The sequence below is a fragment of the Plodia interpunctella genome, chromosome 10 (genome assembly GCF_027563975.2).
Source record: "Plodia interpunctella isolate USDA-ARS_2022_Savannah chromosome 10, ilPloInte3.2, whole genome shotgun sequence".
In the NCBI taxonomy this organism is placed as follows: domain Eukaryota; kingdom Metazoa; phylum Arthropoda; class Insecta; order Lepidoptera; family Pyralidae; genus Plodia; species Plodia interpunctella.
This window is the reverse complement of record NC_071303.1, coordinates 4134339-4422696: the sequence shown is the minus strand read 5'-3', so window position 1 is coordinate 4422696 and position 288358 is coordinate 4134339. Positions and strand designations below refer to the sequence as shown.

Below are 288358 nucleotides of genomic sequence, written 5' to 3'. Positions count from 1 at the left end.
ACAAGTGGACGATAGAAAAACACAAAAAACAAATCGTGAATTGAACACATTCAATCTCAAACTAAAAAAGATAATGTTCTGTAGTGTCAAACAAAATATTTTAGTAGAAGACATAACACAATCCTGTAAGAAAAATAATGCCACTACTATTAATATATATTTAGTAATCCGAAGATCAAAAATTATGTTAAATAGAGTTGATAAAGGTTAACCTTCCAAAAAGTAATTTTCATACACCGGTAAGTTTAGAAATTCATAAACATTGACTGCACATTAAAGCAATCACAAAAGCTTGCGTCAACGATATCTAATAAACACAATTTTGGGTCACAGTGGAACAATTGCTATTACTTTGTCAGTCCAGTTTTCACATTTGTGACGGTAGCATTGTAATACGATTTAATATTGGTGTTGTGATTGTGACGTACTCGGACGTGGCCACGCAGGGCCTGGTGGACCAACGAATCACAAAAAATGTATCTCATTTAGTTTCACTAGCAGCTACGAATCGTGATAGGTAATTTCATAGTGCGTTTTGACACGCTTAACCAGCTCTTTGCCCTTTCCACTTTCATTGTTTTTTGTCGTTTAAATACCCCGTTTGGGTCTTCTGCGATTTTATAGTACTTAACTATTAAATTCCGTTCGTTGCCCGCTAACTTTTTTATAATTTTATCTATTTTTATTACGTTCTGCATTTGGAGCGAATGATTCGCTAAAATATCAATGGATTTTTACTGATACGCCAGTATCTATATATATTTTAGTATCTAATTTATTATATATTTAACCAAACACGTTTTCTATAAAACTTATATTCAACACCACACCTATTTACAATTTTGAGATGTTAATTAGATGTTGATGTAATAAAAATATTATTAACGGCGCGTCTCACTGGTTTAGCTATGATTTGGCAGATGTTACATTGAATAATCACGGCATTATGGAATATAGCAATTAGTTCCAAATGCGGTAAACTGTAGACACATGTGACATTATCCACTATGTTGTCATATTGTTGAGTGAATATGAACCCACAGAATTTGGGGAATTTGTTATAATCCGCTGCATTGCTTTTGTGATGCATTGTTGTTGCGAATGGGGTTGCTGTAATCTCGAGGGTGCCATAGACAATATAACTTTTGGTGAATATAATAATTTGGCAAATTTCTAAAAGCGTTGATTGATTGATTCTCATTAAGGCATCGGGAATTTCGATCGATTTGGAACGTGTTTGGAATCGCGCACACATCAATGTGGCCATTAAAATTTGCTGCATAAATTAAGGCGCGCCCATATAGCACAGATGGGAGCGCTTCGGGCGTCAAGCATTACCCGAAAGGCCGGCGTACAAGTGTTTTATCCATTTCTGACACTTTCATGTATAAATTCATTGAACTCACCTTTTAAGATCCGTATTCAACGAGGAATATTAAAGCATGAATTATCTTATTTAATCCTATAGCTTTTTGTATTTTCTAGTTTGATTTTCTCGCTCCAAATTGATGATGACTCGTTCGATACTAATATTTAAAAAAGGTATAAGGTATTAGTATCGGTTGTGGTCCGCGTAAAACTCTGATTGAGCAAGCCATGGGAATCTCGTCGGTCTTTCCGTCGACGAACCGGTGCGCGTTATTAATAATCCGCATTCAAGAGGCGCACGAGCGAAGCAGCGGGCGACGCGACGGTCGACATTCCTCCTCATTGTGCCGGCCGCTCCGCCCGCGACAGTTTTGTCTATTCACACCGATAAATCACCGAAGCAGCTTCAATACAAGCATTATTTACTTCTAACGACGATCTTGACGCGCCACATCGATTAATTAGTACAACACTAGAGATAAGATACAGGGAAAGCGATCGCTTTCAATTTCCTCTTGAGGGGCACTCGGCGTAAAGTGCGCGTTAAGTGCGGACAATCGGAGATAAAACGTGCGAGACGGGGCTCCCTTAATCCGGTGATCGAAGATTGCGAGAAAACGTTTTGTCGTGGGGTGGTTCGCCTGAGTCGGCATTGTCTGCTCTAATTCGAATGCCCACACACGGCACTGTGACGTGGGCGACTGGCCGATGCGTGCTTCCCTAATTAAACCTATGAGATGCTAATGGGAGCCATTCATCGCGAGGTCAAATCGCTTCTATCGGTCCAATGACACTCGTTTTATTACAGTCGCGCATGGGCCTCTCATTAACTTGATTAGATATGATCTACATCTAATGAAGTTGCATTAAAGAAGCGAATACTTATCGCCTCTTCATTGAATTAGGGATGCGTCGCCACACGCGAAGTAAACAGACCAGACGCAATGTCGTAGTGCTGATATACATGAGCGTTTAAATTGATTGTAATGTGGACGAGTTCTGAACAACTGTGATTTGAGCCGGGGACATCTCCTGGCTTTCATTAAACGTTACATGGTCATTCCTCTCTGACCTCGCAATGAAATCGTCTGCGACTGAGTCAAGTTCCCTAGGTTGTTTTCAAAATATTATAAAGGTATTAGCGAGAAGCGCCCGCGGCGGAGTACTATCTATGGCATCGGCTTGGTTTAATGCGCTTATTAAATTATGTCGATGGCAAAAAGCGAGTCCAGTCGTTCGTGTAGCTTTAGGGAGTAATTAGCGGAATGAGCTTTATCGCAGGATCTAATCACGGCTGTAATTACTGGGTGAGGTTAGTTAGGCCGGTCTGCACATGTGCCCTTCTTGCCGCCGATTCTTCGCCGACATCGATATACTTACTCCGTATTACGACGATTCAAATCGTTCTATACTAACGGCCGGATTGATTACTCATTTACATACTTTAATCAGATATTTAACAATGTCTGTGTTCGAAGCTTAAGTATTGAATAAAAGCAAATCGATAACAACACATATGCTAATCATAATGTAGGACATGTCCATGTAACTGTCACAATAGTATATAAACAGTACATGGCTATTGTAAGCAAACTATTGTTAGATGAATAGTAATTGGATTTGGGGTCATTATTGATTAGCGAACAAAAATCCCAAGCATACAGAGCATGCGCGATGAGCCAAGCCTGCATACATATGTGATGCCCGACTTTGCATATCAATACCTATTTTAATATCGACATGCATCATTTCATTTAATTGCGTTTCCTGAACCATCTCCGGTGAATTTCGTCTGTCTAAATACTACAAATTGTTAAATATCGTGTGCTGTATATCAATTAATGTACCAAGATAATTAAAGTTAAACTATTTATTCAATTAAAATTTTGCCTAAGTGGTTGTTTTGCCTTTTTCGTGTCGTCGGCTTATGTACACAGTATTGCCTAAAAAGGTATATCATTAGTTTTTCTGCCTATCATGCCAAGCCTTCTGTACAGATTTGTAGATTCTAGTCAGTAACACGTCATAATAAACTCATGATCTTGATATGACGACTTAATCCCAGCAATTTCAATTCGTCTGACCCAAAATCCTCGTCCACAGCGTATAATTAATTGCCATCAGAAAACGCCCAGAAAGGATGTAAGTAAGTATTTAATGGTAACTGGGTCGGAATCTGTGGACACTTATGGAATTAAACATATTAGGAATCAGAGCTGACATCTCCATACAGCATCAACTCTTAACCTTATCTAAGATGTAATTGGTCATAAATTTTAAATTGATTTAATATACGAATATTTTGTTTTCCAATTAAAGAAAATAATATCAGATCATTCGAGTACCCTAAACAAATGTATTTACCACCAACTGGCACAGGAATCTGTTCAAAAGTGTTAAATCGGTTAATATAATGATGATGGATGCTATCCCGAGCCCGCAGCGGGGGTGTTTACCCCACTATACAAATAAAATATTTTTATTATTAACCATATTCGCCTTCCCTTTCACACCTACGTAGATGACCAATCAAGCTGTTGCATTCACACAATTTAATCGAAATCATATTTCTGTTTTGTCATTATGGTGTCGCGTTAAGAGAGTTCCTCTCTTTTGTTCAGGATTTCGATTCGGCGGTTTCTTGTTTCCAATGCAGCTTTCATCTTTTTTTGAGCACAGCGACACAGAAATACGATACAAGGTGTTTTAATTTTATTGATATAACGCTTCACCTGTATGTGCGCCTTTTACTTCAAATAACTGTACTTGTGTTTCAATTCAACGTATGTTTGTTTAAAATCTGATATCGTGGCACCGCCATCTGTCGGCTAGTAGCTGAGTCGGGCTGTATTTTTTGTTAAAATTGCTTCCTATGAATGAACTCGAGCTTGATATAAAAAGTTGCAACCGTGTTAAAATCGGAAGATATTGTTTAAAACTAAGACAGACGCATATGAGTTCCTTTCATCATCACAGTTACCTGTGGGGGCTCACAAAAAACACGGCAGGTAGCCCATTTGTTTGTTATTAATTCTCGCTTCGATCTTTTTTTGCCGTCGACCACTTTAATTCTGTGAGAATATTAATTATAATTATAAACGGGGTTCGTCGCGTTAGTGGGACCTTAAGTTTGGTTCCTAAATTTAAATCTGCTCGTATATCATGCGACAGCGTCGTTTTTATCTCGATTCTGGTGTTTTTTATTATTTATTGTTTTCTCTCATTGTGTTTGCGACGGGATTATGAATTAATGTTTCCTTCTGCTTTAAAAGTAAACCAGTGGGTTTCTTGGAATTTTATGCTTTGTAATTGGGTTTGGTTTTATATTAAGTAAATTTATAAATTATTTGTATTTTTTACCTTTTAATTATTATGAACCACCTTATTACGACTCACATATCTATGGTTAAAATAAAGGTGGTTATCTCAAAACAATCACTTTTATATGTACGAATCTTGTCTGTTAGTTTTTGCCTTCATATGTACCGTTGCGTTAGCCCGTACACTATGTCACAAAATACGTAAGAATACCGAATAAAAACTAAAAAATATATTTTTTTAATGAGATACTGTAAACATTTCGTACCGTAATCTACCAACTTACAGGTCAGATACTTTAATTTATTGTCTTTAAAGACATCTGATGATAAACTACTGCTTGTACCTATATCAATTAACTAGTGAGAGAATTTTTTGAAATGCATGTTTTTTTTTTATCATAAAATGGTGCTTTTGTATTTGTCCTATTGTTTGCTGCAAGTATTACAAAGAACATTTTTATTCCGCGCTCGTTTGAATGCAGGGTTACGGTTCGTGCGCAACGGTGTAGACGCGACGCGTAGCAAATTATCGGAAGACGCCCGCGCACGCTTTCTGCACATACTAAAAATCATACTTAGCGACTGTCTATGTAACCCTATACAGCATTTTTTTACAATATTACAAACCAACGTTGACTGTAGGCATTTAATATATGCCATTAAATATCCGCTTTCAGACAATTAAATTATATGTTCTTTTTTTGCATGAGCTTCAATTTGCTTTACAATGCACCATGTCATTTTCAAATACCTAGGACTTCCTAATGTAATATTCTTTGGAAACAAATTTGCATGCGTGTTCATGTTCACGATTATACATATTTCAGTAAAAGAGTATTAAGAATATCCGTTCTTAGATTTTTCTCGTCCGTCGGTAACGCTTTCACTACCAAACTGCTGGGCCGATTTTTATGATATGAATGGCCGAAATGAATATAACATTGAACATTGCTATATTCCCTTTATTGTTAGTTGTTGCTTGAAGCTCTGCCAGTAGCCCATGTTGAATCTCGGGTCATTAATTATATTCATTTCGGCCATTCATATCATAAATCCTGGTTATTTGAAAGTACAGCAGTCCTTTCAAATATCTAGGGCATGTTATGATTTTCCCATTTAAAACATGCTGGCATCGATAGCACCCACATACATTTTTACAACTACACTTGTCTTACTTTTATTACTATTTAAAAATATTTTTTTCGCAACAAATTACCTTGACTTGCTTCCCTTTAAAAAATCTATTAAAATTTTGCCGTAGTCTCTAGATCGTGACAAATCGAAATTGAAATCATCATCCTTGACTTATACTCTATTTTAAACAATGTCGTTTTAATAACGCATTTGTCTATGAAAGCCTGTGACCACAATATTGGCTTGTAGTTCAAATTAATAGTCATGGTGCGGTGTGCATTATAGTAAATATTTTGTAATTTACTATCAAGACGCTTAATAGTAACATTTTGCATATTATTTCCACATCTGATTGGAACAGAACTTGAAGTTTTTAACAAAGCAATGTTTTTGTTGCAATAAAATTTTCAAGTCTAATACCTAGGACTGAGTATATCGTATGTTGTATTTGAGCCCTACTATTTAGATATGTAGGAAAACTATTGTGTAGTATATTTAGGGGTTAGTTTTAGCTCGTCTAGTCTAATACATCACGATTCAGACATTAACCAATCGCCTCGGTTAACTATAGGAAGGCTATTGTGACGATAATTTATTTTCTTCAGTTCGTGGGAATATGGCAATTACCGCCATTGAGATACAGAATCCAATCTTACAGTAAGGACGATGCAGAATAGATACTTTGAACGATGTAGTATTTTCATTGGTATAACAAAATGTCATAGATTTCTAATGAAATATTATTATGTCTAACAAACATTAAAACTTTTGCAATCTTTATGTTTTTTATGATTAATACATTATTATATAATTAATTTCTTTCGGCGTTTCCCCTCAGTCATGGTTGTTACGAAATGTGCTTATTTTAAACTTTGACAGTGGTAACCTAACTTCTGATTTTGATACGTATTGTTGTTAAACTTTTTATTATATTTCTAAAATGGACAATGTCAAAGAAATGCTCGGAGTTGAAGCACATATCGCACGTGTTAATGTGAAAGTGGTATCACATCTGTGCACACATTATTTTGTGATCGAATTTAGTACCCTTTGTCAGGGAAATAATTGAATCGCTGGCTGAGGTAGGTAATTAAATTGCGATTGAACAGCGATAGACGTTTGATGAAGTTTTATCTAATTTTAATTGATTTTCTCTTTAACTGCTAATAACAGTTTTCTCAGTGCATTTTTATTAAATACAAAATTATTCGTATGTATATTTTCATTTACTACAAGTACAAAAGTAGTGACATGCCTGACAACATAAATTAGAACCATTTATAAACCGCTTAACTTGACGTATCTCACAACTCTCGGTTGGTATGGATACCATACAAACTCGTAGTAAATAAATAAAAATGTCGGAACACACGATACTTCTCAAATTGAATATTAGATTGAAATTACGCGCTCGGGCGCTCGCTCCTCGGCTTTTGTTACTCAGAATGATACATAAGGCGCGCGCGCATACAAACAGCAATAAGAATTTTAAATTAGCATTCTTTTTGTGTTCACCACCCCACGCTACCCGCACCCCGTCTTAATAATATGGAGAAATTGAGTTGTTATACACCCTTTTCGGAGGAGGCGCGGGTGCAACGGCACACCTCGAGGAGAAGCCTTTTTGTAATTGAATTTAGATATTCTCCCGGATATAGGGGAGGCTGGGCCCCGCTAGTTCTGCGAATGGGATACATGTAAATGTGGCGATATGAAATTCTCAAGTCGACGCCACTCCGTAGTATGTTATTATTGCTAACGTTATTTCATTCACATTTCCTTTATCGTCTGCCACCAATAACGCGTTTCTGTAATGCGAATTTTCTATTTCTAATTGCAACTTGAGAGTACTTATATAATTATCGTTTATTTAGAATTAGATCAAAATGATGCTCAATGGGAGCATCATTTTGATCTTAGCTCTCTTAGCTTGTTTTGTCATAACACAATCTATGTAAAAGCTGGCTTTGTTGTGTTATACAGAAAGTAATGTGTTTGGTAAATGTACGAAACTTCTATTCAAATACTACCAAAAATGTTCTATTAATTTGATGAACCTTCCGAGAAGCAACGAAGTAACTTTACTGGTATGTAATTACAGAAGGCTATTAACATCGTCCGTGTACAAACATGGCCGTTGATTGTAGGTTTCGTTTTAATTGCGCACACGCATCCCGATGGCGAGTTAGACCTCTCACACTGATTTGAGCCTGCATCGTGAAAATCGTGAGACCATTAATTACTTATTGATTTTTTCAACGATAACTACGAACCGACCTGTACCGAAGGGCTACTCATTACCAGTGATTAATTTTGAAACCGACATTCCATCAAGCCATCGACTGTCACACATTCTCAGCTATCCCACAAAGTTAAGAAATGAAAATTTAACTCTATTGTCAACTGCAAATTAACTAACAACTTACAATGTGGCGGGCGGTGAGGCTAAATAATTATCCATTCAAATTCTGTCAACGATTTCGGCCGAGTTCCCACAATTGAGACTCACCCCATTCCCATCCTAAAATGACATTAAATAATAGTTAAGTAAGCTAATTTTACAGTCGCCAGTGAAGATAAAGTGACCCCCTCTCTCAGGTAGAATCCATTAAGGTGTGGACACATTATATGACACGGTTGAAACTTTGTCTCAATGTAAGCGTAATTATTCCCACATTACGATTTGTCGACAATAATTATCGGAATGTCGATTGCAAACAAATAGATGGTCACAGTGCGGTATTATAGTTTGTGGCTAGATTTATTCAAGAAGATAATGAAACTGTTTATGGAATGGTCTGATGATAAATACCAAAAACAATATATATATATATATATATATATATTGATTAAGTTTTTAGCTTAGTGACTTTTGTATCTAATATATATTTTTTTAAACCAGCCAGTATTAAAAACAACAATCATTGGAATTAACATTAATGATAATGACACATTGGACTCTGTCGGCGTCACGCTCATCCCAGAGAAATAAAATTAAAACTAATTCGGGGTCTTTCAAATTATAGACGAATGTATGGATGGAGCGGCGCGGTCGGCGTATGTCGCGCGGCGCGGCGCCAGCGCAGCCAAAACCGCACGTCATTGTTTTTTATACTTGGGTCCGAGGCATCGAGATCCTATCCGACCTCGGGCACTAATTAATTATTTCACATGTATCGATCATTAATTAAAGACGAGCGACCGATCGCATCCAGCCGTTACCTTCTTAATGACTCCCAGCAATTTGTCGATCGTAATTATCCGACGAATCACTTCGAAAAAACGAATAATAATTTCAAAACTTTAACACGATCGAAGCATTATCCCATGTAGGCATTAATAGCAGAAAGCATCGAGATCGAATCAATCTTAATCTTGTACAGAAACGTAATCCAGATTTATTTATGACGGAGAGCGCGTGTGCTATTATGCTCGTCTGCGGCAATTTGCCTCGGAAATTGTCTTAATCGGCCGCTCAAGGGACTATTTATGTATAATTATTTCCAAATTCGAACTCAGCGTTTGATGCCTTTCCGCTCTCTTTGAGTTGTTCGACAAAAAAGTCATCTGTTGCAACAATTAAGCGAGGAAAAAATAGAAATAAGTATCGAAGGGTCCGCAATAATTACAGGCGCAAATTGACGGTTCCTAAGCACAGTCGGACGAATGGCGCCTGCTAGGGTACCTGCAGTCTTCACGCGATGCTTGTCCTCTAAGCTTCCTTTAGCTCACGAACATCCAGATTTTTAGAAACAATTTAGATACCTGTTTGATTGGCTCATTTGATCTAGAAAGAGACGTATAGAAAATTTGCAAATTTTTGATACTGGCGAAGCCATTAAAAGCTAAAATACGAATTTTAATAAGTATACGATCTGAGTTATGACAAAAACTTTATTGCTACACACTGTATCCTTAGAGCGAGTTACACCATCAAATTTGACGTATACGACGACAAAATTGCGTACTTTGCGTTTTCTGCGCACGTTAAAATTAACGTCAAAGTTTACGGTGCAAACTACCCTAAATGTATATTTTGTTAATAAATTCAATTTCTTTCTAATTTCATCACTTATACTTCTATTATTTACATCTAAAACCGTCCTAAATTTAAGAATTTTCGGTTCATTGTGCAATTTTAGGATAATTAAAGTGCCAAATTAGTGGCGAGCTGAATTGGCAGAAGTTAATCACACGTGGTTCCTATTACAAGTCTCGAATACTTTGTAATTACAAACATACAAGCTGTTTACGAATTTGCACTGTCACTTACAGTTAGAAATTGGAGAGTTTTAATTATAGCTTTCACTACAAATTTACGTCTCTTACGTCGCATACAGTAATAAGACAGGCACCATCATTAATTACTTTTCGTTTGACAATAATATATTTTCACTGTGCGTCTTTCATGTCAAAGAGAAGTAGAATTACTTTATGATAACATTTCTAAAAACGATTAGGATCCAAGATCCTTTACAGTTGTAAGTACAGAAAATTGTATTAAAACTAATTTATTAATTGTAAATATTGAGGGAATGTTCGATTTTACGCATAGACCTAATTCTTTTCATTGTGGTTATGAAATTCACCTTGGAGTTTCTTCTTATTTGTTTTAACAAAAAAAGTTTCGGAAATCTAATGAGATTCTGACTCTAAACTCTCCTTTGAAATTCATGTCGAACACAGCCATTACTTCGTCGGCACATCAACCAGCGCATTTGTTGCAAAAAGAGCCATTCCCATCGACTGGGTTCAGAACTATTACCATTAATGAAGGTTTAAAGTTAAACCCTAACGGTGGACATTGTCAGACGCGATCCTTACCATGTAGTAGCTGAGGCCCTCCATCTTTCCCACGTCTAACGAGACTACCTCCATTACGTACAACGTTTTACATACATTCCCTCCACTTATTATCAATGTATTAAGTAAATCGTTCTCTCAGACTTCGCTCAATTTTATTTCCATTAATCGTTTGCCGACATTTTCGGTACGGTGCCTGACAACGTCGGCTTAATACCTTATTTATTGTAATTCCTCGCGCCGACTTAGTAGATGTTGTTTAATACGCTTTTACGATGGTTTTCGTGAAGAAAGCAGTCTGGGGTAATTATTTAGCAGTGTTCTGCGGTTTCGTGGGACGAGCGGCCGCCGAGCTAATGAGGGCCCCGTAATAACCGGCGATTATTAATATGGACGTAGTTCACCGCGGCTCTCGTTATAGTACATCGCAGTGTCTTCAGGATTCAATGTTTGCTTTACATTGTATATTTGACACCACTAGATATGTTTTTTTTATCATTAATCTCCCAATTTCCCTTGGTTACAACAATACATATGTTTTAGTTGTGGTAAGGAAAACGGTTTGATTTTGTATCAAGCAATAAATTTTACTAAGTATTTAAGATTTAATGAAGCTACGGTCACTAGTTGTCCACTAAGCAAATGTCACAGTCTCTAAGAACCACATTAAATTCTAATACGAAAGTGATTTGTGACTCACGATTTTCCATTTCTCTTACAGTAATGAGACTACTGATTCAATATTCAACGTGTCTAATTAGAAGATTAATATTTTTTATGTAAACACTGCTATAACATTCTTAATTTCACTTCCATTGAATTTCCCTTACTTGAGTATCATCTTTAAAATTATTATTGATTAGCTTTCTCTTTAAATAAACAAGTTGGATTAATCCATGATCATGCAGATTACTGTTCGTAAATTGGACATTGACAAAAGCAACATTCATTCGTTCCTATCGACCTATCAATAACATTGTGGGAGCCTCATTAATGAATTGAAAAGCGCGCATCTTCATTATGACGAACTTGATAACTATTGTAGGAGAGTAATACTGATGCGGGTACAGTCAATGTGCGCATGCGCACAATGTTGTTGTGTGCGTGAGCGCAGTGTCCATACGGGCAAATTGCGTCAGTGCACCGCACACACCCGTCATAATTTCCGCCGTAGTTTTCTCACGCTCACACACTCATGTGTACGTGTAATTTGCACTCGACTACGTATTATGTTTATTTGTGTGCGAGTTTATCGGAAATTAGTTCTGCAGCGGGAATCGGGCTATTGGTGGAAATTGACAACGCCACTGATTGAAACGATGGGAATCTGAGCACGTGTGCCCACATTAAACATTCACTCCATTGAATGCCACTTAGAGCCACTTGCAAAATACAAATTATAGTCGCATTGCTTTGGCCTTTTGATTATGAATTTGTTATTTCCATGATACACTTTCGCGTAAGTGGGTGTTTCCTGTCGCTATTACTTCCATAGTTAAAGCGACACCTAGCATTTTAGTACTGAACAGAGACCATTTAATTCAATCGTGCAGTTGCACCATATTTTTTCAATTTAATACTGACTGTATCTAATCATTACAAATATCTTATTAGAATTACGTATTCGTCCATTGTTTTTCGTTATCCGTATAACATTATAAATCTTGCATTATTGCATGCCCCAGTAATCTTTTCAAAACATAGTTATATTTCGTAATTTATTGTTCTAATTTAATTGAATTGAACCATATACTTTTAGATTTTAATTTAAAGCACTCAAATCGTGGAGGATTATAACAGTTCTAAAGCAAACCTTTCTAATTCGAATTTGAATAGCCAATCTAAATAAATATGAATCCAAAACGCAGCCCAATTAGATATACACCTACAGGTAAAATATATAGGCAAATTATAGCATTACGGGGCATTCACCTCCCAGGATAATTACAAGCTCTTTGCATAATTTCCATCTACATTAGCACAGCGAAATGATCTACAGATTGCCACGACGTTCGAGAACCACAATAATTATGGCCAAGTAATTATTACTCTTTTTTACTTTGTCACCTGATAATTCATCGTAATTGTGCTATGCGTTTATGTCTGTGTATACTCTTTCAAGTAATGTATGCAGAATCAGTATTCAATTTTTACCAAACATGGGTGTATATTTATATAGCCACGTGTATTTTTATTATATTATACTGACAAAAAACTAAAATAATGTTTCAAAGTAATCCATATCTGTATGCAGTTTCTTTATTCCTGTCTAGACAATTGTCAATTTGCATTTAAAATGTATAAGCTATAAGTGTGAATACATTTCAATATCTCTGAAAGCATTTAGGGTTTTAAATAAATCCACTACATACAAATATAGTGCTTCTGAGAATACATAAAAATGTAATGTTTGAATGGTTTCATTTCATAGCTAATTTATTAACGGACGACTAGATAACTTGGAACAAGAAATTTCATTCAGAATGCGTATACGAATTCGTCCCGTCAAATATTGACTTTATTGATAATTTATCAATAATAATTTCAAGGGCCCAGCGACCGTTAAATGTGTAAACAGTATAGGTGCGGTCGTCCATATAAATTACAGCCAAGGCCTCGTGAAGTATACCTATCTAATTTAAATTCAAAGTTTATCATTATTGTTCACATCCTGCTTTAAGCAAAATTTAGTGTTAATTTCATGTACATATTATCGCGTCCGGATTGTTCATTAGTCAATGTGATGTGATTAATGTATTGCGCAAACTTACATTACTCAATTTAATTCATTTGAATGACTTAATTATTATCTTATAAGGAAAATTAAGAACGATAAATAGAATATGATTTAATATAAAGGTGATGCATTGTCTCACCTCGATGCAGGAATGATAAGTCAAATGATTCGTTCATAGATTTGACAGTGTTTGTTAAATGTTTCACTGCTGTTAGTTAAATACAATTTGCATAATACAATGAACACCACTGTGACATTTTAGCTTATTCTGTGACCCCTTGAGAAAGTGTAATAGTATGAATAGGTATATTTCACTTTTTCTAGATGTGATCTATATTTATTATTATTGATATATCTAGATGATTTGATCATTTGAGTAATCATCTATCATGTGACAGGCATCAACTATTATCTTTTGCTGTCAACTAAGTAAATATATTATTGTAGCCTTCGTTACACATTTGTGAAAAACATATCTCTGATATAAGCCAGATAACGGAGATGACGGCTTAATCTTGCCTTTTTAACGAATTTTCATTTTGGATTACCTGTTTACTTATCATGTCGGTATATTATATCACCGTCTAGTTGCCGTCGACTTATGTCTTTAGTCATAAGGTTTAAAATAGAAAGCAAATTTGCTTCCCATGAGTAAAATCGTATTTTGTTAAGTTCCAAGTATGTTGGTTTCTTAATTGTAAATATGTCAGTATTGACAACGTTGACAGCTGTCACTCGGATAAATGATCGCAGTTGTTTGCGCAAATAGCTGCTAGATAAGCAATGATTATCGTGTATTTTAATTTGAGACGGGATTGTACTATACCCACTTAGATTACGGGATTTCACTGTGGGAATCATCTTATCAAGTGTTACTTTATTAAGAAGAGCTCTACAAATACTGGGAACATATTTTGATTATAATTTTTTACTACACTGACGTCCGATGATCTTATAATTTTTAATTCTGTTATGTTTAATTTAAGCTTAATCAAACTAACTGTACTAAATCGACTGAATGATTCAAAATTTACAGAGACGATAGGTATAACAAATAAATAAGAGAAAACAAAACAAGCGATAAAGCTAAATGATTGACCCACCCATTTCCGGTGTAACTGCTCGATACAAATCTATTGAATGGTCACCTTTGGCCAACTGGGCGAATCTGGTCCGTGAGAAACAACCTCAGCACTGTGCTTACTCTTCGGAACGGCATGTTGGCAAAGTAAAACATGTGTCATTGATGTCCTTATTTCGTTCTCATTAATACAAACACGACATAATATTTGTATTTGTATGTTTTTATTAGAGTAACCTTAGATTGTCTGATATGAATATTCCGAGTTCCAATAACGATAACAAATTTATGGTCTTAAATTGTGGGCCAATTTTGCTAAGTAAGATTTTTATATTGTTGCAGGAGAGCATGTGATGCCGGCCTTTGACGCCCGGCGCCATGCCCACGCCGCTGCAGCCCGGCGGCCCCGCTAGCGGCCCGCCTCCGGAGCGCAAGCGGCGCCGCAAGCGCGACGATCCGCAGAGTTCAGCCGCTCTCGAGCCTGACGACGACGACGGCGACATGAGTCCAGAAGAGGAGCCGCGCAACGTACCCGCGGCACCTGCGGCTCCTACGCCCGCGCCATCCTCCGCTCCCGCTCCTACTTCGCCTCCTGCTGCTCCCGATGCTGTAGATCTCACCTCGCGACGAGATTCACCACCGCTCTCTTCAGATGTCGAGCGCTTTGATGGCAAAATCGTCTACAATCCTGATGGATCCGCCTACATCATTGAAGACCCAGAACTTTCAGAAGGCGAGACCAGCATACCTGACCTACCCAAAATAGAGCCCGGGTGCATTGTCGACAGCCGCGATAGCAATGTGGTCGAGAAGCAACTCGAGTTCCCCCAAATAGCGAGTGCATTCTATGTCTCGAGGAATCCTTCATTATATGGTGCACTGTATGGAAGACTGGCAGCAGAAAGAGCACGGGCGAGGCCTGATGCACCTGTGATGCATAGTTATCGAGTGTTTAGTTTTCGTGGAGGTAAAGATGCTCCCAGGCCGCTATCTCCAACTGCTGAGTGTCCAGTCAGCGTGCCAGTCAAACCTATCCTTATGTGTTTTATATGTAAATTGAGTTTTGGTTATGCTAAATCTTTTGTGGCTCATGCACAGTCGGACCATAGTTTATCATTACTTGACTCAGAGAGAGACGCCTTATCGAGAGAAAATGCTTCTGCTATAATTCAATGTGTTGGAAAAGATAAAGAACCACTAGTCTCATTCTTAGAACCAGTTGGTGCTGCTGCACCGCCTCGTGTATCTGCTTCTGGAAGCCCTGCAAATATGTCAGAATTGTCAAGTCCATCCATAGACAAACGACCCGATATGATGACTCCCGATAGAGACAATGATTCAATGTTACCAAATGGTACTTGTGATGACAGAAGGCCGAGCCCAAACACGTGGAGACCGCCAAGATCACTAGCTGAATCGATGGTTCCACAACATTCCTTGATCTCTGTGGCTCATCCTCATACAATAAATGCATCAGTTCAACAACGCGTTAGTCCAAATTCTTCCCCGCCGTTCCAAGCTACGCCACCTGCATTCCTTTCAGGCACAACGATTGGAGTGTGTCCTGATCATCTTGGGGGACGGCCATCTGGTGCTGATTGTCCAAAATGTGAACTTATTCTAAATTCAGGAAGATTAGGTGGCCCATTAGCCGGTATGCATAGTAGGAATTCTTGTAAAACTTTGAAATGTCCAAAGTGCAACTGGCACTACAAATACCAAGAAACGTTAGAAATACATATGAAGGAAAAACATCCAGAGGCTGAGACAAGTTGCATTTATTGTATAGCTGGCCAACCTCACCCACGGCTAGCGCGCGGTGAAACTTATACCTGCGGATACAAGCCATACCGTTGTGAAGTGTGCAATTACTCAACGACGACGAAAGGTAACTTAAGTATACACATGCAATCTGATAAGCATTTAAACAATATGCAGGAATTGCAAAATGGTGGCAATCCAGGCGAAAGCAGTCTACCTCCTGCTCCTCAACATACGCCTCCAGGAGTGCATAAACCACCATTACCGCATCATTCACCATTAGGACAGAAACCAAAACCAACATTTCGATGTGACGTTTGCAATTATGAAACAAATGTGGCTCGCAACCTAAGAATACACATGACATCAGAGAAGCACACGCATAATATGCTTGTATTGCAACAAAACGTAAAACATATGCAAACGCTATCTGCATTACACCACAGACAACAGAGCCAGCAACAACTTGAGAGTTTATTGCATTTTCATAGTCCTGATGCTCCTCCACCCAATCCTGAAGCAGCATTAGCTGATATGGCATACAATCAAGCACTGATGATTCAGCTTATGACAGGGGGCCCAGGACCTTCTCCGCCAGAATTAGGTGCCCATCTAGATGTTGGCCTAAACCCAGAGGCAATGGAACCACCGCCCGAACCTGCAGATCCTGAACCAGAGAGAACCTTCCACTGTTGCATTTGCAATTGTTTCTCGACGGACTCCTTAGAAGCGCTTGGCCATCATTTAGCGCAAGACCGAACCAAGATAAGAGAACAGGAGATCTTAGCGTTAGTAGCTGGTCATTACGTTTGCAAACTTTGCACATACAAGACAAATTTGAAAGCAAACTTCCAATTACACTGCAAGACTGACAAGCATTTACAAAGGTTACAGCATGTAAACCATGTGAAAGAAGGAGGCCCAAGGAATGAGTGGAAATTGAAATTTTGTGGTGGTGTTGGTACTGGTGGTGCCGGCGTCGGTGGTGTCCAAGTGAGATGTTGTGCGTGTGATTATTATACCAACTCAGCACACAAGCTGCAATTACACGCAGCCGGAGCAAGGCACGAAGCTGCAGCTCTTCTGTTAAGACATCTTCGTGAATGTGCTTCGCGAATTCCTCGTGAACGTCCAAGAGTCTACCGTTGTGCTCTTTGTGGATTCGGTGCTCCACATCGACTACCACTTCTGCAACATGTCCGTTCTGTCAAACATCTACAGATGGAACAAATACATCAACTACAGCGGCGTTCAGAAGGCAAAGATCCAACACCTGATGTCGCAGAGTTATTCCAGGTCATACCTCAACCATCCGAACTTCCAAGTCCGTTCGAGCAACAAGACACTGGTAAGTTATCTAACATATATTTCAAAGAACAATCGAACCTCCCTGAAACAGAAGCAACCCAAAATTACACTTTTTACACTTTTAGATGTTTGTCTTTTCATGTTCGCTAGAGTGGTAATAAGGAAATTGCTTATTTGTTAGGTAATATTTCACCAACCGTGACTGCTCTATTGTCATTATAAACCAACTTCCGCGAAACGTTGTCTGCGTAACTCTCAACTAATTACAATTAACGCCTTACAAAACAAATAAATATAAAAAGTCCTATGAACAGAACAACTGAAAGCAACCAAATAAAGAAGTACTGTTGCGCTTGCGCACATACTCGTGCTCAATTTTATAGTCTTACCGGTACCTCTAACTAGATGTCGCTCTCTACTTTTTGCAGGCACCCATATTGGTTTTAGAGAAATATAATATTATTTATTACTTTTGTGCTAAAAACATTTCATAACATTTTATTCAATAAAGCGTAAAAATCCCATTAAAATTAATTCAAGCAAAACCATTACCGTGGTTCGTATCGATAAAGTAATACAGAATCGACTTATGAATGTGATTTCGAAACGTCACTATCGGTTTCCAATTTAAAGCGATTCGTTCCTTAATCAATTTTATTCTGTGTTTTTTACAAACTGAACTTCTTTCTGTGGATCGTGATAACTAATAATGTGCTTTGTATTAATTTACTTAAATACTTTGAATGTGTACGTATACTCTTAGTACTTAGACTTATTGTATTTTCCATATTTGCCATCGAAGGCTTAATTATCGCCTGCCTCGTGACCGTCACTTCGAGTACAATCTAAGAAGCAGTCTCCATTTTGAGCGATGAGCATTTAGCGAAGAATTCGTAATCACAATAATGAGATAATTACACATGGACAAAATTTAATTTAAAGCGCGCAACATTAGAACAGGTTTCTTTAATAACGTACGCCTTACACGGTGTCGCCACAGTCGGATGCCGTCATTGGTTGGAAGCGACTCCGCCCCGCGAGCGAGGGAGACGGAAAGAAGATTTGAATTGAGAACGCGAATTTTCCATAAGTACCGCACGCGGGACAATGACTCGCATTACGTATGTGGCCGTCGCGCATTAAGGATGATTGCCCCCTTGTGATGAGGCTGCTACATCATCGCACAATGTCGCGCGGCCGCATCTTCGTCGCATGTTTATGGCCACGGTGAAATACGATAAACTCGAGAGAGAAATGTGGAGGCGAAAGAAATCCGGCTTATACAATTCTTCACCTCATGTTTATGCTTATTACTTATTTTCACCTTACTTACTGGCCAGGTTCTTAAACGATCGATTTTGATGCTTTATTATAAGGCTCATTTTAAAACGGTATCTTAAAACTAACACCGTTTTACGGATCAAAATTTATGCATTTTTGAAATGCCTCATTGTTTTGTAATAAATAATTTATTCGTTGCATTTTACCTTAGCATCAATTAAAATATCAACTAGTATGAAACCGGTTTAGCATTCTTATAAGTAGCAGCAAGCAAGATCATTAATTACATCAGGTACCTATTTATTACCAAATCTTTGATTAAACAAAGCTATCCCTTCAAGTCTCGTTTTTTTAAAATGAATCATATAATCTCAGTTATATTATATGTCGTTTACAAAGTGTTTAATCGTAAAACGTATCCGTACCATAAATGAAATCTCAATTAAGTAAGTAAGCCTGATATCCTTCAAAAGTCAGATAAGTAAATAAAATTAAAATTGTAATATGCAACATGTTAAATATCTGAAGTTGCGACCGGGACCGAGTCTCGAATATAGTAAAATATTCAGGCCCATTGTATCCCTGACGCCACATTGTAAAAATACTGACCTAAATCTCGCGAAACAAAACTCACTGCACAATACCTACTTTACGACGTTATAACGATGTGGTGTTTCCTCAGAAAAGATCCTTTGTCCATTGACAATAAGCGTCAGAGATCGTATTTGTGCAGAGGTCCCTTTACCTGGCCTTTGTTCTATGGTCCTACCAGACGCTCGGACGACGAGTCTCCATAAATAATTACATTTACTGGTCAGTCTGGAATTAGGGTCAGTTGCGCTATGATTATTATTATTATCAGGATTTATTTATCCCCCTCCCCTTCATTAGAAGTAACCGTTGTAACTGTTAAAACTATAGAACGGGTTACAAACAGGGGCAACTGGTTTCAAGTCTGCTGGACTGTGAGATAATTTCGTGTTTTAATTAATTGAAAAATTAAAGTCCCCTAGAGTTTTTGCAAGTTTTTTGTTATTTTATTGTGTTCTATTGTCATTTATTTCTGCCACGGCAGATGTAATGAATATATGAATAAATAAATTATTCTTGGTTTATTTCAAATATTGTCCGTATTACATATAGTTTGTCGATAATAATCTAAATGCTTGAAATCAAAAAGTGCTATAATCATGTTATTGTATAAGAAAACTCTTCTTTTGATATAAATTCTGAAATAAACGTACTTAGCCGGATGGCCAGCCGTTCTAATAATATAATTGCAGCGTTACATTAACCAATCTGCTCCCCACATCGGTTTCTTTCACCTTCCTTATTTGAGCGTAAACAATAAGGGCCAGCTTCTTTCACACGCTGCCGTGGACTTATCCCTGGTCAAATAATAATTACAGTCTCACATATCTTCCATACAACTGTCCCGCTCGCACCTAAAGCCACATACGTCAACTCTCCCGAATGCATTTGATCTGATGCGAAACGAAATATTCGAAACCTTTTGTAATAATGAACAATGATTGTTTGCTCGTCCTGTATCTCCTTTGTGTGCAAAATTACAATATACTTGTTACGTTAGCATTAATACTTTTATGTATGTGTGCGTACGGGATGGATAGAGCCGATACCTTTGTCTTGCCGGGACGTCGCAAACAAAACGAGACCTACTAATATAAAAGCGAAGAATTTTATTTTTAACTTCAATTCAGAAAAGTAACAAACGCTCACACCGAACAATAGAGAGCTTCATTTATAGAAATAATCTTTTTTGTAGATAAGTCTCACGTGGACGTAAGTAAAATTACGGCGTAGATTTGTATACATTCATTCCTACTTTTGATCTCGCAGAGGGAGGTTCGTATATGATTTTAAGCATTTATTTCAAGTGTCGTACTCGTAATGTAGTGTAGGATTAACATTGATTTTGTTTTGTTAACAGATACCAAGGAACCTATTGATCAGAAACCAGAACTCACTCAAGAGCAAAAAATGTTGAGGTTTTTGGAACAACATCAGCAACAACACCAGCAACCACAGCAACAACAATCTCAACAGCAAAATCAACAGTCATCGGGTGATAGAGAAGATGAAAGAGAAACGCCTGGGCCTCATGCATGTCCTTACTGCAATTTTAGTTGTGGTTCTGAGGCTCGCTTACATACTCATGTCACTACCATACATGGCGATACAGCAAGACATTTTATCTGCCCGCTATGTCAAGATGCATTTAAGGAACGTCCGGCCCTTGAAAGACATGTGATGCAAATTCATTCAGTCAACTCTGAAGGCTTGCAACGGCTACTGTTACTTGTCGATCAAAGTCACTGGCTAAACGGTGGAACTCAACAACGAGATGAATCAACAAGACAAGGGGATGAAGACCGGGAGATATCCTCGCCTCGCTCAGAAGGCAGTGCGGATGGTGAGATGGAACGATGCTCAACATGCAATCGCACATTCCGCAATGTCGACGAACTTTGTCAACATCAAAATGAATCCGGTCATCTTGAATTGAAACAAACACCCCAAGGCCCTGGATACGTGTGTTGGAAAAAGGGATGCAATCGCTATTTTGATGCAGCACACGCTTTACAAAATCATTTCAGAGAAGCACACGCTCGAAACTCGATTGCAAACATGTCTGTTTCGGAAAAACACGTATATAAATACAGATGTAATCAGTGCAGTTTGGCATTCAAAACAATAGAAAAATTGCAACTCCATTCGCAATATCATGTAATAAGAGACGCCACGAAATGTGTTTTATGTGGGCGAAGCTTTAGGTCAGTATTGGCTCTGCAAAAACACGTCGAAACATCGCATTCGGAACTCTCAGAGGAAGAGTTAGCTGCTTTCAAACGCAGCCTTGCATCGAATCCGTTACTTCAGGCAAATCAAGGAACCGCACTGGACGCCGTTACGGCTGAACTGTTTCGGAAAGAAGCTCTTAGAACACCTGATGATGAACTAGCAGATCTGGAAGACAGAGACTCGAGTGCAACTGTCGCGGATGAATCTGGGCATAATGATGCTGAAAATTCGGATGATTCTATAGTCTACAAAGATCAACAATTTTTAGAAGACTATTTGAACTCCCAGGCTATGGCTGAAGACTCCTATAACGATCCGAATAGGAAATACAAATGTCATAGATGCAAAGTAGCTTTCACACGACAATCTTATTTGACGGCACATAATAAAACACTACTACACAGGAAAGGCGAGAAACTAACATACCCTATGGAAAAGTATCTTGACCCTAATAGGCCATTCAAATGCGACGTATGCAAAGAGTCATTCACTCAAAAGAACATCTTACTGGTTCATTACAACAGTGTGAGTCATTTGCACAAATTGAAACGCGCCATGCAAGAACAACAAAATAATAACAACCCTCCCGTTTCGCCCGGAGCGGGTTCCGCGCCCTCTAATTTGACTCTCACACCTAAGAGCACATCAAGTGAGGAGGATGATCGTAAACGCTATAAATGCAACATTTGCAAGGTGGCGTACACGCAAGGCAGCACGCTTGACATTCACATGCGGTCAGTATTACATCAAACGAGGGCCGGTAAGTTACAGGAGCTAGCCGCGGCCGGACACGTGGATTTGACACGGCCTTTAGTAGAGCAACCAGATAGGAACGACCCTGCCAAAATTTTACAAGACGTTTTGTCGCCGAAAAATACATCCCCTTCGTCTACGAGCAGTGGGGGTCCGCGATCGTCACCCCCCGCGCGTCCAGGTAGCCCTCGGTCCCCGCGCTCAGGTAGCGCCACTTGCGAACGTTGTCACGCGTCATTCCCGACCGGGGAGCTACTCGACGCACACCGTGCGACCTCATGTCCGTTTGGCGATGCGCGGGCGCACTCGCCGCTAGGTGACGCAGAAGCAGCTGCTATTGACGAGATGGTTGCCAAAGGCAACCCGCCTAAGAGAAACTCACAAATGTATAAACAATTACTTGAAACCTTTGGCTTCGATCTTGTCATGCAATATAATGAAAATCAACGTCGGAAACTACAAGAAGAACGGGAAATGGCGCGGGCGCCGAGTCCTCCGCCACCGCCGCCGGAGGAAAAGCCACCGGATGGTGAAATAAAGTCAACGTGTCAACATTGCAACAAGGAGTTTTCAAGTGTTTTTGTGCTAAAGACTCATTGTGAAGAAGTGCATAAAGATAAAGTTCCATTGGAGTTTTTGGAGCAGTTTGCCGAACAGTTCAAATCGGAGTACGAAAGAAAGTCTGGAGCGCCTAACTCGCCTCGTGCCGCGTCTCCCGCACCGCAAGGCGATCGGTCGCCGTCGCCGCGTGGTGACAGTGCTGGAAATTTCAATGAGAATGGGAATGCCCAGGGTGAAGCGCAAGCTGGTGCTTTATTGGCTGCGCAAGTGCAGGAGATGCAGGCAGCGCTAAACATGCTGCAACTTCAACAGCAATTGGGTCAATTGCACCCAATGGTGGCGCAGATGCTGTCGCTAGGCCTGCCCTTGGGCCTGAACGTGGGCGCGCTGGCAGCGATGAACCTCCAGCCGCCACTGGTACCGCTCATGCTGCCACCGCCGCCGTTCGACGCAATGCCCTTCGCCCACGACGCGCAAATGAAACAGCAACAACTTTTGCAGCAACAACAGCAGGTTAGAGTCTAGTTTTTGTTTTTAATTAATCTTAAATTCCGTAGTAACATAAAACAAGGTTCCAAAACTAATTTTTATGAAAAAGTATATACAATTTCTCATAACTTTTGCTGAGATAAATATGACTTATATGACCGTACAAACTATAATCACTTCATATTAGTATAGGATTTGAATGCCCGTATATTTAACGACAGCCAATAATAAAAATATAGGTCTAAATTGATTATATAAAATCCTAAAATATTAAAAATAAATAATAAACAACATTTATTTGTTTCTAACTACTTATACACGTGTGTACATATTTATTTTTTTTAGACAAGCTAATTGTAATACGAATTACGGCAAATAATAATATACAAAACTTCATTGAAATATTAATTTAGACAGTCATACTTTGCTTAACATGCTTAACTCGTATTTACTTAACAAACATGATCGTTTGATATTATTTCCGTCACTCAGTAAAGTCAATCGTTAGTTCGAACGATATCTAAGTATTGTAAGATAAGCGCGACGGTTTAAACGTAGCTATCTGTTTGCACAAAGCAACAGAGGGTCTATTGTTACACCTCTAGGGTTGAAGTATTATTAACAAAGTCGGTTATTATTCCGACTTACCTGCTGATACCGCCTTTCGAACGAATACGGGTAATTGGGCTTTTAACCATTTCGAGCTGTTCATTGTACGTGTCTTGAATTTCTAATCTGTATTATCAATTATCGCCGAGGTGAAAATTCATAGAGTTCTGTTTTGTTTGCAGGCAAATGCTGCCGCTGGACAAAAACGTGCTCGCACTCGTATCACTGATGAACAACTTAAGATACTGCGAGCTCACTTTGATATTAACAACTCACCTAGTGATGAAGCCATCGCTAAAATGGCCAAGCAGTCTGGCCTAGCCACAAAGGTAATCAAACATTGGTTCCGAAACACTTTATTCAAGGAACGACAGCGTAATAAGGACTCCCCTTATAACTTCAACAATCCTCCCTCTACGACGCTCAATCTTGAAGAATATGAGAAAACAGGTGAAGCCAAAGTAACACCTCTAGATTCCTCTGCGAGCTCTGATGAAGGAAAGCCACCACCAGAGAAGAAGGCAAAGACTGAAGATATTTCTCACTTAAATCCTAACAATCACCAGGATGTAAAAACGGAACCGAGTGATGAACCGACCATGGAGGAAAAGTACAACTCTTATGATGATAGACACCAAGAAGATAAAAGTTTCATATTCCCACAGGCACCCTCACAAAGCCCTGCCCCACTTTCAAATTCTGAACATCCACAGAATATGTCAAGACCACAAACTCCAACGCATTTGTCGTTGAATTCCTTAATACAATCTCAATTAGATTCCATTCCGGCTACAAGTATACCGCAGCCGCCGCATCCATCGATGCTGCCTCCAAAGCTAAATCCGAATTTCACGTCCCCAAACTCCGCGCCCCCGAACGTCCTACCTTTGACCCCAAATCGCAGCCTCAGTCCTGGCAGAGGACCGGCCGATTTCGGACTTTCCGGGGGCAACTCGAACGGATCCAACAGCTCGGGGTCTTCTGGCAAACGCGCCAACAGAACTAGGTTCACTGACTATCAAATCAAAGTCCTTCAAGAATTTTTTGAGAACAACGCCTACCCTAAAGATGATGATCTTGAATACCTTTCAAAGCTATTAGGACTCAGCCCAAGAGTGATAGTTGTTTGGTTTCAAAATGCTAGACAGAAAGCAAGGAAAGTATACGAAAACCAACCAGCCGCTGAGCCACCGGCAGGTGCTACGGATGATGCCAATAGATTTCAGCGTACTCCGGGCTTAAACTATCAATGTAAGAAGTGCCAACTAGTATTCCAGCGATATTACGAATTGATCAGGCATCAGAAAACGCATTGTTTCAAAGAAGAAGATGCAAAACGCTCTGCTCAGGCGCAAGCGGCTGCTGCCCAAGTAGCTGCGACATTGAGTAGTGAAGACTCAAACTCAAGCACTGTAGAACATCACACACCTCATGTGCCAGTTTCCCCTGCGCCACCGCGCACTCCCACTCCAGCTGCACCTAACTATCCAGTGTCTCCTGCGCCCACAACACCTCATACCCCAGTTACACCCCTATCGCATCAACCACGAGAAGAAAAAGATGGAAATTTTCAATGTGATAAATGCAACCTAGTCTTCCCACGATTTGATTTATGGCGAGAGCATCAATTGGTTCACATAATGAACCCAAACTTATTTCCCACATATCCCCCAGATTCTCCCTTTGGGATCTTACAACAACATGCTCAGCTACAACAATTAAATGCTACGTTGGGAAACGATGAAGCGCGACACCCTTTAGTCGCAGCTTTAAATCAACAGGTTGCTAAAAGAAAATTCGATGAATTTGAAGAAGTTGATACTGGAGAGCAGCCAAAAGATAAGCGATTACGAACAACTATTTTACCCGAACAATTGGACTACCTTTACCAGAAGTACCAAATTGAATCAAATCCTTCCCGAAAAATGCTTGAAAATATTGCCCGAGAGGTCGGACTAAAAAAGCGAGTGGTACAAGTATGGTTTCAAAATACACGAGCACGCGAGAGAAAAGGTCAATTTCGGGCACATGCACAAGTTATTAACAAAAGATGTCCATTTTGCCCTGCTTTGTTCAAAGTAAAAAGTGCATTAGAAAGTCATTTAAGTACAAAACATGCAGACCAGTGTGCACGGGGAGAAATCAATGTTGATGCGTTACCAGATGAAGAATTGAGTACAGAATCGACTCCCAGTTTTGGTTCTCAACAAAGTGACAGGCAGCAAAATTTTTCCCAAGCGGGGGCGCCCATGTTGCCCCCTATCTTTCCGCCGTTTCACTCAGACATGGAGAAATTTATCAAACAGTACAGTGAAGAATCTATGAAAAGATATGTGAGTGAATTACAAGCTCACGCCGCCGCCCAACAGAACGGTGGCAATAATGAGTCTAATGAAACGCCGCGACATGGGAAATCTGAAATACCTTTAGATCTTAGCAAGCCAGTCGACTTATCAAGACCGGGATCGGATGCTGATGAGCGTTCAGATACAGCATCAGAGACAATGGAGTTTTACGAAGAGGACGAGCCCACATCACCATTACCGGGCCAACAAGCGACACCCCGGCCTCCGGGCAAACGATTTCGCACTCAGATGTCCTCCTTGCAAGTGAAAATAATGAAATCTTTGTTCGGCGACTACAAAACGCCGACGATGGCTGAGTGCGAAGCGCTCGGTCGCGAAATCGGCCTTCCGAAACGCGTTGTGCAAGTGTGGTTCCAAAACGCACGTGCCAAAGAGAAAAAGGCGCGCCTCGCAGCAGGACTCCCGGAGGTGTCAGATGCGCCGCCACCTGAAGAGTGTCGTGTTTGTGACTTTAAATATAGCCACAAGTATTCAGTGCAAGACCACGTGTTTACTCGCGGTCACATAGCTGCGGTTCGCGCGCGGCTCGAGAGTGGTGCAATAGCCGGCGCGACTGACGACAACACGCTTGCGCTGATGCAGATGGCGGCACGCCTGGATTCCGGGCTCGGCGGAGAACTCCACAACGCGTTTCTGCGACCGCAGCTCGCCGGCAACGGTGAGTGCACAACTTGACCGCGGTCCACGTCGCCTGCCGCTCCCCAGCGGTGCGCGACTCCGGACCCATTTGTGTAGAACCTCGCAGCGGCGAGCTTCGCTCGATCAACTTCTTTGTTTATAGCGAACAATCATGGGACACTCACGATGCGAGCGAAGCTCATTTTGTGCCGTGACGGTCGTTGCTATATTTTTTCCTACTAGTGAGTCTTTTTGTACATAAATGTTAGGTGTAACTTGATATAATTTTATTCTGTCGCTGAGTAGTGTTGGTATTCGAAACGTTTTGCTCCAAATCTCCGATAAACATTACCATTGACGATTTGTTTAGTGTATCTAATGAATAATAATGTCATCCGATAAATATGCGTCAAGTCGGGTGGACCGATGCGAAAGCTAATAGCGGCACGTACACGGCCAATTCAATCTCAGAAATTATTTCGTAATTCAAATAATTACTAAGTACCTACTAGCTTGAAGCGTGGCAGCCTGACCGAAACAGTAAAAAACATTTCCCAATCTACAAGTAATATTACGACTTTGAAATTAGTGTGAAATAGGTTATTTTTTAACGGGTGTTGATTTCGTGATGGAGTATCTGTTAGTGCTGGGTCGTGGTCGCGCGATGGGTGGCTGGTGTGAGATGGAGTTGGGTCGCGTGGAGTTGTCATCGCACCACGAGAGGCGGGCCGGCCGCGGCGGTGGGCGTCCGCTCCACGCCGTCAAACTATTCAAATGCAAACGAAACACAACAATGGTAGGAGTTAGGACGCGTGAAGGACGTCGTATATCTAATGGGACCGATCTGGCGCACATGCATTTCGCTCCACATGAATAATCAATTATTTAAATGACGCCAATCAGAAGACTTTCTCGGAAATTATGCATCAATGTCTATTGTCTCCGTTATTTCGGTCGTTGATTTATCCGCCGTCGAAAACCAACACTGCGTAGTGATGTCGACTAGTAATCTGTTGCATAATATTATTCTTCCTAGTTGTTCATATTTAAAACTCCTATTAGGTATAGTGACATGTCGATTGTTGTAGGATTGTAATGAAAACCAAATTATATATTTTAGAGAATTTAAAACGTTAGTTATTATTTTGTAAAGTCATAGCGAAGCCTGAAGTCTATTAAACTATTTAAATAAGGTGCCTTGTAGGATCCGAGTGCTTTGTAAATTATTATCTCTTGAGCTCCACTGTAAATAGTTAAAGTGTACAAGTATACTACTAGATTTAATGATAGCGCGCTGTAAAATGTCTACGACCACTGTTCGTCTATGTATTGCGAAAGTATATCTATTAGATATAAATATATTGTTTGTTTCGTAGAGGCATCTTAAGAACTTGTGATATAACTGTATATTTAATTATTTAGTACTCCACTGACTGTCATAACGACAGTGGGCCGGTGTATAAAAATACATACAGACATAACATTAGAAGTTTGTCGCACTTTACATAATAATGAGGTTGTGTGGGGTCCCGTCGGTTGCAGTTTTTGCTATTCTCCAGTTGCATTTACATAAGAGTGGCCCTCGATTGGGGAGTTAGGCGATATGCAAATATTTTCTTCAAATTTGAATGTTTTGGCATAGAGGTTCGCTCGTGCGCTCGTATGCCGCGCCGCTCGCTGCGCACGCGCCGGGGCGCACTATTCATGCCATTGTCATACCCACATTTTTACCTAAGTCTAGCTCCTTGATACGTCTCTATTGATCTTTCAGATGCAAATATTACGACTTACCGCCGCAATGTAATGCAGCGGAAACATTTAAACGATCCATATACTTAACAGTATTTAAATTTAGAGCATGCCGATTTGCATATCGCTTTTATGTTATTTTTGTTTTGTTATGTTTGTATTTATTTTTGTACTTTGGTATTTTATTTACTTTTTGTTTTATTGTAGATATGTATTTACGAATACGTCAAGAGTATTGACATTTACTGATATTGAATTTGCCTCCAATACGACTTCCAATAATTTTATTTTTATTTGTATAATTTAATTTTAAAGTAATAATGTGCGATCTGCATTTACTGTTTGTTATTCAAACGACGTTACTCTAGTTGTTTGAAGCGAGCCCAGTGCCAGCCAGTGAAAGAATTTGGTGTTTCCGAGACACTCTCGGTGAACGATTGAATGTCTTGTAAACTGAATAGTATTATTATAATTATTATCTACAGTTATTTTATTTGCAGAATTCGTTGAAATAAATGCAATATTTATATTATTGAGTTATGTTTTTTCTTTTGTTTCCTTAGTTCCTTTATCCTTTTGTTTCTTTTATTTTATTATTTCAAGGCGATTGTGAAATGCAAGATGTAGATAAGGAAGGAAAAATGCGCTCTGGGCCAAGTCCCCTGCTAAGTCTAGAACAATTAACAAATTACTTAAGGGCAGGTGAACATTGTTGATAGTTAGAATTGTAAGACCAAGGTTTTTACAATGGCGTTGTAAAATTAGTCATACCTGTTTGAACCTAAAACAAAAAGGTCTTTTTTGGCTTATTCGAGATAAGTTCGAAACAAAATATTTTACTTGAAACAAATACGTCGTGGGAGGTTCCTATTTTTTATAAAACCTTTTGTCATTTTGGAAAAGTTAACAGATTGCTAGTCTGTAGCTTGTTTATTTGCTTGCGTTTTTTTATTAAAAAAAATGATCGTGATGGCATGGACGCTGCGATGTTATCTATTTTATTTGTAGTTAAATATTTTTGATATATATAGCATTTCTTGGATCAAAATCGCCATTTAACTTTCAATTATTTATTTTATTATACATAAGATTATGGTATATATACAACGAAAACACATAAATTAGTCTACAGTTGTTCCAGTAACATTGAAACCAAAAATCTAAATGCAACATTAAACTTTAATCCTCGGCATAAACTAGAAGAACTCAAAAATATTATTAACTTCCAGGATATTTTAAGTAGTTAGAGAGTACATAGGTAGGTCTTAATACTTAATTAAGTTGAAACTGGCATATAAGCATGATTTTGTCAATCGAAACAATCTGTATCACCGAATACACAAAAATAAGTGCGAGTTGCTCCAGTCAACTTTAACTTGCGCAGAAAAATGCAAAGTAAAATACGGTGATGCGCAGCTTTAAGTACAGGTTAAAGTTGACTGTTGCAAGTCAACTAGAAACTAAAAGTCAAAACATGTAATGTCTAATCTTAATATTGTTCATTTGAATCTGAAATAAATTTTATTGCCGGATTTAGATGGACTTGAAGGAATTGCTGGTTATTAGATTGATTATTGATAATAAATTTTTCATCAAAATTTACTAAGAAACTTCTAGCACAGTCACATGTGTATGTAATTAAATGATATGTTTCAATCCATCCAGAACAAATAGGCAATAATACAATGTAGTCATTGAAACTCTTAATTCGTGAGATAAATGGGGTAAAATTCACAAACTTCCAAATGCATGTGAGTAATGTAAACGATATCACATTTATTCCCCGATTCACTGACAATACTTTCCAGCCGCCCACTCGATACTCGAACGAGGGTATTTAACAAAAAAATATTAAATTACGATCGAACAAAGAACTAAAGACTACCAAAAAATCCACCGTTACAGAACCAACTAATTATTTCATTGTAAAACACAATAAATGGGACGTGCTCAGTAGAAAACAAGCCGTTTTGTTCAATAACAAAGGAGTTTTTGCTGGAATCAAAGATATCATGTCAGAAAGTAGGTAGATCGATGAAAAGGTGGATTACCCGATCAAAATCCTTATTTTTCATACAACTAAAATATGCAAGAACTATATAGAGACACAGACTTTATTTATTCAAAGACAATTCAATTGTCTTGAATATATTTAGAAAATTATATTACAATTGCTGAATAAGCTGATAACAACAATGATGGCAAAAATTAACTGTGCTGTTACAAATAATAGAATAAATAAACAATAACAGAATAGTGCTAACTGAATTCAAGAAAAAAAATTAAGATCTACGTCATCACAATCCTAATCTTAAAAAATACGTACCTATTTGTAGGCAGATTACATTTTAGACTCTTCTTACGAATCCGAAGGACATTTGAGCTTAAAATCGTTACAATGCCTGTCATTACGCAAATTATTCCCGTTAAAACGCTTGACAGCGGTTTATACACGGCGCGCGTTGTACGAATCTTACCCATAGAAGACGGGTAGGTAATGTAATGTAGACAAAAACGTTATACAAAATTCAAATCATCTGTAGTTACATTGTGTATTGGCGGAACGCAGCAGAGAAAGAGAGAAACAGCAGTCTATGTAAAATATATAAAAATCAAGAGTAAACTTTACGATATTCTTAGAAATCTCTTCATAGTCTTATTCCTCATGGCTGAGACACACAACAACTTTCTTGGCAATATCAATGGAGTGGTTTGCCGTTGGAGTATTGCCGTATTTTAGCCATATATATCCAATAGACATGCGTGATTGAGTAATAAAATCTTCACACACTCGCTGACTCACATTCAACTTTCGCATTTATAATATTAGAAGGATCTTCACTATCACTACTATTAAATTACTAACAATTTCGCGTCCCGCTGTCTATCTGTCCCAATGCATGCTTAGATCTTTAAAACTACTCAATACATTTTGATGCGGGGTTTTTTAATAGATTGTTAGATTTTGGTTTTATCAGAGCGAAGCCGAAACGGGCCGCTGGTTGATTATAAAAACGTATCACAGGCATATTATTGAGTTGACGCATCCAATTTAAAAATGAAATTTAAGAATTAACTATTACTGTACTTACAAATAATTCAAGAACCTTACGAAGGTTTTAGATTTACAATGATACGCCTTGTGATTTTTTACGCTCAAATGATAGTCTTATTATTTCGACAAAGGCTTACAAGTACTTGAGTAGGTACCATTTATTATCATAAAGAATAAATTTAAAATATTTTAATAAATGTCAATCGTGTTAAAAGCAAATAGGTACGTAAATTTAAAAGGTCACATTGTTGAATTATAAGCAGATATTTGAAAATCTGAGGGAAAAAATTGAGGACGTCCTTTAACACGTCTTTTCCTAAGTTGGGTTAAGCATTACAAATTAATTTCACGCTCGTATGCTTCCCGCAAGTAAATAAAAAATTCTATAGAATCTGGTTAGTTTTCAGTTGTAACCTTGTTATTATATAAAATTACGTGATAACGGAAACAAGAGAAAAGCTTTATTGCCAAGCTGATTTTACTGCGTTAAATTCTTTTAGGTTTTACATTGAGTAAATAGTAGATACCCAGTAAACATTATTATATTTAAAATGCGAAAGTGTACGTTTATGAAGATGTAATATCTACTGAACGTGGCATATGATTCTGGCACCTAACTACCTAACTTTAGAACTATAAACTTAACTTCTCAATGCTAGTTCGCTTTTATCAGAAATTTCCAAGAAACAAGTAGGTACCATCTCATCATGTCCTTGACTACATTATCACTAAGTGACTAATTATATTATTTTATCGAAAATTACAGCATTTTCTTCGCTCTCGAATTCTACTCCCCAAGAATTTAAGGACAAAACCTCAATGACCCGATGACAGAAAATCATCTATTATTGAAACATGACTGAAGTCACAAGTGTTGATTTTTTAATGCGGTGATTGAACTTCTAATTGGCAGTGGACTTGGCATCGGTCATGACTCAAACTGTCACGGTGCCCATAATAAGCCAGTTTTGATTACAATATCATCTTATCAAAATAGAGACACACAGAATGAAATTTTACTGAAAATTCAAAAATGGCGTTAAAGACTCATGCATTTAACTAGTGTTTTTACATATCGTTTTATAATAAAACTGTAAAGTTTTAGAATCTAGTCAGATTAAACTAAACCCTTCATATAAGATGAAGAAGATGATATATATTGATTTGACAGCATCAGCATTTAGCTCGGCAAGTCTATTTCCAAGGTGGCAGTAATTGTAATTGCGCGCTGCGGTAGTCAACTGCTCACGACTCAGTGTGCTTTATTATCTGTTTGTCTATCCGCTAACCGAATGAAATCTTATAAATTACCATATTTTCAGTAAAATTGACACTTCTCCATTATCTACCGGTCGGGCACCGCAAGTCAACGCCCTCTAACCATCCGGATCTAATTACGTAGTGTCATTAACATCAAGAGACGGCACGTCCGTCTAGGAAATGGAATCGAATCATTAGTAGTTTGATTACAAAAAAGGCTTAATAGAAATATAATAACGCTGGTTGGAGAAGAAATTGTAAAAAGATTGTAGAGCGTTCCGATAATAATTGGCGGTTACTGGTCGATACGGTTTGGAGCGGGTAATGGGTTGCGCCCTGACCGACGTGACTCGCTGCGCTTGCGCATCGTCCCTCCTATCACAATTTAGCAGCATTTGCAGATCGATCTAAGATGTGCACGATTATGTAAAAGTATATCACTTCACTTATTTTCAACTTATTGAGATTTTTCGCCTGTTGACTGAATCTTTTTGTATATATTAATAGACAATATAGGTCAATATATAATTCCATTATAGCTAGTATATCGAACATAAAAAATCATAAAGGTGATCTTGAAGGCACGACTAGTTGAAACACATGTATGTTTTTAATTGAACGTAATAAGCCGTTGTAAAATATAAGTAGAACGAATGTGTATTATTCTCAAGAATTTAACATAAAAAATTGATTGATAGTGTTGCGTGTAGGTACGAGATGGTTGAAATACGATTCCACTGATGTCAGTGGACAGTGACGTCTATTCCATAGGTAAATATAAGTGCGTTCAATAAAAAATGGAACTTTTATTTCTTTCGTTAAAGACTTTGTTTATACGGATGATTATTTAAATTTAACAATATCTGTAGGGCTTGAACTTAATTGCGATTGCGTTACGATAACAGTTAATGCTAAGTAGGTTATATTTGTTTAGTGATGGGATTTCCCACATTGACGTGTGGCTATATAAATAAGATTCAACATGATGTAGGCGTACTTATGGCAGATAGATACCTCCCATTGTTTGACAAATTCAATTAGATAAGCCGTGGCCAATCGAAGTGACAGCTATCGGAACATGTGGGGTCATGGACCTATAAATATCTGGTATGTGGTTTATTTTGTAAGTGCATTTGGCGTGAGTTCTCTCTTGCACGTGGAAGTTTTATAGCATAAAGTGTCCTGTGAACAGGGAAATTCAACACAGATTAACTTTAATGCGACAATGATTTTACGATTTTGATCTGCCTTTTCGTGTCCTTTTACTTAAAGTTGTCTCTCCCCTCTCACTCTCGCATGAAAACGTAGTACGCCATGTTGTCTAAACGTCGGTGGCACGCAGGTTAAAGTCAACATCAATGTGACTGGTGCAACTCACACCCTAATTAGTATAGGCGCACCAAAACCTGAAACCTCTCATCGGTACAATCGTGATTATTATTTTAATTCGCTCTCTAACAAAGAGAAACCATTGTGGGATTAGCGACGATTATCCCCGCTTCGTGACACTGCGCAGGTTTACAGTACTAGGGAGATAACCAACTATGTATACCAAGATAAAGTATTCGTTTGTAGATTGCCAGTTAGCCACCAATGATATTAGTTTAAATACAACTTTTTAAATTGGTCTTAAATTTGTAGTATAATTTAGAACTTATTAAATGTTAAATATTTTGTGGGGATAGATAATTATAACCCAAATAATTACCTACTTAGTATTTTTAGGAGTAAATTGCCGATCATCCGATCAACTTTAACGTTGACTTCAACCTGCGCGCCGCTGAAATTTAGACTTAGTACTTAGTACTTTTAGTTTTTCATCGCAGGTTAAATTTAACGTCAAAGTTGACTGGTTAAACTCACTCTTAACAAATTGTTCACGACGTTTAAAATCTACTTAAATGAAATTAAGAAAATTAAAATTTCCAATCTTTAATTATAGTTCCCCTATTTGTTGTAACTAGTCACACACAATCGAATCAGTTAGAAAATATAAATAAATGAGCAGTCGATGCTTCGAAAAGATTCCATTGAACTAGTCTGAAGATTGCATCGAAAGTAAAGGATAGTGAAACAATAGGAGTAACTTAAACAAGAGCAGAATGGAACCCAACGAATCAAGAATGTTGTTTTAAAATTGTATTATGTTCACACATTTTTTATTAGTGCAAAAGTCTTTTTACGATCCTCAATACGAACTCATTCATAATGATAGTTGTATTAAAATAATGCAATAATATAAAAGTTATTATTTCGCTACTGAAACTCTAAGTTCAGTTGCCAGATCCTCATACCAAATCCAACCATTCCTTCCTTAAAAAGTTATTGTAAAAATTTCATTTACAGATTTTCGACGTATTTTATGAAACTTTCATGCTGTTTTGTCACCTTGATATGTCGAGAAATTGATAGAATTCCCACAGATATGTATCACGTCTAAATGATTTCAAATAATATTCCGATCCCACTTCACACCACCCTGATAAAGGAACGTACAAATTTAAACTCCCGTATAAGTGGACCTTGCGTAGTCACGTTTTGAATTTAAACCATTAGATATCGACACGTTTTTATGTAAAATGGATTACTTAAAATTTTCCGCTCTTTAGAAAGTCAACTTAATATATAGGCTATGAATAAGTTTACGTCAATATCGTCAGAGATTTCCGTGCAGTAAACCGTTGAGGAGTTCCCTCGTCGGGAGCCAATCCTGGATGCATCATTTTTCTTCATTTCAGAGAATAATATTATCTAAGGAGATTTTGGAAAAATTCATAATCTCGAATTATTGAGCAATATTACGCGAAATATATATTTGGGAAATCCTTCGAACTGATTTTTTTACTACAAGCTCCGGTTTTTGACCACGGTTCCGAATACACCTGCACGAAACATTCAGGAAAACAAACGATACAATAACAATCATAAAGTTATCCACTGTGAATAAAGAAAATAACAAGAATAGAAATGTAACATAAAAATAAAGAAAATGGACACGTAACATTACTCTTAAAGCGGACGGTCATACATACATCTCACAGTCAAATCTTAAGGTAATTTGTGACGATTTTGTCGCTCATTTAATATGCAAGGAATATAAAGTGTAGAATGAATCGATTACTCGTATAAATGGTAGCAGCTGCAAATAAGCCATCTGAATATCAAAGTGCTACATGAGTCCAGTATTCCCGCTCTATATTCATTATTATATATGAAATATGGAGGGCTACTGTGTCTACGATTGCTTTATATGTACGTAACTTTGCGTTTTCTATAAAATTACCATGATCAAGTGTAGGTATTGTTTACACAAATCTATCTTTAGAATGATCTATTCAATTTGGAAGGAACATGGTAAAATGAGCCGGGAATGATTTATACTGGATAAAAAAATGTGCACAGCCTTATAATAGTGAAACTGCACCATTGGCTAATTATGGAAATTTTCGTTACGATAAAGCGTCATTATGAGGAAATACTAATATTTATTAATAGTCAATAGTTAGTAGCTAAAAGCGACATAAAATGTAAAAATAAATGAATAAATTCATCAGTTTCAAATTTAATTACAAACTCATTAAAAATTAATTAATTAATTGATGTCTCATCGATTTTCGGTAAATCATTCGTTTCAAAAATCGCTAAAAATCAAGCAATTTTTACCATTGAATGCAAAAGTGGAAGAGGTCTAACATCCTCGATCGTACTCATGTCACGTTGGAACGAACCGTTTTACAACCATTTATTCGGAATAATACAATAATTCTATGTTTACATACTCCACGACACGTTCTAGCTACATTCATATTGGGAGCATAAAACCAAATGGACTTTGCATTTGCAACTTCTATTTCGTTCGTAAGCTCTTTATAGCTGACCACCGAGGTCTATATCAACTGAAACTATCACAGCGTAAATATACTTTAAGTTTTATCAATTTCACCTCTTGATTTGGTTTGGGTACACGAATACTTATTTATATCTGAAAATAAATATACGTGCTTAAATTTTACGCATATAAATTTCATTGATTAGTACAAATCTTACAATAACCTCTATTTATTACTTATTTAGGATACAAATTATGACGTTTAACACTGAATGTCCGATAAAGCTCGGTAGCTGCTCTCTGAGTGGGAATCTGTGTTATCTGTTTGGGGAGCTAAAATGCCGCCGAAGAAAACTGAATTATTTATTTTATACCTACGCTGAATCACGTGATGGAGTCGTGTGGAAACAACGCATCTATAACCATATTTATGAGCTAAGCTACACAGTTTGAAGTGGAATATCTAATACTTACTTCAATTTTCTTTTTTGATGTTGTAACGTCTCTTTCTCAAGCTTGAGCATTCCCGGTTGCTTCATTAGCTGTCAAATGTCGCAGCCCAGGGTCTGCTATACTATATTATTTGCATATAAAAAACTGTCATAATACCTAACTGTCTCTAACACAAATTGAAAGGGTAAAAAAAATAAAAATGTTTGAGTAAATGTAGAAATTTGCATTTGATTGTTGCAAGTATGTATTTAAAAGATCTAAAATAAATAATCGAACAATAAACGAACTGAATTATATCCACTACTAAACAGCAGCATTTTATCGCCATTCGCTCCCACTAGGAAGGGGCCCGCATATCCTACATCCTAATTGAGCCGATTGCGGGTGCTAAATAGTGTCGATTGGACCGGGATGGATCAGATTTAACCGATAATGCAATAAGGAAGTCCATGTCTACTGTCTTAGCGGATGTGTTCATTGAACTATTTCTATTGATCTCAAGATTGGAGTGACAAGATGAAACGTTGAAATATACATTTTTTCATATATTGATTATAATTGTTTACCAACATTTAACTTCTTTACTTTAAGTGAAAATACCTAGGTAATTTAAATGAAACATTTAATTTATATGTTTATATTATCTAATACGTTTACCAACTTTTAAACTAAATACGATTTTGACACGGATCCGCGCTATCTTTATTTTGTGATTGACTAGAAATTGACACTTGAATTTGAATAGATCTAATTACGTAAAGTGCTCCTTATGTGGATGTTTGCTTATTACCACTTCAAAGCCCACGTCTTTACTGAAAACAGTCTAATTTATATCCATTACCATATTAGGTTAGCGATTATTAACAAACCAGGGTTACTACTCTGATAGTTTGCCAATTTTCTCTTTGCCTACATTCTCGCGTTGCCATAATTTTCAGCTGGTCCATCATTACAGCTGGGGACGCCCTTAAACCCAAAATGTACGTAAAAAAAAATGTTAAAATTTTGAAGATACAACTATGACGACGACCAGCCACCTGCCTGATGTCAACCCTCTTCAGAAATGCTGGTATTTCTTAATATTGCTCTTAATCGTCTCCATGGGTAATGGCGGAGCTATGTCTCGCCAGTTGACAGTTCTCAATTCCTTTCCAGTGTCCCTTCTAATCATCATAGAATTCTGTTCACATATAATCATTTATCACTTTGGTGATTCTTAGTCATTCATACCGCAGTTTATCACTAGTTTTAACTCTATTCCTTTTTTCCATTACATTTCAAATCTTCCACTCTTTCTTGCTATAATCGTCCTCTTCATTTTGCTTTTCTTCTTCCCTTCTCCTTTTCGGCTTACTTCCCGATTTTTTTGTAATTGGTATTTTCCGATTTTTCCTCGCTTAATTCATTCCTAATCATATCAATACTGATCACTCCACAGATTCATTGAACAACCTCATCTTGTATCCATATCATAATTTAATATAACATAATAAATGTATATCAATGTGTCAATCTGTTCAACTTATTCGTCACTTTCAGTACCATAACTGAGTCAAAATCTCCCATTACAAAAAGCATATTGGCGACGCAATACAGAATGTAAGGGCTCTTCATACAATATGCTGGCCTCATTATGAGGGCCCTTTGTCCTTAAAACCAGTTCTTTTATTTATGCCTTTTATTTAGCAAAGCAGTACTTACAATAAGTGTATCAAATCAAAATGCCCCCTGGACACTTCTTTATGAAGTCACCCCAACATGGCGTCTTAACTTTATTTCTATTTAATTAAACTGGATTGTCTTTTATTAATGGTTAGTGAATATTCTCAAGTGTCCTTTTATATTTAGTAATAATCGTAATGTAGCAACCATGAGAAAATATGACGAAGTAGAAACAAGATTGAATATAATTATTTTTATTGTTAACGACATTGTATTCAATATCTCATTAACAAAAATCAATGAACTCTGTAAAATAGTCGCTAGTCTTCCTGTAAATTTTCATATCTTACTACAGGTAATACAAAAATTAATATCTTTTGGCAGATGCAGAAATCTGTTTTATCTATGTTGCAATAAATCCCTATCTCCTATCGTTTCAGACAGCCATATCATATCTGTTTTTCAATAAATATGATACATCATTAATAATTGTTGAACCTATTTGCTGGAGAAGTGGAGACATACGAAAAAGCCTTATATAATTCGTGCTCGTAAATATAGACAAGAAATACTTTATGAAACTTTATCGCCTTCTCTATTCACCACTCTCATTGTAAATATAATATTTATTTCTATCGATGTATTTGTAATACACGTACGTTTTCTGTAATAGTACGTTAAGTTTAGTTCAATAAATAAATTGTAAACTGTTTTCCAAATTAGCCCTTCTAAATGTATGTTGACCAATATGACGTCACTGATACAGCATTATGTGCAGGCTAAAAACTAGCAACCCTAAAGACTAGAGAGCCGACAGCAAAAGGTGCTTGCACACAGCTAATTATCCGAGTGTTCTCGACTCACGACCGACTGTGAGTTATGGATGCTGCGATACTGCTTCCCAACGGCCCTCCTTACCCACTAGTGATTACAGCAGTTAGAAATTACCTACTGTCGACTACACATCTACCTATCCAAATTCATAGCAAATCAGACAAAGCGGGTAACTAGATATGCGGTTAACGGTATTTTTTTTTCAATATAGGCAGTTGATTACTTTCTTTGATTTTTTCGTGTTATTCGTAATTTCATTAGTCATTTTAAAATTTTATGCCTATGTCTAAATATCAATAAAGATATTATTTCACATTAGACACAACAAGCTAAAACTGAGAAGATTTCATCCTTATTTTATTAAATCGCGAAGAGTGATTGATACAAGTTTCAAGCTAAAAAAAATAAAATGTAAACACAAGTTTATGCCGATTACATGACAACGACAGCCGTCGAAGCATCTCATTACACGGTGTTGCCAGCTAACCGTTCTTGACAACGTTTAATTGCCAACTTATTACAGCAATTACACGCATCCATGCATCCAGGCCACCGCAAGATTTCACTTCTGACCCAACGTAGAAATTTAATTGTAAAATTAACTCTTTTGTTTCGCGACCTCGTCGTATCACCTATAAATGCGATTTTTTGCATAATTAATACAAACTTTATCGCCACGTTCGCAGTGTTACTCAAAATGAAAACCTTGAAAAGAAAAAAAATAACAATGGTAGCGAATTTGTCATTACCGTCGAACGTGACTGAAACCCAAACAGAACGCCACGCATATCTCGTTTATTTTACTTTATTTTAATATCACCCTGATTTTTTACTCTTTTCCATCAATCTCGCCTTTTAGGGACCCTTTTTGTCTGACAACGTGACTTATTTTTCTATAGTAAACAAATAATGATTGACATTTTATAGGTTATCGCGTCGGATCAATACAAGTACGTGGTTTAGATTTCAGGTGCTACATTCTGCTGGTATTTTATGAATTTGACTTGATTTTTAATTGACAACTGAAAATATACCTACTATTATTTTTCACAAGGTTACTTGCTTAGGTTTGTAATCCTGAACAACTTAAACATTAAATTATTATCGATACATTGAAATACCTACATGTTCAATTTTCATACACATTGTGGGTTCATACCCACAATAAACACACTGAAAAGAACTATTTAATAATATTGATCATAAAATGTTTTGTCAACATCTTTCAAAATATTATCTATCTCTAACATTATAAATGCGTCGCAAAGTATCGGAGCTGACGAAAGTTTCATACGCACGTGTAACCCTTAATAGGAAAAGTTTTCGTATTTTGAGTATAATTGAATTCTTTCCTCAACCAATTATTTTGATGGAATCTTTTGATTACTTAACGTGGTTACAAAGCCTTTACGTATATACTTCTACACTACTTAATTACATTTTAGTTTTGGTTTGTCTTCATAGTTTACTTTTTATAACAATTTATTCTTACATGATGCTCTGGGAGTGAACTTAACAAAAACAGAATGCGCCAGTTGCCTTTTGCGCATATTGTAAAAGCCAATCAAGAGCTATATACTATACATTGATAGTTGTACTTTTTTGTTGACTTATCCTAGTCGTAAGCACTGATAATATAATATGTACTTCCAGCATCACGAGCGATAGGTTTAAAATTAAATAAATGTTTCTCATTAAATGGATTGCATATCATTATATATTTATTGTTCTTTTTGTTTCATGTACACTCAACCATGAAATCTTACAATAGTATAAGTACGTACATAGCCTTTTTATTATCGTAATTATTTCCTATCGTGCGTTTGTGTTACTCTTTTAGCATTCTTAAATACTTTATTTTATAAGATTCATATTCAAAAAGGTGCTAATTTGGAATATTTAGAGGTTTATTAATAGGATTAACACGTTCATCAAACGCTGATATTCGAGAGACATATGCATCCTTTTAACAGTATTCTGTGGCCATTAAAATGTTTTAAGTCGAAATTGAAGTTATATGCAGAATAACTAAATAGAGTCTGACTATATTGTAGTGCACCTGTTTAGCCGTCTTCTGAGAATTGCTGACAATTTTTAATTCACATGCTAAGGGCATGTTTACACGATGCATACATGTATTTCTTTTCTATTTCTATTTTCCTCCCTGTCTAATATTTTTCATTCTCTCTCTCTTTTTTTATTCTTTCTTATTACATTTCTACTTTATTTATTTATCTATACCCTTTGTCCATGTATCTACATTGTTAGGTTTTACATTTCAAACTTGTCCTATTTCTTTATAATCATTAATTTTCTGGTATTAGATACTTCCATACTTTTTTGCTTCCAAAATTAGCCTCTTCATATGAATTCCTCGTCTTTTTATACAATTACATTATAACTTGACTGCGCAGCTTAAGTCTACCATATCTTGTATCAAATATTTTTTCTTTACGTCTGAGTAATTAGTTTCTAACATAGTTTAGCAACAAACGACCTAAGTATGAAGCTTCGAAGAATCTACTAAGTTCGCGTTTTCAACATGGAGAGTGTGTAGCAAACCTAAACACAACTCGGATCGCAACTTTGATGTCATTTAGCGAAAACAATGGAAAGACACCAGCGCAAGTCGCATGTTAATACTTATATTTTATTTAAATCAACTTATTGTTATTATAAACGCATCGTTCTCAACTGCTGTTAAAATTTATAATGCTATTTTTACGCTTAAATGACTCATGTGGGATATTTGAATGGGTTCTTTACACCACACTTGGTCATAACTATCGTTGATTTTATGTCTAATGTATTTGCGAACACCCTTAGTTTCAAATTGTACATTAATGATCGAGTGGAATTAAGTTTATTTGTTATTTACTTTGGATCAATTGCCAAGTTGGAACCGTAAATACTTTTTTCTAAAAAATATTCAATGGCGATAGCCATTGTGAGTTAAGTAGCAATAGCTATTTTGTGTGTCTCCTGTTGAGCATTCAATTTTCTTTTATGTAATTTTCTTTCATTCTTAGCCAGAAGCTTGGAAACTTGACCATTTATTTGTCGGAGTCCTAAATCAAATCCTGATTTATATGTACTGACGTAATAGCTGGCTGATACCATTAGCGAAATTAACTAAATCATATTTAAAAAAATTATCTGGCACGTTTTTCATATTAGTAGGTATTTTCTTTAATGAACCATATTTTAAGCCCTAACAGATATTTTGCCCTAGGACTCTAGTGAGCACACTTTAAGAACCGCTGCCATAGGTTATACAATAGAAATGGCATGATAATGACGTCCTAACGGCCTAGAAAGAAATCTGCATTATCTGAGGTCAGTTCTTGCGATGTGATTTACCTGTCCACGGTTGTTAAGGCTGCCGTTATAAAGACCAACCTTTAGATACGCGAATGTATGTTGACTACTGTTATATCCTTAGATTGTAATACACTGGCGACATTTGTACTAACTAGATTACCTATTGGTAATATGTAATCATTACTAAACCTATATTTATTTGAAGCATGGCTCGTTAACGATAGATAGAAAGCTCTTTCTGGTAATTGCTGAGTTATGGTTATAATGAGGAATGAAAGTCATATTATACTTACAATACTTTCTTGGCAACTGTTAATAAAGGGTATTCTGAACACCAGACCTAGGCGTAAGATCCAACAATGTCAGGTCAGTTGTCAATGAAGGTGTATTAAGACAGTCGTCTTTAGAAATTTGGGAACTTTCTGTTAAGCCCAGAAAACCCTCTTTGTCATTAAAAAGACACAACTGTCCAATAGTACAATAGGTAAATACCAACATTTGACATTGTCTCAATTTTAACATACCAAATGATGAAACTGCAGTGCAGATTTTTTAAAGAGGTTTTCCTAGTCGAGATATTTTCATATTGTCAACCTATCGCTTTGTTGAATCGAACTGGACTTACTTTCTAGAACTGAAAAGTAATTTTCAGAGTTTTTTCGCTATATTTCAGTAGTAAAATTGGTAAATAAATAAATAAAATAAACAAAAAGATAGATAATATAAGCCTTAATAAGCGTCGTACAGCGAACCAACGTATGCAACCCGCCTTACACCGATTTGCATCGGCGTGCCTTATGAGCTTTCCTGGCACTTTTCGCTATCATAAAGTGATCAAATAAGTTATCAAACACAGCCATAAATCAGCTGACTTTCCCCGAGTCGTTAGGATTCTCCACGGAGCCTCGCGCAACGCATTCTGTCATCTTGCCAGGTTTTTGCGGCTATGCTAATACCTGATGATGAGGTGCCTCACCCGGTAGTCAATCACTTGAGGTCATTCGAGGTTACTGGATAAAGATTGCGGAGGTTCGAGTGGATAAGACACCTGGAATCGAATGGTCTCAATATCGGCATTCTACTCGTGTCCCGTTAGTTTGTATATCAATAATAGGACTCATGTATATAATATTTTCTGTAATGATGAAGAAATCTGTAACGAATACTACTGTACTGCCGCTAAATGGCGATTATAGTAAATCATCATCAAGCGTTTAAGAACATTGTACTCGTCCATATATTTTTCTTTTATCTATGTTCTCGTCGGTGGAGCTGTCTCCGTTTGCATATATCCTCTGTCATCGATTTACCTCTCTATATGACATAACGCCTGCCTTCTCCTTCAACTGGTCCTTGAATGACCTACGTTGCTTTACTTTCTCTCTCCGAGCTTGGACTTGTCCTTCAAGCATTATAGTAAATCAAGTCAAAATAAAATCTAATATCAGTAACGTCACATAGCTCAAGTTTTCTTGAAAATCTCAAATATACATTTATCTAGAAGTGATATGAAAAATGTTCATGCGCAAGCCCACAATTTATTTATTGAAAAACAAGAGTTTTTATTGTCTTTGTTTATTTATGATGGTAGAGTATGATACTATCGCTATATTTGCCAACTCGTTCTATAAACGTTGTCGTCAATTCAGCAACAATCATTAATATACGCATTCGGTCACTCATAAAAATATAATTTCATGGCTTGCAGATATAGTATGTACAAAATTACCTTTATTATAAGAAAATCAGCAAAACAAAGTCATAATCAACACATAATAACGATATGTAAACATAATTAAAATATTTTTAAAGCCCTCGCTTATCCTTAATAGTTAGTAGGTAATGAAAAGTATCTCGTTATAGGAATTGTAAAAAAAAAGTGTGCATAAAGTGAGATCATTGGTATGCCAGTTACGGAGAGGCGAACAAAAGACATTATAACATCCTGTTGGCCTGGGACTTATTAATACCCTAATGACAAAAATTTATGACTCCTTAAAAACGACGTGCTGCAAATATTAAGGTTTTTACGTGAATACATGTAGGTATGGTATCGGTGCGAGAGATAATGACGTGACATTTTTATGTCGATCGTATGGCTGTTGATCTTTACGTTTATTGATTAGATTGCGTGCATAATGTAATGTCTGCGTAGGGATTTTTGGTTCCAATATTTTTTTAAGTACTGCTATAAAATCATTAAAACTATTGATATTTTAGAGGCCTTAGGTTTAAACGTTTGAATTGGGACCATAGATCGATACGAGATTTTTTGGCTTTGGTCCTCTAAAAGGTTTATAAATATATTATTATACATGTGTAGTGTAATTATATTATAACCTGATTTTTGAAATTTTGATAACGATGTTTTTTTTTATAAATGCGCAATGTGAACACGTCACTATAACTCCATTCAAGAATTCGAAGTTGTGCCCAACTCTTTTGGCAAACGATTTACCTATATAATATTTTTATACACATTTTTAAGTGCCAACGTGTGTGAGCTGTCGTTATCATAACTATATCGAAGTGAAAAAAAAACGATGTCAATTGTTTTTTCCATTTGTGGTTATTTCTGCTTACAACTGATTTCATCAACTTTGTATGCAAAGTTTGTGTATAACGACTAATTTGACATGAATTCAAATTTTTCAGTATGTTTTTTAGGTAAAATAAGTATCTATATACACTCTTAATACTAATTATTATTATCTTCGCTTTAGTGATTTATGCCGCAGATTACTATAATAGTTATGTCTTAAATAAGAAGAGTTTGATCATCATCTTCCTTCTAGAAGCTATTTGTTATTACTAAAGGTTTGTAGGTAATTATTATATTATACCCATTTGTGAGACAATTAAACTACAAGACATGATAAATAAGAAGTTTAACATTTGGTAAACTTGTAAGAAGTTTACCTAATGGTAAACTTCTTATGAGTGGGTAGCACCAGTCAACTTTGACGTTAACTTTAACCTGTGCGCCATCGTTTAGATAAAATGACGTATCCACTTTCCGTTTTTCTACTCAGGTTAAAGCTATCGTCAAAGTTATTGTCAAAAGAATTTTATTTCCTATCATATATCAAAGGTATAAAGGGCTAAATATTTAAATCAGTTTTATACGTAACTGTACATATTTTAATGATTTTATTTTTCAATTTTCAGGTAAGTTAATTATTAAATCCATAGTAATATTATAAAGAGAAAATATTTGTATTTTTGTTTGTAATGTATAAACTCAAAAACTCTTAGACAGATTTTGATGACATTTGGCACTGAGATAAACGAAACCTTCCTTCTTCGTTTATTCGAGTTATTATATTATCCGAGCGAAGCCGGGGCGGGCCACTAGTTTATAGATATGTTTATAAAAAATAATATAACATCATTATGCCCTCAGCTCATTCATCTCAGAGAAATGACAATAAAACTTAATTAGCATTTATTTAGTATTTTTTTACTTAGTGTATAATAAATATGAATGGATAGGCCCACCATCACTATTGACCACCAACGTTTCTCTTAGGCACAGCTTGGCCAGCTATTCAGTCTTCAATATACTCCTTTTAACTCACATGGGATTATCTCGACAATCCACAAATCTGCATTTAAAGCGAGACTACAAACTATAGAACAGCGAAGGCACAGAAACTACGCTTCAAACGATATGCTCTAGAAACAAAGTTTAAAAAATAATTCCATACTAAAAGTTAATATAATCAGTGATTTCTCTTTGTCACCTGAAGAAATGTATTTCAATATGTGTTCACTGTGTTGAATTGTGTAACAGCAGTGTGCATCCTGCCAAAGTCTTTAGCGGACCCTGGGCTATGACGCTCAATGGCTGAGGAAACAACCGGGAAAATGCTCTGATGAGAGAGAGTGCATCCAGCCAAATAAGTAATCAAAACGGATATTAATAAGTATTAATAAGATGATGATAATTACGATGTCAAATATGATTCAATAAAATCTTGTGTAAATATTTTGTCTCGAAATTTAAAAAAATCGCCCGAAAATGTATTTGGCTTGTTCCTTACGCGACTTGCTTAACGTGTTGATAAAGTAAGTTACACTTCTGTATTTTCCATTTATGATGCATTCAAAGCCGTCAGATTTTTATGCAAATAGCGTATGTATACAGATGGAATGTCCATCACTCGCTCAGTATGGTCTGTTTTCGCCTAATTTGAATGCCTAATATACGTCTTATTTGTACTTTGTACGCTGTGAAATACATAATAATATGTAAAATTTGCCGTGAATAGCCTTGGAATGGAATATTTGATTTTTTTTACAAATAAATTGCCTATTGTGTAGTCAAGTATACATTTTTCTTTTGTGTATTGAACTGTTATTGTTCCTAATTCAGTTAGTATCTCACTTTGAAAGTACTATTTTTGACCCATCCCGTTATATATTTCTGGATTGGTCCTAGCTGTCTCAAACTAACCATAAACGATCCTATGGATCGTTTTCATATCAGCTATAGCTTTCTATAGCCTTTATATATTTTATTTTTGCCACGATTCATAATATAATACTTTTATTATATTATGAATCGTGGCAAGAATAAAGTCATTTTATATTGAAAGTTTATGAAAGAGTCTGTTTTACAACAAGTATAGATCCTCCAGGAAGATATTTTCAAAGCTGATATTCTTTATATCACTAACACACGACTGAAAATTGAAGCCGCCGTTACCCAAGGACTGTTGTATGTATAATCAACGCTTTTCTCGCGTATTTATTGATTCTCCCCCCTCTCCCCACCCTCCTGGAAGCTGGCCTGGTAGCTGCCTCCTACAGCGCATTCATAATCGTATCGACACGCTACACACATACTGAACGAAATCAAACCCAACGTAAACTAAATAAAGTTTAATTTCGTCTGTCAGTGTACAGAATCAGAATCGTGCGTTACCATAACATCCAAGAGACATTAAGCGTCATATAAATTACATTAACATATAAATAAAGTATTTTCGTAGCGCCCCGGCCGAGGACGCCCGTCGTACGGGTTAACCGCGACATTTTTGTTCTCCTTTTTAGATAAATCCTCTTTCTTAACGACCATAAGCAAACACACGCTATCCCTATACATTTATTGCCCGTTCGAACTCATAAATAATTCCGATGGTAACACAAAATTAATTTCGTTATGAAAAGACGTAAACATATCGGGATAAAATATTTCTTCGGGGTTGTTGTATTAATATGTATATCGCGCAAACATTAATTCGGTTATAGGTACTTTTGTATTACCATATCTTACTTTTGGTAGAAAAATGCAGATTTTATTTTTACTAAAAATACTTAATCAGTATTAATGTTTATCTTGAAACAATTTGAATCATTTACTTAATATTTTTTAACACAAACTTATCAAGACACAGTAACTATGACATCTTTGTCAATTTGTCACACAGAGCCTAAGAGTCGCGAAATTCGGCCACGATTAGATAGATTTATTGATGGTTCATTGATGTCATTTAAATTCTGAAATAGTGACAAGTTTCTAGCCCAAGGGCATAGGCCCTGACTCCTGATCATGGATTGACTTTTACAATCTGCACGATAGAAGCAGATACATTCTATGTACAATCTGCTTCTCTCTTGAGAAGCTCTTAGAACTTTTTTTTTTACACTATTTCAGAATCTAAATAAGATAGACCTTATTTTACTTATATCGGTCGCTCCAGAACAGCATGGAACTATGAAGAAAGTCACCAAGCTCAAGAAATCGTAAACCGGGATAGATCGAACGTTTCCGGGATAAATGGGACACACGGAGATACGACCGACACAGATAAAGGGGAGGCTTGTAAGGGTAATTATTTCAGACTGGGAAACCTCGAACGTTGTCCTTCAGTAAACACCAATGTCTTTTCTTATCTCGAACGACCTTCTTCGTTGTTTTCACAATCAATTGACAGTTATCTTTGTATTTGACTTAAAGGCAGTTAGTGTTTGTATACTTTTTATCATTACATATCTTCATCTCGTTTTATTCAGTCAACATTTGTGGTTGGTTGGGCTAAAATCTATACTTTTTATTTTTGGATGCAATTTATGGACTTGCTATCGCTGTTTGGTCTAATGGTCCACAATTAGTAATATTGTGTTAAAAAAAAATTAAATAAATTTATTATTATTTTAATTGTATGTATTTTAGTGTTGTATTAACAACACTAATTCATCCATAGTTTAATCAAATAATTCCGACATAATAATTCATACCTCTCTATTACTAACAAAATTTCAGATTGAAAATACATCAACATATATGTTCTACATAATTCTAAGAAACCGCTCAATCACAGAGATCAGCTTCAACTCTATAAGCAATATTGGAAGGTGCTCTAAATGAAATTGAAAATAAACAAGAATATTGTTTCTTCACCTTAAAACGATATCGCTATCAAATAAATGCAGCCACCTATTGCTTACTGAATGCCGCCAAAAATAATATTGCCTCCCGAAATCAAATTGACAATTCAACTATGACACGTGTACACCCCCTCACCTTCACCGAATATATTCCCACAGGTATGACGTTCAATCATTGAGTTTTTCATTTTCCTCGCGAGCATTTCTATGGTATACCTATATGGGTATTAGGAGAGGCAAATTTTGCGTCGTGAATACTAAGATGAGAAGAAAAATTACAGTAGATACGTATCTTGTTGGATTGGGATTGGTTTCGGGCATCAGAGTGGGTAGCAAGACAAATGTCAAAGGTCCCCTCGCTTGGCAAATTGTGACGCAGTTGTTTTGCGAATTCACGCTTTTGCTTGATCGCGAAATAGTAATTACCTAGTTACTTGTTTGCATATTTATATATGTATAATCTTGACCTTCTCCTTCGGAAGGCACGTTAAACTGTTGGTCTCGGTTGTATTTGCATTCGTGAAAACCAACTAATCCGCATGAGCTCTGGTGGGTATCCTCATCTAGTCATAAGGAAGGCCAGTGGCCCAACAGAAGGGACGTTTAAAGGACATGATGATGACGCATTTTTGGTTTTTGACGGACATTATTAATTTTGTTCAAGGTGATATCATTTGTTTAATTTTCCATTGCATCTTTGCTAGAGTACTTAGGCATTTTAATGCGAATTTTATAAATAATATTAGATGTAGATTTACTTACAAGGTTTATTACATTATACTTTTGTTATTGACTTTTATTATTGTTTCGTATTGATTGTAGGAATTAACACATATTGATGATCAAGCTATCGTCCAAACGGAAAATACTTTAAAATTACGCTCTTATCTAAAATAGTTTACAGTTTCATTCATAATCCATACATTTTCATACAAACACAATTCTAGATATTTCTGTGAAACACAATTCCATATATCTGATTCCACGTCCTCGGACAAAATTCAACAAGGAACCCTTCTTTATAGGTCGTCATTACATCAAGATGAAGTATAGACGAAAAAATTGCCTAGCCGAAGAACAAATCAAAAATATATGCACCCTTCCTCCCTACGTGACAAGAGTTTCAAGACACAATTTACATGAGCACACGTCGCATGCCACGATTTTTTATTTAAATCGGCCTATTTAGATATGCCACAACATTTTTCTATTCGTCTACGACAAAATATATAATGTAACTTTAAATTTTTCGCACTGAATCAAGAATATCCTACTATGTGTGTATGTTTGTTACTCTTTCATGCAAAATCTATTGGACGGATTATTATGAAATTTAGTACATAAGTAGAGTAAAACTTGGAATAACTCATAGGGTATTTTTTAATTTCGGAAATTACCACGGGAGCGAAGCCTCGGGGCGCAGCTAGTCCTTACATATAAGTACAATAATTAAGATGGCTCGGTTTGTGTTATTTTCGGTCATATCCTACAGCATAGCAAAGTCATTGTAAATTCAGCTATATCACCATTCCAAAAAGTTTCATACAGGGCTTACTTAACATTCGACTAACTATGCTAATGTTTATAATAACGTACTGTACGCTCTAATTCTTGTTGAAATTATGTATGTAACACCACATCGACCTTATTTTCAAATCCATCTCATTCTGTAACTACATTTCTCAATTTGCCCACATGTCGTATGTGTATGTACGGGAGCCCACACTAATGCCTCCCCACCTCCCCCCTTGGGGAGACACACGCCCCCCTTATTTCGTTCATAAAGCCTCCTTATCTGCGATTTCGAGCCCATTTCATTTGAATGTTCGCCGGTTACCTTAGTTTTTTACCCTTCAAGGTTATCTTGAGACACATTATTCTTGTTCCTGACAAATCTGATCATAATAAATGGAAATCGAAGCGAAAATACGAATTGCAACATTGATAAACATCAAAACGACCATACGGGCATTTCATACATTGTACATTGACGTGAGTATATAACCAAATCATAAGACATAATATATATTTTTAAATATGATTTCAAAAACGTTTAATTAACTAACTAAAATAACATTTTGTCTTAACTCCACTAATTTCACGTAACTAAGCCACATATCCTTTCCCTTTCAGTATATATTTCCTAATTAAACGCACATACATCCCAAGGCAGGGCGGTTCATAGCTTCCCGCCCGCCCTAATGAAGCGCAAGGCGTCGATGAGCTGTTGTTCCTGTAATTAAACGCTATCACGCATGCGCCGGCCACGCCCACCCGCGCAGCCTCCGCGCCACCCCCCAAACCTTAATTACTGCCAAGACATTACCCTTAATGCCCTTATGTAAGACCTCAAGGGCGGGCGGGATTGAAGAATTTAGATATTGACCATTCGATTATTTTTGCTGACAAATGTAGGATCATATGTATTATGTAAAGAAAAATGCTATATTCATTTATTTTACGTAATCATCCTTTTCTTATATATAATTTCATTACATTTCTCTCCTTATACATTTATTCCTACAAAACTCCCTCTCGCACAAAAGGCACTCTTTCTTTACCTACTGAAATAACGAAACATAAGTAATATATATTTTATTTACATTATTAAGTGACTGACTCACTCAACGGACAACGGAATTTATGAATGTAATGAAGTAATCTGTGAGACGGATGATTCATTTGTATCTAACCTTTTAAAATTCGAATAGTTTCGAAAGAGAATTATTCCAATTTCAAATTTATACACAAACACGGCATATGTCCCCAAATATTTGAAATTCGAATAATTTCCTTTCATTGGAAATTCGTGCGAGGACAAAAATTCCTAGTGTTAGTTACATACAGCCAGTATATATGTAGGTGTGAGTGAAATGCGCTCATTTGTTACGGGGGCGCTACAAATTCGGTGCACGTTCGCTTCTTTCTCATTTTTCACTACATTGGTTTTACGTGTGAATTATTGTTGTGCTCGCTTCCTATGTACTGTTTGCTAAAATGTTCCACTGAAATTAATGTTTTGTGTTCTCTCCAGTGCGGGGTATCTTTGTTGGTTTCTCGAATGTACACTTCATATTTTTACTTTGTTGAGAAAAATATTTTACTTACGTGTTCATAGTTTGTAGATTTTGGAAATCGAAGACACGACTTTTGTATCATTGAAAATATACTTACATCATATAAATATCTATAAAAATCTTGAGTCTTAAGAAAACCTCAAACCGTTCTTAAAATGCAAGTAATTTCAAGGTCCACCACAGTCTATTGTAATGCGATAGTGGTGCAACTCATTCCGAATGCACATGGAATGTTCCAACAAAGTTTGTCTGCTAATATTACGGCCGGAGTTCGAATCCCGCGGGCGTCGAATTAAAACTTCTGGACCGTTCTGCGCTTTGTTGAAAAATCATATGAGTTTGTATGTTCCGTGATGTCATTGTAATATATACGTAGGTACGTATTTTTTGTGAAAGTGTGATTGTTTGTTTGTCGTTCACGTCAAACAGAACTTTGTATTGAGGCGATATTTGGTGTGAAGATAGTTGGAAACCTGTGACATAGGGCACTTTATGCCGTGAAAGGATCCGCGGGCAACAGCTACTTACGTCATAAAAGGCATTGTTAGTTATCTTTACGTTCAGTTCTCAACGAATATGTAAAAATACCCCGTACAAACAAAACCAAATCTGACCCTACTTATTATTCAAGATATTATGTACATATAAATATATTAACACGCTCATACAATTTACTGTACACATCGTTTACAATTTATAAAGAGCAAAACGCCCCAAACTCAATCCAAATTTCATTTTACGCCTCGCGTACGGGCATAACAAAATAGCGCACCGACCTTCCACAGCGTCCGCTGTCAAATTTTAATTTCTCGTTCAAATATTTACCGAAGGAAAAAGGATTCCCAGAGGGCCTTGCTCTAATAAGTTTTCCATAAGAGAGCGGGGGGGTGAGGCTAGAGGGGCCGAGGGAGGAGGGGGCCGAGGCTCTTATTGTGTTTGCTGAAGCCGGCGCATCCTGGCGCATATCTAACAAGATGGATATGTGCTCACCCAACCCCTTTCGGACCGCCCCCTATGTAGAAAATAGTGCACTGAAATTGCATTTTCGAATACTAATTCCGTATGTGCTAACCGTTTCATTCCGAGTTCTATTGCGGTACAGTAAGGCTTTGAATCTTTTGGATATTTACAATTGGTTCCTTCAGTTTATCTATTAAGCTGACTGTTTTTGGATGAGTGTGCTTAGAATACATATATATAAGTCGCAATTGTCAATCTTAATATTCACCAATATTCACCCGCATTTGATATTTCCTACTGACTGCGAATTTATACGTTTTTGTGCTTATTATTAAAGCTTTGTCCATTTCACCAATTGTAGCCTGGTTCGTAGGTATTGTCAATATCAATTTACAGATCTTTGTATCACTAATTGTCCCTCAATTAGTGATACAAAAATCTGTTACAATATTAAAATGTTTATTATCATTACTTTTAGTTACAAAAGTCTCTACTACAATATTTCCAGAATAACTCCATAAATAAAATTTATTAGGAATAATTCTACCTTAATTTTTCTAGAACATCGTCATCGAAAATTCAAAGTAAACGTACTGATACGTTCCAATCTCGCCCAACTAGCCTCCGGGGAGCAATCCCCTTCTCACCGAAACTGAACGAACCTTAGATCGTAAGCCTTTCGACATAATACCAGCCTAAATAGTATGCATCTAGTTTACGTATTTTGGCACAACTTGTGTGCTATTTTGGTATTCTACTCCCGTGGATTCGGAATTGAAATTCAATCGTTATGATCGTTTATGGAATTTCAATAATAATTTGTGTAGAGAATATTGTGCTTTAAAGTTCAGATTTTAGCCTTATTACAACATTTCCATACTTTGACATCTTCTTCCGCCTTCTTCCGCCATTTTTTCCTTGGGGTCTTGGGGTTAGCATCTTTAGAGAAATCGCTACTGAATTGTTATAATGTTGGATGTTTGTCCTTTTCTTGTCGCTAATATTTTGATGTAATCGAAATTAAAAAGCGACATTACCTTCAACATAAACTTTGAATATGAAGAGTGTACGATTTTTTGGAAATGTAAAGCATTATTTCTGTCAAATATAAATATATACTGAGAAGTTACACTAGAAAGGTAAGACAAAAGGAACACTCGATTCGGTATTAAATCGAGTGAATCGAGTCGCATACTCGCATCCCCTCACGTGCTGGCCGTTGTCACCACCAAATCTGTCCGCGTGCTTTTTCCCGCGATTATTCCTGGCTTTAATGTTTTTATTTAACGCCACCGAGTATTGAGCGGTGTCCAGCTTTCGTCAGCCTCTAAATTTATTGCGAGGCAAAGCGTTCGCGGCGCGTGTTTTTGACGCGGTAAAAACAAGGTTCAAGAACGTTGATTTATATATTTACCTACTTGCTGGATAAATATATTGTCCAAAAATCAAGTTAAAAAATCGCTAATCATCTCTCTTTTGCTTGTCATCTCAGAATGAACAGAATTATATCTCGTCTAAAACCACAAAATTTATTTAGAGTGCATTTTGATCTATTACCCAATATATTAGGAAATCTGAGATGTAAAATAGTTTCATCGCTTTTCCATCGACCAATAGTGGTAGTTTTGTCACATCGTATTAATAAAATTTCATAACTTTTCACATTCACTTTTGAAATTGTAATGCGGCTGTAGGAGAATATTTTGAAAGGATAAAATCTATCCAGCGATATATTTAGAGGTCAGTGTCCCAGCAAGCCTGGGCGCGTCAACCTGGTTTTTGCTTGCGAGACACTTTAATTGTTGCAGTAGGGGTTAAGTCCGGTGAGAACCATCCGACGCTTTTTCAGCGGATTTCTACAATGGTTGGTTAATTGTATCATTTTTAAAGAATTCAATTATTGCACACTCTGTAAACTTACTTATATTATATTATTATCACACACATACAAAGACTTCGTTTTTTCATTACCACCTCTTAACACATAGTCGGCTTGCGGTTGGAAGAAGTAATTCGATCGATTAAGTTTTTAAGCGTTCCAATTTAGATTTGAAACATCGCCTTAATAAAATATTTTTAAATTGCAATATATTGTTCTGCTTTATACAGTTATAAATATTTTTATACTTTGAGTGCAGAGTGATTAATGTCCTTTAAAATAAATATCACCGTCGTATTTCAGACATAGTAGGTATGTTTGGTTATAAAGACGAAAGTTTATTTATTTACAAAAATATGAGTTTACATTATGGATTATAGTAATATTTTGTCTATAGAAAATTACACATTATGAATCCACCAACAATGATTCCTAAAAAAAATATTTTAAATTACTAAAACTACTACGAATACTTTCATATTCATCACAGTCACTTTTGAAAATGAGAAAAATAAATACGGAAAATTGTATTTCGTTTGTCCCGCCATCATAAAGTGTGTGGAAGGCGACATGTCCTGAAAATTATCCCTGTACGCCTCTCGGCACATACATTTTTAACGTGTCCACCCCAAGAGGGTGAGCAGGGGGAAAATTACAAAAGAAAACAGCCTTAATTTCCAATGTCATCTCCGTTCCGCCTAATCCTCTTATCGCTTTTTATTTTGGCCTTTGAATTTTCATTTATTTTTGTTTGTTTAAGGAAAAGCGTTCTGAATTATGTTCAGTTTTATTGATTTACGATTATGCGTGTTTTATATACAATATAACTTTGTTACCGAGCTTAATTCACTGTTGATACTATTTTTGTTAAGTCAATATGATTTTGAGAGTTTCCGTGATATAGAAATATATTACGTTCTTATGAACTAGGTATTTACTTAATACATTTTATTTGGTTTTCAACAAAAATATTTTACTAGTTTTTTTTGTCATATTACGGACTTGTTCATCGTCGTCACCAAGTTGCAAATTTATATCTTTCGGTCACCAGTTCGGTCACACAAATTGTGTACAGTCAGCTACAAAAAGATCAAAGTCATGTAGTCTTATAAATATTACAGGTATGTAACATACATACCTCATATAGCTTATATTTACTGCTATATGCTTACGTATGAATTAATATATCATTGATTGGAGACAGAAATAGAAATTTAAATTTTGTAGTTGCTGTTACGAGGGATCGTGTGAAGTGCCGAAAAAGCCTTCTCAAAAAAACATAAGTATACCAAATAGACACTCACTAATAAGCATAACCTATCAAGAAATTCCTTCACAGTGTAACACAAATAGTAAACTGATACTTACACGCATCCAGTCTTTTTCTGCTTATTGTATGTGGACCAGACAATAGTACGTCAAAGCTGGATGTCGCATTAATCAGTGGTAGTCCTACCATAATTCAATCAGAGCAAGCATCGACCAACATGTAGTCGTGTGGAATGACCAATGTGATAGATGTAAATTGGTGGCTGAGCTTGGATGTGGTAGTTAGCTTATTAAGTTCCTGTAATTGGTACGCGTCTGTGTCTGTGTATTCATGAATTCTAATTCTATTCATGAATTTCTGAATTGTCATTTGATAGCAATATTAATCAGCCGATCCCTGATATACAGGATTCGATCAAGATCAATGGACAGTGGCAAGAAATATTGGAATTGTATAAAATTTGAGTTATATTTCGAATGTTAGTGACATTTATTCATGTATGAATAAAACATTATTTTATCATTCAAATAATTTTCACCTATAGTTTACGGTGGAACAAAGAAACTCACAGAAATAGCTGTAAAAATGTTCCGTATGCTTTTTTAAAACTCATTTGTAAAAACTACCGCATCGTAAATTCGCAATCTTCGTGCACCAGCAGCCCAGCGTCTTTCATATTTTACATAGAATGCGGCGTACTGTCGAAGCGATCGGCCGCTCAGTCTCAATCACTCAGCTCAGATTGAGCATCGAGCATTGAGCATTTGCAAATTAAAGAAGCCCAGATTATATCGCAGGATTTCGACGTCCACGACCCAACCAGTGAATAATAGACGCCGTTCGAAAGAGATATTTGTCTATTTGTGAATAGCTCGCCTTATGTTATTGAATTCAATTACGATTACATATGAAGAGGTCGTAAAACTCCAGGTCACTGCTATAAAATGGTTGCGAGGACCTTAGGAATATACTTCGATTAATAAACAATAACCTTTAAGTTCGTGGTAGATTGGATTAAGCAAACGTACATATTTATTTTACAGCTATTTACAGAAATTGAATTACAAAAATGATAATTACATTTAAAGTTATTAAACCTACAAGAAATTGTTTTACTTTAAAAATGTCATGTGCAGTCAACAGCACAGCAAGTTACCCTGCACGAACCTCTATGGCGCGGTAATAGCGGCGAGATTGCAACGAATTCGGGTAGATTGATATGCTGTTGACTGTATTTGTTTGCTTTGGGGTAATAAATTAATCGATTTAATTTTAATTTAAATAAAAACTTTGTTTAACAATCATGTTGTCCCATGTGTGTTCGTGACGGTACATCATAAACTATCTGAAAGGGTTGTACAAAAAATGTAAATTTGTAATTTATTACGTTAGCCCGTTTCCAAGAACATTAGACGCCATTAATTGGACTAAACCAATAAAGACGACATCTAGAGACACGTGTAGAGCTTTTAGAAAAATATAGATATATTTTTCGTTTTCCTTGTGTAACCAAAGTAGAGACAAATAAATGACTTTACATTTAAATGTTCTGAAATATTATGTACTTAAGATTTCGTAGAATTTCGTACAGTGAGCTATTACTTAATTTAAAAGTGTTTATGACATAAAAATTGAAACCAAACCGTAAAATTAAGTAAAGGCCAAGACCAAGACCAAGTCTCCTAAAATTATGCAGATTCCTCAAACGAAATTAATTTTGGTAAACATCTGTAAACTGAAGAAGTTCAGAATATATAAAAAAAATATTTAATATAATACATTTAAATACACACTAAATACAAACATGGATATTATAATATATGCATCAGTACGTATTTATTTCTTGCTTCTGGAAGCGAATGGAATGGACCAAAAGGGATAAAAACACCGCGTATTTTGAATATTTCTCCGGACTCTTTAATTGTTGTTTTTGTTCGTCCCCAGTTTTTTGTGATTGATTCGACTTGCAGTTGTCATTGTATTCGGTTCGATCACGTTTTTTTGTCCGTCCGTTTGTTTGTGTGTTTTGTGGAACAGGCTCCGGGCCGCCAATCAGCCTGATGAAATTCAGATGAGATACTTCTGTGTTTTTTAATAACCTTGAATTTTTTTTTCTTCGATGAGTATATTCACTTTCAAACTCTGCTGTTACTTTCAGTTGGTTTGAGTATTCTGAAATTCTAATTTACTTAAGCCTTTATTATAATGAATATTAATTTATTCTTTGTAAATAAATAAATATTGACCCATCCCACTAGTTCTAATAATAAAAAATTGTTGTCTTTACATCATTCATATTATGAATGTGAAAATGTATACGCGAGTACCTATGTTTTTTACAAAATCACGCAGACGCTACTGAATTGATTTTGATAAAATTTGGTACATGAGTATTATTTGAATGTCTTCGCTCGGGTAAAACCCTAATAAATTACACAGCTAAACCTTGAATCACTCTATCTATAAAAAAACACAAAGTGTGTTTTAAACATCTAAGCATACATAGGGACAGACAGACAATCGGAATCGACGTTGTTTTTATACAATATATATAATGATGCCTAACTTAGTAAATAAATAGGGTACATTTTACACCGAAATTTTTAATTAAAGATTTTTTATAATAGTGAAGTTACGGTTAATATAGAAAGATTCCGGAAAAAATCCGCAATATCGCAAATGACTTTAATCGCTGATCGGGAATCGAACTTAGAACTTACCTAGTCATCGAACTTCTATTTATCATCGACTGCACCCCATACATTAACATGTGAGCTATTCATAATGTTTCATTAAGTGTTAATGCGTTTGTGATAGCCGATCAAAGGAATATCGCCTTTATCTATCGTAATGTATTTTAATAAAATTCTCGATATAATAAGACTGTTGTGTTCAGCTGATTCATTTCGTTTTTTACGGCTAAAAGCTTGGATTTGTTATTCATATGAATCAATATCAACCACGGATGAGTATGGAAATGTTGCATTTCATTACGACTGCTGCGCAATTTTATTACCGAGATGACTGCCAAAATATGTCATCGATACAAAACGCATTGCGAATGATGGTCTCAATTATATATTTTAGGTATAACTGCAATTTCATTATATAAATAATACTTATGATTTTCTTCTTCTTACAGTAGTATTCCTCATGACTGTGGTTCTTGGTCAGTGGAATGATACACATGCCACTCTTATGGCACTATTAAATGGAGTGGTTTGCCATTGCCTTCTCCATTTCACACACTAGGTACCTAATAAATTATCAACCAGTGTGCAGGTTCTCTCATGATGTTTCACCGAAAGCAAGCGGTGGTCTATGAAATCTGCTAAACATGGGTACAAATCCCGGTGACACCAGTAGGATTCGAACTCGGGACCTTTCGATCACAGGCAGACGGTTTTAACCACTGGACCACTACCATTTCAATAGTTATGATATAATTATTATTCTTTTTATCTCACTTAGAAAGCGCTGAATTTGGATTAAATTATACTTAAATTTCGAGTTCTTTTAATACACTATTTTCCTATCCCTCTTTTTATATAGGCATTAACTCATTTCAAAATTTTTTTAGTCCACCAATCAGGGACAATCTGGTATGTCATTACGTGTTTGGATATCATAACCCATTGCATTAGTATTGCAAGTGTATTTCCCAAGAATGTATTACAGAAGATCTGGCCCAATTTGGACGAGCAATCGAAGCGGCCCGTCTGAACAAAACATAAAGCGGTTTACGACCACCCTTGATTTATTCCTCATTCATAATTTGATGTTTTGGAACATCAGACGATTTAATAACGCAGATAGAGATCGCTCACCGATGTAAAACTGCCCATCTTGTGTAACAATCGTAAAATACACATTAAGACGCATTAACGTTTAGATCCCGGCTCAAGTCTTTACCCCCTTAATCTACAGTTATTTTAAAACGCAAAGAGATTCGGAAGTTTATTGGCCGACGTCATAACCGTTTTTATTGCCATAAATCGTTATTACGCTAATTTTATTTTATTACATCAACTTTATGGCTGTTCCTTAGCCAGAATACATCTTGAGTGAATTCGTGTCTGTTTTCGCTGTCTCTAATAACATAAAATAGTTCGATGTTTACTTGGTGTTTTGAGGGTACTCGGATGTCAACGCTCTTTTTGTAAACGTTCCGGTGAAAGCACAGTAGTCAAGTGTGAGTGACATTTCGACAAACAAAAAAACGTGCTAGGCGCCGGGCGACAACCGTCAACAATGTTGTTGCTTACTACACCAGGTAAACACTTAATTAACATCATAAAGTACCAAGACACCGCAATCTTCCAACACTTATCAAACGTCCATAATAATTTGAGACGCGTTGTTACAGCGAGGTGCAAAAGTGGCTGACCTGACATCACGCCTGTGACCCGCGATATTCGTCGGCCCTTTCACTCATCGCATACCGTCTCTCTCTCCCATCACGCCCCCACTTTCCTAATCGTCTCCTTTAAGTCACATGTTTTCGTCGTGTCAGTAAATTAATGAACTTTAGAACGCGGTGTTAAATTCTAGTTTGGTTTGTTGGTTGTAGTTGGTCCATCAGCGTCATCCATTGTTATGTCGTCTTCTTTAGCTTTATAAACAATCTCTTTTATTTTCACCTAAGAGTTGAATCGGTCGGAATGCCTGTCTCTATTCTTATCGGGTGGTCGTCTGTGAGGTAACGAGAGTACAAAGGTTGTTGTGAGGTGCCACGTCGTGTCAGCGCGGCGCAGGCGCACTCCAGCTGACACGATTGTGCCTTTTTATCTTATGCTTATCGGTATTTCGATGATACAGTTAGATTGCATGAGACCGTGTAAATTAAGATTTAGTTTCATGAATTGATAGTACAGTGAACGTTAGCTAACAATGGATCAGTTTGACTCGATAAAATATTGTAGAACGTATTATAAATTCCATTTTCTTACTGATTATCATTAATGCATAAAACTTCTTAAAGGAATACAAAGAGGATGTAAAAAAGTTTATATTTATGGTCCAGTCAAATGGAGCAAAAAATGTAATAAGAATTCAACAAGAGAAAATGCTGATAATTAAATAAATAATAAAAATACTGAAAAGTACTGATAAACTTTTGAATAATGTTTTTCTTATTAACACGTCAGTAAACCTGAACATTATAAATTCACAGCACATTTATTTCTTATATACCAGGTGTGTGTCATTTGTTATTCAGAATACCAGTTCCACATCATAAAAGTGCGCAATTTGTCAGAAGGGCAGTTTTTGCTGCACCGTGTTAATTGTCTCACTGTTTTCTTAGCCCGTTGATAGGCCCGTGGAATGCGGGCATAATTTGTAATGAGCAACATCGTGAGTATCGCTCTACGCTCGGATTTGTTAGCAAAGACATGTAACGTCACTAGACTAGCTAACGAGATGGCATAGCTGAAGTAAAATCATCGAGTATTTACTCAAAAAATTGAGTTTAACATTTAATCATCATTAAATTATTATTGCAATAATAATGGTTTCTATCAGTAATTCCCAATGCCAAATGAAATTTGTAAATTTTGATGTTATTTAATGTGATGTCAGAAACGACGAACGATTTAGCTTTACCTAAAAAAATCTGCACGCATTTTATTATACTTACTACCAGCTTTTGCTCGCGACTTCATATAGGCACTTAAAAATTTGGTTTAGGTACCCATTGAAAAATCAGGAAACAGAGTGGATTGCCTGAAATTTTAAATGGTAAAAAAGATTTTTTACGTTACTCGCTTTCTCTCCTCATTGAATTTGCATACGAAGTTTCAACTTTCTAACCCAAGTTTATCTATTTAGGCTGTACATTGTCTGTCAGTCAGCTACGCAATATTTTTTGAATACCAACGTATCCAATAATTAGTCAATACTAATTATACCTATTATGATTTTAGCGCCTCTAGAAACTGCTCCCTTGGATCCAGGACCGGCTGTCCAGTACTACGTCATATAGGTCAATGCTTGTTAATAAGTTCTCGTTACGTTCCCAAGCCCTTTCTCATTGTGTGGAATCGGTGTGATTTAACGTTTCGTAGCTACTATGTTGATGGATTCGCGTGTAAGTGGTCGTTACTCGAGCGGTCATTCCAAAAGTTGACTACAAGTAGATTCTGACCCGTTATTAGTAATGTGAGAAGTTTTTTCTCTCGGCTTTATTTTTTTTTTTGGTTATGAAGAATATATATGATGTCTTCATCATATATATTCTTATATAACAATAATAAGATAGATTTCTCATGTAACCAATGATTTGTATAATCGAGTACAATTTGATATCTTGTTTTATCACAATTATTTGGTGTCATTTCAATCATTTGGTGGTGTGAGTACGTCGTTCTTTATTGATATTTCTATAATTTGTCCTCAGATGTTGTTGCTCAGATGTTGAATGTATTCCTAATGTTCAACAAACAAATACACAACAAGAAAACGAAAAATAGTAAAAGGGAATAATATAAATAATAATAATAAATGTCCTCGAATTTTGAATTATATTTTCTCATAATTAAGTAGATATTTTGAATTAATATGATGTGTGTGTTATCCGGGTAAGTAACATTTTATAAGATATTTTCATCTTAGAAAGAAAAACCAAGGATAGCTCCACAAAAACTTATGCCAAGTGATCTATTTTTCAATCACGCAACTCCTTAACTCCTTAAGCGGGGTAACAAGCATTTTATTTCCATTCAAGTATCGTTGCTCTAGAAATAATTGAGTAGAGGCAAAAATTAAGTGCAATTAGATGAGGCCACGGTACAAAATATTGATTATACAGACGTGCCCTTTATTCAGTGACATACTTATATAAATATTTTTTTATATGAGACGTTGCTCGATTTGCAATACCTGTAGAAGGTAACTAAGTTATATAAGTCTGGTGACTTGCATGGTTGCAATAAAACTACTGTATACTTAGTTTATTTGCCAACTAATAGTAAAGCAAATAAATTAAGTTTACAATGTTCTAATTGATCTTGCATATGTCTCTAGAATTCCTGAATTTTATCTCCTATTGAATAAAACAATCGTAAAGGAATATGCAAATGCATGATGTTTAAGGCTGGTGACCAACTGCATAATTGATAGGCTATCTACGTAAACGCATAGTCCACATATGCAATTCCAAACAATAAACGTATTCGCATAAGCACTCACTATTTAGACTTTTAGGCTAGTCCCATGTGAATTTTTAAAATATATTTTATTGATATTTCAAATAGACACTCCATTATTGTTTTTAAACAAAAAGTTAGAACGATACAAAACAAAAAAAATTGAGAAACTGAACTGCTTCTTATTTTTGTTTCCAAAATAACCTCAAATGTTACACAATACATTCGTGATTATTACAGCCTACATTCTCTGTTTACGTATTTATTTATTTTCCGTATTCTCTTTACTTTGCAACGCGTGCAGGCATGTTAGGAAAAAGCGGGGAATGCGCGGGATGCCGCTACGTGGCGAGCGGAATGCCGAGGTCGCTTCATTCGCTCCTCAACGGTTTTTACCACCGTCCTTCAATCCGGGAGGATTAACCGTAACTTTGTTTGCATAATCTGAGGTAAACCTTCGTCCAAAAGTCGTCGTACTCTCGTCTATTTCAGCCGTCAAACAGTAATGCTTGCTGTGTTCTGGTGTGAAGAAGCAGACGCAGAGTAACTAGGCCACAAAGTATGCAACCCGTGTGACATCTGGTGTTGCAAGCGTTGATATGCTCTGATGACCACTTACCATCAATCAGGTGGGCCACATGCCTGTTTGCCTACTTGGATGTATAAAAAAAACATATACACACAACATTTTGTATCAGAAATTCGAACCCAAGAAAGTAGAATGTATGTCTACAGTAAATATAGGTAGAGTTTCCTATAATATATTTGTTTATTATTTTGACTAATAAAACCTTTCTTTTTCAGGTAAGTTGAAATCACCTCATGAATCTGCGCTACAACATTTAGTAAGTTCTTATATCTTGCATCTATAGAGGTATTTCATAACTAACTATAAATACTCACAAAAAAAATCCGGGTTCCTTCATTATAGTACAAAATTCTCAGTTAATTATTTTTTCAGTTTACAAAAGTCAAGCCATAAAAATTTATTAGCTGTTTGATCTAAACCAATCCGCTTTAACATCGTTGTTGCTAACCGCGCCGTGCGTCCGCGCAATATAGTCTGAGAGCTGACGATCTTTTTACAGTCGTCATTTTGTAAGCCGCAACATTACGCGGACCCAATCAATGCGCATATTAGGTGCCGAAGATCTCAAGCATTGTTCTGCGCTTGAGTGAGTTAGTGCCATTATTTAAATGTTCCAGGTACGCATGTAAGATACTACAAGGCTACAACCACACTGACTATTGGATTGATGACCGTTAAAAGTTTATATTAAAGTCCTGTTACAACTTAATTCATAATAAGTTATCCTTATATTTTGTATTACTTAAAATGATAAATAAATTCTAGTAAATAAATAAAAAATATATATAATAAATTCTAATAACAAAGATCTAGTAAATAAATAAAAATCACCAATAATTAAAAGTTGTCACAATAATATTATGGCTATATATTTCTTATATTATATTTCGTCACTAAATAAATAAATCTATCTGACATTTATACTCTCATCGAAATCATCACAGCTGTGCTGTGTGACTAGGTTAAGGGTTAAATTAATAGCTACAAACTGTTAATTAATAGCTATAAGCTGTTAATTACATAAAATGAAAAGATTTCAATGTTACAATGTTTCAATGTTACAAGCACACCAATCGACTGCTGTCTCAACCAATTACAATTGAAGGTATGCAGAAGGTTATTGCATGCATATAACTTTGATACAATTGTAGAACATACAACCTTTTTGATACACACCTACAATATTTTATACCTATTTAAATAAATCTACTATTTTATTCCATAATCTTCCTGAAAAACCATTAAGCATTTGTATACATAATAATAAAAAAGGCTAATACATTAAAGGCAATATTGCCTTAAAATATCGTACCAAAATGGAGATACACTCGAGTGGAGAATTGTCATTATTTCGGAATATAATATCGAAGTCGAGCGTCAGACGTTGAAAAACCACACACGACTTTTACGGCATCGGAGATGGTTTATGGGGCTGTCAGTCAGATCGGTCGATTAACATTCGAAAACACAATTAGTTGATGCATTTACCACTATGTTGTGGTCGATTGTGCCCTGAAAGCTGCTGTTGTGAACGAATTTAGGTTTTAGGATTCTTATCACTACATAGCAAGTCGCTCTCCACGTAAGTTTGTTTCTAAGCTTTCTTCTTTTAAACCACGCGTAGGACTTTGATGCAGTATTCACTGCTATTTAGACAACTAATTCCTAAAGGTAGACCAAGACCAACATAGACCAAGTGCGAACCGGGCCGGCTAGTAATTTATAATATCATTTAACTATTTCATTCTGCGATTTTACCTATGTTTTATAACTAGTAGCTATTTATTTTCGTACTGATTTTTTATTCTATTTATTATATCGTACTTATTTATTTAAAGCTTATATGATTTATATATATTGAGATTCTTAATTTTTTTGATCAAGCTGTTATTTAAGTTTCAAGATTAACATTTAATAAAGCAACAACCATTTTCATTTTAAATAATAATTATTGCACATTTTACTGCATTGCATGTTTTATAAATCAGATTATTTATTAGCAATATAACGCATACGCGATCAATTAAACGCGAAATCCGAACAATAGTCGGAGAGCTCACATAAAGCCTTACGACAATAAAATATTAATAGAAATGCACGTGCGTTCATTGTCAATAAATTACCCAAGTGACATAGCAGTAAAAAAGTATATTTCTTATGAGTGAATGGGAGGTTGAGGATCGTCGGATGTGAGGTAGCCAATAAAAGTGGCTCGTAAAGTCGGACGCAGACTGCGTGGCGGGAGACGCGCCGCGCCGCAAGACTAAAATAATGTGACGCCATCTTGAATTTGCATTCACGTGTGTGCAACTTTATGTAATTACAGATGCATTCTTGATTTAGAAAATGCATACACGATTTTGTTCTATAGTTATTAGTCGCCTATTATTTTTGCTAATACAATTAAAAAACGATTTAGTAAAATAATTTAATAATATTTACGTAAAAATTTTATTACAACTCGATAAGTAAAATAACATAACTATGAAATTATTCAAAATTAACACTCCTCTATTAGCTATTAATATATTTATTATAATTTTTATTGTTTCTAAATATATATCTGAGAAACAATACCGCCTGATATGGATTTCTCGAAACATGGAAATATGCGATTATCATAGAGACCTTGACGTATTAAAATCGAGTCGAGACCAAAGTCGCTAAGTGTATCATAATGTAACCCACGAGGAATAATAAAGAGGTAATGCGGTAAAAAAATGGTCTTAATTTAAATATGAATGTGCAATTTTATGATAAAATTGGTAGAATGTTTACATAATACAAGGTGACTGCATTTATAAGTCTGTAAACAAAATTACAATTAAGAAGCTGTTAAATAAATTACTGCAAGACTCGACTATGAAAGTTTTTATGGTGGTGATATTCTTAAGTAAATCAACAATACGAAAATCATCTAAAAGAAATTGCTTGAAATAATTCGGGATAAAACAATGTCGTTGCAACAAGGAATAAATCTAATAAATATGTATAACAATTTGCTTTAAGTTTTCTAATAATTCGCGCATACATAAATGCAAGTGTTCCATCCAGCGATAGTATAGTATAGTGGTGGGAATAGTATCTGTACGTACGTACAGATACTATTATATGTGGTAGTACAACCTTAGGATCAATTTAATACTTGAAAATAGCTTGTGGGGCTATTTTCTTTAAACTTTGAGCAATGACGATACAGATTAAAGGTTCATTATCCCCAGCCCGCTCCCGCCAATCCGCCGGAACTTGGAAATCTCTCGAAGCCGTAAGATACGGCAACCGCCCAGGGCGCTGCTTATAAAGGGGCGCCTAAGGTTTGTGAATGAAAAATGAAGTGTTGCGAACCATCTTTGTGGTATTTAAATGCTACACACACTAGATGTTCCCACATCACTATGTATCGCCGTCGAGGAATCATAGACTGAATACAAAAAAGCGCGCAGGCTTAACTGACGACCGCGTTAGTTAGAGTTGATAAACCTTTTTAGGTTGCAGAAGGCCAGTCTAGAATCACAGATAAGGGGCGTCATAGAAATTTTGCCCGTGGCATTTTTATTGCCAATCGACGCTTAGTCATAGCCTTAACGCGGCTCAAATTCGAATCGGAAAACACTGGAAGAGCATTTGTAATTCATTTTGACTCCGCCGAATCATTTGAAAATACTAGAAGCGTTAGTAAGTCATGCGACGACATGAAAATTGTATGAGACAGAAAAATTCTGGTGTTTTTTATGAATGTGTTGTGCATTGTGATTTGTTAATAATAAATAATATCTACGGCAGTCTATGTAGTGACATCACTAACATTATTCGTGTGTATAGGAATGCCACATTCACAACATACATCGTATAATTTGTAATATTAGTTTGACATAAATTGCTTGGTCTGTGTCCGATGCCACTATCGACAAACAATTTCCCGAAATTGCGACATGCATTCCTGGTTTTGTAATAAAAAGCTCACGTAGAAACTACGCAATGAACATTCAATCGCGGTAGCTGTCTGAGTTCGCTGATAGTGTAAAGCGAGCACGACATTACCTTCTTACGAGTCTGTACTACGGCCAAAGGTCAGGGGACTTAAATTAAATTAGATTGTATAAATAATTTAGGAACACGACAGTGGATGGACGGCTTGACGCATCATCTTTGGAGATACGATCGCTGACCCGCGGGACCTCTCCTTCTAATCTCACGACTAATCGATACCAGTCTTGTTTCGTTCCGACAAAAAACATGTAACGCTTTTAATTAGATTATATTGATTTATTGTCTTTAAAGCAAACGGACGATAGACTGAAATCATTAACGTCTACCTATTTACAGAGTAGAAATATTTTAGCCAATAAATTAGATTTAAGTAATTTCCATGAAAATGATAACTGAACATAAATAAAGGAAGAAGATGCAAAATACTATGTTGAGACATTTTTACATATTGCATAAATATTTTTTTCCCGTTATTTCTCATCCCGTGATGAGCTATATCAAATTTCAAAAGCTAATACCAATCCATCTAAATTAGTACACCTTTGTAATTTCAAACATAAACTGTTAATTCCTATTACTTAGCAATAGAGTCTAAAATGTGTGTAATTGTTAGCTTTGTCGGGTTTTTGCAAAAACCAATAGATTAGAGCCGGGTTGCCTCACAATAATTAACAATTCTTCGTTAAACAAGCCGGAACGGACGCTTTGTGTGTGCCGACAAAGGCAAAATGCATGCGTATGCAACATTGCATTCCGTTGGCAACTCCGCGAATTGCAACAGGCCTGAGGAGTTTAATTAGTCACGTTGGTAAACGGCTGAATGCATAATTAAAGCTGAGACTATGAAAATAACCTAACAATCTCATGTATGTTGAACCTATCATAATAATGAGCCTTTCAAAATAATTACTATTTTTTTTAACCTCAGCCGAAATTAGGCACATCAGCACGTTAGTTCGTGGAAGTATACTTTCCTAAGAAACCTAATACAAAATCCGAAATAACAACATATAATTTGTCAAGTGTATATTAAGTGTATGGTATTTTTCAAAATTTTCGTTTGAAAGTGAATTGTCAGAGTCATTTTGAGCAGTTATTAGATCTAAACACTATCGCCGAAAATTTGTTAAACAGTGGCGAATTCGAGGTGCAATAGTAGTCATTCCTGGCGCTCTTACAAAGCTCACATACAAAACATGTGATGTACTTTTGCAATGATTCGCGTCCGCCTCCGTCTTTCTTGTTTGATAAAAAACATACGTATATTTATTTATCTTGTTTGATAACCTTTTCAATAAAAAAATTTAACACAACTTTAATAACAGTAAAATATACATGTTTCGTATTTTTTAACTTAACTCGGGTTAATCATTTTTGATTTGTGTATTTTCCGATGATCCAATGTTTTCCTATGAGTAAACAATTTTTTTTATCGGTTAATATCATTTTACCATATATTTTCACTTTCATGAAAACTGCATGAACGCACGGTCAAGACAAATAAGTTACATTAGAAACGAAATATTTAAGAGAACTTCTTTTAAATATAAATTAGCGTCTCCCGAGATTAAATCACTGAGCTATGGCAAAAATGCGTAGCTTGAATAAACACTCATCAAGATTTCAAAGAATCAAATATCTACCGAAAGGAAAAAAAACCGAACCACCCAGCTTTTATTGACAAAATTCTCATGTATTTGACGAAACAATAAGACACGTCCGTCGAACCCCGATCGTGATCCATAAAGCGCGAACTTAGCTAATGAAAAGAAAAAAAATATAAGTACATTCATACAAATGTTAATATCCCAGCCAAATGTAAAACAACTCCAATATCATCTTTATTTCAAGTGTGATAAAGCTTAGGTGCTGTTACAGATGTGTAAATAAAGATTTGTTTTTATATCTACCTGCGCGCGCTTCGTAGCTTATTGTTGGTCTAGGTGAGCAGCGCAGCCGGCGGTGGACGTAGGGTTGCCAATCCTTAATTGCGAACTGTCATCGCTATTCAAATTCAGGGCTGACATAAAAATATTTTCAAATAATTAATAGTTTTATTTTAATGTCTACAGAAACTAAATTTTCCTTACTTTACCTATGTATTCGCTAATATTACTTTTTTTAAATGTTTCTATAGTGGTTACTCTTAAATTATTTTTTACTTAATTTTTCGCATTTAAAGCTAAAATTGCACCTGTTGCACAAATGAAGGAGTTGCTGTTTCTTAGGTATGTTTCATGATTTTTCCTATGTAATGAAAATAAACACATACTTACCTACTAACATTTGTAAGATAAGTGTGTAATTTTGAAATAAATTTACTATAGCTGCTTGTATTATTTTTTTCTAATTTGCCATAGAAAAACACGAAGGGCACCCCTAAATTTAGTTCATACACCTTTTAACAAAAGATCTAATAATTATTATTTTTCATCTGCTACGTTTTTGTCACAGTTATCAATCAACGCAAGGGCCGGTGTTGCGTCTCTTTCTGTCTAATGTTTTACATTATGCGTTTGTCCCTTTCATTTACCATCCGATGTAATTATGTGAACACCTGGGCGCAAAGAATGTCGCACAAAGAGACGAGTAATGACGCCCAAATCTTAGATCGGGAATATTCTGTTACCCAGAAAGCCTTGGTTCATTAATTATGAAACACAATATTCTTTTCATTTTTCTTAAAATTATGTTCGAACACTGTCATATTATTTGATAAATCACCGTTTACTCTCTTGCGCCTTCTGTTTAAAGTAAAAAAAAAGACACGCGTGTTTTCTAAAATGTGATCGGCTTATCGCTTTTCTAAGAATTTTTATTAGTATTCAATGTTTACGAGTAATCACTTGGGACTAAAAGGTGATAATGTTTAACTTTCTTGAAAAAGAAAAATATATAGTTCGAGTGGATACACGTAATCCAATTTGGCTCTGTAGACAGTTAATATAATATTTAGTAACGAGGCTGTTTTTTAAATACCTATATAATTACCTATATTCGGGGATTCAAAAATCTATCCTATGTAACGTTTCCTTATATATCTAAAATGTAAACAAATACACTGCTTGAAAACACGCATGTTTAAACGGCTTAAAAATTCTTACAGCAGATGTTAAGGCGAAGTTGCAAGTTTAATGAAGAAATATAGCTTCAACTGATAAGCGGAGCGATAGCCGTCCCGCCCCGGCTTGCCCCGGTATTAATTATAAGTATTTATAAGTCGAAGTATCCCGCCCTAGTCTGCGCTAACTACTTCATTATCTGATGGTCCCGAACAATACTTTCGCAAGCATAAATTATGGCATGCTATTTATTCTGTTGCATAGTTGTACAGATTATACTTAATAAGCACGCTTTGCCTAAAGCGCTTTTGGTTATTTTGTTTTCTAGTTCATTAAAATGTAGCTCTTAAACATAGTATACAACTTAGTTTATACAGGAAATAGTACGATACGTTAAAATTATGTATTTTACTACAATGTATCGAAAAACTATAATTTATGATATGCATAATATAGATAATAAAGCTACACGTGGAAGAAGCCAAAACCATATTTTTTAGATTTTTTTTGTCTGTCTGTATGTTAGTTCATGCACCACGCAAATGGTCTAACTTAAAATCTGGTTTATATTTCATCGTGATACGTTGCTTAGAACCTGAGATATTAACAATAATAATTTATGAGCGGACGAACGAGATAAACGCGGGTGAAGCCGAGGAAAAAGCTAGTTATTGATATTGAAAGTATTTACTACTTAGATATATACAACATCTTATCAAGGTGTTAACTAAATTACAGGAATACAAGACTAATCTCCTATTTTATCTTTCTGGTCAAGACGATGAAAAACCGCAAAAAATCATTGACAAACATCGCATTAGATAACGCGCATCCTCAAACTCATCTTCACGCATTCCTTTTTGCAAAATTGTGACGTGTGACCTTCTAATAAAGTAGTTTTTCACCCGGCAGTCCATTGATGAAATTTCGGCGTATTAAATTGAAACTATATCGGCGGTCAGCAAATCCTATGTGTTTATTTAGGGCGCGCCCACCCTAAAATATTTATTTTATCTCGGTTTGCCGAAGTCAATAGTTTGTTTCCATTTTACCCAGTGGAGATAGGATCGATCTGGTATAATTTATGTAGTTATTGGCTTGGTGTTTGCTTCGAAGATATGTAAAACAAACATCTTCTTAGCTCACTATCTTGATCAAATATGTTCGCGGAATCATCGTGGCCAGTACGAGGTGTCCCATCCTGTTTACTTTGTCTTACTGGCTAACTATTAGAGATATTGTTCCTTGAAAATATTGTTTGACTTTCATCTGGTTAGGTTATAATTGATACGATATACAGCACGAGGCATTTCGATAACAAATTTCAAAACTGCATAGTCCAAGGATCATATGTAACTCAATTTAAAAAAAAATGGCGCTTTACCCAAATAGCCTGTCAACCGTCGCTGTAAGGATGCCGTGCGAATTAGAGTTAAAGGCATAAAAGCGTACCCTGGGCAAACGCTTGACGAAATCAAGCCAGCACTTCTTGGCTTTGCCCTTTCTGCCAGAACCGGCCGCCTGTCTGAAGTCAACCCTCAGCGGGAATGCTATCGTTGTCTATCAGCTATCTAGGTTATGTGCTAGGCGCCTCGTACGTCATCCTCAAGAGGATACGGAGCGGTGCTATTCTGGGGCGGAATCACACGCCACCATTTGATCTGGAAAGGAACAAACAAAAATAAAAAGAACGGAAAGGACAATTTAGAAAATGAGGAATTAGGGTAGTCCATTCTAGTAAATGTCTCTCTCTCTGAAACATTTTCGCCTCTCTAACGATTTGCCTAAACGAATTAATTTTTCTCGTGCCATTAGGATTATCACTACTGACAATGCAGACTTTGTTAATACTCCTTTGGTTCTACGTTTAGCGACAAAATAACTGTCTATGATTCGCGGAACAACGCCAGAAAGTAAGTTTTCATTTAAAAGAATCAGCGTTGAACTTTAAATCTTATATCAATAAGGTAGATTTTGATTGAATTTCTGAAGTTTTAGAAGCAAATGAAATGTTGTCATTTTTGTAAATAGAAATTGCTACCTGAACACGTATGCATTGTCTTCAAACAATTGTGGTTCGAATCTCGAATCTCAAGGGACCTAATCCCATAACAAATGCTTTTTATTTTAAATCCATGACGTAAGACAAAGGACATTTCTTTGTCTTAGGATTTGTTCAATATTTTTTTGTTGAGTTGGTAAACAAAAGTACAGTAAATTTTAGGACATTACCTGAAGAATTCTAAGAGGTTTATGGCGCTCATAAATCTCTAGATGAAGTTAGAATGATCTACAAGTGCTACAATATAACTATCGTATTTGGCACGAGATCAAACTTTGACCTCTTTGTTCTTTAAAACACTATCAACAAAAACTATCTGGACGTTGCATTACCTACCATGTTATATAAATAACATGATAATACAAGTGTGTCACTCTATCAAACCTCTCAAAATATTCATATCTAATCAAATTGAGTTACACACATGTATATACATACATGTATCTCCAAGAATATATCAGTAAACAAGCGGCTTTAATACAAAAGCATCATTAATATTTCCATAAAATATAAAGGTTGTTGCATAAAAATGTAGTAACTGACGACAAATTTCCGATCGATTTTTTACTAGCAACATCAAAATTGAGTACTTACAGACACAATATGCCAGTACCTAATTTATCCAACTCATCAAGTGGTTTTTTTTTCGGGTTCAAATTCGCACTCCGCTACACTCGCGCGCAGCTGTCGATCTTAACAAATGACTACCACTGATAACCCCCTATTCAGCGACTTGTTTTTCTAGTGCTAATGTTTTGTGTCTTTGTCACACTTAAATGTTTGCTCTACCGAGAATCGATTTGATGTAATATTCATTCGAAATAATATTAGCAGTTGTAGATGTATAATAAAATAAAAACGTTTTGAAAAATTAAAATTAAGATTCTCCCACATATGAGCGTTTTCTTTTCTGGTTATTTTCTCAGCCGTTAAGCGACGGAGCCAAGGAACTGCTTTTCTAGACAATTGTTAACCCTCATAGGATAGCTAATAATTGTCTGAATTGGAGGATTCCTTGAGTTTAGCTTATTTATATACAGTTTGCTTCCTAAATTTAACTCGGAAATTAATTTGGCCCATAGGTTTTTTCAACGAAAATCGTAACAGACTTAAATAACTTACTGAATTCTAGTTGTTTACTCGCTTGTTTCTTATATCACAACCTCAGGTGGTCACAGTATTCAGAATAACAAACATTAAGCTACTGAACTTTCTTTTAACTTAACACAAACATCAATGGAAACTATTGTTGTTACGGGTTACGGAGAAAACAGAAATCGTTGTTCAAGATATTTTAGTTACTTGATATACTAATAATAGCTAAATAAACCAAAACGCCCTACTTGAAAAATGAAATGCCATATCACTGTCCGTCTGTCCTGTTACAAATAATTAATGGAGGAAACTTTCTCAATACCTAATATTTTTTTAAGCAAAAAATTGGTATCGTCCATTGATACAATCCATTGTCAGGAGCCACCCCACGCCTCACCTGTAGTGAATGGCCGAAGGTACAATGAAAAATGTAATTTTTTTCTCTATGCCCCTTTTGTCGGTGGCAACACTATATTTCACGTGGAACAATTATCATTGTCTTTGGCACCTCGGAACACTGTGGTTGCTTATAGTTCACAGATTCCTTTGTATTTGCAAGATTTTTATGGGTGCCGCCTTTGTTTCTTTGGAGAGGTTCATTGTTTAGATCCTCGCGGGACATTGTCGAAGATTTATTCTGTTCGTGTTTTAAATCTCCCTCTACAAAGGTAGAAATGTTTACGTTTTGCTTGCATGATTTGCAGAATCCAGTCATATGTTTAATAAAACTCTTCAAAGCTAAGGGTCAGCCATATTGTTCTATTGAACAAGTAACTTTTTGGGTTACACTCGCACAGTTACAGGTTTCACACGCATTTACGTAAGCATGATGGGTTTAATTGCAGTGTCATAAATTATTATTATCACAAACACAATGCAATAGAATATAATTATAATAAATCGTTCCTGAAGTAAAATGTCGTGATTATAGATTCATTCAAAGTTGTAAGGTCAAATAAATGTTTTTTATAACATTTATTTTGAATTCAAGTAAAAAAAACATCAAAAAATATTATCATTACTTTTTTCTGACATAAAACAGTTTCGAATTTGTCCGAGCTATAAAATATATATGGGCATGAAAATGAAGGAACATTAACTCAATAGATTTATTTCAATTATTGGAAACGTTAAAAATATATTAGCAAGAGGAAGTCAGGATTTCGAAGCGATTTAATTTAAGCTACAATTTACGATAGCAATAAATAACCCTGTCGTATCGACGCTGGTCCATTGTCGCCATTTTTTAAAACCATTAAAAATCCTATCAATGATTCCCATTACAATGACAAAAATCGGTTGCAACCAATACCCTCTGATAATATCGTCATCTCTTTTTTACACACGAGAAAAGTAAATTAAAATCTGAAACAGACGTCACACGCACGCTGCCTGAAATTAAAACGCGTTACAAATTTCTATAAATAAGCAAATAAATTGCTACCCGATCAATGTGTATTGTTAGAGTTAATGTTGATTTATATGAATATTCATGTTATTTAATTTCATATGTGGTGTTGAATTTTTATTGAAATGCTGGTTAATATATTGATTTAATATTATTTAATAGATCAACGTTAACGGATGCGTGCGTTGGTGATGCACCCAACATAAACGAGATATGCAAACTTGAAATTTCAAACAGGTATTGTTGATAATTTAGTAGTTCTCGAGATAAATAAGAATTTAAAAATTGAATATGTTACATATTATAGTATTAACATTGTTAATAGATCATAGAATATCAAATAATTCACACGAACGTGGCGGAGTAAAATTTAATCATTATATTTACAATCACAACAAACATGTTTATAAAGAATTCTAATTAGGTAGCTGTTACATTTGTACTAATTAGATAAATTCTTATGAGAATCTGATACTGAACAACACCAAAAGGGATAACGCATAGTGTAATCATACACCATTGTCAGAGTTTGAAAATAATGCAAAATTATCGATGCATTGAGAAATTAACAACTCATTAATAAGTTGGTGATGAAATAAATTAAAAGGAATCGATTACCAAAATCTGCAGACGGATGCTCCCTGCAGTGCCATGTCTAGGAGCGATTCATCGTCAAACAAACAAGCTTTTTAAATGCTACCTAACTTGTCTTTTTTATATCGCTATTTGAATATTTCCACCGTTCCGGCGGGTTCGTGCCACGACACGGCCCCGGCTCACGTCACGTGAAAGATATTTATAAAAGAAAAGCAGTGTATCGCCGATATAGCGTTATTTCCAATTTAATGATTGCTAATACCGAATCGAAGACGTCTGCACGTGAGGCCGACGTTGTGCCGCTTTGCCGAATTATGTCGTGTTGTGCATGACAGCGGTTAAATTATTATTGCACAGTAGCGCCACCTACTTCTTTTTGTCAAGTGTGTTATTTGTAACGATGGTGTCAGATTTCATTCAAGGCGCTTAGAAGCATCTGACTTGACTTTTGCTACTACCTATCGCCACTTAGATGCTCCTAGGTACTGCTAGAGAGATTTTTTATTTTGAGTTCAGAGCGTTGACTTGTAAACCAACTTACTACTGCATAACTTTTTAGATTATTAAGCAGAAATATTTTTTAAATCGGTTATTGTTTTAAGTTCTTGACTCAAGTAAAATCTTGTATATTTAACCAAATCTAACATAATAAACAAATATATATTACGTATCTCTATCGGTCCGCTTGGCTTCAGTAAAACCATAATAAAAAAGTAGCTTATGTTACTCTTGAAAGTTTCGTCTATCTCTGTGCAGAATTCTATCAAAAACGGCCCGAGTAGTTATTGAGTTTATTTATTTAAATAAAAAACAAAAATATAAATATCAAATTATTAAAGATAAGTATAAAGAACAGAAAACTAATCTAACATTTCTTCTAATAAGTAAAAAATCCCCACGAAAATCTTAAAAAACTTAAACAAAACCATGAATCAGCGTTATCGTGCAAATTTAGCATGATATAGCCAATGCAAACATTTAAAAAAGGAACAATAAAACACCCCTTACCCATAAACAAGCAGCTACTGAAATGTTTCACCACAAACTCTAAATAAAGCCGTATCGCTCACCATAAACACAGCTAGAAAAAATCGCGAAAAAACTTCATCAACAGAAGTGACGACGAAAAAAAGTCCCCGCAATCACATGCAAATGTCGCCGCGCGACTGCGCTCATTACGCGTCTATAAAACCATAACAACAGTAATTACGAGCACAATTAAAAAAAAACTTCGTCAGCACTAACAGTCAGCAAGTGTGACGAAAACCGCTTACTGGGAGCACCCACATAGTTTGTTTTTATACGTTGAAAAAACTCAAAAACGGGGTCGCCACCGTCTTATGCAAAAAAGTCCTTATATATTCACCCCTCGCGAATTCTACGCTAATGAATGCTCCTCGCTTTTTTTTTCGGCACTCGACTCAGTTGTTTTGACGGATCGCAATCTAGCCACTAATTGCTTTTTCCTTCTCCGGGTGCGCGTTTTACCTCGCTAAAATTACGTTTTATTAATTGAATAATATTAATGATACTTCCTCCCGGCAATCAATCTTTAATGACGTTTTTATTCGTTGCCGGAGTGACGCCACTCTCACTTCCATCGAGAAGTTGTTTTTTTAGCTGCGATCGATGTTAATTACGTGTCTAATGGCTCCCGTGATACACTTCCATTAATAATAATGTCCGACGACAACATCCCGCTCTCCCAAGATTTAATAACTACTCGTATGAGATTAATAGTGCATCTGCGGCCGCGTTATTATAAAAATATAAGCCTGTGTGCAACCGTCGCTACGCATTTCTATCATAGACTATCTCAACTGGCACCGAATATATAGAGGATAAACTATGCATTTTTATATCGTTAAGTGTATGCAGCAACATATCTCCCCCACCTGAATAATTTAAAATCTGAATAGCTAGTAATCATAAAAGCGGACAACCGAAGCAAAATATCTCATTAAAATGCGTTACTTCATCTAAGCGAAATTAATACTAAAATTCGCGACAGCTGCTCCTCGCAATCCGAGCGCGAAATGTCAAAAAGTTTGTCTATGGCAGCTAAACAAATCTCGTTTCCGAACGCATAAAATGCTGCTTATTGTTCTCTGCCTATATTATAACTGCTTTTTATTTAGCCATTTTATTTTATTATGATAACGATTTTTTTCGCAATGATTCCGAGCTTTGGTATAATTTCTTTTGTTCCGCACGCTGATATTGTTTCCTTTTTGTATTGTTTTTTTTATTGTAGTGTCGCGGTGTTGCCTGTTGTTCTGGTGATTTATTCCCCGCGCGGTAAAACAACACCCGTGCGAGTTACGATTAGCCGGGTAACGTAATATCTAATTACTATGTGCGGGCACGTACGGACATAACTCGCTTGCTTCCTCCACCCGATGTGGTTTATGGAATTGGATCCTCATATTTCGGCAGTCTCTCGGTGCTCATAGTTTTTGTCCGTGTCTTAGTAGGCATATTTTCCCCGCGTAATCTGATATCTTTACTGCGTCCCAAGTAGCACTTTGCTCCCGAAGTATTGCCAATTTTTAAGTGCGCCGTCCTCCACAAACAGACCTGTGGGTGACTATTTTTTCCCCCTCGAGACGGGAGCTAATGTTAGTAATTCCAAATTCAATCATCTCAAACAAAGGCTTTCTCTCGCGTAGCTAAATGGCGTTTTTTAATCGGATATTATAATTAATGTTCCTTTTGTCGCGTGCTGACGTGCCCTCGCGCGAACAATGGGATTTCTAATAGAAAGAGATATAAATATTTTTTCTTCGAATCCAGAGGCTACCTGATGATAAAACACAGGCGACAGTCGCTGTCCGGACCGAATTAAATTAAAGTTCTTTGTTTGTTTTCAATGTACTTTGACACTAGGATTAAAGGATCTGCATTCATAATACTCGTAATGAGAATAAAATATGAGGTCTATAATAAAATTCAACTTGCCCTTCTTATTACGCCAAAGACCTTAGAAGGTTGCGTTTTGAGTTAGCCCCGATTATGACTATTGTAGTTAATTTCTCCATTCAGTGAGTGTAATCGTCTCTTATTTACATTTCATGTACACGCAAGCTGACATCTGTGATTGCTACTAAACGCGCATAAGTAAGTACGAAAATATTGACCTAAGTGGGATCAAAATTGATTTTGACTAGTGAAATGATCGTGATAGATAGAAAACTAGAACAAAATCTCTCTCGTGACCCTTTGAAGTCTCATTTAATCGAACATCCTTGCAAAATTCAAATTGACGTACATTTTTTATGAATCGAGCGGGCTTTACCCTCTGGCCTCACGAACCCTTCTTCAACGCATACATAAAAAACGCTAATAGTTAAAATGTGTAATACGCGCGTGTACTAGGCATTTTTTTACTTGTGGGTATAAGGAGCGAGCAATAAAAAAGTGCATTATATCACGGTGCCCTCCCTTCATTATGTGACGGAAGGGTCATACGAATGTGTGCGCTAACACCGACACGGATCTAGGCATGTGTGCGTCGGTCACACATTTTAACAATGTTGCTAAAACGACATGCGGTTTTTATAGTTTTCTCGACAGAGAAAGTAATAATCACTGAAAATGACATATTACTGGAGGCAAGTGTTTGTGATTTGCGATATACGCTCGATGCAAGCAATTTTTTATTAATTGTGATTGTTTTCCTATTTTTTATTTTAGGTAAGCTTAAAGACACGTTGGGTTTAATAACATTGGAATACGTACATTCAATACACATGTTTTTATATTTTTAAAAATAATTTATGTTTTCTTTCATTTTGAATTTGTTGATAAGTATCAAAGAGAAAAGATGTTAAATTGTAAAATTTTGTAGGAAGAAATTAGTAACAATTCAAATGTTTGCTAAAAATATTTACGAATGTAAACATTATGAAAGGACTTCCTGTAGTCTTATGATTATTTAGTCTTTTACAGCTTCGGGAGGCTACAACTCAATGGTATTATATTTTATTAAAAAAGGTAATATTCGCTACCGACTGTTGTTTTACCCAGGCTCCCATCGATACTTCACCCCAGCGTATCAAATCCATCCAAAATTAACAAGAGTGCAGTCAAGTAATGCATACCGTGACCTCTGTGTATGTGTGAGTGACATGTCAAACTCAGCTTGCTATTGGCGGAAATATTTACACCAATTTGCACTCACGCAATCATACCGATACAAGACTTGTATTCAAAATTCAAATTCTTTTGTTTTTTTTTTTATGGGTTTTAGGCCATAGAGCATCAAAAACCAAAATCCGCTTTTATGTTTTTCCCTCTCCACTTAGCACGTACGTATTCTTGACGACATTAAGCCAGAACTTTTAGAAAATTTCAATTCAGTAGCTATTTATCAACGACTGCACGTGGATAACAATGTCAATACTGTTTCTAAAAGAATGCGCCATGAAAAATTCCGCAATAATATTGGACAATTTCAAGGCAATTTTTCCAGTTGCAATTTAATTTAACATCCATATCTCATAAAGGTAAGGTGAACATAAAATGTTTCAAATTCAATAAAGTCCAATCCGAAGGTATAAACAATATAATATTAAAGTGTAGTAAACCAATATACATTAACCGGCCGCGACGTATAGCCATTCCACGCCATAAAAATAATCAAATATATTCGTTCCATCTCATTTGACCGTCTTAAACGATTTCTCTCGTCCGTCCTTTATTACCGAAAACATAACTCCTCATTTTCTTTTTTTTATCCCCTACTTACACCCCGCTTCGGACGGGGCCCGGGGTAACTGCATAGTTTTTATGTGTTTTTACAGATTCTCCCGAAGAAAATACGTTTCGGTTGCTGTAAGCGAATTATATTTTGGACCAATATCGTTACTATTATCATTCTAAATACTTAGAATTACCAAAATGATTATTAATGTACTTATTACAAATAGTTAAACACGATATAGATTCAAAGCCCATTGATTTCTAAAACATTGATTTTCAATTTTATAAATCAAAGGGTTTTAAATAGATTCCTGTGTTTAAATCAAAAACAACATACCTGCATATCTATATATCTCGAAAATACTGAACAAAAAAATCTATGCTTTCTCTTCTATTATCATCATAAGTAAGTACGTTCCGAATACACTTCTACCCTGTATCAAAAAAGGCATTTTCCTCTAGCTATGTGTAACTGACAGGAATACATAATAACACATTGTTTCATTTGCACCCGCACATAAAGTGTTTTATCAGTTGGGAGCCCACATATTGCAGGGGGACGCAATTTTTTCCTCGTATAATGCGTTTAATTTCCTTTTTCCTCTTTATTTATAGTAATCCCTTTATAAGGTGATTACGGGAATGTGTTTTGGGTAGTAGAGAGCGCCGCGTGGGGCCACACATATCTTTTTGAGCTTAGTAAAAACAAACGGTGTTTTCGGCCAGTGTTTCGAAGAATTTGAACGAATTATTTCCTGTTTCTGACTAAATACTTTATATTAGTTACATTACTACCGCTACTTTTGAAAACTTATTTATTCGTTTCAGAGATACGAGATAAAGCGCGTTTTCGCGATTTATTTGACATGTGTCTAATAATAACTATGTGATTATGGCGCAAAAAACAATATCCATGCATGGATTTTTGACCATTTGACAATAGCATTGATGTTATGCTATTCACTTACTATCAGGTGACTCAATTTCATTCATTAAATAAATTCAATAATACATGTAAAATATGTTTTTTCCAACACTAATGAATCAGATTTGTAATAAAATATAATTCACATTTTTTTATCACAAAACGAATGAAATAATTTAAAATGCATTTGCGTAGTTTCAAAAACCGTGCATTTTTAATGTCTATTTTTCAATGGTAACAATGCTGTAATCAATCCAATAAGATTTTTATCTTATTGGATCAACAAAGCTGGTGTTTGTTGGCCAAATGTTTGCAAAACACCGACCCCTGTCCACGCCAGCCTTGACCCAATGTCATCAAGTAGGTATTTGTTGGAGTGTTACTGCGCACTTCGGATCACAGCCACGTGCGTGGATCTGTCATTTGTAATTTAAAATTGTTTTTTTCTCCAAAGCCGATACTTATCTTGGCCGAATAAATATCTCCTACGCTGAGAAATTTAAATTCAGAGCGTAAATTTTAAAAAGCTAATTTAGGTTGCCAATAAGCTCGTCGTTGAAAAAATCATAATAAAACTGTCTGTCTGTCTGTCTATCTGTCTGCCTGTTTCGCTTTTACGGCTAAACCGCTTGAGCGATTTTGATAGAATTTGGTATGTATGTAGTTATCCTCGTTCAAACATAACCTACGTACTTTTCAAAAATCATCCCCCAAATGACTATAATTGGGCGTGAAAGTTTGTCTGAAAATCATGCCTTTCGCAGAAAAAATTCACGCGAACAAAGCCGCGGGTAAGAGCTAGTTAATAATAACAGCAAAATTTTACCCTTGTTCTAATAGTTGACATTATTTTAATTACTCAAAAGAGAAAGAGTAGCAAACTGAAACATAACATTTTAAAATTTATTTTATATGTAGGTACGAGTGTTTTGATAAACGAACGTAATATTTATAACCAAGTTATATTTAGAAAAGACACCAAAACTTAAGATTTTTCCAACTATCTCAAGACTAAGCTAAGATAAAAAGAATATTGAAATCAGCCTTGTTACTACACCCTCCCTTTGCATATAATTGCATCTTTTTGTCTGAAAAATGCGCGCCGCGAGCACTGATTTACGCGTAGGTGCAATAATAATACCATCTCAGAAAAATATTATTCAAACATACAAACTCTCGCTCATCCAAAAATGCACTTTAACACCGCTACATATGATTCCTTTTTCGCCAGCAATGATATAAATGAAGCATATTTACTGAAAACGTTGAATAAAGGAGATTGGGGTAACCACCCTCGCTTTTTTTCGAGGCATCTTTTCCTTAATTTATATAGAAATGTTTGGTCTCATCCGACGCCTTTGAAGTAACGAGCTGCAAGATAAAAGTGAAATTTATTTAAATTCTATTACTACGAGTCATCTAATAAGTGCTTTGACGGAGATTGGGATTCTAATAAGACGTATGTTAGAGAACTTGTCTAAATGAGATTTTAAATCGAATCAGCCCACATATAAAGGGTTTTAATTTTAATATTAAACGTAAATAAATATTTTTTGGCTTGTGGCTTGACTTACTTAAAGACATACTTTATCGAAATTATACTTCATACTATGTTTTTTTTACCTAAATATTTTTAATTGAAAATACTTACATGTCGAATTCAAGACATAAGTTAATAAATATTTCATTATAAAAAAATAGTAACTTGAAATTAAAATTTTCAAATCTATTCTTTATTAGATACCTATTTATGCAGCACAATGGCAGGCACAATAACCTCACTTCATAAGAGCTCTTTCATTCCCATCCTTTTATTGAACCACGACATAAAATTCAAATAATTCTGAGCGTAAAACGCGAAAAGGTAAATATTTACAAAAACTTCACACTTTGACAACGTCCAAATCTTTATTTCGCGGGAATTCGTGCGATGACTTTCTTCAGCGGGGACCGTTATTAAAAATATATCCTCTGTTCCCCTCCGAAAGAAACTTGACTCATAATAAAGGCCGGCATAATTTTTCCTTTTAAAACTTTTTGATTAGATAAAATAATGGGGAGAGGGGGGCCACGTGGGCGAAGGACCCCGCGGCGGCGCCCGATATCGGCTATTCTAATTGTTGTTTTCACTGACGATGTTTACACTGCTTTGTAATTCGGAATTCGTAAAAATCGGATACTTCGTTAGTATTTTAAATATCGAAGGAAAATCTCCCCTAATTACCCGCGTTTGAAGTTTGAAAATCGTAACCCTCCAAATAAGAATCCCTCTTTCTGTATCGATTTAAATCGATTGAAAAAACATCGACAGTGAGTTTGACATGTCGTTGAGGCCACGCTTTGTGCTGTTTGTGCTGTCCGCATCACCTATTGCTATTGATTGATTTTAATTTACTTTGTTTGCGTTTGCACAATATATTTGCAAGTTGACAAATGCTTCGATCTCAGGGCAAACAATCGCCGTTGAATGGGTTGTAGATATATTTAATCAAATTTTGTATTTTTACTTTTGCTTACTTTTTAATGTACTTAAATAGAAATATAAGTCTAAAAAAACTTACTAAGTATTATTTGTATTATTTACTTAATCATCTATATTATACAATAAGTAGTATCTTTGATGAAATTTGTTAATAAATTGTATCCCTAATAAATAATGATTCCTAAATAACCAAGCAGCAAACAAATTAAATCTACCACAATATTGAATGAAAAAAAAAAACAAAACATAGATGACCAGCGAAAAGCATCACGTATATAATATCAAAATGGTAGTTTTTAACAAAAACCCACATATAATGACTCCCTAAACATGAAATGTCGCGGCGTGGATAGAGCTAGGGTTGTCCCCTGCTTTTTTCAATTTAAAATTGCGTCGCACACAGCCGCGTCCGATACCATACAATAGTTTTCAATAAGATTGGTTACACTACACTAAGCAATGCGATCAATCAAAATTGCATCGGTCCTCGCATAGGATCGGCTCGGCACACGTACCCACGAGCGCTTGCCCTTTACATGTTATTATTTCAAATTGTTGCAACAGATACGCTCGTGGCTTCATTGATAGTGTTAAAAATGTCACGTGATATATATATTTTTTGCATTGAATATTTATTCAGAATATTTCATAATGAATGAAATAGATCGGGTTAAATTTTCCGTTTTTCTTTTTCTTTTATCCATTTCATAAGATACGAAGCACTCCTGTTCCTTTACTTATAGTTAATTTTTCCCTTTCTATTAATAACTTTTTATCACTATATGAAACACATTAGGGACTATAAAAAATGGAACATTAGAAAATAAAACTATATACTTGTTGAAAATAATGCTTAATGAGTGCAAAACAATACTTAACACCCTTATGCGAGCCAATCCAAAGAAATTGTCCGTTAGACAATTCCTATAATTGTAGTAAAAAGCCCGGCTCGCACGTTCCGACATCGGAATAAACGGCCCGTGAAATATTCACAAAAAGCTGATAATTATCGCGGACGCACACTCTAGACACGGCACAAGTGTATTACAATCATAAATACTTTGAAAAGTCCCACCTTTTTGACCCTAATATAAAGTTATAATTCCGACAACGTTTCTCATCATCAAAGCCATTGTTTACAGATATCTTAATTTAACATATTTTAAGCCAAAGTGATGAATATTTGAAAAAATAGTATAACATAAGTCCTTCGTGAATCGAAGTACTTTTTATTTAATTTCAATATTCTATATTTTTCCATCATAACCTCAAAAAAATCGTCTACCGTGTGCGTCCTGCGGCCATAGTCCACATTAGTTTTAATGGCGGCACTGTCTTACTGCTAATGACCACTCGACACCTTGCTGACAGGGCTTGTCAACTTATGTCGTCTTTAATCACCCGCAACGGCCCTGTTTACACCTAATGAACCATGCTAAAATGTAATTCCATTTTTAATTTCGTAATTAATCTTCCAAATGCATATTAATGGAAAGAAAACAACTTGACATTTGTAAAATTGTGATTTAAGTTCTATTGCACATTTTGCAGTACATTTCAACTCTATTAAACACAAAGTATTCCATCGGCTAAGTACTCTTTTACACGATTGTCATTATACCTTTTTTATTTAAGTATAACAGTATTAGTCCAAATATGAAATTAACTCTTTTTAAATTCATGAACAAAAATTCGATTTATAATGCGTTTAAACACATTTTTAAATTCAGAATTCCGTATAATAAGGGTTTGTTTTTTATGCCTAGCAGTAAAAATAACAAAAACTCGAATCATTTTTTTTAACATTTAAAAAGTGTAAAAGAAACAGTGGGCTGTGTCCTCATTAATACTAATATAATTGGAAGCCTGTTATTTACCAGTTGAAACAACAAATTAGTGGATTACAAATGCATGGGGAACGCCCTACGCGTGTTTCGGTACATTTCTTCATTTGTCTTTCCGAACACTCGAGTTTTTTATACGGGACGTATTAAGATTACCATAATACGTCCCGAATAAAAATATTTATCTTTTGTATTAATATTATGAACGGTTCCGATATATATTTCCCGGGATGAAACTTTTAGGGTGGGTTGCACCGTTAAATTTGACATTAACTTTAACGTGTGCAGAAAACGCAAAGTACGCCATTTTGTCTAAACGTCTCTGCAACTCACCCTCAGTAGTAATCAAACAATCAAAAGTCATTTTGTGTGTGTGTGTTTTTTTATTGATTGACAATTCGACTTCATAACATCCTGTACACGAAACACTTTTATATCAAACTTTTCCCTTAATTACAGTTTGTAATGCCAACCCTGTAATTCACAAGACATAATAAGTGCTTTTTAAAAAGTCAAATGAAAAAGAGCGGGCCCTGACCTACCGCAAGGTTCCCACGAGTTTTCCATTTAACCCTTCAGTGGCGGGTTTATTAATTGCTCGTCCCTAAGTTCCCTAACGAACTGGCGGTTAACCCTGCAACGCCAACATGCAAATTAACCCTTTCTCTGCCTTCTGTTTGCGCAGTTTACACCGCTTTATTGAATTAAAGCGAAGGGTTGAGGGCTGATACTTTGTTTGTAAGAAGATTCCGAGGCTATCTTAATTAATGACTCAACCCTCAGGCGCTCTGTCATTAGCTGCCGAGGTTTGTTGTTAATTATTATTAAGATATTTAGGGTTAAGGATCAAAGTGTTAATGTGAAGTAATAAATTTTGCTGCTTATTTAAAAGACTGTAGTAATAATACCACGGAAGTTGAAGAACAGAATACTTATCAGTTTATCGTGCACAGTCAATAAGGCGAGATACAAGTATAAAGAGCAATGTGATAATAAACAATCACAATTAAGTTTTTAATAACAAGATACAAGGTTTAAATAACTTTTTAAATGTACTCGCATGTTGTTAAATGTTTCGTTTCCAACAACGACAAACAACATGAAAAATATCAAAATAAAATGGGACACAAGTTTAATGTCTTGAGTTTCATAGTAGAATATTTTACCAATTTGTAAGTCAGATTTCTGAGTCGCTTTGAATTGTAAACTATCGAAATCCGTGTAACAAATGCAAATTTTCTTTCTATTTTAAAAACATTCGAAGGACCCAATAAATAAACATTAACAAGAAATGCTCACAGAATTTATGAAAGATTAAATCAATTCTGTAGTCCGTCCCTGTGATGGGGGCCGGTGAGTCAAAAGGAAGTTTTCCCTGAAAATCTAAACCAAGATTAAAATGATCGTCTACGGTTTAATTGGTTAATCGTCCTTGGGGTGTTAATTGCGCCGAGCCAGCCACTTGCGGCGTCCGGCAAAGTTTCCCGACAACTCCCGAAGTGGGTAATTACAGACAATGTTTAATTACGCTCCGACGACGCTTGGACACGAATTAATTACGCCTAAAACGTTTGCTTTGGTGTTAGGGTCGTGTTGGGGGACGCCCATCCGATTTAAGTTGTTTAAAGCTGGTAATTTGGTTTTAAAATTATGGAAGAATTTTTTTTAGATGATATTTATACAAAACTTTTTTACATTCGTTGCACATGCATTATAGTTTTTTGATCATAACGACTAGTTTAAAATGTTGATATATTAAATAAAAATATTGTTTTCTAAATAATTTCCATTTTTCCCTATCATGAACGTTTTCTGTGTTGCAGCTATATCACTTCTTACGTTTGTCCTTTCTGCCAAATATGGCAAACGGCATAGCCAATGTTTCTTGCGTGATTTGCTAGTTTACCCGTGGCCGTACCATATTACCAACATTGTTATTAGTATGTATTAGTACAATACTCAATTGAGACAGTACCTCCAGAACTAGCACATTATCCCACTATCCGGTCCCGAATCCGGCACATAATTATAATTACGACAGGAGTGAGGAAGAAATCAGTCACGCGATACCGCTTGCCTAACTAGAGGACGAATGGGTCTATTCAGGTCATCTTCCTACATTTAATGGCCAACATTAGTATATGGCCTAAATATTTATTTATTTATCATAATTTTTCACGGGTCATACAGGCTTAACCCTAAGATGAAAATTTTAGGTCGTATACCGACTTGAAGGCTCAATCTGTTACTTTAGAATTTTAACTTTAGGACTTAGGTAGTTAATGTTGACTCTATTACTATCTGTAATAATGGTAATATATAAAACTTATTATGATAAATCTACTTTTCATCAGTTAAAGACAGAAAGACGTAGCAACTTTTGTGGTAAAAGAGCAGGAAAATATTGAGCATTTTTATTTTCTTCATCCATTCTTCATATCGACAGTATAAGGCGAAAATTTTAGGTCACCTACTGACAGAGTTCGGGCAAGTGTTTTCGCAGTACGACGTTATTACAGGTGATCTAAATATTAATTTAGATCACCTGTAATGTTTTTAGATCACCATGGTAATGTTTTATAATAATGGCATCTTATTATCATATTCAATAATAAATATAAGACACACGTAACAGTAGTTGTCCCAGCTAATAAATGTGAAACTGTTTGTTTGCTAACTCTTCACGCTTTATCTATTCAATCAATCTTTATACTTATTTGCCACAAAGTCAAGAGTACGGAGAAGGATATTAGAAGTACCTTCCAGCTCGAGAAAAAGGTATTGTTTCAGTGAGAAATCACGCAGGCCAAGCGGCAAGCTATTTGTTAATAAAACTCGATATGCAATTTACTTTGTGAAATCGAGAAGTAATCATTCTTTAATTCACTTTCAATCAAGCTGCCTACGAGAAAATCGTCGGGAAAACGAGAAAATTAAATTAAAAAAAGATGGCGGCTAACAAGTCTCGATTACAAATTAAACAAGTCGGTGTCAGCGGCCGGCGTGATTTAAGATGAGAGAGAATCTAATTACACCGACACTTTCCGTATCCGCTGTTTAATTGAGAAACTCTTACCCCGCACCCCTCACCCCTACTTGCAGTAGTCCGCTTTCCCCGCTATCTCCGCGGCGTCGATTACATTTTTTTAACATTTTTTAATTTCTTTCGACCTTTTAATTTTCTTCGCGCGCCTTTTCTTTTACGGGCCTTCCTTTCCCTCTCCGCTCGACTCGGTGATATTTCTCACCGCCATTATACGCCCCGTAATGAGATTTTCTTTCATTATGTTTAATCTCCCGATTAATTCAAATGTTAATCTCGCCTTTTCACGTTGTTTTTTTATGGGCGAAATGTTACCGTGCCGAAACGCTGAAGCGGCGGAATCTAGCACGGATTTGGGCACGACATTTAGAAATAATTAACAGACGTGACTTTTGTAGATGGTGGTGTCGGTCGGCGGGGCGTCCGGAGGGAGTCAGTGGCCGATTAGGTCTTCAATAATTTAATTCGTAACAAATTCAAAACGCTGGCCGGCCCCCAGATAGGTGCGTCAGAACGTGTCCGGAACGCCAATGGCGATTCTAGCAGACGGCAAATTGAAAACACCTCCGGCGCGGCTGTAAACACGTCACGTGATTTAGGTTTTAATCAAGTAGGGACGCACCAGCCCGGCGTAATTGTGACAAATCCTCTGTTTGTCCGAAGGAACTTTTAACTCGACGGCAGAACGGGGCCGTAACGGCTCTTCGCACGTGCCGGTCGAGGGAGAAGCTTTTTTGTCGACACATGTGCTCCCTCCCCGCGCTCTGCCTTGATTAATTTTTAATATTTTTTCTTCCAGTTCACGTACGCAATTTTCACTTTCCCGCTTAGATAGCGCAGTTTTGTTCCTTTTCAGTGTAAATGGTGACGTCACGTCTCTAATCTACCGTTCGACGTCTCGTTGCGTAGGCAGGGGTTGCATCATATGGCCGGCTATAAACTTTTTATTCGTCCGTAATGTATGTACTTAGTGCTGAACGTTTATTTCGCCCGCGCTACACCTACATGGCTCATTAACGAATTAGCAAGACTTGCAATTGTCGCACTTAACAGAGGTAATAAACTCGGAGACCATAGAAGCATACAGACAAGGCATTATTTTATTTTGGGAAATCATTGACATTAGGGTTATCAGGAAATTGTTTTGAGCTTGAAAATACAAATTCACTAAAAAACAGGAAACAAAACCGGGGAATAGTAAACTTCTTATTAAATGTAAGGTAAATCCACATAATAAATAGATTATACAACTAACATAATACTTTGAATTTTTCGTTTTTTAATTAGGTATTCTCAGTTTGTTGTTTTATCATGTCGTCATATTTCAATCATCATGAGGAAAATTTTGATCGTGTCTTTGAGAGGTATGTATCTACGAAGACTGCTTCAGTAATCTGTCGCAATTATCGCGTGTCGCATATCCCGATTAGACGCGACGACGACAATTAGGTCGGCGGACATACGCGTTAACTTGCAATGAGGATACGCCTAAACTCACGGCCCAAACCGCGTCTTATTAAAGATCCCCAAGGCTTAATGGAAAAAAACCTCTAACAGAAATGAATGGTCAACGCACACCGCTACTCCCCTATTTATAAATCACATCCGCCACTCTTTGTAAATTCACCTTCGTAACCCTCCCTCCCGAGTTCAAAGAGTGCCGTCCGGGGCAATGTCCAAATTATAAATTCGCATTAGATCGGACGCGCACGGTTCGTTTACCATTTCATTTTGGTTCAATATCGCCACTCTACTTTGTTCCACACACTCCCTTCCGCCCTCGCCCCCCTCCACCTTAAGACGTCGGGAAATATCTGCGTTTTAAGCTATATTTCTTTCATCCCTCATTTTTGCAGTTCGTAGCAATCTGAAATCCAACACGTCCCCCGCAGGGCCCCCACCTTCTCAGGGTGGCAGCCCCCTATTCTTGTACTCGGATAAAAAAAGCGATATCTATTTATAAAATGTATGTACGCATGTGTGGACGCGAGATTAGCGTATGTGTGGGTGTGTGAGCGTGTGTGCGCCGCCCGCTCATTTGCAAACCGTCTCCTGAGATAACGTCCTCCAGTCGGTTATCCCGTTCTTATTGCCTCCTTCTTACTTGATTGCTGTGTGTGTGGAAAAGTTTGGAGCTCTCTTACTGATGGAAATTGATCTTGTCGTGGAAACGAAAAAGTTATAATACGACTTATTCTCCAAGAGCGTCGTTGTTAAAGTCTTCAAATAATCTCAAGGAGCAAAAACAAAGTAACGTGGAGTTGTTTAGGGAACTTTGAATTCAATTTGGTTCCATAACATTGTTTAAAAATTTAAAAGTAATCCCAAGTGAGAGCTTGGCGGGATGGAAACTATTCTAAATAAGTAATCAAGGTGGCGCGGCGTGGTGTAGTGTGGCGTGGCATGCGGCGTGTAGCGGAGCGTCTTCGTGGCCGCACTCACGTATGAACGTAATTATAAAAATTGAAGGAACTCGAGCCCACTCGTCTCCCTCGCTCCCGCGGCGTCGTGCATTTTTTCGTACATATTAAACTCCCTCCCCGCGCCCCTCTGCCTCCTCCCCGCGACTCCTCTTTTTAATCGATTTTCCCGACACAAGGGGTGAGTCCTCTGGGGTGAATGTAATTTTTTATGCGTTTTTTTCCGTCGGAGGAGACCGTCGCCGGAGGTGCCATTACGCCACGGCTTGTTGAGAATATTTTAATTATGAGGCATTAGCGCGTTTTATGATAGCACTCCCGCCAGAATTTATAAACGATCGAGAGCTAAAGTAATTAAATATTTGAATGCGGTGAGATTTCCGCGGGGAGGAGATGGAGGCCGCAGCCGCTCGCTGCTGATGGATCTCAAATTCGATGAAATTATTGGTTAATGGCCGTTAGAATTGCCGCGGGAGTGAAAATGTGTTTTTGCATCTCGTTAGAATTCTTTATGACCTCTTATATCTTAACTGCGATTTTCTTCTGAAATTTTAATCCTGACTGGTAGTCCGGTTCGCTTTTCGTTATTTATAATCTCGCTTGAATTTCCTCAGAAGTATAGATAGGATAGCAAGATACAGACGCCATTCCTATTATGAAGTTGTATCATAATTTATGAACACAATAATGAAACTTCATTCAAAACAAAATCCGCTAAGTGTAGTTTCAAATCTCAAGGTATTCAAACTGAAGAGAATATTAATAATTAATAACGAATCTTAATCAAAATATAATTCAATGGGGAGCTAAGCTTGAAATACACATGATTATACGTCAATATATGCCCATACTATTACTCTTTAGATGATAAAAATAATTTAAAAACCCGCAACTTAGGAGGTGCAAACAAAAGAGCAGAGGTTTCAAAACGGTCAAACATTTACCAAACATTTTAAGAAAACTCTCGATTGAATTCTCTTTCAAATAAAAAAAAATATCAAAATCAGTTCGGTGCAGCGATACGTGCAGCCGTACAATGCCATGGACATACATATAGATAACAGACACGATAAACTTATAATTCTTCTTCTGTGGTCGGGGGTTAAAATCTGAACAAATGAGATGGACACTTGTGACTGTAGCAGGGCCCTCAAAACAATCAGTAGGTTGAGCACGACTCCTGATTGATGATGGCCGCCCCAGGGTGATTACCGTCTTCCGACTGTGACACTTTGTAACAGTAAAAAAATACTTGCACTGAATTGTTAGTTTTGGATCTCTAACTGAAAAAACGTTAAAATTGATGGAGGCCAGCTGAGGTGAATTAGAAAAATTTAATTCTTAGCATTAAATTGCTACCTGATTATAAATGCTCTAAACTAAAACTGCTAGAGTAGACATAATTTATCATACAATTAATTTGGAAGGCACCTACATATATTTAATTCACAGAATTATGGATAAGTTTCCTTTTACGATTTTGCCTCATTTCTGGTCTTGTGTGACTGAGTTCAACCTCAAACTGTTATAAATGTTATCCCTTGGAATCTATTTTTATTATTATTGTTACGTACACATGTAACACTTGGAAGTATGATGTTAGCCGCAGGCTATGTAACCCGGCGTCTTAAGTGGGTGACAAAACGCTGCACGACACGTTTATTTAGGTATTTGTGTGTGTATTACGACGTGGATGCAACATAGGCCACAAGCAAATGCATTGTCACGCGCCGCGCTAGTTGCTGCATTTGTCGCTCAGCTGGAAAGACGTCTGTAACTCGATTACTATGATAAGTACCGACAAAGCGGATTCGCGTACTTTGTTAGCTTGCCGACACCTAGGGTTTCTTAGGGCTACTTACAACGTGTTAGCTCCGATCCTCAGTTATTGTCTATGGTTATTGAAAACAGATCAAAATGCTTTAATTTGTTTATAAATAATATTATCATCAGTCCTTTGTATAAAGTTTTGAACTAAGTCATTGTCATACATTTACAAGCAACGCTCAATGCGTAAGTATTTTCGGTAATCAGTATTTGAAAGTAATCCATACCATTATAAAGAGAAAAGATTTGTATTTTTGTTTGTAATGAATTAACTCAAAAACTACTGGGCCGATATTGATTAAATTTGGCACAGAGTAAGACGAAACCTTCAGATCACTCCTGAAGGTTTCGTCTTGCTACTTTTTAATTCAGTTTTTACCCGAGCGAAGTCGGGGCGGGCTGCTAGTACCTATGCCTGTAACCTAATACCGGTCTTCACATGTTTGTCGTTCACACTCTCCAAACTCAAACAATCAAAAGCACTTCTTAAATCAAATCTACATCCATAAGTTCCCATTTTATATCTTCATAATGAAAATAAGCCAACAAAAGTTGCATCTCATCAAATCTGTGGAGTACTTCCTTAACGAGCGCAGGATCTTAGGTTAGGCTATTTGCTAAACCAGGAGGACAGAAATGAGACGGACATACGTCTGACTGTCGCAACCCTGTCCAATCCCACCCGTCCACTCAGGAGCGGACGTTCGCAGAATACTCGATAATGTACCAGGGAAACAGATTGAAGCGGAGATAGAAATTGTATGGAAATTCTCCTCTTTTGGACGGTACTAGAATTTACAGAATTCTCCATATTAGATAACGTGAACGACTTGATGTCATTATGGCCAACTGGCCAATTAATCTTTAAGAGGCTTAAAAAAAAACAATTTTTTTAAAGTCTCTTAAAGATTAATACTTCTAATTTACAGATTCTTATTAAAGATTTATGTTCTTGTTTTGTAAACAAATAAAATCTCAGTTGTAACATCAAAATGCAATGAATCTGTCATATAAAAACAAACGATTAAATTTATGTTACTGTATCTACGACTAAGCATTATTTAACCCTCTGTCTTCTGCAATTCGCCCCAGGTACCGGGTAAAACTAATAAAAATACTCATAATATAAGATACACTTGAGGTAATGGGGCTGAAACACGCGAGCCCTCGGCCGCGGCGTCAAATCGCCGATCAAACTTTGGGAATGGCCTAATAAACTCATTACTATTGTATCCACCGTTACCTTTGTACGGTCAGCGTATAAAACAAGAATTTAGTTATTTTTACCCAATACTACTAGACTATATTTGTGTGGAATTTGCATGATTGAGCGGTATTGAAATTTTTATAACGATTTCTGCGATAAAAGCATTGATTTCGAAAACATTATTACTATGTAATTAAATAAATAAATATTTCTTCAATGATTTTTTTAAATGCATGTTTTATATAAAATTATCTCGAATAACATAGAAATTCCAATTTTAAGACAAACGATCAACCAACTCAAACAAAACCCACTCAATGAGTAAGCGAAAATATTTTAAGTTCTCTTATAAAATTACTATTGAGAATCTCTAGATGGTTCTACTAATTTCACAAAATTTTCGACACACCCAAATCTTGTTCACCATAAGTGTCAGGAATAAATAAATATCCTAGTTAGTCCAACAGTGGCGTATTAAACACACGCAACCTACTAACGACTTCCCTCTAGACCCACAATGTCTCCTTTGTGAGGTCACATCAGGAATGTCTTACACTCTTAACTATCATCGTAATAATTGTTTAACTCAGCTTGTGTAAGACTGTTATTATTTGCGCGTTATAAAATCCTTGAACCCGTATTGTAAATTTAAATTTAATATTTCTCTCTCAAAATAAAACTCAAAATCAATGATGTATAATTGTATAGATATGAACGATGTGTGGTTGCTATGTAATCTCACATCATTGTTCAATAAATTTAAATTCATCATACACCATGTTTCAATAAATTTAAATTAAAAATTTCATAATTATGCGAAACTATAGTCTCTTATAAATAAAACTTTCAAGATGTTACAATATAGGCTGATATATCCTCAGTTGCTTTCCCAGAGCCTAAATAAGCACCTGAAGAAGGTCAGGCGATGTGATCTAGTTTAATTACCATCGATCAGCGGGGACGGGCGGTATCGCTCCATCGACTCTAACTGGCCTCCGAATAAGGCTGCTTGTAATTGATGCCTCTAATAAACGATGCAAGAGCTACCCTGAATCTAATTGATTGTTTTGTTCGATTTCTGTACTAATTTATATTTTACTTATAATTGCACGTGAATGCATATCATGCGTACATTTTGAAGGCTATATAGTGTACGAGAGAATGCTATGGAATACAATATAATTACAAATAAAATAAAACCATTACTCGCAAGACAGAATAATATAAAAGAGCTACATAATATATTGAAAGTTTCGAGCAAGAACCAAAGAAGGTTTTCTGTTATTTATTCATGAATAACATACATGTATGTACATGAAAATTATATTATAGATTACTTGATATGTATTTCAAATATAATCACTTCCAGTAGACTCGTGTTTCAATTGTAATTAACACTAAAACCTTGAATCTTCACAATGTTTATATTCATATGATTGCATAATATACGTGGATAACGTGATTAACTTCCAAGAAATTCTGCATAATGAACACGATAAATTAGAAAAAGATCCTATGTTGATTATTTGCTCAACGTGCTCGTACTAAATCATGGGAAGAAAATTCAGATCAGTTTGACAGTGACAGACGTTAACACAGATATGCAAAACTAAATCTAGTGTACAACAAACGAAAGAAACTGACCAAGCCATCAATTTTAATTGATTTAAGATGGGCATAAACGTAAAGAAATAAAATAAAGGATTACATTTGCATAACAAATTAGCATTTTCAACAAATAAACATAAAACATGGGATTAGGAGATTTCGGGATAAATAAAGGAGATCAATAAAAAGACGAAAAACTTAAAGCCTTAAACAAAAGTGCGCACAATACGCCCTCTAGTCCAATAATAGCAACCTTAATGAGATGTAAATGAGCGAAGAAATAGCCGACTCCGTCCGCGTTATAATAACGCGTAACGACCTACAAGTCCGGATTAAGAAGCCCTTTGACTTTAACCTGGCCACCGTACGAAGTGGGCAACCCACGCGTGTTGATGCCCCTGAAAAAACACCTGTATCTGAAGCGGAGAGAGTCTAAAATTGAACTTCAAGGTTTTGTGTGTTACGTGCTACATGCAGTCGTGTGCCGTACAATAGTGTGGCTATTTTGAAACTAATTGGCAGAAAGGGTTGCGAATTAACGTCAGGGCCGAGGCGTCGCCGGTCGGCTTTATGCCACTGCAGCCGATAACTTTATGGTTTTCAATTACACATGCATAGATAGCGTGATTAGGCATTTGAAATCTGAATTGGTAATTAATTTTTATCAACAGTTCGTGACAACAGGGGGAAATTTAATGTTCCGGTTTCCGTCCTTTTAGCTGGCTGTCTAAAGTTTTAGATAAAGTCAGTTTCAATTTTATTTTACGCTAAGTGCTTAATAAATATACAAATAGTAAACTCTATTCACTTTAAGAGGTTATAAAATTGTACATACATTTTTTAAAAGTCCTTGGCCAAGATGTATTTAATGCTGTTTTATTTCACAAGTGTAAACATGTGGTTACTAAAGACCATTTCTAGCTCGTCTTGAATAGAAAAGATGATCTAAAACTACTTAACTTAAAATATTCTTACACGGGCGAGTAAGGGTCTTGGCATACCTTACCAGTAGATACCTGAGCATAGATATCGTGCAAAACGTGGCCGCTTTCAATCACAACAATTGGTTTGATTAGAAGGTCGTGTGGCCCATAATGAACCCTGCGCATACGCGTGTCTCCACTAATGATGGTGCATGCCCAAATATGGACGAGAAAGTCTACATTGTAACTTTGGTGTATGTAAATGGTGGCTTATATCACACCGGTGATTGAGACTGATATATTATTACCCTTGACTCGCAAAAGGTGAACATAGTTCAACATTCTTATTCGGTACTCTGTGTCTACGTCCTAAACCGTATTGAGAACGTTAGAGTTTAAGTTTCATATTCCAAGTTTAAGTCTTACATTAAATATATGTAGTTACGACAATGTTACTTACACATAACGAGTAACATAAATCTCTGCATAAAATAAAATGTTCAAGCGTTGACCCTACGTGGACTTTTAACAAAAGTGTTTGCAAATAAACGTAATCTATAATGCCAGCCAACTTCATTATTCTTTCAGTTTTGCTAAGCCCCTGTTTGAAGCGATACGACCACTCTCGATATAGGACCATATCAATGAGTGTACAGAAGTAAACGAAAATTACTACGTTTTCGCTTATTTTGATCTCACCAAAGATAAAATAATATTAACACACATAATAATTCAATATGTAGGCTCTCCACATAAATTCAGGCATAGGATCCAACAACTATAAGGACATTTCAAAAATAACTCTACTTTCTATTGCTAATGCACATTTCGTTGATTTTATTATTGCGGCAAATGCTCTATAAGCTTATATCACTTTGTTCTAAAACTTTTATGTGATTCTCATAATGTCTTCATATTTAAATCATGCACGTTGTATTAAAACTTCTCCCACCTTACAAAGAAGTTTACAACAGTTTCTACAAAGTAATGCCTGAATGTTTAAACTACTCTTGTACGAAACGTTAGTTCTATACCATCAGTGTTTTTGATATAAGCGCAGTCGAGCCGTATGTATTATGCATTCGTGAATATAAGGCGCATAAAGCAGCGTCCGAATCAATTACAGAGGCGGTTGGGTCTCGTTAGAAACGCATCACGCATGTACAATCGCCTGGCTAAGGTAAACACCACTTATCTGGTGCTAAGCTATTGTGGAACAATGGAACACCCAATTTGGGACGCTCGAGATTGACTGAGATTATTCGCTCGTTTTTATCTCTCGGCTGAGGTAATGAGCACGAATGACAGCCCGGTAAATTTGATCTACCTCCTGAACTTAACATGCATATAGTCTGTCCAATAAAATAATTTTATTTGTGTCAGACAACTGAATATTTATCTCATAATCAACTCCGAAAGATATGTTATCTAAACACTTTAAATTTTGTTGAATTTTGAGGCCATTATCAATCAACATCATCAATATTTCAAGAATCAAAAAAATATCTTCAAATCCAATGGAATAAATTTATTGCAAGCTTCGATATCTAAGGAGATAAATGTTAAATTCAATCAGACACACAGACTGTTTCTGTATTCTATTTTAAAAACCCAAGCTTATTTAAATCCAAGGACGAAGTTGAAAAACGTGTCATAACGTCTTTCAAAGGTCGGTTCACGGCCGATCGACCCTCGCCGTAAGTGGATTAACCCCTTTACACCGTTTGGAGTGTCGGACGCGTATACTGCACTTGTTTGCTCACCATGTCTGTGAATTTTTATTTCTAACCCTTATCCATTGTTTTATCAAAATATTGGTGCAAGATGTAGGACTGACTAATTTATGTTACGCGTACTTTTAAATAGTGTTTCGTGAATAGGTGGCTAATTTAAATATCTCTTTTGTTTCAGGTGGAGTACCCAATCCTCTCCAGCCGCAACCACAAGGCCTCATAGTGGAGACTGGCAACGGTGCCAGCGTGCTTCAGCTGCCGGCGACCACGCTGGAACAGATCCGCCACATCGCCGCCGACCCAGGCGCGTCCACCCTGCGTTTGCCGCCGCCGGCCACCGAGCCCCCGCCTGGCTCTCGTGAGCTCGACTTTGACTTATGCTACGTCTGCAAGCACTGTAAAGTGGCATTCCCTGCGCCTGCTCCTTTACAAGCGCACCAGGCCCGGTCGTGCTATGCGGGTAGGGAAGCGGCGCGCGGGGTCATCCGCGTCGTCCAACCCGCGTTGGAGTGCCGCGTGTGTCCCGGCGAGCGGTTCCGTACCGCCTTGGAGTTCCGCCGTCACGCAGACACCGAGGCCCACTTACGGAACGCGGCCCCTCCACCTCCCGCGCCCGCACCACCGGAGCCACTAACGCACGAGATGGAGGACGTGGTGAACCAGATCACGCTGCTGGCAGCGCGCGCTGCGCAGGAGTCCGCCTCACCCAAGGACCCCAACGCCAACTTCTGCGCGCCCGGGCCGCGCTTTCCGCCCCCTGGCGAGATGCCGCTAGCCAGCGCCGGCCACTAATCCTAAACTGACGAAATGTATAGTTACTACTATTAGAGCCCCTCGCTCTCTCCGTTGTCCGACAACGCAGCAGTTCACTATTAGCTCTTAACGCTTCTTTTCGTTGATGAATGTCGTCGCGGAAGCGGCACTTTCCTAGTTATACATTTAAAGCTTGTAGTATGTAAGTGTAGGTTAATTGGGAGCGGACCGTTGTTGTCTCGTTTTTGTAATGTCAGCTCCGCTTAGGCGTCGAGCGTGTTCCTGCCGGGGCTCCCGCGCCGCGCGCCGCACACTGGGAGGCGGCGGCGGCGGGCGTCGGAGCGGCCGCGTCGCACCAGCACTTCATATCATACGTTAGACAGGTTTTATTATATACGTTTATCGTTGCGACAGTCGAACGCGGCCACTCCGGCGCACAAAAATAATTTACCATCAACTCCCAGGAAAGCAAGTTCCTATCTTTATGGCATATAATATTATCGATATTGATAATTACGATTTAATTATTGTTTAAAGCTATGTAATACATACATATAATCGTTCTAATTTTAGGCATAGATACGTTCTCGTAAGAAGTTCCTGATGCATCGTAAATGTATGAAGATATATATAGTGATATACGTATATGATTTTTTTAAACATGAAGCGAAGTTAGGTATGTATGTTAGACAGTAGAGCGGTCGTCTCCTCGCGGGTCCCACCGCTCGCAGCGGCGTGCCATGTCCTACATCAACTCGGGGCGAGCTAACTTGATCAGTTGTCTTTCGACGAAAGCGACGCACGTGACGGCGCCTAACGCCGCTCAGCCTCATGCCTCACGGTACACAAACAGAGTATTACACGGTACACAGAATGCTGCACGGTACACAGAGTACCGCTCGGTACTACCCGCAGAGCCACCCGTGGGCTCGACGACGCCGCGTAGGCTTATTGGTAACAGTTAATTATAATAATTATTATCGTAGCAAACTTTTCCAAAACGAACGAACTCGAAACTCGGGCTGCGCGCCAGCGCTCAGCCTACCTCGCATACAAGTGAGTTTATTTTGGAACTAAGTGTGATTCTTGAATTTTTATTGATATTGTAATGATTATTAGTAGTGGCGTAAGTGAGTCGAAAGGCATGGAGGTACATGCGAGGCGGCGGTGCGTGCGCTCGCGTTTGCCACTTGCATGTATATTCATTACTTTGTCGTGTGCGTGAAGTCCCTTATATTTTCGATGGCACAGATCACGTTATTTAAAACATTTTACATATTTACATTTTATCTAGCGGAGTGTATTACAATATTTTATCTACGAGTGAAACCTACTACAAAATTGAGTTTGATTTTTTTATAAAGTGCAATGTTTTATTCCGCCGGTAGCCGGGGGTATTTGTTATTAGTATATGTGTGTGCAATGAGCCCGCGCGCGACGCCTCTCTCCCGTGCTCTCGGGGGCTCGGCTTGTGTTACATCTAGCTTTTATTGGATATAAGTTTTCAACATTTGATGCATACTTGAGGAATACTTTGAGGAATACTTTACTCAAATGTAGATTGGATGCGATGCCATCACTGGAACTAATACTAGATCGAGATAGAGTCGGTGGTGCGATGTTTCATGAAAAATATGATCGTATGATAGAACTTTGTCATTATTTATTTTTTCTATTACCATCGAAGCTGTATTTTTCACTTGATAAAATTAAAATTTGACAGCCAAATTTATTTACACAGGAGGGAGGCATCGGGCACTGCAATGTTCCTACGCGAAGGCGCGCGTTTTACAACACAATTATTTTGATGTTTACTATGTATGTATCGGTCCGGCCGGTCTGACGGACGGACGTGTTTGCGTTAGTGTAGGTGGACGTGTCGGTAGTGCGATGTTGTGTCCGCGCCCGCAAGGACGCGGATCGAATCATGGTTCCTATGTATATTTCAATATTATCGCATCTAGAGTTTCACTATACTTTCCGAATACAAATTTTAATATTTAAGATTTATTCGGACTAGTCTGTTGTATCTGCTACCAGAGGTGCCGCCACGGGCATGTTGTTTGTTTATTCCTCTAAGCTTTGTTTACTTTTATTATTTGTAAATCCTCGCTGTACTTTAATTTTAATTTTGTTATTCGCTAAAAATTATGTATTCATTAATTTTCTTTGTACCTAGATCTAAGCGTGTTACGAAATATAATTTACAATATAGGTAGCACTCACTATCATAGTTCCTAATAACTGTATTGTAATACTAAAAATTATTTTAAATTTCTTACTAGTGAAATGTACCGGTTCCTACTATTTAAAGCTGTAACAAAATGTTATACGAATTGAGATGATTTGATTGTATCGAATATTATTTTAGCATCTTATTTTATTTACTGTTAAAGGAAATACCGATCGGAAAAAGTGCCCTTCGCGGGCTGTAAAGCGGAAAATCGTACGAGTAACATTTACGAGTGATCGGCGTTTTCTCTGACGATACTACATGTTTCATTGAGCGTCGTAGCAGATTTCGTAGCGTTTAGTTCATGTCGTAGCGGGCACTACGCGGCTGCGCCTACGACCTCCGTAGCCAGCAACAGATTACGAATACATTGTCAAGTGTAAATGGTAAAATAAACTCAAAGTTAGTTTATCAGACACTGGAGTTTCATTTTTCATAGTTATTCATAATTATGAAATATCATTAATTTCTTAATCATTTCCTTACTGGAAATTATTTTAACCTTTTATTTATATAGTGTTACTATTTTGTAGTTATAATTATTGCAATTTCTTTTTTAAATTTGAAAAGCATTAGTTATCTAATTCAATTCAAAGGGATTCGTAGCGCTACTACGATACGATACATATAATATTTTTCAATTGTTTTAGTCAAAGATTTTAATGGATATAATAAGATTACTTATAGTTATTTTTATTTTTGAAATATTCAAAGCTACCTACTACTTTTTTGTTAAAAATTAAATAAATTTAAAGTTTCAGACACTACTATGAATCCCATATTGTTAATAAAACTCAAGATTTACTTTTAATTTTTATGTTATCGAAACAACAAAACATATATTAACTTAATAAGCTGGTAACCAGGAAGCTAAATCCACGTGACAATGCTACAATAGTTTACAATAGTAATTTGGGCCCCGAATGGAACTGGATTGTCAGATTACCCAAGTTCATTCCTAAATAAAATCAATATACCTACGTTCAGTGACATGAAAACACAGACGTGATATAGGAACCTCTATGTAATGTACATATAGGTTTACACTCCGTTTTTTCTTACGAGTCCTAACATGCAAACAATATTCACAGTATTGTTTATTTATTTTTATAAATCAAATATTAGTTTAAACGAATACAGTCTAAAGTATATCGTTTCTTAGCCACGAAAGTGAATTCATAAAAAGTCTATTTTAATTTATATTGCCGTGAAATCATAAAAAGACACGGTATTGTATTGTTTACATAAAAAGACTTGTACGAGAAAACAGACTTTCAACAGAGTTGAAACAGAATGAAAATAGGAGTAAAACTCGGTCAACGCCAGGAGGTACCTACCACAAGAAACAAACACGTATTGGTGAGTTGTGTGATATCTACCAATGTCCCACACACTCAATAAAGAAGTAAGTAAAACTATAAAGGCAAAAATCGTTGTTAGAGTATGCGTATATATATATAAGTACATCCACCGCCAGTCAGGTAACCGATGGTCACCATGGAACTCTATGTGATAGTATAAGAGGCGATTTTGCAATGATTTTGAATAGTTTGACGTGCTGTTAACTAAACATGAAGTAGCTAGCTGAACTAATCAGGGTCCGGGTTCGATTCCCACGAGACGCTGGCCAGCCGTCACGCACCTACCTTGTTGCTACTTGGCTGTATTGAATAGCCTCATAATAGCATTATAATCCGAAAATCTAAACTAATCTCACCCAAAAATATAAGGCAATAGATACACTTGCGCGATGATGATTTTATTTCATTAGTTATTGTTATTTTTATATTTATCGATTTATGCTTTATGGAGTATGTTTTGAAAAAAGTATCTAATTATTTATAAAAAATATTTTTGAGGTTAAGTTATCCAAACAATGTACTAACTAAACACAACTTTAGAAAGTTTTTATGTGGCTACGCACAATTAATTTTATTAGGTATGTATTTATTAATATAGAGGTAAATATGATACGTTCAATGTGTAACTGAACACTCACAGAGTATGGTTTTTACTCAATTATGCAAGGCGGATTATTCTGGACGGATAAAATTTGTTATAACGCTTAAAATGACACTTAGGATAAATTTAGGGCACAGTTAGTATATTATATAATGCACAATAACGTTACATGTCTATGTAACAGCGAACACGCAATTTCACCCTAAACTAAAGTCACCATACGGCAAAACAAATCAAACGGCAAACACTTATTACCGAAATACACAAACGAAGCCATTCGCGTAACATCGAACTTCAAAGCTCCATCTCTAATCAGACCGTATTTGAACAAAAAAATAAAAACCCTTCGATTGGAGAACTGTCACACCGTAGGATGCAAAGGGGATCTCACTAAGTTATTGATTATATCGGAATAAGTCGCGAGGGTACCCACCCGTTCACCCCTCTCCCCGGGAGGTTAAGGATATATCGCCCGCATTATTTTACATATATGAGACATAGTTGCATAGAAGAATTTCGGCAAGAGTTATTACAATGTTGATATTGTTCTAGCGGAATTGAGATAATGCTTCCGGGATACGATATTCATTGTTATTGCTCGAGAGCTGTGGGAAATCAAAAATTATACTTTATTCTTTTATTGTAAGTAGGCAACTTTAATGATATTTGCTGCGTTTCACGGGTATGCTTGATATTTAGTTACGTATACTTTTGTAATGAAAGCAATGCTACTTTCAGATAAAAAAAGATGTACATAAAACCGCCCATATCCGACTAACCGCCCTTTACCCGTCACATTATAAGTACCTCCTTTTATTAATGTAGCACACAAATCAAAATTATCTATATACTATAAATACTCTCTCATTTTCACGTGTTCCTTCGGGGTTGTGACGCAGCGAAGCCTGGGGTCGTATGAAAAAAAGACCTTAATATTGTGAAGATTCGGCACAGTTTAGATGTAAAAAGCCAGTTAATAGAAAATAAATTTAATTTGAATTAGGTTTCCTTTCTTTTAAGTCAGTTCCTTTAAAATATATCTGTGTAGCTCCTATGCTCCCCTATTACTCGTAGATTGTCATGTCGAGACAAAACTTGTAAAAACTAAGCTAAGTTATTGTTACAAGGGCCTTCAACAAACAAGGCTGTCGAATAGCACGCACTGATTTTTTACTTATCCTTTTTCTTGCCTTATTATTAAAATGCTACAATGTGACTTTTATGATATTTGAAGGTATCTACGTGTTGAGTTTAAAACCTCATTGAACCTTAAAGCATACTGAAAAAATAAATATTTAGGCCTGAATAATACCTACGTCACAGATCTTGAGCTAGCCATCAACCTTATTTATTTTATTTTTTCAGTATGCTTTAAGGTTCAATGAGGTTTTAAACTGAACACGTAGATACCTTCAAATATCATAAAAGTCACATTGTAGCATATTAATAACAAGGCAAGTAACTTGTTAATGTAGATAACTACATTATATATCATAAACAAGGTTGATGGCTAGCTCAAGATCTGTGACATAGGTTTTATTCAGGCCTAAATAAATTATTCTAAGGAATATAATATTCTTTTTCATTTTGTTCTGGCCGGGAATAGAATCGATAATGCTAACAATTAGTAAATTGCACTTAATTAAAGCTAATCATAAAATTTTGCATGTTAAAGCTAATCACGAAGCTACATTGTACAGCTAGACTGTACCGTATGCAAAATAACTATCGATTAAAAACCAATGAGTAGATGGAAATGCTCTTGCGGTAAGAGCAAATTAATATGTGAGTTAGCTAAGTCTTACCTATCTCACGTTTTAAAGACCACTATAACAATGCCCGCTCGTATCTAGATATCGAGGGATCTTCGAATTAGTAGAACAAAGCTAACTCAGCAATTTATTAGGGTAAATCGGTTCAGTAGTAAATCGGCCCGATGAGGACATATGAGGGGGCGGGGGAGGGGGAGGCAACCCTTCACGCGTTCGCGGCAAATCCTTAACGCGCGATTTAAAAAAGAAAACTAACTGGCGGGGGACGCCCGGTTCAGATGGAAATTCCGATTGTCCGGGCCGGATCGGCACCGGATCGACGTACGCCGATAACTCCGCTTATAACGATGGGGAGAGAATTTTAATGGTGCCACCATTTTGGCGCAATGCTCAAATTTTACGAGCGTTGAGTCATTATGAGGGAAATTATTGGCGCTCTGATTGCTTTAGCCGTGATAAAAATTCTCAAGTCGGCAATAAGGTGGAACTAATTCCGGGACGGATTGAAATGGCAGCTTCTAATGGGATTGCCTTACGTATCTGTTTCGTAAGATTCTCATTACAGTTTTAATGACGTGCCTTGATTACTAGTAGTAGTAGTAGTTTTAATAAATTATGATTGCTATTTTTTTTTGCAAGGAACTTTTCTTTATAGATGAGTTTATAGTTCTTAAACATCCATAGAACCTCAGCGTCGACGACTAGCGAGAGTTAGTACAAAACTGCAAGTCGGAAGAGGTCATATCAAGTGAGTCGTTCCGCCACAGTATAGTAAGTAAGAGCTTATAACTACTCAAAAATGGATATTTTTGATCCTAGTTGCAATTTGGCTATATACAGTCTAAAGATTTCCATTACCAAAGCTACCGCTGTCTAATTTATCAGCAGAAACATTGTAATGATGATACGTGAAAAGTTAAATACAATAATAACTCTTCCAATATCCACAACACTTACTTGACGTGTACTGTCATTTACCCATTGCCAGTGTAATCTCAGATCAAATAAAATCTGATCAATTCAGATTACAATCATCAAGAAATATGTTATAATAATTTTAAATGATAAAAATTATGTTAAATTAAATGTGTGCCCATCAAAAATTAAAATCCCATGAAACTTATTGCAACACAAAACTAGTGCTACAAAAACGAAAAAAAAAAAAACAAATTTCAAGGTGGCAATACAATATTCACACAATTTGAAAACTTCCATAATTTCATTTCGACGATACAAAGTGTACACTTTATAGTACTTTATACAGCGTAATACAATAAGGCTGCAGCGGCGAAGATATATTACTATTCAAGTTACTTAAAACTCAAAGTCCATCAAAAGTTGGGAACAAAGCTTAAAAGTTAAAAGAAAATATCCAAGTCAGGTAAGGTCGGGCGGATAGACAAAGTTGTGGGTGATTAATGAGTGCTGCTACCGGCTCGAGGATTATAACAGGATCCAGTCTCGTGTTATCAACACTTGAGAGTTTAAAAAAGATGTGACTTTGTAAATACGGTCTTTGTCTTGGATTATGGTGAGCTTATTTTTTTTTTTTACTAAACTTTCCTAATTTGTTTTTTTTTCAAATTAACAAAAAAAATAACCACATTGTAACAAGTAATCATTGAATTGAATATTTCTGTACCAAAAACATGATAGAAACGAGACACAAAGACAACACTCACACTCATATTTTTCCTCATCAAACAACAAGCGCAAAAACTACCCGGCTAAAAATCCAGGGCTGCCACTATACGGCGGTCACTCAGGGCTGTGCATTTGTTCGCACACAAATTGCGCACCCCATGTTTATCTCGCAACCCCGACCCCTAGTCGTATTTATCTTCAACCCCTTCACCAAGACGTTGAATTGACTTTGTAACGTTTGCTCGGAACATGTTCGATGGACAATTTTTGGGTGGCAATAAAAGGAAACAAGAAAACTGGATGAATATTTGACCAAGACGTCTTGATTCAGAAGTAAATCTGGTTTCTTATAACACAATAGCAAGAACACAATATGCCACAATATGTAAAAAGAAATAATGTGCATAAACGTGCATTTAATATGAGTCATACTCAAAATATTTTTCTGCTTCATTCTATTTTGCTGTATATTTTTAAAACTTTGGTTATATTTTTAATTGTAGTCCTTTATCTTTTTTGTCAGACCTAGAAATATCATAGATGTCTCACCAAGTATCCCACAGCTGTCAAAAGGTCACACAGGCTATAAAGAGTGTCAAGAATAGACTAACAGTGTTACACAGCTAACTGCATAATTTAGACAGTCATTGGTGCTGGCGGCGCGAAATACCAAACGTTTGAATTTGCGGACCGTTTACACAACGCTACATCCTAACTAATAAATATAAATGCGAGAATATGTTTGTTTGTTATCTCTTCACGCTCTATCTACTCAACCAATCTTCTTGCATACATGTAGTCTGAAGTATGGAGAAGGAAATAGGATACCTTTCATCCCGGAAAATTAACGCGGGTGAAGCCGCGGGCAAAAGCTAGTCGTTAATAAAAATTACTTAGGATAGGTAACAAAAAATAGATAATCTCTGAAACATTTAAAGAAATATTAACGGGAATAAAATGTGACAAACACGCTAAGTGACAAATTCATTGTCCGCACCTGATAATCAAACTAACTGAATTGGTATTTATATAAAAGATTGTGATAAGTACCTGAACTAAGCAATTCGTGTATTTATTAAGTACACTAGCCTCTCCCCGCTTGAAGTAAGATTTAAGTACAAAAATTTAATAAAATTGAAATTATTACTTTTTATAAATATCACTGTTTAATGTGATGATTGAATTAGATATAATTCAATTAAGTATGTGTAGGTACATAATATGAGTTAAAAAAAGAAATTACCAAACTGGATACTTACGAATTCTACCAATTTATTGAACTGTGTTTCCAAATCGAATCGTGAGTCAGTCGTACCGTGTAAACGCACAATTTTTGGATTTATAGCCATAATTCCGTGTGCAAAAGAAAACGACTAGGTGCTATCGAGGTCCTATTGACACTTTAATGCTTTTGTTTGATTTAGAGGGCTCATTACAGGCTGGGAAGAATGGCGTCGTGCGCTGAGTACTTGTGATAATTCTATTCATTTCTTTATTGTCCGTTTAGCGTGTAATCTAGGGCCTATTGCATGGGATCTTACAGCCTAAAGCTCATAACATAGGAAAGGAGTATAATAAGTATTTATTTGAATTAATATTCCGGAAATTCAAAATTCAAATCTAAAAAAAATCTTCTCCACAATATTATTATGCTAAATTAGACAAATTTATATCAGCATAAGATCCACCAATATGCATTGCGTCGGTGGTTCTGGGGTCATAGGGTCATCATATAGCCCATCTTCTAGGTTTCCCATCCTCTAGGATCAGGGTAGGACCCCAGACCTATCATTGGATAAGATTGGAGACATCGCCGAGATGCCGATACGGCGTACTGTCGGCCGGTAATAACAACAGATTTTACGCTCCGGGACAATGCTATATAAAATTATCTGTTAGATCCAATAATCGCACAGAACAGCCGGGACTTAATGCCGGCCAATCATTAGCTACGAGGGATAACGGACCGTGGACCACAGCGGCCTATTACTCCGGCAGAACAGCGCTTCAGGACGCCCGTAACCAAACATCAATGCGCCTTTAACTTTTACGCACATATGAGACTCCACAAACGCATTCCTTGACGCATCCCCGAGGCGCGAAATTCGGACCGCAGACAAAGAAATGGCTTCATTGTGCCGATGTTTTAAAACCCGTGTAAATTTTATATCGCCTCTCGGAATTCCTCGTTCTCATATAATTGCACATTCGCACGAGGCGATTTCCATGCTCCAATTACAGTTTAATTATTGGCGTCGGGTCCTCGACGATTTCACCAGGAACTTTAAGTGCGCACGCACACATTCGCGTTAATGACTAGTATCGCGGCGCGATTAAGTGCGAGTACTTATAAATACCGGTAATTATTTTATTGGGATCGACTAAAGAGGACGCGAGAGCATGTGGCCGCACTATCATTAACGCGGCGAGCGATCAGTTATGTGCGGCCGGACGGCGGGCCGTGTTGGTTTACGGCTCAACCCCCGAAGGAGATGCATTCCACCATTCCGTCGGCTCACGAACTCACGACTGCACAACAATAATTACCCGTGGGTGTACGCCATTATACTTCGCGAGCGATTATTATCAAGCGCCGTGCTAGAGAACGGTCACCGCTTAGAACGCGATGTAATGGAACAAAATTATCGTAATGTTATAACGAGAGATGCAAAGCAGATTATTCGATAATTATACGTGATAAATCAAAATCTCGCGAGTGCAGATTGTCGTCCCTATCTCTTGTGTAGGTATGGTGCGGCTATCTCTGTCTGGAGCGCCCGCGGCGGCAGCGGTGTCGCGGCGACTGCTCACGCGCATATTGTTCGTTCGCAGCCGCCGGCCATCCATACCTCACCCCAACTCTTACCAGGATGTTGCTAATTTTCTATCATTGCGATCACGTCGAAGTTTATAGACCCTTAGATTTTGAAATTGAGGTGTCAGTAAATCGTATTTATTGCGGCCGCTACGTAATCTTCTAACGATGTAGCAACGTTCGTAAAATCACTAATAACAGCCCGAGGTAAAGCAAATCATTATGATCTTTCACAACGACCACATTGTTCACGTTTGTGTTTAGCGTCCAGGTAGGCTATTACTGACGGCATGACAAATTAAATAAATTACTTAATTGGCTGAAAATGTCTCACGCGAACAAGTTTCCCTGTGGTACAGTCACTAAAGTGTTTATAATTTGTTCACAAAGTCCGTACTACGGATAGATTACTTTCTCGAAATAATAAACGCAAAGGACAAAAGACATAAAAGTTTAGTGTGAAAATTTGACAACCTCTGCGCATCATCATTAACCAGTTACATTTTTACACAAATTAGGTCTTTATTCATCATTTATTTACCACACAGATGTGACTAAAACAGTGTATCATATATGATATAGTCATACATTTTTAGACAAAAATAATTTATTTGCGAAAACATGAGTTTACATTCTTTACAAAAATTCTTATTCCTACATGTTACACATTTTTCATAGTGGTTCCTCGTGGCTGGGCAAAGGTCTCGCCCAATTCTTTCCAAGCCGTTCTATTCGATGCGAAACGCCAAAAAAGTTACATTATTATATCGATAGTACTATTTACATATCAACGTTACATAGTATAAAACTTAAGTCCTCTGCCGTATCTGTCTTGTCTGTTCACGACAAACTCAAAAACTAATGCACGGATTTTTATGCGGTTTTCACCAATAGATTGTACCTATGAGATATTTTGATGGTACCCAGTAGATCTTTTGGTTTTTTTGATGATTTTTGTTTTAGTTGTCACTTCATAAGTTGTACATTTAACTAGTACATAAGATACAAGAAAAATAATCATTAAAATCTGGATTACAAAACATGTAATATATGCAACAATGTAGTGGAACAAATACTAACCTGAACTAGCTATCTAGATAGCTAGTACCCAGGCAGTAGTTTGGTCAATCACAACACATCAGCATGAGATATGGCCGCCTTTGGCCGGGGTGAGCGTGTGCCGTACTCAGCCTGGGGCTCCAACGGTGCTCTTCTCACTGTCGCAGGCGGGTTAACCTGGTGTTCCACTGGGTGAACAACTTGTGATACTTAGGCCCTGTTACATCGCTTTCTAATGAAGTATTTGATTGGTTTCAGACTATAGTTTATATGTAACATATTGCAGAGATAAAGTTAAAAATTGCTTCAGGCAATTACTTCAGGCAGGTTTATCGAGCAGTTAATTTAACTGTCCTTTAACGTCACAGATCCATTTGCGTTTCTGACTTACATTCATAAGATCAAATTTAGATTTTTTATTAGGAACACCATTGTAGTTTTATTTGGTATATAAAGATAATTATATCTACCGAAGCCTGCAGGTACTCTCCGTCATTGCGCTCGTGTAAAAAGGGTTCTTACTTAGATTATCATTAAAATATTGTTTAGTTAAAAATTGTTCTTAGATCACAAATCCGTTGACATTTTTGGAGTCACTTTGTTCTCCTTCAAAAACAAAATACGTCACATACTTAATTTTTAGATTGTTATATTTTTAGTCAAGATCCTTTCCATTAATACTTACTTAGAAATTATTGTATTTTTATGTATTACTCTCTTGTTTTAATTTGTTTGGCAGCTATTATTAATTTTTTTGCTTTGTTACATACATAGATTTAGTTCGGATACATAGCTTTTTTTTTAGCTCTCTAAGTTATATTTGTTTTTATATTCAAACTTGTTGTATACGCATGTGTTGAGTTGTTGCCTAGCTATAATATTTAGTTTAGTATACATTGCATCTTTTTGGAGACAATTTGTTACGTGTATCTTAATAAATAAAATAAAAATAAAATAAATAAAAATACGCTTTTTAGCCTAACGATAAATATAGTTAATGATAAAGAAAGAAAGAAGTCCACAGCCAGTTTCTAATTTTAGTGATTTTGTGATCAAGCTACATTAGAAATGTTCAATATTGTATTTAACTGTTACGTCATAGATTTTAAAAGATAAAAAGAGATTAAGAACAAACACGGTTCAGGCGGGACAATTGTCGTCTGAACGCTGGGCAAACAGATGAAATTGGCCATTTTACTAAAAGCGGGTAAACCTCAATTAGGCGCAATTGTAATAGTGACGCTTAGGAAATAAAGAGATGGAGCAGTGGTCCTCAAAGTACTACCACAATATTATTCTAATTTGTCACAGATTTGGCGAACTGTCAAAATATTTAGCACATTTTACCCAATCAAAAATCACTCTGAAATATATAGAATAATTTATTAGTCTTATCGACTTCCCAAGCACGTAGTTAGAAACTAATTTTGAATATCAATGTTTACTTGCAATGAAATCTGCATATTGCCAGATCGATAACACATTTTAACAACGGCCGGTCACAAAAAATCAATAACCTGCCGCCTGCATGACATCCACTCTATTTGGCAACGCTATTATAGCCTATCTACCAAGGCGATGAGTCCACGGGAGTAAATGGAGAGGTCCTAATCTAAAGCGGAACCATGCACTATCAAATTAAGTTCTTTAATTAAAGGTCGCGACTCATTTTGGATTGGTCGTAAGATGAAGCTCTTTATTTTTAAATTCAGTACTTAAATATAATTTTTAAATGTATATTAGACAGCGTCAAATTCTTTGAGCACCACTGGGCCAGAGCATTAGAGAGAGTTAATCTCGATGACGGAACCCATTCCGGCGGTAATGAGCGACGCGTGAACGCTGCCAACAATTTTCAACCTCCTAAAACTGCCTGCAGGCGTTTTTGGTAAGGATACTGAACCCTGGCGGTAAAGAGACCTTTTTACAGAACGGGTAAGTTGTAATGACGAAGATTAAAGACGTGATTAATAAAGAATTGGAGTAAGCAGGTTAATGAAATTAGTAGCACTCTCTACATTACGATGATGACATCGATGAAGTATGTCACGACGACTATTATAGAAAATTATGTGTAATTGAAAATTGAACAACATTCAGAATACATTACATTATTTCAGATAGGCACAAAGGATTTCATAAAAAAACATATATTTATATTGTCATCACTGCCTGCGTCTATTTTCAATTCTGTGCATCTGTATTTATTTCTGTCAACAAAAAGTAACTCTAAAACGCGAAGAAGAACTGTATACAATGTGACAACTCCTTAACTTCCAGGTAATCCCTAGAAGGGCAATAAAGGGACGGTAATAGTTGGTCTAGGTTAGGAATGATGTAACTGGCCGGCCGCCTGCGGCGTTCACCCCGTCACGTATCAACTTTTTGATATTGCTGATGTTTCAGTCAAGCGCAGCTTCGGTTATGGAGATGGAAATTTAGTGGTTATTGGAGATGCCAGTAAATCTTGGCTTGTTAACATCTAAATATTTAAAATTAGTCAATGTAAAACGTGAGGTCGTATAAATTTTCCCTCTATTTTTTTTTTGGAAAGATTGGCAATCTTCTTGTTAAAATAAAACAACACAACAACTGGAAACATTAGCGGTGGATGTTCTAAACCACAAAAATAAAGAAAAAGCTACAGGCTTATTTTTTATATGAATAAAATAAATACGATATCTAATCTCGTGTGTTTAATATTACATATTACATAAAGGAAACAAAAATGAATATGAAAGGTTTAATATCCCTGAATTTAGAAGATTAGTGCATAGATTGCAGATTTGTAGTAATAAGTTAATTGGTGGTTGGTCGGTGATCGATCTGCTAGCGGGGAGTGCACGGGGCGTGGGGTGCGCAAGCGCAGCGGTAAGCGCCGCGGGCGACGCACTGTCTCACCTGCGAACATCGCAGGGTTGACCCAGCGAAAGAGGACTGACTACTTTTGTTCATTTACGTTTTTTTTTCAACGAGCATAGGTGTTACTACAACTTTTTTTGTGACGGTTTTATTTGTCTTCCGGGCCTATGGGTTTTGTGCCACATTAATAAATATATACGAATGACTCAAACATAATACACCTTCGACTTGTGACTTGAAGCACCACTCTGCATTCGATGGTAATTTAATGGTATAATAATCTGAAATAGGTCTCTTTGATCTCTATCAAAGAGACCGACAAAGAATATAATATCTCTCTAGATAGAGTTTCCACAAAGATTTACTTTAAGTATTAATTAGCTAATTAAATATTAATTAGAGTATTTATTAGTTTGAAATTACATTATCTACATATATATTACTAGCGGCATCCCTCGGTGTTACCCGCTCAATTATTAAGAAATACTTATGTTGTACAAACAAAAATAAAGCTAATCATGAAATTTCAAAAATCATGTCTTTTTCAGCCTCAGGTGAAATAAAGAGTAGGCAATGAAAAGGTCATTAGACCTTTGGAGATACATTATTAGAAAGAAAAATTTTTTGTGTTCGTAGTGACATATTTCATCTGTGGCATGTCTTAGAGCAACCCTGGGAAGAACAACAAAGCAAAAATTTCCAAGATAATGAAGTATAATGCTAAGCGTGATATAAAGTTCATACCAGCCTGCGGCCAGATTAACTTGTTAGTAACCCCTCTCTCCTCCTTGCACCCCCGCCTCGCCCTTTCCTAGCAGAACAATCAATACTTAAAATGCAACAATTTATTAAACTATGACGTTTTTAAGTATTGGCACACTATTGTCAAAGTAAAATGTCTAAAATGCACTAAGTTAAATGATTTTAAAAATCGTTAAAGAGTTCAAGTCGGACCTGCAAATAGGGATTCGGAAAAAACTTAAGTCAGATAATAAATGGCGTGAATGTACTACGCAGTTTGGTTGATTGATTTATAAAATCCTGATATTTTAATAAAAAAATAATAATAAATATTACAAACTGGCAGACCGCCCCGGCTTCGTTCGGGTGTACATAATAAATTAAACACCCAAACCTTCCTCAGTAATCACACTATCTATTGCTGAACACCACATGAAAATCCGTGCAGATATTTTTGAGTTTATCACGAACAGAGGCATCAGAGGATTTTATAAAGATTTACCCGTAATAGTAAAACACAACAGCAACAATAAATAAATACCAAAACGTCACCAACTCTCTGAATAATTAATTGAAGAAAATAGCCAATAAAAATCTTCCACTATGGTAAGATTGAGCGAAACAAAGCAACCCATCATCAGAGGATCAAATTACACAGCTAACTACTTTGGAGTCCCGAGGAATTCATAAATATCTCTTAACGTGTTTAACCCCAAATCACTGTAAATTATTATTGGAAGTTTACATTATTAAAATAATGAAAATGATCGCTGGAGCCGCCATGCGTGCCTGCTTGCGAACATAAAAACCACTTGGGGCGATTAAAAATAAACAATAATTGGGCCGGCCATTCACGCATGTAGCCTCATTAAAACAATTAAATCTTGATTGAACAGAAATTATAGCTGTCGATTCTTAAACATAATGCGATGCCTTCGTCGGAATCTGCTCCGAAAAAAAAGATTAACGTCGATTTTAATAAGAAACAATTATATATGTATGTGTGTCTACGTCCCACGCTCTCAAGTAGTAGTATACGTTAATTTCGACCGGTTATTCGTAATTATCAAAAATTACTCATGGCTTACGTTTTTGGGGATAATTTCGGGTGTTTTTTTCGCCTCCGGTTTGAGTTAGAAGCCTCATGGTTCACAGATCAGAAATACCAACTGTTGAGAGGTATAATTATCAAGTACGTGACGGTAACGACTTGTGGCGTATGGATGCTCTTTGTTCTTCATTTCTCCAATTACATCTAATCATATTCATGTAACAATGTATGTGTGTTCTTATCGTAGAAAAAAATGCCGTTGTAATTAGGTTCACCTAATTACTATATTAATAATACTACTACTAAATAATAATGGCAATTTTTTTAAGGGTCAATAATTTCAAAGTATGCGCAACAAGAAAAATCCATCGAAAATCACCGTCGTTTAGAGAAAATGGACTAAAAAAAACATTTTTTCCCAGGTTAAAGTTAATATAAAAGTTTACTCGAGCAACCCATACACAAGACCCTAAGTATTAATTCAGATTAAGATGCAAAATGCCATAAGATGCAAATGAATAATTTCACTTACAAATACAAAATATGTGAGCATATTTTGTATATTTAGATAGTTTATGCGTTCCGTGCGACGACCAACGACTTTTCTATATTTATAAATAAAACTATATAAAAAATCAGCGATGAAAAAAATAAGAACTATATATTTTTCTTTGTCGTTATTTGAAGAACAGGCGCCCACACCACCCACATCATAAGCATGGTATTCGTTATGTAAATGAGCTCGCTATAATGTTACCTGATTATAATTAATCGGCTACATTGAATCGCCCAAAATTATTGATGAACATCCTCAAATATCTATAACATAGGAAATACAGCCATATTTAATATGATAACGATATGAACTTATTTTTATGTTACTGCTTTCGATAGTCAAATTGAAATTAGTATAATATTTTGGTCAAATCTTTAATTATAGTTTTAGACATTTTATTACCCTAATAAAAGTGTATTGAATAAAATACTCTAAAAAGCAAAAAACACCATTAATCTGTTACAGATAAATTCTCACTTTTGTAGTTACTTAAAAACTTTATTTAAACTATTTGAGAGATAAAAATTGTCAATCCCAAATACGACTTATACAACCCATGCTTGCGTACATAATACATTATATTCAAATTCAATACATTTAAGTATTTAAAACTTATATAATATGACTCGTGTATTTCGCAGCATACACGATTCACATAGACAAGTTTTAAATAAGCGGCAACATTTTAGCAATCTTTCTCAAGTTTTCTGAAAATCTCCGAGAAGTTATCTGAGAGTCGGCTGGCAGCATCATTACGATCTCCATACATATTTACGTCTTATGATATTTTTAATTCAATTTTCCCCGCGAAAGTTCGGAACCTACTCCGTTGAGTGTTGAAAGCTATCCAATTTGCGTAATACTGCCAAAATATCTCATTTCTACGCTCACTGTTATATTTAAACACATTTCGACTCAACTCGAAACTTATGCAAAGTAAATTCTGTCGTAACTATATTACATTAAGGTTGGAAATGACTTGGTGATTCTATAAATTTGGGATGTTCTGGTGTATATTTCAAATGGAGTTTTGGCAATTCCATAATGCGAAAGTGGTCTGTTCAAGCTTTTGACTCTATGAAAAAAATACGAAACTCGGAAAACGATAGAAAAAGAGAACATTTATATTTTTCATAGAGTCGTTATTTATGGTCGGATGAATGTGTAAAAGCGATATTTAGAGCCGTCGGCACTCTGCCGATTAGTACGTAATGGAGGCTTTGCGGGGCTGCCGACCAACCCTTTCAGCTTTGAGCCATCAAAATTATTTTGGAGGTTATGTTGCTCGTTACTGGATAGTTACGGTCCGATAACCGATTTGGGTTTGGTCCGGGTGTATATAGAATTAAGTATTTAGTTGTTTGTATTAAAAATAAAATTTAAATAAAACGTTTTGTTTTTGTGTTTTTTTTTTTGAGGAAACGTAACTAGCCAAGTAACAAACACTTGTTATGGATATACTATATTGTCTTTAAAAATATATTTCAGTTATCCAATAATTTACATCGTTACTATATTGCATCCGCAAAAAGGCTATTTTCACCAATTCAAGGACATTTGTAGGATAACTGAATGCTCAATAGTTTAAATTTAAATATAATAAGTAACTCACTCAGCAATAAAATAAAGAAAAACAATACCACCTGCACGCTCACAACAAAATAAAGACATACAATAAAACATTTCTCTGTAGTCTTAATTTAGTCCGTACAGTTGAACAAAACACCAATGTTCGTTAATTGAATGATACAACAAGGATCCAACTAAATCATTGGGCACTAGTGGTGCCCCCTGGTATTCCCCGCACGCACCTTGCTAATAGACCGATGAAGCGAATGGCCCCTAATAAACTATCCGGGAGCTAACTGAAATTCTATCGTGTGATATCTTAATAATATGATAAAGTTATGTCTCAATCTGAATAGATTGGTTTAAAATCTTTTTTGTTAGAAAAAATCATTGTTTGTTGAGATGTCTGCAGTTGAGACATGAAATAAATATATAGACATAAATCACATAATTTCGAAACTTGTGTTATGGGATAGTAACTCAATGATACATTTTATGACTACAGATAACATGCAAAACACAAGTCAGTTTGAAAAAAAATCATTTTTCATCTTGACCTGACCGCGCGGGGTTCGAATCCGCGTGTAAAATAAACTTCATTTTATTATACTTACTTACCATGTGCAATAACACAACTGTCCCTAAATTGTATAGTGGATTTTCATAGGACAATGTAAAAAAGGTTATTTGTTTCCATATCTTTAAGGAGATATTATTATTACTTAGTAAGCCAAATATGAGTGTTCACAGATACAAAATTTTGCTCGCGCTGGGAAAAATTTTCTTACCCAAGACGGGCGGGCGTAGTGACCACTCTTTCCAAAACGGATATTTTTTAATCTATTTGCAATCTCAGTTACTCACTTATTATAACTCAGTTTATTCTTAAAAATCATTTCTCCTCTATCACAATGAAAGCTAACTCATAGCAATCTTATAGCAATATGTAACCAGTAACTCATTAGCCTCACGTTTTACGTTGGTGGCTGAGGTCACAGATAGTCATCAAAATAGAGAGTAGAGCCGTCGATAAAATAAAAGCCACAAAGACAAAGATAAATATAAATTTATTTGCAAAAAAATACAAAATATGGTTTTGAAAGTATATTTACACTATCCGACAACTTTCACCTGTTATATATCCATAAGAATGCAGAATAAAATGCTATCATCCCACAAAAAAAGTTACATTTTCATTATCGCAATTATAAGCGCAGTATATTATACAATTTGTTAATTGTATAATATACTTTACGTTTGACGTTTTTTCAACATGTTTATAATAAATACTCTTTTAAATACCGTAGTATATATATATATATATATATAAATATATATATATATATATATATATATATATATATACTTCCAAACTACTATTTAACATTTTCGGTTATTTAGGTGATAGGAAACCAAATTCTATTTAACATAAATATCAAATTATCTGTTTAAACCCATTTTTTTAACTGATTTTAACTTATACCCGGTATAAATTCAAAACGGGTGGGTAAATATAGTAATAAATGGGAATTTAACCAAGTCTCATGTTTTTACCGGGTAGATGCCCATCTCTAGTCGGGAGCGATACACCCGTCCCGCACCATTCACATCCACCATTTTCCTAGAGTTGTGCGATCGACTGTGTGGTTAATTACTTACACGTTGTCACTAATATTGGGTTGTAGGTACAACTATACCTTCTGTCTATAAGACATTGTATATCAATGGTCGAAGGCTACTTTACGTGCGGGCGGGCGTAACGCGCCGCGTTAAGTTATTAACGGCTTACTTCATTTATTAACCGACCGTGCCCGGAATACGTAGACCCGCCTTCGCACGTGGTACCCTATTTCTTTAATATAATGTATTTATGGGCTAGGTACGTCTTGTTTCCTTGTGATTAATCTGGGTTGCTGCGAAAATCATGACTTGTACTTTTGGCCATATTAGCCTGAATTGATATTTTTTAGTGTTTCTTTAGTTAAACAAAAAGCCATGTGGCCCACCTGATGGGAAGTCACCGCAGCCTAGTCTGCAACACACGAGGCGTTACCGACTTAATGGCCTGAGTTGTTTTCCACAGATAGCACCCTGTAATTACACTGCCTCTCTCACAAACGCACACACACCGCAACATAACAATGCTGTTTGGTTTGACTGAAATAGGTGAGACTGAAGAATCCATGTAGACAACTTTTTAACCAAATTCTACTTCTGGATTATTCACTAAGAGATATCCGTTTACCATGGAACCATTCATAAAACTTTATAAGCTCAGTCACGTAAATTAGTTCATTATTGTCATTTTTGTAACTAATTAGAAGATGAATAAAGATTTACTACATCGGGTACATATTAAATCTACATTTATAGATAGCGTTAAGAGGGCGCTAGGCGCTTTATTATTATCGTAATTTCAACAAGATTATTATGTAAGTTAACTTAACTGTTCGTGTAACAAGTTTCCCATATAAGTATATACCATGCTGAGGACTTACAACAGACACGGGAATAGTTCTAAGAAACCTTTATGAATAACACATAACTAGCTAAAGAAGATAGGTTAGACAGTAAACATGAATGTGAAATATTTTTAAGAATAATTAATGTTATTTTAAAATTTCACAAATAAAATAATCAAATTGAACAGACTATAGTATATATACTCTGTTAAATTTTATTCTTTTATAAAAAAAGAAGGTCATAAGAACTATCCAGAAACAGTAAATAATAAAAACTACCCTTTCTCCTACAGAAAATACCCTCTAGAACCTGGAGACGCAGCTGGCACATTCTATGACTTCTGAAATATTTTATGTATGTTTTACTAAAAATACTATTATAAGTATTATATATTTCGCTTTTTTGTGAAAGTTACTTGAAATCAGTACAAAACTCTGTTCCTGACTATAAAACTGTATGGGATTTGTCTAACAAACAAAGCACAGCTGAAACTACAGGGCTTGGGAAGCTGAAATTTGGCATGTAGGATTCCCCAAAATTCCCGCCGGAACAATCTGAATTTTTCAAAAGGTAATCCATATTTCCATATCTATACTTCCGTGCTAATATTAGAAAGATATAGATTTGTACTTATTTTTGTTTTCTTGTGTGTAATGTATGTAATGAATAAATTCAAAAACTACTGGACTGATTTTGATGAAATTTGGCACAGAGATAGACGAAACCTTCAGGAGTAAGCTTACCAGTACCTACAGTGGGCTACTTTTTATTATGGTATTATCAGAGCGAAGCCGGGGCGAGTCGCTAATATAAAATAAACAGATATGGAATGTTGGTGGTTGCGGTGACAAAATTCAGGAATGAAACACTCGAAGACGGATCTTATGCATATTCGTTTCCTAAATTTTTACTTCTATTTTAAAGGTGGTTCCTGTTTTGAAGTTTGCATGGAGCGAGATGAAACTATGTTTCAATAAAGTTTTGGTTCATGCACAATTGTTCAGACTCTGAAAGTTCGACGATTCGATAGTTTATAAACATACATACATGTATTGTGTTCAATAACTATTGTTTACTCTGTTTTAAATTTCCGAGGAAAAATATTTGGAAGATGAAACTTCATGGATTGTACTGGAATTTAGGCACAATACGTAACAAATACTTTATATAAATACCTTACTTGAGATGATTTACTTAAGTACTTATAATTGTCATAAAAATAAAATATTTCTGAAGAAAACAAAAAAGATTTAATCGCGACGTATCCCAAAATAAGAGATGATATCCCAATATCAGAGATCTTAGTGTGAAGATTTAAAAAAAATATATATAATGGTAATGGTAATCACAGGTTACGTAGGAAATACGACTGTGAAAAGAAGAGATACCCCATTCACCATACAGTAGACATCATCGCGTGAAATACCAATGTGTCGTGAAATCAGGGAAACAGATGATAAATGAAATGAGGAAGTTATGCCAAAACCACTGTTCAGACCCCTCAAACATCTTTCTTATCCTCTCGTTGCACGTTTTCGGAAGACGGGCATCTTCGCCATATGTCCTGGGTTAATTCCGTCGGCCATGAGCGATGACCCCTTTATTACTTATTAAGGAGCTGCCATCCCCTGTACAGCGTTATTTATGTGGTCTAATAATAATTTGTATTAAATCACGGCCCTTCGCAGGACAAACAGGATTGTCGGCTTTGTTCGCAACGTGCCGTTTTTCCGATGAAATGAGATCTCCAATGTTTATTTGTGGGAAGAAGTTTGATTGTGCTGGTTTGTGAGTGGTAGGATTTATTTGATAACAAAGTTGACTGTTGAATTAAATGATTGTTTGCTTTTATTACTACCGGTTTTAAGTATTGTTATCACTTAAAATTGACTTAGTTACTGATTCTATGTACCTTAATGTTTTCATCATACTTCACCAAAATTGAATATAATTAGAGAAGATAGCCGACATTGTCTAAATATTATATTCAACTAAAACTTATATATATTAGTTACTAGATTAGACTAGCAAATAAATGGATCCTCCAGACATAAAGGCATTGTGAATACAATTCGCTCTCAAACATTTTTTAAGAATTTTATTCCGGCACGGATTATATCTTAAAGCATTGTAAGAATAATTAAAATAAAAAGAGAGCAATAAAAACGGTCGAGTTGGCCTAAAACGGTAAAGTCTGTTCACATGACACAACGAGGTGTAAATCTCATGCCCTTATCTGTTCCTCGCATACATTATGAGTTGAAGATACCCTGGAAAAAAATATAGAGAGCATAGAAAGAGAAGCTGTGAAAAAATTCAAGTTTGTAAGCTACTGAGGAAACACTCAGATGAGAGACAGAGAGAGAAATAAAGATAAAGTTTAAATCTGTACTTCGAATAAACTGACGTTTATTTAATAAGTTGCCAGTTTTTTGTTACATTGGTATGATAATCATGACAATAAACCCTACTATATTTTGTTTAATAAACCCCCCTATGTACCCAAAATGTTGACTTGAATTTATTTTATTTATTTATTATCTTACCAAGAAAACTGTCATTCAAGAAAAGATTACAATTTTAAATAATAATATATACGCATTTGATTTCTCTATATTTTGTGTTTGAAGATACTCGGGGCGACAACATTTGCATTTTAAGCGCCAAGTAGTTATTAGTACGGCTTTAATTATTCGCCAGTCAAGAAATGCCTCGCAATTTGTTTGTGTAATCTAAATGGAGTCAAGATTTGCAATGAGATTTTCAACTTGGACCAAATTGATTCATGAATAATACAATAATGCACCATAAAATATCCGATAGCGATGTCTGTCTTTTTCGTCTTTTGTAAAGAATGCTGGCAGGTTAATTAACTTTCTGTAGTAAGATCAAATATGACCTAACATTACTAAAAGTATATAAAAGTGCTGCAACTATGTAGCATAGTAGAAAAATTTCCACGCCAATCATTTTTCTTCTTTTTCTGCCAACGCAATTTTTATTGTCAACGTTTGAATTTTTATGATGGAAATAAGTATGATCAATAAAAAAAGTACATATTTACATTTCTTTCTAACTTAAAAAATAAATTGAAAATATAGTTTGCAAATAATAAATCATAATCTTGCTTAGCCAAATCCAAACGTTCCTCTTCATTTTCCTATAGGTAAGGGTCAATAGTATTGCAAACCTCGATAATTTACATAAACCGAACCATAGCTACACTATTATTGCAATAGTTCGGTCAACCCAGTTAATGTGAATTAAAAAATGTTTGGCCTTCAGCGTCATTCCACTAAGTTGGAATTTCTCGATTCCAATAAAACCCACTTAATTAATTAAGTGTCAGCGTAGAAAAATAATTCTACCTACAAAAACCACTTTCAATATAATTTTCACACCGTTATTTACAAATCTTAATACCTTCCATGTAAAATAAATGTGGTAGATTAGTCATTGTAATGGTTGCAATAAAAGGATTGCGTACCTCCCATCACTCAGCCGACTTTTCAGCGCCTCGTCGCACACGCGCGTCAATTTTGTTTTTTAATTATGGAACTGCCTAACGAACGCCTCTGTATACATCCTCACCAATATTAAAATCATAAGACTCATTAATGTTACTGGAACTTCAACTTTAAAATCAATCACATAAGGTCAAGATTTTCTTGGACGATATTAAATAAAAGCCTTTTTATGAAAGACGGAGATGGCATCCTGAGCTTTGCAGCCTGTCCACGAACGTTTAACTTTAACTTAAGTAATGAGATATGACTTCAGTTCATTATTATTTTCCTTGTAATTTGTACTGAGGAATAAATAAATGGAATATAAATTTAGTATGAGAGGTTTACAACAAGCATGCGAGTTGGTGGACGTCCCAATCTATGTGACTTCGTTACTCAACTAGGGGCTACTAACGCATAAAACTGTCACTCTATGTGTAAGTTGAGTGTTTCATTTAAGGAGGCCTGTGGGCAAAATTTAATTTTGTTTCAATATTTATGTATGTATGTATTCTACTAATGAATAAACAAGCTGAAATAATAAATACTCCTCCACATATCTGACAGGTGTTATATGTTTATAGCTTAACTAAAGCCTAATTTTTTATGGATCTTCCTCAAAAATTAGTTCAAGTAAATATTACATTGATTTTATGCCAAAAATTTAAACATTAAATTATCGTCATGAAACTATTTCTATATATATTTATTTACCACTTGTTTTACAATGAAAGAAATTAAAAGTCATCAGTCGACTGCGCCAATTTAGATGGCCAATCATTGTCATTACGGAATGGTACGTAAATGAAAACTCGCCTCATCACGTTCCAAATTGAAATCCTTCGTTCCCGCCGCGCTCGCCGCAGATGGACTTTTTCCTTTGTTTTATATTGGCTCGATTATTCGAATTACGGTTAATTCATTTCCAGCCAAATTGATATTATTGTCTACGGGTTTACCATAGACAATCGATGCGGAATGAAAATAATCAAAATTTTATGCATCGATTCGAATTCACATCAGAATATCAGAAACAGATTGGTATATCAGGTAACGAATAAGTAGATTGGTAAATAATTTTCCTCTGCAACCTTATACAAAAAAAATAGACATATGATGAGTTCTTTCTTCTCAGATTTATATTACCTACACTTACCAATAAATTAGTCAATGCTTAGATCGCATATCAAGCACCTAAGTGTAACATCTTAAAAACCCACTGAAACCCCACTGAAAGATTAAGCATTATCTAGTAAAACTCGTTATTTTGTTTCACACGCGTACCAAATTGTGAACGTTATTTTCTACTGCAGTCCAAAAAAGTCTTAGTAGTTAAATTATTTCAGTAGTAACATTATCATATTTATATATATATACATATATATATTTATTTGCAAATGTACAAGTACATTTATAAATCAGATAACGAGTTTAAGTTGCAGCGACTTTGCATTGGAACCTGACTATGCGATGCACCGCTATACGAGTATGAAAATTAGAGTAGGTATTGATATACCTGCCTATGTTGCTGATGCAACACAGGCCTCACGTAAAAACATAAATGTCTTATTGTTGCACCGACCTGCGTCAGGCTGTTTTGTCGCATTTACAGCCCAGCTAGGACGACGGGTAAATTAAAGTTAAGAAACCCGCACATTAACAACAATAAATGCGGTTACACAAGACAACAGATGTCCGAGATATTTTTATTAGAAACGTGATGAATGAACTCTTTTGACTTCAGTGTATGATTGACTACAATATAGTTAACACAGATTTGATGTCGAATGTTTAATAATAATTAGACATTAGTTCAAACTGAAGAACGATTTTCTTTTGAATCATTTGTAGTAACTCAAGTATTTAGAAAAATACTTAGTTATTCCTGTGTCTAACTAAATTCTCTAGAATGACGAAAAATGGCCCATAGAAGATAAAGACGAATATAACTAGAAAGTTGTCGCCGAGAGATGGTGCAAACCGAATGTGTAACAGTGCGCATTTATTGTATGGACTTGGAAGGCATGTTATAGATCATAGATGCTACAGCGCACTGTATGCTACGCAGCTATGCAACCGAAATTCCTTACAGTTAACGCCTTCAACATGAATCGAGAAAATATTTCAGCCATTTGATGCTAAAATCTCGCATTTTATTGAATTAATAAAATATATTATAAATAATATATATTAATGCCAAATTTGGTGCCAGAGTTAATATTTTATATGATGTTACTTCTACGAGCTAACTGTTTTACAGCATTGGTACGTGATCACCACCTTCCGGCCGGTGTGAGAATTATAATTTTTTGATAACTTAATGCTCCATCCGTAACGCTGTAATTGCGAGTTTAGCGGTTAGTATTCCCTCCAAAAGATAATTTCTCGGTTTCTTCCCACCCTTTGTGACGCTAAACCGATTTCCTGCCGAGCTACGTGAAAATTTAAACAGACTTAATCCCCTATCGAGTTTTAATGACATCTTCTCAGAACTCGAAGCCACAAGAAAACAACCAACATGGCCTGCGATGCTTAGCCGCAAATCATAGAAAGATTTGCTGCATTGATAAAAATAAACGATGGCAATATTACGAAATCAATATGAAATTGCATTTCCTAATGTCAATTGTTAGTTACGAAGTGCAATAAAGTTCCAATAATCATGATATGAAATAATTCCTGAGCGATCTCGTGGACGTGTGGCGTCCCTTTCCTTTGTATTGGGAAATGTATTGGCATCTCTGTTTTGGCCGGAGGATCGCACGGGTATGATGAACTCGGTAATGATCCAATCAGAACTGAAGTTTTAGAGTAACTATTGCTTTCTAGAGCTGAAACATAAATAGAGAACTCTACCGTAACAACTATGTATTCCATAGTAAATCGTGCTGTCACTATCATTAGGTACATATAACATGAATAGGTAATGGAATCGAGTATTGTGAAAATTTTTAATTATATAGATCTTATCAACAAATTTTTTTAACATTTTTTTGATAATTTACCTATTGTGTATAATGTATAGCTCTTAATATCAATACACCTTATATATCACAACGCCTTAATATTATCACAACGCCTTTCTTGGTAATATTAAATAAAATATTTTACCATTGCCGTCTTTATTTCATACCCTAATAAGCATAAATCATTAACTGAAGTGAAAACTTTCTCACGAAGCACACATACAATTAGGAAGAAATAGTTGGAATTGGTATCGCACAGAACAACTTGGAAGTAGAGAGTCAAAGTGAAAAATAAGTGTGCGCGCTCTACAACCTCCAGAGAAAGGCATACTGGCTCTAAGTGAAGTGCATCAAGTTCCGACCGCTGTGAGAATGCGGTTGCGGGTGCAAAAACTACGAAAGCGGATTTAAAAATTAAAATAGCCATTTTGTTTTATTTAACACAACGTAGTGTATTATTAGCCCAATAATTTTAATCACATTCGAAATCCATTTCACGCAAAAATGAATGCTTTACATAATAACAATCTCCGAGGAAATAAATAAATAAATTAATATTTTGTTCTTATAATGCAGATTACCTAACTTCTCTATTTTTATTCTTTAACTGGACTGGATAACATATGTTTTTGCCCCCTATTATCCAATTAACTATGATATGAGAAATAGACGAAACAAAATTGGAACTGATAACAAATAAGTACTTTTTTGTCCATTTTGTACTCAAGAAACTCGAAGATACCAGTATTTACAGAACCAGCAATGTGTATCACTTGAATTACCGTATTTACACCGATAATTTTCGAAAGAAACACTTACCTACCCCAAAACATTATTAATAATGAAAAATTTCATGCACGATAATAATTCACACAACAAAATTACAGGAAAACTTGTAATAGTCTCATTTATTGTATGCAATCCACCAATAGGCTCTAAGTGTGCGCTTTAAAGTCATTTTTTGGAATTAAAAAATAAGTAATGGTCTCAAAACACTGGGTGTTACGTTTGGCGATGGCTTGTAATTATTTTAAATGTCCCGCGCAGGCGCAGTGCGCGCGATGTTGTCCGCCGCGGGCTATCCCTTCGTGATCTCCGATCCATATTGAACACACTTAAATGCACTTTGTTTTGCGCAATTAACATTAATTTTTGAACAAATAATTTATCGGGTGCATTATTTATCCGCTCCAAGAATAACTGTGTAACTGTATAAATGTATGTTGTATTTATTACCCACTAGCTGCGCCCCCGGGGCTTCGCTCCCGTAGGAATTTCGGGATAAAAAGTACTCTATGTGTTATTCCTGGTTATTTTCTAATTTTGAATGGGATTATTCACTATTTATTCTATTTTTTCTGATATACGGGTCTCTTTATTTTTGTTGCATAGAATTTATGCCAAGTTTCAAGTAGACCAGTAAAGATTTTCCTTATTTTTCATACAAACTTTATCCCCAGTTCCCAGTTTATACCCCTTTTAGGGTCGAATTTTGAAAATTCCTTTCTTATCTGAGCACTACGTAATAACTTAAAGCTAATGTCTAATTTCGCGTTTATAACTTCTACGGTTTAGGCTGGGTGTTGATTAGTAAAAAACGCTTGTTCTTGTAAATATATAGATATTTTACCAACAGCACTGCCTTTAGCACGAAGAAACGGACCAGTCGTCCGTCAAAAAGTTCGTAGCATTTTCTTTAAAAATATTTTCATAATTTGAGATTTGAATTGATCGATAGTTATGATATATATGAAATTTCATTTTGAAATAAACTTTTTCATTTAAATCTATTTTTCATTCAAATACTAGTACTTATTAGGACTAGTGAGAAAAAAAAAGACCACAAGTTTTTTATATTTTATTATTATAGTTCTACCGTAGAATTATTCAATAGAACTGACAGTGGGAACAACGGTAGGTAGATACTTCTATTATAAGTACTTACTACTGGAAGTATTATATAATCCGTGGTATCACCTTATATTATATAAATAATGTTATAATTATTAAATAAATAATGTACCCATTTCTATGTAAACCAATATGAAGAACCTTTAATTATATCGGCTTTGTTTTGTCACAAAATAGACAGCGAGATAAAATGCCATTAGGTATCTTACTCTAATTTCATTTTTAGGGTTCAGTAGCCAAATGGCAAAAACGGAACCCTTGTAGATTCGTCATGTCTGCCTGTCTGTCTGTCCGTCCGTCCATATGTCACAGCCACTTTTTTCCGAAACTATAAGAAGTATACTGTTGAAACTTGGTAAGTAGATGTATTCTGTGATTACAGAAAGATTTACACAAGAGAACACACCATTAAGATTTTACACAAAAAATAGAAAAAAAAACAATAAATTTTGGTTTTTTCAAACCCATACGTGTGGGGTATCTATGGATAGGTCTTCAAAAATGATATTGAGGTTTTAACTATCATTTTTTTCTAAACTGAATAGTTTATGCGGGAGACACTTCCAAGGTGGTAAAATGTGTCGTCGTCCCCCTGTAACTTCTAAATTAAGAGCATGATAAAACTCAAAAAAATATATGATGTACATTACTAAGTAAACTTCCACCAAAAATTAGTTTGAATGAGATATTATTAATTAATAGTAAGTAATTAGTAATAATAATTAGTAAGTAGTCTTTTTTATATGTTTTAATCGTAAACCGCAACTTACCTTTCAATCAACGCAAATATAAAAATATACAAAAATCGATCAACAAGAATGTTACTTTATGTTACTTGCTGCTACGATACCCTTCATGGTCGAGACCGACTCGCACTAGGCAGTTTTTTTAATCATTAGGTAGACTTATTATGTGATAAACGAATATGCTGATAAAAATAACGACCCGATATCGTTATATCTAGTTATCATAGTTATCATAAAACATTCGTTTATCGCTCACTTCAAGGTATCCAGTCGAAGTAAATTCGCGGCTATTTTTTTACTTATTTCATTCTATTGTGATAAAATATGTCGTTCCAAAAACTGATCATACCACCAGTTACGAAAAACGTGAGTACCTACCTTGGATTTACTTTTTATTTATAAACACATACCTGAAGCCTAATGTTTATATAATAATACCTACTTTTATTAAGAAAGCTAAAATACTGAAAAGTTTCTATAAAAACACAAATTTAGAAATCGCCTACCATCCAACAGACTTAGGCAAGTATAGGTAATATAAATTCCCATCGTCTAAATTACTTATACTATTTTAGTGCTAAAGCAGCGATTTTGACTATAAACATATAAAAGTACCTTTATATGTTTATAATACTATATATGTTTAGGTACTTTTATATGTTATCAGTACCTTAACAAATTCAATATTCGCGCCAAAACATCGATTTAAAAAAAAGTTTGATTTATTTTTAACAGCGACCAAAAAGTATCGGTGGTGGTCAAGCGTAACGGTGACAGTGAACGGTCAGTCACGGCCAAGGCCGAACCGGGAATTATATCTGAAAGCTATCGTTAATACCTTTCACCTAACAAACAGCGAAAAATTACTCATAAAATCTATTAGTGGAGGAAAGACGTGTTTATAAAACATTTCAATTGAAAATAAGTACAAAGTTCCTGTATTAGGTGGAGCATAATTCAAACAGCGAAAACAAAATGTTGAACTCAGTATTAAGAGAGATTGTAGCAAGAGCGTCGGTTGAGGCTAAATGCGAAATGGTAAGTTTTATTTACTTTTATTAAAATAATAACATTTGATAATTCTAATACCTAGTTAATCTACGCGATCTCTGTGTCCAATGGAATTATTGGGTACTCCGTGCGTACTTTCATATAGTACCTAAGTTTTAAAAACAAACAATAAATATCAATTTTAAAAAGATTACATTTTAGTTGAATTAGTGATCAGTTTTCCATGAATATTTATAGAAGTACGACGTCATATATAGGTGCACAAGCGACCACTAACTCCACTTCCGATTCAGTTTTCAATAATTTCTTGCCTCTCTCCTTGCTCTACCTGTCCGATCTTGTCGAAAAACTTTTAACTCTAACAAGTAGTAAAGTTTAATAACTTTGTACATTATGTCTTTACGGTATGCTATTTGTATAAAAATATGAGTTTTAGTAATGTTATGTACAAAATTTGTTATTGAACTTAGAAAAACATTCACGCGTTCTCCGCAAATGCTCTGTTTTGACGCCTAGCGCCCTCTATGGTTAATTTTATCTTTTATCGTGTAAGTTGACTGTGTCTGACTTTGACATTGACATTTAGTAAGAATACAATGTTTTCATTGAGATTTTTACATGATTTTTACAGTTTTGCGCACTATTGTGAGTGATAAAATGATAAGAACAAGTTTAAAATATAACTAATAAACATAAAAGTAGTTTGTCATACGAAGTAACGTGCAAATGTACATAATCTATTTGTAACTAACCCTCAAACATTGGTTACCGCAATGACCAGATTAAAATTATGTTTTTTGTTTTTCCTCTTATATTCTCTTTGTTATTAATTCCATTAAGCCACCCTTATTATATTTGCCAAAACACTGATTTATTATATTCTTACTACACAAAGGGAGGCTATCAAACCTGTGGGTGTGAGGAACACGTAGGAAAGCAGTTAAAAAAAAGAAATCCAGGACTTTCTTCATCAAAGTTGGTTGAAGACATCGAAAAAATGTCATCCAATGGATTCTATAGGCCTAGAAGTGCCTTAGCTCGAGCTTTACAGGAGAAGCAGCGCAATGATAGACATCTACAGGAATTTGACCAGGACGAGGTAAGCTTACCATTTGGTAGACAATTTGACCAGACATATCCTTTTGGAATCATAGCATAGTGCAGGAAATCCTACATTTTTTTTGTAGCTGCTTATCTTCAAAGTCAGGTTCAAAATATCTGAAATCTTTAGTCTTCGCTAACATACTTTGCCTTACATTTTTATCAAAAGCAAGGACATAGTTACATATCTATACATTTAGTCATACTTAACAATTCTAGGAAAACAGCAGTTAAACTGCTGTTTTGCCTGTTACTCTGCAGATTTGATAGTTCTGTTATAATTATATATTTTATCATAAACCTATAATTCATTCATTATTATTTATGTGATGGAAGTAAGAAAGTATAGTGCCACATAAGTAATTAATAAACTAGAACACAATGTGTTAAATGATTACAAAAAATTGTGGAATTGATAATGGAAATCACAATTTTCCCAATACTACTATAAGTAGTTATTATTATTTATTAAACTGTACTCATATTGATATCAAAATGTGTCTGCATAAGCAATTAATAAAAATATATTATCTCATTATTATTTTGCTGTCACTTTTTATTTTTTGTTTGGGTGAGATGAGCATTTCATTAATGTCTCTAAATGTTTAAATTGTACGCTGAAATTAGTTTCATGATAACTTGATTACATTTAATGATTAGGTTACTTAGCTGGTGTACATGGATTAACATGGAAAATTTTTATACTAATATTTTCCAGTTAGTCATCTTAATAACATTAATTATATGGAATTGTGAAACGGAGATTGTTTAAGTATTATTTTTATTATTTCTTGAATTTTACTTTTTTGTTCCTAGACTAGATAATTTTCCATGATAAAAAATATTTGAGGCTGTGGTACTTAATAATATAAAACTGGGAAGACTTTGTATTTAATAAAAATATTTTATAATTTATAAATCCTACTAATATTATAAATGTGAATGTATGAATTTGTGAGGATGTACATGTCTATAAGTATGTTTGTTACTCTTTCATTCAAAATCTACTACTGGAAGGGTTGTTATGAAATATGGTAAGTACACAGGTAGAATATAACCTGAAATGACACATAGGATACTTTTTATCCCGTTACTTCCACAGGAGCGAGGTCCTGGGGCGCAGCTAGTTCTAATTCATTTGTTAAAGAAGAATAAATATTTAATTTCATTTTAACTAAAGTGAGAACTAAACATGTTAACTATGAAATGTCACTTTCAAATAACAAGTAATGAGTGAGATGAGAACACCCATGTTAATTGTTATCAAATATTTATTTACTTATGTAAAAAAATACCAGAAGTAGATGTGCCCCAAAGCTTATGTCTTATTAGAATATCACAATTGAGTTTCAAATTAAACTGAGCTAAAATTTCCGCACTTGACTAATTTTTAGTTACAAAAAATATATCAGGCATGTTTGGTGATTTTTTCATATATAGTGCATAATTATGAGTTATCAAATTTTGCTTTGCTGCTGAGAGCTTTTTAGGATAAAAAGTATATGTTCTGTTCTAGGTCACTTTCTACCCGTGTATCAAGTTTCGTCGATATCCGTCCAGTAAAATTTGAATGATTAACACACATCTAAATCTACACATTTATTATATTAGTATGATTGTAGGGTTGTCTTATGATTTTATTACCAAACCTATAAAATATTTAATACACATTTTTATTGAATTGGGCATTGGAAATGTATTTGTTAGTATTATCTCAGCCAATGTCGTCTTCCTGCTTCCCCTCTTAAATCAAATTCATCTATTATCTGCTAATCCGCGTATACATTCTGAAGATGTCTTATAATCTATAATTTTTCTAATTTCTCGACTTGTATCATATTTCATAATATTACTTAATTGATTTTTTATCCTTTCATGTTAAGCTTTTGATGACTGATGATGTTATCTGAACAATGTTTACAATTTATTATTTTGGGTAAAATAAAAAATACCGCAGTGTGCAATAAAATATAATGCCGGCTGCACACTATCACCGAACTCTGATAGATGCCGCCGCAAATGAATGATTTTGCATAGTTGGTATTTTATTTAACTTTGTTGAACTTTTGTTAACCGCAATTAAGAAACAGCAATGTATGCTGAATCCGCCAAAGTTTGCCGATAGTTTGTAGCCGGCAGAACATATATTTCATGTTGTAAAATATCACCACTGTGATCTTAGCCCTCTCTTACCTGTCACGTATCAAACACAATAGTTTTATTAAATAAGTGCTTGCGAACTCCTCGGAATCAGAGCGTGGCATAACGACCTAACGTTTGTCGGGTGCGTCGTTTGATTGCTAGATCCAATTTTCTCAACCCGGGACAATTCCCTCAATTCTGTATCAGCCACTCGGCCGGGATTTTCATACGTGGCGCACACGCAATCGGGCCTCACGTGTGCCTACTGCCTACGTAACGAGGATATATTTGCGTATGAAGAACACGAAATACCTCTGAATTGTGGAGGGAATAAGACATTCAACCCGCTCCCTCCACCGCCCACCGAACCCCGCGACCCTTTTAACTTTCATCTCTGTCGAGTGCTCGGTCCACATACTTTTGTTCTATTTGATCAATGTTATTAAAATGTCGCGGGCTCGCCGGATTATAAACATCTGACTATCGTATGAGCTCATACCAAATACTCTGAAAGTTTTCGCAGTCCCCGGTTCGCCCCCACCACATTATTGTATCTTAGACACGGTTACGTAATTTTTATTTAATTTAAGACAAAAGAGAAAACCAAACGATTTGTTCGAATGCACATATATCGTCTACGTAATTCAAGTAAATCTTTGAAATACTGATGAATCAACTACTTACTTACGTTAGTAAAAAATATTATCGCGATCGAAGTCTCTGTAATCCTAGAGATAAATATATCATGATTTTTCATTCGATTACAGGTTCACTATTTAAATTGCAAACGCGTCTAATATTACCGGATCAAACTGCTGCCGTAAAATAGACCGTAAGTGCACTCGACCCGTGTTGAGTGACCGACTGCCATACACATAGCATGTGATTGCTGTGCCTACATTACCACTGCACTGATGTTAATCTTGTAGGTGGCATCACCACTACAAATCCAACAACTGTAGTCTATTTTTTATACAGTCAAGGGTTCTCAGGCAGAATTAAGACGTCTGCCTCTGGTCGAAGCCTGAGGCTAAAATCAGCAGTACAGTTTATATGGCTAATTTCTCATGGTGATGAAAACTTACACTCTCTTTGATTATTGTCATTTAGTGTAGAAATAAGAAAGACATTGCCTAAAATCCTCCATTAATAATGACAGGAGAAATATGCTGTTCTCTGTGCATCTCAATCCATATTTCTTTACAAGACTATTTCTGACAAGAGAGACGACTATACCAGTGACAATGTTACCATGTGAGCTATATAACACGCATGCAACCGTCACACGGTCGCGCCACTGCGTAATCACAGCTATCCATTCTGTTAAAACCAGCAGAGGATAAATTAGTTAAGTAGAAGCTTCCGTTAATCGTCCACCGCGCTCGGTGACGGTCGCCCGCTCTAAATGGATTAATTTATACTTATGAACGAGGACGTTTTCGGTGTCACGCGAGGATGGGGTGATTGTTGTGATTGCTTGCGCTTCCTATGAAGGCATCCTTTATTCAATGATCGGCAACTGAACTGGCTCGATCGTAGTTACCATTAAACCTTTACACTTAGTCTGGTGCTGGCACGTCTGATCTGAATTTGGTCGAATATTTAATTGCAGTTTACAATGTAACTTCGCTGATTTTTTTTTCAGTGAAGTAAATGAACAATTATATAATCTAATAAAAAAAATACATATGCTTAAACTATGCACCACATATATAACACCCGCTATGTAGACGTATTTATTTTATCATCTTCATCTAATCACATTATATTAACGGAACTTAGCACAAACATTTTTTATTTAATGTTGCTAACGTTTCAAATACCATTTAGTCGCCATGGTCGCAGCCAGACTGCATGGTCGTTGATAAGTCCCGTTAACATAATATATGAAGTATGTGCTCAAAGCACGAAAGCACCATCTTCATCATCGTTTATATTTTACTGCCGCTGCTTTCTTATCAGACCCAATCCTTTTCTGCCTTTGCTTCCTGTCCATGAGCTTACCATTTCAAAGTCGCAGCTGTAGCATATAATAAGAGACAACAACTCTTATAAAATAAATATGTACTATGTAAGAACGTCATCGATACGCCTTGGACAAGACACCTGAGTGTTGGCGGGCGCATCGCTCACTGCAATCTGTACATTATTTCTCCATTGTTCGCGTAACGAGCCTCCCTCGGCGCACCCCGCCCGCCTCCTATTCCCACACCCTGCCCGAGGCGGTGGGACCTCGCTCGCGCCTTTCTTTTATCATTCCTCTCTTTATTTCCGAATGCAAATAATCCTCCACACGTGTGAGAACCGAAACCATTGTTCTCGCCTCCCACCCCCACCGGGGACCTTGGTGACGCAATCTTTTTCTTCAGCATTTAGGCAAATGTATGTACAGGTACTTAGAGTACGTCATAAGAAAACTCGTTAACGAGATAAGTTGACGTGTTTGAGTACAGATAGTATTTGAAGAATATTTGCGTATATTTTCTCTTGATTATAAAATGCAGTTTCGAAAGGCTGTTCAGCTCAATATTTAAAGCCCTTGTAGGTCAAAGAATCTTTCATTTAAAAATCTACTACATAAAACGCTAAAGAAATTGTAGTTTAATCGTAAAGTTTTACAAACTACACCGTGCGTGACAGACATACTGCTGTAACGGAGGGGCCATAACTAGGCTTACCCCTTGACCAAAACAAAAGCGAAATACATGCCTCTTCATGCCTGCAATAAAATAAGATGTGGTCTATAACCGAGCTACACCGAGTCGACCGAGCGAAGGAATGGTTAGCAACTGTCATGTTGCATTGTTCAGTTTTCTACTGCAAAAAGGAATCAGGCACATCAAACTTTTAAAAAGATTGTGTTACATTTCACATTTAAGTTAATTTGTATCATATTATTTATATTTTACACCAATTATATAATCTTTATCAACCTATAAATCTGTATGAAAAGTTTTGTATTTGTAAACTGTGTCAAGCTTGCGGATTCGAGTCAGTGTAATCCGAAGCGAGGACAACCCTAGTAGCCGCGAGTGGAGGACAAACAGCTCGTTAGACGGCGGCCGGAAGGGTGGAACGGCGCGATTCCCAAGAAAAACGCTAAGTGGGAAATCAATACGTATTAGGCGCGATATCGGACCGGCCGCCCGTCACACCATGATGGATGAACGCGCCCAAACTTTCCGCGCCAACTCTAATAATGACAATATACAAATTGACGTCCGCGGCCGCTTCCGAAAGATAGCGTGTCGCTGTGTCGCCACTCACATTATGTAAACAAATATGGACAAACGATCGCTTTCAATTTTTATATTAGAAATCTCAATTACGGATATGTTTTTTGTGCCTCATCTATCATTTGGCGTCCTGAGAAGGTGGTGCTCTCGGGAGTCAATCGTCGCGTCGAATAATGGCGTCGCCTCCGTGACGTCTCACAAGGAGTGCGATATTGGAGTGGATCGACAGGCGGGAGTCACGGCGCCTCTACATATTGAAAGCTATTTGGAATTTGCAAATAAATACATACATGCACGGGGCTCCTCCGCGCCACCTCGCGCATCCCTGCCGCCTCTAAAATTGAAATCGTATTTGCTGATTCTCAGAGGCTAAGTTTTATTTTACATGGTGAAAGGAGACCAAACCGTTCTCAATATAAGTTTGTTTGATTTTATTCAATACTACAATTGATGGAAAATAAATTAACGTACTTAGCACTGCGGTATTCATAGTTGGGGAAATTGTTCCTAGTTTTTTTACTGTCGAATCAGAAAGATGTTTGTACTTGTTATGGTATGAAGTGCCAGTGGTTCATTAGTACAAACAAATCATGTTGTTGTCATAATTATGAGCATCATTCAAATAGATTTCAACTTGCCAAGGTAAAAGCTATTCGCAGTGTACTCGCTTGGGACCCTCTACTTTAGGATAGAGAAGGAAAAGTTCGTGTGTTGCATGTATTCAAACACGCAAAATATAGACATGCAAGTGACTACCACACAAGAGTACAGCGAGACTATTAAAACTTTGGAAATAAGATCGACCAGATCCGTATCATAAAGAGAACGGCCTGCATTGCCAAAGGCAACTGGCTCTCATTTTAGATAATTTAACCTGCAGTTGGCAAGGAATTTTAATGCGAACTACTTCCGCGTCGTATAGTCTTACATGAGATTAAACTGGGGGTAGTTGGAGCGAGGAGCGTGGGGGGTGTATTTATGTCACCTCGGGGACACGAACGCTCGCCCCTCCCCAATTATACCGCAGTAAAAGTCATAAAAAGACACCCGAAGTTTTTACACGAACCAAGAAGAGGCTCACGCGAAATTAAGAGGGGCGCCGAAATGTGAGATGAGCATGAATTTTTTATAAGCCCAGATGATGGTGCCCCGTTTATGATGTCTTATGCGGGATAATGCTCGCGGTGCACGCGCGCTTTGTTTGTTCAGCTGAATCATTAATGAAGGACTTTATTGCCGCCGCAACATGTCTAATAATTAATTACCAATCCAGGCCACGACACAACTGTGTAATACACTGGTCACGTTCAGCGATACCTGAGAATCATCATGAAATAGTCATGAGAAACGCATGATACAATTCCCTGTGCGTCATCTACTGAAGCAGTGAGAATTCGTGGGCAGAGTGATATTATGGAATGCATAGAATTTATAGTTCGAATGTTGAAATAATCTATGATCATTTAATTTTGCCGTTTTACAAGTTTGTAACATTTAGTTTTGGGTAAATATAGATTATCATTCACTTCAACACAGGAAAACAGAGGAAAAATATGAGTTGTCTTATAGCTGGAAAGGCTGCAAGATTTTACCCCTAAATAAATCCTGAACGGATTCCTCAATGAGAAGAGAATCATAGTCGAAGGGGGAACTCTTGTACTACGATTATCTTCTCTTATTATGACGATCTCATTATTTGCGTACTGTAAACCAGTAAACAAAGCTTGTTTTCAATATCAAGTGCGTCATAAATATTACTTTTATTAAACGCGATTTATGTCCACGAAAGCAGGTCGAAAACGAGCTGCTAGCTGGTCAGCCAGCTCCTCGCTTTATTCACGCTTGTATGAAACAATACGTACTCACGTTTAATTTCTTTTAACAATTGATTCTTTTACGAGTGTGTTTATTGAACTCACTCGAAATATGATAGGGCCATTTGTGAGTTTCGCAGCGCTAAAACGTAAGGTGTTATCGATAAAGTTTCTGTGACGAATTCAGCCACAGACCCGATGTTGAATAGAGATATAAAAACAATATACCGTTAATAAAAAACATACTTTAATCAATTACCTATCTAGAGGATACCAAAACTAAGATAAAACATAAGTTATTAAATTTAAAAAAAAACTGTACGCCTTTATTTTGTCATTCATTATATAGATTGAAACCAGCACCGGTATTCACACGGCAAAAAGCGTATGTCTTCGCTGTTTCCCTTCGTTTTCAATACTTAGCACTTGGCAAAGAAGTAAAGTTTGCATGATCAGCTAAACCAAATTTCAATCAGCGGTGTATTTTTTATATTATGGATATAGAAATGGATGCAGTAAAAATCTAGTGCATCATAATGTGTTCGATGCGCCCGCCGTTTTGCGATAAAGAGCGCCTGAACAGTATACAATGTATAATTCATATGCTGCAAACACTTATTTTAACGCGTTGCGCATATTCTATCTCTCCGATATATCTGTAATACCTAGTTACTTTACGTACATTCGGGTCGATAAAACATTGTAATGAGTTCTCTAGTATAAATGTTGTAGTTTATAATCCAAATACTGTTCGAGTTGTAGTACCGAGAAATACCATATATCTCGTATCTCTAGCAAGAAACGAGAAGAAGAAGACTACATACTACAAGCCTATCAGGAATTTCTTAACTATTAAAACCTTTAAAATCAAATTAAAAGAATACATTTTGAATACTCAAAAGTATTTACGTGCAGCGTTTACAAAAAAACAATATCCCAATTTAATTCCTATTCTTGTATTATATCGCGGACACATAATATTCTTATTGTACGTACCGAATACTATACTATTATATGTAATATTTATATACTTTGTTTAATTATTTATATTTTAATTTTTGTATATTAGATACAGTGGCTTTTTGTCGATCCCCCAAGATTGTGTACCCTAGTCGGGTTGTCTTATATTCTTTGTTTTTAAATAATTTTAATTTTGTAATGGTGTCCTCGGAAGACCAGCGTTGTGGCTCTCACCGCAACATTATGCTGAGAGGAGGCCTTTTTGGTATACACAAATACGCCCAGGTTGTTAATTCATGTATAATAATTTAGATTTCAGTTTGTGATATCAAATAAACAATTTTTATTTCTTTCTTCTTTCTTTCTACGTGAACAAAAGTCATCCATCTATAATTCTGTGAACTCTGAGATCATCTTCGGAATAGAAAATAAATACCGATAATTTATATTTGTATAAAGCGAATTGCGGTTGTCACCTTTCGTGCAGACACGTCGTAAAACGTCAACATAAGAGAGGTAACCTGGCTCGATCACAAGTAGCCGCAGCGTGCGTGCCTAGCCGGCCTCTGCTCCGGACGCAGCTAATATGATTATGACAGCGCTACGTGCCAGCTCCCAGAATCCTCGCACAAATATTCATTAATCTTTCACGGTCCGACGTCCGCTGCGATGGAGATTTAATCAGATTAAGGATCATCTTTTTTGCGGGAAAAGTCATGCCCCTTTGTTGCTAGTCGGCCATCGCTCGCACTTTTGTGCTGAATTTATGACGGCCGATGTTTGCTCTGAATGTAAAATTTTGTTGGGAAATTCACTTTTTTTATAGGCGCGCGGAGTGGCACTTGTGTCGGCGCCGCGGACCGCGCGACCGCCACGCAGTCTGCCGGCCCGAGGCAGAGTCGCCCTGCGCTTTTATGGCCGATATCTATTTTGCTATGTTATGAACTACTTACCTTTTTGAGGATCCCTTGTATAGCTCTGTTGGAACATAAGGTCCTTCGTTAGATCTCTTATTTTTATGTTTGTACAAATACCTACATGTGCATGTAACTAAGTGGGTACACTTAGTGATATGGTATTATGTTTGTACAATTTGTGAATAAAATATCGACAGTTTTCTAAAAAATGTTAACACTTAAATGGGCACGCGGCGAGCAGTCCGTTTGATTCGTAGATAGGGCGCGGAAGGCCGAATAAAAAGTAGAATTAAGCGCGGCGAAACGCGCGTAAAATTATTTTACCATTGTATGCAAATCGATGCCGGCGTGATTATTTTATTTCCTAAGAGGCTTGGAGTATAAATCTCGATTAAAAAATAAACCAGTCGGCAGAACTCTTAACCGATATCTAGATAGGTATAAAAGCACACTACCTACAGCTATTTACGCATTGTTTACAATACACTAATGGGTGATTTCAATAACCTATCCATCCGTTTTCTTGGCAAGAGGAACGTGTGTATTTTTACACGTATGGTATGCAGACATATTGAACATATATTTTAATGATCCATTGTAAAATTGTGTTTAAATTGCAAAGTAAAATTACGAGAAATTTAAATTTAATAGTAAATCTAATAGTACGTAGTTAGCTACTGTGTAAGAAAATGTTTTGATGCTTATAATAAAGTCGGTTTATGACAGAAAATCTAAGTGCGGAGGTGGTGAAAAGTCGTAAACTTAAGAGCTCAGTCAGACGTACAAGAAATGTATGAATGAGTAAATAAATACAACGAAAGTTGACAACAGCGAGCTTCGCGGACGTTTACAGTCGACAAAAAGGTCGTACGTGCTTGCCGAATGTGGAAATAAAATAGCTGCCATTTTTGATGAATTCTGCAGTGACAGCCGCGTGTCAGCTCACTCGACCAGCGATCTTTTGGAGCACATACCCAAATATCCCATTCACCTAAAATGGCTATCCTGTAATATATGCGATATATGTGAATACATATTACATGCCAACCCATATATAAGTTCGTGTACCCATTTAATATTTTTAGTTTCATTAGTCATGTTCAGTTAAAATGTTAGTCTTAAGTTATTAATCACTCTTAATTCAATTTTAAAGATTTCAATGAAGTTTTATGTATTAGGGTTAACACTAAAATAACTAGTTGAAATGTCTTAATGTTAACCCTTAACTGTAAAGTTTAGTAATAACTACATAAATCAGTTACATATCAAATTCTTGGTTAGCTCTTTATTTAAGTTTACTAATTCATTTGACTGATTAAAGCGATTACGTATACATTTTGGCGGACATACTAGAACTGATACAGCGACTATAAGAATATAATTCTTTTGTTTATTCTGTGTCCACCTAAATCGTAACAAAAGCATAAACATACAGATTAAAATAATAATCTGATAAAAAATGTACTATGTTAAAACAATTTCAAAACAGCTGAACGATGCGACCTCATGGGCATCGTAACATTCTTAACACTTTAGCGGGATGAGCGTCGGCCATCTTGGATATAAACGCATAACTCATTTATTAAAAGGAAACGCGTTGCGGGGTCTAATGAAACTTGGCGCAGCAAAAACGCAGCTTTGTCAGGAATGTGTCGCCCGCGCGTTCTGAGACGTGTACAGGCTATAAAAATACCTCGAGAGAGGCCGTAGCCTCCGCGCCCCTCTCCATTTCTTTTTCAATCAATTCAATCAACGCCCGCCGTTCGATTGGCTTTTGACGGCCGAATTTTGAGACATTTCAAACAATGTACTCGTGCTGTGACTGGATAAGGTTTTGGATTTTATTTTGCCATTCAAATCAAATTTGTTGTAAAATATATCTTGTTTTCTCTTGGAACCGTTGGAATATTGACTTAACCACAATCATACTCTTCCATAAGACTTCTTCATCAAAAATTGGCACAATTCTCTAAGCTTAGATCAATGGGAGCAGCAGGTCCTACATTTCCTGATCGATTTCGTCTGCATTTACTATGCGCCACTGTTCGCGGCTAGTCAGTAAATCTCGGAATAAAAAATGACACTTTTCGAATCCATTGACTTTCCTAACGGAAGTGTGAATGCCATCTGCTCTACTTTCTGCGCTTAGTCCTCATTTCATACAAAATGGGTATTTATAAGTTCTAACAAAATAGGGTGTTTTTCACAATTGTGTTCTGATCAAAAACATAACATCGAGATACAAAGAGTTCGCTTGCTATTTTGCCTTTTATTTTTTTCTACTAGTAAAAGTTTCAGTTCAATTTATACCAATCGAATGTTTTGTAATCTAAAACAACATTTACTTGAAAATGTATCAAAACACTTTTTTATTTATATGGAATGGTAATCGAAGACTGCCGCCGGTAACTTTTTGTCGCTGTTAATTTTGGCGGACAATGGGTGCATTCGGGGCCCGCGTCCGAACAATCGCCGTGGCGTGAGCTCGCTTAATTGCTCCACCGAATAATTTCGATTCCACCGACTGCATAAAGCCGGTATCCACCACAACATCACGACTGAATACGGACTTCACCGAGCAAGCCATTTATTGGAATCATTATTCGATTGATTCGATTGTGCTGTCCATCGCTATTGTTGTAACCTTGTCACTTATTGTAGAAACATTTGAATTATGAGAAAGTTGCGTCTCTATAAGCTCTACACTTTCCACATTAAACGGAAGCCGTTGGCAGATTGTTCTATCAAGATTACATAACACGAATATAATAACTAGTGTGTTATTAATAACCACATGTTGAACAAGGTAGTCCGTCATTAACACCCACTCTAACTTCGAAAGAATCTCGCTCGAGAGCCATCAAGCCACATAATGGTTCAAAATCACGCCTCAATTGAATGAAAGTGGCATCAACTCACGTTTCAACAGATGAACAGAGGTGACCCATAGTTAACCTGAAGTTAATTTACCAGTCCACCTGGGTGGTTCCAGCGACGATACTGTCTCGAGACATAACGGCTGGGTTTACGATCAAATCGCCCCAGTTGGTGCTTAATGTAAAACCAGTTTAAATACACTCGTAAATCTTTCGAACGCGTGCCCACGCTACACATGACGTTTTGTCTCATATACCACAACGTGCATTCTTTTCGACGCATCAGAATTACGCTCCATGTGTGGTTGGAAACCAATTATAAACAATTAACTGTTTTACTGTTTCACATTCCTGAGGTTTCCCTCGAGTCTCATGCTCGAGATTATTCAATCTAGATCAAATGTTACATTGTCAGATCATATTTAAACCTAAATTATTTCCGCAACACTAAACAGTAAAATACTTATTAAACGTAAAATTCATATTAGTGGCTGAATTTGAATATAGTGCTCAATAAAAACGCCTTGGCACCACAATGTAATGTAAAATTTAAATGGTTACTATGCGCATAAAACAATAGATTGAATAACGCTAACGTTAATTTTATTGGCCAACAAACTGCTGGAGTGAAAATGATATTTGATTAAATTTGTAGACGTTGCATTCCCATGGTGCGGCGACGCCGAAATAGCAGTACAAATGAATCTGAATGGCATTATGGCCGGAGATCACGTTGGACCATAAATCCCAACCCCCGATAGAACAATTAAAAGACGAGTTTAAAACAATTACGCAACAGTGGCCTCGGGCGTCTCGTGATGCTCCACACCATAGACTAAACTGAAACAGTGAGGATACGCTTTGGAATGTTAATTATTTTTCGATTCCTACTTATAAAAGAAGCGTCTTTTTCGTAGCGTCTCGAATTTCAAATTTTTATTCAGGTTTCACATTTAGATGTGATTTAATTCATTGTTTTTTAATAATTACCGATGTCATCTTTACAAGTGAACATATTTAAATGTATATAATGTATATTTGTTTACTATAATCTATTTTCTTTTGTTTAATAAATGTATGTCTCTTCTATATATTTCTAAATCTTTGAAGTTTGTTACAGGTATGTAGTCATATATTAAGCTAAAACCTATACATGTTAAATGCATATCTGATAGAATGCTTTATTGTTTAGTAGCTCTGTCGAGTGTTAATCGAAGTCAATTGTTTTACAACAATAACTCATACTGTATGTGTGACTGGGGTTTAATTGAGAATATCTATGCTCTACCCTCGGGCGCTTAGAGTTTCCGTTTTAATATCGTAAATGCTAACCCTGGACTAAAAGGTTTCTCGCACGTTCCTTGTTGTTAATTTTATCTTCTCTGGGAATACTGTTTCGAATTGGTATACTTATGTAAATTTGGCTCGTCTTACTGGTAATAAATAATAAACGCATTCTAACATCATTATTAATGGTAATCATCACTATCAGACTACCATGTTTATCCATAACACCCATTATAGGTAAGACTCCTCACAAAATCAGACAGATTGCCATTTTTAACCAACACTCCATATTTAACTGTGAACACTTTCGTATTTTTATAATACATTGGTATTATAAAAATACGACAAAATTTACAATCATGTCATGACATGTAAAATTATAAGGGACGTGTAGAACTTTAGCGGGCCCGCACAAGGGAGTCTCATTTCTGCAAATACGTCTCGTCCAGCGTCCAGCGGATCTGCATCCCGGCTGATCCCATTTTAATGGAGCCCCGGCAAACAAGCTCGGAGCCGCTTACCGGGAAATCCAGCGGGATCCTGTGCGCCACTTAGCTTGAGCGCACAATGTTTTATACTACAGCTCCCGTAAGCACTTCATACGTTACTTTAGCAGGAGCTAAATCATATTGTTGGAACAGTTATTCTTTTGACAACTTGATTTGTTGACGTAATAATATGATTTCTTGTCGTGTGTTTTGATTTTGTCGTTTGCTGGCTTCTGCTGAACCCAATATTTATTTTTAGATGAAATTATGGGAATTTGTGCTATTTCAGTTATTTCGTAAAGACGTGACTGAATTAAATTAGTAAAAACAATCTGTTACAATCCTTAAGACTTAATCAACCTGACATCTGCTATCTACTTGTGCTACCTATATCAACCACGCGAGCGTAAGCAAGGACCATAAAGCAAGAAAGAGAACCTGTATTTAAATGGCGGCGTACACCATTTATTTCACACATTTAAACGGGAATTAATCTGGCATTGTGCGGGCAAAGCGCGCTCAACGTTAATATTTCGCTTCGTATTGACAATATGCTCACACTAAGAGCTTTGATTCATTAGCTCGAGGCGAACGACCGGCACATAAAGGACCTGCATCCCTGCATTCGTTCCATGGATGCACCTCCGCTGACCTGCGCGCTAACGAGTCAACACAAGATAATGAACGCATTCAAAACGCTATGACTCGCCGAACACGAGACAACGCGCCACACAGAGACAAATCCAACCATTTATTATCATCTCACCCGTAGTGCCTACGGTGCGAAAAACTGTAACCCACATTAGTCTATAAAATAAATAAGATCGACGCGGCCTCAATAGCTCCATTGAATAAATCATTCCCTATTTGTCTTCCTTAACAGGTAGATTTTTAAATGAGCAAATTTTTATTCATGCAAATCTAACTTTACACGGGCAGAAAATGAATCCTAAACATGATTCTCATAAATAATCGAATTGGGTGAGTATAGTCTACGATAGTTGAAAACAACAAGGAAGCTTGCCTTTTTCCGCTGGCTTATGAATTCTAGATTATTATAACGTGACTTGGCCGTTTTACATAATGAAATCAAGGACGTCAAAGACCGATTGTGAGACCGTAGTCGCCCGTTTGGCATACCTAAATAATAAACAATTCGGATCCACTGAGGTGTTATTTTGGGTCACCATTTCACCAAACCGCTTGGAATTACAACATGTTAGTCTTTTTTTCAAGTTAGCATTATTATACTTTGATTGTCGACATTATTATAGTACTTCATCATTTTTCGTTTTAGACTATAGTCTCCTATAACGTTTCAAATTCTGTTCCTCAATTATACAAACTTTTACAATGTCTACTTTACTTTTTACATGAAGCTGCATATTATTTAAATGTATTGTATTACTTGAAATTAAATAAACTAAGTGTCATAATCCGCATCATTATTTATTTTCCTAATTGATTGATTCTACAACGTAAGTATGTAGGCACATATACACATTTTTCATATGTTTTACATCAGCCACAGAACGCATATTATTATCACTTTTCTACCGTTATCGTAATACTGAATAGCACCGTTGATTTCTCGAAAGTACCTACACGGTGACAGCAAAAGCATAAACAATCCTTAAACTTTGGAATATCATCAATGACTTAAGCATACGAAAATTTTCCACTATTTGTATTCCGTCTGGAGAATTCGCCCGAGTCCCGTGCTGAATGCAGGCTATTTTAAATGGAAAGACGGCACATTGCATAATCACCAACGTGATTCGTTATCAGTATTCGGTACTAAATATTTATTTCCCCCCTGCTTTTTACGATACTTTGCGGATGCTCGTAAAAATGTTCTAGACGTGGTCGATTACTTACAATGAGCATTTTCAATTTCTTATTTGTTCAATAGCACAATAGTTAAATATATATAATATTACTATCTACTTGGTGGATCTTTTATTTGTTTAATATCATCAGATAGGTCTTTTTGGTACTTATAAATTGAGACATGTAACAGAAAGAATTGAACAGAAACAAACTTATGATAATAAACAAAAGTAAAAATTAAATGTCAATCACAACGTCATTTCATCAAAACTGTTTTTGTATGTGATCAAAGCACCAATTTGTTTTAAATTCTCTCACGAAGTGTCGCTGATGCGGGGGCGTATCAACCTAAGGGCTTTTATGGCTTAAACTCAGGGCCCCGCGGCTGCAAAGGGTCCCGCAGTCCCCATTAAAAACCATAGTAAAATTTTTTTTTCGAGAAATAATATGTAAATTAAAAAAAAAAAACATAAGTTTGGCAACCCAGGTTGTCGTTCGATCAAGCCTGATCGAACAATTCAACATCTTTGCGCGTCTTGTGGACGAAATAGATAATTCGGTATAGGTATACTTTTTAGCGGGCGTTTGCGTTTATTATGGGGGATTTACCGCAGCTTATCCCGACACAATTTTGTTCTTGTCGTCATATTTGAGATATTTGATTTGAAGAGATTTATTTATTTTATTATTTATTCTTATGCCGTACAGGCGCCTACATCAGTATAAAAAATAATTTCTTGACAAAATTGCAATTAGTAGAATATTTAATAGGCCCCCGAGTAATGTAAGCCCAGGGTCCTAAAAAGTCACAATCCGCCCCTACGCTGATGGATCTCTAATGACGAGGGCGCAGCAGGCTCCAGGTTCGATTCGCCGTGACGATTGTTTCAACTACCGGTTTTAGATAATTATTCGGGATCCTTAGTCTTCGATGAAACTCCCATGGTTGTGTTAGTCAAATAAAACACTATTTTTATTATAAACCGTTGTGTTGTCTTTTTTGTTACAAAACTTTTAGAATGCCTATCCATCAAGGGTTCATTGTTATTTCGTTAAGTCTTCATATTTTCTTAACAAGTACTTGAAGGAAACTTGAATCCAAAACGATCCTAAAGTTTGTAATTGTGATTTCATTCAAACTGCTTAGTTTTGTGAAACCACAATTGCCAAATTACTCTGCTGTTCAGAACTTCTGCTGATAACTTACTGTCGTTAAACGAGACTATAACGACACTTTCAGTATATTAAATTACTCTATACATTTATGAAATGTAAGGAACCCTTTTTTGTGTCATCTCCAAAATATTAATCGCCCGTTGTAGGTACCTGTTTGATTTTAATACAAAGACAGATCGGGCATTAATTAAGGCGAGTTGATGAGTTCGCGTCCGGCCGTCATTACGTACATGCGGAGGCGAGAGGTTTTTTTTTAATTCGTCATTATTCTGTGGCGTAAAGAAATGTTAATTCGAGGCAGCGTGAAATTAACAGCGGCCGCGTTTGCTTTGTAGGGCCGCGCCGGCTTAGCTGACGCTCACACGGATTACTCGCTGGTAACGAAATGTTGCTACTGTGTTGCCAATTCAGCCAGTCAAAAACTAAGAACGTACATTGGCATGTCGTTAAGGTATTAACTTCATGCATTTTTCGTCTACTTAAATCGATCGTATCTTAAGTTAACCGCAACACTTTGATTGTTTCTGAAGACTGCAATAATAACCGAACAACTTGTACAATGGAATTCGAGTTGTCTATGTCGAATGACGTATTCGTTGCTACGCATTAACATGCATATTCTCTTGCTATTTTCATCTTGCTTTTGCAAGCAGTACAAGAAGCTGATAAATTCGATAATCTTCAAGTGGCAACATATATGTTCTTCGTTGCTCTTGCGAGTTGCTCCGTGTAAAACTAAACTTAAACACACAACGGTGACCACTCGGCCCCGCGCTCCTTTCTTACTATACTCTCTTATTTGCACTCGATTACTCTTTTTGTACACATTCATTAACCAAGGATTGTTGAACATCAATTTACAAGTCACAATTGTGATTTAAAATATGAAGTGTGGCTGTTTCTTTCATCGCATCGTACTCAATGTGTTGTTGGCCGTTGAAGCATTACTAAGTTATTTGCGATGTACATATTATATATTCTTTGAACACATTTGCTAGTTCAAAATGATAAATCCACATTATCTTATAAAAGATCCTTGAAAAGCTGTATTTCATCTTTAATTCCTAATCTGTCAAGACGTTGATTATAGAATCTCCTGATTTCTGTAAAAAACATTATAGCATCTTAAAATTAGATATTATTAAAAGCCGACAAAATATCTATTGTCTGTCTCCTTGTTGCAGTGGTATCGCGTGGAAAAGATTCAACTAAGCCCAGAGCTGAAGAAGAAGTTCGTGCAGCTGCATGCTGATGAAGAAACCAAAGAGTTCCTATCGTCGTCCATCGACAAGTCCTCATGGGTGTGGACCCAAATCTGGTACCTGCTAGCAAAGGCTGTACTTAAACACTTCTGGTCCATCACTGATATAAATGGGTAAGTTGTAGTCTAATATTTCTCTTCACAGTCGTATTCCTCATGGCTGAGGGTCGTGGTCATTACATGGAATTAAACACATATAACAACTTTCGTAAAGGAGTGGTTTGCCATTGCCTTCTCCATTTCACACACAAGTTAATATAAGCAACCAGTGTGCAGGTTTCCTCATGATGTTTTCCTTCACCGGAAGCAAGTGGTGGTCGATGAAAACTATCAGAGAGTCAGATTGGTATACAAAATCATGTGGCATGAGTAGGATTCGAACCTTTCGATCCACAGGCGGGCGTCTTAACCATTACACCACCACGGCTTCTAATATTTACTAGACTGTAAAGAAGAAAAAGATTTGTAATTGTTATTATACCCGCTACGCCATTTGTAAATAGAAAAAACTGAAATACAACTGAAAGAAAAATTTCATACAACAACTTTGTATGAAAATTGACACAGTAGAGCTCAACTGCAGTCTTAGTAGACTGTATTTCAATCTTTGTCCGTCGCAGCCTGGACCAGTATATGTTGTCCATGTTATGACACCAATTTCCTTTAGGTGTAAATAACATTATTGTGTTTAACATAAGCAACTTCACGCAGTTCTGATAAGGTTAAGGAAATAACGAAGGTAAGTCAGACATATCAATGTTTCCGTCGTTATTTGTTTCTTTTTTCTATACATCTGCATCTTCTTCCTCTTAGTATTACTTTGTGATGAACTTTAAAGATTCCTTTATATATTACTTTCACGTATCTTAGGAAATTAGGACTTCTGATTTGTTGATATCTGTTCTACTTTTTTCTTCTCTACATATTATTTCAAAAGGCGCACCTCGTTCGCTCCAAACACAACACCCAAACTTTTTAATTTAACAGTAATGAATCATTTCTCTCACAAACGATGAATTGCCGTTTGAATAACGACAATGGAACATTATTAAGTGCGTCCAGATTCGTCCAATTACTCCAATTACAATCTCCCGGTAGCTGTAAGCACACGAGTACGAACGAACGTTACATTATTTCCTCATCCATTGTGTCGTATCTGCACAAATTAACTAATTTGAATCGTTTCGACGTGGATCAATGCTGACGTCTTTTAGTGTCGATAGAATCTAAATTCACAGATTTCACTTCATATTAAGATTCAGATGTCTTGTAACAGATCAACAATTTTTGCAAACGGTTTCAGTTGTTGTTTCTATTATATTACGAACAATTAAATATAAAAAAAAACATGGCTATGGCACTTAACAATAAGCAAAGATTAGTGTGTTAAATTAAACAAACATTAATGACCCGTATAATTTGTTTGACATCAAGCAATAACTCATCATTTATGATGTCGTACCCTCTTAAAAATTTAGCTTGGATGTGATTTATGCACCGATTTTCCCTAAAACTCATATTGTAATAATGAGACATAGAAGAGCATGATGCATTTTAAACATTTCTGAAAAATTAGCCGCAGAATCAATCGACATCAATCAATCGAACAACATAAAAATACATGGTTTCAATCATTAATGACAGAATATTTATTATCAACAGTAAAAACAACATCTAAAAGCTAAACAGGCTACTATAAAAATAATTCAATATATTCTTGTCAATTATCGATTTTCAAAAGTTTTGCGGGATAATAAATTTTGCCTATTTAGATTACGAAACTGGTGGCAGTGGTTTCGTAACATTGATTTCATTAACAATTTCAGTGCATTACTTTCACGACATTGAAACAAGGAATACTTAGGACTTATATGTATATTGATAGTCTAAGGCACAGAAGAAATAAAAAAATCGTTAAAAGTCCAATCGATATCGATAGAACATGGCACATCACTGCCCGCGTCCGGAGCTCTGTGAACGCACTGAAAGCGATCACGGCGGGTGTCTATAGCACTCCACTAATAAATAATTTAAATAAATTGACGGACGAGATTTACTCATTGGCTGTTTCCGTCGCTCAATTACGCTTTATTTATCACTTGCTACCCGTCGACCAAAGACTCCCGCGCCGGTTTCTTCATTTATACTCGTTGGGTGCTCGGTTTTTGTTGCACCGCTTCTTCTTCACCTGCTTTTTCATGAGATTTATGTAACTTAATAGAAGAAAAAATAAGTTGGGCTTATATTATATTTATTAGATAATTATTTCAACATACTAAGTGAAAAGATTGATTAAGGAACGACAGACACATGACAAAATCAATGTTGTTACATATCAATGAAATGAATGAAAACATGTATGCGATTAGGAAATAAAAGAATACGAAAATTTTTCTGCTATTTCTCGAAAGATATATAATGGAAAATTTATAAAATACGTACTTAAATATAAAACGGTTTATAGCAGACACTGATTTGACGCGGTACCGATGGACACCGATACAAAAACAACATATTTAGGTAACTCCCGCACACTTCGGATACCCAAAACTAGTGAGATTTTCCATCGAAAATCAATTTCACCTGTTTTATGTGTATTTATGTATTTTCAATTGGGACAAACTCGAGAGAAAACCAACTAAAAATACAATTGCATATGCACTTTGGCTATTGTCTTCCAATCCTAGGACATGAATGAACTCTTGCCGGTGTCACTATTGACTTTATCCGGTCTAAATACCTAAATGAATACATTTCAAATAAACTTCAATTTAACCGCTTTGATTTGTATTTATGTGCATCCTCCTTACGGATAGTGCTGTTAATTTGTTAGTTCCTGCGTTTGATTGACACGTAATAAATGACAATGTTAGGTGGCAACTGTTTTTGTTATCTAGAATGGTTATTTCTTCTTACTGATTATTTGGGTAAAGTTGATGAAAATGCAGCAAAGAGGTACCAACCAAAAAATAATTATTGATGTATAAAACCATTTCTGAAGCCAAAAACTTCGACCCAATATACACAATAAGTCCACTCAAGAGCTGAATAAATAACTGCTTATTAATAACGTGATAAAAAGCAACGACCGTTATTGGAAACCAATTTGGTAATTTAGACAAACGCACTTCAATCAGCGTCTTGACAGAAAATAATGAGAGTGTAGAAATGGTACCTACTTTTTGATAATACACCTGACTTTGATGAAAATGGCATATAAAAGAATCGGAATGTGTCAAAATCAAAACCCTGACAAAATATTTAAGAAAATATTATCAAACCCTATAATATAGACTGCTTCGTTTCATTGTCGGGTCAAAGTCATAATAATTTCAGTAACAAGAAGTCCAACATCAGTATTGGCTTCCTGTGGAACACTTTTTAGCGTCAACTAGCTATGTTTTAGGTAAATTCAAATGAACGTCTTTCTATAATCTCCTTGTTTTGTGATTTCACAGAGATTCATTGACACGAGACAATAAACTGCCGAAAGCAATTGGTGGCTCTTTCGAATTTCGAATTCGACACAAGCCGATCACATGTCACGGCGTCGTCGCTGATTTTCGATTTACCGTACATTGTCGCTTACAAAAGGACATACGACTTGCATATTATATTACTTACAAAGCGATTGTTTCATACATTTTGGTGCAATTTTTACATATGTGTATTGTCACACATTCCTAACCTTGGGAAAACTTATTCTAGGACTAATGTAGTTAGGTCAATTGCAAAAATGTTTCGAAATTATTTCTATGCTAGAACGCTAATTTACAAAGCAGGCTATTAGGCCATCCAAAATCCCGAAGTTCCTTAGGAAGCGAAACCGCGGAGACCAGGTAGTTATTATTTTTATTCGTTTATATATTATCCCTTGAGGCTTAAGGCGACAAACTATCCATAAGGAAAATACCTTTAAAATGCAAATATATCCATAAAGGCCCCACATCCAACATTAACGCTGTTATTGGAGACTTTAATTACCGTGACCTTCTTAAGACGAGAGTTAATAATGCAAAAATGCCGTATAATTATATTTTGGTCGCCATTAACGTGTGCTTCTTTTTTATTCGCGTTACCTCTCCGATGCTTGTTTTTAATAACTTTAATGAGGTACCTTAAGCAATCTCATAACTTATGTGTTGCAATTTCGTTGTATAATAAAATATTTGTAATTATTTATTTTGAGTAAATTAATGTCATATTATTTTGTATTTTCCAGATAAAGTAATAACTTTATTCTCATTGAGCGGAATTCAACATTTTTATCATCCTAAAGTTATGTCAAAAGTATCAAATGATACAACAAAGCAAATAGCAACAAAAGGTGTACCTATTGTAAAACGTGATAATATAATGGCTCAATAATCTAGTGCAGTACAGTAATAAGGTGTTTACTAGAACAACTAAACGCACAAACCTCAAATGATACAAAGACGGTCCTGCAAACAAGTTGTGGTTTAATTCTCTGGCCGGCTATCATAACATCGTAGTATCACGTAATGCGAATTTATTTATTGTACGCACTAAACGCCGTGTGGTCCTTACTCCTTATAGCGCGGCGGTCGCCACTTTTCAAACGGGCCACTGCGATGGTTCGATAGTGTACCATTAGCGCGAAGAGTCGCGCCGGCATCCAATTGTGCGTTTAGATATCGCATACAAATGTCGATCGACTCGCTCCGCTCTGGACCACAGCGTCCCTCTTCTCCCCCCTCATGTGAATTCAATCCCATTGTTGCCGTTATTATTGCATGTACGTAATCGCTAATTTATGAATCTTACTGGCACACCCGACCCGATCTAATCTGTCTCTAATAAGCTACGTTTAATTTATACGCCTGCAAATGCTAAGCCATTCGCGGGATGGCATACGATTTCACCTAATAAGTATAAATTATCTAGATAAAGTAGAATCGTTTACACTTATGGAGAGACGTATGCGTATGGCACATATGTGCTTAACAACTCCCACAAACCCATATGGGTTTATGGGAGTGCGATATAAAAACAACAAAGATTGACGAATCGATACCAGTCAATTGAGCAATTTTGATATCCAAAACAGTATCGCATGGCGAATGCGATGCGCAGCTGTAATTATTATTTGCAACAAAAAGGCGACAGGATCGTAATAGGGACTGAAAAGACGCGCCGGGCTCGCCGCCGCCGTAAAAAGCGCAAAGAATACACCTCGATATGATCGCACAAAGGCCGCTCCTGAATCCTACCTCAATGCTAATTTCCACTATCGCAGTCGCCCTCATTCATTTTCAATCGAAGCCAGCCTCCACTTATTTCTATTTTTTTTAAATCACATTAAAGAATCGAATATGGTGGACGTTTTTTTGCGCGAGCGGTGCGTGCGACGCGATTTATTTATTTGCGGGCTTTTTTAAAACGACATTCCGGCTCGCTGTATACTTGTGTCTACCCGCAATTGGCATTTCGGACTAAGCGCGAGCTATACAAAGTCGACGGTTTTAACGGTTGTTTTTAACGCTCAAACCATCGCACAAGAAACGAAGGATACAAATAAATTATTAATCGTTTGTCCTGTCTTTTATAAATTAAAATTGGTTCTTTTTTTGGCCGAGCGCGCTTGAGCGGTGTATTTTTTGTGTTTTGTTGTCTGTCCTCGAATTTATTAAAAAGCTTAAGCCAGAGGTGAGCAATTAAATCTGTGACAGAAATTAATACGAGAACAGCCGGGGTGTTCTCGACCGGTCCTCTGGGTATTAATTCACAGCTTGTATGCTTTATTAATCCTCTTATTATAAATAAAGACCTTACTCACCAACCTTCGAGGTAGTGTTCCGTCTTGTGTTGCGGCTAAACGAAATATTGTGTTTTAATTACGATTTATGTTGGGTACAGACATTAAACAAATACTTTCTATGTAATATGAGTAGGCAGATGACAAAATATGTGCCATACTACACTTACATTATGACGTCAGTAAAGGTAAAGTAGAAGGATTGATTTCTTTATTAGGTTAGGTTAGTCCAGTGACTACAATCTCTCAATGTTTTAGTCATCACATATCAGATCCCAGGCAACCGTAAATCAAAGCAAAGGTGTATAAATTATCGCCCTACGTCCGCCGGTCCGGGAAATTCATGAAAATTATCTAATTACGTGTGTGCCGGGAGAAAAATCGCGAGTTACTTACGTAACCGCCTGGAAAATTACTAGCATAAATCAAGCGGCGCGCGGGCTGGGGGACGGCGCCTGATTTTCCATTCGCTATCTTTTACCTTCGCACTTAGAGTAACTATTTTCGTGTGAAGTGGCGTTTGTAACTTGAATACTTTTGTTTTTGTAAGCATATATTTGTCTACTGTGTTCTTAATTACATACTAGCTTCGCCAGTCTTTTCCGGACTTGTCTCCCCACAACATTTTATTAAAATCTAATCTATCTTACATAGATATAATAGCATATAATTTAGTCTTTTAAATTAATTGTAAGAAGAACAAAAACGAAGAGAATACTCCTGCATTATTTTTGGATTGTTAAAAATTACCATCGCAATAAAAGCTGTTTTGGTCACAACTTTTTTAATATATAATTTTCGTGCTGTAGGGACATATAGCTATACTAACTGTATGCCTCCGTATTATTTTGATTTATTTCACCCCGTAATGAAAGCGTACGTCTCGTGTTGACGTACAAGAAATCCGGCTGCGGAATCATTTTAAAAATCACCTCACCTTTCTTCGCTATAGATAAGGTCGTTAACTAAGTAGCTGCATAAATCTCGGGCATCATAAATTCAGTAATAAAGCAGGATGAGCATTACCGCAAATAGGTGTTACCTGTGTGAAAAATAAAACGGCGGACGTTGCGGCCGGTCTCATCATGGACACAAATTAAAATGATTATAGAAGTGCATCCATATCAAGTTTCATAAAACCCAAGATGGGCCAAACCTAAGAAGTGCTTAATCTCCTCATAGATTGGCAATGAAAACTATGCGAAATAAAGAAGTAACAATTTTTTTCAATGAAAAATTTAACAACGAAATTTCATTTGTCTGACCGTATTGAATTTATCAGCTTAAAAAATAAACGTATGAGTTTTCGAGTTTAATTTTACGAATAATCGTCTGCCTATCAACTAGCTTTGAGAATACTGTTTTTGCCTCTGAGCTATCAAGTCATGGCAACATGTAATGTTTCTGTAGTTATCGGCGGTATCGTTAAGCATCTATGCGATGAAATATCTACTCTGTCCTTATTTCACACATCCACTGTGGAGGACACATGATGGGGCGCTCATACATGCTCGTTAACATGGAAAGTGCTACATTCCTCGACACCGCACATTAGGCTGCGGCCACCTGTAATTATTCCTCAGCAATTTGCTGTTAGATTCCCCAATCCCGAGCTGACAACATGTAATACTCACCGCCACTTTAACGACTAAATTTAGCTGTGCTCTCATTTGTTTATTATCATCAGCCATGTTCAACCGACCATGCACAATAGAAGGGAAAATTAACAAAGAATCTAGACTCCATCGTTTTAGGGTAAATCGAAACAGAAAGAATGTTTGCTCTACGATCCACCAACTATGATCAAAAGTGGTTGATCGAAGATTATTTTTTTTCCTTTTCTGAAAAAAATAACCTTTCACTCTAACACTTCATTCGTGTGAATCCAAGGATTTTTTGAAATGAAAACTTCTTTAGCGGCGTTGTGCACTTTTTGTTATGGGTAAAAAATGTCAAACTTAAACTTAAACATGTCAGGACACGTGACTTGATCGAAAATTCGTAAAATGTTAAAAATGCACAACGTAATATTTAAGTTTTTAAGTTTTCTTCTGCCGGCACTCCAGGAAAGCAAAACGTTTTTTTTTCCCTCCCTACTGGTGTGCCATTGATCTTTATATTTGGATAAAAATGACGAATTGGGAACAATTGGGTTTTCATGCAGCGCTGCCCGCAATATTTGACCTCAGGTAATTCAATATCTTTTACAATTGGCCCAACCTTTAGCCGTGAAAGACAGACAGATAGATGGATTTTCATTTCATAATAAGACGATTGTTAATTGTTATAGCTCCTGGACATTCCAATTTCCTAATAAGTTTGGTGGTGACAGGTCGTCTGACGAGCGATGCCTTGCGTAAGCACAATCGTTTTGCGTAATAAAGTGCAAATGACGTACGTATCGGGAACAGGAGCGCTTTAGACAGGCTGAATGTTTAATAAAAGATATATTGTTTTACTTATTATAATCCCAATTGCGAAAGCTCCCATCATTAACTCCCCTCTCTCAAACAATGAAACGGAAAGTACCTAGGTATAACACCTTCAACCTGATAATTTGGCGCTGATGACACTTATATGCTTACTTGAGACGTTTAGTTTACCTATGTATTTAAAGGCTGAATAGGTGAAATATTTATTTATAAATTTAAACATTAAAATCTTTAACAGTTGGCCCCACACTAGGCCACAGCCTGTCCTGTTTAGAAGCATTCTTAAGTACAGGGACATTACATTAAAAATATATACCTACTACATACAAGTAATATGTTATTCACTTATAGATATTATTGTAGCTGTAACGTAAGAGGCGAATGTTATTTATCATAAATCAGGTACTCAATTAACATAATTGTTTGGGAGATATCTATGTATAGTTAGATAAAGACGTATCAAATGCTTGATTGGAATCAATTAAAGAGAAGATCCAGCAAGGCCTTTGCTAGTATAACGTTCAATAAGAACTCGTGTAAACTTTGAATTGCCTTTGAAGAGAGCTGGTTCTTCAAAAGAATCCCCTTTGTGAATGAATTCAATGTGAAGATCTTTTCAATTATGTTACGTCAGCACTTGGATTATACTGGTCTTTACAGTTCCTTGACCTAAAAACTCTATTCATGATCTACCTAATTTGTAAAACACAAAAACAATATTGGGTTCTTCACGTTAATAGCAAGAGTAAATAAAAATTTACTGTAGCTATGAATTTATGTTTCATATGGTAAACTTAGTTAATTGTGAAAATCTACATTGTTTCTATATCGGGCTTATTAATATTTCCTGATATTGTCTATGATCACTCCGGTCCATAGTGATCAGGCCATAAATAACTTAATGTTCAAATAGCTTGAACAATTATTAATTATCGAGCTAAATCTTGTGCCAACTTTACTTAGAATTCATGGTAGATAGTAAATTTCAATATTATTCGCAAATATTCATATGATCGAGATGTCTTTGGAACCTTGTTGAATAGCGTTTCTTTGTGAGAAAAATGTATAATTTTGTTACAAGCTCCCGCGTACCGAATGGATGTCCAGTTGTGTATAGAGAGTGATGTTGCATCCTGCAATGCATATATATAATATTGTAGTTATTTTTATTTTATCGTAGCGGCCATCTTCTGTAGAATAAATATCATTTTCAATTTTTTTAAACGTACCAGTTCAAAATTGATGAATCACAATTTTAGTGTTCCAATTAAACATTTCGATGTCCAACATCAGAGCATCTAGTTAAAAAAAACATGTGGTGCGATTCATTAAAAAATAATTTAAAATAGACGTCCAATATGCTCACAATGCTTCCTGTCAATTAATACCGCGCCCATAAATATAATGAACCAAATCTTATTCGGGAAACCCAGTAAATTAAGGACGGCTCGTATAAAACAGGACCTCTAAGAAAAAGGCAAAAATTCTGAAGGCAGCTCGGACATTTCTTAATTAGCCAGTTTTTATTGGCCGTGCAGCAAATTCGGTTAACTACAACAAAGGATTCCTTCAAATAAGAATAAAACGGTGTTTCGTGACGAATCATGAGGTGTTCCGTCTGGACCCTCGTAACCCTTTTTGTGACCGCGGACTAATCTAGAGATGGCCTCTGGACGTTTTTAATTAAAGATAATGGTACATAGCTACACGTACTGAGTATAACATCGTCCGATAATAAACTATATAGGGTTGTCTATAACTTGAATTAACGGATTTTGAATCAATTTTGATAGGTAGTATAATTGATAAAAATTTGCTTTAAAATAATGGTTGGATGGGATAAATTCCTTCCTAAATGTCTCATGTATTTGAAAGACCAGGCAGGCATAACTAACTCACTCCATGACTCAACTATTAAAGTGCAACCAATATCAACACATTATTACAAAACAGCTGCATTTGCAACATAGGTTCTTTTCAAAAGTTTATATCAAACAACTTAATACTATTGGTAGAGATAAGCTTTATACACATTATCTCCTTACCAGATCTCATAATAATCTCGAACTCCTTTTGGAGCTAACTCAATTTTGTCCCTATATATTTATTTAATTTTTAACAGTCAATTATTTTAAAGCTCAAGAAAGGTGAATCATCAATAGGTCAACCTGGTACATCCGTATCAATTTACTTAAAATATCTCCAAGAAATGCCAAGTTCAGCCCAGCGAGGCAGCCCTGTGAGTGACCAACGTCCATGCTGTAATTAGTAGGAAGCTCATTCGGGCCGTGTGAATAGCGACAACAAAGAGTCGGTAGCCGCGTCCCATATTCAATTAATATTACAATGCTCCAAGGACGGCAGTGAATACTTCAATACTTCGCTCGTCTGATGCGCGCTGTACTGACGCTCGAGGTTCTATGAAGTTATTCTTGATTTATTAGAATGTGGGTTTTTCCAAATATACATAAGGAGATAGAACACGTACTAGTTGTAGTGCGTGTTACAACTACACACGAATGGACATGGGTTATTATAATCATGTTCTAATTTCATGATAATTTCTATTCAATTGATCTCTGAGTACAGTTTTTTTGTATTTCCATCGCAAATTTTCTTAATGATTGTTTGAGCTCCAAATATCGAATCTTAAATGTAAGTGCATATAAGAAGAAACTCATCTGTATACCAAACAATCGTTCTCCGTTCATTCGAACAAGAAATACCAGCAGCGACCTCTTATTCTCGTTCATTGCCCAAAAAAAGTTACATTAAGAGCGTCTTTAATAGTCGCCTTGATTACCATCTATGTTGAGTGGTGGACGATTACTTCGGCATCGGCTCTTGATGCGAGAGAAATAAAATACACGCGCACGCGTCGCCACCAGGTTACGCTGTCGTTAAGAAATTACCGCGCATCCAAGCCGCCGATTTTATCGAGGGAATTTAATGTCGACACTCGACTTTGCCCTTCCCTATCAATTTCAATACTTATAAAATCGCTATAGATGTATAAAGATTACGTGAAAAAACAAGTACCAAAATAGATTTATCGACTATTATATTTAGATCCAATAAAGTGTAACGGCGTAATTTTATGCAACGTCGCACACACGCCATTTGTTCGTACGGGTCATTAGAGCTGCGTCCGAGTTGGTATGAAAGCTGCGTGTGTTTCAAGTTATCCATTAATTCTGTGTCAAAACAATTTCTCCTATTTGGTTTATGAAGAGTTGGGCGCGGAGGCTGTGGCGGGCGGCGCGGGCGCAGCACGGTAGTAACGAGTGTATAATTATTATGGAGCGGCGCCGGTAGCCGAAAGGCCGACTCATCGTAATTTGATGGCGTCGGCCGGCCCGCCCCGCCGTGCCACAAAAAACTAATTAACAGAGATGGACCGCTGGCTGCGGCCTCTAAAGCCAGCGTCTTACTATGTTGCGATTGCTAGCAACAAGGAAAAATTACGTCGAAACTTTTATACTTATCTTATCACTGTTGATTCCACGACCCACAAGACGAATTCCCATTTCGAAAAACGCGTTGATGTCTTTCCTGAATAAACTACAACGATCAAAAATTACAATTAAATCTTGATGACATCTAAAACAAAACTGATATTCACTATATTTGAATTTCTCATTTTTGTTAACCTCAGATGAAAATTATTATATTTATATTTCAACCGGTAAACAGCAGTGCTTGCATCGTTGTGTACGATTTGATGGGTTCGACAGGACAGGCGGTGTAAAGACAGAGTACTGTAGCAAAATACCCGAAGCAGCCAAAAAAGTGGCAACGCGCATGTGACACGTCAAGTATTCGGCATTAATAGGCTGCGGTGACCACTTCCCTTGCGTGCATTCCTATTTGATTACTGGTAGTAATGATCATAATTATTGAAGACTGTATATTCTCCAAATAGATTACAAATTCCTATATACGCTTTTTAAGTAACGTGGCTGACTGTGGTTTTGAATCTTACAGAATTACAAAGGAGAGCGTTATCTAAATGGCACGTCACTGACACTTTGCCGACATTAATTTATGACCTGAAAATATCCTAAGTTCCTGCACTAAATTCACCTAAGGACAGATATTTCCGTAAGACAGAGATTTATTTTTATTACGAATCGTTTCCATTGTATAATTGGCAAATTTACTAAATTATTTGATCTGTTTTACTGAATCATGCTTCGTTATTTGGTACGTTCTGAATGTTGATCGGTACAAACTAAGAAATGAATTCATTATGATAGATAGATATGCATTTATTTTTGCCACAATCACACGCATGCACAGTATAAAAAAGAACAGGTATCAAAAAAGATACCAGTTCTTTTTTTATGGCATATAGGCATATTCATAGGCATTACCAAATTTCTGATTCTTCTATCTAGATGTCTTTGGAGTTTTATAAATGATAAATGGAGTAATTACCACAGAGTTTTATAAATGATAAACTTATATGTAATATTTGAACGTTAATATTTTAAAAAATATATTTGATATTCATATGCATTCATTCTAAACAGATATTCATTACTTAAACGCTGCCTTTTCGGTCCTCAAAGATGTAAACATAACATCATCCATATAAACACGTGTAGGACGGGCGACGACTGGCCGTAACCGGTGATAGATTGTCGCCATGATGGATCGGCTGCGGGCTCCACCGCAAACACCACACTCTACCTACATGTTATTGCTGCTACACCCAGGGAGCTTACTGCCTCAAGAAATGTCCTAGAGGTACTACTGCATACAAGTGACAACGCAATATGAGCACAGTATCCATGAGGTTTTACGTAAACTGGAAAGATCTAAAATGGCAATTGATGATTTTAGCGAAATCATCTTTTGTTTACTTGACAGTAACTCTTGATATTGTAAACTTCCCTCAGCGGCTTTCCCCAATAATTCCGACCTTCAAGAAAAGGTCTTGTCGCTTCCTCAAAAAGTCAGCAACGCATCGGTGACATATATCGGTTTGTTTGTGTCCATGGGCTGTTTACTTACCTATGTATATCCCGTCGATCGCGAAGAATCGTGGCACAATAGATTAACAATTGTTTGACCGACGCATTTGCACCGGTTCATAAGGTAGACGACATCATTATGCTATAAATATATGCAAAAAAATAACAAGCAAAACCTATCCTCGAGTTTTAGGTCTTCTAGAAACATATTATTCACATAATAATAGCTTTGATAAAACTACATCTAAATCCTACTTTCAATTGTTTCAACAAAATTAAAATATCAATGCCCGATCTTATTTAGCCATTCATCATCCTGCCCTTTTGCACAAAGGTTAGCCCAATGTCGAACTTCAGAGAGTCGTGAACGGCGAATGACCCGTGAAGAATTGTTTTTCGGTGGTGAGCACACGGCTGCGGCTCGGGTTCCGATAACCGGCCACGACGCCTCAACAAGCCGGAGTTAATCCTTTAATATGTAGTTATTTAAATGACGCAACCGCAAGTCTCATACACACGAGAGAAAACGCTATTGTTTACCACAGTTTTATTGCAACCAACTCGGCATTGCGCGCCCGTCAGTGGATATGAAAAGTCGGTGGTCGGACAAACAAATTACTAGAATTGAACGCACGCGTTATATTGGTTACTTGCTATTTATCGATGAAAGCAACAGAAGTGGAAGCCTTTTTGTTCCGTGCTCAACCATCCATTGGAATCTATCAATTAGTTTGATTAGCTAAAATAACGTTGTCTTAAATCACCGGCGCCGAAATCGGACGCTTCATTAACGCAGGAATACAGCGAGACCCAAAGAAATGTCACGTCGAAATCGCTTTCCGAGAAGCGTAGCGCTACCGGAGCCGAAAGGGAATTAATAAATACAAAAGGGTTATAAAAACTGTGACAGAATTAAGAGCGGGCGCGTTAAAAATGGCGGTACGCGCGCGACTGCGACGCGAACAAGTGAAACATAATGCGCGAAACAAAGCAGCCGGAGCGAATGCCTTAAATCATTTTTAATTATGTTATGGCGCGCGTTGCCCGGGTCGGGTTACAGAGGCTGCTGGCGGCATCATACCGTGCCATGGTGCACAGGCGCACTAATCACGCCACGGTGCGCAAGCGACCGCATGTCGCATGGACTGAAGTCACATCCGCTTTGCTCGCTGGAATATGCCCTCTTCTAGTTTATGCACTCAACTGTGATGCAACCTAAGCAACTTATCTAAAATAAGTTCATAATTAAATAACAAAATCCTTATATTCAAAAATCCTTCGGATTCCTTCTCCTTACTTCGGAATCAAAAAATATATTTATATAAACAAATCTTTCGGATCTGCAGGTAATTTGTTTTATTGAGGGCTATGGAGGATCAACATTATACAAAATATAATAATTGAGAGTTTAATACCTATTGCCGTACCCATTTATCTCTTAAAACGCAGCTGAAAAGAAATAATGAAAGAAATAAACGTAATTTAGTAGATAGTTTATTGTTGTCTTGTTCTAATTTTACGATAGATTGGTTGCGTTAAATTTAGGTTTTGATACAATATACCTTTATTTATAAATAAAGGTGTATTGTATTATAAATACAACACTTATTTAAATTTACAGTTAAGAAGTGGCATCGTCCAATAATCCGTGCGCGTGCGTCAAACAAACATCAGCAATGTCGTGCACGAGCGCAATGTCGCCACAAACGCGCCAGTGTCAAGAACCCGTGAAGATTACTAAATGTACTGTACCAGCACTGCCCTACGGAGAAGCTATGTCGGTATCAGGTCAACATTGAAGAATCACAACCATTATCTAACGATATAAACGAAATAGGAAACCAGACCAAGAACACTAGACCGGTAAAAACTTAGCACGAAAGAATAACGAACCCAATTGCTAATCAAATCTAAAATTAAATCTCATCGCAAGAATGTACATAAATACCTAATGAAAAGGAAATACAAATTAAATACGTAATTATTTTTTGCTACCGAGACGATGATAGATTTGATTAATGATGCAACACATTTGCAATTATTTGATCTAATTAAGCGGAAATCTCACATCTTTGCAAGCTAACATTACAAATTGGTAACCGCAAATTTGTACAATATAAACCTGTAGTATTCATTTATTATAGTCCTGAGCTAACGTACCTACAGTGAAGGTAGACAAATGAGAAATAGTTCCGACTGGCGCTGCAGAACTGGACTCATTCTCTGGGGCAAATCGTGAACAAACTTAACAAGACAAACTATTTCATAAAGTAAATTGGATAGACGGAGTCGAAACAATAGGTTAAATAAAATTTGATAAAGTTGGCTCTGTAAATTGCTACAGCAAAAGCGTCTCGTTATGGTTAATGATATTGAAATTCTTAGCTCAGATTTGAATATGTCGAACATTGAAAAGGAGATCGATCGTTCCTGATGAGAGTATATCAGTTACGGTTTTGCCGGTATGGTAAATGTGCGTCAAGCCAAAAGCCAGCAACGTGAACGATGTTGGTGACTGATAGAATGCACATGTCGATCAGAAGCCGCGCGAGCTGTTCATCGCTGCACAAATTTGCCACATGGAACCGACACCGAGTCTTCAGCCCTCAAGCGGAATGCATGACCGATCGCCGCGCAAGAAACAGCGTTCTTCTCGCGTTGAATGAAGCGATTAGCGCTGAATGGTCCCCGGCACGCGGAACCAAACGGACGGCACGACGATAACGACCACGCCGCGTATTGTCTCAGCCTGCTTGCTTGACCCGTGCCCCACGTAAAAACTTCTAAAACCCCAAAAAACTGACGAAAATGAACCAAAAAACAACTACTCCGTTTTTAATTGGATAAAAAATGTTGACGTTCAACTTTTTCCCCTTTTGTTAGATCGAACCTTTTTAACTCCAATGAAGATGCTTTCCGTAACGACGTTGTGCAAGTACTTTCGATTTGTTTGTAAATTCAATTCATGAAAGTATTCTGATTTCCTATTAGATCCACGTGTAAAATGCTACATAAGGAAGTGTACAATGCTAAATCGTTAGCGAAACATCTCTGAAAGTTTAATACTATTACCGTGGCTCGAAATCGTGACGATGCATATCGAATTAATCGCTCTTTGTATCTTCAGTTTTTGTACAGCTTTAGAAATAGTATTGATTCTAAGTTACTCTTGTTTTAATCTTGTATTTCAGTTTTATTTGATAGACGTTCGACTATCTCTTAATATTTATTTACTATTTAATAGAATCTATATGGAAGTAAAAATAACAACACTGACGACCTACTTCGCCGGTCTTATTTCCGGTGGAACGTGACGAACGTGGACACATTACGTTGTCGACGTTGACAAAATAATGATTTAAGTATATATTTTAAACTATAATTACGTCGCATTATTTATAATTAAATTTCGATGACGAAACTCGTCCATGCATCTCTGCATCATTGATTACTGCAAACAAATCATTCGCATTCATTCGGAAACTCTAAAAAAACGTAAAAGAAACAACATACTAAATACTGGCTATTACAATCTTTTCTTAAACCATCCATATCGTCACATTATTTCCTCTGCATTTGAAAATCGAATCTCGTTGGAAAATCAGCTCGTTTAGGATAAATCCTTCGGTAACAAGGCGTTTGTTAGAGCTTTGGTGCGGCGACGGCGGCGAGCGCTAATTTAACCCTGCGCGCGCGGCCGCATCTCATTTACCCTATTAAGGCGAAGTCGCGCAGCTGGCCGCGTCACTCAACGTCACTCGCCTAGCGGACGCATAAACACCTCTCTAACTATTACTGCCCACCAACTAAAGGTTATCTACGACTTTCTTTAGGTCGTAAGCTTCATCTCATCGCATTCTATTAATTTAGATTCAATTGCTTCGTAAAGCAATGTTGCGCTATTTCGTAAAAAATCAAAAGTCGACTCTAACTGATACAATATGACCACATGAGCCTATTATGTCTGCACTGTTACATCTTTGTCACAAGTGTCATAAACGATGAAAGGTTTATCAGAATATTACAAATGATCGCCATGTAATAGCAAGCTGAGATCGTTAATTTGAAATTCTGAATTTGAAAACCGTCTAATGGTGTTATTCAAATTGGGAATAGAGCAAGTGGAAGGATAAATCCGGGCTGCCGTGTGCTGGAGCCGGTGCCAGTGCCGGTGCCAGTGCCGGTGCCGGAGCCGGCCGAGCGCCGTAATGAGCTAATTCGGCATGCACAGCCCAAGACTGCCACTACAAAATACTGAGATTACAGATTTCTTACTTCGTCTGTTTTCTGGTTTATTCCTCAGTGATAAAGCGTCGGAAACCAGGACCATTTTCCTACATTTCCTTCCCATTTTACTTAATTCCTGATTCCGTATTTTAATTTTAATTTCAGTATATGATTCCTTTATTATTTAGATAAAGGATTTTTTTTACACTTTAAATTAAATATAATTTATTTAATTTATAACATTTTTTTTTCATTTCTATAAAATTTCTCCTCATCCTTATTGTCAGTGTCTCATGGAATAAATAAGGGTAAACATCAATATTACATATATTGATATACAACAAATGTATATTTCGTTAGTAAACATTCGCTTCAGAAATTTTAGTATTTTAATGTGTTTTCCCGGGCTGAATTCTGTAAAGTTTTTACTCTATACCCGGGACGCATACCTCCCGTAATGCAGCAATGCGGGAAATGCACGAGAAATTTTATTCTAATGGACGTTTTAACTATTCATGCAGATGTGCATGAAAATTTGAATTCTTCTCATGTCGTGTGCTCGTGTCCTCCGCTAAGTAATTGTTTGTACTTACCAAGCTTTAAATTCTTTGAAATATTGATCTTGTGGTCGGAATTTCATTCTGAATTGCTATTATATAACGAAAGCAAATTCTCGATAGGTAGTTACAGTAATTAAGTCTGGTAATGTGAAAATAAAAGACAATGCCTATTGTTCTATGTAAACGAGGAACGGACCAATCGGCGAGCGATCCCAAGCGAGAGTAATTAAAAATTCAAATTAGGAAGCGCCCCCTCGCGACGTCGTTGGTGATTACACAAGCGTTAATTAGTGCGGGCCAATTAAAACGGAGGGCGACAGAGCGGCACGGAGGCTAGCCAATGGGGAGGCGGCGCTGAAGCGAGGCGTGGTAATTAAGCGAAAGGGTTGATTTTCCGGGCGTTCTCGGGGCGGTTAATCAACGCCACTCCCTGCTAGCCCTTGTTTCAGACTCGACTGGGCATTGCTCGTTGCTGACGTGACTCGACATTATCTACTCGTCGATCGAATGCAATGATGAAATAAATGAACTTGTTTAATTAGCTTACATATCTTAATCTATTAGTGGAATATACTTAGTCTAATATCTCATACCTTGTGGAATATTGCTTGGTGGCGCCACAAGAAAAGAAAAAACACACAATTCCACAGACAGAATGTATTTACTTTGTAGGCAACAACTGTGACATATTCGAAATTTATATATGTACTACGGTGAAAACCTGCACACTGGTTGATTCTTATTAACTTGTGTGTGAAATGGAGAAGCCAATGGTAAACCACTCCATTAATAATGCCAAGAAAGTTGTTGTGTGTTTCATTATAAACCACGACCCTCAGCCATGAAGAATACGGTGAAAACCAAACGATGGCGATATTAGAAATTCAAGCGCATCGCGCGCTTGAATTTCTAATATCGCCATCTATGATTTGGACGAAGAATTACAACAAAATATACAAAATATTTTTACAAAATAACAATAAAGATTTTCAACATACCTACTGCTGTTAATGGTCAAAGGATGCCGTTATACATAAATTTTTGTAGATATGATAATTGAAATCATCAATTGATTTATTAATAAAATTAGCCCTGCTGTCTAGAAAAAATTGGCAAGGTTAAGAAAATTTATAAAAGACAAATTGTAGTAAACACTGATTTCTGTAACATTTTTTTTTCTTTCTCAAAGAACTTCCTGTCACCTTTCATTCATTTTCCAAACTTCCTATGTTAACGTTTGTAGTTTTGTAGCGTAAAACATGAAACGCAAATCGCAAACAATTTCGCCTGATTGCCGGCACTCTCCCTCAAAAGTCGAGGCGATGAAACTACTTTCCCCGTGAGCGGAGTAAATGAAGACGTACTTAGGTAACACCCCTTCAAAGAAACAATAACCCGGGTTTATTTACATGCAGCTATTCATCGGGACGTAAAACAGATGTAGGTGGAAGAAATTGAGTTTATGCGCACCGCTACGCCGCGCAACGTTGCCCTCTTGAGAAAAACTTCCACGAATTTTCGGTAAATTTTTCGGAAGTATTTTTTCCGATGAAAATGTGTAGATTTGCTCGCGCTTTTTATTGAGAAGAAGAATAGAATACAAATTAAACATTTTCATAAGAGTTGCCTATCGTAGATTTTTGTCTTTTGTGCGTACTAATGACTCTAATTGTGCTACATACTACATATAAAAGTCAGTTTCCTTTTCCAAATATTTTCTCTTCCCTCTATCCTATATCATTCGTAACCATATTCACTTACTTCTATAACAAACTATACTTTTTACATAAGAGGAAAAATGTTACCTAACGAGCGTTTTGTAATCAGTTTAGATATGCCTTCTATTTACATTTTAATTAAAATGCGATTCTTTACACCTACACAGAAAAAAATGAAAATATTTATTTTCAAACAAAAATCGCGAGTTTTCACTTCACATGGCAACCCCGTTATCTCCCCGAAACGCGCAACTATTTGCCTAAACGCGGTGTTTTATCCTTCATCCCGTGTGTTCCAGCCGATATATTACTTTTTCAACGACGTAATGACCTACCAACTGTTTTTATTCCACTTTTATTACTTCACAAGTTCAGTAAGGACGAAATGAAATGAGATTTACTGATTTTCAAATTTGCAAGTCTTACGGAAAATTGCAGTTTACATTAGGTTTTTTTATAGAAAGGGATGGGTTAATTTATCATTATTAACTGACACAATTCTGCTTTATATATTACTTTTCGTAAGATTTAACCACTCCAAGAGAATTTAGTCATTTTGTAGACTTTGGCTATTAATTTTGTTACGTTACTAATCTGATGGACTTTTTTATTTTAAGGAAAATAAACGGAAGTATAAAATATGAAACAATATCAAGCCAACATTAATCCACAGAGCTTCAGCGCAGTTATTAACAAACCCGATGAAGTATAAATGATCCGCGTAGCCATTCCTGAAGGAGAGTTATTCCGCCTCCCCCACCCGTCACGGCCAGAAGAAAAATGCTAACACGCCCCCGCGAAAACTATTAGTTATTTTGGCACCCCCTCGCTTCGATTATGGACCGCTGCTGATTCTAAACGCTTTCCGCGGCTCGCTTCGCGGATGTGACCCAGTTATGTTTTATTTTTAGGGTTCCGCAGCCGAATGGCTGAATATGGAGCCTTCATAGATTCTTTTATATGTCACAGAAAGTGAAAATCTAAAAATAAATATATGATGTCATTCTCAATAAACTTAAAAAAAATTGCTTGAATGTGCTGTCATTGTCATATAAACAAAAATTATGACAATCAGAGTAACTTTTTGCAGACGAAAGATGATTTTCTACCCTCACCTCAGTATATAACAATAGATCGGCGATAATTTATGCTTTCTACTGCGGTCCCTAAAACGACTCCGACTCACACTTGGCCACTTAATTTAGTTTGATACAATTCGAGATTACATTTGTTGTTGACTTTATTCTCTACACTATGGAATGCTACAACAGTTGCGCTATGTTAACTTGCAGTGTTACACGTCAAGTTTACTTCTATCATTTTTATTGTGATGATTTTTGTGTGTTTCATTTTAAAAGCGTTTGTCCATGTCGACCTTATTATGGGAATTAAAAATAAGAACTGTTGTAGAGGCTTACCTCTCTAAGAACAAAAACGGATTATTTAGACTGCCTTAGTTCAACACTAAATTTTCATCTAAATTTTCATCAAAGATCGTTTCACAATAACACTGTGGCCCCTCGCGGAGTCAACAAAACAAACCAAAATTGCAGACGCGCTGATGAAATTCAAAACGAGATAAAGTATATAGCCCATAAAAGTTTCATTGCTATTAACTTATTTATGAAGTCGGCTACATATTTAAATATGTAACATTTTTATGTCGTACAAGTTGGAGAAGTATATGTAAGTACTTACTTACAGAGCTATTTATCGCGTAGCTTCTCTGAACTTTAACCTGGTTCGATTATGGTTATGTCTATAACGCATATTTTTGTTATTTGTTACTTGATACGTGGGATATAGAGTTTGAAAGTATACTGTGAATATTAATACTCCAGATTGAGATTTCGGACATTTATGCCAAATTTCATCGAAATCCCTCTAATAGTTTTTTTGTGCAAGCGTAAGAACATCCATCAAATATTCTCCCATATTTTCACCTTTACAATATTAATAGTTAAATTTATATACTAATGGCACTTTTTATAAATCATCGCCACGTAATATTTTTCAAAGTGCGTTGAACAATAAAGATTTTCTACAACAATTTGAGAGTGAAATATAGTTTATAGAAACATGCATTCTCTACACATGTTTCAGCCCCTGCAGTTTCTTCTGCCTCTGTAAACTTTGCTTCAAAGCGGTCAAGCAATTGTCCTGCATACGAGTGTACATACCTGAGGCGAACACTGCAATATTTTATCGCTACGGATTTTATTCAAAAGTTAAAATTTTGTCCCGTGCTAGTGTGTTCTATAATATTTATCTTTAGCATTCTGTTGATACTCCGACTTAAATCATTAATTTCCACAGAATTTTGGATAATTCTTTAGATTGCCTTGGCGTCACTTACGCAAAATGTAACTGAAAATAATCTGTGTTGTTCACTTTAGAAATATGTAGGTGGATGTTTATAGTCGTACTCCACAATATAGCAGGCAAACAAACCCAGAATGACAGATGCCTGGTCATCTGTCATAGCCACTTCCGACACGAGACTCCCTTTTTAATCGACCCTCCAGAGCCACCTCGTCGTGACGTCATTGCCTCATGAAGCTACTGTCATGAAAATAGAGTATCCGATATTGATAAAGTAATGCCGTAACGTATTGACGATGATGGTTTAGAATCGAACCAATGCTGATATGGTCTGAATTTGCAATGGGTAGATGACAATTTTTTATTTTGATAACTATTCGAAGGACTTAGACTTAGAAATTATATTGGATTTAGAAATTATATTATTAGAAACACCAGTGAAAAAATACTTTCAATGAAAAAAGAAATAAAAACACATTTTGGACTCGTCCAAAAGCTTCATACTAAATGATACTCTAATGTGACGTCACGATAGAGTGATCTTAGCGAAAAATGCTATGTTTGTTCGACATAGCTACCTTAAATATAGTGTTTATGGTGATGACTTCTTAATAAAAGTTGTTTCAAAATTTTAGATTTCTACGATGGTTAATTTTTATAATTTTATTATTTTTATAAATGGACTTTCCAAACCAACTTTAAATCTTCATATAATGACCAGCAGCATTGTTACAGTCTGGTTTGAAGTAAATAAAACTACGTTCACATTTTAAAACCCTGGGTAAAAAATTAAGATTGTTGTGACAACGAATGTGGTAATGTTCTTTAGAGGTTTCCCCAGTGTATGTATTATTGTGATAGTGCTCCGACTCGCTTTAGATAACGCGCACATAACGCGGCGTTACATAACTAGCACAAAAGGCTGACACTAGCACACACTAGCAAACTTAGTTTGCACATACGTAGACAAAGCACACATGCACGTGAGGTCATCTCCCCTCATTAGGTGGTTAGTTTTCCGGGCGTGTCCGCAGACTCCGGGGGGTGTAGCGGGGGGGTGAGCGGAGGGGGTCAGACGGGAAGTTACTTAATTAATCCGACCGCGTTCGCCATTGGCCGGGAAAGCGCCGTCTCATCGCCCACGCGTTAATTGGGCGGGCGGAAAAGACAGGCGCTAATGAAACTCTGTTCTCTTAGGTAATGTAAGGGTGCTGATGTAGATTGGGATTGGGATGTAGGTACCTAAAAGTGGATTGATAGTCTCTGTATAGCAATACATAGTTTATTCATTTTCACGAGCGGAAATAATGGAATCATTTATATCAAGATCGTACTTTTATCTATCTATTTCAGATTCAGATGAATACCCAACCCTAAATAACCCATTTGAAGATCATAGATTTTCTCAAAATGAAATATTTGAACGAGACCTTTTGGTGGGGTGGCAGGAAAATCTCATTATAAACGTACTTGACATTATTTGGAACCGGAAGATAGTTTTGCTCGTAATATAGGACGTGGTGTCATAACGTGATTTGCCGCACCTACCCCTAGGCGGCTATATGACAAACGAATGAAATTACAGTATCAACATTTGCTTTTAAAAGGGGGAAAATGGAAAAAATATATATGGACCTCGTAGAGCGTTAATAAATATTGTAGTAGGGAAGAAGTTGGCTGGAAACTAATATTGCTCTCGTCGCGTCAAGTGAACGTATAAAGCTCAGATTTAGCGTGAGCCGAGCGGGGGTTGAACAGGCGCGAAACGCCCAGGTAAAGTACCTACTTACACCTCGATATACGAGCAAACGTAAATTATAATATTGTGTGTGTCGGCGCTAACCCTCTCGCGCTCACGTCGCGGGCGGGCGTGTGTGCGCGCCCACTGAAAGAAAAGCAATTTCCTCCGGGCGCGGCGGACGAGGGGACGGGGCCGCGGGGAGCGGGGCCCTGAGGTCTCGCGCGAATATAATTTTGTTCATTTTTTTCATTCGGCCGAGTTAATTCGGCTTCGCGGCGGAGTCGGCTATTGATTAGGGCGCGTCTTACGTTTTAATTTGTTTGCGCGCGCAGCCGATGCACCCATCGAGATGAGCTCCCTGCCTCCCGCCAACCCTGCCCTCGGCTCTAATGAAGCCTCCGCTAACTACGCGCAAGTAATCATGGGCCTTTTCGCAATCACGCTCAAAAGTAAAATGTTTGCCTTCGCCTAACTAGCTAGCGCCGACCAACAAGGTCTCTTCACTCCCATAAAAAGAAAGGCTCTTGACAACGTTCTCATTATTTTACGGAAGATATTCAGTAGTCTTTTGAAAATTTATTTTTACGTCGTTAGCAGGATTATAGCCTGTAGATAGTTACTTGTAGAACATTTATTTAGAATTCAGAATTAGTGTAATCATTTTCTCTTTAATCATCTTTCATCAATCAGCTTTCTAACATAATACGCTGTTAGCGTACCTGTACTATGATAATACACCTGTTATCTGTGTTTATAGAAAGTTGTCAGTAAATCTGAGAAATGTCCGGAAATCTCACAATCACAAAAAATGCACTCAATGTTGCTGCTGTAAAGTTTTTTGTAAATAATTTCTATCAATCACCGTGACAATGTCAAGTGGTTTTATATTTCTTTTACTAATACATGCTAATGTTCCATTTCTTAATCATCTTGCGTCAGTACAATTAATAATCCCTGAAAATTACATACTTAATCTTTATCTAAGTACTTATGACTTGTATATAAATCGCGCCATTACATAGCAAACATCGCTTTCCTCCCTCATTCAAATACATAGTTATATACCCAAAGGGGGGGAATGAATTGTAATATCTCGCTCAGATTTCAAGCGACGTCGTAATTAACGGTGCACCGTCCGAGACGGGGGTGCGCGACGCCATTGGTCATCTCCGTCGCCCCCCACCCCCGGCCTCCACCCCTCGCACCCCTGCCTCCCAACTGGAGAAACAACGCCGCCTGCATGTGACACATTAGTAAATGAGACGACATTCGTTACGACCTGGACCGGCCAGGAGTTTCATAAGCAAACCTAAGAGCTCGATGCGAGCTGCACTGGACATCGTGTTAGTGTGATGTTAGATATCCTGATGTAAACTTTTTTAAAGGCCTTTCCTGACCGTTTTCCACAAATAAGAAATAAGTTTGTGGTATCAAATATGCTGAGAGTTGAAAGTTGATTTGCTGTCTACATCCAAACGATAATTCAAGTCGTAAGATACCATAAACTAAAAGAATATAGGATAGGCAAATAAATGACACTACTTTTAAAACTCTGGAAATTAACATGGATAAATATGACTGTTTCTCCGAATAAAATGTTATAGCGCGATATGAGAAATTGATTGGAAGGCAGTGCAAATGTTTTGGTTAAACTCATTCAATAAATCTGAGTGCTGCCGCCTCCGCTCGGCCATTAAACCTCTCGATAGTGGATGCTCTTCAGTGCTCACTTTGTTTTATTACTTTCATTTTATTGTTTTAATTTGTGTGCGGGTGCGCTATTTGCGTGTGCGCAGTTTGTCGCGCGCCCCGCCCACAGAGAGGCGGCCAATGGCGCGCCACCCGCTAACGAACTCGCGTCCGCGCGGCGTGCGCGCGTTCCACCGGCCGATGCGCGCCTGCGCCCGCGCACGCCACCGCTGCGACTCCGCGACAATGTTCATTGTTTCAAACGCGCCTCATTTTGTTTTAGTTCCGTCCGAGTCGGCTGCGGCGCGCGCCTCCCACCTCGCGATAATTTCAATGTCGCTGCGTATATTCTGATATTGACTGAGAATCCACTCGAAGCGAATTTTATCGTCGGAGGCGCGTTTCGTCAGAGCTACTCAATAAGCAATAAACCATTCGCCTGCGAGAAGTTATTTTAAACTCTGACTGGAACTCGAATTGAGCCCACGCCTTTACACCTTTTAAAGGTTATTGTGTTTCCAAAACGCTAAACATAACCGTCAGCAGTTTATAGACTTCACTTACTTACTCATATACCTACTAAATACTCGAATCTCTACTACTGGTTATGTATGTACCTAGATGGCTGCTGTTTGTGTTGATTTATACAAAATAACAATTAATACATTAAATTTAAATGAACCAATTAAGTACTTTCTGGCGGGAAAAGGAAGCTTTCAACTCTCCAGCAGGGAATCATGTATTGTGAATACAACAATATTTTAAAATGGCACATTTCACAATTTGGCTTTGAAATGAAATGCCTAAGCCAACCGAGCTTAAAAGCTTGAAAAATACATTCTACCTAGTAGTTTTATCGACAGCTTTGCATCTCGCGAGTTCATAAATATCTGACAGTATGCACGCTTTAGAGCTAGACTAAGCAAAGCTTCCAAACAGCCTGTATAATTGATTGCTGCGTTTGTTATTCAAATGTTTTCTTTTTCTTCGCGAGCGAGGCCGGAGCGAGCGCGGCGTGATCGAATAATATTAAAGGGGAAACTAAGCAATTGATAGTAAAAATGGGCGGTGAAATAGAAAAATATCGTCGGACGTATTCGTGGCCTGGTAAAATATTCAATCGGGGCAATTCGGGTCCGCGTATAAATTCAGTCCCGCCATTATTTGTAGCGTCCCCGCGACCGAAAATCGGTACGTACACTGATAGTCGTCATTTTTCTTGTAGGTATCGTTAATATTTTACGGGTGCGTGTCAACGGTTTATGGGCTCACTCTTAACACTAAAACGTTTTAGCCGTGCTCTCATTGTTTATACATTTTACTATGATCGTTTTTTATAGTTTATGGTCGCCGAGTGCTCGGGGTTACTTATGACACGCGCGTAGTCGTGACGTTCGATTATACGCCATTCACGAATATTTTATTACGGACTATGTATGTGTCGTCACCGGGATCCAAGCCGAATTATGTCAGGTGCTGATGCTCCTATGATCCACTAATAAAAATTTCAGCCCATCACGTTCTCCTCCATACCGCGTTAAATCTATTTTTATGTTGTAACTCCATTCCATTGGCACTTGAAAACCTAAGATAGATTTATATGTCAACAGAATCTGAACTGAATAAAAAAAACCTAACAATCACATAACTTGCATTAGTTACAATTAAATTCCAATATATGGTAGACAAAGGCTGAACCTTTTCGTATCCAAGTGTAATTATCCAGCGGAGTTTGCGAGCTTCGAGAAAGAATTGCTCGCCTCGTGGGGGTGTTGGGGGGGGCGGCGAGGAGCCGTGGAGGGGGAGGTAGGCTCACATGGGACGCGCTCTAATGAGGTGCCTGAAAGCGACAATGTCTTTGAGCAAAGCAAATGTGTAGGTATCTACATATGGGGAGGCGCTTCCTACAGCCACCGAGCGTTTGTGTAATACCTAGTGCCTTGTTTATTTTCGTAAATAAATAGGGACCTTTCCTTTTGTTTAACTGTTTTGGTTAGGTACGTCTTCTTTTTTTAGTATTACTTAGTTGAATTCCCAAACTGCTCTAACGATAAAGCGATAATATTTTATGCATACTTGGCAGATATGTAAATAAAGAAAGCGTTATTCGTTATTGATACTACAGTTTTTATGATTTTTTTTCTTTCTGGACTTTCCAAAATGTTGATCATCATGGTTTATAGAAATTAGATCACTTCCTTTCTTTTCAAATATTTTTAGTTTCTCCAGATTTATATACCTAGTGCTCGTTACCGCACGCTCTAGAACGATCCTTTCTTACTGCATTCAATGTCAAGTTCAACATTGGTAACAGAAATTGCTAGTGTTACTCATTGACATACTATATGTTGATCGAAATTGTTACTTATTACTATTTCATATATTGTGTCTTTCGATTCCTATAATATAAACAGTGTAAGTGCTATATTTAGGATATTATTATAGATCAAGAACCTAACTTCAGCTTTTAAAGAAATTAATTGGTTCTGGGTTATGAAAACAAACATCATTATGAGGGAGAGCAATGATCATAGTAGATGGGGAGGCACGGCGCGCCGGACCGGTGGCCGGCGGGCGGAGGGTCGCGCGCCTTCCGGTCCGCAGCCGGTTTTAATTTCCCGCGCGAGGCGGCGGCGCGTTAAGTTTAAACGGCCGGAGATGAGCCGCACACGTACTAATATCATGCACGGCCCGGGCCGTCGCCATAGCGACGCACTCAAATGACGTGTGTGCCGCGAGAGTGTGAGGCCGGGGGTAATATGATTTGAGCGGCGGGCCGGCGGGCGCGACACCCCCGCCTCGCCCGCTTGTTTGCTCTCCGATGCAATCGCGATACGAGCATACCCCCCGCGCGCCGCGCGACCCGCGCCTCTGTCCGGCGACACATCTCTCACCTCCGTCGATAACCGCATCGGATTCCTTGTTGCAAGCCACCGCATTCTATTGAAATAGATACGAGCCCGCCTATCCACCTACAGCTCTCGATTTACACGTCACCCCTTGCCGTACAATTTCTAAGTCGCGCGACCGAGCGTATCCTCCGTCCTCCCATATAGAATCCTTTACATTTGCGCTATGTAACCTGAAACGCACATGCCACAAAGAAATTCAAAATTGCGAAAAAACTACCATATTTTTTGAAAATAATATTCGTTTTATGTTTCTTACAAGACAAAAGAACGCGAATAACTTGAATTGTCCTCTTAACTGAATGTGAGACGCTCAGTTGTGATTCATAAATAAACTTCCGTTCAGTTGGAAAATTCAAATGACAGTACCACCTGACAAGTTTTCTGCTTCTCATGCCTGTGAGCTGACATCTGTTAGGAGGATAAATTGAAAATACCTTCATTCTAACGATCCTGAGATCATCATCTCGTTCGTCTGAGAAAATCTCAACAATATGTACTCTGACAGCTTTCTGCAATGAACTGTCAGTTTGTAAACAATATGCATTAAAAATACAATTTAAAGTAATGGCCCAAAATGCATCTTTTACAATCGACAACCTTACAAAATCTGCAAAAGGCATTCAAACGGTTTTTGAGCTGTCGTAATAAAGGAAAGAATCGTTCACAATGCCAGTTTAAACTGGTTATGTTGATAATAAATCCATCATGTTCGTCGGGCAACAGAGTAAACATCGTCATATTCCCGTTTTTTGCGGGGTGAGTGAATCGCGTTCCCGTCGCTACTCGGAATGCGGCGGAATTCCAAGAGCGGGCATGAGTCGCGGCGAGGAGTAGAGAGCGGTGACAATTACGCGGTGGCGAGCTCATTAGCGGCGCTCGCCGCGCTTCATGTATCATGTATCGCGCGTCTCCGCCACACCCGCTCACAATAAAGCAATCAATCCGCGCCGCGCCGCAAACGAGCTGCGACACCACCGCCACCACCGATATCCCCGGCTGATAATGACACTCCCGTGACAATTATTGCCTGAGACTGAGACATTTTGGTATAACTTATAGATACACTGTTCCCGCGACCAAACTGAACTCGAACTCGTGCCTATAAGGCTATCCTAATAGGGCATTGTAGCAGAGTCGTTTGCGCTGCGGTAATTGCGGCGCGGACGCCGGAGGCTGCGGATAATGCAACACGTGATATATGGTACTACGGCTAATAACAGAGCAGGCTCTTGCGACGATTATCCCTTTACTCGGCGAAGACGAATTTGTATCGATCGCAACGTCGCTGGGTCAGCTAATGAGAGCGGGATTCGCTAGTGATTATCCACTTTCGCCGCTGGCCCGGGGCTCGATGAAGACGTCGCTCGCGGTCTTCCCGCGCACACAATTTGCCGCTACCCGTCCTGCCATTGCCAGTGCTTTGTGTTTTATCTACCATAATTGTGGCCCGCTCGGTGCGAACCACCTCCAACGACCACCACACAGCCAACGGTAGTGGATAATTTTTGCTCTAGCTTACAAAATCGTTCGGAGAAAGTTTACTAAATTAGAACCCCGAGCGAACTTTGTTATTTCGACAATTAACTAAGATTAGAAAATTAATGGGTATGTTGAGCTAGACTGTAACTCAGTGCAAGCGCACTTAACGACGGTGAAATAATCACACCCCGGTCGTTTATACGAACACTCTGTAATTTTCTTATAATAATATAAAAAATGCGTCATACTCGTGCATGTGGCTTTCTATGGATTGAACAGGTATTTGTAGATTACATTAAAATTACATTACATTAAAATGGAACCTTCATTAAATTCATCCATCCACCATTAAGCAACTTTTTGAAGTAATTCAAAAAGTTGTCTCCCAATATACAGATTACCTATATATATATTAATGTTTTTTTTTGGTAACCCAACGAATAGCTATATCTTTTCCCTTTATACTACTACGTACTTTCTTACATACATTTCATAGATATAACGGGACTGATACGGACCTTTATAAAAAGTGTAGGTAGTATGATTATTGAGAAACTGTCCTTCACCACAACAGCACATCGCAAATACTCCAATCTGGTTGCGACCACGGCGACAGCAAAGTCTTTGAAACGCCATCTAAATACAAAAGGTACATGATAAAAAAAGTTCCGTTAATTCTTTCAAAACTTGAAAGTCGAAAAAATACTGTCCTTCTTACATATTGATTATTACATATTACTTACAAAGACTGAATTTATTATTCCAGATGGCTGGGTCGCGGCTCAATGTTCGTGCTGTCGCAGGCGCAGGCGCGGCTGATGCTGCAGGCCGCCAGGAGGTCAGGCAGCGGCTCTTTGGCCGTCGTCGATGTCGGCGCGGGTGACGGCGAAGTCAGCCGGAGATTCGCGAACCTCTACTCGGAGAAATATGCCACTGAAATATCCGCGAGTATGAGGAAAGCGCTGGCCAGTAAGGGTTATACGTAAGTATTGTATGATTCCTCTTGAACACAGCTCTTGAACTAAATTTCTAAAATGACGTAGTAAGACGCTCATTTGAATTTATCTAAACTACCTAAATACCAATTAGATTAGAAAAGAATACTTGTATGATATTAATTAACTAATAATAAGGCACTGCGGCGAACAACTATTCTACTATATTCTGCAGTGCTTTTATTGCTATTTCTTGTTATTGTATCATAATGTTGAGGAAACTATAATTATGAACGGTGACAAAATGACAATGCTACTCCGCCGTCGCCGCCATGAGTTTTGTAATAAACTAGCGCCTCGTCCCTGCTTCGCTCGGGTAAAAACATCTGGGGGCATAATATACGCCTAACGCTTCGTAAAGAATCCGACTATCTATTGGTAAAAATCCGTGTAGTAGTTTTCGAGTTTACCGCAAACAGACAGACAGACGCAACAGAGGACTGTTTTATAAAATGTGGGGATTAATAAGAAACTAAAAAATCTGAACCAGACTGCTCGATACCGACGACTGGTGGCAAACGCAGCAATTTGACTGCGTGTGCATGCTGAACCTTCTAGACCGCTGCAGCAAGCCCAAGACTATGCTGAACCAAGCGCGGAAAGCGCTTGCGCCGGGCGGAGTGCTGCTCTTAGCTCTGGTGCTCCCGTATAAGCCCTACGTTGAAGGTAATAAGGTCTAATTCCCTTGATATTTGCAGCAAGTCAAGAACTATGCAGAACCGAACGCGGAAAATGTTTGAACTTATGGTCGCTGTTAGCTCTACACAATACTGTAGTGTAGTATAAGTGTGTTTCGTAAGCTGAACTTCAATAAAAACTAGTCTGCTGGATCCTGGCAAGGTCGCCATGAGGAGAGCAGACGTGGTAATTAAACAAGCGTTGAAAGTAGACTGTTTTTTATTGAAGTTCAGCTTACGAAACACATACACTTACACTACACACTACAATTCTAATAAAAATGTATTCTTCTCGAGTGGGATTATCAGAATATAAATAAGCAATAATTCCAAAATTTTCACCGAATCTCATATCGAATTTCATTAAAATCCGTCCAGTAAAAATCATGGGTTCACTGCGTCCCAAGTCGAATATTCACAAGAAACCAAAGCGATATACGAAGTTTCACCCATCGTCTTAAACTTTAACAAGTGACTCATTGATGGAGATGATTATGTCCGTGTAAACGACTTCCTTATTTATATTTTCAGTGACAGCAGACCACAAACCAGAAGAGCGGCTGCCCATCCAGGGCGCCAGTTTTGAAGAACAACTCAGCTCATTTGTTTCCTTCATGGACGAGTCAGGCTTCGCCCTTTCCTCGTGGTCGCGCGCGCCGTATCTATGTGAGGGAGACTTCGCGCAGGCCTACTACTGGCTCGACGACTCCGTCTACGTTTTCACGCCAAAAGATGGCGCCACGTGAGATGTCACTTGTCAAGTTCTGACGTTTCGAGTTTCAGCCAATTAAAATATATAAATACGTGTCTTTGATTGTCCGAGCTCTGAAATCGTAAAATATAAGGATTTAAAGTATGTTACTAGGCAAAAACTGATATGTACCGAGGTGAATCCAAAATTTCAGCATTTTCCTTAATACGCAAATAAGTCAAAGTAGAACTATTTATTTGGAAGCTGGACTTTTACGGGCATTTTTCTCAAAGCTATATACTAGCTATGGCCCAAATCATAATAGATATATTTGCCTAAGAGCGAAAGTTGTTCAGTTTTGGGCTTAGAGACAAACTTTAATTGTTGATGCACGGTTCGGTCAATTAAAGAAAGGGTCTGGCATTTATATCATTCCTGCAAGTAAATTCTCACTCTCGTAAAATACTACTATTTAATTAAACGCACAACACATGTGAGAGCAACAACAGTCTGTCCCTTTCTTCAAAGTTATACCGTTGATCAAGTTAAATGTTAAGCAAGCATGACCTCACTTAATTGGATTAAGATATGATTCACTAAAATAGTGTTTAGTGAGGCGTACCTACATCAACGACGTTACCGTACAACGATATTCAATCTGGTATTTTTAGTGACCTGTGAACCTGTTAGCATAATATTTAAAAGCTAATGACCCGACTAATTTAATGATTATTTCTTCTAAAGATCCGTCGAGTATACTCACACTCGAGTATACTTATTTATCTGATACTAGCGGCTCATCCCGGCTTCGCTCGGACGCGCTCGCTATTATAATAATAAATTATCCTAAACCTAACTTAAACCTTCCTCATGTATCACATTATCTATTGGTGAAAACCGCATGAAAACCCGTGCACTAGTATTTGAATTTATCGGGAACAGACAGACGCGGCAAAAGACTTTGTTTTATAGTATGTAAGATAAGAATTAATGTGCACACGACCAAAAACCTAACATGCGCACACACATGAAAATCGTGCCAAAATCAACTCTGAAAGATAGAGTGGGTCGTTAGATTTACATATGTGTGTGAGGAATAACGTGAAGGGGCAGATAGAAAATAGATTATCTTTTTTGAAATATACAATACATAGACCAAGGAAGAGAGTCACGATATATGTTGATATGAAAAAAAATACTCCCAATTATTCCTAAAAAACGTCCAAATATGCGGGTGCAAAAGTTATTAATCTCTCACTCTGATGGGACATATAACTTATACTTAGTTATCGTATATAAATTATTTAATAAGTACTTACTTATGTATGTATGAACCTGGTTGCCAAAATTATATACTCGGAACAAGTGAAAATTTATTTTATTTTACGAAGAGATTCCTTATTTAAAATTATATTATTTATGAGTGAATACGTATAAGAATAAGTTACGAATGTTCTATCTATATTGTACTGTTTGGGCTCTAAATATTACAATTTTTTCTAAGTGTGTAAGTAATATTTCGGTAAGTTATCTAAAAAAAATTAGATAGGTGTGTTTTTAAATTTTAACATTATGGATTTTTGTATTTATATTAATTTCGCGATATTATTTAAATACTAGACAATGAATAGAATGCCAAGATACTCTACTACCTCGTTTAATTTATTTAATAATTTATTTTGTGAAATTGTAAGAATTAGATCAAATTATGAAAAAGATCGATTTGTACTTACATAGATTGGATTGGATTTATTGAAATTTCATAACTACTCGTATGTTCCATGTAATAACAACGGTAGTTGTATTATTGTCAAATATTTTAATTATCTCACTGGCTATCAAACATTTGCTACGTTATTTGGATCAACAAAACAATAGGACGAAATCGTTTTATGTGAAAATTTTGAATGTAGAACGAATTTCGAGTATTTATAATTATAAACGAAAGGAATAGATAAGCGGCATTCAGTATTATGTATAGAATAGTAATATGTGCAAATAATATTCACATCGAAAATATTTTTTGTAATTCTTTTTGAACTTTGTTATATATATATATATATATATATATATATATATATATATATACCTGTACTTATATGCACTGTAAATGAATGTCACAGTTTTCATATTCAGAGTTTTATACCTTTATATCATACTCTTAAAATATGTAATGTTTAGTAATAATGTACTTAAAAATATAAAAAATAGCTAACGAATACATTCTGATTATTTAAACCGTTCAGATGTGACGCCGCACGCTGATTATAAAGTTTTTATTTTTTTTACCTCCGTTGTTATTCGTCTTATCAAATATATTTTAAACTATGTCTAATGATTATGAACCCTACTTCGTAACGCATCGTCCGTTACAGTTTTATTAAATATCAATACCTCTTTACACTTAATGACATTATTTATTTATCCAAATCATTTTAGGTGAGATGATAATATTTAGCAAGTGTTTTATTATAGACATTTTAAATAAGACTGTTTCAAGTGTAAGATGTGTTCAATCCGAAACCATATAATATCTTCATAGATATTATCATCATCATCATCATCAGCAGTTTTGAATGTATGTTCAGCCGATCATCTGTTGAACTCTAGGTTCAAGTATTTCATTGATTTATTTTTGTTTGCATTTTTTGTAAATTGGTATTAAATAAAGAAACTATAAATTGGCTGTAATTTGAGTCATTCAATACAAACACGTACTTGCATCAAAATGAAATAAGTAAATCAAACATCTTATTTAAGTATCCAAAATAATATATTAATGAAAAATGTCATGTGCGCGAGTTGCAGCCGTACCTTACTAAAGGTAAGTTTTTTCAAGCTACTTTCAGCTTCATTGATAAATGCCTACTTTGAAAATCTACTGTCACAGTCGTGTTACGCCAAATTCAGACAGATGACAACGCAAATGCAAGTACATTGCTTAGTTTGTATGAGTGCTTTTATTTACCACAAGGAAAAACCAGCAACGTATGATGCATCTGCCAAAGTTCGGCGAAGTGTTGATTTGTATATGTCGTCATGACAACTGATTAATTGAAACTTATCGTTTCGTACGCTTTTGTTACATTTATATGAGGACAATCCTCATAATTAAAACTTGGCAAACACTACACACAGTACTGAATACAGATTGACAAGAATACAGAATTCCGTAAAGAACGAATAGCGCTGCTGTGGAATAAATTTAACAAGAAAATGTCACGTTAAAATTACTTTTTGTTTCAAATTTTGATCGCCGGGTCAAAATCTAGTATCTTTGTATCTAGGCAAATCAATAAGGCATTTAATGATTAAGCCGATCATTCCACTAATTTTAAAGTTTTATGACATATTTGCAACTATTGCAGGTATTTACATAATTTATCATGTATTTGAATAAATAAAAATATGTTGTATTCTACTAAGTTAATCTGCAATTATGAAAATGTAATAAATGTACTTATAATCTCCGAGTTCGTTGTTATTATTTCATGCCTACAAATACTAATACTGATACGGCTATCACTTTTATTTCTAAATGTATAGTTAATCATATTTATAAGCTAGATAATCATCTATAGAATATTAGCTCCGCCCGACCTCGCGTCATAACTATATGTGTTCCAAATTTCATCAAAATCGTATTTATAATATTTTAAAGTAATAACAACACAAAGTTATACGAGTAAAAAGAATAAAGGAGTACTGATAGAATACTTGTGACTGGAATGAAACACAAAGTAATGAATCAGATTTATTTCTAAGCACTGCTTTTCAATTCGCTAGTAATTCACCACAATACAAGTAAATAATAATTGTATAATTCCGGCAAAGTAACTGGCAAGGCCAAACTAAATTATAATAAGTAAAATAAATATAAATTGACATTAAAGTATACTGCCCATTGGGGTTTTAGAATAAGTGGCAATGAATGAAACAAAATATCACAGGGTCCAAATGTCAAGTCAATCCATAATTTTGAATTGATAATATTTTTTTTTGTTTTGTTACAACAATTACTTATAACGTAGTCTATAAAAATAATAAGGAAAATGTTTCAAACTGTTTCAAATAAGTCTCAATGTCTAATAAAAACGGTCATTAATATAATCCTAATTACAATAAACAGAAAATAATAATAAATAACTAACATGTGTGACACTGAATGGTGAAATCTACCTTTTTAATATAAGTTTTCATTCGAGGCTAGACAGAAACGTAGACTATTGAAACATCAGTATCAAAATCACTGAGATCATTTTAGACGCACGTGCCAAGTAACTCCTTTATTTCCTACACCCTGCACCGAACCTGGTGAAATTATACCCAACGTTGGGTCTATTGTTATGCGCTGCTTCATTTGTTGTATTTGTAATAATTGCTATTTTAATTCAAATATTTTTTAAGATCAGCTAAAAAAATTGCGAACGTGTATTTGCGCCGCAGCAGCTCTAACATCAAAAAGTGCAATATGAAAGAAAAACTATACGTCATAAACTGACTGAGAATCGCCGAAACAAAAGAAAACAATAATATTTTACCAAGGTCCAATACTTATTCCAAATAATAAAAAAGTCATAGCAAAGCCATTTTTGACTAGAAAGCTTAATCTAATACAGATAGTTTTTTAGGTTATAATACTTTACCGAGACATGATGTAACAACTTAACACTAGGTGCATTGTCATTGTTATATTTGATGAAGTGGTAATAGCCTCGTTATAATATTTGGATGTACCGACGACGGAGAGATTATATACTTTTGATTAGATACTTCCCACATACATTTCTTAACTAATACATATAATGTACTAAACATTTCATTAAAAGCTGCTCGATTAGAAAATAGTCTAACACAAAAATATGTATAATATTTTTGGATCTTATAAACAAAAAATATATCTTAAAATAATAGGAAGAGATAAATGCCTACTGAAGGCTATAAAAGTCAATAAGTATATTGAAAACCTGTTCAAAACACTTCTTATATTGAGATTTAAGTGTGTCAATTTGGAATACACAAAACCTTTACAGGCCTTCTGAGCATTTCGAAACTTTACTTCATTAGTTCACAACATTAGTTATGCTCACAACAATCCAACCGATTGACAACTCAACTAAGCATCCTACTACAACCTTGAACGCAATGCGATTATTTATATATTTTTAAAAATCATAATTTAGAATTACACCACTAAGATACAAAACTTTAATTTTAAAGTAGGCTTTGCCTAATATTATTGCACTATCATACTTATGTAGTTTCTTTCACAATAGTGTGATGTTTGGAAGTCAATAGCTACACGTTATATATCGCTCATACTTCAAATGATAATATATTAGTACTGTCGCGTTACATTACGATAAGATATTGGGAAAACATCTTCGGCAATGTGAAACAAAAATGTATTTCTGAGTTTGATACATGAACAAAATAAATAACTTTCATGCTCTATAGTATAATTACGTGTGTGCACAAAGTACTAGAATTACATTTCATAAGTAGGTAATAAAGATTTAAAAATTTATTTGACAGACCAATACTTTGAACACCACACTGTTTCACTGTGTCAATTACGTAAAGATTCAATACCAGTACTTTGAATAAAATCGAATATAGAATGTCTTTAAAGTAGACTAACTTGAATTATTCTTTCAAAACATAAAATGTACAAGAACCCAAGGTTTGTAACACACATTTGCAAGACAATTAGTTTACTTTCATAATATTTTAGCGACACAATTTATTATCATCAGTAGTATTCAGGCTATAGACAATACAATAATGCTCAATACTCCTTCGATCATTCTACTGCACACTGAGATATTAATTTACTATCTTATCTTAATTTCTGCCTCATTTTATACCGATTTTAATGCCTAATTTTTAACATATATGTTGTAATTATAACATAAAATAAAAACAATTCATGCATACGAAACATGTTGAAATATTACACATTCCCAATGCCTTCTCTCAGTGCACAGTTCACATTACAACTTACCGAACCTTACTTAATACACAGGCAGCACTAGCTAATACAATGTGAAAAAATTGCAGTCTTCAATAAGATACTAACTCCCTACTATTCACGAGACAAGACATGGCGATCGAAATATTTTTATTGCGCTGTCTCGATGCTTGCTGTATCAGTGAATACAATTGTAAACAGTAGCGGGGATGGGTATAGTTGAGCGACTGGCACTGGCTCTCACACAGCTTCTATACGTAACACAACAATGCAAGCGCTACTGTTTGGTGGAATAGATGAGTACGAAGTGAGGTGCAGACACGGTCAGATCGCCCAAACTGCTTGTATTAGCAATACAAGCACTTTGGGCGATCTGATCGTGAAACCATCGGAACAATCAATCTCTGTCTTACTCAAATTTAGTGTTCGTAAAATATAGTCTTAAATGATTCAGATCTTCATCGAGTCAGAGATCATTGAGAAGGTACAATCTTATGTAATATATATTTCCATCTTTTCTATTTCAATTTCGGGATTACATTTTTATTGTATTCACTGAAACGCCACACGTAGCCCAATCCTACCAAATAATTTATTTCTATGTTACATTCATGTCAAGACTTCGCTCCTATACCTATTACACCTCTATCACAGTGTAAATAATGCACTTACGACAATAACTGAGATTAAACTTTAATACAACCAAATTGTATGAACTGCAAAATCTTATCAAATACTATTTAAACATATTGAAAGCAAAACAGATCAGCGTATCATACATAAAGACGATTACAATTAGGATAAAAGTAACGCATTAAATGTCAACAAACGAAGTGTAAATCAAAGAAATATTGCAACCCATTTTGTGCTAAATATATAAAAAATACTTAAAGTAACTAAGTATATAATAAGTAATAACTTACAAAATACACTCATACACAATTGTGTGAACATAGTTACACAATATACATTACGTATCCTAAAACAACAAATGTCAAATCCCTTCCAAACGCGGTTTCAATATGTAATACATAAACAAACTAACACCTATAAAAAAAATTAGAACTAAATCCTTCATATTATTTTTAGAATCATTTCCTTCCTAAATTCATAAATAGATAACGAACGCTCAACACCTGTTTTGTCCCTAATATTTGAAAGAGGCTTCTCTTTCAAATATTAGAGCTTGAAAGATGAAATATATTTCATCTAAAATGCATTTTAAGAGAAACTTACTATGTAAGTAAGACGGTTAATAGACAAATCGTAGAGCCAGCTACTAAAAACATAAACACGGATTTAAAAAACGTATGTTTGCCGCGTAGAATGAAATAAAAACAGAAATTTGAAATCATATTCGGAAAGCAGTTATAAATCAGCTTACATAAAATACGGGTTGATATGAAACCGCTCAGTCGCACCAATCAGCGGGCTAGTTGCCGCTCACTATCTTGCGGCTCTCCAGATCATCCATGTTGTTGGAGCTGAAATCAACGAGGCAATTTAAAATTATGTATTTTTCTCTCTCATCTTTGCGTATCGAGGTTTCATTGTGTAAAATAAACATGAAATTTCGGTTGTCAAATATATAAAAATAATGGGAAGTATAATGTGAGTTGAGTGAATGAGGAATTACACGTAGATTCACTGAAGCGGCGTTTTTTTTTTTTTATTCTAGATCAGTGGTTTAAACGTGGTTTACAAATTGTGATGAAACCCCATTAGCCTATATGTAATATATTGAACAAATAGTGTTAAAAATTAGTTTCACAAATGTTGGATAGGGCTAAATGGCCAATGATTTTAAGTAAACTTTTAACGTCAATTTGTGATGCAATTATTTTATATTGAATTAAGTTTGAATGTTGCAATTGTTACCGCAGTTTGTCGTCGTTCTTCCAGGAGGTGACCTGGATGTGCGGCGGCGGCAGGTAGCTCCTCAGCGACTGCACCAGCTGGATCGTGTCCAGAAGAACTGGAAACAAAAAGAATGTAAGGTAAATACACATTTATCTAGAAAGAAAAACAAAGTTATTTGTGAAGCATAGGTAGTAATATAAAGCATAGGAATCACATTTTCTGTTGGTGAAAACCGAACAAAATTCTATCCAGAAGCTTTTCAGTTTATCGAGTCCAAACAGACAGACGCGACAGCGGGATTTCTTTTTATAAACCCGATTTAATTTCTCAAAAACCGGCTGAACCAAATGGAAAGAAGAAGGTGGCCAAGCAATGGGCCACCTGATCGCTCTAAATAAATAAAACAGGAAAGTGTTAAAGTGAAAGATAGCATTATGGTACATATAGGTGTCTCACTCTTCTGCAGCTGCTCGCTCTGCTTGCCGTAGGGCTTGCACATGGCGGGGCGCACGCAGGGCCGCATGCGCTGCAGGTTGCGCGCCAGCTCCGCGAACGCGCGCACCACGCGCTCCTGACCGCCGCCCGCCGCGCCGCTCGCCGCCGCGCCGCCGCCGCCGCCGCCGCTCAGCGACTCCAGGCTCTCCAGGTTCGCTCTATATGTTGTATGTGGGCACAAATGACGTCACAAATAAAAGACTGAATTTTTAATACATAAATTTTATCAATTAAAGTTACAAGTTCGTTTTAACATCCAATTGTAATAACACTAACCTCAAAAAGTCCGTAAGCTTATGCTCATCTGAATAGTGATGTTTGGACTTGGTCTCGAGGTTGGACTGCGAGGAGCTGGAAGACCTCTGGGAGTGGCTGTACTTGTCCAAAGACTGGTGGCTCAGTGACCGGTTCTGATGTAGCAGCATCTGTTGGTGTTGCGAGAGCTTCTCTTGCGCGCGCCGGTCTGATTTGTCTGATGTTAAGCTCGCTATTGTAAGTTTAAGATAAGTATTTAATTTGATAATGAAAATATTAATGTTAAATTTTATGCAGATGTTAGACATTTTTGAAATAAAAAAAAGGAACAAAAAAATTTTCATGAAATTTTGCAAGGAAATAGTTGAAGAATTGAGACAAACAATAGTCGAAGTCAACACAGGATTTTTTTTCTAATTCCATGCATGTTTTCCACAACATTTTTTTTTATTGCATCGGCTTTTTAAAATAGCTACATACTGTTGAAGGTTAATATTGAATTGAATAAATATTTGTCTTGATTATATATACGGCAAAATAAAAAGATTACGTTTTTTACACAACAGTATTTTTTGACAAATGCTGTTATTGTCGCCACAGATCTTGTTGCATTCAATGAGTGAAAAAAAAGTCAGGTCTGTGGAGCACATCCCTCATCGGAAGCTGCACCATCTGGTCATACATTATAAAAATGTATAGTCATGGAAACAGTAACGACGTTTAGTTGGAATTTCAGCTGTAGTAGGTAAAATTTAATATGCAAGGTTTGATTACAGACAGACAGGACAGGTTAAACTAAATAAAAGCTGGTAGAAATAATAAAAAAGTGCGACGTTTACATAGTAACTCACTGAGAGCGGCGAGGTGCGGCAGCTGGTAGTCGGGCGGCAGCGACCCGCGCAGCAGCCGCTCCACCGCGCCGCTCTCCGACAGTCCGCTGCTGGCGGAGTCTGCAACAGGCACACATTCACCTGTGTTGAGTTATTGCTAAAGCTGCTATAGTGAAAATTTTAGGGAAAGAAATATATTGCAAGGGTGTTCAATAAAAAAAAAATATTGAATTTAAAAAAATGCAAACTAAAAATCAACTATATCAAATACTTAGTCACAAAATGTACTCTTCGATTGATATTCAAAACAAAAACCTTATTTACTCATAGTTGAATTGTAAATTGAAATGTAATCAGTTCAAAAATAAAAACGAATGCAAAAAAACACCCATATAGTACTTTTACCTGTGTGAGGTATTATTAAGTTTAAAAAAAAAAGACATATATACCAGGGATATATGTGGGCTGCTGCGACAGATGCTGCTGAATGGTCTTCTGCGTCATTTCCAACTGGTTCTTGTAGTAGCGGCAAGCGGGGTTCGGGCAGTTTTGCACCACCTCCACAATAAACTCCTTCTCCATGCCAAACTGTTCTCTGCCTATGGTGTAGGATTCTACAACCTGGAAAAATGTGAACATTACAAATATATGTATTTGCACATGCATATACTTACAGTAGCAATCAAGGTATTCAGAATAGGAAATTATGTCATTTTACATTGATTTGAAAGTAACAATTTCTTTAAACATTATTCATTATTATAGACTAGGTGGCGCAGTGGTAAAGTGCTTGCCTCTGAACCGATGTCTTGCCTCTAAACCCGGGTTTAATCCCCAGTCGGGTCATGATGGAAAATGATCTTTTTCTGATTGGCCCGGGTCTTACATGTTTATCTATATATATGTATATGTTATAAAATATAGTATTGTTGAGTTAATATCCCATAACACAAGTCTAGTAACTTACTTTGGAGCTAGCTCAATCTGTGTGATTTGTCCTAATATATTTATTTATTATATATTCTGGAAAACATTCTATTATTTCCTCCCACAAACTTTTTATAACATTCAGTATTTATGTTTCAACATCCATACAGGTGGTCGTTTATTATTTCGATTTTCAAAATACTCCTCAGTCTCATCACTCTCATGCCTGTTAACTATATTTTGTGGTGTCGCTCACTGCATAGGGTACCCCTTCCCCCACTTCAACAAAGCCCGCAGACCTAAAGACACCACAGCGATTCTTGGTCTGTGACTTCACGTTGACACTTAATGTAACATGTGACACTTCTTCACTTTTGTTTTACTGCCAATACACAACACTGACAACAGCTACTTAGCCTGTTTTATTTATACACAATTGTTATTTCGAACATAACAATAATAAAAAAAAATATTTGCATTTTAAACACACTTACTGCTCTAACTGTAGCCTCTAGCCCCAGATGCAGTCCATGGGGACCGTTCATGTGTTTCAGCATCACAGCATTGGCAAAGTGCTCATAAGGTAAAATTATCTTGCCATTCTCACGCAAAATTAGTCTGCCCTGTGTGTCCAAACCCACCCTGGATGCCATCATTCTGCAAAGTAAAAAATAACATTGAAACAAAACATTTTCAGATAACAATTACATAGCTTATGGTTTGACATGAACTCTACTCACTGCAAATAGGCTGCACTAGGAAGCATGGAAGACTCTTTCAAATCACTGAAGCACTGGAGAAGCTCTATACTAGGACTCCAGCCCTTGTTCTGTAGATAAAGCTGCAGTAACATGTACAGTTTCTCGGTGACATAGCCCTCGGCTCCGTGAGGAGTCGCCGTACTGGAGCTAGCAGCCGCGCTACTCGAGCCTCCAGTACTCTTTGCTAAAACACTCTTCATTGTCTCCGCCAAATCCATCTTGTAGATGTCCAAATAAGTCCTCTTTTGGGAATCCTACCACAAATAAATAAAAAAGCAATTATATTTATTACATTTCTCAAAGAATAAATAGATCGATAGCGATTGACGACATTCAAAATGTAATTCAACTGTAAATGTAAGCTTACCAGAATGCTTATTATGTTGGACCTATATCAGAAAATATTGTTTCTTTTACTAAATTGTATGTCAGAATCTATCCATCCATCAATTTCCAAGAAATTATTTATTTTCAGACGAAATGGATGCTTATTTCGCATTTGACGTGACGCTTGCTGTCATGGCATGGCAGGCATTGTCTTTTTTTTTTTTGACAGAACAGAAACATGGAAGAAAACATCTAAAACAAAACGTTTTTTGAAAGAAAATACGAAACGTTGATTGCCGGCTCTTTTGAGGCACCAATAATGCTCAATCCCGTCCGTCAGACCTATGCATCTAAACTACTTTGCTACTATGTGACCGTTTTTACGGATACTGGGCTAAACAGCTCTCTCTCTCTCATCTGAGCGTCTTCCCGGTTGTTTCTTCAGCCGATGATCTAAACTATCAGGGCTATTAAACAGCTACCTTTACACCTACCAGGAATTGAACCCGGGCAGGACCTCTAGTGTGATACGGGCAAAGGGCAACGTATGTGTATGGGCACATTACTTAATACTACCAGGGGTCCGATTCTCACGCAATCAAAGTTCACTGATATAAAAAAAAATCACAGATATAAAAACATTAAATTTATGATGATCTTCTATTGCGTGAAAATCGCCCCCCTAGTACTAGTTGCTATACCCCAGCTGGTTGTTGTAGTATTCACAGACATTTATCTAGAAGACGTATTATATTAAGTAATAGTACCTACCTAGTTAACTGCCCGACCGAGGACCGGATCTATCGACTTGATGAATGAATGCGCAATAACCTAAGGCTAAAAAGTTAAAAAAATCGAAAATGTCAATGTCATTCTGACAGAAATGTTGAATCGAATCGCAAGTGTCGAGCGAGCAGAAAACGTGCGCATGCCTTGAAGTTATGAAGCTAAGTTTGTAATTTAGACTCTGAAATAATAGTTGCAAAATTCCGACAAATGGACGAATTAATCGTAGGAACATACGAAGGTTTCCTACTGGGATATTCAGTATACACCGAAAATTCGGTAAGTTCAATCGTTTCTTTTTTATGAATTCAATCAAGAAAACTGTCCTTACATGTTGTTTTTTATTTTAAAATGCAATTCTAGGTGCCTAAATTGAAGCAGTCCTTTGCTACACAATCTCACACAGCATCTGTGCGATGTGTGACCACTGGAGGAAAGTTTTTGGCATCTGGTGGTACTGATGACAAAGTCGTGGTAATAGATCTGAAGTCGCGCAAGGAACACACAGTCTTAATGAACCACGATGGTACTGTCAATACTGCTGCGTTCACACATAGTGGCACTCATCTATTAACCGGTGCTGATGATGGATCCATCATCGTGACTAGAACAGGAAACTGGCAAATTGAGAAAATATGGAAGAAAGCTCATGGAGGTAATTCATGTCATTATTTTGTTCAGTTTTTATATGATTATACAGAAAAAAAACCCTTTTCTCCTTATCTCTTTTAGCCTCATAGCTGAAGGACATGCTAAAATCCTTTTGTGTGATTTTATACTCTTCCTTTTGGAAGTAAATAAAATCACAACATGCTGACTATAAATTTAAAACTGGTTTTAACCTTTCAGTAAAAGTATGTACATATATTATTTATTTGGAGATCCTAAGTTTTCAAATGCTCCAAAAATATAATTTGAATACATAGTTCCCATATTGTGAAAACTGTACCATAGGCAGATTTCTACATTCTTGATTTTTCTCAATTGAATTACTTCAGGACAACCTGTGACTGTAATTGCTGTTCATCCATCAGACAAGCTCGCTCTGAGTATAGGAGGTGACAAGACTTTAAGGACATGGAATTTGATCAAGGGAAGGCCAGCATTCACTATTAATTTATCCAGCAAAGGTATAACAATGCCTACTGAAATCAAATTCTCACCTGGAGGTGACCGGTTTTCTTTAGTTTACCAGCAATGTGTAGATGTGTGGACAATTAGCAAAGCAGGAGTAGAAAAACATATCACCTGCAATTCCAAGCCAACTTCTGTTCAGTGGGTAACTGATGACAAAATGTTTGTTGGACTAGAAAATGGAAACATAATTTTATTGACTGTTTCTGATACCAAAGCCCAAACTTTCCAAGGACACAAACAGAGAGTGAAATGTCTCCATTATGAAAATGAAATGCTATATTCAGCATCTAGTGCAGGAGAACTGAAAATCTGGTCAGATGCTGATGACACCATTACAGAAATATGTTCAAACAATGCTGGCTGTAGGCTTACATGTGTTACACTGAACAGACAAAATCATTTGGTTAAAAAAGAAGAAAAGTCAGATGATGAACCAGACAAAGAAGCAGAAGAAAAAATAGCCAAAAGCAATAGTGAAGATTCAGATGATGAGCCAGCTGAAAAAGTAAAACTGCCACAGAAGAGGCAGCCTGGTGCATTTGTTAAAATAAGCTATGGAAGTGATGAGGAAGACAAGAAGGAAGAAACATCTCCTCCTAAAAAGAAATTCAAAAAAAGAAAACGGAATAAAAAGCTTAAAAACAAGAATAAAATAAATGAATAAAATTATATTTTTTGTTACTTCATCTTTTTTTCACTCCTATGTTAACAAGCCATCATACACCCTATTTGGTACAGGACAATCCAAAAGTCACCAAATTTGGTGCCTTCGACCTTTGGTGGTTCAACTGTGCTAGCCTTTCTAGGAAACTCCTTGTCTCCGCATTTAGGGTGAAGTCCGGCCACGTTCCGGTAAATAAGTTCTTATGATGCGCGTGACTCGGTCAGATTTATGTACTGTGTAACAAGGAGGAAGACTTGATATGTCTTGCTGGAATGTGGTCGATATTCTGCCCTACGCGATAGATTTTTGTCAAGTGCCCGCGTGTAATGGATTTCTGAACATAGTGTTGAGCGGTCCATTATCACAGTTGGTTATATAGTTTATATTAGAGATCCCCCATGAGGATGACATAGTCACACAAAGTGCACTTGAGCCTTGTACCAAAAATCTAGAAAAAAAAATCATACACCCTGGGAGAGCGACAATGTGACTCATCTATTTCTGCTTTCTAGGCCATGTTATTGAAGAATAGGTGAGGACCTGAGGTGACGTTGATAGGCTACCACAGATGGAACATTTATCTCCATCCTAGTTCAACAATGAGATGTGGTGACGCCACACATTCAATCATTTCAAAGACAGTCTCAGTTCTCAGTTAAATCGAAGACGTTTTTCTACAAATGATAATACTCCCACAATACGAAATACTTACTTGTTGTCCGCTCAAAAAGTAGCCTATATCATTCTCTCCTCTCCACGCTTCAAACTACCTCCACACAAGAAATTACATTAATTCCTCTGTTTTGAAGTGAAAGAAGGAACACACTTTCACATTTATAATTTTATAAAGTGAGTGGTTTTTTTGTCCAAATGTTTTATAATGTGGCTTAAAAGCTAAAATTGTTTATATAGGGATTTAATTGTCACTGAAAGGAAAATTTTATATGTATATAGCGATGAGGTATTCGTTTTCAGCTATGAATCATAGAGCAACCTTCAGTAAGAAAACTCGAATCTACACGGCAGATTATATTTTATCAATATCTCACATCATATACAAGATACCACACACAAAATAACAGTAAAAAACAATGTGATGCTTGACTTTGGTTTGTTTATTAAAATATAAATAAAAAATCTTTCTTAAACGCTCACCCAAATACATAAAAATAAGTAAGTTCATAACAAATTAATTTGGTCCCAAAATAAATATAAAATAATTTAAGGAAAATGTAAATTAAACAAAAATCAACAATATTAAATAAAAGTACTGTTCAATTTTGGCAATGGTTAATGGATTCTACTTACATTAAATGTTATTCTTAATCGAAATAAATATTGTAAATGTACAGTGTACACCAGTCATACATTGATTTCGAGCATTTCCCTAGTTCGTCCACTCATTTGAAAATATTTACATGGTACAGGGCAATAAAGAACCAGATATTCCATTCGCATGCACATAAGAAACACAGAATAACACTTAGATAAACCATATTTACGTGTTGCCTAAGGAAAACTACAAAGCATCTCTAAATCATAGAAAACCACACATTGAAACAATCAAGAATCATCAACTTACTGGAATGTATAATATTAAATAGTGCAGATAATGTAGATTGCATTTCATAAGACAACAGCTGCGACAATTACGGGGTAAATACTGTGACGCGGTGAAAGATACGATCTATACTCATACGTGAAATGAGATCACATGCTTTATCAAACTTTAATCGCTATTTTTTAAAGTACTAACTGACTGGCGATGCACAATCGTCCACATATTACACTAAGTACATTTTGTGCATTAAACCTCAAAAATAAATGCCAAAGTAACCAAAATCAATTTACATTGTATCATTATTACCGATCTAAAATAAATTATCGCATTATAATCTTGTCATTTAATACATAGCTGACAATAGTTACATGAAAGTTATATCCTATCTTACCAAGTATACGAAATTTTCTAAGAAAAATGTTAGGTGTTCTCCGACTCCCAAACAGCGTACAATTCATCTTATGACTAGATTGAGCCAGTGTTTTTCCAACAGTCCATCACTTCAAAATAGAACTTGAAGAAAAACTGACACAATTAATACAAAATATAGGAACAATCAAGAAATTACGAATTTTAACGAAATATAAGTTAAGAATACGGAATAAATAGGATTAGAATAGACAGTCTAGATAAATGAGTTCTACTTGACCTGTTCCATATTCACTTAAGTCTAATTTTCGATTAATATTATTCGTTTCTTCGTTCGAAGCAGCACTAATGTCACTATTCTCTAAGCTATAGTCAGATGGCACTATGTACGCTATCGGACACAGCTCACGTCGCCCCACGCCTCCTCAGCGGATCTCAGCATCAGTATTAACTTAGGACGTAACTACATCGCATAATCCGATAAGTATAGAAATTAAGAAAGGGACAGAATCCATGATATCAGTCTTAAGTGTAGTTTCTAATAAAAAAATAACGAGTGTCTTATGCACAAAACAAATAAGAAAATTTTAAAGTAGATGTACAATGTAGTCACAAGCAGGCGTCGATGTTTAAAAAAAAATCAAGAATCGACGTCGTCGCGCCCTAAGAAATCGCTTAGTATGACATGACCCGGACGGATCCACCAACCGTTGGAATTACGATATAATTATATAATTTCACTAGCAAACTAGAATAACTAGAGATTTTTAAAGAAATAAATATCCATAATGGCCGCTCGTTGTTTGAAAGAGGAAATGTTCGCAACTCGCACTTCGGACCCGCTCGTTCGAGGAGTATTACTTCTTCTTGGCTTTTTTCTCAGCTTTTTTGAGTGCTTTGAGGTGTTTCTCGTGCGCGGCGCGGAGCTCCTTGAGACGGCGCTTCATGCGGCGGCGGTCGTCGCCGCCCAGCCCCAGCAGCTTGAGGTCGGCGGAGCTCAGCGCCAGCAACAGCGCGCCGTCCACGCCGCGCGCCGCGAACGCGCCCGCGTGCCGCTCCAGGCCCTCGCCTAGGCTGGATACCCATTGCCACACCTGTCCGACAGTTGACATATTCATTTTAAAAACAATGTAATATTGTGTGGAAATTGACATAAGGAACAATTTTAGAGATGAAAAATATTGACGTGGAAAAATTATAGTTGTATGGATAGATAAAAGTAAAGTAGTCTTACATTAATAACATGGTATAAAGTGAATGAAGATGTTTTCGTACATGAGTAGCACATAAGGTACTTTTTATCCCTAATGCTCATGGGTTTGAAACCCCGGAACGTAATTTTAAAATATGTGTAACTGCTCATTAATAAAGTAAAAATAAATATGATAGTGACCTGCTGCTTAGTCCATTGGTTGACGCGCTGTTCGGGCTGCGGCGAGAGGCTGGCCTCGCTGACGGCGGCCGACAGCGGCTGCCACGGCACCTCGCCGGCGACTACGCAAGCCGGAGCTTTCTTCACTACAACCACATGCCACACTCAACGCCCGTCGCAAGCGAGCGCGCTGTCGCGCTTACAAGCGGTAATAAAACAAAGGAATAGGGCACGATTCGCTTAAGTATCCTCGAAAAATTACGTGACGTATTCGAATAGTTTGACGTGGAGGGAAGACGCTCAAGACGATTCACTTGCTTATTTTAATTATAGATGCGCACATTACGTTGTAAACGACTGCCGATGTAACAATATTTGGTCACTCTCCCACCTTGGGCGAATCGCACACGATGGTATTCGGATAAAGCATGAAGCATATTACAATACAATACTCTTTGTTGCACCAAAGGAAAGTGCAGAAATACATATTAAATTATTCTTTGTATTTAAATATAAGAATTAAAAATACATGTTATATTTCTTACATAAACTTGTAAATTGTTTCATGCTCTGCAACATTTAACTTTCATATAGACAGATAAAAAATGTAGCAAAAATTATTTTTATACATAGGTCGAATAGCCCAGCAATCGTTCCAAGCAAATTGTTTGCTTGCACGATGTCGTTGCAGAAAAGAAATAAGGAAATATGATAATTATGTACCAGATATTCTTTTTTAATAGACATAAAACTAAATATTGAAAACAGCCCGCCACCATTAGCACATAAAGCTCAAAATTAGTATGTTAAACATAAACACATATTAATGATTAGTATGCGCTGATTTGAAATAAATACTTGATCTTGAAATAAATACTTGATCACCAAACTATCAACGACACAGTCTGTATGTACAAACAATAAGGCCGGTCTGAGGTCTCACTCAGGATAATAAAGTAATAAATAATTCAAAATCAACAAAACTATTTTACAAAAGTCTGTAGCTATACCTTCTATAAAAAATACTACCTTTGCGAGAAGTATCATTCTTTCAGTTTACATCCATAATTAAACGGAGAGAGTAAGAAGTATCTGAAGATTATAATCACCTTTAAAATATCTTAAGTTATCCTAGGTACATGCAAAAGTACATGCATAAGTCCATGCAAGGGAGTGTGGGGAGATTTGGATGGTGTACTACAGAGTCTCGCCGGCCTGTTTGTGGGATTGTGAATCTCTTACATAAAGCGTTTTCGAGGTTTGGACAGACGAAGATATGCTGATAGAATCTATTTTACATGTATGCAAGATTATAGTGTAATTATTCCCTAATCGCATTCAGACGTTACATGTCCGCCTATCTTGAATTTATGAAACTACCAAATCAAACTTAAAATCCTATTGATGATTTTTCATCATTTAGAATACTCTTGTTAAGGCCGATTTACAAGCGAGTAAATGCCTATTTTGTTCCCGTTCTGCGGCAAGCCTGGGCTAGCTATTTGCTGGACAGTCAGATTGAGGATCTATCCTCAATCTGCTCATTCTAATGAGCAACGAACATTCGCTCGCTTGCTGTAAATGCACCTTAACGGGTATGATGCATATTATTTATAAGTTGTGGTTTAAAAATCTTAACACTCAATATTCATTAAAAAGCTAAACTTTAAACATGCTTTAAGTCAAAATATGTTACGTCTCGTTACAGATACAAAACATGTTTTAACTCAATAGCCCATCAATTTTTGAACTTTTTATGAACAAGAGGGTTAAGCGCTATTAGCGCTATATGCATATGTTTCGTTGTCCGTGGACCGACCTCTGGCGTTGGCCTCGCTGACGGCCTGGCGGATCTCGTCCACGAGGTCGTTGGTGAGCTGCACGGCGTCGGGCGCCGCCAGCCGCCGCTCGCGCTCCGCCAGCACCAGCTTCAGCTGCTCCGCCAGCGACGCCGGCGGACCTAGCCCACGCCACACCAAACTTACACCAAGAACCCATTGCTCCTAAATCCTCCGTCGTGTCGTTGCCGCTCCGTTGTTTTACATCAAAGACAAAGAAAACTAAAGATGACGTGCTAGCGTACCCAAATGAGAAATAAGATTTGAGAAATATCCTCGTAGTAGTTTACTGGGAGATAATGCTTTTGGAATTAATTTCGTAATTTGTTTATAAGTATAATTTTACACGTAGTTTCCGTAGTCGGAGTGCAGCGCGACGTAGCGACGGAGCAATGGGACCGGGACCTCAGCGGTGCTAACTAAGCGATATTATACGCGCAACATGAGTTTTTATTTTCGACCCGGTTGATTTAAGTAATTTTACAGTTCTTGCATAAACTCTTAATTTTACAGAATTTGCATACTAGAATTGACTTATAAGTTTGGCATTTTCGATCCATTGAAGATAAATTTCTAGGTCACACAGGTATGTGCCTAAAAGCCTAACTTTAAAATGTTTCACTGCTTATATCACCAGTTTATGAGTATAAACGAATTTGCATGAATTCAAGTAGGTACCTATGACATCGCGTCGTAATTACGTACTTATCGCTTAATTAGAACATGCTTTACATAACGCAAGAAAAGTTACTGAAAATCTAAACTTCTGATGATGAGCATATTAACTTATAAAGTAATATCAAAGAGTATTTTACTTTATTTGAATATTTTTTTGTATATAAAGAAAAGGCTTATATATAAATATAAGTGATATAATAGAATTCAGAAGTAGATATTCAGTTCCTCTCATTGTGTGTTAAGGATTTAATTCTTAATGGGTCACTACTCATCTTTCACCGACGTCACATAACTATGAGTGAATCACAAATCACTTGGGGACAAGAATTAATCACAAGGCAATAATGGTTATATCTATCAAGCTATGGTTTATCATTAGTGTGGCGTGTAACTGATGGTGTTTACATGTCGTCAGTTAAGGTCAATGCGACACGAAGCTTACTTTAATATGCAATAAGTGGTGATTGTCAAAGCGGTCGGAGAGGCAGTCCAAATTATTGAAAATTTTGGATATCTCTTATTTAAATTCTATGACATCATCGATCAAGCGTCACAATATACTTTTTATACTTCACGTCATTCAGTTATTAAGACTATACGGTGGTGGATTTCATTGGAAGTATGAAAAACAAACTAAATTTTTTCGCGAAAATAAGTGAAGCACCTATGTTGTATATTATAAATCGATATTCAATTGTTTCGAATTATATTATACATCACTGCATTTCGCGCTTTAGGATTTTAGTGTGCTAAGCCTTGTCGCTTGCCGCGGCTCGTGAATGGGCTACACACGCGCATACTAACGGCGTCAACGCATTGTTATTAATTTATTTATTTAGTTTTTACTAATAAGTTTGTTGGTAGCTCTTTCATCACATTAGACCAGATAAACAATCGACCAGCCTACAGCCTTATTTAGTCCATTGCGGCGTAGTGTACGGGTTGGTATGCTTTGTGGGTAAAGCTAGTGTAGTGTGAGGTTTGCGGACGTGTTATCACAATGCATGGTGTTAATGTCGGCAAGGCAGTTACCTGAGAGCGGGTGGTGTCTGTGGTCGCGGGAGTAGCCGTCGTCGGTGCCGCTGCCGACCGAGCTGCCGCAGCTCTGACGAGTGTCCCGCTGTTAAACCAGTCATAGTTAGAACGAACATGCAGACACTTGAAATTTAATGACAAGAATATATAGAGTTGTGCTCGAATAATATGATCTGTGGAAATGGATGACCGAAAGTTCTAGTAGCATACTTTTATTAATTTCTTTATGATGGTACCAACAAATAATATGATTCGAGTGAGCATATGCTGAAATGTTGTTAGGTATGAGACACAGATACATAATTAGTGGTACAAAGTGCGATTTTAGTCTTCGATTCGTCCGTGTATGCCCATGTATTTATTTTATTTTACCAAAATACATATCATGTATTTTGGTGGACCTAAATCCACAAAATACTAACCAAGAAAACTGCATTTGCCTACAAATAAATGAATATACTCGCAACTGGTTGTTACCAGTTACTTAGTAACGCAATATAAGCCTACTTTTGGTAGTAAATCCATTATACTTCCATTTACTAATATTATTGCAAAAGTCTGTACTGCTGTCTGTCACGCTTTCACGACTAAACCACTGGGCCGATTTGATTAAATTTGTACGTTATATTTAATAACTGCAATAGCTAGTAAATATTTAAGCGACTTACTGTGCTGTGTCCAGTATGGGGCGGCGCACCCGACGTAGACTCGCTAAGTGATTCGTCCGCTGAATCATTGTAGGAATCGTCGAGCCCGTCGTACTGGAAGTCGAACAGGGTTTATTATTAATGTCCATCACTGCATACAAAATATTATAGGGTGGAATGAGATGGCATGTAGACTTTAAAGGTTTATTCAGTGAAACTTGCGAAACAACGATATTATCCTGTCTAAATAAAAACATACAATGACTTTGTGAGTGGTCAGCATAGCCCGTTCTCACTCTTGTCTGTACCCATTTATTGGTTTTACTTGAGGCGAGCATAGGCCGTTCCCTCAAGCTAGGCCACTAGCTACAGTGTAACGGAAGTGAAGTGATCATGCTTGATCTTCTCGCCGGTGTCATGTCGGAGGTTGTATATATGCTTCCAATCGTAAACGCACTGTCTGCGAGGTCTAGGCTTGTTAGCTTCTGTAGTGAGTCGACTGACCGTAGTGCCATCTGTCTGTAGTGTTGTGAATCTTCTACGTGGCTGGTTTAGTCGACATTTTGCGGGCGTTTTCGTGGCGGGCGAGGTCGGTGCGCCACGTGTCCAGCTATATACTGACCGAGCTGGCGTTGCTGAGCGAGTGCGGGGAGTGCGGCGAGGAGTGCGGCGCGTGGTGGCGATGGCGGGCGAGGTCGGTGCGCCACGTGTCCAGCTATATACTGACCGAGCTGGCGTTGCTGAGCGAGTGCGGGGAGTGCGGCGAGGAGTGCGGCGCGTGGTGGCGATGGCGGGCGAGGTCGGTGCGCCACGTGTCCAGCTATATACTGACCGAGCTGGCGTTGCTGAGCGAGTGCGGGGAGTGCGGCGAGGAGTGCGGCGCGTGGTGGCGATGGCGGGCGAGGTCGGTGCGCCACGTGTCCAGCTATATACTGACCGAGCTGGCGTTGCTGAGCGAGTGCGGGGAGTGCGGCGAGGAGTGCGGCGCGTGGTGGCGATGGCGGGCGAGGTCGGTGCGCCACGTGTCCAGCTATATACTGACCGAGCTGGCGTTGCTGAGCGAGTGCGGGGAGTGCGGCGAGGAGTGCGGCGCGTGGTGGCGATGGCGGGCGAGGTCGGTGCGCCACGTGTCCAGCTATATACTGACCGAGCTGGCGTTGCTGAGCGAGTGCGGGGAGTGCGGCGAGGAGTGCGGCGCGTGGTGGCGATGGCGGGCGAGGTCGGTGCGCGCGCGCAGCAGCGACGTGTCCAGCAGCGCGCCGCGCGGCACGGCCGCGTCCAGCTCCCGCGACGCTACGGTCGACACAGACTCGCGCGACGCAGCCAGCGCTTGCTGCTGCTGCTGCTGCTGCTGCTGCGGCTGCGGCTGCGGCTCTGGGATTGATGACGTGCTGCAATCAATATTTATTCTTGTAATAAAAGCAATAAAAATAAACCCGCGTCCTCGTTCATACAAAGCGGCGCGACGCGTATATGTCAAAAGTATGGACTCGCAAAAACGCACTAGGTCTTTGATTGGTTAACCTAAATAAATAAACTTATCATAATACATGATTGCACTTACAGTTTTTCAGAGGGCGCGGTAACTGGCGGCGTAGTAGTAACTTGTGAAGTCACAATAGACGCTGACGTCACAGACGAAGATGTCACAGCGGGCGATGACGTCACTGCCGGCGAGTGATGTGTAGGCGTTGGAACTGCGTACGTCACGTGCACGTTGCTTGCGCTTACTACTGGCTGCTGCTGTCAAAGGAATAATAATCTAAATCGGCTACATTCATCAAAAACAAAAATTTATGGAGCTTGTATGACAGTGATGTGCTTTGACGACACAATTTGGAGTCCTATCCTATCATCTATGGGCCTTGGGCATGTATGCGGAATGTTTTAAAAATATTTATAACTCTAATTGTATGGTCTGTGCTGTATCCCATGTTTGATTTTAAATACAGACCTTATCGTATAGGGGATAAACGCTAATTTACCTTGACAGCATTGACGACAGTGGTAGTCACGTCGGTGTTAGCGTCAGTGGTGGCGGTGACGTCGCCGATGTCGGGCGCCTCTCGACGGCGATCAGATTTATCAACCTTCGCGTATTCGTCCTCCACGGGCGATAAATCTGAGAGATCGCTGTCGGAGCTCCACGGATCTATAAACAAATTATTTTTTTACAAATGGTCTGACGACTAAGGATACGCGAGCTTTGAAAAGAAAAAGTAGGAGCGCGGTCCCAGAGCTCCGACGCTCAATCAAAAGGCTAAGGAAGAAAATCAACTGGGATATTATTCATATAGATAAATTATTTTTTATTTATGTCTCTTCCTACAATTATTATTAAGAAGAAAGTTATATATTTGTTACTTCATTACGTCAAACAACTGGCCCAATCTTCATGGTATTAAGGTACCTCAGATACATACAAAATGAAATGAAAAGAAAATAAGTATATTGGCTGAACACAAACTGCGAAACAATAGGTATGTCGTAGATAAGGAATTCATAAATAATAAATGATCCCTATACATAAATTGATGTCGCAATGGTTGCAATTAGGGTCTTGCTCAGCATTTCTGCTGAGCGCACAGCGCACACAGGGTACTTTTATGCCGAAAGTACGCGTCCCGTAAGTTTTGTTCGAAAAGTCTATTGGTCAATGGTGCTTTATAGATGGCGCTACTGTGCATAAAATTAAAAACGTATATCTTTGAACAAATACAACTTTTGTATGAGGCCAAGGAATGGTGGATACCGTTGATGAGCAGCGGGTCGGGGTCGGGGCGGCGCGGCAGCGGCGGCGTCTCGCGGCGCGCCGACGGCTCGTGCGGCAGCATCACCGGCAGCCCCGCCTTCTTCTGCGTCTCCTGCGACACACACCAACCCGTATTACCTATCTAATATTTATCTGCGGTTCTGGGGTTTGTCGTTGTTTAGGATTCCGTAAGCTAAATGGCAAAAACGGAACCCTTATAGTTTCATCATGTCCGTATTTCACAGTCATTTTATTAGTTTTTTACTACTTAGAACTGACACAGCAACATGTTTGAGGGTCAGCGCTAAAACTCGCTAAAACGCGCTCGGGTACATCAAAAGCACTTATTAGTCGAATCAAAACAAAATAAATTTAAATCAATGATAATTAATTTTAATCCTCATTCATAAAAACCAACATCAGCGTCAATAGAAATCAATAACCAATCTTGTCTTGATGTAAACAACATACCAGCAGCAGCACTTCCAGCCTGGCGACGCGGTCGTGCAAGGCGGACAACGCACTGGCGTATTCCCTGTGAGCGTCTTTGAGAGTAGAACTCCACCACTCCTCCCGCGCCCGCACCAGCGCGCGAGTGCGACGCCACGAACGAAGAGCTCGACGCGCCTGGATTGTAATCGATTATTTTGTGAACTCATCGGCGCCCACCGAATTGATCGAAAGGTCCCAGGTTCGAATCCTGCTCATGCCACATGAGTTGGTATTCCAATCTGACTCATGTATAGTAGTTTTCATATACCACTTGCTTCCAGTGAAGGAAAACATCGTGAGAACACTGGTTGATTATTAACTTGTGTGTGAAATGGAGAAGCCATTAATATTGACAAGAAAGTTGTGTGTGTGTGTTTCATTTCACATTATTTACTGCTACTTATTTCAAACGAAATTTCTTCCAGCAGACCAATGAGAGAATTGAAAAAAGAGGCAGACAAGGGTGTTACAAACGTTTGTTAAGAGAAACATCAATAAAACTCTTTGTTTTTGCTTACCATAACAGTGTAACCTACCTTGTCGTACTTCCGCTGCGCGCGCTGCGCGGTGTGCGCGGCGGCGGTGACCGCTTGCCGCAGCTGGTCGTCGGGCGCGCGCGACGCGCACCACGCGTGCGCACGCGCACTGATCTCCTCCGCGCTGCCGCCGCCGGCCTCCATGCCCACCAGCTAACACAATACATTGCAATTTCATAAAGCATTTTACATTAGTCTAAATCGAAATAGACTAATTAACAATGGCGGCCTTAACGCTAAATCAATTTCTTATAGGCAAGAGCTCCCATAGCGATACATACACCATTGTCAACCGTGTCTACATCACGATGCGTAAAAGGCGTAACGTGTTTCTAACAACATTGACCCACATTATTATCATATCACAAAAACTGTACAAAAAGAACCAACCGCCGATAATGCTTTTTTATGCAAAACTAAAAAAGTCAACAAAAATAAATAATATAAAAATATTTCGCGAAACTTAAAAAACAAGGACAAAATTCTGGTTAATTCTAAATTTTGAGATTACAAATAGAGTTTTCAAGAACGTTGTCCAAATGGACGATCATAATGACCTCGTGCAGCAACGCCCGCAGCTCGTTGATGTCGGGATGCCGCGGCTGCGCGGGCGGCGGCTGCGCGGACTCGTCGTCTGAGGTTTGTTGGCGCCGCGCGCGCGACGCTCTGCAACAGTATTTTTTTAAATGGAATAAATCATCGTTTTTTGCTAAAGAAACAAGTATTTATATACAATCTTTGTGAATATCATTGAGTTTCAATAGGTCTGCATTGAATGCGCGTATTCAGAAAATACGTTAAAAGCAAAATCATTGACAATACGCGCAGACTCACAACTCACAAAAAACTTATTGTAAACTTTTTGTGAGTTGTGTGTTGTGTTGTGTGTTTAATTATTTTAAACAATAACCAAAATTACTCACAAGCGCATATTTCCTTCTTGTTGTGTATGTACTTTTAGCATGTGTATTTTGTACAATAAAAATATTACAAACAAAACAAATAAAAAGGAGTATAAAATTTGTAATTGACTCACCGTTCTTCCCTCTCCTTGTCAGCTATAAGCGACTGTCTGATGAGATGCGCCACTTCGCTGTTCTCAGGGTCCTTCTCCCGGCCGATGAGGAACTTCACGGGCCCCGACGTGTTGCGGAGGACCGACGCCGCGTATGCTTGTGTCACACCCACCTGGAAATTAACACGTTATTTCTATTACATATTTCTATTCCGACGTTGTTACAGGCGAAGCATTTTTTATGGTCTAAACTAGGCAGTAGTTCGTCCACGTAAATGTAATCTTTGTCTAAGCGTAATAATAGCAGTCTATAGCCCAATCACCACCTGATGATTCAACGATGTACTATTAATCTATTTAATTTTAAAGTCTCAAAGTTTCGAGCATCGCGACCCTTTGCATTACCCCGAAATGATCAAGTTTTGTGTTATATATTATTAGCCGTAAGTTTTGTTACCGTACTAAAAAATGAAAATAAATGTATTTCACTTACCAAACTCTTGCCATCCACCTCGATGATCTGGTCATTGACCTGTATCCGGCCGTCGCGCGCGGCCGCACCGCTCTCAGTGATCGTCTTCACGAAGATGCCCAGCTTCTCAAGACCCGCGTCTGCGCCTACGCCCATACCTGATAATATCAATGGATATCATTATTTCAGATGCTATAGAGATTTATAACTGGACAGTTCTACTGGAAAATGTTCGAAGGATGCCGAGAATAGGTTTCAGTCAAGTCAGATACTTTTTAATCTTGTCAAAAACAAAAAATATATGGAGATTATATGATATCTTGTGACGTTACAATTTTTAAGTCAAAATGTATTCCTAATAGACTTTGATTAGAACAAATAGTAAAACGCGTAATTTATAAAACTGATGAATTAAAGTGACATTTAATTATATTTGTATTGCATGAGAATCGTAGTCCAGGCTGGCAAATGTAGTACTGACCAATGATGGAGAGCCCTAGTCCGTCCTGGCCCTTGACGAGGTCGACGGGGAACACGTGCATCTTCTCCACTCTCTTCTCCAGCTCGTACTCGGCGGACGCGGCTACGGGGTCAACGTCCTCATTACGGCGGTCGTACTCGTTGATAGAGTGCGTCGAGAATACGCGCATCGGGCCCGTGCTGAACGAATTCAGTTTAAATATAAATATGGACAAATCACACAAATTTAGTTAAGCCAAATAATTTCGAGACTTGTGTTATGCGGTACTAACTCATTCAATAGCCACTTCATTTTGATCACAGAGAAATAAGAACAAACAAGTTAACAGTTATCTATGTACATACATCGACCGACGATGTCAAAAATTATAACAATTATTTTTTACTCAAACTATTCAATTTAATAGGCCATGTTTCGAAATCAACTATTTTACGGTGCCAACTTACTACTTTATTTTCATAGTTTTGAATGTTATATTATATCAAGAAATTATCAATATTATATGGTATCGGAATATATAAAAATCAATCAAATGAAACAAAATATAGTATAATTGTATACACACCTAAACTTAACTTTAGTGTTTTTCTTAACAAATACTGTAGGGTAATAGTCGTCGTCTTCATCTTCCTCAATCGGTGGTAGACCGGCCATCTGCAAATAAAACACCATTAATTACAATACATAATTTAACGGGAGCAGTGAGAAATATTTGCTAATTACTTTCTAATACGAGGCTATTAGGTAGGTACTGATAATGATGAAAAATCTAAGTGCTGTGTACTCGATTCTTGAATTACAGACTATACTGGTAAAGCTATGTACCCTCTTTCTTTCTCATTTTCACGTTTTCAGATTTCATTCGTGGTTGTGACGCCACGAAGGCCAGAGTCAACGTACAAAAAATACAGTTAAAGATTATGCTGTGACCGGCCGCCTACATGACATCAACTACCCATGGGAATGCTATTATTGCCTATCAGGTACACATGCTCCAATCAGCCAACATCCAGGGAAATATATGGAGTGGTCCTATTCTAGGGCGGATCCACACGACACATAAATATAGTCCTATGTACCTCAGTATAAAAATGTCCGTCTTCGAAGTAATGAATGCCATTTTCCTCTCCGAGCTCCCGGAGCGCGCGGGGCGGGTAGTAGTCGAACACTGTTTCTGATTCGGCACCGGGATCGGGCGCCGGCTGCGGTTCCGGTTCCAGATTCGGCTCCGCCTCGTGCGGCATCCGGCGATCGCCGCCCGCCATACCGTTGTCCGCTTCCAGCGAGACAAATTCGTAGCTTTCATCCACTGACTGCATACTGGAAATCGAATCGTTTGTCAGTTATTTACCAAATTCTTCCAGTTATTTTTACGATAAACATCTGGATCCTGAATTTAGTTAATTTATCTTCAAGAGTGTGGTCATACCTCTCGTACGAGAGTACGGACTGGTAGCTATCGTTGAGCGAGACTCCATTGTCGTGAGGCAGCGCGTGCGGCGACAACATAGCCACGATCTCCTGCGCTTGTTCGTCCGACAGCAGGGCTTCTTGCCTGTACCAACACAACACATACGTAAATACACCTTTATGAGTATTTAACAGAGAAAGATGAGACAATACACCAACGATGAACACCTGCCCCTTATTCATTAAAAAGTTAAATCATATTTTAAGCTAAAGTATGTTTAGTCTCGTTATGTCAATGTCAAAGATTGCGATGCCGGCTATATAATGTCGCCAAACAGTTCGGCAAACTTTAGAGGATTCAACTTCCATTGCTGGTTTTTTATCGCGGTAAATAAAAACTTTCATACAAACTAGGTACGCAATGTTCTTTATTCGCGTCGCGATTTGAGTTTGGCAATAGTGTGTAGTCGGCATAAAGTGAGATAGATTGTAGTAAAATGCATTTTAGCTTAAAGTAAGCTTTAACTATTTTATGAATAAAAGGGTTTATTGTTATTTCATAAAATTAAACATTAATAGCGCTATATGAGGTAATAGAAATAGCATAATAGAATACAGTGTACGTTACAAATGCGGCGAGCTTACCTAAGTTTTTTCTCCAGTATACTGCAAATATGATCAGATCGTCAAGAATGAAGCGTGGTGCGGACAGGCAGCATGCAAATGATAAAAAATCAACATTTAAAAATAATATCAAGCATAACATATCAACATACAGAAGGATAAATTATATCCTAGTAATAAGATAACAATTATTGTGATTTTCTTAGTCATTGTTTCATCACTTACCGAAATCTGTAATGCAACAGATAATATACATTTTGTTGTAATTAATATCTACTGAATAAAAAACACTACCCGAAACGTGTGATTGATATTTATTACATAAGTTGTAAATTGGTTTCAACTATCGGGAACTGATGAAACTACTTTTTAATCTACATGAAGTGATTATATATCATACAGAAGGTGCAATAAATGTTTATTAAGTAACAACAAACAAGAGTGAAACTACAGCATGCGTGTTGATTAATATTTAATCAACAAGTAAAATAAAAGCTTGTAAACAGTACGATCTACACATGTACGCATACTTTTCATACATCAACTGTACTATATCTCTCAAAGCTAGAAAAAGACAATCTCTCAACAAAGTTCTAAGAAGAAATAAAGATAAAACTACAATCATGTACTAGATAACTGTATGAAATATAGTGCTATGAAATATATGTCATTTGTGAAACGTGCAATGTTGCAATTAGACATCTAGGGCGCTTTGTCTTTCACGATCTCTCGCTCTCATTTGACAATTCTGTATTACTCCCTGCGCCCACATGCAGCGGAGCCCGGGATCAGTTTTCCCTACCTTTGACATAATAAGATTCGATAATATGGTAAATATTTAGCTATTGGCCGCAGTTCTTAGCGCCTGTTTTATTTATTACGCCAATTGACGACCTCGGTGGGGAAGTGGTAAAGTGCTTGCCTCTGAACCCGGTTCCGGGTTCGATCCCCGGTCGGGTCATGATGGAAAATGATCTTTTTCTGATTGGCCCAGGTCTTGGATGTTGTTTATATATATATATTATTCATGGACGAAATTTTACTTCATGCTCTAGAGCTTAAAATCTATTTACACCCAATCATGATGGCAAACTCTAAAAGCATGAGAAGTGAAAATTTGTTTTATACGACACTTATAAGTGAAAGTACGTAATTGAAGTCGAACAAAATCGTTTGAAGTAGAAAATAATTGTATGAAAATCCTTTGTTCCTCTTGGGAATTATTTATAAGCCGGTCGAAATAAATGTGAACATCGCTGCATACAAACGTCATTTAGACAGGTCCAAACACAATTCCGTCGTGTTACATCAATATTGACTGCAATAAGTATTCTTTTTTAGAAGTATTTATAAGTGCAGATTGGCAAAAATATTATTCTATTAAAAAAATACGAACTAATGTGAATATTTGATGGATGTTGTTGTAATTATTTATGTATTTTATTCTATTATTTTTATTATCTTCGTAGATAAGTGTCATATAAAGCATTATGTATCACTCGAAAGAAAGTACGATTCACAACTCGTGTGTATGCGACCCTCGACCTCGCAACATACACCCGTTAGAATCTGTAACTTTCATTTTAGTTCTCGATGAACAGTACCACGCCAACCTTACCTGGAGCTAAGCAGTATCTCAGCCTCGTCTGGCGTCATGCTATCGGGCTGCTTGTTGTCGTCGTCGGCCGGTTCGGTCTCCGACACGCTCCATTGGCTGGTGGTAGACTTGTCCAGTACCTCGATGGAGCCTTGGCTAGCCTCACTCACTACTACACCAGAGTCCTATATATAAGTTGTCAGTGCTATTATTTAATTTTTAAATTCAATATTCAGACACAATACTAATAATGTATTAGATACATCGATCTATATACAATTTTTCTATATCTGAGCAGATTTGAATTTGGGACCTCTATGGCCAGAACAGATTGAACGTAAAGGTATACACAGACCTGCTGCAGCACGGAGAGCGTGTCGGGGTCAGAGCGCGCGCGCTCGTGGTCGCGGTGTTCGAGCGTGAGCGCCGGCGGCGAGCGGTAGTCCGCCGGCCGCAGCCGCGCCACCACCTCCGGCGACGGCTCGTTGAAACCCCCTTCATCAGACACGCTCGAAGCCTCCGATCCTGTACGACGAGGCGTCTCCTCTGTCTCGGATGACTTGCGCCCTCCGCCCACTAGTTTGAGAAAACACATGTTTAGGTATATTCAAAACTTATGTAAATTTATATATTACAAGCTGATGTCCGTTCCTATACCTAACCTAACCTATGCTTGACTTCGGATTTATATTAACTATACTTATTCCAAATTTCCTCAAAATCGGCATTGGTTAAGCCGTGAAAGCATGAAAGACAAACTTCCACTTTCATAATATATTCGTATGGATGGGTTAATGTCAGAAGATAAATATATCAGAATGACTAAGTAACACAAAGTACATAATATCAAAAAGACTACGTATCTAGATGGTTATGGATTACAATGAATTAAATAGTAAATGAAGTCATAGTGAAATAGTTCGTTTCAAAGTCTGCCTCTAGATATTTAATTAGCAGCTTATAAATAAGAGTAAATAAGCATCTTCTCTCAAACATAATATGATGTAGGTAAAAATACGAGTATAGTTATCATGAAGCTATACACGATAAAACAGACATTACCAATGCAGGTCGTTGTTCATATTAAGTGGACAGTAGGTCGATTCATCTGTCGCAGATATAGTGAGTTGTTTTATATTATTCAACCATGCATATGTATAAAATTGTGTAAGTAAGCAAAATTATATTTTTTTGTAAAAATCAAACACTGTATTACATTAGACATCGCGTGCGAGTTTTCATGCATAAAAAAACGTCATGGATGTAATTAATTACAAATTCAATGGATAGGAATCTAGTACGATATCATTTTATTTTGAACCCTGACTAATTAGGTCAACGGCGTAAACATGTAACCAGAATACAGCGCTGTAACTAATTAAGTTTAACGTAGAAACGATATAAACAGTAATGAGTTCGGCTATTTTTATGCGGCACACTACGCCAGTGCAGGTGGGGAATACGCAGGTGACTTACAAAATTAAAATTAGTACGTACAAGACTCGCCACGCCGCCGATAACACGGATATTTAAATATTATAATTAATTACCAATCAAATTAACCCTCTTTGAAGTAATCTAAACAAATATTATATTTAGGCCTAATAAGGATATCAAAAGATATAAAAATGCATTCAAATGTCATAATTTGCACCTAAAGCTTACAAACACGTCATTCATGCCATTAATAATAAATATTTTGTCCCCTTCTATTAAGATCATATCATAAAAACGACAGAAATAAAAAGCATCGGAAACACACTACATTCAAGTTAACAACAGAAATGGTTATCAAGCATTCAATATTCATATTCGTGTGTGCAATGCAAAGTATAAATTTGCAAGAAACCGCTACAACGATCACGCGATCCCGAGACAGCGAGAGCGACTCGTCCAATTCACTAATTAACACTCTGTCATGTTGCGACATGTGAAACGATCATATAAGCATTAAGATATTTAGGTCTATCTCTTACAACATCATATCCTTCCTATTTATTAAAAAAGGTAGTGTGTGAGTTTGGATGATTTTTTTATCACGCAAAACGATTGAACGAATCATGGAATGGAACATTTTTAATTATTCCAAAGAGACATTTCAGCAGCATTATTTCAACACAACATCATTATTTTCTGTTGAAGATCGAAGATTACCAGATCGAATAGGTATTCGTTGCAAAGAAAAATTTCACGTCTTAAAAAAAGATTCAATCACACATCTACAACATTCGATAATATGTCTCTTCTAGGTGTGAGAATTATCGAATGGGAAGCCCAGTAATCATTTTCGTGGATGCCTACACGTCAACGTACACCAAAGCCGACCCAAAATAATTGGACAAGGTCAAGACGAAACGAAATATATCATACACTTATATACCTACAATCAATTGTTTCATGCTATGTTGACAATAGGACATGTTTAAGTTAAACTTGAAGATAAATTCTTATTTAGATTAACGCATGAAGTAGAAAACATCAAAATGACTAATTAATGGCAATTTCGACTTAATACGAAGCCAAACCTATAAATTGACAAAACGACCTTCCTAAATAGGTGAGGGCCATTTGGACAAATATCACAAATGTATATCATTTAATGCCCACACGTTATAAGCAAACGTACATAATTTGTGGAAACCTCCAATCATGTAATTAATTATATGCTTGCTATATCAGAAATTTTAGTTGCTTAATTATAACAATAATGTTTTCTTTATGTAGTTATTGGCAAAGCACTGTTTGAGAGCACAGACGTTAAATTACCGATTTATATCAGCCTACTTGTATCCTCACAAGTAAACATCGCAAATTTTAACAACATGAATTTATCGAATAGATAATTATATTGTTATAAAAACAACAATACCGTATAAGAACGATGATCGATTCGGTGATGACAAACCTGAAAATAAACTGCTTGCGAGATTTGTAATTGGGTTAATATCTAGTACACAGGCCATGTGTTAAAAAGGCGTAAAATGCGCTCGAGTCATGCAGCAGTAGACAGTTATGAGGCAGAAGAAGATATCGATAGACACTAACCGAGGCAACACCCGCAGAGGCGCATGTTGGGCGAGCGCATGCGGGGAGAACGCAGCGCGTCGCACTCATCGCCACACCATTGTCGAATGTCTCCGGGCCTCACACCTTGCACACTAATGCGTACGTTAAACTCGTAACGTCGTATTTTGTCTGCTTTCTACAGTCGACGCAGAACGAGGCACAGCACACGGCCCTATTTCTAGATCCGAAGAATGACGGCCAATGGTTGACAAGAGCAGGAATTTATAAAAATACTTATGTTTCGAGCAACAGTTTACTCTATAGGCATCGCTGGACACCGGTGCCGGTAAAGCGTTGTGTAAACAAACATGGCCACAGATACTCGTAACTTGGCAACATTGCGAGACATACGAATTTAACTCTTCAAAATAGCCAAATAAACTAAATCGTAGGCGATCGACGTTCTGGTGCAAACTGAGGAGAGGCGAACGAATAATGGTTTCGCCGGTTTCGAAACACATAAAGTTAACAATGTGTGTGGACTAAATATTTAATAGTCAAGTCAAAGGTTGTACACAAAAAAAAAACAATGAATTCTATCAACTAGGGCCAAATGTCATAGAGCAAAATTAATGAAACTAAAGAAATGAACTTAATTTACTAAAACACAGCTTTTCTTATTGGGAACTCCAACAATCATCACACTCCAAGGAATTTTCTGTCTTTAGCTAGAATACAATGAAATATATTCAAAAGGTTATATTTTGATGTTTTTTGACATACCAAGAAGACTATGAGCACATTAGTCATGCACACTTGTATGGAAATGTAAACATATTCACTGTGGAAACGGCACATAACATAGAGGAATGTCTGAGTGAACAATGGAGCTGTTAAAACGGATGTCCTATTTGACGATGCGAAATATAAAGGAACGATAGCGCGGGAGCGCGCAGGACGACGTCGCTCGGGTTACTGCGTCGCGACGGCGAGGAGGCGGCGCCCGCGCATCTAAATCGGGAGCGACTCGAAACTCTCGCTACGACTCAAATACCTTGACTTCCTCAATATTACATTGAACCCGCCGACTCCGAGACCGCCAAACGAACGTCAATCGACGCCCACTGATTCCAACTCCTTTAAGATAATTTACTTCCCACGAGACTGCTCGGAAATTGAACTCAAAGTTCAACTTGTGGCGAAGAACAATAGAAAAATATGTATAACTAATGAAAATAAATTACATATTACCCTCAGCGCTAGGCCAAACACAATAAATATTTGTGATTAACATTTGACGTTGGCCTACGTGAGATTAGAGATATTAAAATAAGTAAAAGAAACAGCTAAGTAATGGCACATTGCAATTTGCAATTGGTTATTTCAAAAAATAAAACTAATGCTTTTCGCATTTAATCTAACTACCAACCCATATACAAATATTTGTAACTACCAACCCATATACAAATATTCGGTGATAACACCTGAAATATTTTAAGAGCATGCATACAACAAACTGGCCTACTAAGACAGCAGCGCCAGCCAGCCACTCTATCATCAGTAAAGTGTCTTTAGGATTATCTGAAATTAACCTGTTTTTAACTGAATATGATTTTGACATTATGTAATTAGTATGTAAGTAATGTAAGATTTATTAATTTATTTTTCAAGATGTGTGTATTTTTAAATTGTGCAACACAGCCAAAACAGGTTAAAAAAACAAGCTCATAGTATTATTATACTATGAGTTTAAGATAGGTACATAAAAAATACCTGGCGAAGATGATGTGTGATCCGACGGTGGTAGTGAAGAATAGGCTTGATTGTGTACGGGTGATGCCAGCGGAGAAGCAAGAGGCGACCGCGACTCCACGACGTTAGTCTCCACTGCCCCTGCCGGAGACTCGGGCGTTGAAGTCCGTCTCTTGGTTTTCTCCTCCCAATGCTCATCATAATTTACTGTTTCGTAGCCGTCTTCTTCCAAACTCGTAGTATCAGTCTGTGGTTCTATTGGTTTCGATGGAACTTTAACAACATCATAAAGTTCTGTATTTTGAAGATCAGGTGAACCCTGAGTACTGATACTTCTTTTATCGATTTCATCAATAATTCTTGGGGAGGTAGGAGATTTCGGTCGCTTAAAAAGTCTCTCATTGGCTAAATGATCAGGTTCATCGGACGTAAACTTTGACTCATCTTTGGGCAAAGGTGATAGTGACGGTTCGCGAACTGTGTCGACTGAATCGTCTCCCTGGTGAGGTATAATTTGTTGTAAAGGTGACTTTGGTGATCTAGGTGGAGGTGATGGCGGCGACTTTCTAGGTTCAGGATCAAAAGGAGTGGGTGAAGTGCCTGAAGACGCTCGCTTCGAAGTTATTCCTTGATATTGATTTGATATAATAGTTTGCGTATATTCATTTGCGGTTGGGACATCTTCACTTTCGTTTGGTACATCCTCATAATCATTCTGAGGTGATACTGAACACCGGGTTTTTGGTGTTATTCTTTCTACTTTTTCTTCATATTGAGGCTGCGTTTGGGAAGTCGTCGTTACAAAGGAACTTGAACTCTCCCTTCGTACAGCAGGCGAAGGAATCACGGTGGGTGAAACTGAACTTATAGATCTAGAAGAAGGTGAGACTGAAGGTATTGTTTTTACAGGACTAGGAGATTTTTGACCAGTTGTACTTCGATTGACTAAACTAGAAGGAAGAGTAGTAGGACGTTCTATTTGTGAATCACCAGCACCAGGGGACAACGGCGGAGAATATACTCGGGATGTAACCGCATATTTCTCGGTTGCGTCTTGAGATTTTCGATCCTGATAACCACTGGGATATTTAGACTCTACTTTCGACTCTTGTTCCGAACGCGTTGATCGCGTTTTATTAAAATGTGCCGTCCAGTTTCTCTGTTTCTCTATTAACTCTTTGTTAAAGCGCCTGTCTGGCTTTTCAGGTTTGGGCAACACGCTCGGTTTTGCAGGTTTCGGTGGTGGTTGTGAAGCGCCATTAGCGATGCGGTCACCATTGACAGCTGCGGCAGCTAATGGAGTCGGCGTAACGATGCGCCGCGGTGGGCTCACGGAGCCGGCTGAGCTGGACCGAGACCGCGCTGTCGCCGGCGGCGTCACGCCGCGTGTGCCGGCAAAACTGGCCGCCGCTGATGGCGACTTCTCAATCCGGAAACCTCGATTTTCTTCACCAAGTTTCTCAAAAAGAGCTCTGGCATTATGGAACCGCGCCAGGTGGCTCTCAGTTCGCACTACAGTTACATCACTTCCACGCATTTCTTCTTCTTCTCTTGATGGCATTCCTTGGAAAATATTTGCAATTTTTGAAACTTTTGTCCCTGTGTTTCTCTTCTTGCACTCCTCCATACTAGCCGGGTACGCCCGTTTTAATCCAATCTGGAACATGGATATTTCAATGTAAATACATAATCAGTGTCATGTCATGAAGTAGTAAAAACAATTGGGCCGCGTTTGTTCCTACAAGTGATAAACGCGATAAGCCGCGGGAAGTACATACGCGGTAAGAGCGCAGGTGTAGCGCACTCAAGGCGGGCACTGCGCGCGCGGGCGACTCTCGTACCACCGACCCGACTTGATTGTTCTACGCGTAATTTGACTTCAGATAGCGATAGCGGGCTGATAACGAGTAAACCACATTATTCTTATTTGAATGCTCTATATAATATTTCTACAGTATTAAGTAGGACGTGCGTTATGTAGAAGGTATGAGTGAGTAATTATTGCTCACAATGATGATACACTCGAATGTAATTTGTGTTAATTTATTTAAAAAATATATGAAAAATAATTCATAAATATCACATTTGGAAAATATAAATTTGAATTGGCTAATCATATTTATAGATGTGTATAATTCTTAACCTGAAGATAAGATTCTGCCTGATAAAATGATAAACCAATTAAATCATTGATGAACAGTGTTTTAGTTTCGCCATTGTATTCATTCGATCTACTGCACAATTGTTACAATAAAAATGGCAGGGTACATGACAGTGGCATTAGTTTTAAGTTTCCTAGTGAGCTTCGCAGTGTCTGATTGTCCTATAGCTCGAGAATGTGTAACAGACTTAACGCCAGAAGACTGCGAAGCAGATCTTATGACCTATGTCCCGAATTCGGTGGTCGAAGGCTGTTGTCCTGGATGCCAGTTCAACCCAGGTGCGTATTGCTAATAATATATCTTTGTTCTAGAATATTACCCCAAAATCTTTACTGTAAATAATTTCCTTATAAACTAAAGATTTTTTACCTTGTTTCCGTTCCATATTGTTAATAAGGAAATTGAACGTTCTTTGTTATCGATAAAAACGGCTAATTTATGGTATTGCCATTTTAAATTTATTTGAAATAGCTGATGCCCGCGACTTCATTCGCGTGTCCAATCAAATTTTGGTAAGGAGTCAAAATTATTAGAGAAATTTAACTGCAAAGACAAAGCGTAACGATACCTATACAGAAGATGCTCATCAGACTTAATGTTTGTTAATGCGTCATTTCAATATTTCCTATAGTTTAGCTGGACCATTATGACTGTTTTTCAGATGTTCCAGATCTTCGATTTTATACTTCAACAGGAAATGCTCATCAGGCTGAATAACTTTTGTTAAGGCATAATTTCTACATTTCCTATAGTTTAGCTGGACCATCATAGTTCTCCATTAGGTATTCTAGATCTTCGATTTTTATACCTCAACAGAAAATGCTCATCAGGCTGAACAACTTTTGTTAAGGCATCGTTTCTATATTTCCTATAGTTTATCTGGACCATCATGGGTATGCATCAGGTGTTCCAGTTTTCAAAATCATTTATACCCTATATTATGCCCAGGCTTAATAGCTATATAACAAAAAAGTTTCATTCCAATCCGTCCAGTAGTTCCGAAGATTAGCGTGGACTAACAGACAAACAGACATCAGACAAACAAGGTTTTTTTTTCAAATTCTTACTCTGTTACTAAGACTCTATAGCCTAATTTTGTTTTTATGTAAACATATTCAATGTACAGGATTTTTTTTGCTACTGTTTTATTATATGTATTGATTTAAAATAATCTAAGGTAAAATAAAAGCGATAGCTATTCGATTGAGCTACCCAAAAAGCGCCGTAATGACGTTTTGTTGGAAATAGCAACATTTTAGTATTGTCTATGTTTGTCTACGTTTGTATTTGATGATTGTTTCCCGCGTGCTCTCTTTCTCGCTCTCTCTTCCCCTTTTTCTGGACGAATACACGCATTTTCATCACCTCACGACCTTTTATTACATCAGCCCTATTAAATTACAGTTCTAATAATATTTTCATCCATTAACAGTTTTCACTAAAATATGGCGTAGAATAAAAAGATCCTCATCTCAAATCCGAAGTCACCTTCGTGTCTTCAATGTATTATAATCCAATGATGGATTATTAAATAAGTGTAATACAGTTATGTATTACACTTTCGTTCGAGCATATCAATAACTATGACGAAACCGCTTTCACATTTTAAAATGGTACTAAATATCATCCCAATAATTAATGATTTTCGGCGACTGTTGTTTTATTAACTAGAAATGTGGCATGATTACTTATTTTCACGTAAGGTAGTGTACATAAGAAGACAAACAATATTTGAAAGATTGGTTACATAATAAAATGACTCATATGTAAATCAATCTACAATTTTTTAAATATTCTTAACGTCTAATGACACAGAAATAAGAGAAAGTCTTTAACAAGAAATTCGCGAGATATTAATATTTGCAAATTTGGTAGTAAGTTTACAATACATACTATATAATATTATGTTTAAAGGAGTAAACCCCACGCCGCCTACTGAAGGTTGTCAAGCACCAGCAAGCTGTCTGCCGGATGGTCAATATGCCCCAGTACAATGCAAGGGAGACTTGTTCACGGGAAGGTAAAGTATAAACCATGTCCCTTATCGTAAACGAATCTCAGATAGTACGTACATCATCCAGATATTACCATCTGGTTTATCATATCGTCTTATCGTATCGCCATCACCAGTCAAGATCTACCTGCATCACACTAGATAATTATAAGGCGTCACGAATAAGTTTTCTTTCATTAGTTTTCTTCTGAGCTATAACTGTAATGAATCGTGAATGTAGTCAAATTCACTATCATAGTTATAGCACAGAATAAATATCCTTTGCTGTGCCAGCAAATAGATTTTTGTCTTAAATTTCAAGTAAATTCAAAATCCATTACAAAGACAAAATGGCTTTTAGTTGTTGGTTATTTGTTACTAACCAAAATAATGCATGTGCATGTGCCAATAGAAACATTAACCATTTATGTATACGCCACACCTCGTCTATCTTAGGCTTTGTTTTAAGGTCTCGACACAACGCCTGCCTTATCTATCTATTGCAGGCTTTCATATTGCATAACTCTTCCTCAGTGTCCCTGGACCTCTCTTTCACCTTCCCTTCAAAAATAGTTTTAAATAAGGCGTCGTGTCGTATCATTATTTATTCTTATTTCTATTTTTTATTAATCCTACTTATACTACCCAATATTATATTTTCTTAGAATTACACTTTTCAAAATTTAAGTAGGTTCCTATTTATTTATTTACACGTATTTATAACACTTAGTTCACGGACACATGGTCTTTTCTACAGTGCACTTACAACATGTATTTATTCAACGCAGGTGTTTCTGTTCCGATGGAGATGGCAACAGAATATTTGGACAAATGTGGAAAAATGAGGCGCAAGACATGACATGCGGTAAGAATCGGAAGCTATAAATATATCCGTTTATTTCCTTTTTTAAGTCTTGCATTATATTATACATCCAGAATAGTATACTTCTGCAGTGAAATGTAATTACATATATTTGAAAGACGATATTTTAAAAATATAAACAATGTTTAGTTTACGCAACCTGTATTCGGGTGTGAAATAAAGTGATACTAATACCTGAGTCGGCATCATGGATGTGCTTTGTACTTTATGCTGATGCTGATGCCGATGCATTCTGAATGATACTGGATATGTGCTAAACAATTTATCACAAATACTTCATGATCACGTATGGTTTTCTGAACTAAAATTTGTTAAATCTAATTAATATAAATTCTTAAAGACCAACAGTTATATATAGCTACGTTTAAAGATTTAAATATTACGTTAAACATGTGCATAATAAAATAATTTACAAAAAAAAAATGACAATGAAAGAAATCATAGATAACAGAACTTATAATTTGTAAATTAAAAAGTAATTATATGCATAAATTTGTCTTTGAAATTAAAATTGTAATGAATTGTCAGAATCCAATATCTATTACAGAAACTTTTTAGGTTTTAGATAATACAGTATCTATCTCAGGTACAAGGAAAATAGTTTATTGGAAGTATACATATATTTTAGCGTGTAGCCGTAGAAGGGCGGAACTGGAAGCAGCCAGCAACAGGGGTGTGACGCTCCACTGCACCGCGACTGGGGACTACGAGCCGCTGCAGTGTGACAACGGCATGTGCTGGTGCGCGCAGCCCAAGACTGGCCAGCCTACCACTATACCAGTACCCGAGGCTGAGATGACTCACCTACCTTGTTGTATGTTTCTTTCATAGCGGCTATAGACTATTGGCAAACAGTTTGCCAAACAATGGTAGATTCGGCATACATTGCTGGTTTTTCTTTGCGGGAAATAAAAGCTATCGTACACTACGCAATATTCTTTAATTTGCGTCGGCTGTCTGTTTGGCGATAGTATGTAGCCGTCATTACAAGATAACAGCAATATCAAAACAATGGTCACTGTATATCTTTCCAACTTTTCGTGGCAACCGAGCAACTTATTAGATTATTTTTCGATATAATACTTTTAACAAACTTGACATTGAAGCATAATGACATAGACTTTAGTTACTGTGTCTCATTTGTTACATTCGAAAGCGGCTAAACCAATATTGTTGGCATCAATAAATGTTTATTCACGACTTTAATTTACCAAGAAACATAAAAGGAAACAGGATTTACACTATGTAAACTAATCTTATTTCACGTGGAGAACTACCTACCACCAATAGTGTCTTAGAGATTATCAATGGCACCTAGTTCACAAAAAACTGTGCATTTCAAATAACGTTCTTGAAACAAACACAGGTTAACTCATGTCCTATATAAATACTTAGAATAAAAAATTGGTCCACATGTGGTCCATACCATACTTGCCATTATATAAAGCGTTATACTTGTTAAAATAACAAAATGGAACCATTGTGTTTTTTACATTTATACATAGGTACGTGTTGATAAATTGACCTAGTTTCAAGAATCCCACGGGTTCATGTAGCTATTCAAAATATGTAGTTGCATCAGGTACGACCGGCCATTGGGTCGACTATGACGTCATAGGAGAGGGCAGCCACCTCTAGCAAAGGTCATACTCTTCCTTTATCGATCCTTGATTGTTACAGCTTCATATTCGCATGCTTCAGATTTAATGTAAAATGACCCCGACTATAATATGTCAATAAATTGAGTTCGTGTTTACAGATAATCCAGCAGTTCTTGGAGAACAGTACTTAAGGAGATGTGAAAGCATCATCCACGCTTTAGCCACTATTAACAAGGAACAATCTGACCATGGCACCAACTTCCTTGGCCTACCCACTACCTACTGTGACTATGACGGAAGCTACGGTCCTTATCAAATCCAAAATGGAATGTAAGTTTTTCAAAACTACTAAATTATAGTGTCACCTTGGTATTGAAAAGTCAACATGAGAAGAATACAACATCTTGGTCCTGGAGTGTTACGAAATAAAATAATAAATATATTGACAAATCACACAGATTGAGCTAGCCCCAAACTAAGTTCGAGACTTGTGTTTATGGGATACTAACGCAACGATACTATATTTTATATTTTACGATGCTTACTACTTTCATAGTTTATATTATTGGTATTCATCCAATACATTATCTGAATCGCATAGACATCTATTTCATATACTCTAAGGATTTTTTTGTTATTCGCAGTGCCTACTGCACCGGGCGGGACGGTGAAATCCTAGGATCTTGGCAGGCTATGTCGAGTGAGATGTCAGGCATGAGGTGTAGTAAGTATTCACTACAAGTAAATAAAGTCATACCTCTACAACAAAAAACGGCGACATATTTAGATTTATGGTCACCAACTCTCATACGAAAGGAAAAAAGTAAGACCCGATTTTTATTATTAGGTAATTTGCATTTATTTTTTGAGTCAGAACTTCATTAGAAAAAATACGTGTTATGATAAAGTCGGACCCAAATTTAGAATCTGGTTTAATAAATATTATGCTGAACATTGACTCATCTAATTAGTTATTATAATTTTACTGATACAGTGAATACAATGAAATAATAAAATATATTTTCATAACTTACCAAAATTCAAACAAGTTACATACTAATATCTGTTCATAGATATTCTTTTTCTTTGCGTACAAATCTACAAAAGCTATAGTCTACTACTAGACTAGTATCTCATTCTTAGATTAGGATGTGATGTGAATTGATTTTCGTAAAGTTTCAGTTTAATTATTTATTAACATACGGAGTTATGGGGTGGGCAAGAAGCTCAAACCGTTAGTAAGCATTCGCATTGTGTCATGGCAACCGGTTGGCCATGACACTGTTCCCGTTTCGCTGCTCCCACCCATCCCGCGGACTGGTGGAATGCGGAGACAGCAACACTTGACCGTTCGATATAATCGCATTTCATTTTATTATTGCCAACCAATCAAATCTAGCGCCAATTTCTAAAAGGGCAACGTTTCTCTATGACGATACAGTGGAACATGGCAATTGAAAAGATGCAGTGTACTGGACAGTATAATTCAAAACAAAGTTGTATTTTCATTAGCGGAACGAAAGCAAAATAAAACCGCATAATGTACTGCGTACATAATGCGTGAAAATTATGAAAATGTTTGGCATTCAATGTCATGATTCAAGATCAAGGCCATTCTGGCTTCTCGTCGTTGGCTTTATCATTAGCATTAATGTGAACAACTGTACAGCAAATCAATAACTTACGAGTTCTATATCTCCAAGCGACATTGAAAAAATAGAAATATGCGCTTTGGTTTATGAGATTTATGATAAGTGTGATGCGCGGGTGGTTACTAGGTACGTTACCGTTTGTGGAAACGTGGCATGTTTATAAGACTAGACGCAAGGTTCCATTCCTAATTCGCACAGGTTTCATAACAGCTTTAAAAAAACAGTTAAGTATAGAAGTAACGCTAAAGTTAAATACATATGAAAATAGTTTTACTTGCAAATTTTCATAGTAGAATTGAATATTTGAAATGACTGAACCAAACAACTTCATTGTGGCTAAACCTTGAAACGACAACCTCGGTTATTAAGTTACCATTACCAATTGAAATAGGTCACACTCCGTATCTTGCGAGTTTCGCTTGACCATATTTCACTTTTCAGATTGTGCTCGTGATACAGCAGTATATTTCCCGGAGGCTGGGAAGACTTTGACAGAGGTGTGCCAAGCGAACGGCAACTACCAGCCACATCAAAACGTCGGGGATATTTACTATTGCGTGGATGCCGACGGCTATATCACACCAGAAGGGTTCATGAATGAATGGCCAGCAGACAGATGTGCCAGTTACGCTTAATTTTAAAATATATTTTCAAAGTAACATGAATACAAAAATTCGAACATTTCAATCTATGTTTCATGGGGACTTCGGTAATATTAGTAGGGTTTTTATTTCAAGATGCTTTTACTCTTTAAATTGGAAATTGGCGCCGGTTGAATTATGAAAATATGAACTAAATTAGAATCGCAGTATGTACGCACCGGAGCAATCGGTGCTCGTTGGATGTCTGTCGCTCGGCGCGCTTGTCACCCGACGCCGCTGGCGCGCCGAACGCTCTCCGCGCGCGCTCGCCCATCTGGAACAAGCAGATAGGGTTACCACCACAGAGACACTGCACTCCAACCGCATCCCGCTGACCAGTTGTTCCAATAAATATACAAGGTCGCTTTGCTTGCGTATAGTCACAATATTAGGTCTTCTCTTCGTCTTATACGTATTATGTTGACGATGGACGTACACCAATTTATCGATTATAGTAAGTAGGTACTTTCAGATTACACTAAATTATTTATGCCTCCGATGACGATGTAAAATTAAAGTAAAATTGTTCAGTTTTTATGAAATGGTATCCCATTTCATAAAAACTGAACAACAGTATAATTTGTTAGAAATCTTCGCACAATGTGTAATTATAACTTACGTCATAATTTGTGCATTATTATAATTGTAAATGAAAAAATATATAATAGATAATAGATAATACCAGCTGCGCCCCGGGGCTTCGCTCCCGTGGGATTTTCGAGATAAAAAGTACCCTACGTGTTATTCCAGATTATATTATATAGGTTTAGGCATTAGTAGGGTTGGAAAAGCTAGAAAACTGGCGGCAATACCTACATCCCTTTCGTGACGCATTAGATGCACCAACATAAAATAAAGGGAGATAGAATACCGAACCTAATGCGCTCATGGTACTGATACATAATTTATCATTGGCTTTTATGATAATGCTTGCTCTTGACTCAATCTCGATCTTATGAGAATAGTTTGGCTATCGTACTTTCATAATATCTACTAACATCCTAGACGAGACTGACTCTATTGAATAACAGAACTTTCACTTCAACAATAACTACCTATCTTGTAATGTCTGCAAGCAATCATTATTGAAAGCGCAATATTATTTGAATGGCAATTTCTCCTGAATGATGACTAACGATGACGAATGACATATATTTGTAAATTCTGTTTTTGTATGTAGTTTTAGTGTTATCAAGAATAAACAAATAAAAATAAGAAAAGAAGGATATACATATAGGGGAAGGTACCCATTCATCCCGAAAAAAACAAAAGTTCCCTAAATTCACGCGGGCAGTGGCGCTAGTATCCTAATAATTCAAAAGTCTTTCGTCCCGAAAAAATATTCTGTTTCTAGCTAGGTAGTAATAATCAAAGAATATGAAGAAAGACTAATGTAGGTAGTATGTAGGTAGGTATGTATGTAATGTGTACTGAGATCGCGTGGTATCGAGGGGTTGTGTGACGTGTTCAAGTGATGAGGCTACGGATCCCTCAGCCGCCCCTCTATCAACAGCTCTTGACTCCATTTACAATGACTCGCTCGTTAGCAATTTGCACATTGAACAAAACTCTTTGTGTTTGACGCCTTTTTGTTAATCAGATTCGTGATCTTCTGTCCACTACCGTGAAAAATAGAAAACTAATGTATTGTGTTATAGACCTCACAAGTACGAAATGCACCTCACGACATAAGCTTATGATTAAACGTCATAACAAATATATGGGACAAAACCAGTGGAACACTTGAATCCCTGATCGAGACTTGTGTTATGGGTTAGTAAAACGAGTATATCAAATTTTCAATTTGAATATTTATTTTCAAAGATAATTTTCCATCTTGTTCTGACCGGGGATCAAACCAATCGGAAATCAGCATAATGATTTTAAATTAAAGTGCCAGCCAAACAAAAATTTACCAATATTAGAGAGATAAGATATGTTGGCTTTTGGTTCTGGGTTTAAAAAAAATATTGCCCTTGGATTTATTAATAGAAGATAGTCAAAAGACAGAGAGACACAGTCAAGGGCTTTATTTTATATTATGTAAGGATACCATCTTGTGGCTTCACTCTATGTGCCATGTTCATGCCTTAAGCCAAATTAATTCTAATTGGGTGTAACTAACTTATATAGTAAAACATATTTGGATGAGTTCTGATAATAATCTATTTTCATGCACAACTTATTTGTTATATTTTTGTTGTAAGTTTTTAAATAACTTGTAGGGACAATTGTTAAGGTTTATGGTTTAATGTTGATATTTAAAAAAAGTATAGTAATAAAATGAGGTCAGCTAGAGTGGAAGGTATGAAAAAAGAATCTAAAAAAAATAAGGTGGCGGGTAGTATGTTTACAAATATTAAAAGGTACCTGTTCATTTAAAGAACTATTTGCAATCTGTACAGCTACCAACTGTAACATTACTGTGGCTATATTGGTGCATAAGTAACAATTTCAAACAGAAGGAAATTGATGACAAAACAATTTACACATGCCAAAACCCTTCACACACAGCAGACTTCCTCTGCTCTCTATTCTGGATTTGCTGTTGTTGCCTATCAGCTGTCAAGGCTTTTTATTCATTGATTGCCTAGTACAACATGCATACGGGAGGACCTACCTAAAATGGTAGTGATCATTTTAGGACGGAAAACACACGCCACAAATTCTAGACTATAACCACATTAACGCACCGGTGAATGAAATGCGTGTGAAGATTTACATGATATGAAACTCGTACTGACCTTATAATAGCGTCACGTTTTCTCCAGCTTGATGCAATCCGGTTTGCCACATCAATGCCTGTTTGTACCACATAACTGATGTATCACAATATCACTTTGCACTTATATGTCTAATAGTTTTTATTAGTTCACTACACACCCACAAATAGCCTACATAAACAGCAATCAGAAGGTAAAATTAAACGTCAATACCCTAGGACGAAGCATTCAGCCTCCAATAAGTAGACAGAAAACACAAAATGCATATCTTGAAATCCCAAGAAACTATTTATTTGTTTCAACTTATAAATAAGACGTCGTTTATGGGAGACTTCATTCATAAATATCACTTATAATTTTCTTTTGCTCGTAATAATTTATGTGCCGCTAGGTCGCCTTGCTTTGCTCTGCTCTCTCCGTCCCCCACCAATTGACCACCGGCACCGCGGCGCCTGAGAAACGTTCCCCTCGCTGCGCTCCTTCTTTCTCCTTCACTCCTTCAAGTTTTGCCTCTCTCTCCCTTTATTATATTCGCCTCTCGTTTTTGCTTACGTATAATGTTGCCATTGCAAACGCCTTTTTTAATTACCTATCGTTTGGAAATAAATATATATCTGGGTTGTGATTCTGTACGTTGAAATATATAATAAATTCTAGTCAAATAGGACTCCCTATTTGAGGGCATATGACGCAAAGCTCAGCGCAGATGGCGCTACTGATACAACTAAAGTATATTAAGCAAATAAGTCAAATAATTCTTAGATAATAGAAATAATTCACACAAGCATATATTTACTTAACTGTACAGCTGCAAATCATTCTTTACTGTACTAGCAAAGAGTGATTTTATCCATGCAAAATGTGATGGAATGGAATTTCTTATATAGCTGTGGATAGAATAGAACGCATGCACAATGTGCGCATGGATGTACGTGCTTCAACTTCCGGTCTGCAACCATATCTGTGCAGTGTTGCCAGTAGCATACAGTTATTGTTATAAGAATAGAGAGTATTACTGCACATTTATCCCGCTAGAGTACAACACTGTATTGTATGTACACAAAAGCTTTGTCGCGTTTTGTTATGTCGACTAAAACGTTTATTTTGGTGTACTTTATTAATCCTTTCATTATGTAAGCATTCGTTTGTGAAAATATACAACAATGTAGCATGTTCGTGTGCCGAAATATTGGGAAAAATCGTTTTACATAAGATAAAAAAACTTCGAAAACTATGGAATACGCCTCAGGCTGTAAAATTTTCGAGCCAGTAAACGGTCGAAAAGAAGCTCAGAACACTTCACACTAAAAACAATACAACTATTTTAGGTAATGTTCTGCATTATTTGGTCATCTGTGGTCATAAACTGATATAAATTTCATTTTGACTGAAGATCTGTATGAATTCTATTATTATTATGTTCACTTTAATCCTGGTGTGACGGTGAGGAAATAATTTTACTATCTTATAGCACAATGTGAATCCATGATTCTTCGTAAAACGCGGGACTTGATAGAAAAAAAGAACGGTCAAGTGCGGGCATTAGCTCAATGAGTGCGAGTCACAGTTACTTTTTTACTAAAAGTGCGAGTTGAACTCGCGTGAAGAGGTATACTTACGTATAATTTAAAGAATTCTTATAGGTTTTCCTATAAAATGAAAGTTTTGTACTTTTATCAAAATTATAGAGACTCACATGAATTTTGTGTAGGTACCGTATGAGTATACTGCCTTAGAACTTCATTACCTCCGCAAAAAATATTTCGGTGATTTATTGATAGCTGGTATCTTTAAATTTACTGAGCTTGTCTTTTAATTATATCTGCGCCCGGGACTTCGCTACTTCTGTGCTCCCTTGGGAATTTCGGTATAAAAAGCACCCTATGTGTTATCCCAGGTTATATTCTACCTACGTACCAAATTTCATAATAATGGTTTAGTAGATTTTGCGTGAAAGAGTAACAAACATACATACCTACTTACACACATAAGTACATCCTCACAAACTTTCGCATTTATAATATTAGTAATTAGGTAATAGGTATTCAAAAAACTAGCATAGTCCCGCAGAATTGTTTATAATACTAAAATTAAGCCTAAGGTTTGTGCTATATGGTAACGGAACTGCAGAAAATGTTTTGTAAGTGAAAAAGTTGAGGTCATTCCATCTAAAATAATAGTACGTTTTATAAATTTTTTGAGTTGGCAAATTCACTACACCAGGATATTTTTGTAACACTGTCTTTATCTATTTCGGCCCTACAGTTTTATATGGTTACAGCTGGGAAAGGAAGAAAAAGACTGCTCCGGTTTGCGGACTTTTTCTAGGGCGGACCCTACAATAGGACCACTCCATATACTCCCACTGGAGCATATGGAGGAGCCCATGTAAGATGCGACTAAATACCGACACAATCCTTGAATTGATCTATCTGCGTAAAGGGTAATAAAATTACAAAATAGTTGTTGCAAAGTAATTTATGGGGTGTAAAAGTCCATGCACTAAAATGGTTCATAAAATAGACTACGCATGTTACAGTATGTTACAGCACTTATACCGTCTCCTCCATCGCGAAACTTCGGAGTTTGTGCAGTATGCTTTACGAATACGTTTATTGTGGTTCTTGGATTTACCTTTTGCACGCTTTCTAGAACCTTTAGACTGCACTGCGGCGCATTCGCATTCCGTCCCCGAGCGACAAACAGTTTCCATTGCACTGGGACATTTTTGCTTTTTTTTGATGCATTTTTTGTAACATCTGTCGGGTGTTGGACAAGGAGCAGGCCTTGGTCTATGTCTGTGGGCGCTGCATGTCGGTGCCGATACACATGGCTTTAAACCCTTTTCTGAGTAAGTGGCTGAAACATTTAATAATAAGCATTGTACACACTATAAAAATGAATAAAGAACTCGCTGTGTAAAGTGTACCCCTACACTAAATCATCGTGTTCCGTAGTATCCATTTTCTTTACAAAGAATTTTCCAACTTTTTATAGGTACATTCATACCGAAAACGGTATCTAAATACCTAAGTATGTCTGAAAATATCAGGTCTTACTTGCCACGTATAAGTATACATTCGCAGGGTATTTTTTACACTGCACAAATTATATGAGCCAGTGATGTAACCAAGTCGGTATCAAAAGAAACCAATGTCAAAAAATTACAAAATTTTTTTGTTTTGGTCTCCCATACAAACTGGGTGATCAGCTAATTTGCTGTGAAATTAAATTCACTCGGTTTATTTTTGTGGAAGTTGTTGTACCTATTCCATGTACTGAGCATATTCTGAAAATTTCTGCAGTGAATAAAAAATTATATCATTCTAAAATTATTTAGATACCTACTCAATTTACACCTTATAACTACCTATCTAGCTAATAATATTTTCGCAAACTAAATAAGATACAAACTAGTTGCATGCGTTTGTCATACAGACATCCAGAGCTTTCAGCAGTAAAAACCGCATGAAATTCAATTAAAATTCAAAATCTGTCATGACATTATAGTATTGACGTCAAAAATTTACGTAAAACAAATTTCCTTATTGCCGACTTGCGAAGCGCAGGTGAAGAAGAAGCGGCGAAACAAACTTCACCGCAACCTTTTCTAGGTAGGTAGGTACATCGACAAGGAGGACATTATAAAATCACAGCACAGCTGGATTACTTTAAGTTCTATTTTTTACGCAGACCCCGCGCTTCGGACCGTAGGTTTTCTAAACGTATATAAAGTTTTCTAAAACGATTGTTTCATCCATATTTAATATATTTTATTTATTTAATTAATATGTAGGTATTGTTTTGTTCAAAACTTGGTTTGGCCAACTTAGAGAAATCGCCGTTGAGCAAAACGCTGGCAAAAGCTAGTTTCGCATACATATATGAAATGCATAGTTATGAAATGGTTTGCTGCGTGACGTGCGAAAAGCAACGTTCATGAAATGCACTAACTATATAATAATAATAGTAATTAATACCGCCCTGCCCAGTCCTGCCCTCTTTTGTACTGAAATGCAAAAACGCCGAGGTTAACAGAAATTATTTGAAGTACTTTATTTTGATATATAGGTATATGTGAAATTGTAAAACATTGTGTAGGTATGTGGGTAAGAACTTTACAGTATGGTACAACAACGTTTCCGTCTCAGTCTCCCTCTGTGACCCTTTCCGGCACAGCAACTTATACTTGACCTTGTAGAACCCTTTTTTCTAGTATAATTTAGATATGAGTGAGTTCCATATATACGATCTCTTCTTTTCATTTTATTTTCCTTCTTTTTCTTTTTAAGATACTTCTCGACACTTTTAACCCGTCTTGGTCTATTTTCTCCTTGATATTTGCCGCAACCGGAAGCACAACATGAGCCGCATTGTGCCTTGGATCTTGTTGCCATGATAGAAGCTGCGCTCGGGCATGGCCTGACTCCTTTGGAGATGGTCTTTCGCAAACATTTTTCTGGACGACTGCAAATTGGTGGAGTGGGGTGGCAACGTATCGGTTGACACGACGCCGTGGGCGTGCAAGGGGGGTGCATAGAAGGTGCCATTGCAAAATAGAGAGCTCCTTTTTAGTCTGTAAATAACAAAAAACAAACAATCACTAGATTCAGCATTTTGAATTTAATAAATAAAAGTGCAAAAGCCATCGTTCATAAAGCATCCTAATTAAAAAAAATAACTGCCACTCACCCTAAATCGAGAACGTTTCAAAACACCATGTTAATAAATAACTAATAAATAAGTTTTATATCGAGTTCTAAATATACATTTGTGGAGTGTTGTGTAAATAAATATTTCACACAAATTTCTACTCACTAAACTTGCTGGGGCTGGATGACATTGTACGCCCAATGTCTGCTCCTTACACTAAATTTAAAAGAAAAATAAACTTTTAATTTTGGGCCTATAATTACTATCTAATAGGTTCACGTACAACTTTGTACAAAAGTTCAACGCCTGTTGTAAATTTTAAGGCATTAAAATAGAGCAAAATGTATGCCTCAGATGCGCTGATAATTACCGAATAGAAACTGCTATTGAACTTTTGTATTGGACCTATTCCAGGAAGAAGTGAGTGGCAGTTAAGGTTCTACAGCAGGCTTCTTTGTACAAAGCTGTCACACCTAGGGACTACGGTCCTAGTGTTCTGAAACTTACCCATACTATATTGGATATGAAGTGGAAAATGTGCAGTTCCTCTGCTAGTTATGGTTCATTTCGGCTTATGGTTTATTGATTTTTGTGTTACAGAAATTTACACACCCATTTTTTTTACACTTATGATCGTCTATTTTTCAATAGTGACACTTATCATTTTTATCTGCTATCAGTGTCAATCATTTTTTGTGCATGGACAGTGTTATGCTCAAAGAACCCAAACCTTTGTTAAACGGGTGCCTACTTGGTGTCGAATGACTTCGAAACGACGCATGTTGGACGAAAATATTTCAGCATGGTACACTGGGGTACTGGGGTATTATGTAATCTGTGACTGGGGCTAAAACTTATTGAAGCGACACCCACCAAGTCGAATGACAAGCCAGCGACACACGTTGTAGCGAAAAAAAATTGTAATTACACTCTGTCAAGACTGAACGACCCGCTGTCTGTCTGTCCCTACCTAAGTATATATACCTACGCTTAGATCTATGAAACTACGCACAGGATTTCCCGTTCGCCACCCCCAGTATTGCCCCCTCCGGTGGCGACTGGGAATTATTCTAAAAAAATATCCCAGTCGCCACCTCCGGGGGCAAGCGGGATTGTTGGTAGTAAAAATCCCAGTGGCCACCCCTAAATATAGTTAACATAAAAACTAGGTATGCTACCTATTATCTTTATTTTTTTTTTGAAATGACAAAGAATGTTAATTTTATTAAATTTCTGATTAAAAAATAGAAGTACGTAGGGTTAATCAAACGAGAGAGTTACAATATATATATATATATATATATAAGCTATAGTGAACCGTACCTATTGCCTAAATTTCAATGCATATATATCTAGATACATAAAGGTACCTAACTAAACAATTCATTTACTTTAAACATTCTGTGACGTCGGTAATTATTTTAAAATCATTCCAAAAAATATAAAGATATAGCATTTATTTTAACTATTATTAGGGGTGGCCACTGGGATTTTTACTGACCAACATTCCCGTTTGCCACCCGGAGGTGGCGACTGGGATATTTTTTTAGAATAATTCCCAGTCGCCACCGGAGGGGGCAATACTGGGGGTGGCGAACGGGAATAACTCGATTTTGATGCGGGTTTTTAAAATAAATAGTTGGTCCTGAGAAAGGTTTAGCTCTATAATGGTTTTACCCGAGTTTTATATATTTTCTTATTATTATTAATATCTCACTTCGTTTCATGTCATCCGTAAAATTATGCTTTTTGTAGACAATTTCTACAGTTGCAAATTTCGTTTTTTCTCGACAGTTTACAATCTCGCGAGATATACATACACGTCACATTCCGCACTAGATGTGAAGACTGTTTGCCCTTTTTAAGGTTCCGTAGCCAAATGGCAAAACCGGAACCCTTATAGGTTCGTCATGTCCGTCTGTATGTCACAGCCACTTTTTTCAAAACTATAAGAATATACTGTTGAAACATGGTAAGTAGATGTATTCTGTGAACGGCATTAAGATTTTACACAAAAATAGAAAAAAAAAACACAAAATTTTGGGAGTTTGGGAATTTAGGAGGAATACTTAGAACTGAGACTCAGAATTTTTTTTATCAAACCCATACATGTGGGATATCTATGGATAGGTCTTCAAAATGGGTAAAATGCTCTTCTAATCCAACTTCTAAAATAAGAGAATGATAAAACTCAAAAAAATATATGATGTACATTAAAATGTAAACTTCCAACGAAAATTGCTAGTAAGTAGCTTTTTTATATGCCATAAATCGTAAACCGCAATACGGAATTCATGGCGAGTCCGACTCGCACTTGGCCGCTTTTTTTTAAAGGGTGTTAAGGTTAGCAATGTATTCAGATTTTGGTGAGCAAAAAAAATTGGTTTGTTAATGTTTTTTTTTTCTACAGTCTTAAAATGTCAATTAACTTTTTCTAATAATCGAAGTGAAAATTATACAACACTTATTACTTTACAGAAGCGCTTTATTTTTTAACGATTATATAGCTACATATAAACAATACAATTTAGAACAATAAAACAATCATAATCATATTTAATACTCATAATGTATAGATACTAATTTAACACTGGTGGCAGAATCGGTGTTCAATAGGCTATATGTTTATATGAACGAAAATCTTTATGTGCTCTAAATATTTATCAATACGTAGGAAAAACGACGGTATTTATATATCAAGATCGTCGCTTTCCATATATGTATAGTTTTCATGTGGAGAATTGAAATGAATGATGACGCTTTGAAAATCGGTTGACGATTTTCAGATCAAAATTAAGTATTTTTGGGTACCTTTATCACTGTGCAAGCAATATATCTCTAAATTGACTGCTGTACTTTAGTAGTGCATTATGATTCAAGCGTAGGTACAAATGTTGGATAATGGATACTAGGCGGGACTATCACACGAGGCAACCGCTAAAATAAGACCGAGTATGCAATGATCAATGCACGTGTGTTATATGACGTTTTATTCCAACAAATTAGTCATTTGTCGAATCTTTTTTATATATAATTTATAGCCAGTTCATAAAGCATTCTTTACATAGTTAAATAATGATTAAAATTAAAATAGATTTCAAACAGTTATAAGGAATGTTACACATTTTAAAAGAAAATTAAATAGTACTTATAAAATGATGTCGAATTTGCTGTGTTTGTGTGATCAAAGCATCATCCCTGGTCCGACATCATGTGGTAATGCGGGCAATGCTTCAGTTTGTTTTCTTTGATGTAGATTCTTGATACGTCGGGGGTTGGTCCTGCAATATTATAGAAATCTAAATAAATTATTTGCTGTTAAACTTTTACAACAAAATAACAATAAATAATTTTGATAAAAATATACATACAGTTTTACAAAATTTTATGCAACTAAAAAAGGTCCTCCTCAGCTTGTGTCATGACACAAGGTACTGTTATTGTTATGAAAATTTATACGAAACATGGAATAATCACACTATTAACAATTATGATTTCTCACTATCATAAAAAATGGTATCTCAAAATATTCGAACGAGTTTACTTAATAGTAGCTAAATACATGCTACATATAGGTACTTAATCTAAATACATATCCGCGACAATATCATCAGTACACACTATTGACAAATCTAATATATCAATTTATTTTAAAAAATACATTTAACAAAAAAACACATTTGCGTACAATATTCGTACTAAGCAGTGCGAGTTTCAATTAGAACTCGATCCCATCATTCACGTTTACTTTTCGCAGTCGGAATCAGCCAATCACGACTAAACTAAAACTAAGACCGTGAAATCACCACAAATAGATCATCACAGGTGTAATCTTCGTCCACATCACGCTACTAACTACTAAGATATACCTAGACTTCACAAAGAAACATCTCCAAAAAATTGGTGTAACCATACAGTAGAGTAGATTCAGTAATCCTACTGGATAGTAGAATTACTGAATCTACTATATTGCAAAGTATCACCTCCACCAATGCTCAGTTTTGACGTGAAAGTAGGACAAAGAAACAAACGAGCTCATATTCACATTTATAATATTAGTATGCAAGTGTGGATACACTTGCATACTAATATAATATACAACGGCAACGGCCAGTAATATTACAAATGCAAAAATTGATGCCGTGTGAGGATGAAATAGATTTGAGGATGTAAGTGAGCATATTTGTTACTCAATGACGCAATATCTACAGAACGGATTTCGATGAAACAGATTACTTTTTATACAGAAATTAAGAATAGCACGCAGGCGAAGTCTTGGGGTGCGGCTAGTGAATTCATAATTAAGAACCTTTCACGTTTAGTAGTGGGCTAACATAACTAGTTACTTACGTAGGGCGGCGGCACATATGCGGTCTGCGGCCGGTTGGGGTCGTAGTACGCGCTCTGCGCAGCTTCCGCCGCTTTGGCGTCTGAAAATATTAATTTATCTACTGCAAAGAACAACTCGATCTACTTATGCCGGTACTCTCTCCATAATTATATACTTTTTAAAAATACTGAAACTAAAAACTGAACTGTGACTACATAACTACTGAATATAACATAATCTACAATATATAAATTACTCACTCAGGAGCCTGGGCATGATCATATCTTTGAAAAATTTTATATAATTAGATTAGTAAAACGAAAGCAGAATAATAGTTGTTTTTGAAAATCGAATGTTATGTTTTAAAATTTTCAGAATCCTTACCCCTAGATGACATGCCAGCCGGGGCTCCGGGTGTTACGAACCCGCCAGGGTAGCCCGGGGGCATGTCCGCTGGGCCGGGGGGATAGCCCGGGGCACTGGCGTTGCCCGGGGGGTAGCCCGGGGCACTGGCATTTCCAGGGTACCCTGGCGGGGCGCCCATGCCATTAGAAGCGAAGCCTGACTGACCGCCAGAGAAACCGACGCCCTGGCCAGCCACGCCGGTCACGCCGGGGTACGGCGGAGGGTTGTCCGACACAAAAACTGAATTTGGTGGCGGCTGGTCCGGGAAAGCCTGCAATCATAATGACAACTAATGTTTATAATTGTGAATCATGATATTTTCAAACTCAATAAAAACCGTCTACATTTTTTACCTAGTTCACGACCCAAATCAAACTGACAACAGATAGATTAAAACAAAGTCTCGTGAAACATATCTGCACATAATATGCACCCGCTCTGCTAACTTAAATATCTAATTTCTAAAATTTATATCTAAATTTTGCTTTTGTTCTCGTTATTTTGCTTTTGTAGTATTCGCTAGATTAAAGGGCGTGACAACACGTGCAATACTTATTGTGCATATTTAATGAATTATGCAAACTATTTGACTAGGCGATTATAATATACATTTATATATCAATATATGTACTTGTACATAAAACTTTTCCATTACTGAGTGACTGACTGTTAAAATTCAAATGGGCAAAAGCTAGTTACATATTATATAATTCATTATTTGGTGCAAAGCAAATGAAATTGTACGGTTAAATCATGGTTTTCAAACATGAAATAATGCCTTCTTCCACGTGAATGTAGTTTTTAATTACAATGACATCATGCATTCATATTTAAAAAAACGTTTAAGCTTAACCATAATGAAAGTACCTACATTTCTAAAAATGGAATATCACCTCTCTCCCTCTCATCTTGGTGTGGCACCCCGGGAACCCTGGGTCAAACAGGAAAAAATGGCATAGCGCCATTTAAGAAATAAATCGCATTACAAATGAGAACTCTGTATCTCCTGTGTTTATTTTTTCGTGGATTATCTTATATCTGTAGTTCATACGTCATAGATATGCGAGCGATTGTGTATTTACTGTATTATATTATAAAGAATACTGACTGAGTAAGGCGGCACCCATCCATAATATCCCTGGGCGGGCGGCTGGTAGGCGGGCGGCGGCGCGGCGTACCACGGGCCGGCGGGCGGCGTGTACGGCGGCGGAGACGCGCCCGGGTTGTATCGGGACGCTGCCAACGGATTTACTTAAAACACCAAGTACTTTTTAATTTTATGGCTCCATCGTTTGGCCAAACGATGCTTTTGTCACCAAGTATCTATCCCCGCGTGCTCATTCAGACAAAGCGAGATACGACACGACGCGAAAATATCAAATGGACGAACGTAGGTATGTTTTGTATAGAGGTAGTGTCCTGTATAGACTAATATATGGTGTCAGTCTATACAGGACACCGCCTCTATATGCATCTATACATTTCAATATTTTCGGGACCAATTGTATTCTACTATGAAACTTCGAACAACTCCAAGGAAAATACCCTACACAGTGTGTGTGTGTGCATGGCCTAAAACGCACTTGGCCAGTTATTATATGGAATTGTGGCTGTCTGCATAGACATGTTAAAATGCAGTGCACCAGCCCATAATGATGATGATGTTATGAATTAAATAATGTTGATGAATTATGAATAAAAAGTTTTTATCATACCAAAAGCTATAAAACCTGTTAGCTTGTTATTAATTTTAGAATTATTTCAAATTAAAAATTCAACAGTATGTCAACTAAAGTAATTGATAGAGATTGTAGCGTAATTGATAATGAATTTGCAGTTGTTTTGGATTGGCTGATATGCAGTTGATTGTAAGATATCAAATTACATTAAAAGCAAATTTTTGCACAGCATTTCTTACCAATGTGAGCAGCTTTCAACATAGCTGTTCCGAACTCTATGGCGCCTCCAGCCTTGAAAGTCAGCTTGAACTTGACTTCACCAATGAAATTCCCATTGGGTTGTGCTCGGACTTTCCCTTTAATGAAATTTGCAGAAAACATTGGTTGTTCTACTGTCACCTAAAAAAGTTGCCTTAGTTAAAAAACTATATTATATTCTAAGGTTAGCTAATATAAAGGTTGTTTGTGAATCATTCACATATATATTAACTGAGTTGTACGATAATTTGTCATAAAAATTAGTTTAATTTTTACTTTCAATGTTAAATATGTCTGTTGCATTGATATACAATGCATACTGCAACAATGAAAGTAATTCAAGCAAGTCATAAAAAATATCACTGACATTGCTAAAACCCAACTCAATCATAATTAAAGTAAGATTAGCCAAGTACTTACATCCTGCAATGCAATAAATGGGAAGCTGAATGACCTCATAGGATCAGAATTGGACTTGGAGTTGTAGATCAGCCGGTGAGTGGTCAAGTACATCCGACCAGTTTTAGTGCCCTTGAACTCCCCTGTCTCATTACCATAGAAGTCCACATTCACATTATCAGAAAATAATATGATACTGAAATAATGATGTGACACAATGTGAATTATGCAAATTTATCACAAGTAAATATGATAAACACAGACATTTTATGAATGACTGTTTATGAATGTACATTAATATGAAACTTTAATGAAATAAGTAGATAATGCTTAAATTTCTTTAATGTTCTCTACACCAGATACATCAGAGCACAGTCAATTCAGAATAGCTAATGTAAAGCATAATAATAATTTAAAATCAAATATCTTGACATATATGTATGTGTTGATGTATATGTGTTTGTATTGTGACTGCAAGTTATCATATATTATTATAGCGATTCGTGAATTCGTATAGAAACGAATGACGCAATATCCAGTTATAGCAAAAATAAACAACTCTTCAAAATAATTCGTTATTGAATACTGAATATTATTATACACATACGTATCCTATACAGGACTTTCTACAGTGTAACTTGACTAAGTGCTAAGTTTTGTAGAAGGTTCCATGTTTTGGTTCACGATAAAATTGCGAATGACTCACCATTCTCCGGCATGTATCAATACTCCATGATCTGCGTGCGCCGTATTGAGCGACATTATTAAATATGTGTGATATTGAAATGTGAAAATGAATTACAATGTCATAAAACATAAAACTTTATCAACGACTGCGATTCATAAAGAGGTACCTATATAGGTATTTTGTTTGTTTGCTGCTCTGGTTCCTTTTGCTTCAGCTTGCTTGTCAGATGTCAGTTGGACTTTCGTTCGACATTTCTTTTTTTTTTTTTGTAGTATCCTCATCGGAGCAAAGAAAAAAAAACTAACCTTTGAGATAAAATAGAACATTTCCTAGTCCTTAAATAGAGAAAGCTACGCTTTTCTTGGTTTGTGTTCGAAGGTTCAAGAAAAATGATTTAACTTTCCAACCGTAATCATTATGGCCTACATACACCACAGATATAATGTTCTTCCTATTAATTCCATGACTGGCATGGTACGTAGTACGTACTTTGACGGAGTATCTACTAAATCCATGTGCGCAGCATTGTGTTGTGATTTACCATCGATTTTTTCCTTTTTACTGCATTACGAAGTACTTTGTAAATCCATGGGTGCGGTACCCTAATATGGTTAACTGACATTGACATTTAATGACATTTGCATTCATACTTTTACATTAACAATCAAAAAAAAACCTCAGTGTCGAACTGTGGTGTCGAACACATAGTACTATCTACATTTTTATTGTCGAATCGCGCCAACAAAGTTTGTCTCAGTCTTTTTATATTTTAATAGGTACTAAGTACCTATGTAAACAAAACTTTTTCTTTATCATGAATAATGGATATCCAAATAAACTCTAATGTAAATACAATAAAACCTATAAATACCGAGTCTGTACATAAGATATGCTCTGGACAGGTATGTAGGTACTTAAATTAGATTATTTATATTTATAATAGCTTTCAGACCATTTCACTCAATGAATTCAAACATTGCAACCATGTATTTTAATTTCATATATCTACTTACAGGTTGTTCTAAGCTTAGCAGTAGCAGTAAAGGAGCTAGTGGAAAATGCGTTGGATGCTAAGGCTACAAATATAGATATAAGACTGAAGAATTATGGCACTGAACTAATTGAAGTGTCTGATAATGGATATGGTGTGACAGAAGATAATTTTGCTGCCTTGAGTAAGTTATACATACATTTATTACTTAATGATAAATATAATAGGACAAATCGAGCTCCAAAGTAACTTCGAGATTGTGTTATGGGATACTAACTCAACAACACTATATTTTATAACATATATAGATAAACATCAAGACCCGGGCCAGTCATAAAAAGATAATTTTTCCATCATGACCATCACCACCGAGGTCGATAAAATATTCATTGTGCAATTTTATTTATTCTTCTATTTTGTTTATTTAGAGATATAACAAGTTCAAATGTTATTCACATTTCCTAACCTTAAAATGATGTTGCTATGTTCCCAGCACTCAAATATCATACCTCTAAACTCAGTGAGTACTCAGATCTACTGGGCGTTACAAGTTTTGGTTTCCGAGGTGAGGCCTTAAGTTCTCTGTGTTCACTTTCTGATCTCACGATAACTACAAGGCATCAGACTTCCAGCTATGGTAATGATTTTAAATTTATTCAAATACTACTACTCATAATGCATTTTAAATCAGTTACAACACAGTGTTTTAAGTGAAGAGATGCATAGTTAATTTTTTAAATAGGTGCATAGGTATGAGTATTATGGAGGCCTAATTAATTATATAACATATTTTAGCTACAAAAATTGAGTATGATCACAAAGGCAACATCATTAAAAAGACACCATGTTCTCGACAAATTGGGACTACAGTAACATTAATTAATCTATTCTCTTCATTACCTGTGAGAAAAAAGGAATTTCACAAAAATGCTAAGAGAGAATTCAACAAGATGACTCAGTTACTATATGCATATTGTTTGATATCTTTAGGAGTGAAGTAAGTAAATTATGTTATAAAATGATTACTGTGAAATGGCCAGTGAATTTTAAACTTACAAATATTGAATACCTGCATTTTTTACAGAATAACTTGCAGTAATCAAACCAGTGCTAATTCAAAATCATTAGTGGTAGCAACTCAAGGATCCTCATCATACAAAGATAACATAGCATGTATATTTGGAATTAAACAACTGCAATCTATTCTGGAACTAAAACCTGAGCAATTTGCTAATATTAAGGAGAACATATTCCGTGGATTATCTGGGGAAGTGGAGGAATCAGAGGAAAGTGTTAGTAATATTGAAGATGTTGATATTAATTTATCAGAAGATTCAAATGAGGCTGAAGAAATTAAAAACTCTCAAGATAGTATACAGGGCTCTCAGAAATCCCAAGGGTACAAGAATGTAGCCAACCCTGTTGAATTTACAGCATTTATTTCCTCTTGCGCTCATGGCAGTGGCAGGTCCACTACTGACAGACAGTTTTTCTATGTTAATTCCAGGCCGTGCGAACCAACTAAAGTAATAAAATTAATTAACGAGATTTACAGACAGTATAATCCTCATCAGTACCCATTTTTATTTCTGAATATAAACATGGAAAGAACTTGTGTTGATATTAATGTTACACCAGATAAAAGGAAAGTGTTTTTGATTAAAGAAAAATTGATACTTGATACATTAAAAAATTCTTTACTTAAATTATTTGAAAGTATTCCTAGAACATTAAAAGTTGACATGACAAATTCACTATATGGTGAAGGAGATAGAGCCAGTGAAGTTAAACCAAAGGAGGATCAACCTAGAATATTTCATTCATTTTTACAAACATTTAGCAATAAGTCAAAAAGTAAATCCAACAATACAATCAATGACACTCTTGAAAAGAAACCAGAATTGAAAAGAAAATCTACATCAATGTTACAGTATGTTTCATCTAAGACAATCAAAAGAGATGACGATTTTAATAGCCTAAATTCAGACAAATATGAAAAAACAAGACCAACTGGTGAATATGAAAATAAAACTTCAGATGATAAAAAAAATAGCATTGAATCATTTACAGAATATGAAATAAAAGAAGAAATTGAAATAGTAAAGGAAAATAATCATGATAAACATAATATAATTTATTTGGAAAATGCTGAATCTCTGCCGGATACGCAAATTCGAAAAATAAGTGATGTTATAGTAGAAAAAGAACATTCTATTAGCTGTAAAACAGCACATTTACCTTCTAAACCAAATCTTTCAAAAGTACTTAATAAGAAGTCTCCAAATAAAGCAGGAAAGAAAGTTGTGACAGATAAAGAAGATCTCGGTAAATGTAACAGAAAATTTGTGAATATGAAGATATCATTGGAAGATGTTAAAAACTTTGCAGATATTTATAATCATAGAGATAATATATCGGCTCCTGAAACAGTAAAGTTTCGAACTGAAATAAATCCAGTTCATAACAAAAAATGTGAAGAAGAATTAAGTAGAGAAATTTCTAAAGATTCTTTTAAACAAATGAAAGTAATAGGTCAATTTAATTTAGGTTTCATTATAACGCGCCTGGGCGACGACTTGTTTATAATAGATCAGCATGCTACTGATGAGATCTATAATTTTGAGACTTTACAAAGGACTATGGAACTAACTAATCAAAAACTAGTAATGTGAGTAGTTTTTTGCATTAGATGGTATCTCATGTTTTGGAGTTCCTAAGCATTTACAATAAAGGTCTTTTTTAGCCCACAGCAATTGGAACTATCAGGAGTGAATGAACAAATACTTATGGATAATTTAGAAGTGTTCAAGAAAAATGGATTTACTTTTGAAGTGAATGAAGATGCATTACCAACAAAAAGAGTTAAACTTCTTACTATCCCTATGTCAAAAAATTGGATTTTCGGTAAAGAAGATATTGAGGAACTTCTGTTTATGTTGAGGGTAGGTTTAATACTTTGATATTTATAATCCTTTAGTTGTAAAAAGTTAATTCAACTGTGACCTATACATTGTGTACGACTTGTAAGTAAACTTAAGAAATAAGTAAAACATTTGTTTATAGGAATCTCCATCAGAATACTGCAGGCCGAGCCGAGTGAGGGCGATGTTTGCTTCGAGAGCTTGTCGGAAATCCGTTATGATCGGCACAGCGCTCAGCAAGTCTGACATGAAGATTTTAGTGAATCATATGGCCGAAATAGACAAACCATGGGTAATGCGCCTTCCCTCCTTTTATAGTTTACTAGCGATCCGTCCCGACTTTGCTCGGGTGTATAAGAAATAGATAACCTATTCTCAGACTTACTAAATATACAAATAAAATTTAAGCAAAATCGGTCAAGCCGTTTCGGAGTATATATATATATATATATATATATATAATATATATATATATATATATATATATATATATATATATATATATAATATATATATATATATATATATATAATATATATATTAATATATATATATATATATATATATATATATATATATATATATATATATATATATATATAATCATACAGCATGTGTTATCAAGAATGATAATAGTGTTGATTTTTTTGGGCAGTGGGGACACACAAATGTTCACATATATATATAATCAATTCCGTTGCTTATGCGTTTGCATTTTTGTTCTATAACAACTTTAAATTTTTGTTACAGAATTGTCCTCATGGGAGACCTACAATAAGACACCTAGTTAATCTTGCCATGGTTCATACTAAGGACACTTAATTTTACAAGGAATGTTACTTTTGGACAAATTGTTTTCAGCTTTTTCTGTTAAATCATGATTTCAATAAATATTTTAATGAAACAACAAATATTTTTTCTAATTTTATTCTATACACTGATAGTCTTAAATATATTGAAACCTGTATGTGCAGTGGTCACAATAACGCCTGGCATCTGTTTGTGCCAATGGAGTTCTTTTATATCACTTTGTCCCTGATGGATGAATAGTAGTTGAGGGGGCAGATTCTGGAAGCATGCAAAATAACCATTTAAGCCTAAATTAATGAATCGAAAACTAAGATCAATTGTTACCCACTTGTACAAGTAATTGTAGTTCAAGGATACTTTCGTCTCAGTAGTTTTTCACATAGGAGACTAGCTGCGCCCCAGAGCTTCGCTCCCGTTGGAATTTCTGGTTAAAAAGTTCCATGTACATGTACCATTCCAGGTTAAATTCTACCCGTGTATCAAACATAATAACCGTCCAGTAGATTTTGCGTGAACAAACATACATACATCTTTACAAACTTTCGCATTTATAATATTAAGTAGGATTGTTCCAATATTTTAATTGAATCTTCATATTATAATGTTGTTAAGTAATTCTTTAAAAAACTATGTATACCTTCAGTTGTTCATCAACAACTTCATCATCATCCCTTTCGACAGCCAAGTCCCACAGAGCCACCTGGTGGTCCTCCCCAGCTGAGGCCAGCACACTGGGCTCTGTCCAGTGCCACTCCACAGACGTCAATGGAGCTGTGTGGTGCTTAAAGGTGCCAACTGGAGTACTGTTTGTAAACTGCCTTAAGTCCCATATATGCAGGAACCCATCATCACCACCTATAATAATGAGGGAAGCAAAGCAATTTTATACACAAACATAATTTAGCATGTATTAATTATTGCTCTAAGTATTTTATTCTATTAGTTCCGGTATATTGCAAAAATCTCGGAAAAATTACTTTCTTGAATTAACTGCAGAACTTGTTTTATGATCTGTGCTTCTTCACACTGTGGAGCTGATAATACTTATAATTTCCACCTGGGGCAAAAAACAAATTTGCGCGATAACGCAACTTACCACTAGCTATAAATGGTTCTTTACTATTCCAAGATATAACATTAACATCACTCTCGTGTGCATTTTCTGCTGTTAACATGCAAGCTTTGTGAGGGGCAGCCCGAGTATCCCATATTCGAATGGTTTTGTCCACTGAACATGTTGCCACCACATTACTGTAAATTGAAATTTAAAATATAAATAAAAGTGTATTAAATGGATTGTTATAACTAATGCTAGTGTGTATTGTGCAGTGCACATCAAGTTGTTTTAGTAATAAAATAATCAAGGTGCAAGAAAATGTTCAAAGTTATCCAGGCTATTACATACCGTTCATTAGGTGACCATTGAATATCTTCAACAGAATTAGTGTGACCCACAAGAGGTCTTTGGTCCACATCCCAAGTACCTGCTTGATTTGGTTTCCAAATGTGTATGTCTCTTCTACAATCACCAGTAGCTAAGACCTAGAAAAGGATACAATAATAAATTCCAACTAATATTATAAATGCGAAAGTTTGTTACCTCTTAACACATTGTCTACTGGACCGATTGTTTTGAAATTTGGTACATGGATAGAAAATAACCTGGAATAACACATAGGGTACTTTATATCCCGAATTCCCACGTAGGCGAAGCTTCGGGCCACTGATAGTTTCCTATAAATATGATCATAATATACATTGTGGCCTCTTTAATTTCTAATTGTTTCAAACTTTCACAAAATAATAAAAATTCATCTTTGTTTTCTCAATACGTGAATGGAAAAGGAAACAAGCTATAAACAATAAAATTGTATGTAACTTACACCAGGTTCTGTAGGACACCAGTCGATGCCAAAGCCCTCTTGTTGATGGCCGTTGAAAGAGTAAACAGGCTTCACAGGATTAGTCACATTGTCTAGGTTGTACCGCTCTAGAAGAACAGGGTCATCAACGGCTTGTAACTGTTGTGTCACATTCCAAATATCCACTCGACCTAGTTCAGACCAACTTGCAGCTAAGACTGAATTTTTGAAATTTGCTGTCTGGAAATAGTCCAAGAGGTGTCTTCATGTTAACTATTAATATAAGTGTTTTCATGCTAACTTAATATGAGATTATTAAAGTTCACAAGTAAAAAAATAATTGTGTTATATTTATCTTGTAAATATAATTTCTCTGACTAAATCTATGAGACCAACATAATAGAAAATCATCCAGCAGAACTTACTAAATAACATTAATTTATATAAATAAACTAGCAGCCCATCCTGGCTTCACTCAGGTAAAACATAATCAATTATATACCTAACCTTCCTCGGGAATCACACTATTTGTTGGTGAAAACCACAAGAAAACCCTGTACAGTACTTTTTTAGTTTATTGAGAACAAACAGATGCTGCAGCAAACTTTGTTTTATAATATATAAGGATGTAATACATATACTACTGTACTTTAATCATATTAATCTCAGAAACTACCTCTTTTAATATATTTTGCATCTCATCATCACAGATGCACATTGGGGGACCCCTATAGGTTTTCATATCACCTACATAACAACTGCAATGATTTACTTTCATGGTTCATAGTGATCATAAAATTGTTTTAAATATTGTTTCGTTTCATGTTTTAATAGAACTTACTCTTATCCTATTAACACATCCTTGATGTTTGATAAAAGAAAATGTCATCTGTGGTTTCTTTTCCTCATCCTCCTCTGCATCTTCATCATCCTCATCAGATTCTTCTTCATCTTCAGGCTTTGATGTTTGATGTAAATTTGACATTTTGATAACTAACAAGCTAAAATATTTTTACATATTTAGTTATTGTTCAGTTTACAGTATTTGATCATATTTGTAATAAGTATGTGGTAACACTTTCTGCTTAGTGTTTGATACTTTGATTTAAATGTTTCACTGCAATCTAAATGAAAAATATTAAATGTCAAAGTTACTGTAACCGAACAGCCTACAATATAATCTTTCCCATTTTATGACAACCCTGGCAAATCTCATTATATGTCATCACTGCTCAGACAGTGCCTTTACGATTGGAATACAACGTCCGACATGACACCGTTGGAGCCATGCGGTTCCCTAGGCGCAACACCTAGCCTGGAGGGAAGATCTTCCCTGAGGTGGCGGTCAAGCGTGATAACCTTGCTCTCGCTACAGTATATACTAATATAAATTCAAAATACTTTTAAATGAACTCCATAAAACTGAATTCATATAGAGCCGAGGAGGCTCTGTACATACTTGTTTAAATGTGCACTCGATGCTTGAGTGCCGGCAACTAAATAGGCAGTCATAGGAAACTGGTCTCTATCACTACCGAGATTATCTGTAATGATATCGAAGCTTAGGCACGGGGCCCCAGTTTGTGCTTGATGCAGCATCACATACGCCGACTGATCACACACCAACTGTTCATCATCTTTCAGCGGCTGACCAGGCAGATAAGTCTGTGGTACGTCGTCTCCTGCCGTACTGCCTTCATCGTCCATATCATCATCCTCACTGCCGCTATCACTAGCGTCCATTTGATCCTCAATTTCGTTGGACATGCTAATAAATTAACTAGGTAGGTATGTTTTTTCCGAAAAGAAAACTTTACAACGAGAAGAAACAAACACGTGGGATAGGTGAAGTGAAGATCCCTTTTTGACAGATGAAACTTAACTGTGTTTGACAATTGACACAACACTATAAAAAATATATATTCTCTCACACTCTCACAGACTGCAGCAGTATTAGGCAGAGTACGGGACTCGAGGTACAGATAACTGGTACGGAATATATCTGTGACTCGAGTTTTAGGTTTTTATTATTCGTTGCCATATTGACGTTTGCTACTCTGAACAGCATTGCAACTTAGCTGATGCAGCCTCATGCCCACAGATATATAACATCATATAATCTAGTCTCTCTTGCCTATCTAGTGGATCTGTGCATGGATATGGTATGCATTGCATGAGCATGAGTCGATGGCTTTATATATTTTGTCTCTGGTTTTTGGTTGCTTAAATCCCTTTGCCTTTCCATACAGACAACGAAACAAAAAAGTATCTTGTCGTCATTTTGACATTGATGTACCTACTTACCGTGTGAATAATTTTGAGATAGAAAAGAATGGGTTTTATTGAAATCTGAAACAAACAATGAAATGAATCAACACAATTTAGTGTTCACTAACTTTTACAATTGAAAACTGTTCTTAATTAAAACTGAAGAACCTTATATATAATGGCATCAAGATGTTTAAAGTTGTTAAGTGTCTTTCGGCATGCCGGGAGCGTTCATCGTAATTTATCTTCTGTAATTGCAATCGAATCTAAAGAAAAAATATCACGGGCAAAAGAATATAACACAGAAACCAATCTAAAGTATTTTGGAGACCCAGACACATTTGGAACTTTGTCCAGGAAAATTAACGTAGAAGAAGAAGTTACAGAAAAAGGCGACATCTTAGAGGAACAATTTCTCCAAAATGTACCTGTGTCATCTCAAAAGCTTACAACGAGGCAGTATGCAGATTTAATTAAGCAATATTTACGCCACAAAAGACTTAAAGAGGCTATTGATGTGTTAGAAGTCAGAATGTTAACAGAAAACAGAGTTAAGCCCGAGAATTATATCTACAACATTTTGATTGGAGCATGTGCTGATGTGGGGTACACTAAAAAAGCTTTCAAATTGTTTAATGATATGAAACGCCGAGCACTTCAGCCCACTGGTGATACCTATACATGCCTATTTCATGCCTGTGCTAATAGCCCCTTTCCTTCATATGGATTACAACAAGCTCTACATTTGAGGTCACTTATGATCGAGAAAGGAGTTGTACCTAACTTAACAAATTACAATTCTATGATAAAAGCATTTGGCCGTTGTGGAGATTTACCAACTGCATTTCAAATTGTAGATGAAATGAAATCTCTAAAGATAAAAGTTAGAGTTCACACATTAAATCATCTTTTGCATGCATGCATAGCTGATAAGAGCAGTGGATTGAGGCATGCCCTCATTGTTTGGAGGAAAATGTTGAAGTTGAGAGAAAAACCCAACATTTATTCATTTAATTTAATGTTAAAATGTGTAAAAGAATGTGACTTAGGAAGTAAAGAAGACATAGAACAGTTATTAAGTGTTATCCAAGGACATGTGGCATTGGACAGTTGTAAGAGTAATCAATTATCACCAAAAGTGAAACAAATAGAAGATACTAAACAAATTTTATCAAGTCCATTAGAAAACATTCAGGTTTCTGAAAAACAGCATACTGATAACACAGAAGAACTTCCTAGATTTGTTTCAAATGATGAAGATGGCAATGATAAAATATCCCTAACATTTGTAGACAATGCATCTAAACCTGTGCCTGTGACAGAGTTGAGAACAGTGCCAAATTTGTTATCCAGAAGTTTAAACATTAGTCAAGTGTTATCATTACAGGAAGTGCACTCTCTTCAAGACAAATTTGCTGTGTTGGGTGGGCAAGATGACTTTTTAAAGGAAATGGAGGTATATTCAGTCCAGCCTGATATCAAAACATTTACACAAATGCTACCTTTAATTGAAGACACACCAGAAGCTGAAATAAGGTTGCTAGAAACAATGAAGAAAGAAGGAATTAAAGCTGATATAGACTTTTACAATATGCTTATTAAGAAAAGATGTTTGAGATCTGACTATGATGGTGCTTTTGTAAGTTGTTTTATTAAATACCTGCCTGTCCCAGCTTAAGGTTTTAGGTGTACTACACAAACACTAAATACACTTAAACCTTCTCAGGTTCACTTTTTATTGGTGAAAACTTCATCCATAGCTTGAGTTCATACAGACAGACAGACAGACAACCCCAATCCAATCCATCAGACTGATAACAGGGGATCTTTTTTATAAATAAGAATAGCCTTATCTGTATAATTACTATATCATAAACACTTTCTGTTTATTTTTTATTGTCATGTTTATTATTGTGATATGAAATATCTGATTGTATAAATGTATATTTTGTAGGAAGTAAAAAATATTATACAACAGGAAAATAAATTTCGCAAGAAAAAATATGGATTGAAAAAGAAACTCAAATTAAATATGAATATTATTACTTACGGTACTCTTGCACTGGCTTGCCGGACCAAAGAAAAAGCAGAAGAGTTACTTACCAAGATGAAAGAGCAACAATTGAAGTGAGTATGCCATATATTAGCATTGCCCATTTACAACAATAATTATTTATATAAAATTAAGTTATCTGTAATCCCATAGGTTCATGTTCCTATGCGTAAATAAGAGTAAAAATAATCAAAATCCAATGCATGAGTTAAATAAGGACCCTGTAGCTTATTTTGGTATTCCCAAGATTCTAGTATTGGCAAAGCCCAAGTACTGAAAAGGACACTGATATGTAATTTTAATTTTTTTCAGGATCAATATTGTGATCTTAGGAACATTGCTGCGTCAAGGCACAGCAACCAGTAACTTTGGTTACATACTGTATGTGATGAATATTGTAAAGGAAGAAAATATTAAGGTCAATGACATTTTTCTTAAACACTTAGAAGAATTCAATGACAAATGTGTATCAATTATTCAGGTAAGTAACTTCTTTACCTACCTAAATCAAGATAATAGTATAGCAAACTTGAAGGTGAAATCAAAGTTGCTTGTATTATTATTTTTTTCTATTTCAAATGGATGCAGCTTCCTCGTTCTAATGATTTCTTTTTTTTTTCAGAGTGAACAGAAGGGGCCGTCGAATATATTTACCAAAGCATATAACAACTTTTCAAAAGTATACAGTAATTGGCTGAAAGAAGTAGATGTTGTATTGAAACCCGAACATCCATGGGCTCAGTTCCAGGAGTCTTACCCAGACACAGTGCAGAGAACAAACATAAAAATCAAGGAACCAAATAAATTTTATAGAAATATCAATAGAAAGAAGTATATTGAATATAAACCTATTTAAATAAAACAAATTTAGTATAAGCTGTTTATTTTATTTCGTAGTCAGGTCATATAAAAAAGTAAAAAATTGTAACTCATTTCAAGTTAAAATATGTAGGTACTTGAATGGATTTAATGTTAGTGGCACAAATTTTTACTTTTTTAGATCTTTTTTTACAAAATAGTAATTCGAGACTAAATCTTAAAATGGTGAAGTTTTCTGTTGAGTTCCTCGAACTTGAGCAGCTTACGAATGAAAAAGTCGCCGTAACGATGTGCCACCTTGGTGTCGGCGATGTGAATCATGTCATTGTCGATGTAGAAGTCCAGCTAAAAAAGAAAATAAAATTATTAACTTTTATTTCGAACTCTAGTGAGCGATAACAGTATTACAAATTCGAATATTTTTGAACCTTATGGAGTTTTCATAGGACTCAAACATCCTTCAAGGCTAGAGTCGAAATCGGTTAGGTGTCCTAAACGTGCTGCATTGCGTGCCCACGTGATGATCGACAACAGTGTATAGCCGGCATAACATTTACATCATCAGTGACATCAAAATGTTTCATCAAAAATCTCATTGTATTTTTTTATACTACTGAGCAAGCAAACATGCATGCCTGATAGGAAGTGGTCACCGTTACAACATGCGCGTTGCGGCTTGCAGCCGAAAATTTTTCACACATTTTGAAGAATATGTACATAGTAGCTAGGTTTAGGGCCATAAGGCACTTTGTGTTCGCACACTAGCGCCACCTCACAATACTATGTGGTCACATTTAAAAGAGTTTTGGTGGTCACCATTGTCGTTTTAGTCAACTGTGACTACATTTTGTAATGGAAAAATAAATATTTTAATAAATAAAGAATTTTAGTAATCGTATTTTTTAATAAAACATAAATATTTTAATAGATAAAGAATTCCTTTAAAACATGGATAAAAATGTGAGGTGGCCGCAGTGTGCGGGCACAAAAGGGCCTGAAGTAATAAAGTTCGGCTCGTATTACCTCGGATCCGCTCTGGAAGTTGCCGTCGAGCCCGCTGGGCCCCTTGGTCCAGACGACGTTCTTCATCTTGTGCTTGAAGCAGAGCAGGTGTATGGCGAGCGCGGCGTGCTCACGCGCGGCGTCGCGCTCGCCGCCGCGCGCCGCCGACATGAAGGCGGCCAGCTTGGCCAGCGGCAGCGTCGTGTACAGCTTCAGGTACGACCGGATCGTCGGCAGCATCTTCTGCTGCCGCACCTGGGGCGGGGGTCCTTATGTGACATATATATGTGGCTGCTAGACACACTTTTATATTACTAGATGTTGCCCGCAGCTCAGCCTGGCTTTGACATCGACTCATAAGTGTCATATTCGACCCAAAATATGATTAGCAAAATATGAATCAATGTCCAATGACCTCTCTGGATCCACCCTTGGATGTCGTCATACGAGACGTCGAAGGAACACAAACACACAACTATTTTGTCAAATAATAGGCAACAACAGCATTCCCAAAGAAAGTAGACGCCAGGCAGGGGGTCGGTTATAAAATGATAGCAAAACCTCTCTTGGTTGGTTGATTGGTAGAAAAAGCCTCATCCTTTAGGTCCGCCTTTTAAATGTTTTTGTAATATAATTCATCATCAGCCCTTTTCTGTCCACTGCTAACTATAGGCGTAAATTACATAAATAAACTGGGGGGACGATGAGACAGAGAGAGAGAGAACGTGAAACTCTCGGGCTAATGTGAATCTCATTGTGAGTATGTCTGTGAGCTAATACCTCATCCATGAAGACCTGCGTCTGGTGTTTGACGGCGTCCTTGCCGTAATTGGAGCCGGGCTCGATGGGCGGCGGGCACGGCGACAGGAACTTGGGGCACGCGAACGTGAAGCAACTCTCGAACTCTCCAAGGTCCCCGTACTGCATCTTGAACATCTTCTCATGGTAGTTCTTCTCGCGGAGCACCTGGTTATTGACAATGTGAAGTTAAAAAGAACATACAGATTCACCTGATGTTAACTGATAAATTGATCAGCATTCAAATTGTGAAGGCAAAAATAAATTAAAATATTCCCTACCTGCTGAATCGATTCATCAACGCACTGCGGATGCAGCACCAAACATATAGCCAGCAGATGGTACATCTGGTCCGTCTGCTTATTGATCTGATCATTCTGATAGGAACGGGACGAGAACAGCTGCTTAGTGCGCTGCATGTATAGCAGTGCTGAGGATAGGGTACGGATGGCGTCAGAATATCGCCGCATCATCATGTACGCGAACCCCACGTAGTAGGAGGTGGAAATCTGGCAGGCCGGCACGTGCGAGTACTGGGACTTCTTGTGCAACTCGATGTTCTCCAGCACCTACAATTGGGTAAATAGATGGTGACAAACAATAATTCGCTTCTCATATCTAGCAGTGGCATTACATCCGTAATGTGAATTAAACGTCTCTGAATTATTATAATAGAAATACCTTAATCGCCTGGTAATAGTCCCCAAGCAAAGAGTGCAGCCGAAGGAGGCCCACCAGAGAGAAGTAGCCGAGCATCTTGTACAGCGAGTGGCGACCGAACTCGCCCGCCACTGAGTCTGGGTCGCCGCCCGTAGCATACACCTACGATATTTTATTATTAGTGTTAGGACAACTAATTATAGTAATGTACAATTCAACTTTTATATGTTAACACAATGGCAGATGGGGAAAACTTGATTTGAGTCAAAAAGGTTACGAAGAAAAAAGATTTTGCAAAAATTAGGTATTTACCTCAAGTTGACGCTTGATGTTGGACTTGTCGACAAGCGAGTGCAACACATTGAGGATGCACAAAACATTCCATGCCTTGTTCTCAGTGTTGAGGGCTTCTATCTCAGCTGGACTCAACTTGGAAGTGCGCGACCTGTGGACCATAAGGAATATTGAGTCACAATTTGTTTTTTAATGTAATTAATTTTTTTAAGGTAAACAAAATATTTAAATAAAAGAAATACAAATAAGCATTTGCGCTTGCTTGGTGGTAAGCAAAAACCGCAGTCCTGGAAAACAATAACATAATAAAGAGTTGTTGGATTGAATATGATTTTTGGGACTTCCTGGACTCAATGTTCAATCTACTGGAACAATGTTCTTCTCCATTATTTTATGATTGGTAGATACAGCATGAAGAAAAAATAAAAAAAGGTAATAAAGTTTATTTCTCTTGATATTTTAAAATAACCATAGATCACCTGTATTGAGCAAATGACTGGAACTGATAGACAAACTCGTCAATCAGCTCCCAGAGCCACTGGTCGGGCAGCTCCAGCGGCACGGGTGTCTCCGCAGACAGGATGTAGTTGAAAAGATCACAGTAGTTATAGAATGAGTGGAAACGCTGCTCGGGCTTTGGCCCTCCAGGCACTCGCGCGTATATGTCGCGGTAATACAATTCTTTATAAAGGATCATGAAAACCTGCACAAATTAGGAAAATTACAAAAATAAACTTTGTTTATACTATATGTACACAATCTGGACAGGTACATATTATTGCTAGTCGAAGTATTTAACACTTACATACACTCGCTTATCTATAATATTATAAAGAGGTAGGTACTATTCAATATTCAGAAATAATATTTATCAAATATGGCCTGTGAAGGTTAGAATTCATCAAGAGCATGCCTGCTTGTACTTGTCAGTTAAATGAAAAGCAGTATAAATACTATAATAGTATAATACTTACATGATCATTATCTACAATAGGTGCGACCTCCTGCTCATCAGGCCATGGTGTGCTCTCAAAATACTGCTCCGTGAGTTTAGGGAACGTATTCTCATAGAGGTTCAATATCTCATATGTTACTCCTTCTGTGATCATATTACGGAAATATACAAGAAACTTCTTGACCTAGAAATAAAATTAGTTTTAATAAATAATAGTTTTATTCCACAATATTACATACAACCATACTTCTATTACAAAGAGAAAGAATTTGTATTTTTGTGTGTAATTTGTAATAAATTACAAAATCCCTTGCGTACATACAGTCAGGGCAGACAACAATAAGCAACTTTGTTTTATATTACCTATGTAGTGAGTGATATTCACAAAAATAATTTATGTTGAATATAAGATAGTAAGATAAACAATATTGTTTATCTTACTATCCTACTAATATTATAAATGCAAAAGTTTGTGAGGATGTGTGTATATATGTATGTTTCTTATTCTATCACACAAAAACTACTGGACGGATTAATATGAAATTTGGAATGGTGGGTAGGTAGAATATAAACTGGAATAAGACATAGGTTACCATTTATCTCGAAATTCCCATGGAAGCGGATCCCCAGGGCAAAGCTAGTAAAGTATAGAAGTGAGTGAGGATATTTAGTAAGTTAATTTACCTAGCTAGTATAACCTTCTAATAGTAATAATCTAATAAAGTATATTTGAGAAGTGATCTTTCTAGCCCAACATCTATTCAAGTGCTTATAGAATACTAATCTGAGTAAATGTATAATAATAATAGCTAGCAGTCTATGAAGATTCAACCTAAAGCTTTAAGAGGTTATTCAGAAAGTACAAACCATGTCAGGCATTTTGTAGTACGATCGGTCGTATTCCAAATCATATTGAGGGTCTCCTGTATGAGGTTCATAATCACCATAGGATTCATATCCTCCCTAAAACATTAATATCATCGTGGTCATTACACATAAAATAGGTAGAGATAAAAAGCACTAAGATTAGAGGTTAGATGTTTGGACTAATAATAAAATAGAAAAATAACCTCATTATAGTCATCGCTAGAATACATTTTGATAGAAATGTCCAATTTATAATAATATATGAAAGGAAAATTGCTATTTTTCAAAGTTCAATACGATAACACGATTTTTAACAAATGACATTTCCACGCCATCACCATAGACAAAAAATGTAACCACAAACAAATTATAGAGACCAGAATGTCAAGAAACCATAAACATTTTTTTCATGCTCCATGTGGAAAGGCAAAGGGATATACCTAAACAAAGTTTTTTGTCTTTGACAGTGAGAGTGCGTCTTGTTTGGCTCGTTCGACCATGGATTTAGTAAGTACCTCGGTACTTAGTTGTACGGAGTTTGACCAAAATAGATTATTCCATTTTTGAAATGGCAACACTGTTATATCTGTCAGTGTCACCAAAATAGAAAATAGAATCGTAGAAGGTTCGGAGAGAACTGCTTTTTTCTAAAGATTTTCCTCGAATTTGAGTTTCATAAATTTATATTCTAATTAAATATGTTTGCTAAAACCATATCTAATGTTCTCATCAGAAATACATCTCTTGCTAAAAATGCACAACCTGTGCGTAATTTTTCTGTAACATCGGTAAATGGCGATATTGTAAAAATTCAAAGTACCGACGATTTTAAAGAAAAAGTTCTAGACAGCAAAGTACCAGTGGTTGTAGATTTCTTTGCTACGTAAGTATTTATTAGTACATTTAATTATATTATTTGCTTATTATCAAAGTACCAATTTTTTATCTGCATTATTGATAAATAATATTGTTTTTGTATAATTAGAAGACCACAATCGATTTTAAACTACCTAACCTACTATTATTGCAAGCTAATTTTAATTATTATTACACAACTTTTACGGAAAACAACCCATATATCAGAGCAGTGTATAAATTCATGGTCATATGATTATCTGACAATATACTGTCAAATACTATATTTTGTGATGTAATTTTATTTTCAGATGGTGCAATCCATGCAAGATGCTGACCCCTCGCCTAGAGTCTATTATTTCTGAGAGCAAAGGAAAGGTTGTTTTAGCTAAAGTTGACATTGATGAGCAAACAGACTTGGCCCTAGATTATGAAGTGAGTTCTGTCCCTGTGCTAGTTGCCATTAAAAATGGAAAAGTGCTGCATCGTCTAGTGGGCCTTCAAGACACTGACAAACTCCGCAAGTGGATTGAACAGTTCTCTACAGAGGAATCCAAGGAAGAATTGAAGGCATAAAAACTCAAAATTATCATTACAATTAAATTATTTCTGGATGTTACCAACTATGTAGTTACACAAAATTGAAATAAAACTGTTGTACTTATTGCAAACATTGTATTATATCTCTAGCTCTTTTATAACAAGTTTCATCAGGCTTTTTTATTTCAGAGACCAAATTACCATCATCAGCATCTTTCTCTTCACTATTATTTTGTTGTGATTCAGTCCAGTCATCCATTTGTTTTATAATTTTATTGGCATCTCCTAAAAGCATGTTTCGAATGTTTCCTTGAGCTGATTCAAAATATTCTACTAACAATGGCCAAGATTCATCAGGTAAAAGATTTGATGAAAATTTATTCTTGTATAACCAAACTTGTTTAGCTTTCATAAATTTCCAGTTTGTCTTGTCGTGTTTCCATTGCGACAGGTATGTAAGACACTGTGATTTGAGTTGATCTTTTGCTGCCAATTCAGCCTCTGCTTGGCGTTGCAAGTATCTTTCCCTCTTCATTTGCCGAATGGATTTCTTGCCCTTTTTGCCTGAAGAGTCTTGTGAGCCTGCTATAGCATTTCTTTTTTTCTTCTTTTTAGGACGTTCTTCATTATCGCTATCATTATCATCATGTAATCGCTTGTTAAGGATCCGTTCTTCTGTTTCATCTTCATTTCCAATCTCTGCTTCTTCATTCTTGTTATCTTCCTTTGAAGCGAGATATGCTGCTTTCAATTTGTTTGCTTTCTTAACTTTATTTTTTTTATTATTACGATTATTACGCTTCTTCTTAATTCCACCCATGTTTCCAGGTTATTTTATAGGTACTTAACCTAATCAAATCAAGCAAGCCAAAACACGATTGTAATTGTATAGGTTATAAAAATGACGTTAATTGACAATAACAATTGTCAATGTCATGTTCTATTTTTTATTGGCATGACATTGGCACTGACTGCCGGCCAAGTTAAAAGTTTCGCCTCCTCCCTGTGCCTCATGAAAACAACTAAAAACTCGATATACGATGACGCAGTGGTAAAGTGCTTGCATCTGAACCGAGAGGTACCGGGTTCGATCCCCGGTGCATGATGGAAAATGATCATTTCTGATTGGACTGGGTCTTGGATGTTTATCTATATACGTATTTGTTATAAAATATAATATCGTTGAGTTAGTATCCCATAACACAAGTCTGGAATTTAATTTGGGACTGCTCAATCTGTATGATTTGTCCTAATATATTTATTATTTATTAAGTTTGGCCGTCTATATCTATAGTTTGGAACGATTTAGGATGATGCTTTACGTACTGATGTTTTTCGATTATTATGAACGAAATCCAATTGTATAGTAAGTATTATGAAATGAATTTTGCCACTTAGAATTGATAGAATCTTGAATTTAAATCGGTATACTAATATTTAAACTAAAATTAACGTAAGTAACCTTAGATATTTGGTCATTGATGAATACGTCGGAGAACAACCGGAAATAATAAATATAAAAATATTTATTGTTGGCAACATTATTCCCAACTAATCGCGATTTTTGGCACGTCACAGCGCCGCGTCATCATGTCTCCGTGTCTGCTTTTATCACTGAAGAATTAATTTGTCCAACATTATCATACCTTATCGACACCTTTTTATGTGGACTATACATTTTAGACGATTTTGAGATAGATATATAAGATGGAACTTCTAAGGCAAGTGTCCAACACGCAGTTTTTGTTCCCTGTGGCTGCAGTGGCTGTTGTTTTAGTATGCGCAGCGTTAGTATTTGTGTTCGGGTTCCATTCGGCGGAACAGCCACAATTCGATAAGCTGCCACTGGTGTTGGATGATAGGAAATCGTCGAACAAGAAGAGGAAAACCAAGGACAAGGTTAGTGTATCAATATGTTATTCCCGCTCGACGCAGTGACTAGTACGCTCATTTTATTTTTAACCTAAGCAGCTGTTTCACCGGGAATAGAAGTGCTGTCAATCGAAACAGCATTTTGACTGGTCCTCAGACACATTAAGTGAAATGCTCCTCATACCTGTGGACTTTCAATAACTTTAAAAAATTCTGGCCCCATACAACTAATATCTGTTGCAATGTGAACTACTTGTGTGATCACAATACAAGTCAAAGTAACATCTGAGTTACTGTACCAAAAGCCCATTAATGAGCATGAATTGCTGATGTTTAATTTTGAAATGACTATATTTATTCTATACAATTTTCATAAGCATGGATTTGATTTGTTGGCATTAATAATTTAAGTTATGAATTACTAAACCATGTAATAAATCTTTCCGTGTGATTGATTATCATTTTCAATGAGATAAATAATTTACTCTAGCTCTCTGTATTGTATTACTATTCCATCAAAAACAAAGGGCATTCCTTTTTTCAATATCTAAAATGAAAATAAACTGGGAACTTGATTTTGAAAAATAATGTTGAATTCACTCTCTTACTTATTATTGATTTCATATTGACATTATTAAATTATATTACAGAAGTCTTCACCTAACCGCACAACAAGCGATGATGGGAAGGCAAAGTCTGATAACTCCAAAAAATCTCCTGCCAAGGAGAAAAAAGAGGAGAAAGTGAAAGAAGTTGACAAACAGAAACCAAAGGAGAGGCCAGTGGAGAAAGCAGCCAGGAAGGAGATTAGAGAGGACAAGAAGGGCAAGAAGAAGCCTGCAGCTGAACAAGAGAAACCAGCTGACTTTGATGAGGGTGTGTGGGAGGAGGTGCCAAAGAAGAGTGACAAGAAGAAGGTAGATAAAATTTATAATAAAAATATGGGTCACTCTTGTGTAAATATTGACTGTAGTTTACAGATATATATTTTTGTAAATATTTTCAAATATTTATACAAAGAATATAAAGGTATATTATGGCATAAAATGTATTCAAGTCTATTAATTATATTGAACAGCAGTTTGTTTATCAGTGAGCATACTGAAAATGAACATTTTTTCAGTCCTGTTGAAACATTGGTTAATGGTACTTATTAAAAAAATTTTTCTTTTGAGGTCAAGAGTCCAGAAGAGAATCAAAAGAAAAAGGATAGCCCTGCTAAAAAAAATAAAAAAACCAAGGATGCTGATGTGGAGGCTGCGAGGCCAGTTCAGGAGGAAGCACCAGAAGAGACCATTCGGGTGATCAGTGCTGAGGGACCCGAAGTGGATGAGGAAGCTGCAGCTGCCTTGCAGGCACAGATTGAGGAAGTCCAACGTGTGCTTAAGGAGGTAACATTATTTGTATGATTTACTGCACCTGACAATAGACTCTATTCTTGGAATAGAATGTAGCCTGTGAAATAATTTATATTTGAATAAAAGCATTTATTTAAATATGTATTGATTTAGTAAAAGTTTTTTTTCTGTTTTTAATATATTCGTTACTAATGGCGACGCTCCGGGCCATATCTCCCGTGGGTATTTTGGATAAAAGTACCTTATGTGTTAATCCAGGTTATATTTTACATATGTACATACCACATTTTATAACAATCGCTTTGGATGACACTGGCTACACTATAACATAGTAATAAGTAATTTTACTTATTCCATAGTTTAGGATTATGATTTTGATTGTTTTCGCCTTAGTATAGGATCTACCCAAGGTACCATATCTTACCTTTTTTACCTCGCTTATATGTACTTGTATGTAAGTATTTTGTATAAAGTAGTATGTTTTGTTTTGTGTTGTGGTGTGCAGGCGGAGCGGCGCGAGCAAGCGGCGCTGAGCGGCGACGCGGACGAGGACGACCTCGCTGAGGTCAAGGACCTGCGCAGCAACAAGAAGAAGGAGAACAAGGAGAAGCAAATCAAGAAGAAAGCTAATGAGGTATGTGATCAGTTGAGTGTACACTCACATACATTGAAGCTAAAAGGCCCTTGGTAATAACTTTATCGTCAGCATAAAAAATAAAATTTTTGAAATTCGCTCTGATTTTACAACCGGTCTGAGATGAACCCTCTTTGGGAATGGCTTTATATTAACACTAGCTTTCGCACGCGCGAATTTCAGTTCTTAAAAGGAATAGAAGTAAAATTTCAGTTACTCTTTTACCGCGTATTCTAAGAGTGGTAAAATGTATTTATTACTGTGATTCAAATTCGTATTTTTGTCAACTTTAGTTCAATTCCACGTATCCCGCTACGATTTCTGCTTTGTCCCATGCTTTTCCCGCTACGTGTCCCACTCCCGCTTCCCGTAACCGACGCGTGACGTACACGTAACCTCTCTTTAAAAATAATAAAGTTTCGCCCCTGTATCATTCCCCTAGAGATGCAATTTCCAAAATCTAGTCAATGCATTATTATATTTTACTAATCACCAGTTTTTACCTAAAATTTCAAGTTATGTTGACTTCAAAAATGATGAAATTCCATACTAAGTTGCAGCCCCTATTTCTCCCCTATATGGATGTAATTTTCAATATAGAATTAATGTATTATTATTTTTTACCAACTCCAAATTTAAATCTTATATTTCACTTTAAAAATGACGAAGTTTTATACAAACTGGCAACCCCTATTTCACCCCCTCAGGGATGGAATTTCAAAATATCCTTTCTTAGCGGTCTCGTTTCCTAGTCACAATCTACCTTCCTGCCAAATTTCATCTTCATAGCTTAGTAGTTTTAGAGATTTCATGATACATGTGTGAGTGAGTGTTTTTCACTTTTATATATATAGAAAGAGATAAATTTGGTGGCATATATAATTAAAAAGAAATGTAATTTAACATGACATTTCCTATTTTTACAGACCTCTGCTTCTAAAGCTTTAGTGAAAGCTGAGCCCGCAGACAACTCTGACTCCTCTGAGAAACAAGAAGAGAAACCAAATGCCCCAGCTTTCGATGAATTAGGAGGTACCTAAATGTTTATTTAATATTATAAAGTAACTTTCCGTATGGGTGATGGTCCCAGTGTGAGGACTCGCCTGCTTGCACTGGCGACCTCAAAGACTGTAAACTTCCTGCATGATGTATTTTTTTGAGAATTATATTTATGTATGAATTACATATTCATATTACCATTTTTTGGCTACTAACTAGGTTCCTATTATTTCAGGATATGTTATGTTTCATATATGGTTATAGTGCACACTGCTATTAGGTAGATATAGGTAGGTTATAAACTAGTTGTTGCTTCGGCAAAAAGCATCTTGCGTGCTTTCGATATTTTTTTTTCTTGAAAGGTGAAAGTTTGTAATGTGGCAGTTTCGTTTCGTAAAACGTTGTCTATGTTTGTTATTGTTTTCTTTTTTATTTTGTTGATTTTCTTTGTTATATTCGTGTAAAATTTTCTCAATATCAGTAAAGCAATAATTAGCCGTCAAAGTTATTGTTAAGATTTTGACAATAAAATTTTAATACACTGTAATATTTTAAAGACCTCTGTAATACTTAGTTTGCAAATAAATATTTGCAACCTTATTTAGGAAAACCTTACTGATTGGTGGTTTCCCGGTTTTGCAGACACTTGGACGGACGCGAAGGTATCGAAGAAGAGCAAGAAGAAGGCGCGGAAGGAGCAGTGAGGCGAGGCAGCTCCGTAGCTCAATGTTCACACCGCTGGGACGCCACTGTTACCGACGCCACCACACATTCTCGTAGAATCCAAATTTACTAGATTATAATTTTATTTCAGGGTCGTAGTTTTACAGGGTGTGAAAGTCTTTTATATTTAAGTTTTTATTCATTTAACTGTTCGAAACACATTCGGTTAAATTACGTCCATGTTTTAGTTGCATATTTTATTTTATATCTAGCTCATGTTGACTTGTTTTCTTATTAATTTAATTATTGTTTATTGTAATGCATAATATGTTTTGTTTTTTATGGATTATAAATATAACAGTCATAATTTAGTGTTCAGAGAACATTTAGTGACTTTGGGAATCTGCAATATATTTGATAGCTTTCTTGTTGGGATGAAAGTTGATGTCATATATTTGTGAATTACATAATAAATTATAAGTTATAAGTTGTATTACATTAGGTAGCTAACTCTGTATGTAGCTGTATAAGTCTAGGAACGTATACCCGTTAACATTCGAAATCTTCTGGTGCTTGTAGTGTTTAAGTCTCGTCTCCTTCCATTCCATTTATGTGCATTTTATCCTAGTCTCACTCACATGTAAACCCGTGACTAATATTTTAAACTACTAATAGAAATGTTAGTTTAAGTTTATTACACAAAATCGAATCAAAATGCCAAAATTGTCATGAGACCTGAATTTGGACCAATTATTGTGCAGTACAGGTGCTTACACGCCATCCCACTCAAATGTCGAATTTATATCGACCTTTAATTTTTAGAACATTCTCCGTTTGATTTTTCTCATGTATTTTACGTATATAATGTGATTTCCGTCCGTGACGCGTAGCATTCCCGGTACATTGTCTCCTAGTTAGCTTGAATCGCACATATCTTTGTTCCTGACGTGATAGTTATAATATATTTTTTCCACACTGATCGCTAGTTACTATGTTAGCAAGCAGACTTACTGTTTTATTGCAGATTCCTGTTTTGTATATGTAGTTTTAAGAATAAAAGTTAACGATTGTGCCGACATGTATATGATATTTTGAAATTCTAAATATCTTTAAACACAGATAATTTATTATTATCTTATAAATAGTATAGTAAGAGTGAGTGCGTCTTTGCTAATGAATGATACTTATAGACAAAATAATAAAGTAGCTTCATTACATTACTGATACGGATGATATTTATTTATCGGCTGTGCAATGTTTTTTACATATATATTTACCTTTTATATCAAAAACCGTCAGAAAAAGAACTATTTGTTCATATGATTATAACAATCTATGTTCTCGATGATTTCTTCTCTTCTCTATGCATGCATATTTTTATACATTATTGATATCTTGACATATACCTTGTGATATAACATTAGGGACACTCGTTTTTGTATCTCTAATGGAAGACATCAAATATAATGATGACTTATATAGACATTCTTTATCTCCATTTTATTGAAAGTTTGAAAGAAATCCCGGAGATTTCAAATGTAATATTTTTCAAGATTTTTCTGTTTCCATTTTATGTGTTCTCTTAATTTATTTTCAGTACTTAGGGCCTAATTTTTTATAAGAATTTATCATCTACTTGGTCTAAGATGAATAGAGTTTGTGTATCGATAGGTACGTTAGATGTAAACATATTTTTGGCTTGATTTTCATTAGTGGTAGAGAACGGCGCGCGGCCGCCGCCTGCGTTGCCAACCGTACATTGTATCTTGAGGATGTTATTGTTTTATAGGTTCTAAAATAATGAATGTGTAATATAAATATTTTTTTAAAATCAATAAAGAGTGATATTAATATTGAGTCCTAATTTATATTCCTGTTACACAGCGCGCAATTGATAAAAAATCTCCAAAACTTACGCTTTTTTAGTATAGGTACTTTTGAAAAAGCTGTGCGAATCAGGGCTAAAACTGCCAAAAAACTAAATACAGGATATTAATAAAAACAGGAATGTTGTTAAATTAATGTATAAATATCAAATTGCATTATAAAAGTTGAGATTCTGTATACAAAATTTTATATAATATTTGCACAAGCACATGTGACACAAGCTCATCAGTCATTTTTGTAAAATTATATTTTGGTTACATAAGGCACACACAAACTTACTATAGATATCTAGTGCCTTTAAAATTACTATAATGTATTACTATATTATAAAAATGCGATTCTTATGCAGTGATGTGATTGTTACATAGGTGAGTGAAGCGTGATGAATTAATACTGAAATATCCAAAGCTTTTGGAATCGTCATCAAATATTTACTATCTTTATCCAAAAGCTCAAAGGCTGATGTTTTTTTCGTTATAAAAAAAGTCTAACCTCGCCGAATAGCTAATGACGTAACTGAAAGATCAGGGAAGAAATAAGTATCTGGAAATAATCGGTTAATCTGTCTGCGATAGTCGGGCGCGTCATTTTGCATGACACAATAATGCTATAAAAAAATTATAATTCAGAGTCACTCTTGGCGCCGGACTTAGTGTTGAAGTTGCAATGTACGGGCGCTGCACTCTTGCTGCGAGGTTTGCGGCGGCCCTTCTTCCTCATTTTCTTTAGTTTGCCGCCCGCCTGCGCCGGCGCAGCCTGCTTTGACGACTTCGCTTCTACTTCTACCTTGAGTCGAGCAAACATGTCGTAATTCGTTATAGCGCACATCTTTCCTGAAATTAACAAAACAGTGTGTCAATACATATAATAAAACAGTAGAAAAAAATCCTGTACATTGAATATATTTACATTAAAAAAAAAAATTGGCGATAGAGTCATAGTAACATATAAAGAATATGAAAAAAAACTCTTTGTCTGTATGTCAATCTGTTTGTTTGTTTGTAAAACTTTGATTAAAAACGAATTTTGTTTTTAGTGGATTAAATTATAAATTGGTAGTCAAAATTTGTAAACAGTTAGATTCGGATGTGTACATCTAAATGTTTTGTTTATTTTATTTAAATATCCTTTGCCAAATATACTTATATAGGACGCTCTTTGCCTCTGTACGATTCCCTACTCATGTGGTGGTGGGCGTGGACGAGGCGTGGTTTCAATTCCCGCTCGGTTCCAGTCATCTCATTATTAATTTCAAAATAAATATTATTTTAGTATTTTTTAAAACTATGTATTTGGATGAAAGTTCGAATTTACAAGTAATCAGACATGACTGGCTGTCGGTTATAAAATCTGTTTTATAAAAGATGCTAATTTTTCAAAATTAAGCCAAGCCAAACTTCTGCTTCATGTCAAGTTACCTCTATGGAAATTTGCGACTTTGAATTCTGTGGCGACGGTATTTGCAGCGAATTAGCGATAATTTTGAATAGCTAAAAGTTGAATGTATTTAATTATTTTTCATATGTGCGAAATAAACCTTGAATTTAAATGAGCCAAAATGTATATAATGTAAGAATTTTTATTGCGTTTTAAAACACCGAAGACAATGAGTCGTTGACTCTGTAAGACGTTTTAGATGATTGATAACACACGCCATTTTTGGAACAAGTTGTTATGTTTATGATATGAAGTAATTGTTCATAATTATCGTATTATTTTTACCTATAATATAATGTAATATAATTAAGTACAGCTACTCTTCATGGACTTGAACGCGGCGGGTATAGTAACGACGTACCTACTTAGTTGCAATTAATTTCGAAAGTGCACCAATAAAGTGCACCACCGTTACAATTTACATTACATGTACAATGAGTGGCGTGCTGAATGATCGTGCGAAACGTAATAAAATAAACCGCTCTTTTTTTCTTTTTGTTGATCGGACGCACATCCATGGTTAAAAAGCGGACCTTGGAGTTACGCTCAGATGATAAATACTGAGCTGTGTAGATTTTTACCTTTATATTGGAGTGTTAATTATTGTACTCACCGTTGCAGAATTCTTCACCGCATTCAGCGCATGTGAGGATCCTGGTTTCAGTAACACCAGAGCGGTTCTTAGTCTTCCTAATCATTGTATTTTTTGTCATGTCCCTTTTATCTTTTGCCCTAGTACGAATTTCTGCTTTTCTCAGTTCTATTAATCTAGAATATCATAAGCACCTATGTAAGTAATTGATATAAGTATAAATATATTTTTATTTTTTTAAAAAGCACATTTATCCTAATTACTTACCTATTGAAATATTCTTCGTCGAGTTTGGATTTTGGCCTAATAGAAGTAAGCATTTTCCATTCTATGGGAACTGTACATAGTTCTTCAAATTTTAAGCTCCGCATTTCTACTGGTATAGGATCCATAAATGTAAATTGCTTTTCTTCGTAACCTCTCGTCCCCAATTTTTCGTAAGCCCGTATTTCTTTTTTTGGGGTATTAGTCTTTTGATCTTCAGGTCTATCCTTAATTTTGACATCTTCTGCCTTGACCTGATTTAGTAGATTTATTAGGTTTCTAGGAAGCGATAATTAAATATACAATACTTAGTTAAGCAATTTAGGTAATTTACCTTTTCCGGTCTTGTCTTGAAATCTGGCACTTTGTCCATTACTGCCCTATATTCTTCGGCGGTGTTAATAATAGTTTTAGACAAGTCCAGTATAGGTGCTTCATCTTTCTTTTTGTCAAAAAAATCATCAGCCATTTTAATAGTAAAATGTATTAACAGTTTAACACAACGTAAACACACTGTTTTCTTTGACGCGACTAAAGATTTTATCGACATAACTGTGGCGACCCATTTCTTAGGAACTGTTGGGTCGATATTGTTTAGACTAAAGTAACCTAAATTCCGACTACATGTTGCACCTTATGATTACTTTGTGCACTTTCGACTTTTATTGCTCCAATAAACATTAACTTATTATCCTACTTTCCGTTCAATACTTTGTTTTTGTTACCATATTTTCTTGATCCTCATTTCTTTCTAAATAATCCCTTTTTGCTATATTTAATTGGTCAATTATTTTCTTTCTGTTTTCGGCATCGAAATTATTTGATTTTGCGTTCCTTTCATTGACATCGTCGACCCACAACTTCCTGTTACCATATTTATCATTTATGAATTTTTGGGACAAGGTTATTCTCTTTATCGGTGAAGTTTTCGGAGATTTTTTTATTTCTACTTCATTAGTAATTGAGAGTTGAGTGGCAAGGTTCGCTTCAAGATTTTGCTCAGCCGTCGGTTCTGTGACATGAATACTTCTAGATAATTCTTGACTAGATCTTTTGCTCTTCCAGTAAGATTGGCTCAAAGAGTTCCGTTTATTGTTTAAAGAATCGGATATCTTTTCAGTCCTAAGGGGAGGACTGGGAGATCTACTATCGTCGCTGGACTGTGATAAATACTGTCGCGCTTGAGGGCGATATTTTTGCCTCATTTTTCTTTTTTGACTGTAAAATGGATCCTTTTCACTTTGTTTCTTATATTGCGCAGCTGGTCTATTAACGCCCCATTTGGGTCGGTTTTCCAAATCCTTTTTATACCTTTCTTCAGACCGAAACCGTCGATCCTTTTTCATAATATTGTGATGATTTTCTTGTGGTGCATTCTCATCGATGTTAGAATAGTCTTTGTCTATATTTCTTTCAAGGTCTTCCGTCGCTACTATTTTGTCAATGGTAAAGTTACATGGATTTGATTCAGTTTGAGTTGAGGCATCTTTTGTTTTCCCAGCACGATATTTTCTGGGTGTTAAGATTTTTCTAGGGTCAGAAAATTCACTAACATTATTAATAGAATTTAGCGATACGCCATATACGTTATTTGTAAGATTTTGAGGAACTAAAACAGCTAATTGTATACTACTAGGTTGACCGCTGATTATTTCGCCATTTCCATTAATACCTATTGGTACAATACTAAATTGATTATCACTTAGAGCTAATGGTGGTACACTATGAATAAACAAATTTACATTTCCAGGTCCCACGGATCTTGGAGAATTGAATTCGGTTGTTTGATGTGAATCACAATCTTTCTTTTGACTCTTTGCTGAGTGTACATCATATGTTCTATGAGTTTTGGTAGGACTCATTGTTTCGTTTTCGTGGTTAGAAATATTATTTGCATTGAGTTCTTCACTTAATTTATTATCAGTACCTACATTGTTATTAACACTCGAAGTCAAGTTTTGTCTATATGAATTAAATCTTTTTTCTTTTTCTAGCCTTGCCTTCTTTTCAGCATCTTCTAATGCCTTTTTAAGAGCTTCTAACTTTCTTTGTTCTAATAATTGTTTTTCCTCGTTTCTGCGTTTCTCATCTTCTAGTCGTAATCTATCTTCTTCTTGTTGTCGCTGAATTCTTAGTTCTTCTAATCTTTCTTCTCTTAGTCTATTTTCTCTTTCTTCTTGACGTCGTTTTTCACGATCTTCAAGTTGACTTAATATGGCCGATTGCAATTCTAGAGCTTTTATTCTTTTATTTTCACGTTGAGCCTTAATTTCAGGTTCTAAGGGAACATTTTGTCCTCTTAAAAATGTTCTGTAACAAAAGATATAATCAAGAAGTCAAAATGCCGTAACGTTTGTATTACCTAACTACCATTAAATTTGATTTTTATTGCTACAATTATTTTGAATATTTTTTGGGTATATTGTTGGCCTTACCTTCCCTCATCACTACCATTACACGAAGACCTATCGCAATCGAAACCAGAATTTGTGGAACTCGTTTGGTCAATGACTAGTACTTCCGCGGTGTTTTCTATCATGTTCAGGCCCCGCTCCACCCACGACGGCGTACCTTTTTTCTGAGCCTGCATCTGTATGATAAATTCATATCTTATTTTAAGATTTATTTATTTAATAACAATTTAATATTTTGAGTTTTATGATAGAACACGCACAATTATTGACGTTTCAGACCCTTGACGCCGGCTTGCACCACTGTGTTGCTAAATCGGAACCAACCCGAGGAAAGGAAACTATTGATGAGTTGATCCAATGATGGTAAACTTATAGGAAAGACCTGGATGCGATCGGCAAGTCAAATAGAAGAACCACCTTCCGTCTATGATGAGCCCGGGCTGAGAAAGAAGATCCAACAACACGTAACATTACGTGCTAAGTACATTTACCAATTGGGAATAGCATATCATACTATATATACTACTATATATATTCTACATATATAACAGTCGTGTAAATGTACGTCGTGTAAAATGTTCAGTAAATAAACAAATATTGAAAGAATATTACAAAATATTTTAGTGACACGTCCGTGAAGCTTTATTCAGATTGAGTCACCTGTGGTAGCCTTGCGTTGGGCGCGGTGGGCTCCCACAGCCGGCCGGTGGCGACGCCCCGGTCTCCCCAGCGCGGGCGGCCCTCCTCGGCCGTGGACCCTCGAGGGCTGCGAGCTGACCATGCGCCATCCGCCGTGCCCGAACGGCTAGTGGCTTCGAGATTTCTAGAAATGTTCCCTTAATCACTATTCAGAGACATCACGCCTTATATAAGTATATTACGCATATAGCACCAAATGTCGCTAGGCTACGCTATGTTTAGCTGAATAGAGAGCGTATTGATAGAACGGGATTTAAGAATCCCGTAAAAATCGGCCCAGCGGTTTAGTCGTGAAATCGTGACAGACATACTGTCGCATAATATTAGTACGCAAGTTACTTATCTATTTACGTACTTGCGTACTAATATTATAAATGCGACAGTATGTCTGTCACGATTTCACGGCTAAACCGCTGTGTCGATTTTTATGAAATTTTGATAGATATAGTTAATGACTGCAAATTATTTAGGCAAGTGTGTCGGAAGGTTGTTTACATAACTCAGTAAATATAATGAAGGTAAACATACCTGTTATCCTTTCCGGTTTGTTGCCACGCGACTACAGGATTGTGATCGCCCGCGACCATCGTATTGTGACCTCTATTCATGTGGTTGATGGTCTCGCTGCCGTAGCCCGACGTGTCGCCTTCCGCATCTTCGTCGTAAAACGCAAACCGTTTCGTCGGTGAAATATTCCTGTTGATAATGTTATTCCTCCTCTCTTCTTTCTTGGCGGTTCTCTCTGTTTCCGTATGGTGGATAGGCGGCAGGCTGGGACTTCTCTGTCGTTGGATTGGCTCCTGGTATTCGTATGAAGACTGCTTGTGCAGCTCCAATGTGCTCGCGAATTGATTGCGCACTTGCAACCGATTAGCATATCGCTCTCCGGTGCCCCAGGGCAAGTAAAGATTTGACATCTCCTCTGTGAAAATTAATAATTTGCGATGGCAAATTTATAACACGGATTGAGATTTGATATAAATTTAACTAATGAAATAAGTTATTGTTGTAATGTATAAAGGAATTGATTGGTATCGCTTAAGCTACCTTCCATGACAACAGACATCGAGGAATTAACCAAGGCTCTAGAAAAATAAAAAGAGTTCCCCTATTTGTGACAGGCATGTGAAGGGTTTTAAGTTTTATCGATAGCGCATACATGAAGGGCAGTTAGTCTCTTGTGTTATGTTCCCTGTCATTTCACCGTTTTAAAAATATACTTATGATACTTAAGTAGTAAGTACTGGCTGTACCGATTTACGTCAATAAAATGTAAATTTTCTGAAAGCCGAACACGGAATTACGCGCCCCCAGGTTTCAAATAAACTCCAAGATATATTTTTCAAAACTCAATAGCGAAAAGGTAAATAAAGGTTTCGTTAGAAATACATTATATTATTTTATAGCGCAACGTCGTCTAACAATTTCGTGGCACTGCAAGTCTAGCGCTCAGCTAGGTGCAGGCAATCTAAAGAAACTACATCAAACACAGAAAAAGAAACCTAAAAAAAGTACTTCAACATCTGTTTAGTCCATACCAGACAAGCATTCAGTTCAGTACTGAACTACGTAACATTTCAAACTTTGATAAGTATTATACCACCATACCACATAATTTTATGCTATTCTATATATAAACAGAAAGTTAATTATTATGCATGTACCTACCTATGTTTTAAATTTTATGTTTTAAGTTTTAAATTTTGTTTCAACTGTTCCAAGACGAAGCAATTAAAATGATCCAATTACGTAAAAGCGTGTCTTTACAATGTATGTAAAGTTACTCTGCTGCATGAATCTTTATGTCACGGTAATAGAAGCGAGTTTGTAATGAATTTGGGGCTTTAATGTGCTTGTAACCGTACCTATACGCATGTGTGGCGCGCCAAGAATACAAAGATCGTGCTCACTTTCATTCAATTTACAATATTCAAAACAAAGGAAATTTAAAACAATTTTACCTTCTTTGTGGAAATATTGTTTATTATTGTACAAAAAATATGGACGGAATACATAGTTAGGTACCTATATTACGTAGGTGCGGATACTACCTACAACTAATGGTGCGTCCTGACTTCGCTCGAATAAAACCAAAATAAATTGTACACCCAAACCTTCGTCAGGATTGTGAATCCTACATATTGGTGAAAATCGTACAAAAATCCATCTGGTACTTTTTGAGTTTATCGCGTTCATACAAACAGGCGCGACAGGGTTACTTCTTTTTAAAACATGTAAGGATAGCGCAAAATTCTAAGAGAATGTTTATTAGTCAGATAAGGAAAGGTAAATCAAAATTTCATAGAAATTGGTACAAACTTTGAAAACGATAAAAAAATACGTAGGTACCTATTTGAACTGATTGAAAATGAAATGTAATCTAGCAGCAGTTCGTCACAGCCTAAATAATTAAATCTAACAAGTTAACAACGGATCGATTACTAACGACTACGTTAGCTAGCCACTTTATACCGAATTTCTAAGACACTGTACTGTATGCTTCGGATTAAATTACCTACGATGGTAAAATGAAAAACAACTGTCTGTCTAGTAAATAATGGCATATTTTGTTTGCGCCTCGCCACGCTCTCGTGCGCACCGGCTGAATTCTAAATAAAAATAATGAGCGCAATGTTTTTGTTTTATTATTTAACGCTACGAAAGCTATGTACTTATATTTTATTTAATTGTATAAAGCCATTTTTGAATTGAATTTTGGGATAAATACAAAATTGTGGAAGTCGGCTTAGCGATACTATTATACAACTATAAGTACTGAAGAACACAAGTAATGATTCCGGCTGCACAGAGTGGAACGATGATACTTGTGAAACCTTGCAGTTTTTTCCGCTTTGCGGTGCTAATGCTGAAAGAAACTTTTTAAGAGAAAAAATCTGTTATTGATCTGAAAACGCTGAATACTTTTATGCTCGTCCATTTTAACTTTTCAATTGACTGACATGTCGCGGCCTTTGAGGTTAGAATCAAGATGTGAAATAACGTGGAAATAATATAACACATTGTTAGAATTAGAAGGACAAAGTTCATTGCTACCCAGCCAGGCTAACCTTTGCTGTCTAATTGTTTCGTGTTTGAATCGACCCCTCACGCCCGCTGCCATCGGCCACCAATTGTCAATGGTTACGTTAATTTCGGTCGCCAGCGCCTTTGTTGTCGGCAATTTAGTCAGGAAATCAATTGATAGGGTCCTAATTGTTGTTTGACATTGAATCAAAGAGAATACAATACTACGATTGAATTAAAAGAATGATGGAGATCATTGACTTGACATTACTAGGTAATTTTTATTTGCGATATCAACAAATATACAGTTACCGTAGCTTTCTAAATAGGAGGTTTTGATGAATAAGTTTTATAGATTAAGTATTTATAAGTTTTATAATAGATAAGTTTTATAGATTATTCTTGGAAGAATAAGAATAAATTGGAAGAATAAGAATAATAAAAAACGGGGCTAAAATGATTTTTAGCCCCGTTTTTTATTATTCTTATTAGGTAGGCCTAGGTGTGATCACCTAGGTATCATAGTTTTCAAAAATTTTTATTCAATTTATACTAGTGGCATGAAAGAAACAGCCTTGCATCGCGACAGCGGCGGACGGGAACAGAATAGTGATTAAACTATTCACTTCCCTTATCGCTCATTACAGCCTATACTCATTGACTATACTGAGATGAATTACCTACATTGTTACTGGTAGAAGGAACCCTTATTTCTAATACTGGTAAGAAAAAAGGTACATACCGGCATAAAATAACAGAATTTGATGCGATTTTACAAAATCCACTTCAATTTCAGTACCTAAGCAGTTTGCAATGCAGATGCAATGCGTTTCACAAAGACGTGAGTGGTGAGGTCCACTCCTTGACAAAACCACGACCGTGAATTATTGCAAAATATTACGAGCGTGATGCAGCCGTGCATCGCGATAGCGGCGGACATCGGCTACTGCGGGCGCTACAAGCTACGCACCTCTCTCCCGCGCCCACTGCTGCTTCTTCTGTTGCACCAGTGATGCCGGCTTGCCCACCGACAGCATCGCACTACACTCTATCTACATCACTTTCTAATATCCCGTATAGCACGGCTGCGTTCCTGTCGACCGCAGCAGTTACGGTGCACCGACTAATGCGTGCTCTGGAGTGGTTTTTAAAAACGGACGCTCGCGCATTGCCTACGCTGGCCGCCCGTCGCGCTTCGCTTCGCGTGCACTCATTGTCCGCGCTGGACCCACCTCCAGCTAGATAGATGCGATCCCACGACAACAATCGCTTTTAAATTAACGGTAACACACGTCAAGTGCTAAAGTAACATGCGTTATTATACAATTTTCGGGCAGCGTGAACTGCCGCTTATCTCGATCTCCCGACTATAACTGTTTCAGCCCCATTGTTTCAGTGCGTCACGCGACGAGATCGAGAGTTTCAGACGAAAATGCCTCGGAAAAGCCGGCGGTCGATATCGTAGCCATGACGATGGTTGTTTTACGCGCTCGAAGGAGTCGTGGCATTTTCTTTCAGACATTTGCATTTTAGGCCACGAGTCCACGAGGTGACGTGAAAATTGAGGGGAAGAATAATTATAGCACTTTGTTACTGTTGAGTGTTATTATACGTACTTATAAATTAGTTGGCGAGGTTATTGTTACGCAGTGCTAGTTAGAGAGTAGGGACCTAGGGACCATTACTCGGACAATGGTGAAGCACTCAGCCGGACTAGGGGACGCCAGCGAAAGTTAATGCATAGGTATACTTAGTTAAACCTAGACTAGCTCACTTAAAATTCCTGCGCCGTTGTTGAGAAAGTTTTTTATTGATATCACATAAAGATATCATTGCAACAAGGTACTTTTGAATATAAATTATATTGTACTAGCCATATATTTTATGTATTAGATACTTATAAAACAAATGTTCATATTAATTTCGTTAAGTATTTAAGATTAGATCTGCGTAATCGATAAGATTTGCGTAAATCAAATATGTGCAAATTTGATGAATCCGTGTAGCATTTTGTACCGCCCTAGAATAGGACCATTCCATGTCCTCTCGTTTAGATTCCCAAAGAGGCTTGACGTCAGGCGAGCGGCTAGTTATAAACCTGAGGTTTAATTATATTTTTACACTGACCCCGGGCGATGAGAATTTTGTAAATTAACGTAGGCCATAAATTTATTAGATCACCTAGATACATCTTTTTATAGGCACTGAAACCAATGGGTGGAACGGATTCTAGTTACGAATCATAACTGTTCTGATATGACTATGTACGCAAACGCAGTATGCCAATAACTTGAGCAAGTGTAGCAGTTACATTGTTCGCTAATGTATTGACACGTTTTAATTTGTTTGGTATTTGGCGTGGTCATATAGCATAATTATTATTTCCTAATACCATACATAAAATTTTATGTGCCTCACTCAAAAAATGACGAAATTTAATACAGGCATGTGTGCTTGCACCTCCTATTAGGGGTGGATAAACCGTTCCGAAGATTACCCTGAACAAATATGTAGACAGGCAGAAAAAATCTGAAGAAAATTGGGTAACGGTTTAATAATACTATGAAACTTAAAAAAGGCAGTTATTTAGAAATCACAGATTGGCACTTGTGTGTGAGGATTATCTATTTTACCCCTCGATCAAGATGGTACCGGAGGGAGTCCCAGTTAACCCAATCGCAGTGTGAAAATCATTTTGCAAAAGCAGTCAGGAGGGTCATATTATAAGAGCTGTTTTCAGACGGTAATTTTATTTATTTACTCATTCATAAGCTTAAATCTATCTTTACAGTTCTCACCAATGCAATAGACTTAATACTTAGTTGTGACACGTATCGACTCACCTTCCCCTGCATCTTGGTGTGCACTGTTGCCCCTTACAGGTTTAGCGTTTGGAAATGTGGATAAATGAAATATCAGCCATTCAATTCATTAATTTATTTCTTAACTTAAACAGAGCAATTACTAAAATTATCACTAACTTAAAATGCATATCTGGTTCTTACGTCTTCTAGTTTCTTCGACACTTCGGCCGGCGTGCGCTCCAGGTCTGCAGCGATCGCTTTTTGTTTTTCAGTGTCCAACGAGTTGAACTGTTCGCAAAGATCGCCATCTATTACATTCTGTAACAAGAAGGCATGCGTTATTTCGTGAACTGAGATTATATTATATTGTAATCCTGACAGATTAACTTCTAGATGGCGTTTGTTCGTTCCAAATACTACGGCAGCGCCAAAAAACGCAGCCGACTCTCGGGAACGCGGTTCAGACAAGCAGCGGCCGGCGACCACAACGGCCTCCCCGCGCGTCGCTCGCCAGTCCCCTGCTCTACCAACAGTGTAACACAGCCGACCTCTTAACAGATTAGCTGTTGACTTACTGCTGGACTGCCTAGTGAACAAGTACAAACTTTTACGAAATAATGAGTTTGTTTAGTTGTCTGTACTCGATCTGCATTTTTATAGGAATATACACTTCAACATATGAGCACAATACAAATTATGTAATTTCGATTTTTAAAAATTTTAAAATGATTAAGATTTTAATTTTTAAAGTACCTAAACAAATATTCAATAAACAAATATTATTTGATGCGCACCTTGACCGGATAGTAGTAACTTCTAAAAGACAGGTGATCACGCCCACATAGCGGCGGATTTTCACTTCTCATGTGCATTTCCAAGTGTTGGAAGAAGTCGTGGTCTTCTCTGGAAGTGAACGGCAGCATGACCCCGAGTGAGCCGCCGATGGTCGCGTACAGCAGCGCTTCCGACCCTCCGGGGATCAGCGTGGCTCTTTGTAACGACGTCACGGTCTCACCAATATGGAAATTCACCACTATTTCGCCTTTCTGTGATGCCCCATTGAGAAGACCTGAAAATATTACATTTTTTAATTGAAGACAAAATTGACATGTAATTATATTTAAAATACACTTTATCAGATAGTAATTTAGAATCATTAATTTATCATTAGTCTAGCATGTGTGAATTTATTGGTATCATCATGGAAATTGCAACTAATAAATAATATATTTTTTTTAAATGTATGCTCACCTCTGTCCCATAAAGCTTTGTTCCCTGTGGGATCCTCATCTACATCATCAGAAATAGACTGCGGCAGTCTCATAACAGCAATGTTGCCGAACTTATCAGACATCGCTATAGTGTCGTAGTCAAGAATAGATGTATTTGTAATCCATCTTGGATTCGTGTCGTCTGCGAAAATGATCAATTGATTCTCTCGTTTCTTGTATTTGACACATAATACTGATTCTTGAACGTCCGATACGAAGATCCTCTGTCCGATGGTTTTGATGTCTGCAATGAGATTCGGAATGTGTCTGTTTTCGCATTTCCGCAGCAGTTTCCGCCGGCCGATGTCGTAGAGCCGCAGCATGCGACCGACGCCCGCCACTAGTTTACCGTTGAACGCTGCCAACGCGCCCGGATATTCATCTATTGGCGTCTTGTGAACCAACTCCAGTTTGCCCGTGCTTCCGTAGATCTAAAACAAATAATATTACTTTACAATCGGGCAACGTCAAAAGGATCGTTCGAGCGGTTATCAAATTCTCAGATCTGGTTAATGTGATCGTCAATGTATTTCAGATGAAACACGGAGCGAAAAAGGTTGACATCATTGAACAGTTATAAAATACGTTAAAGATGCGACGGTGTCTGACCAACCTTGTAGACGTGCAAGCTGCCCTCGGAGCAGACGCGAGGCGACAAGACGGCGGCGCGCGCGACGCCCACCACCAGGTGAGCGCGCGCCGCGTCGCCCAGCGCCGCCCAGCGCAGCGCGCACAGCGACACGCCCGCCTCGCCCTGCTCCAGCGGCGTCACGCTCAGCGTCGTCGGCGTGTCCGACCCCATGTCCACCACGCGGATCTGCGACGCCCACATGCCTGGACATAATGCATCTCATATAGGTCGAGTGGCTTTATGAAATTAATCGACTGAACTTCCACAGAGGTATGGTAAATCCCAATAAAAGGTGAATACAAAAACATGTACACGATATCAAACTGTTAAAAATCGAGCGGTGTTTCCCATGCTTGAATCAAATGACTTACAGAAAATCATCTGGGATTAACGCAGGGATTTGCTATGGCCACACCCGATTAGAGTTAGCGAGTTCGATGACATTCGCCGCTCTTGCCCAGAGAATGTGGCAGTGTTTTTAAAACTATACAAATAACGATACACACCTGCTCCAGCTTTAGGCGATGAAAATACATTTTCTGGCAATGTATCAGAGAGAAATGCGTCAGCCATTTCATTAGCCAGTTGCTGTTCTTCAGGTCCACCACCCGCGGCAGCCTCTCGCATTTCTTGTGCCATTTGTACCCTGAATATAAAAAAAATATCAAAATATGTCTCTGCAACAACCAGTTATATATGATAACATATTTATAAAGTCAGGACTGCAGGAGTATCAGCAGAAAAAATCAGGAAATGTGTCAATGTGTCATCACTTTAATAAATATTATATTTTAATTGACCATTTAAAAGCAATTTAAACTTTACCTTCTTTGCTTTTTCATTTCTTCAGTATATGCATTATGATCAGTCTCCAAAATAATGATGTGATTGTTGTCAGGATTTATTACAAACTTTCTGGGTGTATAATCTAGTGGCAAGTAGGTTTGGTTGAATACAGCACCCAACTTTTCTAGGGCCAAAATCCTCAGTGTGTTTGATGAAATAGCAACAATACCTTCAGCACACTGCTCTGTGAAATGGAAAATAATGGAATTAGGTATACAATGTTTTATCATTATTATTATTATACGGAATATTAAGATCGAGATTATATGTTATTTGTCCACGACATGGTTTTGCCGCCTTCACAGTCTGAGCGACTCCAGCTTGGCTATGGAATATGCCGAGTCCGACCTCGACCGCGAGCGGGAGATCGGTATGATCTGCGACGTCGTGGGCACATCACTGCATGGGGCAGCTACACCACACCATCACGTGAACACGCCCGGAGGGCATCTTCACGCAATACGTCGGGTTTCAATGTAAAAAACAGCAGCAAAAGTACCTGAACTAAATCCCGCTGCATATTCTAGACATTCATATGATAAAGGTGTCAGATGGAACCGATTCTGATAGTGATAGCCGAGCCATGTTCGTGAAGACACCGCTAAGACAGCTTCTGTTCCTTGTACCCTTACTTTAAATAACTTCACTGGTCTAGAACCCAGATATCTGAAACAAAGTTATCATGAAAAAATTGACAAAACAATATCTTGGTGTACTTATAATTCGATACCTCAGATCTGGTTAATGTAATCGTCAATATATTTCAGATGAAACACGGAGCGAAAAAGGTTTACATCATTGGATATTGATTTATCCCCTCATGTCTAAAAATGTGTTAACGAACCTCGTCCTAGTGTCAGCTAAATCGCCGCTGACTGAATCCAATGTAGTTCTCAGTAACACCCCATTGCTCAAACCAATATTGAGATGTAATGCCGATTTAGCTCCAGACTCGAATGGTTGTTCAACTATACACAATGATTCTGCACCAGCAGGGAGGGCTTGCATGGAACGTGGTGACAAGCAATCCTGAAAAATTTATAACCAAATTAAAATTGAATAGTTCTTCAACAAATTATCAACTGTAAACTTGACTGGATATCATCAGTATGTTTGAGAATAACGCATTTTTTAGGTTGTTGTAATCACTAAGATTCAGTGGTGTCCTTTTATCATCATAAGTTGAGAGCATGTGAAAAGTAGTATATGTAATATTTTAAGAGATACTTACAGATGGATCCAATGAGATAATTCTGACAGTATTGTCATTCAATCCAACAGCTAAGAACCATGCTCTCTGTTCTCCTGTCGCTACAGAACCCAATGCCATGCATGATACATCAGACGACAGCTTTTTCCTTTCAGTATATTCATTCAGTTGTCCAGTCTGAAAATATTTTTACAGTTAGCAAATAGATAGGATTGAAAAGTTAATATGTTGTGAATTCATATTAATATGATATTTGTTCACGACATGGTTTTGCCGCTTTCACAGTCTGAGCGACTCCAGCTTGGCTATGGAATATGCCGAGTCCGACCTCGACCGCGAGCGGGAGATCGGTATGATCTGCGACGTCGTGGGCACATCACTGCATGGGGCAGCTACACCACACCATCACGTGAACACGCCCGGAGGGCATCTTCACGCAATACGTCGATCCGTAAAAAGAAAATTATTTACTTACAGGGTCCATTTCAAAATAGACAAGTTCACCGCCAGTCAAGGCGATCACTACTTGTCTTTGGTTGACGGCACATTTGACGATCGACTTCTTGCCGGGCGCTTTCCACTCATTGACGCGCTTATCTGCGCGGATGTGGCGGATGCCGTCCGGGTACACCTGCACCAGCGCGTCGCTGCCCAACGCATGGCAGCTCAGAGTCGGAGTCGTTCCCAAGAATCCGGAATCCGTCACTTCTTCCACGGTCTCACCGATAGAGAGCACAAGCGTAGCGTTTACGAATGATACAATGATGTAAGAATCATATTCCTCTGCAACCAACAGAAAAACACGAGATAAAATATGCCCTAACCGGTTAATTTTAAAAAATCAAATGTTTTTCCTGCCACATCCAGCATCCATTGTAGCAGTAAAATCCGAGTCCATGCCTACCTGTGAGATTGTCGTAACCGTCTCAAGTGTTCATCGCCGGATAGAAGATTCTGAAAAGAAAAACCACTGGTGTTTATGTATGACAAACAACCAGGGTTTTATTAATAACTTGTTGATAAAGAGGAGCATTCATAGGTGGTTATTGCGACGTCACGGCATTTCAGTAACACGGACCAAAAGTTATAATCACTATGCTCCAACTTGTGGCTGGCCTGTTTAGTGAGATTCTTCCTTTCGTCTGCTTCAATACAATATTTGTGGGCTATTGGTACAACTATTCATTTATTGAAATAAAATCAAACTAACATTTTATGCAAATATTAATTTGGTCTTCAATCAAATACACTTACCATCTTTGTGTCGCCGGACCGTCCAAACAGCATTGGGTGATCCTGGCAGCTCAGACACAGCCATTTCGGCTACTTCCAGACCATGTCTAAGCGCCCTCAAAGAGGACCGTGGTCCACGCCCACATGCTAAATATACTTGAGGTGTATCTTCTCCAGCTAGATCTGCCACATGACAAGCTACAAAAAACCCAAAAAAAAAACGTACATTAATTCATATTTACCAATAGTAAATTCATTACACAAATACAATTCAAAACATGAAAGACTTACCTAATATTGGAGACAGTGAATCCAATTCATCGACAAGAACTAAATTCCTCAAGGGTCTCGGAGCAAAGAAGAATGTGTCGCCCTCTTCCAGGGGCATGGCAGAGCTGAACTCAGGCTCATCATCCTCATCTCCCAAATGAGCAATTTGGTATAAAAAGCTGTAAGAAAATTAAATTTACTTTTATTTTTACACACATTGAACTATTGAAGTTAACATTTAATTTATAATTAAATTGTGAATCCCTCATCAGTGTGCACTCACCCCATATATAAGGGAGGACCTTGGTTCAGAGATTACTTCTATAGCATGTTTAATTAATAAGTGAGTAAGAAACAATTCCTACACACAGGCTCACATGCACAGATAGGTACCATAAAAAAAAAATAAACAATAGGTACATACTGATTTCCAAACTCGCAGGCCACAAACAAGAAACCAGTCTTCAAAACACACATCGCTGTGGCCACTGGAACTGTGTCAAAATATTTCAGCTTGATTTCTGTCACCATGTCATCATCAGTTTCTATGGTTATTTTAAAGATATCTCCTTGCTCAGTTTGTGCCAAAAAGAAGAACATAGATTTAGTTTTATGTGTCGCAGAGCACACAAAAATCATGCCTCTTTCAGGATCATCAAGGTCGTTCCGGCGGCGAGGTATGGGGCATCTGATGTCATGTTGGTCACCCAAGTTTTTGTATGTCAAATAGTTTTCAGAGCAAATAAGGACACCAGATGGACCATCATTGCCACCAGGGACTGTAATCAAAAAGTTTGCATGCTCCTCAAGAGGTTCAGAATATTTTCTCACTACATGGTTGAGTCCCAAGTCCAGCTCGTAAAAAGTCAATGTTTGTTGTGTCTTCTGGGCAGCCTCACCTATAAGAAAAATTAAAATCAGTAGACTAAACTTAAAATCTTGAATTCTTGAGAATATCAGAATTATTATCTTCATTCATACAAGAGGATTAGACGTCACTGTCATTCAGAAACACGGACCTCAAAATAATCATTGCACACAATGTTAAAAGTAACCTACATAGGTACAATTAAAGAAAAAATATGCTACTTACCAGAAGGATCACTATCTGCTTCTTCATAGTCTATTTCAAGACAAGCAAACATTGGGTTCTCAAAGCCCACATCCACACCAACCATGTGGTACACTAATGTGTTGGATTTATGTGCTTCTAGAGGTGATGAGATTGTTAGTCTGGCTTCTGCATCTCTGTTCAATATGTACACAAGCTTCTGTTTTTCTATTGCACCTGGAATGAAGAAAATAATTTGATGTGATTTTATAAAAATGCTGCAATGGTCACTGTGCATTATTTGTGTCAACAATTCACAAGCAAATGGAAAGGGAAATTCATTTATATAGTTACCTATCATAACAGCTCTGCCTTTTGGGTCAATTGCCAAATATTGTCCCGGAACTATTCTTCGACATCCAGACTTTCCAAAAGTTTCTTGATGAACCTTTTCCAGGATATTTTTGGCAGGAATATATTCCATAATCACAATGCGTCCAGAATCTGATCCAATGACAATATAATCTGAAAGAGTAGACTAAATTTTAAAATTGAATTAAGTAGGTACATGAGATAGTTATATGTATTTTGATTACAAACTGTGCCAATGCAAGATACAACTCGACATCTATAGAGAATGTCAAGAGCGACGCGCTGGCATATAGTTTGTGCATCTAGTTATACCATGAAACTCAATTTATGGAAACATGGAGCAAGACGATGCAGTATTCAGATTCTATCTAATGTGTATTCAACACCAAGGTGGTTTTAGGTTATCTTAAAGCATGCGCATGACACGTGGTTTAAAAATAACTTTGAATTATGGGTACCTTTAGTTCCACCCGTGAGTCTGAATGACATCATAGAGCGTATGATGCCGAATATCTCCACCTTCATCAATGTATGCACTTTGCCGGTATTGGGGTCGGGTCGAAGCAACTCCAAAGTTTTACCGCGTGATATAATAATCTCCTGCTGTTTCGTGCCAGAGAAATTCCCATGCACGGCATGAGTGATGCAAGTAGACCCTTGAAGGGTCAAATTGTACAGATGCATCTCGCTGGCCTCCTATTTTGCCTGAAAAAGAACTACAAAATGTACAGAAAACTCTTACTGCCAAAGCGACACGTAAAATAAATGGTAGGTTACTTTTGTAAGGCTCGTAACTAACGAAAACAGAAGAATTTTGTGTTTTCGAATGGGTGAGCTTATATTTATCTAGCACCTCTTACGACCACGAAAGACATTAAAATTCTATCGTGGAGATACACTCAGTGCAAATAATACTTTTGCAGAAATATGCGTCAAAAAGAAAACAATATTCAACACTTACCGAAAACAATACTATGCTGATGGCCGCGTAGCGGCCAGATTTATTTTAATCGCCGGCTTTTAATCTAAGTCGACAAGAGAAGCGCAGCAACAACAAAATGGCGGTACTATACAAATAGTTGTCATCGTGAACATCAACTTCCTTCTTGACTGACCAATCAAATGAAAGCATTTTGCATCATGGCGGTGAGTTTTATTAACTAGTGTTGCCATTTATATAATATATATTTTTTTAAATTTTTAACAAATCTTCTAATGCCATCTATTATCGAGTAGTAAAACTAATTGTTTTGTCTAGTGACATCTAGTGAACATAAGGAAAATATGACTATATATAAGTTTATCTACAGCTGTCCCTAGATGGCAGAGTTGAAGCATTTTTTTTTCGACCGGAAAACACGGGTGTTTCAGGCGGGAAAAATTTGAGAGTATGTGAGTATCAAGATCCCAATTAAATTAGGAATATTTTTTATGGAGTCTAGCCTCAGTTTGTGTTTGATTCTATTTGTAATTATATCTTTATTTTCCTTGTCCTACACTAACAATTAAACAATACAAACTAAGTATATTAAGTCACCATACCATAAAGTAAACAAGCGAAGATTCTATGAACGCGTCTTAATAATTTTATCCGTTAAATTACAATGCTTGGTAAAATTTTGTTATTTCGTTAAAAATTATGTTAGACTAGCAGACTAGTTTCGCATGGGTGCAGTATATTATGCACATATGTATAAACTTTCCTCTTGAATCACTCTATTTTTAAAAAACCCGCATCATTCCCGCATCGAAATCCGTTGCGTAGTTTTAAATTCCTATCAAAGAATACAGACAGACACCGAGAAGCGACTTTGTTTTATATAAATACGTAACGACAATGATACATACTTAAATAAAATATAATTGGGTCGTCCCTAAGTAAATGGAAAAATATATTAATAATTAAAACATGAGAATTCTTAACCAATTTTATTAGTTACGTACCTATCTAATAATAATTTTATGACCATTGTACTATAATACTTATATCTCGATGTTTATTTATTTATCTACGTAAACTAAATTGTATAATTAAATATTATACAGTGTTGTACTGTCGTACTTTATAAAACTACCCGCTCAATTTAACAACGACTTTTTTTTTACCATTGAAAGAAATCTGAGAACACCTGAAGAATGTCCTGATTTTGAATTCCACATTTGTGTATTGAAAAAAACCTGTTCCATTGTGGCCGTCGTATTCTATTTTGTACTGTTCCACAATGTATCTGGTCGTGACGTTGCGCGCGCGCACCTGAGTATTTGTAGTCATTTTGCCGTCTGGCGGCGCTTCTCTCTTGATCTTCAGATTAGTTTAGATTGCTATTGAAATACACACCAGGTTACAGTATATTTTACCAGCACTTTCTTCACATTTAGAGGTTGGAAATAATTATAGGTACCGATTTCACTTTTCAGTTTTGAGAAAATGTTGGTTTAATTATAGTATATATCTTTCTAATACACATTATGATTATTACATATAAATATAATAATATAATATAAATATTAAGAAGACGTTGTTGAAGATCAAAAAATACAGTCACCCAATGATATCAATAGAAAATTAAGTGAAGCTACTGAAAAGTTTAACATAATACAATATCAGTTAATATATATATATTTTTTCAATTTTAGAGTAGACGCTGTAGAATTTCCCCAAAGTATAGGCACCTACTCACGTTCATTTTCGAAGTCTAATTGGCATTTAATTCATGTATTGATTGTATTAGACGATATTAGATGAAAGGTCCAATTTAATTGCTATTAGCACCGGTCGAACGATTAATAATGTTGGTTCCATTAATTATGTGATAAATTTTTATCGCAAGATCCCGTTGTCAATTATCGAGGTCCTCGGAGTCCACTGCGCAGGCGTAGCGAGGCAAAGCGATCCCCAAGAACTTCTAATTCATTGGATAATGCATTTACAGTGATTTTGTAAAACTATAATTAAAATTGCTATTGTCTATAAAATGCAGTATCATAAAATCTGTATATGTTTTTATTATCTTTGTATCACCATATTTTTAGGCATAAATAAATCTATCTATGTAACTAGCAATAGCAATGTAAAACTTTAGAAAGTTCTATGATC

The 288358-nt window shown here is 36.6% G+C and overlaps 17 protein-coding genes and 1 long non-coding RNA gene across 35 annotated transcripts in view; 8 read left to right on the top strand and 10 right to left on the bottom strand.

The window, feature by feature from the left end:
- The window catches only part of zfh2 (Zn finger homeodomain 2), a 120115-nt gene extending 17300 nt beyond the window's left edge, over positions 1-102815 (top strand). The window contains exons 2-6 of one of the 2 annotated variants that reach the window (XM_053750565.2): positions 14786-17552; positions 20745-23443; positions 24211-27052; positions 79787-79819; positions 99594-99711. In XM_053750565.2, coding sequence (XP_053606540.1) covers positions 14822-17552; positions 20745-23443; positions 24211-27052; positions 79787-79809 — 8295 coding nt within the window. In that variant the 5' untranslated portion in view covers positions 14786-14821 and the 3' untranslated portion in view covers positions 79810-79819; positions 99594-99711. Of the gene's footprint in view, positions 1-14785; positions 17553-20744; positions 23444-24210; positions 27053-79786; positions 79820-99593 lie in introns of both variants that reach the window. The other variant, XM_053750564.1, reaches the window with a different exon arrangement.
- Positions 102816-130288: 27473 nt separating this feature from the next.
- On the top strand, positions 130289-185791 carry LOC128673047 (uncharacterized protein). 4 transcript variants are annotated; one of them, XM_053750641.1, is made up of 6 exons: positions 130842-131062; positions 131931-132134; positions 150047-150237; positions 180722-180937; positions 181441-181616; positions 182159-185791. In XM_053750641.1, the coding sequence occupies exons 1-6, from the start codon at positions 131000-131002 to the stop codon at positions 182371-182373; spliced, it is 1065 nt and encodes a 354-aa protein (XP_053606616.1). In that variant the 5' UTR covers positions 130842-130999; the 3' UTR covers positions 182374-185791. The 4 variants fall into 4 exon arrangements, with proteins under 4 accessions (XP_064292272.1, XP_053606616.1, XP_053606615.1 ...); XM_053750642.1 differs by lacking the exon at positions 130842-131062 and adding an exon at positions 131611-131680; XM_064436202.1 differs by lacking the exons at positions 130842-131062; positions 131931-132134 and adding an exon at positions 130289-130390.
- Positions 185792-186059: 268 nt separating this feature from the next.
- Positions 186060-193956, bottom strand: LOC128673029 (uncharacterized protein). 2 transcript variants are annotated; one of them, XM_053750611.2, is made up of 9 exons: positions 193785-193956; positions 193397-193671; positions 193151-193313; positions 192179-192350; positions 191739-191849; positions 190921-191131; positions 190606-190802; positions 190168-190264; positions 186060-189773 (listed from the first exon to the last, which is right to left on the bottom strand). In XM_053750611.2, exons 2-9 carry the CDS (start codon positions 193633-193635, stop codon positions 189722-189724), a joined length of 1242 nt encoding a protein of 413 aa, XP_053606586.1. In that variant the 5' UTR covers positions 193636-193671; positions 193785-193956; the 3' UTR covers positions 186060-189721. The 2 variants fall into 2 exon arrangements, with proteins under 2 accessions (XP_053606586.1, XP_053606587.1); XM_053750612.1 differs by having other exon boundaries at positions 191751-191849.
- A 664-nt stretch (positions 193957-194620) lies between these two features.
- On the top strand, positions 194621-196348 carry LOC128673176 (p21-activated protein kinase-interacting protein 1-like). Its single transcript, XM_053750843.1, has 3 exons — positions 194621-194809; positions 194894-195185; positions 195529-196348. Exons 1-3 carry the CDS (start codon positions 194741-194743, stop codon positions 196329-196331), a joined length of 1164 nt encoding a protein of 387 aa, XP_053606818.1. The 5' UTR covers positions 194621-194740; the 3' UTR covers positions 196332-196348.
- A 999-nt stretch (positions 196349-197347) lies between these two features.
- Positions 197348-230069, bottom strand: Spn (Spinophilin). Of its 7 annotated transcripts, XM_053750191.2 has the most exons (24): positions 229645-230069; positions 227080-227174; positions 217990-219625; positions 213566-213786; positions 213232-213395; positions 211635-211655; positions 211009-211134; positions 210659-210899; positions 210145-210233; positions 209580-209758; positions 209120-209256; positions 208648-208799; positions 208169-208277; positions 207612-207764; positions 207055-207210; positions 206584-206695; positions 205817-205983; positions 205396-205574; positions 204979-205222; positions 203853-203945; positions 203182-203269; positions 201453-201593; positions 199655-199779; positions 197348-199355 (listed from the first exon to the last, which is right to left on the bottom strand). In XM_053750191.2, the coding sequence occupies exons 3-24, from the start codon at positions 219593-219595 to the stop codon at positions 199119-199121; spliced, it is 4740 nt and encodes a 1579-aa protein (XP_053606166.1). In that variant the 5' UTR covers positions 219596-219625; positions 227080-227174; positions 229645-230069; the 3' UTR covers positions 197348-199118. The 7 variants fall into 7 exon arrangements, with proteins under 7 accessions (XP_053606166.1, XP_053606164.1, XP_053606163.1 ...); XM_053750189.2 differs by lacking the exons at positions 227080-227174; positions 229645-230069 and adding an exon at positions 223181-223355 and having other exon boundaries at positions 205396-205571; XM_053750188.2 differs by lacking the exons at positions 227080-227174; positions 229645-230069 and adding an exon at positions 223181-223353.
- Positions 214112-226946, top strand: LOC128672796 (uncharacterized). 2 transcript variants are annotated; one of them, XM_053750197.2, is made up of 7 exons: positions 214112-214332; positions 222045-222150; positions 222912-222988; positions 223635-223820; positions 224766-224937; positions 225252-225331; positions 226701-226946. In XM_053750197.2, exons 1-7 carry the CDS (start codon positions 214242-214244, stop codon positions 226892-226894), a joined length of 906 nt encoding a protein of 301 aa, XP_053606172.1. In that variant the 5' UTR covers positions 214112-214241; the 3' UTR covers positions 226895-226946. The 2 variants fall into 2 exon arrangements, with proteins under 2 accessions (XP_053606172.1, XP_053606171.1); XM_053750196.2 differs by lacking the exon at positions 214112-214332 and adding an exon at positions 219811-220408.
- A 3585-nt stretch (positions 230070-233654) lies between the features above and the next one.
- LOC128673196 (uncharacterized) lies at positions 233655-235179 on the bottom strand. The gene is made up of 2 exons (XR_008405051.1): positions 234784-235179; positions 233655-234199 (listed from the first exon to the last, which is right to left on the bottom strand). It is a non-coding gene; the product is annotated as an uncharacterized LOC128673196 (long non-coding RNA).
- A 1561-nt stretch (positions 235180-236740) lies between these two features.
- Positions 236741-242247, bottom strand: Wbp2 (WW domain binding protein 2). Of its 3 annotated transcripts, none has more exons than XM_053750130.2 (7): positions 242054-242247; positions 241369-241543; positions 240930-241089; positions 240120-240247; positions 238991-239282; positions 238627-238706; positions 236741-237557 (listed from the first exon to the last, which is right to left on the bottom strand). In XM_053750130.2, exons 1-7 carry the CDS (start codon positions 242107-242109, stop codon positions 237510-237512), a joined length of 939 nt encoding a protein of 312 aa, XP_053606105.1. In that variant the 5' UTR covers positions 242110-242247; the 3' UTR covers positions 236741-237509. The 3 variants fall into 3 exon arrangements, with proteins under 3 accessions (XP_053606105.1, XP_053606107.1, XP_053606106.1); XM_053750131.2 differs by having other exon boundaries at positions 237357-237557; positions 239177-239282; XM_053750132.2 differs by lacking the exon at positions 238627-238706 and having other exon boundaries at positions 237328-237557; positions 239177-239282.
- Positions 242248-242710: 463 nt separating this feature from the next.
- Positions 242711-246858, top strand: Pms2. The gene is made up of 8 exons (XM_053750126.2): positions 242711-242937; positions 243051-243210; positions 243520-243663; positions 243822-244023; positions 244111-245694; positions 245770-245968; positions 246090-246239; positions 246698-246858. Exons 1-8 carry the CDS (start codon positions 242857-242859, stop codon positions 246767-246769), a joined length of 2592 nt encoding a protein of 863 aa, XP_053606101.1. The 5' UTR covers positions 242711-242856; the 3' UTR covers positions 246770-246858.
- On the bottom strand, positions 246859-250500 carry l(2)09851 (lethal (2) 09851). The gene is made up of 7 exons (XM_053750129.2): positions 250079-250500; positions 249461-249620; positions 248641-248859; positions 248163-248299; positions 247854-248008; positions 247395-247612; positions 246859-247015 (listed from the first exon to the last, which is right to left on the bottom strand). Exons 1-7 carry the CDS (start codon positions 250384-250386, stop codon positions 246878-246880), a joined length of 1335 nt encoding a protein of 444 aa, XP_053606104.1. The 5' UTR covers positions 250387-250500; the 3' UTR covers positions 246859-246877.
- Positions 250501-250891: 391 nt separating this feature from the next.
- On the top strand, positions 250892-253816 carry LOC128672763 (uncharacterized protein). Its single transcript, XM_053750127.2, has 4 exons — positions 250892-252526; positions 252842-253014; positions 253253-253421; positions 253563-253816. The coding sequence occupies exons 1-4, from the start codon at positions 251066-251068 to the stop codon at positions 253794-253796; spliced, it is 2037 nt and encodes a 678-aa protein (XP_053606102.1). The 5' UTR covers positions 250892-251065; the 3' UTR covers positions 253797-253816.
- Positions 253807-258693, bottom strand: eIF3l (eukaryotic translation initiation factor 3 subunit l). Its single transcript, XM_053750128.2, has 10 exons — positions 258539-258693; positions 258336-258431; positions 257488-257652; positions 256993-257216; positions 256532-256664; positions 256241-256381; positions 255841-256128; positions 255542-255727; positions 254783-255016; positions 253807-254104 (listed from the first exon to the last, which is right to left on the bottom strand). The coding sequence occupies exons 1-10, from the start codon at positions 258563-258565 to the stop codon at positions 253970-253972; spliced, it is 1629 nt and encodes a 542-aa protein (XP_053606103.1). The 5' UTR covers positions 258566-258693; the 3' UTR covers positions 253807-253969.
- Positions 258694-258916: 223 nt separating this feature from the next.
- Positions 258917-259861, top strand: LOC128672865 (uncharacterized protein). Its single transcript, XM_053750342.2, has 2 exons — positions 258917-259218; positions 259502-259861. Exons 1-2 carry the CDS (start codon positions 259034-259036, stop codon positions 259764-259766), a joined length of 450 nt encoding a protein of 149 aa, XP_053606317.1. The 5' UTR covers positions 258917-259033; the 3' UTR covers positions 259767-259861.
- On the bottom strand, positions 259852-260631 carry LOC128672864 (uncharacterized protein). The gene has a single exon (XM_053750341.2). The coding sequence runs from the start codon at positions 260548-260550 to the stop codon at positions 259852-259854; it is 699 nt and encodes a 232-aa protein (XP_053606316.1). The 5' UTR covers positions 260551-260631.
- Positions 260632-261286: 655 nt separating this feature from the next.
- On the top strand, positions 261287-267107 carry LOC128672862 (uncharacterized protein DDB_G0286299-like). The gene is made up of 6 exons (XM_053750339.1): positions 261287-261629; positions 262253-262519; positions 262778-262993; positions 263466-263594; positions 264521-264626; positions 265236-267107. The coding sequence occupies exons 1-6, from the start codon at positions 261438-261440 to the stop codon at positions 265295-265297; spliced, it is 972 nt and encodes a 323-aa protein (XP_053606314.1). The 5' UTR covers positions 261287-261437; the 3' UTR covers positions 265298-267107.
- Positions 267108-267274: 167 nt separating this feature from the next.
- On the bottom strand, positions 267275-269994 carry LOC128672863 (uncharacterized protein). Its single transcript, XM_053750340.2, has 4 exons — positions 269771-269994; positions 269440-269690; positions 269194-269348; positions 267275-267976 (listed from the first exon to the last, which is right to left on the bottom strand). Exons 1-4 carry the CDS (start codon positions 269984-269986, stop codon positions 267762-267764), a joined length of 837 nt encoding a protein of 278 aa, XP_053606315.1. The 5' UTR covers positions 269987-269994; the 3' UTR covers positions 267275-267761.
- Positions 269995-270140: 146 nt separating this feature from the next.
- Positions 270141-276971, bottom strand: LOC128672861 (myb-like protein X). 2 transcript variants are annotated; one of them, XM_053750337.2, is made up of 5 exons: positions 276544-276971; positions 273078-273471; positions 272511-272673; positions 271872-272026; positions 270141-271746 (listed from the first exon to the last, which is right to left on the bottom strand). In XM_053750337.2, the coding sequence occupies exons 1-5, from the start codon at positions 276608-276610 to the stop codon at positions 270141-270143; spliced, it is 2385 nt and encodes a 794-aa protein (XP_053606312.1). In that variant the 5' UTR covers positions 276611-276971. The 2 variants fall into 2 exon arrangements, with proteins under 2 accessions (XP_053606312.1, XP_053606313.1); XM_053750338.2 differs by lacking the exon at positions 276544-276971 and adding an exon at positions 276316-276533.
- Positions 276972-278495: 1524 nt separating this feature from the next.
- Sf3b3 (Splicing factor 3b subunit 3) lies at positions 278496-286364 on the bottom strand. 3 transcript variants are annotated; one of them, XM_053750550.2, is made up of 17 exons: positions 286223-286364; positions 285720-285977; positions 285244-285414; positions 284932-285126; positions 284263-284737; positions 283860-284017; positions 283590-283766; positions 282811-283118; positions 282357-282512; positions 281970-282154; positions 281625-281791; positions 281105-281309; positions 280786-280925; positions 280262-280482; positions 279629-280079; positions 279172-279446; positions 278496-278695 (listed from the first exon to the last, which is right to left on the bottom strand). In XM_053750550.2, the coding sequence occupies exons 2-17, from the start codon at positions 285943-285945 to the stop codon at positions 278555-278557; spliced, it is 3651 nt and encodes a 1216-aa protein (XP_053606525.1). In that variant the 5' UTR covers positions 285946-285977; positions 286223-286364; the 3' UTR covers positions 278496-278554. The 3 variants fall into 3 exon arrangements, 2 of the variants coding, with proteins under 2 accessions (XP_053606525.1, XP_053606524.1); XM_053750549.2 differs by having other exon boundaries at positions 285720-285966; XR_010370012.1 differs by lacking the exons at positions 278496-278695; positions 279172-279446; positions 279629-280079; positions 280262-280482; positions 280786-280925 and adding an exon at positions 283240-283289 and having other exon boundaries at positions 281114-281309; positions 285720-285966.
- Between the last annotated feature and the right edge of the window lie 1994 nt (positions 286365-288358).

What these genes read in the sequence shown, in the direction of transcription:
- LOC128673047 (XM_053750640.1), top strand. Translation starts at nt 131,826, where the DNA reads ATGTTTTTTGTTTTTCCTCTTATATTCTCTTTGTTATTAATTCCATTA. An exon ending in AGGAATTTGACCAGGACGAG is followed by an intron (nt 132,135 to 150,046) that starts GTAAGCTTACCA and finishes TCCTTGTTGCAG; the next exon opens with TGGTATCGCGTGGAAAAGAT. An exon ending in TCCATCACTGATATAAATGG is followed by an intron (nt 150,238 to 180,721) that starts GTAAGTTGTAGT and finishes TTATTATTCCAG; the next exon opens with ATGGCTGGGTCGCGGCTCAA.
- LOC128673029 (XM_053750611.2), bottom strand. Translation starts at nt 193,635, where the DNA reads ATGGATTTGGCGGAGACAATGAAGAGTGTTTTAGCAAAGAGTACTGGA. An exon ending in TAGAGGCTACAGTTAGAGCA is followed by an intron (nt 192,351 to 193,150) that starts GTAAGTGTGTTT and finishes ACATTTTTCCAG; the next exon opens with GTTGTAGAATCCTACACCAT. An exon ending in AAGCTTACGGACTTTTTGAG is followed by an intron (nt 190,803 to 190,920) that starts GTTAGTGTTATT and finishes TACAACATATAG; the next exon opens with AGCGAACCTGGAGAGCCTGG.
- LOC128673176 (XM_053750843.1), top strand. Translation starts at nt 194,741, where the DNA reads ATGGACGAATTAATCGTAGGAACATACGAAGGTTTCCTACTGGGATAT. An exon ending in CAGTATACACCGAAAATTCG is followed by an intron (nt 194,810 to 194,893) that starts GTAAGTTCAATC and finishes ATGCAATTCTAG; the next exon opens with GTGCCTAAATTGAAGCAGTC. An exon ending in ATGGAAGAAAGCTCATGGAG is followed by an intron (nt 195,186 to 195,528) that starts GTAATTCATGTC and finishes GAATTACTTCAG; the next exon opens with GACAACCTGTGACTGTAATT.
- LOC128672796 (XM_053750196.2), top strand. Translation starts at nt 220,225, where the DNA reads ATGGCAGGGTACATGACAGTGGCATTAGTTTTAAGTTTCCTAGTGAGC. An exon ending in GGAGACTTGTTCACGGGAAG is followed by an intron (nt 222,151 to 222,911) that starts GTAAAGTATAAA and finishes TATTCAACGCAG; the next exon opens with GTGTTTCTGTTCCGATGGAG. An exon ending in GATGACTCACCTACCTTGTT is followed by an intron (nt 223,821 to 224,765) that starts GTATGTTTCTTT and finishes TCGTGTTTACAG; the next exon opens with ATAATCCAGCAGTTCTTGGA.
- Spn (XM_053750188.2), bottom strand. Translation starts at nt 223,237, where the DNA reads ATGCATCGGCATCAGCATCAGCATAAAGTACAAAGCACATCCATGATG. An exon ending in ACTAGGGCTCTCCATCATTG is followed by an intron (nt 209,257 to 209,579) that starts GTCAGTACTACA and finishes TGATATTATCAG; the next exon opens with GTATGGGCGTAGGCGCAGAC. An exon ending in CAGACACCACCCGCTCTCAG is followed by an intron (nt 201,594 to 203,181) that starts GTAACTGCCTTG and finishes GGCGTGGGCTAG; the next exon opens with GTCCGCCGGCGTCGCTGGCG.
- Wbp2 (XM_053750130.2), bottom strand. Translation starts at nt 242,109, where the DNA reads ATGTCGCTCAATACGGCGCACGCAGATCATGGAGTATTGATACATGCC. An exon ending in CATTTATTGCATTGCAGGAT is followed by an intron (nt 241,090 to 241,368) that starts GTAAGTACTTGG and finishes CAACTTTTTTAG; the next exon opens with GTGACAGTAGAACAACCAAT. An exon ending in CATATGTGCCGCCGCCCTAC is followed by an intron (nt 237,558 to 238,626) that starts GTAAGTAACTAG and finishes ATAATATTGCAG; the next exon opens with GACCAACCCCCGACGTATCA.
- Pms2 (XM_053750126.2), top strand. Translation starts at nt 242,857, where the DNA reads ATGGATATCCAAATAAACTCTAATGTAAATACAATAAAACCTATAAAT. An exon ending in TTGATATCTTTAGGAGTGAA is followed by an intron (nt 244,024 to 244,110) that starts GTAAGTAAATTA and finishes CATTTTTTACAG; the next exon opens with AATAACTTGCAGTAATCAAA. An exon ending in AACTTCTGTTTATGTTGAGG is followed by an intron (nt 245,969 to 246,089) that starts GTAGGTTTAATA and finishes ATTTGTTTATAG; the next exon opens with GAATCTCCATCAGAATACTG.
- LOC128672763 (XM_053750127.2), top strand. Translation starts at nt 251,066, where the DNA reads ATGGCATCAAGATGTTTAAAGTTGTTAAGTGTCTTTCGGCATGCCGGG. An exon ending in CTGACTATGATGGTGCTTTT is followed by an intron (nt 252,527 to 252,841) that starts GTAAGTTGTTTT and finishes TATATTTTGTAG; the next exon opens with GAAGTAAAAAATATTATACA. An exon ending in AATGTGTATCAATTATTCAG is followed by an intron (nt 253,422 to 253,562) that starts GTAAGTAACTTC and finishes TTTTTTTTTCAG; the next exon opens with AGTGAACAGAAGGGGCCGTC.
- eIF3l (XM_053750128.2), bottom strand. Translation starts at nt 258,565, where the DNA reads ATGTATTCTAGCGATGACTATAATGAG. An exon ending in CAGTCATTTGCTCAATACAG is followed by an intron (nt 256,665 to 256,992) that starts GTGATCTATGGT and finishes TATGGTCCACAG; the next exon opens with GTCGCGCACTTCCAAGTTGA. An exon ending in CGCAGGTCTTCATGGATGAG is followed by an intron (nt 255,017 to 255,541) that starts GTATTAGCTCAC and finishes CCCCCGCCCCAG; the next exon opens with GTGCGGCAGCAGAAGATGCT.
- LOC128672865 (XM_053750342.2), top strand. Translation starts at nt 259,034, where the DNA reads ATGTTTGCTAAAACCATATCTAATGTTCTCATCAGAAATACATCTCTT. An exon ending in GTTGTAGATTTCTTTGCTAC is followed by an intron (nt 259,219 to 259,501) that starts GTAAGTATTTAT and finishes TTTTATTTTCAG; the next exon opens with ATGGTGCAATCCATGCAAGA.
- LOC128672864 (XM_053750341.2), bottom strand. Translation starts at nt 260,550, where the DNA reads ATGGGTGGAATTAAGAAGAAGCGTAATAATCGTAATAATAAAAAAAAT.
- LOC128672862 (XM_053750339.1), top strand. Translation starts at nt 261,438, where the DNA reads ATGGAACTTCTAAGGCAAGTGTCCAACACGCAGTTTTTGTTCCCTGTG. An exon ending in TCCAACGTGTGCTTAAGGAG is followed by an intron (nt 262,994 to 263,465) that starts GTAACATTATTT and finishes TGTGGTGTGCAG; the next exon opens with GCGGAGCGGCGCGAGCAAGC. An exon ending in AGCTTTCGATGAATTAGGAG is followed by an intron (nt 264,627 to 265,235) that starts GTACCTAAATGT and finishes CCGGTTTTGCAG; the next exon opens with ACACTTGGACGGACGCGAAG.
- LOC128672863 (XM_053750340.2), bottom strand. Translation starts at nt 269,986, where the DNA reads ATGTCGATAAAATCTTTAGTCGCGTCAAAGAAAACAGTGTGTTTACGT. An exon ending in TCAAGACAAGACCGGAAAAG is followed by an intron (nt 269,691 to 269,770) that starts GTAAATTACCTA and finishes CTACTAAATCAG; the next exon opens with GTCAAGGCAGAAGATGTCAA. An exon ending in CGGTGAAGAATTCTGCAACG is followed by an intron (nt 267,977 to 269,193) that starts GTGAGTACAATA and finishes TGTTAATTTCAG; the next exon opens with GAAAGATGTGCGCTATAACG.
- LOC128672861 (XM_053750337.2), bottom strand. Translation starts at nt 276,610, where the DNA reads ATGCTGTCGGTGGGCAAGCCGGCATCACTGGTGCAACAGAAGAAGCAG. An exon ending in CCAACGCAAGGCTACCACAG is followed by an intron (nt 272,027 to 272,510) that starts GTGACTCAATCT and finishes TTTATCATACAG; the next exon opens with ATGCAGGCTCAGAAAAAAGG. An exon ending in AATGGTAGTGATGAGGGAAG is followed by an intron (nt 271,747 to 271,871) that starts GTAAGGCCAACA and finishes CTTTTGTTACAG; the next exon opens with AACATTTTTAAGAGGACAAA.
- Sf3b3 (XM_053750550.2), bottom strand. Translation starts at nt 285,945, where the DNA reads ATGCATCTGTACAATTTGACCCTTCAAGGGTCTACTTGCATCACTCAT. An exon ending in ACTCACGGGTGGAACTAAAG is followed by an intron (nt 285,415 to 285,719) that starts GTACCCATAATT and finishes CTACTCTTTCAG; the next exon opens with ATTATATTGTCATTGGATCA. An exon ending in TTCACTGTCTCCAATATTAG is followed by an intron (nt 283,767 to 283,859) that starts GTAAGTCTTTCA and finishes GGTTTTTTGTAG; the next exon opens with CTTGTCATGTGGCAGATCTA.